Source organism: Salmo salar, chromosome 28 (genome assembly GCF_965601325.2).
Source record: "Salmo salar chromosome 28, fSalSal1, whole genome shotgun sequence".
Lineage (NCBI taxonomy): Eukaryota > Metazoa > Chordata > Actinopteri > Salmoniformes > Salmonidae > Salmo > Salmo salar.
In genome coordinates this window covers 22,138,927-22,369,026 of record NC_138318.1, presented here as the reverse complement: position 1 = coordinate 22,369,026, position 230,100 = coordinate 22,138,927, and the positions used below count along the sequence as shown (strand labels likewise).

The window sequence follows — 230,100 nt, the reverse complement described above, 5'->3', positions numbered from 1 at the left end:
CCAGACTCCATGTGTCAATACCCATCACGATCATCAGAGAAAGAACGGGAAAGTTATGTGAGGATGCTTGAAGTCGGTGAACAAGTGGGTTTGAGGGATCCAATCTCCACTGTGTGAAAAATCTTAGATTATTTTTTGAAGCTCAGTGCTGAAATTGGACATTGTTCTAAAAGAAATAAGTCATACTTGACAAGATAACGACTGCAAGTACTGCCACTTATGTATCCCTCACAACCTGTCTTGTCTCCCAGGAACCAACAACTGGTAATGTAATAGCTGAAGAACCATGTGGGTTTTTTTATGTATTTTTATTTTACCTTTATTTAACTTGGCAAGTCAGTTAAGAACAAATTCTTATTTTCAATGACTGCCTCTCTGACGGCCTAGGAACAGTGGGTTAACAGCCTTGTTCAGGGGCAGAACGACAGATCTTTACTTTGTCAGCTCAGGGATTCGATTTTGCAACCTTTCGGTTACAAGTCTAACGCTCTAACCACTAGGGTACCTGACGCCCCAGGGAGCTCTGCAACTTTCATTAAAGCCAGACATTAAAGCCAGGGTTGACATGAGAAGAGGCCTCAAAGGCTTCAAAGAGTTTCCAAGTCCTTGGCCCTTTATCGCACCTGACCAGCTTGATGCCCTTTATTGCCCCTGACCAGCTTAATACCTTTTATTGCCCCTGACCAGCTTGATGCCCTTTATTGCCCCTGACCAGCTTGATACCTAATTTAGGACATTGTGTAAATTATACACACTAAAAATAAACCCCAACAAGGTGCCAACTTGTGCCCTGCTAACACTCCCATCCCTAATGGTGCTAATACTGAACCGCATTACTGAAATAGCTGCATATTCTCAATTCTCAATGTCAAAGTCCATGTTAAATTTCCACCAGTGTTTCAACAAAAGGTAATTGAATGTATTTAATAATTATTGTGTGAACAGCATTATTACAAGTTACATCATTACAACATGGTGACAATATCCTCCATGTCCTGTTGGTCTTCCAGAAACGAATTACCTAAAGTATGACATTAACTGAGCTGAGTTACTGTTTGACAGTTGGGTTTCTCCACCCCCCACCAGGTGTCTCCCATTTCCCTCCATTTTGCCCTGTGTACATACTATATCTGCGTTTTCTGTTGATCTGCTGCTAATTCGTCTTATCTTGTCAAGTCTTACCAGCATGTTCTCCCGTTTTCCAGTATCTCTAGTTTCTGTTTTCTAGTCCTCCTGGTTCTGACCATTCTGCCTGCCCTGACCCTGAGCCTGCCTGACGTTCTGCCCCTTATTGACGCTGTCTTGGAATACAGACCTCTGCCTGCCCTGGACCTGCCGTTTGCCTGCCCCCTGTTTTGTAATAAACATCTGAGATTCGAACTGTCTGCCTCCTGTGTCTGCATCTGTGTCTCATCCTGAGTCGTGTTAGTTCAAACTGGCTATGACTGACCCAGCAGACTCGGACCAGTTCCACAACTCTGTCTCCTCACAAGGAGCCACCATTGGAAGACACTAGGAGTTACTTCAAAATCTTATGGAAGGATTCCAGACCTCGGTAGAAAGCCATGACCGCACTTTCAACACATTGCTGGAGCAATTCCGCGGATTGTCTATTAGGCAGCCAGCCACAACAGTAACCTCCCAGCCTCTCAGTAACTCTCCCCAGCCCACCCCAGCCTCCCGAGAACACTGCTTACCTCCTCCGGAGCGCTACGCTGGAGATTCAGGAACCTGTCGGGCATTTCTCTCCCAGTGCTCCCTCATCTTCGAGCTGCAGCCCTCTTCTGTTCCCTTGGGCCGCTCGAAGATAGCATACCTTATAACGCTGATGCCCGGGAGGACCGGTCAAAATCTCTCTGGGTACTCATTGACTCTGGGGCCGACGAGAGTTTTATGGACATTACCCTGGTGTCAGAGCTGGGAACCCCAACTCAACCCCTCTCCATTCCCATGGACATCAGAACGCTGGATGGGTGCTCTATTGGCAGAGTCACCCACAATACGGTTCCTAACAACCTGCGAGTGTCAGGTAACCACAGTGAGTCAATGACATTTCTGCTCATCAAATCTCCTTAGGTTCCCTTGGTTCATGGCTCCAGAGGCACAATCCCCTTATTGACTGGACTGTTGGTTCTATCAAGGGTTGGAGCCCATTCTGCCATGCTCATTGCCTGAAGTCGGCTCAGTCTGCACCGGGACGTCTTCCTGTGGGCTTTGGAAAAGCCTCAAACATTTCTGCCGTTCCCGCTGAGTACCAGGACCTCCTGGAAGTTTTCAACAAGGCCCGTTCCACATCGCTCCCTCCGCATCAGCCCTATGACTGCATTATCGACCTTCTCCCGGGCACTACACCAGCTCGTGGGTGGCTTTATTCCCTGTTGGATCCAGAGACCAAGGCGACGGAAAGGTACATTGAGGACTCCCTGGCTGCAGGGTGTATCCGTCCTTCTGCCTCCCCTTCCGGCGAAGGCTAACCGGATGTTTATCCCGGACTCTGCCCGTTCCCCTGTCCTGGAATGGGCTCATTCCTCTAGACGTGCTTGCCATCCTGGCTACCGTCAGACCCTGGCCTTTGTACAACAACGTTTTTGGTGGCCCACCATGGTTCCTGACATCTCCGCATTCGTCACTGCCTGCACTGTGTGTGCTCAGAATGTGCCTGGTGCCATATATCCCTGGACTTTGTCACTGGTCTCCCTCCATCAGATGGCAACACCACTATCTTTACGGTGGTGGATAGGTTTTCCAAAGCCGCCCATTTCATTCCCCTTCCCAAGTTACCCTCCAGCCAAGGAGACGGCCCAGCTCATGGTGCAGCACATCTTCCGGATCCATGGACTTCCGGTGGACACGGTCTCCGATCGTGGTCCTTAGTTCTCGTCCCGGTTCTGGAAGGAGTTCTACACCATTATTGGGTCAGTGGCAAGCCTGTCCTCCGGTTTTCACCCCCAGTCCAACAGCCAGTTGGAGCAAGCCAATCATCTCTAAGATTCTTAGCCCCTCTGCTGTTCGTCTTCTGTCTTATACCTGCGGTTTTCTGTTGGTCTGTTGCCAGTTCGTCTTGTCAAGTCTTACCAGCGTGTTCTCCCATTTTCCAGTATCTCTAGTTTCTGTTTTCTAGTCCTCCTGGTTCTGACCATTCTGCTTGCCCTGACCCTGAGCCTGCCTGCCATTCTGTCCCTGTTTGACACTGTCTTGGAATACCGACCTCTGCCTGCCCTGGACCTGCCGTTTGCCTGCCCCCTGTTTTGTAATAAACATCTGAGATTCGAACTGTCTGCCTCCTGTGTCTGCATCTGTGTCTTATCCTGAGTCATGTTAATAAGACCCAGCTTACAAATCTACCCTTTGTGTGTTTGATGATGACACCCACGCACACTTTGTTGCCCTGTGACATGGCATTGCCGTCTCACAGGGCCACAATTTTGCATTCAAGAGAGCTCTTTACACTTGGAAACTTGAGCAAAGAAGATGTTCGAGCTGTTTTCCCTGCCTCCCCCGCAGGTTAGTGGGGGTAAAGCCAGGAATAGATGTCTGTTCATGTCGCTGCCTGAGGGACAGGCTCAAGAAGACTAATTTACTGTAACGTTATGCCAGCAGACTGAACACTTCACAATGGCAGGCCCTTCAAAACAGATTGAACTCAGATAAGTTGTCTAACAGTGACTCTCTGGCACAACTGTAAACTACTTCACAAAGAGATATTGAAGTTGTAACTTCAATGAGTTGGGTGAAAATACTTGTCCTACTTTATCCCAGAAGCTTCACTCTATGCGTGTCGGTCACAACTCAAGATGAGGATATGACTCGAAAACAATGACAATAAAACAGGAATGTAGTGGGACAACTTGATCCGGACATAAATATGTTCTCTCAAATTAGACATCAACCAGGTTCTCCAATCCATGAGCGGATATGATCAACAGCTGAGGGAAGATCATTTCAAGGGAGGAGAATTATGGGATGGTGTTCTGCTGTGTTGAAATAGTCTCAGTCAGCGAGAGACAATTAATTGAGCACATCAGCCGAATCACTCTGAAATGATCTTAGTTAGATGCAGCCATCTGTGTAACCACACAGCTGCCGGCATAGAGATACGGTATATAGCTTATAATGTTCTAATTACATTGTTTTTTGGCTAACTGCTTCGATTACCCTCTTTCACTTTCAGTTCCTTTCTGGCACTTTCCAAGTCATCCCAGGTTAGGGACTGATTGCTTTAAGAGAAAGAAGCTCAGTTCCCTTCACTCCACTCTGCGGTTTCAATCCAGCACCGCCCGCAGTGACTACAGGTCCTAGTAAAGGGTTGTACTTTCCTAGAAAATCATTTCCCCCTAACTAATCCAGCTGTAACCTTGTAGTAATTAACACACAAACATAGCATGTTTTGATGTTCATTGATACTATATTACCCCACCAGTTAGGCCTGTTGAGAAACCAAGGAGCCTGCTACAGTACAAATTCTCACAGAATGTAGTCTGAGCATCTTTTACATGACATAATGTACATTGTTAATGGCCTAGCTATGATTGAATGCAATGCTGGATATGTTGAAAACACAAGTACTACCACAACATAAAAAGCTGTATTGTGTTAAACATAGGCAGTAGCAAAGGGCACAGAAAGTCTGATACGTAGTCATTTGGGGTGTCAAATTTAAACTAAATGTCTATTTTGGGAGTATTGTACAAAAAGGGCACAATGTGCACAGCGTGCTACACCGCCTGCTACACCGCCTGCTACACCGCCTGCCTCCCTGACCGCGTAATTACATGACTGATTACATGACAAATTGAGTGTAAGGAGGAACAGTCTATTATTTCTAAGTAGACATGTATTGTGGTGATGTGTGGCCTTGTACTATTATGTGTATAAGAAGACCACAACAGTGTTAGATGAATCATTCTTATGGAATAAATTATACAAATATATTTTAGTCATTTAGCAGACACTCTTATCCAGAGCGACTTACATGAGAAATTAGGGTTAAGTGCCTTACTCAAGGGTACATCAGCAGATTTATCACCTAGTCAACTCTGGGATTCTAACCAGTGACCTTTCGGTTACTGGCCCAATGCTCTTAACCGCTAGGCTGCCTGCTGACATGTTGGCTTGAGATCAGTGGAGGCTGCTAAGGGGAGGACGACTCATAATAATGTCTGGAATGGCCTGTAATGGCTGGAACGGAATGGTATCAAACACATGACGTGTTTGATACCATTCCATCCACTCCATTCTGGCCATTATTATGAGCCATCCTCCCCTCAGCAGCCTCCACTGTTTGAGATACATTTGAGATACAACAGACACAGGCAGTGAACTCAAACATAAGGAGCTTTTCCCCCTCTTGTGGCTTTTTCAGAAACTACCACTTCTCCCAGACAACATCCAGCATTTCCTGCCATTACTCTACAGTACAGGTATAGGATCAAAATGTTAGCCAGTCTGCCACAGCAGGAAAATAATCCTGCAGAAACAGGAAATATTAATTATTTTGCGGATTCTAATGAATGGACATTTTTGTAGGGGTTGCTATTGGGGGTGATATTGCCTTCTCCTGTTGATAAAAATAACTTGAAACAAAATGATGTAGATCATATTACCATATTGGCAAAAGCCTTGACATTGTACGCACGTATTGTGTGAGAACATTATGACCACATCAATGGTCTTGTGAAATATGTAAACATTGTCACACCTGTGTGGGTTAAATCAAGAAATAAAACAGATATGGTGTTCATACTGCTCTTCTGAACGTTATGGAATATCTCACAAACAAAGTCTGTCTTCCCTAACCATCTCAAATTAAATCAAATTGTATTTATCACATGCTTCGTAAATAACAGGTGTAGTCGACTAACAGTGAAATGCTTACTTAGAGGGCACGTCCCAACAATGCAGAGAAAAAAAGAGAAATAATAGAAAACAAACATAATACTCTGTGGTGGAATAAATAACATGGCTGTTACTCTGACGATTAACAGCCCATTCTCAGCAGAGCCTATTTAACCTCAGAGGAACACAGCTCCATAAAGACTAGATGTATTATATCACTAAAGGCCTGTGCACTGCAGAAATGACAACAGGAAACCACTGCAGCATTGGGCAACTTAGTTCAGTGTAAGGGTCATTCTAGAGAAGGGGCCTCAGCAACTTCTCTCATGGCAACATGATCTCATGATGCTGTCTTTGTCATTGTCAGTTCATGACATCAACTACATCAATTCATTGAAAAACATGCGGTAAATTATAGTGAATTCATGATAGAGTTAATCAGCAAACATCAAATGGTAAATTTTTGGACTTTTTACATCTAGGCCTATATTAGAAAACAAATACAAATGGAGGTGTGTTGAACAGTTAAGTTTGTGACTGAAATTATAATGGGGAGTATCAGAGGCCTTTTAAAATGTTCTTTTAAAATATAACAATAAACCCACAATCAAAAATGACTGTATATCCTCATTTGATAAGGGAGATGTGTAGCCTAATGTATTCAAAAACAGTTGTAGGAATACATCTGCAGGTCAAGACCTGCCATTCAATTTCTTCCAAAGATACTTTTAACTAACTCCCCTTTCATCTGTGGTACAACCTTGTAACCAATTTCAGTGTCGTTCATTAAACTCTATCTTTTTCATTTAACTAAAATAAATAATTACTTCAATTTCAGCAAGCAAAACTACACTGAACAAAAATATAAACACAACATGTAAAGTGCTGATCCCTTTTTTCATGAGCTGAAATAAAATAAATATTCCATACGGATACAAATGATATTTATCTCAAATTTCGTGCAGCATTTTTTTTACATCCCTGTTAGAGAGCATTTCATCCTTTGTCAACATAATCCATCCACCTGACAGGTGTGGCATATCAAGAAGCTGATTAAACAGCATGATCATTACACAGGTGCACCTTGTGCTGGGGAAAATAAAAGGCCACTCTAAAATGTGCAGTTTTGTCAATCAACACAATGCCACAGATGTCTCAAGTTTTGAGGGAGCATGCAATTGGCATGCTGACTGCAGGACTATCCAGAGAATTGAATGTTAATTTCTCTACCATAAGCCGCCTCCAACATCATTTTAGAGAATTTGGCAGTACGTCCTGTCCTGCCTCACAACCGCAGACCACGTAGGGGTGGGGGGGGAGGGGTGGTGGTGGTGGGGGTGGGTGCTGAGGTGTATTCTGTCTGTAATAAAGTGCTTTTGTGGAGAAAAACTCATTATGATGGGCTGGGCCTGGCTCCTCAGTGGGTCAGCCTGGCTCCCAAATGGGTAGGCTATCATTGTGTTTACTTGATAGCTACCTACACAAATAACTAGCTAGAACAAAGTGTTAATAAGATAAAAATTCATTCAAAAGATTTAAAAGTAATAAATATAAAAGTTCATTAGGCATCTACCTCAACCGCAAGGCTCTCCAGAGGGTGGTGCGGTCTGCACAACGCATCACCGGGGTCAAACTACCTGCCCTCCAGGGCACCTACAGCACCCGATGTCACAGGAAGGCCAAAAAGATCATCACGGACAACAACCACCTGAGCTACTGCCTGTTCACCCCGCTACCATCCAGAAGGCGAGGTCAGTACAGGTGCATCAAAGCTGGGACCAAGAGACTAAAAAATACTGCCTACATACAGACTGAAATCAAGGGCCACTTTAATAAATGGATAACTAGTCACTTTAAACAATGCCACTTTCATAATGTTTACATATCTTACATTACTCATCTCATATGTATATACTGTATCTTATACCATCTATTGCATCTTGCCTATGCTGCTCGGTCATCGCTCATCCATATATTTATATGTACATATTCTTATTCCATCCATTGAGATTTGTGTGTATTAGGTAGTTGTTGTGGAATTGTTAGATTACTTGTTAGATATTACTGCACTGTCGGAACTAGAAGCACAACAATTTCACTACACTCACATTAACATCTGCTAAACATGTGTATGTGACAAATAAAATTTGATTTGATTTGATCAATACACCCAGTCAGTACAAAGATACAGGCGTCCTTCCTAACTCAGTTGCCGAAGAAGAAGGAAACCGCTCAGGGATTTCACCATGAGGCCAATGGGGACTTTAAAACAATTACAGAGATAGGCTCTGATAGGAGAAAACTGAGGATGGATCAACAACATTGTAGTTTCTCCACAATACTGACCTTATTGACAGAGTGAAAAAAAGGAAGCCTGTACAGAATAAAAATATTCCAAAATACGCATCCTGTTTGCAATAAGGCAATAAATTAAAAGTACAAAAAATGTGGCAAAGAAATTAACTTTATGTCCTGAATACAAAACATTATGTTTGGGGCAAATCCAACACAAAACATCACTAAGTACCACTCTTCACATCTTCAAGCATGGTGGTGCCTACATCACGTTAAGGGAATGCTTGTCATCAGCAAAGTTTTTTAGGATAAAAGAAACAGAATAGAATTTAGAACAGGCAAAATCCTAGAGGGAAACCTGGTTCAATCTGCTTTCCACCAGACACTGGGAGATGAATTCACCTTTCAGCAGGACAATAACCTAAAACACAAGTCCAAATCTACACTGGAGTTGCTTACCAAGAAGACAGTGAATGTTCCTGAGTGGCCTTGTGTTTTAGGTTATTGACCTTAATCTACTTGACAATCTATGGCAAAACCTGAAAATGGTTGTCTAGCAATGATCAAAAGTAATTCTACAAAGTATTGACTCAGGGGTGTGAATACTTATGTAAATGTAGTTCAGAGTAATAATATCTAGATGAATGATAAAGTCAAAATAACATAATCCACCATAACCCAACTTCATATTACAATATTTTCATCAATACGGAACATCCCACTGGGCACGCACTGGTTGAATCAATGTGGTTTCCATGTCACTTCAATTAAATTAAATTGAACCAACGTGGAATAGACGTTGAATTGAAGTGAAGTTACCAAAAGAATTCAGTTAGTGGCAGTATTGTTTCAGCAAAAAGGGACTCTGCTTTTTGATAGTTATTATTTTAACTACACCGAGTATACAAAACATTAACAACTGCTCTTTCAATGACATAGACTGACCAGCTGAATCCCGGTGAAAGCTTTGATCCCTTATTGATGTCACTTGTTAAATCCACTTTAATCAGTATAGATGAAGGGGAGGAGACAGGTAAAATAATTATTTTTAAGCCTTGCAACAATTGTGACGGATTGTGTATGTGTGCCATTCAGAGGGTGAATGGGCAAGATAAAACATTTAAGTGCCTTTGAACGGGGTGCTGGGTTTTTCACGTTGAACAGTTTCCCGTGTGTATCAAGAATGGTCCACCACCCATAGGACATCCAGCCAACTTGACACAACTGTGGGAAGCATTGGAGTCGACATGGGCCAGCATCCCTGTGGAACGCTTTCGACACCTTGTAAAGTCCATGTCCTGATGAGTTGAGGCTGTTCTGAGGGTGTTCCTAATGTTTTGTGTACTCAGTGTATGTAACACATTCTTTACACGTAATGCATAGCATGTAGTGGTTGACATACACTGACATTATCATTTATTATATCTATAAATAAAATGTGTGATATAAACCTTATTTAGGGCGCTGACAACAAAGTGTTATCATATTTTGTGATGTAAGAACAACAGATGTTCAGAGGGTGCAGCCAAACTATAATGTTGACCTTTTCCTATAAAGGTTTGCTGCAATGCACCAAGAACTTGTGGAATTTATCAATAACACTCACCCTCCACAAACACATTGTATTTTTCTTACACACTTTGTGACTCCAACCCAAAGATGGAAAACCTGTCTGACACAATTTCCTGGTTTCCTCTTGTGAAAGTCAGTTAATCCCGCAAACCACTGCTTGCATCATGTTCAGAGTAAATACATTGGGCACAAGGACAACAGGGTGGTCTTCTGCTCTGAATTTATTTATCAGCAAGTACAAAAGCCACTCTGGAACATCACAGAATACTCAGTGACGCAATGGTCTGGTTAATGAGTAACTCAGGGGTTCAGAGCTATTCGTTTTTTAAGACAGACAGCAAGTCCACTGCTGACCTCAGTAAGGCTACAGCAATAGCATGCCATCACAAGGTAAGGCAAAGCTTTCTCAATTCACTTTCAATGTACTTGTACAGAAGTACAGTATTTGAGTTTATAGTGTGTCAAAAAGTTGTGATTCAGGAGACATGAGAGAGGGAATATGATTTGTCTTAATCTATGTAAAAAATATTGACCTCTGTTTATCAAGATAGTGAATGTCTTCAAGTTTTAAATTAAAACAAGGAGATTTACTCTCGCAACACTTCTGGGTTTTATCATACAATACTGTATTTGTTGGAAACGTATTGTATACCTTGTTTAAGAAAAGGGAAGGAGAAGGGAAGCATTCAAACATAGTGTACAAAAAAGAGAATTTCAGCATTTAATTTTTTTTTTTTATTACCCAATATCTTTGCTTACTGTAAACCTAATAATTAATCCAGACCATGTATTCCCAGAAAGAGGAGGCTCTTGTATTTGTTCTGTACTTCCAGAACTCTCATCATTTGGTAGTCATCCAACACAAATAATAAAGTACATTTCATTGGTTATGTTTATGTAACAATATGGAGTGGAGTGATCATTTGAAAAAAGTGGTATTTATGGATAAGTAGGCCTATCCCACTTAGCATGGACTGACGCCGACGTCTTTTGTTTGGTCCAGTCTGTACCAGGCTTAATTTGGCCCAAACTTAGACGTCTATGTTTGGTTCTGATTTGTTCACGTCCAGACCGGATCAAATTTGACCGATTATAGACATCTATGTTTGGCCCAAATATAGGCCGGTCCGGACCAGACGTTGGTGGATGTTGAAATCAAGGCCGGTCCGGAATTCTGTAACCATTACTGAGAATGTTATTGTAGTTGAAGTGGTCTGTTGGTTTACTCTATAGGTTGGACTATGTTGAACATCATTGCCACCAGTTTTAAAAGCTTTAGAAAATGTAATGTAAATGCATGTGATAGATGGGAGCAAATCTTCAGTTGAATGTTACATGGATAGAACAAATATTATTATGATATATTGCTTACTTATTGAGAATGTATGTGTAGTTCAAATTTGGCCATAGAATCGAGTCTGTAAATGATTTTATTTCAACTTTCATTTAGAACCAAAAATGAACCTGATTTCAACATCTGGAAAATACTTATTTTCAACTTTAAATCGGAACCGAAAATGAACCTGAATTCAACGGTTGGAAAATACATATTTTCAACGTCCAGAAAATGTCCTTTCAATGTCTGGAAAATACAAATTTTCAACGTCCAGAAAATGTCCTTTCAATGTCTGAAAAATACATATTTTCAACGCAGGGAAAATACTCTTATGTATTTCCAACTTTCATTCAGAACCTACAATAAATATATTTTCAATGTCATTTTGCTTACTGGGATGTAAAAGTTGTCTAAGCCAAGATATTACTTAGCTCCCCTTAGCAGATCTATACTATCAGAATTTAGGGTTGGACGTATGTTTGGATAGTGGCTAAGCTGTTTTTCTTTGTGGTCAGTTCCCTATGTACTTGCTATGGCCTAACCTCTAACCCACTGACCTCTGCAGCTGAAGGCGAGCCAGCATCCCATTCACTATCCAAAAAGAAAAGGACAGATAAAGTCAAAATAAATCAATCACTGACAGACAGACCTCAGCCAGTGGCGTAGTGCAGTTTCGCTGCCCACGCTTGGACCCCCGCAAGGTCCAAGCAAGCCCGCATTTTGCCATGAGGCTAAGAGAAAATGTTTCTGTTTAGAGCTAATTTCCTGTCCTTCTAAACATGTTTTTAATGGCTTATGACGTGTTCATATGCTATCTGGTGTCCTGATCTGCGGGGGTGTGTTCTAGACAAGTGAACTCAGCTCAATGTTCCAGGCAGTCAATCATGATTTGAGATGGTAAACATTGATAACAAAGCCATGGCTTGAAATAGTAACAGGCACTGACAGAATAAACCATATGAGCCTTTTCTATCTCTTCACAGAAAAATTCAAAGGAAATTTCTGACCAAAAAGACAAACATGCGTCATATATTTTGCCCTCTCCTTCTGCTCTCCTGCCTCTCGGTAGGCCTGGCGAACCGTGTATATGTCCACCCGTTTAACCTCTTTGCCTCTGAGAACGTCAGCTGTGAGACCATCAAAACTGAAGTGACCAAACCTCTGGAGACTGTCCCTTTGACCCCCATTAACAATGACAGTGTGGTGCCTGACACTCGAGACCTCCCAGGCACTGACAGACTGAAACAGAACGTCACTCAACGCACTGCTGTACTGGCAGAGCTGCTCAACTCTCTGGGCCTCCGGATGTACAAGACTCTGAGCAGCAAGCAAAAGGACTCCAACACCTTGCTCTCGCCCATGAACACCTTTGGCTCTCTGGTCACCTTGTACCTGGGGGCCTCCAAGAAAACAGCCATCCCTTACCAGCAGCTGCTGGGCCTGAACAGGGACACGGACAGAGACGACTGTGTCTCCTTAGTGGACGGCCACAATGTTCTTCGCACTCTGCAGGACATCAATTCCCTGGTGGATGGGCCCAAGGATGAGATCAACACTCGTGTGTGGGCCTTTGCTCGCAAGGGCGCTGACCTCTCGAAGGACTTTGTCCAAGGCACCCAAGACTTCTCTGATACCTCGTACATCAGAGCAGTGGATTTCTCCCAACCCCAGGAAGCTGAGACCCAGGTCAACAACTTCATCCAGAAGACATCAGACAGGAAAATCACGAGCTTGTTCAAGGACCTTAGCTCAACCACAGATCTACTGTTTGTCAGCTCTGTCCATTTCAAAGGTAAGCACTCATAGTTTTCACACAAGCCAAAAAACACATACAGTACAATAGCAGTGTCAAAATATTGCAGCAGCAGACAAAAACAATTTTACAAAATACACATCATAAGCTATTTTTCCACTTTTTCAGGCAACTGGAGGAAGGCGTTCCAGACAGAGAAAACTACCATGCAGGAGTTCAAGGTTGATGCGACAACAACTGTCATGGTCCCTCTCATGACCCACACAGGTACCTACAAGTACCTGAATGATAAGGACAGGAAGTGCACCGTGGTGAAACTATCTCTGAGCAAACGTGCCTACATGCTGCTGGTAATGCCTCACGAGGGGAGCAGCCTGCATGACATGGAGTCTCGACTACAGTCAGACATCATCTCTGGCTGGCACAGGCATCTGAAGGAGGGGTAAGTCAGAAAATATCTGAGCTACATCTTGCAATGTTTCTGACAGATTTATGTTATCTATGATGACACCTACAAGTGCTGTATAATGTGCTGCATTAAACATTGATAACTATTACTGAAATATTGGAGCTCAATATATTTCTGTCCAGAGGAGAAAGTCTATTTCTTGACAACTGACACCACTTCACACTTTGCGCCACAAAGATTTGTGGAAAGACAAATCAATCAATCAATAGTAAGCTATCTTAAAAGTAGAATCCTTAATTGAAACAATAACAAAGCCGTCACCCAGCCTGTGTTTTGGTAAAAAGCAGAAGTGTGGGCCTGGAGAAAAGTTATCACTCTCAAATTCACAGACAGAGCAATGGATGCAAGGACTGACCATCCATTATATCAACTTTAAAATTTTAACCAAGGTTTGAGGCCATACAATGTTTGTTTATAATTACATTGTTTGCAACCAATGGAGTAAAATAAGCTTATATTTTGGATTCTGATGGGGTATGACAGTTGAACTAAGCTCATGAGGCATTTCTAAGTTATATTCTTCAAGAATCAATGGGTATATATAATTAATTTATAAGTCCAAAAATGGATGTAGCAACTAAGGATTCCAGCTTTAATGGAACATGTACTGTAGCAGCTATCAGGAATAGGGACAGAAATAAGCACTGTGCAAACTGGTCTGTTGTTTCCCCTGTAGGTTCCTGGAACTGTCTCTGCCCAAGTTCTCCATGACAGCCTTGACTGACCTAAGGTCATTGCTCTTTGACATGGCAGCTGAGATTGAGAAAAGTCTGCTGGGTTCAGATGCTGAGTTTGAGAGACTCAGCAGTAAGAAGCCGTTCAGTGTTGATAAGGTACGATCTAGATTTTCCCTTTAGTGGTATAGGAACAACAAAAATATGTTTACATAAACCTGTGATAGGGAGCAAATAGATACTAAACAGTACCTTTACAAATCGCAGCCTACTATGTGTGGTGAATGCAAATAGACAAAAGAGAGAGAATGGGGGAAAAAACTGTTGGTACTCTAGTACTCCTATAGTCTTTTGCAATAATTTGTTTGAATCTAATGGGGACTTGGAGCTCATTGTAGTAGTGCATCTCTTCCAGGTGTTCAACAAAGTCATGTTTGAGATGTCTGAAAGTGGTGCCGAGACTCAAGACAAGACCCAAGATGAAAGGGTTCCCCTCAAATTCACTGTCAACAGGCCTTTCTTCTTCGCTATTGTAGAGGGAAACTCCAATGCCATTCTCATGCTGGGAAAAATAAGAAACCCGACTCTTTAGGGCTTCTACATCAACATAACAAATCTGTGACCAACTGAAGAAGAATGCACATGAAAGCCTCCTGGATCAGCAGACTTGCGGGTTTATACTGACATATCAATGCAATATTGCATGTTCCCTTACTAGTATGATCATTTATTCCAGGAGTTAAGAACTTGTATAAATCATGTATCATGTTTGTGAAAAAACACAATATTACACTGTATTAAGATGCAATGTATTCACATAGAGCACATTCAAATCAAATAAAATTGTATTTGTCACATGCGTCAAATACCACAGGTGTAGACCTTACAGTGAAATGCTTACTTACAAGCCCATAACCAACAATGCAGTTTTAAGAAAATCCCTAAAAAAGTAAGAGATAAGAATAACAAATAATTAAAGAGCAGCAGTAAATAACAATAGCGGGGCTATATACAGGGGGTACCAGTACAGAGTCAATTTGCATGTAGGTAGAGTTATTAAAGTGACTATGCATAGATAAGAGAGTAGCAGCAGTGTGTGTGTGTGTGTGTGGTGGGGGGGGGGGGGGGGGGGGGGGGGCAGGCAATGCAAATAGTCTGGGTAGCCAGATTTGACTTGCTGTTCAGGAGTCCTATGGCTTGGGGGTAGAAGCTGTTTAGAAGCCTATTGGACCTAGACTTGGCGCTCCGGTACCGCTTGCCATGCGGTAGCAGAGAGAACAGTCTATGACTAGGATGGCTGGAGTCTTTGACAATTTTTAGGGCCTTCCTCTGACACCAATATCTAACATTATGCAGATCTTTGTGTCTAATATACATTGTAGAATTACAGCAATGTACTTACTGTTTGCTATGATAAAGGTAGACATGGTTGATAGGATTATTGAAAGGTCTGAATTTGTATATTTCTATTATGCTAAGAGTTGCAATTTGTGATTGCATGAATAAAACATTGTTTCTCAATATTGTTGAACTGTCCATTTGTCTTGAAAAATCCTTTAAAAAAAGGGAACAGCTAGTGACTATATTTCTCCTGAGACTTAAAGGTTTAGATAACATGGGACTAATAATTACAAACCTTTTCGCAAAACCAGACTGTAAATAATGAAGGCTGATCCCTGTCTCGCAAATGAACTGAATGTCACTGAGCTTTATGATATGCCTTATTAGGTCACCCCTCATAACAGCTGAACTGGAATCGCATTTACACAACAACATACAAAGATCGAAAGCTTTTATTACCAAGGTTATTACAACTTTGATTCACCTTATTTAAAAATGTACAATCTCATCCTTCACCAACTCTGTTCACAATGAATAATATCTTTATCCTTCACTAAAAAGGTAGATCAAGAAGCTGCCCTGGTCTACTTTTTGCCAGTATTTCTTTTGTATGATGACATAACTTGCATTACTGAACGTACAGTGAATTCTCAGGCAGGCATAGAGGGTTAGGGTTAACCCCCTTTGACCCCATTACATTACATTACATTACACATTTGCTGTTATGAACAGTCAGGTGGCCAGTAGGAAATATTGAATTACTATTGAAAATTAAAATGTTGAAGTTCTCTTGATTTCAATACCATCTTTCATATGATTAGCGTTCAAAATAAATAAGACCCCAGTCCCTCATTGTGCTTTCTTCCTTCTAACTACAAGCATACAGATACATTCATATCGGTGCAGGATTATGGTCCAGCCTGCTCTGATGGAGTCACGTCCTGTGCTCCTTGGACCAAGTCATTTAGTGTTGAGAACATGGTGATGTCGGCAGGTTGCAGACCCATCTTCTGAATCTGTCATGGGAAACAAACATCAAATCAAATTTTATTCGTCACATACGCCAAATACAACAGGTAGACCTTACAGGGAAATGCTTACTTACAAGCCCTTAACCAACAATGCAGTTTTAAGAAAAATACCCAAAGAAAAGTAAGAAATAAAAATTACAAATAATTAAAGAGCAGCAGTAAAAAAACAATAGCGAGGCTATATACAGGGGGTACCGGTACAGAGTCAATGTGCTTAGCCGAGGTAATATTACCCCCAAGCCATTAGACTCCTGAACATCTAAACAAATGGCTACCCAGACTATTTGCATACCCCTCCTCTTTTACACTGCTGCTACTCTGTTATTATCTATGCATAGTCACTTTAATAACTCTACCTACATGTACATATTACCTCAATTACCTTGACTAACATCGACTCTGTACAGGTACCCCCTGTATATAGCCTCACTATTGTTATTTTACTGCCGCTCTTTAATTATTTGTTACTTTATTTCTTATTCTTAACAACAAAAAAAGAAGGTCTACACCTGTTGTATTCAGCGCATGTGACAAATACAATTTGATTGAATATGTGCATGTAGGTAGAGTTATTAAAGTGACTATTCATAGATAATAACAGAGTAGCAGCAATGTAAAAGAGGAGGGGGGAGGCAATTCAAATAGTCTGGGTAGCCATTTGTTTAGATGTTCAGGAGTCTTATGGCTTGGGGGTAGAAGCTGTTTAGAAGCCTCTTGGACCTAGACTTGGCGCTCCGGTAGTGCTTGTCGTGCGGGAGCAGATAGAACAGTCTATGGCTAGGGTGGCTGGAGTCTTTGTGGTATTAGAGGCTTACCATCACAACAATCATTCTGGGGATTTTCCTGACCTGCCTTCCTTCCTTCCTTCCCATTAACTCAAACCAATATACTGTCTTTCTATAACATAGTCAAAGGACAACTACAAGATAAGTTTGGGTTCTCTAACAGGGGGAACCCTACCTGCTCTCCCAGGTACTCCACATCCAAGGCCAGCTGCAGGCGGATCTTGCTGTCATCTGTGGGTCCTCCAGTGGTACCTATCGTGTTGGTGGTTGCTGTTTTCCTCGCTTGCTTCAGTCTCTTTAAACTTTCCTCCATTTTTTTTACGGAACTCAAAACTTCTGATATGGTTTCAAAATATCTGCCCAATGTCAAGATGGAAAATTAGTATTTTGTGCTTGGTGGAGCAGACCAAAAAGCTACTTAAGTTTGTGAGGTTGACTGCCCTTGAATTCAATTCAATTGTTAGTTTGTGTCCTTGTGTGGTGCCATTCTTAGGACAAAACATTGTGACTCACTGCATTGGCCCTAGAGAGTCAACTTAATTGTATTAAATATTATTATAACACGATACCAGGACTAAAGACTATGGCAAGCATTCAAATTGAAAGCTGTATATGTGGACTAGAATTATCTTCACAAGATCTCATTTTCCCATTCATGAAGTGGTCTCCAGCCATCTCTTACAGTATACTCTACTTTCCTACACAGGAAGTCTAACAGACAGCAGAGTCCCCCTACCTGTGAGTGCAGTCATTGAGTGTGATCCGTAGCCAGTCCTGGGCAATGGAGGGCTTCACCATGTCTTTGGAGTCGCTCAGGAGCTGGTGCAGCGGCCGCAGGGCGTTGTCCATGTAGGCAGAAGCTCTGAAGGGAACTTCCTATACAGGAAATGAAGAACAGGCACACATCTTCAAGCTTGTGACTGCTGTGACTGTGGTGCACTTTTCAATATTTTGGTACTATACAGAAGATGTTCTCTAATCATCTCAGTAACATTGAAGCCTAATGAGAGCACTGCTCCATTGTCTTGGGAGGATGACGCCTGAGGGGCAGGCCTTCTCACTTTGTTGGTCCTGCGGTATAGTCGGGGGACCTCAGAGGCACTCTTCAGGAAGCGAAAGCACCTCTCAGTTAAATGCTGAGTCATCTTGCTGTTCAGGGTGGGAATGCAGCCAGACAGGGAGGCTTTGGAGTCTTCTAGGGCCTCTGGGGAGAGAACACAGGGCATGGAAGGACACTTGTCAAAAAGGCAATCAAAAGGCACTATATCAACTGACTTGCAGTAAGAGAACAGTAACAGCTGATGGAATAAGTATCATGATTGAACACTGTTTGGAACAAGATATCAGTTTGTGCATGTAATCTTTCAAGCATGATGATGACGACATACCTCCAACAATTACAACGTTTTTGTACCCAATGACCTCCAGTTTCTGCATAATCATTTTAGAAAGTTCCGGAATCTGTGAGAAAGGCAAATGTTTAATGGTAAAGAAAACTAATGATGGAAAAATAACAAGGTTAATGCAATTGCATATCTATGTAATGTTGCCTACCCCTAAAAGTAATTCATAAAATTAAAAACCACATCTATTAAGACATGTGTGAATTATTTTTGTCTTCTTGGAAGGTAAAACTGACCTCGTAAAACTGACTATCCTACCGATCCTCGATTTTGGCGATGTCATCTATAAAATAGCCTCCAACACTCCACTCAACAAATTGAATGCAGTCTATCACAGTGCCATCCGTTTTGTCACCAAAGCCCCATATACTACCCACCACTGAGACCTGTACGCTCTCGTTGGCTGGCCCTCGCTTCATACTCGTCGCCAAATCCACTGGCTCCAGGTCATCTACAAGTCTCTGCTAGGTAAAGACCCGCCTTATCTCAGCTCACTGGTCACCATAGCAGCACCCACCCGTAGCACACGCTCCAGTAGGTATATCTCACTGGTCACCCCCAAAGCCAATTCTTCCTTTGGCCGCCATTCCTTCCAGTTCTCTGCTGCCAATGACTGGAACGAACTGCAAAAATCACTGAAGCTGGAGACTCATATCCCTCACTAGCTTTAAGCACCAGCTGTCAGAGCAGCTCACAGATCACTGCACCTGTACATAACCCATCTGTAAATAGCCCATCCAATCTACCTCATCCCCATACTGTATTTATTTATTTTGCTCCTTTGCATCCCAGTATCTCTACTTGCACATTCATCTTCTGACATCTACCATTCCAGTGTTTAATTGGTATATTGTAATTACTTCGCAACCATGGCCTATTTATTGCCTTAACTCCCTTATCCTACCTCATTTGCACATGCTGTATCTAGACTTATTTTTCTACTGTATTATTGACTGTATGTTTGTTTATTCCATGTGTAACTCTGTGTTGTTGTATGTGTCGAACTGCTTTGCTTTATCTTGGCCAGGTCGCAGTTGCAAATGAGAACTTGTTCTCAACTAGCCTACCTGGTTAAATAATGGTGAAATAAAATTTAAAAATACAGTACAAAACTTCATTGGCTTATTTTGCAGGATCTTGGTCATGATTGGTCCATATCACTACCTGGTCCTGTAGTTTGTCCACATCGGAGGCTATAAAAACCAGCTGTTTGGTAGATAGGGTTGCTGGGCTGCCACTCTCACTGCCCCCATCATCCTGAGAGGTGCGACTGGACGTGGAGGAGGCGGAGCTGGGGAGGGGCCTCACAGGGTCTTTACTGACCTCCGTAGAGGGAGATTTAGTCAGCATCTAGGAGACAGGGTCCAGAAACACCAATCATGACAACTTAATAGGACCAGCATTTCCTTTCATAGTATTCACATTTTCATGCCTGCTGCTTTAAAACACTGGGATACTGACATATGCTGAGGCTACGTTGAACACTAGATTAATAGGGGTATCACAGAATCCATAGACAGTATGTACACTAGCATTAATATTATAGTGGAAAGGCTGGGTTTTCATGTTGGAGGAAGGTTGGGTTGCCCTGTTTGAGGAAAGTTGGGTTGCCATGTTGGAAGCTGTACCTCAGTGAGGAACTTGGAGTAGCGTGAGATGAGCTGCAGGGTGAGCTTCCAGAAGCGGTGAGACAGCGGGGGCAGGTAGACCTTTTCCGCCCAGCACCTGACCAAGCTGTTCCACAGCACCTGGGACACCAGCAGGTGGTAGCAGCTGCCCGCTGAGGAATAGAGTGTGTAAGGGGGGGAGAGTGTGTAGGGAGCAGGTAATACAAGCCAGCAGGTAAAATTGCCTTTTGTGGTAATGATTAATGAAATATAACTTATCCATTCATACATTAAAGTTGAGTATAGCTACTAACCTGGTGCTGCCTCTAACCCATCAGCAATAGCATTCTCTAAACATGCAGCAATTTCCTTGTACCTGTGACAAAGATCGGGAACAACAAGTCAATGCATCGCTGTTAAACACGTATAAGCTAGCTTGCTGTTTTTTGAGCAAAACAGTTCTAAAATGATTATTCCAATCTCCATTTTTGTAGAAATGGCATTGCAAAAAAGGATGATGATTATTCTTTACAATAAAGATAAATAGCATAGTGCATTCTCAAAACAATCTTGATAGCAACAGCCGTTACACAACATGCAGCTGTGATGGAATTGAAAGAACACAATTTTAAGCATGTGCAGCATGATAGACTTTCCATTGTGAAATGTGCAAAGGCTGGTTGACAAACAGTGCAAGGCACAGAGAGTCCAACAACCTTCACGTTGACTCTATAGAGGATCAATATTGCCTTAGAGGGAGTATTAATCAGGAGCCTTGTGTTGGACACAGTTACTTATAACCCGTAACTGTCATCATCTTATCTCTATGTGTAACATGATATCAGCACAATATCCAGGAAGTAAAACGGATGACTGGACATCAGCAGGGTAGGTGACAATTAAAGGGTGCAAAATCAAGCACAGAAGGTCAGTACAGGATGCACAGAAGTCAAAGGTCATGGAGCACACAGCTACTCACCGGAGCTGGAAGTAGACAGGTAGGTTCCACTTGTTGTGGAAGCTCTGATAGGAGGCGTGAGCTCTCAGTCTCCTCACACTGGCTTGGGAGCCACACTGCCTATCAAACTTCCTCACAAAGTCCATGCTGATTGTGTACCTCTGCAAAATACAGACATGAACCGAATGAGAATCTGGTCTCCCTCTCCTACTAGTAGAGAGTAGGACTTGTTAGAGTCAGTGTTTCCATTACTATTTCCATTGTATTTCCAAGCTCTGTTGAACACTGTCAAAGAGACAGGCTTCTAAAGGTTTTATATGACAGTTATGATGCCATAGGACTACTTTGATGCCAGAAGAACGAGATTGGGTCGTTACAGTGCGTACCTCATAAAAGGTGTCAGGGTTGCCCGCGTTGAAGAGAGAGGGGATTCTCTCGTCGATACCTTTGATGATTTCAGGCCAAACGGAGTTCACCAAGAAGTCGTATCCAGGCACTATGTCTGCCTTTTCACTGGACAGACAGCAGAAAGCAAAGACATGAGAAAGAACAAATAAGAAATTCATAGGTTATGAATGTAACTCAAATCAAATTGTATTTGTGACATGAGCTGTGAAATGCTTACTTACAAGCCCTTATTAACCAACAATACAGTCTTAATAAAATAGAGTTAAGAAAATATTTACTAAATAAACTAAAGTAAATGCAAATAGTCCGGGTGGCCGTTTGATTAAAAGTTCAGCAGTCTTATGGCTTGGAGGTAGAAGCTGTTAAGGAGCCTTTTGGACCTAGACTTGGCGCTCCGGTACCGCTTGCCGGTGCAGTAGCAGAGAAAACAGTTTATGACTTGGGTGACTGGAGTCTTGGAGAATTTTTTGGGCCTTCCTCTGACACCGCCTAGTATATAGGTCCTGGATGGCGGGAAGCTTGGCCCCAGTGATGTATTGGGCTGTACGCACTACCCTCTGTAGCGCCTTATGGCCATTCTACCATATACTTTCTTATATCTGTCGGGAGAAATGCCTTCGGAACTTTGACTTCCAGGTCAGCTATGGCGGGTACCTTGAAATGGCCATTCCAGTCACCTCGCGCAGCAGTCTACAGTGATGCGGCACAAACTCTAAGAGCTTGGTGTACATTATTTGAAGGCCATTGGGGGTGGACTTGACCAACTGTTCAACGATGACCTGTTGACAACAAAATAGTCATGTGAAGTACTGTTTATGTCGAGGAGGAAGCATAGACTTCATCTCTAAAGAAGAACACAGTACATTAAGTTCTTGAATTGTCCATTTCTGCATCATTTCGTAAATATATTGGTGAGCTGGACACCAAGAGAGTGTCCCAGAAACCAGATTAAGTTTACGCCTGCATTTACAAGCAATTAAAAATCATGATTGTTAGTCCAGGAGTAGGCTTAATCTGGATATGGGACACCAGCCCTAAACGCTCTTCTTTATATGCTATTTAGCAGACGCTTTTAATCAAAGCGACTTACAGACTTACATGCTCGACAAACTGAGCCATACAGGACCTAATCCTGACGGTTCCGCTCCCACACAACCTCACCTCGTCCATGTAGGGCTTGACCAGGACTTGTCCCACCAGAGCCTCTGCGTCCCTGGTCTTGTCGATGGTGGCGTAAGTGCGTAGGCAGTGACGCACAATATCCACATTGGAGGTCTGGAGGCCCTGTATAAGGAGTCCCTCCAAAGACTGCTGTAGCATGGACGTGATGCCGGAAATACGCTACAACACAGATCGTACACAGACACAGTGTCAGTAAAGGAATCTTTACAATGGGCAGGCACGCCCATTTTCAACCATTAACCTTAATCTAGTTTGTGTACTGAAAATCAACCCCAGAAATGCCATGGTGCTGTCAGTGTTGAATAATACGACTTGACTTACAGGCCTGACTTTGTCCAGCAGGGGCATGCCCTTGCTTTGGACAGCATGGAACTGCAGCTGGTTGAACTCTGTGGCAATCCGCTCCAGAATCTGGCCAGCTAAGAGAGGACTGCAAAGCAAAAGAAACAGCAAACTTAGAAAATGAAACATACACCAATATATAGAGTACAAAACATGAAGAATATAGCTGACATAGAAACAGGGATAGGGGTAGGCCCTGAAATGCTGGCTGGATGCCATATTCTCAGAAAATATTAAAAGCAAGGTCAAAATTAAAGTTTCAGTCCGGGATTTTAAGCACAACAAATTCGTAACATATTGTACGAATTGGATTCGTAACATATCATAAGAACTGCCCAAAAAAGAAGGATGTAAACATATCACACGAAACAGATAACATAGTACACAATTGAATCTCGGTTACACAAAAGTAAAATGATCTGGCAAAAGTTAGCAATTTTTTTTTACTTCTGGAGGAAATGCAGTTAATAATTGTGAGTCTCCTCCCTCGCTAACGGAAAAACTTTCGGCCAAACTCCTCCCTTACACTAATTTAGCCCGTGTTTATCATGGCCAAAAAGCACATTTTGGTTTTCATGAATTTTTTCGATATAGCCAATTTTGACTTCGTGGCTGTGGAATCTAATGGAAACGTTTATCATCCGTACACAGACTTGAAAATCACTGCACCAGTTTACGCACCGCCTTCGCCCAATCCTGATTCGTCCAAATAATCTATGAACAATTGAATGAAGTAGCACACAAAAAAAAAACGGGGACCCGTTTTGGCAAGTGAGCATCACTTTCAAAACTACTGGTTTAAATTATACAAAAGTTCCGGAGCATCACTTTTTTTTGTACTTTTTACGCCTTTTTCTCCCCAATTTCATAATATCCAATTGGTAGTTACAGTCTTGTCCCATCGTGTCAACTCCCGTACAGACTCGGGAGAAGCCAAGGTCGAGAGCCATGCATCCCTGGAGAATTACTTTTAAAAAATGGGGTAATGGCTTCTTTCTGTGACCTTGCCTCATCATTAACTTAGATGCATCCGTATGGTAGAGAAACTATAATATGTCATATCAGCAAAAAGCTGATGCAATCATTATTTTACATACCTGCTTATCTCAAGAGATGTTGAGTCTTTTGAGTTCTGAGAATGTAGGATTTTTTCAATCTTCTCTACTGATCGAACAACTTGGATGAGTCTTGTGACACACATCTTGTATAGGGGAACAAAAAAAACATGAGAAACATGACAGTTTAAACAGACTCATCTCTAGCATCCAGCTACACACATACAAATGTACTGTATTTTACAGAAACACAAATGTCTGAAATGGTAGACATACACTATATTAAAAAAAGTATGTGGACACCCATTCAAATGAGTGGATTCAGCTATTTCAACCACACCCGTTGCTGACAGGTGTATAAAATCGAGCACACAGCCATGCAATCGCCATAGCCAAACATTGGCAGTAGAATGGCTTTACTGAAAAGCTCAGTGACTTTCAAAGTGGCACTGTCATAGGATGCCACCTTTACAACAAGTCAGTTCGTCAAACTTTTGCCCTACTAGAGCTGTCCCGGTCAACTGTAAGTGCTGTTATTGTGAAGTTGAAACATGTAGGAGCAACAACGGCTCAGCAGCGAAGTGGTAGGCCACACAAGCTCACAGAACGGGACCACCAAGTGCTGAAGCATAAAAATAGTCTGTCCTCGGTTGCAACACTCACTAACGAGTTCCTAACTGCCTCTGGAAGCGACGTCAGCACAATAACTGTTCGTCTGGAGCTTCATGAAATGGGTTTCCATGGCCGAGCAGCCGCACACAAGCCTAAGATTACTATGCGCAATGCCAAGCGTCGGCTGGACTGGTGTAAAGCTCACCACCATTGGAAATGCGGTCTCTAGAGTGATGAATCACGCTTCACTATCTGGCAGTCCGACGGACTGTTTGGTGGAGGAGGAATAATGGTCTGGGGCTGTTTTTCATGGTTCGGGCTAGGCCCCTTAGTTCCAGTGAAGGGAAATCTTAACTCTACAGCATACAACGACATTCTAGACGATTCTGTGCTTCCAACTTTGTGGCAACCGTTTGGGGAAGGCCCTTTCCTGTTTCAGCATTAAACACAAAGCGAAGTCCATACAGAAATAGTTTGTTGAGACCTCCCGAGTGGCGCAGCAGTTTAAGGCACTACATCGCAGTTCTAGAAGGGCCACTACAGACTTGGGTTCGCTCCCGGGCTGTATCACAACTGGCCGTGATCGGGAGTTCCATAGGGCGGTACACAATTGGCCCAGCGTCATCTGGGTTAGGGGAGGGTTTGGCCAGGGGGGCTTTACTTGGCTCATCGCGCACTAGCGACTCCTTGTGGTGGGCCCGGTGCCTGCAGGCTGACCTCGGTTGTCTGGTGAACGGTGTTTCCTCTGACACATTTCCTCCGACACTGGCTTCCGGGTTAAGTCGGCGGGTGTTAAGACGCGCGGTTTGGCGGGTCATGTTTCAGAGGACACGACTCGACCTTCACCTCCCGAGCCCGTTCGGGAGTTGCAGCGATGAGACAAGATCGAAATTGGGGAGAAAAAGGGGGTAAAATACAACAACAAAAATATAATAATGGTTTGTCGAGATCGGTGTGGAAGAACATGACTGACTGGCCTGCACAGTGCCTTGACCTCAAACCCATTGGACACTTTTGGGATGAATTGGAACGCCGACTGCGAGCCAGGCCTAATCGCCCAACATCAGTGCCCGAACTCACTAATGCTCTTGTCGCTGAATGGAAGCAAGTCCCTGCAGCAATGTTCCAACATCTAGTGGAAAGCCTTCCCAGAAGAGTGGAGGCTGTTATAGCAGCAAAGGGGGGGACCAAATACATATTAACGCCCATGATTTTGGAATGAGATGTTCAACGAGCAGGTGTCCACATACTTTGCGTCCTGTAGTGTATAACCTTGAGAGTGCCACGTTATAAGTCATAATACCCATAAAACCTAGAGGTCAAACACATACTTTTGGTCATATAGTGTATAAATCCAGGTTAACAAACCTTTTTGTTTTGCAAGTCATCTTGCTTTGATAGCTGGTTGTCAATGGCTTGGATCACCTCACTTACAGATGTTCTCAAGCTCTGAAAAAAATAAAGGGAGAAAGATACAACATACATAAATGGGACAAAGTGTGTGACCAAGTCAACAGCAACGAAGGTGAAATCAATGTATCATAATATGAAGGGGAAAAAAAGAGTCAAACAGAGCACATACCAGTACCTCTTCCTGCAACTGACCCAGCGGCACTGATAGCTGGTTCAGGGCTTTGTCCATTCCAACCTAAATAGATGATACATCAAGTATGCCCATTATTCTCTAACTACTACTGTAGCTATTAGGCCTATTTGACATTTAAAAGTCCTGATCTTAGCTGGAGCAACTGTTTGGAAGAACAAACAGGCATCTCATCATCACACCCATTTAGATTGCTACATCCATATTGAGCAGATTCTGCTGATGCTCCCAGTTTCTTTCAAGTGACATCATTGTAAAATAGGATTGCCATCTTCTTATTTGGCTACAAATGCATGGTTGTAACGTCCATTAATGCCACGTATGGGTGGGGGACACTGCAGCATCTTGGACTTGACAGCCATAGGAACCTACCAGATTGGTGGAGAGGTTGACAAAGTCTGCATAGTCTTTGTTGATCAGCTCCACCATGGCTGTTTTGAGCAGTTTGTAATACATCTCAAGGTCCTCGCGCATCTCCTCCAGCTGGACATGCTTTCTGCAATCAGCAACAAACTGATCCACGTCGAAGTCATCCTGAATGCAACAGAAGATGAAGAAGAAAACATGTATCATGATTGATCATGTAGTTAACGTTAGCTAGTTAGCTAGCCAATGCTTATGCAAAATCTGTCCAGCAGAAACTAACTTGCTAGCTGCTTGCCATTTCTAATAGGGCATTAACAGTTTGATGAAGAAGGTAGATAGGTAAATATGAGGAGACAAATTTAGGCATATATAATTCGTGTCTTTTCAAGATGTGATAACATAGAATGAAGCCAGTTTGGCTGATCACTGCTAGCTAACCTATGGTAATACTAGCTAACGTTAGCTTGGAAAAGTGACATTATCTTAGCTACTGTTAGCTAACTACCTTCATAAACACGTCCTTGTCGAAACAGAGAGAATCCGGCCCCTTTGGCAGATTCATTTTTCTTTCGTACTATTCTTGAAATCGATAAAGGCTGGACATGTAGTTATAATATAAAGTTTTAAAAAAAGGTTGCTAAATAATTTCTGAAGAATGAGAAGGGGAAAAATACTGAAATTATACTTCCGCAAACATGGCAGTGTACCACCACAGATAGAACAATGAGACAGATATTTCACCGGATGTATAATGTGAAGCATCCGGTTGGTGTTTCTACTCACTACCAAATATGGTGATGAGAGGAAGTCCATTGGCCAGCCGTGGGAGAAGAGTTTTCTCATCTGTGATACATTTGATCTCAATGCAGTTTTATTTTTCCAAAACTAGTATCTGTTAGTGAGTGGGCTACGTTTTGTAGACTTTAGCCTGTGCCAAAGTTAAAAAAAAATGAGTGCAAGGGCGAATTGAGTTATTGCACACGCGCACTTCAAAGAGTAGGCGTTCCCTAACGGCAATATGCAAATACCTTGTAGAACGCGCCAATAGGCTGTCGCTAGCTCATGCTTGGCTCTGTCAACCCCCTTACGTGTTCTGCACACTATGATTCATTTTCTATCTTGGGTTAGTTATAAAAATCTTTGGTACCATACCAACAAGAAAGATGACTGGGGCGACCCCGTCTATTGCACCCCCACAGGGCGCCAAGGGGAAAGTTGTCTGTTTTACTCTAAGCATGCTGGTCTTAGAAACAGATTTTATCATACAAATCCTGACCTCCTTGTCACAGGATATCATTAAACATTTTCAAAAATGACTTTAAATAGTTCCTGTAATTGCAATGTCATTGAATAAACTAATGCATTAATCATACATGTATTTTATATTCGTATCATAAGCAAAAATCAATTTATGGGGTATATGCCGTTTCTAACCGCATCAGAACACAATTCTGCTTTAATACCATAAGATTTGACGTTGCAGTGAGATAACAACGCTATTGGCCAGTACAGGAGAGCAACCAGGTCAGCTGACGTGTAGATGCCGCGTATTCATTGAGGTCTCTACACAGTACGAGCCACCAACGAAATAGCTGGCCCAACCAGGATGCGCAGAGAGTGATAAATATTGATAATTTCGGTCTCTGTGCGCAGCGCCGAGGGGAACTTCAGTAGCCTTGATGAGGACAGCTCCCCTCCGGTTGATGCTTTGAAGAAAGGGGAGAGTCGAAGTTATCGCATCACAAGCCAAGTCTGCAGTTGGCCTAGAATAATTATCAAACGCGCACAGTGGGAGTGGACTGTCATCTCCCGTGGGTAGGTGTGTGTGGCACGGGTTTTTCCCCAGTATAGTTGCATGCCGAATATTGTGCGGTGTGGTAAGCTACCAAGTGCATCGACGAGCGATGGCGGAATGTGGAATGAAGGCGCTGTCTGTCCTGGAGGCGGCCCGCTCACGCTACGAGAGCTTGCAGATTTCAGATGATGTTTTTGGGGAATCGGGAGATGACAGTAGCGACAATCCCTTTTACAGCACTTCGGGTGACTCGAATTCGGATAACTGTTGCTTGGAGGCCGGGGATGATCAAAGGGCAGGTGAGACTGGGAATTGTCAAAACGGAGGTCCACCCGGCTCTATCTCAAAGACTCAAGCAGAGGAGGATGGATGGAGCGACACACTGCATGATATCACGGTGGCCCCCTACAACGACACATATGGTATGTAATTTCAAGAATAAAGCCTAGCTTGAATTAATAGGTTAAGGTCATTATCTCCATCGTGTATGTATGTATGTATGTATGTGTGTGTGTGTGTGTAGTGTGTGTGTGTGTGTGTGTGTGTGTGTGTGTGTCCATCTAGTGGGCAGTCCTATCTAATGAGCAGCCTATGATTGTAGGTCCTGACTGAACAGCAGGCCCAGAGAGTCAGAGAGGAAAAGCCCAAGTTTCCTTTAATAAAGGATCGTGACACAATATGGATGAATTGCTTGGAGAATTGTGGCTTATATGATTGGTCAGAATCTCAGAAACGGTGAAGTGGCAGTCTGGGAATGTGGTGCAGACACAGGACAATGAGTTAACAGTGAGCAGACAGACATGCTGCTCTTCCAAATTAAGTAGCCCAGGAAATGAGAATAGAGGAGAAGTTGCAGAGGAGCCTAAGTGAATTAAAGACAATATTGGCACAGAACACATGTTTGAGCACTCTCTCTCCGCTCTCTCTTCGCTATCTCCAGACACAAATAACATTGTGCAACATCTTTGCCAGTTCGGCCACATGTATTTGTCAACTAAGGCATTGTAGTATGCCAATGTATATTTTGGACCAGCTGCCATTGTAAAGGAATACTGAGCAGTTGCATGTCATGCTTAAAGGGGTAAACCATACTAGTACCAGCAACAACCTAATCAAATATGTAATATTCTTATCCTTACAAATGTCCTGTAAAATGATCAATGTATTACAGATGATTATCAGTCATATAGAAGTAAAACATAGCCTTATGGATGTATCACACAACAAGTGTAGGCTGAGGTTCCTGCCTTCATCATTGCTCTGTTTGAAAGCTCTGTCACTGAGACCAGATGTGACTTGCAAATAAATGCCTCCCTCTCGCTACATGGTGGTCTGGGGGTGCATTGTGCCACAGTCACGACGTGAGAGAAAATCATGCCATCTGCCTGTAGGCTTAGGTATGGGCGTTAACACAGGCAGTGACAGGTGGTGGTGTTAGCCAATGCATTTCAGGCACAAGGCATTTCTTTGGGAATCACTTCAGCATACAGAAGTCTTTGTCTACACTACAGTATGTGTGGCTGTCGCATTCTCCACTAGAGCCAGGTTTGTTTTCTCACACTCACCACCAATAGCATTGGGCCAGTAACCAAAAGGTCGCTGGTTCGAATCCTCAAGCTGGCAAGGTGGAACATTCTGCCGTTCTGCCCTTGAGCAAGGCAGTTAACCCCCCCAACAACACCTACTCCCCAGGCACCGATGACATGGACATCAATTAAGGCAGCCCCCCGCACCGCTCTGATTCAGAGGGGTTGGGTTAAATGAGGAAGACACATTTCGGTTGATTGCGTTCAGTTGTGCAACGGACTAGGTATATCCCTATAAGTTATTTGAGACTTTTGACACAAATGATAGTGCTGGCAGGTGTATTGAATGAGCAGTAACAGCTTGACTGCATCAAACCCATTAGTAGATGAGCAAATAGGCAGGACACAGGGCTGGTGTGGCCAGGAAAGATGAACGTGAGGTGGTTCTGTGCTAACTCAACTGAAGGTTTGGATGCAGCAAGCTGGTGCTCACTGAGGACAAGGATATCCAGTGCAAGGTCCAACTAGAGAAACAAAATGTTCATGTGAAGCTTGAGATGTGGGTTTGACTTTGCTGACAGAGTAAATATGGGAACATTATTCCTACATACAAAGATAAAACCTTTGAAAAATGTCTGCACAACATGCAGTTTTCATAGGCAAAATGAGAGATGGAGTCTGTATGATTGATATTTAGTCCATTATGAAAACCACACGGCTATAACAGGGATAGGGAGTACTTAGTAAGCATATCCATGGGTCTGAAATGTCATCCTATTGGTTTACATCATTATCCTAGTAAAATCCCTGCGGTGATGCGTATGCACATTAGGACAACCCCCCCCCCCCCCCCCCATGGATTACAGTCTATTACAGTAGATTTTATTACAGTATAATGTATAACAATATATTATGTAAAATGTTTATGATAGAAAGGCTTTAGAATTAATCCAGCTCCATTTCACTTTATTGAATGACACTGCAGTATTTTCAGTCATTTCAGACCTATTAATGTCAAAAAGGTGCAAGTCTGTTTCCGTGCCTGAAAGACTGACATTTGATTTCAAAACCTACATAATCTGGATCCAACCCCCTGCATTTATTGTGTACATTACTGTAGCTGTAGAATCAGTGTCTTCCCACTTGGCACAGACGTCAATTCAACTTCTATTCCACGTTGGTTCAACGTAATTTTGTTGAAATGATGTGGAAACAATGTTGATTCAACCAGTGTGTGCCCGGTGGCTTACTTTTGAGGTAAACGCAGCTAACACAGTAATCTTTTCTCTCTGAATGATTAATCAAGCCTAATAAAAATGTATCTCTTACAGAATATGTACCATTATATGTTTTCTGTGGAACTCTGCCATGTGGTTGTTTGTTGCCTGACAAAATAACGTACATCCTAGTTTAAATTTGAGCTATAAAGGCAGGATTATGGGAGAGTAGTATATGCAGTGGTGAGTGAATGCTTTTGAGGCTTCTCTTACTGATGTCTTCAGTAGCAGAAGACTTCTTAAAATCCTTAATCCTATGCTATCAGTTAATGGTGTGAGATAGAAATAATGTATCGTAATGTTCTGAAAATGTGGGAAAACTCTTCTCAGAATGGAATTCTTAGTCAAGGGAATAAAACAATTATATTCCATAAAAAAAGATGTATTATGCATAGTATTTTTGGTATGACTTTTGTTTACTGTATTGCTTTTGTGGAAGCCTGTATGAATCTGTCTTTGGAAATCCCTGCATCTAAGGCAGTCATGCTGTATTTTGCTGTCAAGTTTGAAAGTCGACTGGATTAAATGAGTGGTTTTTGAAACAATTTCTGCAGTGTGAGACACCCTTTGGCCTGAAGCCTACTTAGATGCATCTCTCTCTCAGGCTGGGTTTGAGGAATTGGTGAGCTACAATAGTTACAAACTATACAGGACTAAGTGCTTAAAAGTAACGCTACAATTGTTACAAACTATACAGGACTAAGTGCCTAAAAGTAACAACTTGCAGCACGGTCAACCTGGCCTGTACATTCAGTGCAAGAGTAGTAATGTAAAAATCTACTGTATTTCATCAGCAAACTAAACTAGTTAATTTTGGTCCTTTTTAAGACCCAACATTTTCCTAGGGACATTAGAGAGGACATGAGAATCTTCCTTTTAGCTAAATAGCTTTTAAAAATTGGCTAACCCAAACAGTCTTCCTTACGTGGTTAATTGGGCCTGAATTAAGACTGCTGTTTAGAGACATTTTCTCACTCCAGTAAATGTGCTTGCTACAAGTGTGCCAAGGAAAATAGGTCTGACTCTCTCTCACACAAATAACAGCTGATCATTTTATTACACCTTATGGATCATCAGCTTTCAATTGAAAGAGAGTCACGCCTGTCTATTCTCTATTAATTGGCTCTAAATGCTAGAGTTCACTGTCTGGAAGTCTAAGTCAGTCTTAAGGGAGGACCACCTTACCTGAGGTGTGTTTAATCTTACACATTGCCAATTTAGTTAAATGAGAAGGTAAGATTTTCATTCACCAAGTTGGCCTTGACTTGATTAACATGCATGGGAAACTAGTATGTCAATGTCGATGAGTGGGCTTGACCTAACGAGGTTACAGCTGTTGGCTTGCATAAGCAGGAATTAATTGTGTTTCATCTGACATGTTCGAGACAAGACAATGGCTGTTTTCATCCACGATAGTGTTGTAACATATTATATTAATGAACCATTTCTTCAAGCCCAAAAAGCGTTATTCTTGTTTCGATGACATTATGGTTACTGTCATGTTGAATAGAAGTTGATTGCAGCCCTAGGGTTGACAGTGACCTACAATCCAAATCACAAAGACCAGAAAGAAATGTTGGTTCATACGCATTGTGCTTTTTTTAGAGTACAAAATAACTCTATGCACAAAAGAGCTCCATACTGTCAAAGTACTGTAATTAACTTTTTTTTTTATCTGTCGTTTTAAAAGTAAGACTCAATTTACATCCGTGTCTCTGTCTCTCTCCCTGTCACCAGGCCCTATCCAGAGAATGCCAGCCACAGCCACTTGCATGGACTTCTTCCAGCTGTTTGTGCCCGACAACGCCATCCAGAACATGGTGACGCAGACCAACATGTACGCCAAGAAGTACCAGGAGCGCTTCGGCAGCGACGAGGGCTGGCGGAACGTGACGGCGGCCGAGATGAAGGCCTTCCTGGGCTTCGTGACTTCCACCAGCGTTCACCGCTGTGAGTCAGTGCTCAGCATCTGGAGCAGCGGCTTCTTCAGCAATCGCAGCATTGCACTCAAGATGAGCCAGGCACGCTTCGAGAAGATCCTCAAGTACTTCCATATCGTGGCCTTCCGCTCCAGCCACGGCAGCCATGGCCTCTACAAGATCCAGCCCTTCCTGGACTCACTGCAGCAGTTGTTCGGCTGCAGCACCTTCCGCCCCTCTCAGACTCAGGTATGGCGCTGGGCTGCTGTGTGAACTGTTTAGCTTTGGACACGTTTAGTACAGATGACTAGGGGTTGGAACCAAATATATTTATTTTCCCCAGTTTCTTTTGATCTGTTACACTGTTACGACCAGCAGAATAATGTCCTGAGCCCATCTATAATTTGGCCCAAACCACTACCTACTGTTTTATTTATTTATTTATTTATTTTGCTCCTTTGCACCCCATTATTTCTACTTGCACTTTCTTCCACTGCAAATCTACCATTCCAGTGTTTTACTTGCTATATTGTATTTACTTCGCCACCATGGCCTTTTTTGCCTTCACCTCCCTTATCTCACCTCATTTGCTCACATTGTATATAGACTTATTTTTCTACTGTATTATTGACTGTATGTTTGTTTTACTCCATGTGTAACTCTGTGTTGTTGTATGTGTCGAACTGCTTTGCTTTATCTTGGCCAGGTCGCAATTGTAAATGAGAACTTGTTCTCAACTTGCCTACCTGGTTAAGTAAAGGTGAAATAAATTTAAAAAAGATAGGTAGGTTGTCTTTTGGACAAACATTCCTGGAACAATAGTACATTGTGTCCTAGTTTAGAACAGACTCACAGTTAAATATTCAGCTCCCAAAGCACTTTTCTGTGAAGAGTAAACTTGTTTTCTGTCTAATTAAACTCTATTCAAATGTTAATCTCACATCTGGCAGCAGCTGAATAACATGTATTTGGATTGTCTAATCAGGAAGGATTGGTTCAGATTAAGTTCAGAAATAAGCCAAAGCACACAGAATATCCTTGCTGCATTTTGAAATGATTGAGATGAGCCAATTTGCAACCTCCCATGAAGAATCCACCATCTCTTTCAGAACCTTGGCAATGTGAACTTTTCTGAAAGGAGGACAACCTGTCTGTGTTTCTGGGCCAGGAGGAAAACGTGGGCTGGGAGGAAAACGTGGGCTGGGAGGAAAACGTGGGCTGGGAGGAAAACGTGGGCCGGGAGGAAAACGTGGGCCGGGAGGAAAACGTGGGCCGGGAGGAAAACGTGGGCCGGGAGGAAAACGTGGGCCGGGAGGAAAACGTGGGCCGGGAGGATACGAAGTTGAAATGTTGTTGACCTTACAGAAATAACTACATGTGATTGCCACTGTGTCAGGCCATGGCAGGGATTTCTCATACCTGTCCACCATTCTACTTCAGTTTTAAGTTACTGCTTTGACACATACATACCAATATGACAACCCATATAACAACCAATATAAATCACATTTTATTTGTCACATGCGCAGAATACAACAGGTGTATAACTTTACAGTGAACTGCTTACTTACAAGCCCTTAGGCAACAATGCAGTTTTAAGAAAAATACCTAAAATAAATAAAAGTAACAAATAATTAAAGAGCAGCAGTAAAATAACAATAGCGAGGTTATATACAAGGGGTACCAGTACAGAGTTAATGTGCGGGGGCACCGGTATAGCGGGCAAGAACACGGGGTGGCAGGTAGCCTAGTGGTTAGAGCGTTGGGCCAGTAACCGAAAGGGATCTGGATTGAATCCCCAAGCTGACAAGGTAAAAAAAATCTGTCATTCTGCCCCTGAGCAAGGCAATTAACCCACTGTTCCCCGGGCGCCGAAGACGTGGATGTCGATTATGGCAGCCCCCTGCACCTCTCTGATTCAGAGGGGTTGGGTTAAATGCGGAAGACACATTTCAGTTGAATGCATTCAGTTGTACAACTGACTAGGTATCCCCCTTTCTCAATATGACAACCAATATAACATTTTAGTAAAGAAATAAGAAGGAATGCAAATGCCCAATCAAATTGTATAAATTGTATAACACGTGTTAGGGCTGTGATGATACCAGTATCGCAATATTTTTTTCCATGCCAAAATTAAATCACGAAGCAGACCAAACTCTGTGGTCCTTTTTAAGGCTCAACTAAGAGCAATAAACAACTTCTCTGATAGAAAATGCTTCCATTCAGCCACAAGAGCATGAGTGAGGTTGGGCACTGATGTTGGACGATTTAGAAGATGAAGTCTAATTCATCCCGAAGGTGTTCGATGTGATTTAGGTCAGAGCTCTGTGCAGGCCAGTCAAGTTCTTCCACACCGATTTTGACAAACAATTTCTGTATGGACCTCGCTTTGTGCACAGGGCATTGTCATGCTGAAACAGGAAAGGGCCTTCCCCAAACTGTTACCACAAAGTTGGAAGCACAGAATGGTCTAGAATGTCATTGTATGCTGTAACGTTAAGATTTCCCTTCACTGGAACTAAAGGGCCTAGCCCGAACCATGAAAAACAGACCCAGACTATTATTCCTCCTCCACCAAAAATTACAGTTGGCACTATGCATTGGGGCAAGTAGCATTCTCCTGGCATCCGCCAAACCCAGATTTGTCTGTCGGACTGGCAGATGGTGAAGCGTGATTCATCACTCCAGAATTTTCTTTTTTCACTGCTCCAGAGTCCAATGGTGGCGAGCTTTACACCACTCCAGCCAGCGCTTGGCATTGCGCATGGTGATCTTAGGCTTGTGTGCAGCTGCTCGGCCATGGAAACCCATTTCATGAAGCTCCCGACGAACAGTTCTTGTGCTGACTTTGCTTCCAGAGGCAGTTTGGAACTCGTTAGTGAGTGTTGCAACCCAAGGACAGACAATTTTTACGCTCTACACTCTTCAGTACTCTGCGGTCCTGTTCTGTGAGCTTGTGTGGCCTTCCACTTTGCAGCTGAGCCATTGTTGCTCCTAGACGTTTCCACTTCACAATAACAGCACTTGCAGTTGACCGAGGCAGCTCTAGCAGGGCAGTAATTTGACTAAATAACTTTTTGGAGAGGTGGCATCCTATGACAGTGCGACGTTGAAAGTCAGTAAGCTCTTCAGTAAGGCCATTCTACTGCCAATGTTTGTCTATGTATATTGCATGGCTGTGTGCTCCATTGTATACACCTGTCAGCAACAGGTGTGGCTGAAATAGCCTAATCCACTAATTTGAAGCGGTGTCCATACTTTTTTGTGTATATAGAGTGTATCTTAGATTCATTCTGAGTATTTTGTGGAAGTATTACTGGCTTTGTTCCTATGGTGTCCCATGGGGGACAAACATCAATAACTGCCACATCGAACCACATCCCCAAGACTGATATCTAGTTTTTCTTAATGAGAAACGGGTTGAATTGGTGCATTCATTCGCTCTTTAAAAACCTGCTGTGTGTAAAATATGCTATAGTTTGGAAAATAAATAAATGTAACTCTGGATGACAACATAATGATGTTTGTTTCCAACATTAGGGCTGTTTTCCTAAAGAAGTCAAATCTGCTTTGTGTTTTGTTTAATTGTCACGATACTAACGAGTATCGCGATACTGGTATTGTCCCGGCCCTAACACTTGTATCTGAGAATAACTCTGGGATGCGCCCAATGTGTCAGTCAAGAAGTCGTGTATTCTCAGCTATATACACAGTGTACAGGAGGCTGACAGAGTTTTCCTCAGCGTGCTCCCTGGTGATCAGGCATTGCGCGTTGCATGTAAATTCCATGTCAGACATGGCGGATCAAAGCGGGGCACTGCTACCTCCCGAAGCTGACAGGAGAGGAGTTCTGAGAGGGCATTTCCCTTCCCCTCTGCTCTGCTTCACTCCCAGGAGTTTAAATGGAAATGATGCAGACACACAGTCAGAGCTGAGGGATAGGGAATGCACCTTCACACCACAGCCTCTGGCCCAGATGTCAGGGCCCCCAAGGCTGGAGTCTGGACACCGCACAGCACTGATGATAGCCTCAGTAGCTCAGCTCAGATAAGGGTGTTTCTCTCGCTCTGGTTTTCTTGTTTTCTCTCTGTGTGTGTACAATCCAACAGGCACTGTACAAAACCTTTTTATCATTTGCCAATGCAAATACTTTCACCCAGACATTTACTTTCTTATTATCTACACTTACTGCCCAGTACCGTCTAGTAGCTGTAAAGGTATGATGTAAACATACCCTCCACAGTGGGATGTGCTGCTAACATGTCTCTGATTGGGCTGCCTCTGTCTGGGGCTCTGATCAGCACAGACTAGGGGTGGATGTCCTGTCTGAATAATGAATGTATTTTCCCTGGCTGTGGTGAAGAAAAATTGTCTACCCAAAATGTTCCATGTACTGTTTTTGCTGTCTGTGAAGCCTACCTTCTTCAGCTTCTGCCTTTTTACAGATTTACAGTAGGATCTTAATTTGAGCCAGTTTGCTACAGCAGAAAATTAATCCTGCAGCAACAGGAAATATTATTTAGTATGTGGATTATAATTGATGGACATTTTGATAGGGGTTGATACATTTTTCGTAAGGTAAAAATCTAGTCTGAAATTTCAAAGTGGAAATTACAAACTTCAGAAGTCTTTTTAAACCTCATACACTACACATTTTACATTTCCTGCATTGCAGGAAAGTTCTCCTGCAAAAGGGTGATCAAATTAAGATCCTACATCTGTATAATAAGCATAACAAAAGCCTTTATAGAAATGTGTTAAGTGAAGTTTCTACTTTAAGATGAAAGGAACTGTGCATGTCAAAGCGGATAGTGCCTTCCAGTGCATCTCTGGCATAGCAGGGGTTCTTTGGGAAATAAATTTAAAATTGCTGAGCTTTGTCATTAACAATTCTGCTTAGCTAGCTGTAAAAAAAATAATAATAAAAAATCTCATTAACTAGACAACACAAACAACTCTGTTTAGAGATCTAGCAAATTAAGGTCTGGCAAATAGGTGTACCTTTTTTTTGTTTCCACCGCTATCTTCTCAGACACTGTGTATTTCCCTCAGGTAAGGGTTGTCAAACTGCCACTGATCTTAGCTAATGCAGTAGCTGTCAGCAAGAGACAGAGAGAGAAGACCGCTATAATTAATCTGTATCATGGCCTCCACTGAGATTAAGTCATTGGGGTTGAGAAATGGGTTTGATAGACATCCAGCCGCCACAGGCCAAAGACCAATAGAGCATAACAGATGGTTGTAATTTACCAGTAGAGCACTTAGAAGGTTATGAAGGACAGGTCTATAGCCAGGCAGCAGGGAAAAAGTCAGACAACACACATTTAAACAGAATGTGTTCACCTGTCACTGACTTCACCCATGCAGGAATAACTATGAATTCTTTTCAAATCCTTTTGTGAATCATTTTCTGGATTTTCAGGAGACCTGTGGATAGCTATGAACAGTTGCTGATCGTTTCCAACTGAATAATTACTGTCGCAAACTCCTCTTGTCAACGTTGTCTCTCTCTTTTTTACCTCTTTGACTCCCTGTAAAGAAGCCAGGTGTTTCTGTTGTATCATCACAACAAATCGATAGGGGTGAAAATCAACCTGGAACAACCTCATCACACCTTATCTACAGTGCTCAATCTGATACAGACACACTCACTTCTGTTGCAGGTCTGAAATCCCTGCTCCCTAATGAGTTCTGGCTCTCCTGCAGACCGAGCAGATATTCTGGGTACTTCAGTCAGGCGGTGTGTCTGTGTGGCTCCCCAGTGGTAGGAGGTGTGAGTTAATTAACAGAGAGGTAGCAGGCAGTACATATACAGTATTGGCTTGTTCTGCTCTGGGCTAAACAAACACCACCTGTGCCTCGTTGTGTCTCCTTGGTCCCGTTGGGAAATCACTGGCTACGCATGCCTGGGTCCTCCATCCACTTTGATATCCTACATTTTGTGATAAGATGCTACCTAGCCTTAGTCTGTAGTCCACACACATGCAACTTACACAGTACAATCAGTCAGAAACCGCTGCCATGGTACCATCCCTGGTTATATACCTGGTCTTGGCTGAATGGATGCCTTTGAATATGAACTGTATATTCCCACTGTTCCATAGGTGCTCCATGAGCCTCTGATTGATGAGGACCCGGTGTTCATCACCACCTGTACGGAGAGAGAGCTGAGGAAGAGGAGGAAGAGGAAGTTCAGTCTGTGGGTCCGCCAATGCACATCCACTGGCTTCATCTGTCAGGTACAGTGTGTGTGTGTGTGTGTGTGTACATGCATCATGTTATGTTTGTGTAAATGAGACAAAGGGAGATGGTGAGGGCAGTGGAGAAAAAATGAGGGGAGGGACTGTACTCTAACCTCTTGGATTTATACTCTTATATCCGGGAGCTAGTGGTTTGCCAACTTTGTGACAAAGACTGTGCACCTTCAATTACCCCTTGTGAAACCTCACCGGGATTTACACAAGACTGCCTGCCAGGGACGGCAGGGTAGCCTAGTGGTAAGAGCGTTGCAAGGTTGCAAGTTCGAATCCCCGAGCTGACAAGGTACAAATCTGTCGTTCTGCCCCTGAACAAGGCAGTTAACCCACTGTTCCTAGGCCGTCATTGAAAATAAGAATTTGTTCTTAACTTTCTTGCCTAGTTAAATAAAGGTAAAATAAAAAATGTATTTGTCTAGGCAAATTGTGTGATTGGATGACTCAATCAGTCTCCAGACCCAATGTTCTGTTGTTGTTTCCCAGGAGTTAGGCTTTTACAAGCCGATCGGTTTCTTTTGGCTCTGAATTGCTTTCTTTTATGGCAGAAATGTGCCATAGGGAGAAGAGGATGGAAAAAAAAAAAAAGTCAAAAGTTATAGAGCGAATCAATGGGATTCCATTAGTGCAATGCCCAGTCACTGCTTGGAAAATAAAGTACCAGTCCACTTAGTATAATTGCTCTCTGCTCTTGGTGGGTGTATAACCAAATGACTGCTGCCCCAAGCCTCAAACAGATCCAGGAAGGCATGAGAATTAATGGTTATGCACGCCCGTCCCAGTTGGTGGGAAGAAGAATTCATCTATTATGTATTTTCTTACGTAATTCACAAGACAACGACTGTTAATGTCTTATCTATTACTAAACAACAGGGTTCATATTGTAAATGATAAATTACATTGTGTGATGATAACGAGCGTATCAATCAATTTGTCTGATCAGAGTAAGATTTACGTTGTAATCAATGGAGCTAAGCCAGGCCAGTGATTCAGATTGTAGGAGCCACATCAAGGTCGCTAGTTGGAACACTTGGAACGATAGCTGCTACACAGATCATTCCTGAGGTAATGTATGTATTGATTTCTGCATGTCAGTGTATGACATTATCATGGCTTTGACTGTCTGTATCTCTCTTCCAGATCTATGTGCATCTAAAGGAGGGCCAGGGTCCTGACGGGTTGGCCACCCTGAAGAACAAGCCTCAGCTCCACAGTATGGTGGCCAAACAGCTGTGTCAGAACCTCTCAGGCCGCAACAGCATCATCTTCACCGGACCCAGCATCACCAGCCTCAACCTGTACCAGGAGTTTGAGAAACAGGGTATATGTTAATCTCAGTCTGTCTCTTTTTCCCTCTCTCTGTCTCTTTCTCTCCTCATCACTTTCTTTCTCTCTATCCTTTCTCTCTATTAAAAACCAAAAACTGTTTAAATGGGAAGGAGGCATTTGTCTGAAGCTTAAAAAGTAAGGAAATTCAGGAGCGCCACAATGCTTATTCCACCCATGCTCTACCAAGGTTTTCCAGCACACAGCTACAGTTGCTATGTTGGTATTGTACTTCAAACTATGTGTAGGCAGGTTGCTTAGGATTCAAACCTTCTCAAACAGGCAAGTCAGTTAAGAACAAATTCTTATTTACAATGACGGCCTACCCCGGCCAAACCCGGACGACGCTGGGCCAATCACGGCCGGATGTGATGGAGGCTGGATGACGCCTCTTGCACCGCGATGCAGTGCCTTAGACAGCTGCGTTCATGTGTGTGTTAACTATTTAACTGTACGAGAATGCTTAAAGGGCTGCAAAAAATAAATATCGGTATTGTTTTTTTTTTGGCAAGGAAAATATCAGATATCGGTATCAGCCAAAAATGTCATATCAGTGCATCACTAGCTTTTATACTTACAAGACCATCAGACTTGATTGAGCTGTTTTGTCTTGTAGTAATGTGGTGCGTTATATAATAAAATCCTTTTTTGGTCAGTATGGTGCCCAATATAACAACAGGTGGTGGTGGTGTGTTGGGCACAGATAGATAGAGCCTGTCTGCATTCCTTATTTCTGTAACTAACTGTTAGCTTACCTGTTTAATATTAACATAAGCTCAGAACCACGTGTGTTTCAAACATGGTCCTGTTTAATCAATTGCTTTGCTGATCAATGGACAGTTCATTACTTCTGTCAAAATAATATGTAGCTTAAAGTTATGTTTGTACTTGTATTTCTTTTTGTAATAAAGATGGTGATGCAACAATAATACACATTTACAATAGGCCTATATCTAAAAATACATACAGCCGAATTATATATATATCATTTTAATAGCATGACACCGTAAAGTCCATTGTCCATCTGAAGAGAGTATGAATTAGGCTGTTTGAGAAGGTTTGAATCCTAAGTACTCTGCCTACACATACTGTAGTTTGGAGTACAATACCAACATAGTTACTGTAGTAGGTCAAAGCTGTGTGTTGGTAAACCTTGGTAGAGTATGGGTGGAATAGGCATTGTTGTGCTCATGTGAATTTCCTTTCTTTTTCGGCTTCAGACCAATGCTTACCTCTCACTTAAAAGATTGTTTTTTTGGTTTTAATTTCCATGTTTTTTACACCGGAAGGTGGTTATTCAACATTATTATACAACTTTATAACACAGCAGTAAAAGTAAACAATAATGGCAACATAAATAATGTAGTTGTTAGTATTTATTTAATATTAATAGTTGATTTTCCGGAGGGAAGCGAAAAACCAGAAACCCATTTAAGTAAATATGTAGTAAACTGGATTTTATTCCCTGATCTCTCTTAAAACAATTGAGCACACCTGATTTTGGTCTTCATGAACAGCTAAGGTCTTGATGAACAGCTGAGTAGTAGAATCAGGTGTGGTACTGGGCTTGAATACAAAAACATGCATAACCCTGTGGATCTTCAAGAGCAATTTTGGTAACTCCTGATACAAATGCTGCTGTGAAACACGTGTAAAATAAAAGTACAAAACACTCTTAAGAAAAATATATATACATATTTACAAATCTGACATTGGATAGGTGCTCTAATTCCTTTAGCAACAAATGTTCTTAGTAATTCTGTACACAGCTGTCCAACTCCAGTAAAAGACCATACATTCCCACATTTATAAAGGGTAGTGTAAATATGAAAACATATGGGAATACTCACAAATTTGGAACAGAACATAGATTTTAAGTATTGTCCGAAGTACCATGTGTACTGCTTCCATTTGAATTTTTTTAAGTCGTTTGTCAGCTCTACATGGGCCAGCTTGCATTTCTCCTTGTCAGGCGCATGCCCACAATCCACCACTCTGCCATAAAGCACTATGTCCTTGGGCAGTACCGTAGGGATAGCGTGTAATGTGCATTTCAGAGATGAGGCCAACGACCTCTTCCTTTAGAGTCTGAGAGCAGGTCTCCCCTCCGTTCTAGCAAAACGCACGCAGTAGTACACACCACCACACTCACTGACACTTGCCTGCCACTCCACGAACCCAAAGGCTCTTTTAAGAGCCACTTAATAAATGAAAGTGTGTGTGGCGGGAGGGGGCTGTCAAAACTATAAACAAATTAATCGTCCAAATGTATCCTCCGGGAGGCAAACCCACACTCTTCAGATCTATAGACGGATAACTAACGATTACACTACAAATCCTGTTCTTAAAAAATGTAGTTAGACAGACCATTTTAAATGGACAGACTGGAAGCACCTGTTCCAAAATGATTTGGTTTATTCACTCTATACTGATTTGAATGTTTGTTTCTCGCACTTGGTTAAAATACAGTAGTCTAAAACAGTTGATTTTCTGAAAACAGACTCATGTAATAATGAAGCTAAGTTAGCAAACATGTAATTTTATTTTGAATGCGCAGCAATGGCGTACAATTTAAGCAATCAGAGAGGGGGTTCGATTAATCTGGCCCAGGGTACACCGGGCTATGAAAGTGGGGAGGGTCGGAAGATAAAGTGTTTTTATCAAAAGTAATCCATTTTGCACGTGAACACAGAATCCTACTCATTACTACACGTGCTTGATTTGAGCCGACTGTCGGAAAGAGCGGGGCACCTGGCTCACGCCCAGGAGGCAGCCTGGTTCCAAATCGAATGCAATCTGCATTTAGCCTATGCAAAAGATGCCTACGTACACTGGCTCCCGGGCGAGATTAATCGAACCCCCTCAATGATTCTAAAGTTGTTTTACCTGGGTGCACAGTGTGCAGCACCCTCACCCCCTAACTACTTTACTTGTGGATGGCGACTTCAGATTTTCTGGGAACACACTGAAAAGTAACTTGACACCATTTTAATCAGTCAGTACAAATGTTGATTATAATAATGACAAGAAAGCAGGAAAGGGAGCGTATGCCGGACCTGATAAATTGTCTGATGCTAGCGTGCATTTGCTTACTTGTAGTGCACAACTGAACTGAGACATGTGCGTTTGGGGTTCAACCATTGACTACAGTGCCTTGCGAAAGTATTCGGCCCCCTTGAACTTTGACCTTTTGCCACATTTCAGGCTTCAAACATAAAGATATAAAACTGTCATTTTTTGTGAAGAATCAACACCAAGTGGGACACAATCATGAAGTGGAACGAAATTTATTGGATATTTCAAACTTTTTTAACAAATAAAAAACTGAAATTGGGCGTGCAAAATTATTCAGCCCCCTTAAGTTAATACTTTGTAGCGCCACCTTTTGCTGCGATTACAGCTGTAAGTCGCTTGGGGGTATGTCTCTATCAGTTTTGCACATCGAGAGACTGAAATTTTTGCCCATTCCTCCTTGCAAAACAGCTCGAGCTCAGTGAGGTTGGATGGAGAGCGTTTGAACAGCAGTTTTCAGTTCTTTCCACAGATTCTCGATTGGATTCAGGTCTGGACTTTGACTTGGCCATTCTAACACCTGGATATGTTTATTTGTGAACCATTCCATTGTAGATTTTGCTTTATGTTTTGGATCATTGTCTTGTTGTAAGACAAATCTCCATCCCAGTCTCAGGTCTTTTGCAGACTCCATCAGGTTTTCTTCCAGAATGGTCCTGTATTTGGCTCCATCCATCTTCCCATCAATTTTAACCATCTTCCCTGCCCCTGCTGAAGAAAAGCAGGCCCAAACCATGATGCTGCCACCACCATGTTTGACAGTGGGGATGGTGTGTTCAGGGTGATGAGCTGTGTTGCTTTTACGCCAAACATAACGTTTTGCATTGTTGCCAAAAAGTTCGACTTTGGTTTCATCTGACCAGAGCACCTTCTTCCACATGTTTGGTGTGTCTCCCAGGTGGCTAGTGGCAAACTTTAAACGACACTTTTTATGGATATCTTTAAGAAATGGCTTTCTTCTTGTCACTCTTCCATAAAGGCCAGATTTGTGCAGTATACGACTGATTGTTGTCCTATGGACAGAGTCTCCCACCTCAGCTGTAGATCTCTGCAGTTCATCCAGAGTGATCATGGGCCTCTTGGCTGCATCTCTGATCAGTCTTCTCCTTGTATGAGCTGAAAGTTTAGAGGGATGGCCGGGTCTTCGTAGATTTGCAGTGGTCTGATACTCCTGCCATTTCAATATTATCGCTTGCACAGTGCTCCTTGGGATGTTTAAAGCTTGGGAAACCTTTTTGTATCCAAATCCGGCTTTAAACTTCTCCACAACAGTATCTCGGACCTGCCTGGTGTGTTCCTTGTTCTTCATGATGCTCTCTGCGCTTTAAACGGACCTCTGAGACTATCACAGAGCAGGTGCATTTATATGGAGACTTGATTACACACAGGTGGATTCTATTTATCATCATTAGTCATTTAGGTCAACATTGGATCATTCAGAGATCCTCACTGAACTTCTGGAGAGAGTTTGCTGCACTGAAAGTAAAGGGGCTAAATAATTTTGCACGGCCAATTTTGCCGTTTTTTATTTGTTAAAAAAGTTTGAAATATCCAATAAATGTAATTCCACTTCATAATTGTGTCCCACTTGTTGTTGATTCTTCACAAAAAATTACAGTTTTATATCTTTAAGTTTGAAGCCTGAAATGTGGCAAAAGGTCGAAAAGTTCAAGGGGGCCGAATACTTTCGCAAGGCACTGTATATGCGGTTCATAACTACACTGAACAAAAATATAAACGCAACATGCAACAATTCATTCGATTTTACAGAGTTACAGTTCAAGAAATCAGTCAATTGAAATAAATTCATTAGGCCCGAATCTATGGATTTCACATGACTGGGAACATAGATATGTTGGTCACAGATACCTTAAGGTAGGAGCATGGATCAGAAATTAGTCAGTATCAGGTGTGACCACCATTTGCCTCCTGCAGTGCAACACATCTCCTTCACAATGATTTGATCAGGCTGTTGATTTTGGAATGTTGTCCCACTCCTCTTCAGTGGCTGTAGTTGCTTGATATTGACAGGAACTGAACATGTCGATCCAGAGCATCCCAAACATGCTCAATGGGTGACATGTCTGGTGAGTATGCAGGCCATGGAAGAACTGGGACATTTTCAGCTTCCAGGAATTGTGTACAGATCCTTGCGACATGGGGTCGTGCATTATAATGCTGAAACATTTACATTTACATTTTAGTCATTTAGCAGACGTTCTTATCCAGAGCGACTTACAGTAGTGAATGCATACATTTCATGCATTTTTTTTTTTTTGTACTGGCCCCTCGTGGGAAACGAACCCACAACCCTGGCGTTGCACACACCATGCTGGCGTTGGAAACACCATGCTCTACCAACTGAGCCACAGGGAAGAGGTGATGGCGGTGGATGAATGGCATGACAATGGACCTCGGGAGCTTGTCACGGTATTTCTGTGCATTCAAATTGACATCGATAAAATGCAATTTGTTCGTTGTCCGTAACTTATGCCTGTCTATACTATAACCCCACAGCCACCATGGGGCACTCTGTTCACAACGTTGACATCAGCAAACCGCTCACCCACAAGACGCCGTAGACGCTGTCTGCCTTCTGCCCGGTACAGTTAAAACCGGGATTCTTCTGTGAAGAGCACACTTCTCCATCGTCCCAGTGGCCATCGATGGTGAGGATTTTCCCACTGAATTGGGTTACAATGCCAAACTTCAGTAGGTCAAGACCCTAGTGAGGACGACGAGCACACAGATGAGCTTCACTGAGATGGTTCCTGACAGATTGTGCAGAAATTCTTTGGTTCTGCAAACCCACAGTTTCATCAGCTTTCTGGATGGCTGGTCTCAAACAATCCTGCAGGTAAAGAAACGGGATGTGGAGGTCCTGGGCTGGCGTGTTTACACGTGGTCTACTGTTGTGAGGACCTCCTGCCAAATTCTACAAAATGATGTTGGAGGTGGCTTATGGTAGAGAAATGAATATTATCTGGTGTAACCGATGTGAAATGGCTAGCTAGTTTGCAGGGTGCGCGCTAATAGCGTTTCAATCGATGACGTCACTCCCTCTGAGACCTTGAAGTAGTTGTTCCTCTTGCTCTGCAACGACAGCGGCTTTAGTGGCGCAATGGGTAACGATGCTTTGTGGGGGACTATTGTTGATGTGTGCAGAGGGCCCCTGGTTCAAGCCCAGGGACCCTCTGGGGTCTGTTTAATCAACTTCTTGATATGCCACACCTGTCAGGTGGATGGATTATCTTGTCAACGGAGAAATGCTGCACGAAATTTGAGAGACAAAGCTTTTTGTGCGTATGGAAAAATGTTGGGACCTTTTATTTCAGCTCGAAACATCTTCTTTTACCATAGGCTTGGTCTATGGCGTATTCTACCTAGCTAGTTTTTCAATGCCCATTGTAAGGCAGCTAGCTAGCAGTGTGACCGTTTCCCAAAGTTTGGCATTGGCTTTGATCCTGCTTTGAACCTATTTAGCTAGCTAGTTTTGTGGAACAATGTATGATCTATTGTGGTGCATGAACTGGACATATGTGCTAGTCTTACATTGGCTAGCTTTGCCTAGCTAACGTTAACTGGCTATCATAGCAGCCAAGGATGTTCACTATCTTATTTCTGCATATTTGTTTCAGCTTTGATTACACGCAAGTGTCTAGGTCAGTAGTTTACACATGATGACTTCAGCCTAATGAAAAACCTTACGTTCCTTGTTTGTTGGTTAGCATCCTAGCCAAAGTTAGCTCTCATCTGACTGACCTAGCTAATTAAAACAAACCCACATTCATTGGCTAGTTAGCTACCTTTCTTTGCTTGTTTGTTAGTCAGGTAGCTATCAGCTGACTGGTGTTAGCTAGCTACAGAGGCTAGCTGCTGGAATTTGGACAAGCAACCTAACGTTAGCTAGCTACCTAGCTAATCAAAATGTATGTTTGCATTTTTGATTAACCTCAGCTTGAATACAACTATATAGCTAGCTATCGACATTAGCCTAGGTTTTTGCATACACTTATGACTGGCAGCCTGGTGCAAGCAGCTGTTGTTGTTGCTATCACCCCAACAATAATCTGTCTCGCTCTCTCTCTCTCTCTTTCATCCTCTTCTTTTCTTTATCCCTTTCTCTCTCGCTGTACAGTATGTACTGTAATCTCCTTTCTCATCACTCCCTGCTCATCCCCTGCTGTTTTTAATTACCATACATGTCCTCCTGCTACTGTAGTAATGAAAAAGAAGACCGTCAATTGAAGTTAACCCTGACAACCAACATGTGAATTGTTTATTTTGCTGCGTCCATGCCTACCACCCACTAGGCTGCACAACCAGACATAGAGTAAACAGTAAAGATGACGTACAGTAAATTCTCCCAAGGCTTATTTTGGAAACCTAGACCACCAGTTCATCCTACTGTTTTAATTAACAAAGTGAACAGCCTGGTGAGAGGGGAAGTGATGCCACAGTAAACCTGCCTCGTAGCCCTGCAGCAGCTGACATAGAGATATTAATCATGTTCAGCTCCAGCTCAATTAAAAACGCCATTGTCTTTCTTTTACCCCTTGCCAAGTAAGAGAGAGTGTGAGAGCGAGTCTGTCCTCTAGGCTTTATCCTCTGATCTCAATCTGAACACATACTGGCCACCTGCAATCTGTGCCATCTATCATTACTGCAGGTGGTTTGAGAGAATGGGCTTTAAGAAAGAAGGGGAACTAGTCAGCTAACATGTACAGATTATACAGTGTGGTGGTTAGTTCAAATATAAAGTGCCTCCGACATTTAAAGGAATCATGTCAACTCCATTCATGACATTTATATCTGTAATGTTCTGTATGTTGCACCACCCTGAATGTGTCCCAGATGTCTAAAGGTGTGTGTTTGTCCTCTGCCAGAGATCTACTGCTGTGGGCTGCTGAGCACCAGGAAGAGTGACTGCACCGGCCTGCCCCAGTCCATGCTGGTGAACCCTGAGAGCCCCCAGCAGAGGGGCCAGTCCCGCAGCATGATGAGAGGTAACACCTCCCTCATCAGCTGGTACAACAAGGGACACTTCCGCTTCCTTACCAACGCCTACTCACCCACCAAGAAAGGTAAGGAGACCTGCTTTGGGACCGATGTGATATTACCCATGTTTTCTTTTTCATACATTTTCATTCAGAACATGCATTCAGGGGGATGTTTAAATAGTATTCAATCATGGGCATAGATTTTAGAGTGAACAGCCTTCAATTTTAAAGCAAAATGTTTCTCTTTATTTTGATCATGTCGACCTACTGTGTCAATATAATGCTCTGAAATGGAGCATCATTATGAAGCTCTTTAGGGCTGACTGATACAGTATGAGTCACCACCCACCATTGACATGATGTGGATTTAACAGACCATAGTAACTCCTGGTTATTAATGCACTCTAAATCTACCCTGTAGACTGTGAGAAACGCTGATGTAGCACCTCATCACTTTGTCTCGCCCTGTATGAGTGATGTTCAGAGATAATGGAAATGGGAGAAAATCCCTGTTACGTGGCATGTGAAAGGCTCTCACCCCACACGTTTAATCCCATTTGTAAAATAAATTAGATGGGAAAATGCATTACATCTGGATAGATAAACAGCAAGGATCCAGAGTAGATGAGTGGAATTGAGGGGTTGGATTCTGTTCATGGCTGTGTTAAAAGAAGTGCTGAATTTTTTTAAGTGTTTGGGAGGATTTTTCTTGTTGAATACAATCTGAATTAATCCTATAGAAGAGCAATGGTCACCAACCTGGCGATCGACTGGTCGATCTCCAAGGCATTCCTAGTCGATCATCAAACATTTCTGTAAAAAAACTCAACGATAAAGCTTTGAGCTCCTTTTTTAATTTTTAATTTACGTTTCGTGCTGTTGGTGGTAGGTGCACTTGATTTAGCAGCCCTAACGCCAGGAAGGCAAAGTATTCCCATTTTGAACCATTTCATGTGTCTGAAGGTAGAACTCCGCCTACAGAGAGTAAATCAAGTGCACCTATAGGCCTACGGCTGGCCAATCAGATAGCTCAGATCACCACGTCTGCACAGTTTCCTCGAGCCATAGACTAAAACATTTTTAACATTTTTATTCACAAAGTTGAGAATTTTAAACTTTTAAAACCATGACTAGAGAGAGACTCAACAACTACAGCAAATAGCTGCTGTTTTTATGAGTAAGTTCATGTTTGACAGTGCTGAATAACAACTTAACACTTTGTTCAACACTTTTATAAGCATTAAAATGCACGGTCTCCCTACTTCCACTCACGCTACAAAAAGCACCGCAGCTGCAATGAATGAGTATAGTGTTCCGATAAACTTACATTGTTATTATTAGCAGCTTGCAGCTTTTTTTTTAGGTCAAGGAATATTTCACTTTCTCTGGTCATAGGAGTAACAACATAAATTGGTGCATGAGGCAGGAATAATGCAGTGTGACTTGAGTTTCACCATCAGTTGGAAGACTGTGCCCCCTTTTCTCAGCGCAAGGAGAGAGGTGACTGGTGAGAGGCAGCCTCACCGCTGCTCCCTCCCATCAGACTGACAATCAGTCCAGTAAAAAAAAAAATGTCATGATTATGCTCACTCAGCCGGGCCTCACAAGTAATACAACAAATGAGCTAATACATGTGTGATCATATACCATTTAAAAAAATATATAATTTCAAAATGGTCTGAGAATAACAACATTGCAGAGCAATTCAAGCATAGGCGATATGCAGTGATGATGTATTAGGCCTTTAGCCTACTGTACAAACCTCATTGCTACAGAACTGTTTTTAATTGGTTAATGTTGTATAGGCTTACGTTTTTTAAGTCATGTTTAAAAATAAATAAATAATAATCTGAGCTGTAGATCTCGGCTTGCATTTTTACTCAAAGTTATCTTGACTCAAAAGGTTAGTGACCACTGCTATAGAGGATGTAGGTTATTTTTTGTTAGTTCTCATTGTCCAGTACAAATTATATCTGACTACAGATAATATAAGAACCCAAAATACAGCAAAACACAACCCCCTCCCACCCCAACCTCCGGTGTGTCCCTCCTATCTTATACAGACTAGACTAATTATTTTGTTTGGATAGCTACAGAGAGAACTATTTTACCTTTTGAATAAATAAACCACTGTATCGTTGGTGAAATGTCTATGAAATGAAGTGATCATGTGAAAGACTGAAGCCTAGGGAATGGTGACGGAGTCGGACATATTTCCAGATTGTATTTATTTATTTTATTTCACCTTTATTTAACCAGGTAGGTAAGTTGAGAACAAGTTCTCATTTACAATTTAGACTTTATCAAGTCTGCTTCCCGATTTATATTTAAAAATTATATTACATTTTCCCATCGACTTTTCTGAATATGCGCTTACTCTTTGATCTTGCATTTCTTTTTCAATTTACCCTCCTGTAACTTTCCAATTTCCATTCAACATTACGCTGTAGGACCTGAGTGAAATCTAGCATCATTAGCATTAGATAGCTGAGGATAATTTCTAATGGAAGCGAGTCAGCGACAGATGGAGGTTCAGTCAAGAAAAACAAATCAACGACCTGCTAATGGCTCGATGTGATCCAGGCCACTACTTAGACTCGTTCCCTCGCAGCTACCTCCATAATTACACTGTAACTCCTCATGTTCATCTATCTTTCATGTGGTACACCCATGATCTGTTTTAGGTATTAGGTTGATACTTTTTATAAGGCGTTTATTCTAGCTACACTAGTAAGTGCGTAGTCATATTTTGCTTGTTAGAGAGCAAGGTATTTTCGGCAGAATATATTGGTTATTTTGAAGCTATAGTGAGAAACCATAATTATTAGACTTTGAGGCATTCAGTGTAGTTATTTACAGCATCACAACTGCACTCTTTATCCAGTTTAGTGTTATGTGTAAGATGATATGCCACACATTTTTGTATTATAATTTGTCACTGAGTTGCAATCTGAAAATATGATTACATAATACTTAAAAGAAAAACTCCCATTAGTCCTGTTTGAGTCATGTGTTGGGTTCTAGGGGTGATCATCAAAAGGAAAAGTGGTGAGATTCCCTGTCCGCTGGCTGTGGAGGCCTTCGCTGCACACCTCAGTTACATCTGCAAGTATGACGACAAGTACAGCAAGTGAGTGAATACTGGATGTATTGCAATCAGTTGTCATTCTGGGAGAAATGTGTTAGTCTATATGAATGTTCATCACAGGACAGGGGTGGCCAACCCTCCTCCTGAGAAGATACCCTCGTGCAGGCTTTTGCTCCAACCCTAGCTAGCACACCTGATCCTACTAGCTGCTAACGAGGACATTGATTAGCTGAATCAGCTGTGTTACAATGAGGTTGGAGCTAAAACCAGCATACCCAGTAGTTCTCCATGAGGGGATTCCACCCCTGGATATTTGTAGGTCAAGTGTATTGAAATGTAAGATCTGAATATGGCAAACTGTTCTGTTGTTCCTACAGCTTTGTGTGGCTTATTTCAAAGTATTTCAGGCTGCATTGGGACACGACAGCGGTTTCATCTCTAAGATCTCCTCCTACTGTGCTGCTAAACAGAGAGTCAGCCTGACTCCCCCTGTGGTGGGCCCATGCTGGGTGCTCACACACTCCCCGCCATGCAAGTCAGGCTCAAGTGAATCCTTCATTAATAATTCAGTCACAGCCAGACATTAATTGAGGAGGATCACTCTATAGCATTCCTTATCAGCCTCAAGCCAGAGATGGCGTTCCAGGTTTTCTTTTTGCAGTTGCGCTGTGCGGAGTCGGATTAGACCGTACAAACACCTGGAGAAGGAATTACATTGATGTCATATAGCAATCTTCTGAGATGCACAACGTGACAGTAAAAAAAGATGACCTGGGACACCACCAGGAACTCAGATGCCCTGTTTAAAACCACACACTATAAAGGAAAGAGATTTGAACTCTTAATTGCACAGTTATCGCACAAGTTTCTGTTCAAAGCGTGTCATGCTGGGACAAGATAAGAACTTGAGCTGCATACTGTATATCCATTGGAATGCCAATGATACTTGGGTAACAATTTGGATAGTCTAGAGCATCTACAGATGGACTATCTACTAACCCTAGCTCTAACCTTAACCCTTACCCGAACCCTTATTCTAAACACTAATCGTAACCTTAGAAAGCATTTGCTTATCAACAGATAGTATGACCATTTGTAGAGCAGCTACAGATGGAAAATCTGGACTATCCAAGTAAAGTGTGACCGATACTTGTTGCATTAGCATTTTATAAGAAGATACCATGAAAAACGTAATCCCTTTTCAGCATGGGACAGTAAATACATCCATAATACATCTACCTGAATTATGATTCCATCTGAGTTCATCAAGTGGAACACACATTTAATAATCTGGACTTCCTAATCCACTGGATGTGACACTTCATTGCAGTGCAATAGACTGGCTACTGTCAAGGGCCCACCCAGAGATTTCTATGTCACAAATGGAGAACAGTGCCAAGCGACATTAACACTGGTCAAAGACAGAAGACTTTCAATTAAGGGGACAAGCAGAGTGATCGATGGGATTGCTCATCACACACACACACACACACACACACCAGGGAGAATGGCTCTTATCTTCTCACCCTCTCTAACCTCTCGCTGCCTCCAATTAGTTTGGACAGTAATGAGATGGTGTTCTGTAGCTCAGAGGACAACACTTGTGGGCGTGGAGGACTGCAGATTACATCTGGAGAGCCAGAAACAGGGACGTTAGCTGAATATCGCTCCTCCTCACCGCTAACCAATGGCTCACACTTAGGAGGATATCTTGTCTCCATGACTGTCTGCGCTTCTGTCTGTCGTAACTCTGTCTAATTTCAGATGTCCAGTCAGATAACTGTATGTGATGGACATCAACATCTGACAAACCACATTTCCAAGATTCCATATAGCCAATCAAGGTTGGTCTTTTTCTATTTTTTTCCTTTCAGGTATTTCATCTTCCACAAGCCAAACAAAACGTGGCAGCAGGTGTTCTGGCTGACCATCAGCATCGCCATAAACAACGCCTATATCATGTACAAGATGTCTGATGCCTACCACGTCAAGCGCTACAGCCGAGCGCAGTTTGGAGAGAGACTGGTGAGGGAGCTACTGGACTTAGACGACTGCTCTCCCACCCAGTGAGGCGACCACATAATCTTTGTAATATACGCACACACATACTGTGTACACACACTGTCACATGTCTCACACGTACCCACAAACACACACTGTTCATCACATGTGAAACACTAACACACACTAACCAAAACACTAATAGATTTGTTCTTTACAATTGTAGACACTGGAATAGGTCATTCCTTAAATGAAACAATATTTTAACAGTGCCAAGTCTGGGTTAAATGGGTTGGGGGACCAAACCTCCAGGTTTGGAGAGCAGGTGTCTATATCTGTCGGAACGGTCTCCAGATTAAAGTTTCTTTACTGAGGCACAAAGCAGAGCCATTGTACAGTACACATGTCTCTATTGTTATTGTCACAGGCTGCATGACAAAAACACAGTTGGATAATGTACTGTTGTTCAATGTGCAGATTTCTTTTCTCTTTTTTTGATCTGGTTAAACATTGTTTCCATGTAGAGCAATGTCACTGTAATGTAAATCTATGATTCTATTCGACCACATATGGAGCAACATCTGGTGTGTTCTCTCCAAGATAGACCTGAACCACTAAGCAGAAATACTGTATGTGTGTATGTAGGTAGATATGTATGTATTACAGTACCAGTCAAAAGTTTGGACGCACCTAATCATTCAAGGGTTTTTCTTTATTTGTACAATTTTCTACATTGTAGAATAATAGTGAAGACATCACAACTATGAAATAACACATATGGAATCATGTATTAACCCAAAAAGTGTTAAACAAATCAAAATATATGTTAGATTCTTCAAGGTAGCCACTCTGCCTTGATGACAGCTTTGTATACTCATTGCATTCTCTCAACCAGCTTCACCTGGAATGCTTTTCCAACAGTCTTGAAGGTGTTCCCACATAGGCTGAGCACTTGTTGGCTGCTTTTCCTTCACTCTGTGGTCCAACTCATCCCAAACCATCTCAATTGGGTTGAGGTCAGGTGATTGTGGAGGCCAGGTCATCTGATGCAGCACTCCATCACTCTCCTTCTTGGTCAAATAGCCCTTATACAGCCTGGTGGTGTTTTGGGTCATTGTTCTGTTGAAAAACAAATGATAGTCCCACTAAGCGCAAGCCAGATGGGATGGTGTATTGCTGCAGAATGCTGTGGTAGCCATGCTGGTTAAGTGTGCCTTGAATTCTAAATAAATCACCGACACCAGCTCCTCCATGCTTCACGGTGGGAACCACACATGCGGAGATCATCCATTCACCTACTCTGTGTTTCACAAAGACACGGCAGTTGGATCCAAAAACCAATTTCCACTAATATCCATTGCTCGTGTTTCTTGGCCCAAGTCTCTTCTTCTTATTGGTGTCCTTTAGTAGTGGTTTCTTTGCAACAAATCGACCATGAAGGCCTGATTCACATAGTCTCCTCTGAACAGTTGATGTTGAGTTGTCTGTTACTTGAATTTATTTGGGCTGCAATTTCTGAGGCTGGTAACTCAAATGAACTTATCCTCTGCAGCTGTCCTCATGAGAGCCAGTTTCATCATAGCTCTTGATGGTTTTTACGACTGCACTTGAAGAAACCTTCAGAGTTATTGAAATTTTCCGGATTGACTGACCTTCATGACTTAAAGTAATGATGGATTCTCGTTTCTCTTTGCTTATTTGAGCTGTTCTTGACATAAATTGTCACAACACAACTGATTGGCTCAAACGCATTAAGAAGGAAAGACATTTCACAAATTAACTTTTAACATGGCACACCTGTTAATTGAAATGCATTCCAGGTGACTACCTCATGAAGCTGATTGAGAGAATGCCAAGAGTGTGCAAAGCTGTCATCTAGGTAAATTGTGGCTACTTTGAAGAATATGTTTTGTTTAACACTTTTTTTGGTTACTACATGATTCCAAATGTGTTATTTCATAGTTTTGATGTCTTATCTATAATGTTGAAAATAGTAAAAATAAAGAAAAACCCTTGAATGTGTAGGTGTGTCCAAACTTTTGACTGGTACTGTGTATCTATATAGATGTGTGTGTAAGCCCAGGATCCTTCCATTATGTTTAAATGAAATATGGAGGAGTAGAGTCTGCACTACATTTCATTACCATCCCCCTTCCAGAGCGCTTGTCATCCTGCTGATGCTTAATACCTGGAATGGGAAATGTCCTGCTTACCAGGGTAATGCTTACTGTACTCAGTAACTCCATATCTCACTCAATAGGAACTATGCAACTGGTCATCAGATCATATGACTGGCAGTCCCTATTCTCAGCCAATTGGTCCATCGCTGTATATTTGCAACATCATTGAACATTCTGGATGGTGTGACTTGTGGTCAGGTTTTCAGATCGCAAAGGGAAGGGTTGATGATATGATAAATTATTCCAGTTCTTGCCAATGATGACCACATGAACGTTCATTTGGATGAAGCCTACTGTTGCTGTACAACATGACTACCATCTCCATGTGGCATAGTCTTGGATAATCAAGAGCAGCAGGGGTCAGTTCAGTTTAACTCTAGATAAACACTCTGAACTGTCCACAGCAAACCCTCACTCCCTGACTGACCACACAGACTGTTTTCAGTTCATCTGCTGATGTATGATGAATTGGGCCTCTGGCTCAGCTGGGGAGCTAAGAGCTTTTCTCCACATGAGTCATGCCAGTGTGGCCCATATCATCATATAGGCCCACTGTAGTCACGTCCACCGTCCAAACCCTGGAAGCAAGCCAGAAGAAAGTCTGACATTGATCTATACAGTATGTAAGTTGAGTTTAAATTAAACATTACATACCGTCAGCCAATAATTCTCACTCCAATGATGTCACTAAAAGATGGAGAGAAGAAAACACCAGACCCACAGAAGTTTGTCAATGTTATTCCTTCCAAATGTGCTGAGGTGAATGGATCCTCCTGTTGGATCCTCCTGATCTGCCATAATGACTTTATGAGGCTGTGGTCTTGCCTCTTGTGTGGGGACAGAATAGCACCCCACTGTGCTGTATGTTGAGCTGTTTTAAGTCAGTGAAGTGAATGTCACCGTGGATTAATAATGTGTTTTTGGCCAATAGAGAATGTAATGTCAGTGTAAAAGTGAAATCAAAGCTTTCAATTGTGCGCAATTCTAAAGTCCATGCACACAGGCCTATTTTGTCCCTTGGCTGATGACATACAGTCGTGCTTGTCCACTCCTTGCCACTGTGTTATTGATGTGTGAAGTGTTTGGGAGATTTGTACTACTGAGGCAGAGTTGTCCTAGCTAGGGCACTACTCATGCACTTTCGATGGTCCTGCACTTTAAAGCAATTCAATAACGGTCTATTGATGTTTACTAAATATCCCTAGCTTTGATGAATTCCTTTAATTAATGGTGGTACTAAATGCTTCCCCAGAAAATAGATGAGTAAATGACGCACTTTAATACTCTATTGTGAAAATCTGTTTTGTCACAGAATACTGAAGGTTTAATCCTGTTTCACTGCTATCGCCTATGTTTCCTGTAATTATTGAGAGCTTGACCATTCTATGAAGAAACAGGAAATCCATTTTTAATAGAAAGGGTAATTATTGTCTGAGTGCTACAATATTTATGCAGGAATGATTTAAAGGGGATATTGCTGATCAACAAAAGTACACGAAGATGATGAATACTACAAGCCAATGAAAAGGAATTATATTCTAAAAACATTATGAATATTTACCTAAATATATGTGCATATGCTATTGAGGTACATTTTGTTTTGTTTTTGTGTACTTATTAGAAAGTACATGTGACTTTAGTTCTATCAGGGTCTTCACTTTTAGGTAAGACACATGATTGTGATTTTTCACCGTTTCTTTTCCCCCGAAAAAAACATTGTCGTTCTTGTGTATGTTTGTGTGAGATCACTAGTTCTGTGCACTGATCACTGTCTGAAAGATTCTCTGACATGCCATAAGTATGTTAATGATGCTAATAACAATGCTCTTTTGTTGTGAATTGTTATATTGATAGACACCAAGAAGTATGCATGATACAGCCTTTTCAAAGTAAACACTTCAAAATCAAATATATAATATCTTAAAATTATTGTCTGTTTGCGGTATATCTTAATTAGTCATCAAGTCCTTGGATGTTCTGTAAGTGTAGTGTTACTAAGCAATGTCTATTAGGCCATATTTAATGTTATTAATACCACCATGGCCAAGTAGAGAGCAGATGACTTGTGTGTGTGTGTGTGTGTGTGTGTGTGTGTGTGTGTGTGTGTGTGTGTGTGTGTGTGTGTGTGTGTGTGTGTGTGTGTGTGTGTGTGTGTGTGTGTGGTGATCCGTTATTGCTACTCTGAGTGATTTCATGAACCAATTATAATCAGGAGAGATGGAGGGCTGTTAATCCCCCTCCCCCCCGTATTCAGTTTGAATCGGAACTGATTTAGAGTTTCAATTCTCAGGTTGAAATTGTATGATCTACAACTTACAATAAGATAAAATGTGACAAAAGTTGTATTTTATTTTATTGCCCAGCCATGTATTAGATATATTCTCAGTGCCTTTTACATAGAACATCTCATTTTCTTACCAGGCATTTCATGCCAGTATCATGTGGCAACTTCAGATGACTTCTGCAGAGAATATCTAAAATATATATAATTTATTCAAGATGGATAAAAAGAAAAAGACAGTTCTTGAAATGATTATTTTCTCACTCCAGGATTAGATTACTAGGTTTATTGTTCAACCCTTACAATATTTGGTACTTTAAAGCAATCTACTAGAAAAGACAACAGACATAAACTATATCAACGGCCAAGCCATATCCAATTCCTGAGGCCAGATAATATATATATATATTTTTTATCATCATTGGCCATTTATCATTGCCTGAAATGTCTTTGTGTCAATCTGATGTCACTGTAATTCCCTAGCTTCTGAGAGGCAATGTTAATTTACCATTGCGCTGTAAAATTAAGGAGGTCAGTTAATTGACAGCCCACTCAGTCTATTGCCACATGCCATCTTCTTTCCTTCTGGTATTTGGTGGCAGGTAGCCATTAGTGTTGGGCCAGTAACCGAAAGGTTGCTGGATCTAATCGCCGAGCTGACAAGGTTAAAAAAAAATTTGGTCGTTCTGCACCTGAGCAAGGCACTTAACCCACTGTTCCCCGGGCGATTAAGACGTGGATGTCGATTATGGCAGCCCCCACCCACCTCTCTGATTCAGAGGGGTTGGGTTAAATGTGGAAGACACAATTTAGTTGAATGCATCGTTGTACAACTGACTAGATATCCCCCTTTCCCTATTTACTGCTGTTTTCAGACCCCTAAAGCATATAGAGCGCCAATACCACGGTTCCACCCGTAGCTGTTAATGGACTAACTGAGACTGCATGCAAGTCAGTTGGCTAGTCAGGCAGCCCAATGCCCATTGGGTCCTTTTATAGTTAGTAAAAAGCCAACACATTTTGTGAATGTTTTTCATTCAATTCAGCCTCCACTCTGCATTAGTGATCAAGACTGCTGAAATACATTTTTTAATATGTAATCTAGAAATTTTGGACACCATTTGTTAATAATTTCCATAGTAAAACGCAGTGGAAGATTTACAAGATGTTAAAGTGTAATGACAGTAGCAAAAAAATAAAATGTCTTTCTGTAGGCCTATCGTGCACTCTGGCAATTGAAAGTCTAAAGTTGGGACCTGAAGATGTATGATTGAGACAGTCAAGGAAATGAACTTTGCTGACCTCAGGGCTTCATTATTCGCTATTAATAAAAGAATACAATATGGTGCTATCAAAATACTATAAAAAATGATATATTTAATGTGCTCAATCAACGGTCAGAAAAGTTAAGACTAATATTAAGGGTAGTTGGTAAAATGAAATCTAGTTCCAGAATGGTGTATTTGACATTGTACTAATAATATGTAAATAGCTCATGTAAGCTGGACCAAACTTCCTAACGTATCAGATTCATTCTATACTAATTTAAACTATGTACAACACACAAACTGCAATGTATGACTGCTCTGGGAATGTTGTAGAAACTGCTTCTTGTCCTGTCTGTGTTTTTCATCGGTGGAGGAAAAGTGATTGCTGTATCGTGCGTGTTTGTTATTTCTCCTCATTGAGTGTGTATGTAGCCTATTGTAAACCTTCCCTCTGTGATCTTCATGTTAACGGTCCACCACCCTGATGACGGACTTCGTGAATCGTATGTATACCATCTGAGTTTACACCATGTTGCACATCTAATAAATGTTAACGATTTTATACACCACCAGTGTCAAGAGTTTATGTAAGCCTTAAAGGTTTACAAAGGCTCCCTTAACATTATACACCTTCTAAATGATACTTTTAGATAGTGACCAACATGGGCATATCGCGCTAGCGCCCCCTGTGGGCTAGGAGTATGGTGCATGTCTAATGTGCTCTACTGTAGGTAGTAGTGGGTGACAGTCTGTTTTAAGGCTGCTGAGTCAAACTAATGTCTGTTACATTACCCTGGGATGTGACGAGCATTACACATCAAGTACAAACCCTTTAGTTCCCACTGGCCATGTACATGCAAGGAGCTGGACCTTAATTCCATACACACAACCATTTGATCTATACTGTAGCTCCCGTTGCATGGAAATCAAAACGTATCCATTAAGTGGCATTATTTTACACACACACGGGAGAGCTAGAGGTGTGTGTGTGTGTGCGCTTATACACACACGACTTAACAAGTATACTGTCCAGAATGGGCAGATTGGAAATCAGACAGTGGATTTCTTTGTTAGAGGCTATTTCTGTTCCATGACAAAACTGGCCTCTTTTCCCCTGAGAATGACTGCATAGCAATGAGAGCAAGGAGGTCAGAAACTGATTTGAATTGTTTAGTTACAGCCATCATTAAAATCCAAGCTTTATTTCTCATTGCATTCCTTGAAGACTCTTAATTAGCAAAGAAAGTCCACACCTCTTTATATAAATGCATTTATTTAAGTTAATCATTTTTCCTCATTCAGTTAAATTTGCCATAACTATAAAACAATGAATTACAAGCGCTGTACAGTAGACCAACTCACTAGTAACTGCTGTTGCTTACAGTATGTGTATATGTACATAGACAAACGTACTGTATATACAAAGATATACACTTAAATGTTACCTCCATGCTGCCTCCCTTGCCACTGATTTGAATCAACCTAATTTTCCTACAGCAAAAAAAATAGAGGAACAAACCGTATTCAATTTCTAGTGATCAATAATTTGGTTTATCATTCAATGCACGTCCCTCACCTAAACTTGAATCACAAATTGTACTGACAATGCAAATCAAATAACTTTGGCACATTGTGCTATGTAAACATTTCATCCAATTAAAATGTGGCTGTAATTCTAAGATTCTTTTTCTCCGTAACTCCTAGTGAACAGCAAACTTCATTTTCACACAAGTCTTACTAAAAAGGCTTTATTCAGTACTTGAACAACCGTTGCCACCATGTAGACAATGTTCACACAAGCAATCCCATTTAGTACTATAGGCCTCTAACCATCTGAACTTTCACATTTGAATTGTTACAATTGACATGATCTCTGAAATTGTTACAATTTCAACAGTGACGTGATGGCAGACCAGCGCTCATTCCATGTGCAACTTGTCATAATCCTAACACCTCTCACATGGGAGGTTACAACACCCAATTCTCATGATCCCATAGTCCTGCTCACTCAGGTCTCACACTCTGAACTGCAGATACTGCAGGTAAAATATGGGATGTTACCTCTATCCCCTGCTCCACATCTCTTACTGTGGGATACCTCATCTCTTTGGCATTTCTGAAATGCAATACCTCCACACAAGTTAGAGATGGGAGCTGTTGCATCTGTTTTGTCGTTGTGATGCTTGTTTCTATACTGATGGTGGTTGGAGTCTCCCTATCTATACGAAAGTTTGACCAGAATGGTGTAGAACAAAGGGATATATGCATATATAATGGGGGCCCACAAAATACAGACAGCAAATATTACTGAATAATTAGTCATTTGCTATTCTAGAATAAATTAATCTATTGAAATTGGGGGCATCCCAACCGAGACAAAAACAATGCCATGTCAATGGATGAATCTTTGCTTTCGTAAGTCGTTATAGGCGCCTTTGGCCATCACATTAGCGGTGGGTTCGGCTGCCCCTCAGAAACGAACAGTAACGTTTAAAGTACCACATAAATCACAAGCTAATGTATTAACCCAATCAGAATACACCCGAAGCAGATGCGAGCTAAAATGCACAACAATGAAATAAGAACATCTTATTGCTTTTCTCCCTTGAGTCCAGTTAACTATAGCCGAATGACCTGCCCTCCTTCAAGAAACCTGTTCACTAGCGCACAAAAACACATTCCCCTTTACAGTATGATGGATATCAAAAAAGGCAAAGACATCATTCACAAAGCATGCGTGCAATGTCGAGACAAACAAAAGGACAGGAAAAAAAAAGACGCTCAAGTATTGGTACAACATGCAACACAAGGCCCTCCCATGTAAATGCTGTCTTTGTCGCTTACCTCAGATGAAGTGTACTTTTCTAAAATGGCAAATCACAAATAGTGACAATAAGGACTCCAATGTATACATACACTGTGTGTGAGAACATTTCAAGAACACTTGTAGAACGGAAATGATGGTTCCAACATTACCCTGTAATAAACTCTTCACCATTACTAATTTGTATGAGGTTGTTACCATGGTAACACCAACACTGAAAAGGGAGAAGAAAAAAAAAGAAAATCGATACAGTAAGTAGATACGTTTTTACTCACAAGAGCACAGTCAAGCAACGAGAATAAAGAATTATCAGTTAAATTTACTGTGTAACTTAGTTGATTATTCTACAGTATAATTGAACAAAAAAATTATTAAATGTCTGTTACAAATAAATCAAACTTGGACACTGTACTGCTTTTGCAAAGAAAAAAAAAATACATGAATGAAATATATATATATATATATAAAAAAAAAAAAGTTTTCCATTCAATTGTGATGGACAAATGGGAAAAATAATGAGTCGTAGCAGCAAGTGCTACAATCTGATGACCCAGCAGCGATACATCCACACCCTTGACAACTCTTGGCCCCATAGTATCCATGAGAGACCCGCGAAGAGCACCCTTCTGATCAGACGACGCACCTTTTTACAACACGTGTGACGGGAGCAGGAAGAAAATTCTGTATAATTGTAGAAGAAAAAAAATGATTTTGTTCTCTCCATCTCTTTACTGTTCACTGTCAGAACAGCCCACCAATCAGAAGATAAGTGTTTCAGTGAATGAAAGGAACAGTGCGTAGAGTCCTTTCCCTTCTACCAGCAGGACTTAAGGGGCCAAACCAACAAACCATACCAAAACCATCAGCTTTCTTCCTGGGCCGTCTCGGTCTAGTCAGGGAACCTCTATGGAATACGTCTTTTACATTCAACAAAGATAGATTACTTGAGAGAGAAAAAGGACAACAAAATAAGTCACATCCATTTCAGAAACGCAGTGAACTTCAGTGGAAAGAGACATTTTAAAAGAACACGTAAAAAAAGAAGAAAAACATCCAGAAAGTTAATTCCATTTCACCTGCATTAAGAAAAATAACATTCACTTTCCAAAGAGCAGGACTAAAGATGAAACACTGAGGTATATAGTTGAATGGAAAGCGTCATCATCCCACTTGGTCTGTAGTTTCATATCCTTCCCTCTGTGTGTTGTGGCCCCTCCGGGGGCCTCCGTCTGTCCGTCCATCTGTCCGTAGTTGTTGCTGGGTGGCTCTAGTCTATGTGGCTCCGGGGAGGAGAGCAGGAGGTGGTGGTGGAGGAGGTGGTGGTGGGGACACTCTCTCTCTAGAGTTGGAGGTTGAGAGTGAACTTCCACTGCTGGTTGAGGTTGGGGCTGCACACCTCCACTGTCAGCCCCCCAGTGCGTGCACTGTGGCTGTCCAGGCACAGGTTGCTACCCACGTGCCGCAATTTAGAGTTGCTCTCAATCTGCTCCCATTTCTGGAGACAGGAAGGATAGGTGGGGACATGGGGGAAACAAGGGTGACAAATCAGTCACAGGTTTGTATGTACTGTGAGTACTATAATCACTAATGGTTTCAATTGACAGTGAGTTTATGGTGAATTATCTATAGTGCATATCCAAAGGGATCATCCCAATCCATCATAATCCACATTCCATGGCAAAACCAAATGAATGTTCTATTACCATGCTAACTGCCGGACTGCGGTTAGTCACTTTCCTTTACTACTAGTGCCTTTTGATCGATCTGATCCGTGGTGCTCAGCTCGCTCACCTGTCTGCTGTCATTTTCCCTGCAGCCCTGCAGCTTGATTTGTGAACCTGCGGTGCGGTCTACCACCGTCAGACAAAGGTCCATGTGCTTTACTGACTTGTCCTTGGTCAGCGCCCATTCCTGTGGACAAAGAGTGGGACACAGTGAATTTGCTACATTGGCACAGTTTAGGTACTCCTGAATTATTATACAGATCCATTTTTAAAGTGTTTGTCTTTATCAAGTGTGAATATGTGATGTGTACATGTATGTTGAAAATCACACATATTTACACCAACAGTGGCTTGACTCCCAGAATCCCCTCCTCCAGCTTTAGTATATGATCAACATGTTGTGGTAAGTGGGACATCAACATGGATTTCATCAGTATGAATCGGAGACACCCAATCAAAGCATTAGTTGACTGTCCAGTACAGTACCTGACCAACTCTTTGACATGTGCACTGGGACCCTCTGAAAAGCTGCGGCAGTGTTTTATTTATAAAGTAAACCCACCTCATTGTGTGTTACCCAGCCCAGTGCACAGCTTGGTTATGTGTAATGGATCTGAGCAGTACCTGAGCCCTGAATGATACCTGATTTCCCCCAGCGTTGTGGCATTCGTAGACCCCCACCACTCCGTCTGCAAAGTGTCCCAGCGTGTCTAAGCAGTTACCTCCCTGCTGCAGAGCGCCGAAGGCAATGTCCTGATGGTCAGGGACCCTGAAGGGCCAGACACACAGCACAAGTCAAGGGGATGTCAAATCACAAGATGTGGGTATATGCCACCCACCGCAGTCTTTCCCCTAGTTTAATTTGTAAGTGGAAAGCAGCAAAGGCCCCCAAACTATGTCCTGCCTATATAATGGTAGGGGAAACAGTCAACAGTTATGTCTTTCCATTCAACTTTGTCCGTTTTCAAAGCAATATATTGCTGGTCCACTGTGGTGGTGTGGTCTCTCTACTTACCGCAGCTCAGGGTACACGTTCTCCAGGTACCACTTGAATGGCTGGCAGCCCAGCCTCTTCTTCATTTCCATTCTGCTCTGAATGCTGCCAGACACACAGAGAGGAAACCCATGACTCATCTAATTACCAGCCATCTCAGAGAGACAGACAGCCGCAGCATGACATCTGGAGGCAACTGAGATCACTACTATAACCTTCTGGAGGTGTCAGAAAAAGGGAAATGTTGATATTCTATACAAGCTCAGCAGGGCAGTCTGCGACTCCATCATGGGAAGAACGGTGTCTGAAAGGACACTTACTTGCCATAGGGCACGTTTCGGGCCGAGGGCACAGCGGCGTAGTAGAAGTTCTTAAACTCGTCCATCCACACCTCTGCTGCTCGCCTCGTGTTCCTGTGGACGGACAGACACCATGTTAGAATACTTATAAAAATGTGGCCTTCCTGGTCCTTCCAGTCCTTGAAATAGTCACTGATTTGACCATTTCATGGTACAGTAGCCTAAAAGCTATAGGCAATGTTATTGGACCTATTCATTTGATCATATCTGTTATTTCTTCAATGAAGGATGCCTGTCAAAATAATTTGAACGGGGCAAGAGAAAGTGATGAGGCGGTTCAAGCTTCAGAAAACACAGGAGGAGAGTGACAGTCCTCAACTATTTTGAGATAAGAGCACACGTCCTAAGACTTGGCAATCTGTGGGGTTTCCAGTGCTGCGTGACAGACTGGCAGTGAAGGAACGTTCACTCACTCTCGTCGCATTGATGAATCACCCTGATGTGATGCATACTTGAACAGTGTTGACACTGCAGGGATGAAGCCAAGATGAGAGCAGAGCTGAGGCTTCTGCTCTGACTGCGCCTCTATTTTAATGACTGCAGCTCAGCTAGACTTGAACAGTGGTATTATTATGTGAATTTCAGAGGAATGAAACAGGCCCTCTACGGGCTACAACCGCAAGTTATGTCATTTGATTGGCTAGCAAGTATTCACTCCGCCTCCTCAGCTTGAATTTCATTGGATCTTTGAGAACGGTGAAAATAAGGGTAAAGTTAGTGGTATAACTCAATTACCAGTTGTTAGCCTGTACAGTGGGTATTCTCTATGGCTCAAATGTCAAAACCCTAATGTACCGGGACTCTGGTTGGTATATGACAGTATGTAGAATAGGTTTTTACACATATTGGACCGAAGAGGGCAGGCTTTAGCCAAGTCTAAATCACATCACAGGGACAATCAATAGTCACCTAGCAAACACGGTGCCACTGCCCCCAGGAAAGGTATATGGGTGCTGCTTCCTGAAGACATGTCCCACTCGACTGCAGGGAATGATCTCTAGACTGCCGCCACACTGCCACACGCGGAAAGAGATCTCTGCAATGTCCAAACACAAAACACACATTAATATAACGGTTTATGGCAAGGTTTTAGAGTTACATTTCATTATGCTATAACTTCCCACGGTTGGTACCTTCAATGTCAATATTTGGTATTAGGATCCCCATTAGCTGTTGCAAAAGCAGCAGCTACTCTTCCTGGGGTCCACACAAAACATGAAACATGACATTATACAGAACATTAATAGACAAGAACAGAACTACATACATTTGCTTTTTAAAGGCACACAGCCTACATGTCAATACATACACAAACTATCTAGGTCAAATAGGGGAGAGGCGTTGTGCCGCGAGGTGTTGCTTTATCTGTTTAAAAAAAAACTTGGTTTACTGTTTATTTGAGCAATAGGAGATAGATCAGAGTTCCATGCAATAAAGGCTCTATATAATACTGTACACATTCTTGAATTTGTTCTGGATTTGGGGACTGTGAAAAGACCCCTGGTGGCATGTCTGGAGGGGTAAGTGTTTGTTTCTTCTAAAAAGAAGAAGTGATGCAGTCTGTCTCTCCTCAACTCTTGGTTGACATATGGACATCGTAAACCAATCCAACAAAAGGTAGAGTGGGGCACACTCCCTCTCCCATTCCCTAGGCACACAATGTCAAACAAGCTCAAGCGTTCCTAGTGTTCTGTGTCCTATTACCTAGATTCTCTCCGCCCCACACATCCATCATCATGTCGTACTTCCCCAGCAACTCAAAGTAGTCCTTGTCCATGACAAAGAGTCCGCCGGCAATCATGGGAGTCCTGAGAAAGAGGTAGGACCGAAAGTACAGTTCGTCAGGGTCATGAGACAAAACAGTGAGACAGACTAAGCAAAGTCAAGCAAAGTTCAGCTCTCCTACAGTCCTGTCATCAGCATGTGATGCACAGAGCCTGGCCCTGTAACCTGGCAGCAGCAGGGGCTGTGGTGTCCTGTCCTCTGGCTGTCTGGAGGGAATAATACACCACTTCTCCTCAGAGGCCATTTTGTTTTCAAAAGGAAGAAAAACATAATGAGCATCTTGAACTAGTCTGCTGTTGTTCTCTTAAATGAACTTTTGGGAAATCCATGGCTCCAGTGGAAGATTTCAGACTAAACAAATTATGAAAAATGATTTGTCACCCTTTAGGTTAATGGGTTAATTACCATCACCTAGTGAAGAGGAACAAAATGCATTTTAGGAAATGAAGGGCCAAATTCAAATTCTAGCCTTTGGATATCGATTAAATGCTGCCCTCTGTTGGTAAACCATGGTTCGCTGAGAGAATGCATCTAACATTGGGTTACTTAGTAAAACAATAATTTCTATGAGCTCATATTGATTGAACAAATCAACATTTTTGCCCTCTCTTCTGATCTACAAGTGATAGAATTGCAGGAAAATAGGTCAATGTACTAAATCTATCCTTTAACGGCAATATCCCCATCAAATCTCTTCTCCCTTATTACCATACACAGTTTAAGACAAAGCTGGATAAGATGATACGAACATCTTCAATCACCTCTGCCTTTGTTTACTGCACTCGCCGATGTCGTACGGCACCGTAGATGTCAGGGAGAAAACAGGACATAGAGACTTAGAGGCTCAAAGACTCTGGGTCTTTTTGAGGAGCATTGGCCCGTATTCCCCAGAGTGCTCAGATCTGACGCTGCACACTGATACTGACATCTAATGCTGCCTGCCTCAGCATCTCCTCCAGCGGGCCCAGATGCGTAGCTATGAATTATTAGTAGAGGTGAGGCTGGCAGGAAAGGGCAGCAGAAAGAACAGAAGGTGGCTTACTTGATTGGAGCAGTGGGGTTTCCTTGACGCGCCCTCCTCTGCTCCAGGGTCATATAGTCCCACTTGAAGACCAGGTTCCAATCAAATCCTAGAGGTGGAAAAACACACACACACCAGGTACAGATTAGGTTTCAAGTAATTTCAAGTGAATAAGAGTTGAGTCATTTTGACAACAGGAAAAAGCCGTGTTGGTTGTCAGATGTGATTGTATTCCTACTAAAACTTATATCACACACAATGCCTATCTGATAGATCACATATCTGTGGCATTGCCTCTATTTTCTTATGGCTGTACATAACACTTCTCATAAGCCATATAGAATACAAAAGCCATTGGAATGCACAACGACACCGTGCTAATGTTACCTGCCTATATCCCTGGACGAATCAATCAAATAGTTTCCATTCCAAAGGGCAATCCCATTTTCAAGATTTTTCATGTACTTATTCGATTCTTTGTTTTCACACACATGCGCACGCATAGCCAGCCAGCCACACACCAAAAAACCTAAACATCTTTGGCAGAAGGTGACATTGGGCACCGAGTGGAAAACTGCAATGTGATTTTCCTAAAGGCCAGCCTGCCCTAGAGAGGAAAGGAAAGCTGCTGGCGTAGATGAGTGGGATTTACCTCCTTTGAGATCGGCCGAGGCGCCTACGTACTGGAAGTTGTCCATGTTGATGACGTCGATGATGGGGGAAACAACTCGCGTTTTGTCCTGTGGGAGAAGTAAAGAGAGATTAAGATGGGACACAAAGATCCAGAGTGTTCCGCTAGATTATTTTCCAGGCGGGCCACAAAGACTCCCGACATCCAGGCCCCTCTGCCACCAAAACTGTTCATTTAAACCAAAAGAAGCCAAAAAGTATTTTATGGGTGGGCATGAGGTAGGTGGTCTCTCAAGTCAAACCAATTGAGAGACTGTCCACTGGATCTGAATTCAGCATTACTGAAGGACTGAAATATTCAGTTAAACCACTGCATAATTTCAAACCAGGCACTGGATAAAAGCTATAACAAAGTTAGTCCAAAACAGATCTACGGCGAGTCAAACATTTGCCCAAATTTGTACTTAAGCTCATATATTTAACGCAGCCAGAACACAAATAGATTTCCAAGAGGGAAGTGGATGATTTGCTGAGAGTGACATAATCAGATGGATTGAATCATTTCAGAACTATTCCAAGTCTTTAGTTGGAACAACAGAGAACTACAGCAGTGACAGTGTTCCATGGAAGATTGGTCCAACCAACGGTGAGTTAGAGCTCATTAAATCATATTACTTAGTTTTTCCTAAACTGTGTTCAGACCCGACAGCAGTAAACAAGTGTTGAAGCCAAGTGTATGCAGCAAAAAAAATTATGGAAAACTCAGAGGGGTTGAAAGGCTGTGTTGTTCTGTGTGTGTGTGTGTGTGTGTGTGTGTGTGTGTGTGTGTGTGTGTGTGTGTCTTTGAACTGTCCTTGCTGGGCAGGTTCCCAACAGGATGCACGTCCTGGTGCAATGCACTTGTTTGCTAGCGGAAGGTGCGGCAGCTCCTCCCCACAACTGAGTGACACGTACAGTAGGTAATACTCTTAAAGCTTGTCGATATTGCATTCTTTAGCAACTCTAGTCATGTTTACCCTACCTGGCTGAACCCCAAACTGTCCCTCTGTCTGTGTATCCATTTAAGAACCTTCAGTGTGTTTAACGTTACCTGTGCTCGTCTCAGCCCCTCTGAATCACCAATGTCTGTCAGTGTGTTTATCCATCAGTCTGTCTGTCTGGCTGCCCCCCTGCCTGTCCATCTGCCATTGTGTCCGTCTGTCTGTCCGTCCGTCATTGTGTCCGTCCGTCCGTCCGTCCGTCATTGTGTCCGTCCGTCCGTCATTGTGTCCGTCCGTCCGTCCGTCCGTCATTGTGTCCGTCCGTCCGTCCGTCCGTCCGTCCGTCCGTCATTGTGTCCGTCCGTCCGTCCGTCCGTCCGTCCGTCATTGTGTCCGTCCGTCCGTCATTGTGTCCGTCCGTCCGTCCGTCCGTCATTGTGTCCGTCCGTCATTGTGTCCGTCATTGTGTCCGTCATTGTGTCCGTCCGTCCGTCCGTCATTGTGTCCGTCCGTCCGTCCGTCCGTCCGTCATTGTGTCCGTCCGTCCGTCCGTCCGTCATTGTGTCCGTCCGTCCGGCCGGCCGTCATTGTGTCCGTCCGTCCGTCCGGCCGTCATTGTGTCCGTCCGTCCGGCCGTCATTGTGTCCGTCCGTCCGGCCGTCATTGTGTCCGTCCGTCCGGCCGTCATTGTGTCCGTCCGTCCGGCCGTCATTGTGTCCGTCCGGCCGTCATTGTGTCCGTCCGGCCGTCATTGTGTCCGTCCGGCCGTCATTGTGTCCGTCCGTCATTGTGTCCGTCCGTCATTGTGTCCGTCCATCCGCCTGCCTGCCTGCCAGTGTCTGCATGTCTGTCTTCCTGCCTGTCTGAGAAATCTCCAGGTGCGCTCTCCTCTCTCTGCCAACACAACAACTCAACAACTCAACAGATCAGCGCAGTGAGCAGCAGATAAAATGCTAATAACAGGATAACGGTAAGTGTCTGAGCTCAGGCCATAGTCAGTGGTGGCTGCAGCTTCAATACAATGCTGAACATTATGTGGTCCGGTGTGTGTGCACTAAATGTCAGGTGTGTGTGTGTTCTGTGACTGTGGGACACACTGACCTCAGCCACTCTCTCCAGCAGCGGTTCCAGCCAGTGTTCGTTACACTCGCAATGGCTGTCCAGGAAGGTGAGAACACTGGCAGTGGCTGCGTCGGCCCCCCTCACCCGAGATCTCATCAGACCTGTGGAGGTGTCAACAACATGATGTAATCTACAAATACACAATGGGCTACTCATGTGTGTGCAAGGCTCTAACTTCTTTATCTAAGTATACTTATTGCCCAGCACCGGTTCGCTGAAGTTTGGGATGTGCATATCACCAAAATATGGTTAAATGATTAAAGTGAAAAGTGCTAGCTACAATGAGTGTACAAAACATTAGGAACATCCGCTCTTTCCATGACATAGACTGACCAGGTGAATGCTATGATCCCTTATTGATGTCACTTGTTTAATGCAGTGTAGATGAAGGGGGCGGAGAATGATTTTGAAGCCTAGAGACAATTGAGACATGGATTGTGTATGTGTGCCATTCAGAGGGTTAATGGACAAGACAAAAGATTGCCTTTGAACGGGGTATGGTAGTAGATGCCAGGCGCACCAGTTTGTGTCAAGAACTGCAACACTGCTGGGTTTTTCACGCTCAACAGTTTCCTGTGTGTATCAAGAATGGTCCACCACCCAGAGGACATCCAGACAACTTGACACAACTGTGGGAAGCATTGGAGTCTACATGGGCCAGCATCCCTGTGGAATGCTGTAGACACCTTGTAGAGTCCATGCTCTGACGAATTGAGGCTGTTCTGAGGGCAAAAGATGGAGTGGAACTCAATATTAGGAAGGTGTTCTTAATGTTTTGTACACTCAGTGTATTTAATTAGTACGTTTTAATGGACTTCTGAAGTCATCTAGTATCTTTGCAGAAGTGCTAGCTCATATTAACTTTCTTTGATCCCGGGTTCGATAATCAAATTCATGCTTAATTGGTTGAAGGGGGCAGTGTGTGATTGTGGAGTTGTAAATGAGGTAATCAGTTTTGCAGAGATAGCGATAATGAACAGAGGACTGCAGCCAGGTATTTTTGGCCCAATGTTCTTTCTATTGGAAAGCACACAAAGCACTTTTCAAAAATATACTCTGCTTGTTACAAACTTTTCATTGTTCTGCAGTGTATATTTTCTCCCCATTGGCCCCTATAAACCTGTTCAGTGCTTTTCATGAGAATTGCCCTAACAATCAGGACTCTGTTTTAAACTCCAAATCCTTTCCTAGCCCAAATAATCTTTCTCTGCTTTTACAACTGGCAAATCACTGATTAGGGAACATGCAGCGTTGGACAAGGTCAATAAAAATGGCCATCAAATAATATGATGAATGAAGCCTGACCACTCATTTCCAACTAACAGTTTTATTGGTGTTCCCATTTGTCCACTCACCTTCTCGTCGATCATTTCGAAGAACCCGGATCTTCTCAATTTTCCCCAACAAGGCTCCATCCTCAGCTGAACCACGAGACAACAAACGGTTATTAAAATAAACCATCTATATACATATATACACATGTCAAATAAACATTTATATAGGCCTTATAATGGGTTTATGAAGACTTTATTCAGCCTTTATTCACTTCTGTTTCATATAAAGTGGGACCAAAGGTTTACGCAGTGGCCCTCCAGGGCCCAGACACTGACGGACAACAACTCTAGAACGACTCAAATATCAAAGTTGCTTCAATCTATCTCAAAACGCTTTAATGTACAAGAGACCTCGATGAAAACTATGGAGGGAAATAATAAAACATATCATAGGCGTGATGTCTGTTAAAGTGTCTGGAGTGCACAGCCATCAAAGCCCAAGCAAGAGGCATATGCCCTTAGGATTGGGGGTCACCCAGAGTTGACAGGGAGGGAGGCTCGACAATGGTTCAGGACAGGGGTTTTAGTTTACAGACTGGGTGGTGGGGGAGAGAAGGGCCTGGAACCTCTAAACCAGTGCCAGTACTGATCCAGAGTAACAGAGCAAAAGAGGGAGAGAGTTAAGACTAACCTTAAGACTACTCATCAAACAGAAACTCACGGTTGTCGCTGTAATCGTCCACCAGGATAATCTCCTTGACAAGGTGTGGGGGACTCTTCTTAAGAACACTGGAGGGGGAGGGAGGGAGGGCAGAGGAGAGGAGAGGGTTAGACATGGGTTAGTATCTCCAGGCCTAGCCTGTTAGTGTGTGTGTGTGTGTGTGTGTGTGTGTGTGTGTGTGTGTGTGTGTGTGTGTGTGTGTGTGTGTGTGTGTGTGTGTGTGTGTGTGTGTGTGTGTGTGTGTGTGTGTGTGTTGTGTGTGTGTGTGCGCTCACCTGACCACGGTGCGGAGCAGAGCTGAGCGGGCCTCATTGTGGAAGGTAATGACCACACTAGAAGAAGGCAGCTCAGTCTTCCACTGTTTATGCCGGCAGCTGAAGGAGACAGGAAAACACGCAAATTCATTAGGGCACTGAAAACACACTCAATGGTCTAAAAGGACAAATTATCTACATTTTAAACAAGATTTTAAAAATGAGCTGGTGTTGTGTGCTCCAATACGCTGGCTGAATATCTTCAGCTTTTGGAGTTTAAGTCTCCGGGCCCAGACCAATGTATTCGATCTGTATCCTATATAAAAAAAAAATAGGCTCTATTTTGCACACACACTTGTGACGGTTTGGTGAAGATGTGATCGACAGCAAGTCTTGCTTGCTTAAGCGATGGAGGCTCAGACAAGCCCCTTAAGATTTCAATATGACAGAGATGGGCTAATCCGCTAGAGCCCAGTCACCAGCAGCTTCGGCTTTGTGTATGGGTGAGAGCATCGAGGTTCCCCACGTCAAACCCATCGACACAGAGACTGCCCATGACGAGCCTCCTTGGAGAGAGGAGAGAAGATGGAGAAATGGAGGGACAAGAGTAAGGCTTTGACGTCAATCAATGCTTCCTAAAGGAGTTACAAGACAAGACACGACTCTCCCTTTGTAGGAATCACTCCAGGCAAAAAATAGCTGCTCATAGTTCCCAGAGCAGAGGTCAACTATGGGAGTGGTCCACATAATACAGAGCACAGCAAGTACTGTATCATCCGGGCCAAGAAAAATACTCAAATACTGAAAATACTCAATGTATTTTCAAATACAAATATTTAAAAATACCCCAAGCATTTGAACCCAGGTCTGGTTGGTCTTAGACATTTATTTGGAAAAAAGAAAGCTATTTGAAAATAGAAGGTGAACTGGACACGTCATTTGGAAATACTAAAATACACAGAAAATAAGTATTTCAAATATAAATACTTAAATTCCTAACCCACGTTACTGTTAGGACTGCATTCGCATTAAAGTCCACGCTGAAGGCTGCTTCTCTGTTCTTCAAATGCATGTAAACCAGTCTAGTAAACCATCCCAGGCTTAACCAAGCCCTTGACACCGGCTTGCTGTACCATAAAAAAAAAAAAACTGTGGCACTCCCTTTTCATTGCACAGACAACAATTAGGCTTCAAACTTCATGTATGTCATGTAATGTAGCTCCCTCTGAGCTCTGTAATTACAATGAGGTGTCAGTAACAAGATACTGTAGGGAGGGGATATAAAAGACAAGCACAAATGAAAAACAAGCACAGCTGATGAGTTGCTTTGTATAGTCTACTGCCTGGTCCTTTGATGGCTTCACGTGCACGCCGTTCAGCGCTTCATAATCTAACTGGCTCACCTTCCTCATTAAATATGTATCCGGCAGTGTACACTGAGAACGCTTCATTAGAATTGGAGAGAGTGGCCAAAACGGCAGACAGCGGTTACCGAGTCCACGCTGGGTCGACAACAGACAATACATAAAACATTCCAATTAAGACCTGCGGCCTCCAGCAGGCCTCCAGCATGTCTCCTGCCATCCAAGTTAATGGTCTGTCTGAAGATTCAAGAAGCCAAGCAATTTAATCTGGTCAACAACAAAAAAAGGACACCGAAATAAAAGGCATCTCTTGTGACAAGAATCAGAGGAGGCGGAATCTCTCATCTAAGTGTTCAATGGTGCTGGGCAGACAGCCGCAGGCAGTGCAGAGACAGGAAAGATGGCACTGTACTGTATGGCTGTCATCTTGCGAGCTCGGACACAACTTTGCTATTTTGTGATACTTCTGGAGTTTATCATAACCTTTTTTGCACAACATGTATCTCATCTGCCCTGGTCTCTTTGTGTAATTCCGACTCAATTTTCAGGCTATCCAAGAGGAAACGCCGGCGAAAGAGAGGCAAGAGAGGGTGAGCCCTGGCAAGGTGAAGGCTGTCCAACTCAATGGATTCTCCATTCCCCGGAGCGGACAGGACATCGGATTCAGGAAAATTAGGAATGGTATGCCTCTTCATCTATAGCAAATGGTGTGCCGACTCTAGCGCAATGGAAGTCTCGACCCATTGTTCACCCGTCTTGGAATACCTGATGGTCAAATGCCACCCCTTCTACCTCCACAGAAAGTTTTCATACACACACACACACACACACACACACACACACACACACACACACACACACACACACACACACACACTTGAAGTCGGAAGTTGACACACACTTAGGTTGGAGTCATTAAAACTTGTTTTCAACCACTCCACACATTTTTTGTTAAAACCTCTTTGGGATAGGCATACTGCTAGCGCCCGGCCTCGACAACATCTGGTGAAATTGCAGAGTGCGAAATTCAAATGACAAAAATCGTAATATTAAACACTGAAAATACCAGTGTCATAGATAATTTAAAAGCTTAACTTCTTGTTAATCCATCCGCTTTGTCAGATTTCAAAAAGGCTTTACGGCGAAAGCACACCATGCGATTATCTGAGGACAGCGACCCGCACACAAAAGCATTACATTAATTTTCCAACCAAGCAGATGTGTCACGAAAGTCAGAAATAGCGAAAAAATAAATAATTTACCTTTGAAGATCTTCATCTGGTTGCAATCACAAGGGTCCCAGCTACATAACAAATGGTCCATTTGTTCAATAAAGTCCTTCTTTATATCCCCAAAAAGTTAATTTAGTTGGCGCACTTGACTCAGTAATGCACCGGTTTCCCTCATTCAAAATGCATACCAATAAACTTCTTCCAAACAAGTCAAACAACGTTTCTAAATCAATCCTCAGGTACCCTAATATGTAAATAAACTATAACATTTAAGAAGGAGAATAGTACGTCCATTACCGGAGATAAATAACGAAGTGCGCGCCCTCATCGGAATGCACTACAAACATTACAGCCAAAATGGGAGCCACTTAGAAAAACTACAAATTCTAGCTCATTTTTTAAAAAACAAGCCTGAAACTCTTTCTAAAGACTGATGACATCTAGTGGAAGCCCTAGGAACTGCAATCTGGGAGGTATTCCTTTTATATTCCCATTGAGAGCCATTGTAATAAGTGGTGAGCTGAAAAAAGAAACGTCTGGATGGATTGTCCATATCAGTTCTGTTATACTCAGACATTATTTTAACAGTTTTGGAAACTTTAGTGTGTTTTCTATCCAATACTACCAATTACATGCATATCCTAGCTTCTGGGCCTGAGTAACAGGCAGTTTACTTTGGGCACCTCATTCATCCAAACTTCCGAATACTGCCCCCTATCCCGAATAAGTTTTTAACAAACTATAGTTTTGGCAAGTCGGTTAGAACATCTACTTTGTGCATGACACAAGTAATTTTTCCAAACAATTGTTTACAGACAGATTCATTCACTGTATCACAATTCCAGTGGGTCAGAAGTTTACATACACTAAGTTGACTGTGCCTTTAAACAGCTTGGAAAATTCCAGAAAATGTAATGGCTTTAGAAGCTTCTGATAGGCTAATTGACATCATTTGAGTCAATTGGAGGTGTACCTGTGGATGTATTTCAAGGCCTACCTTCAAACTCAGTGCCTCTTTGCTTGACATCATGGGAAAAATCAAAAGAAATCAGCCAAGACCTCAAAAACAATTGTAGACCTCAACAAGTCTGGTTCATCCTTGGGAGCAATTTCCAAATGCCTGAAGGTACCACGTTCATCTGTACAAACAATAGTACACAAGTATAAACATCATGGGACCACGCAACCGTCATACCGCTCAGGAAGGAGATGAACGTACTTTGATGCGAAAAATGCAAATCAATCCCAGAACAACAGCAAAGGATCTTGTGATGATGCTGGAGGAAACAGTTACAAAAGTATCTATATCCACAGTAAAACGAGTCCTATATCGACATAACCTGAAAGGCCGCTCAGCAAGGAAGAAGCCACTGCTCCAAAACTGCCATAAAAAAGCCAGACTACGGTTTGCAACTGCACATGGGGACAAAGATCGTACTTTTGGGAGAAATGTCCTCTGGTCTAATGAAACAAATTTGAGGAAAATGGGGGATGCTTGCAAGCTGAAGCACACCATCTCAACCGTGAAGCACGGGGGTGGCAGCATCATGTTGTGGGGCTGATTTGCTGCAGGAGGGACTGGTGCACTTCACAAAATAGATGGGATTGTGAGAAATTAAAATGATGTGTACATATTGAAGCAACATCTCAAGACATCAGTCAGGAAGTTAAAGTTTTGTCGCAAATGGGTCTTCCAAATGGACAACGACCCTAAGCATACTTCCAAAGTTGTGGCAAAATGGCTTAAGGACAACAAAGTCAAGGTATTGGAGTGGCCATCACAAATCCCTGACGTCAATCCTATAGAAAATTTGTGGGCAGAACTGAAAAAGCGTGTGCGAACAAGGAGGCCTACAAACCTGACTCAGTTACACCAGCTCTGTCAGGAGAACTGGGCCAAAATTCACCCAACTTATTGTGGGAAGCTTGTGGAAGGCTACCCAAAACATTTGACCCAAGTTAAACAATTTAAAGGCAATGCTACCAAATATTTATTGAGTGCGTGTATGTAAACTTCTGACCCACTGGGAATGTGATGAAATAAATAAATCATTCTCTCTACTATTATTCTAACATTTCACATTCTTAAAATAAAGTGGTGATCCTAACTGACCTAAGAAAGGGAATTTTTACTAGGATTAAATGTCAGGAATTGTGAAAAACTGAGTTTAAATGTATTTGGCTAAGGTATATGTAAACTTCCGACTTAACTGTGTGTGTGTGTGTGTGTGTGTGTGTGTGTGTGTGTGTGTGTGATATATATATATATATATTCCCAGGTAAGAAGTTTTAGGTTGTAGTTATTATAGGACTATTTCTCTCTATACGATTTGTATTGTGTGTGTGTGTGTGTGTGTGTGTGATATATAATATATATATATATATATGGATATATATAGATATATATATATAGATATATCACACACACACACACACACACACACACACACACACACACACACACACACACACACACACACACACACATACAAATCGTATAGAGAGAAATAGTCCTATAATTCCTATAATAACTACAACCTAAAACTTCTTACCTGGGAATATTGAAGACTCATGTTAAAAGGAACCACCAGCTTTCATATGTTCTCATGTTCTGAGCAAGGAACTTAAATGTTAGCTTTCTTACATGGCACATATTGCACTTTTACTTTCTTCTCCAACACTTTGTTTGTGCATTATTTAAACCAAATTGAACATGTTTCATTGAAGTATTATATTAAGTGTTCATTCAGTATTGTTGTAATTGTCATTATTACAAATAAATACATTTTAAAAAGTAATAAAAAAAATAATAATTGTTTAAATTTTTTATTTTATATATATATATATATTTTAAATTGCCCGATTAATCGGACGAGAAAATCAACAAGCTGGCACTTAATGAACTATACGAGGCTATAAACAAGCATGAAACCATGCATCTGCTTTCCTTTTTGTCGGTGATTTTAATTCAACGTCATTAAGACACGTAATGCCCAACTTCCATCAACATGTCTCCTTCGCCACTAGGGGTGATAAAGTCCTAGACCACAAGCAAGCATACAAGGCCCTCCCTCATCTGGAAAATCAGATCATGACTCTATACTCCTGCTTCCTGTCTACAACTAGAAGCTCAAACAGGAAGTACCCGTGATGCACTCTGCTGAGAAATGGTCCTCCAAATGGTGCTCTTTCCCTCGCATGCCAACAGTTTCAGCCAGACACTGGGAGAGCGCAACTCAATTCTCAGTGAAGAAGACATGAAACTTTCAAAGACACTGGCCTAATCCTGTAGAGTGTCATGGAAACCAATATGCAAAATAAAGATTGTTTCCCCCCGAATCATATCAATTGATAAACTACTTTAATGTCAATTACAGAGGAAACCTATCCCCGATTCAAATACGCGGACAACTACAGCCATATATGGTGAACCGGCGTAGATTTAACCCCCACATACTTCAACCCAAACACACACACACACACACACACACACACACACACACACACACACACACACACACACACACACACACACACACAGTGAGAGGAGCCAAGCTGGTGAAGCAAACAAATCAATGTGCCACCCCCCGGCACTGATATCCAGCAACTATGTATACAGAGACCTCAGCATTAAATAATTTTCACCGGAGCACATACTGTGAACCTTGCACATTGACGGGTGAGAGATACAATTCAATCCCCTCCTAGAAGTTACAGCTCTCTACAGACACATGGGAAATTAAATCAGCATGCGGTACCTCTGTAATAAACAAATCAATCACTGTGAATTCTTCCCCATTTCCTTTTTAAGACTAACAGGACAGGGTGAAAGCTGAAAGAGGGCATTTGGGAGAAAGCAAAGAGCAGTGTGCCGTTGTTGTAGCACTCATCGCAATACTCATCCACATAACAGAGGAGAGAAGACAAAAAGCTGAAATATCGATGTTCACATTCAGCCTGGTTTCTGATGACTGTAATATTGGCAGTAGAAGTGACCCTGCATTCCATTTGGAGAACTTTCCTACAGACGCACTGACCACAGCCAGAAGCACGTGTCAGTTCCTTAATTGCAACTCTTGACAAAGTATGGGCAGACTTGTCAGAAGGATCAATAGGAAGCCTGTGCTGGGACACAGACATCCCTGACAAGACTTCCTGCATACCTGCCCCAGTCATAAACCACAGGCACTCACAGGAGACCTATGTACAGTATGGTGGAGTGGCTAAATGCTTAGTGTATTACACATGAATGAGATAGTCACATCCTACAACTTCGAGAGCATATTTTAGGTACTTGAAAGGGGTCTTTAAGGTCTTTGCAGAAACAGAGTTGAGTAACTTCCAGCTCTTTAGCTCGTGGGACCCACAGACAATAACGAGAGATGGTGAACTCTGTTAGCTAAGAACACCACAAGCCTCCCCAAACTGTTACTTACTGGTGACTTAAGTCATACTATAGTGCTTCCCCTAGTGATTCCAAAATCTGTAAATAAATTGGATATTTTACATTCATTCTGGAAACACCATCTAATGTAAGAAGTACAATTTACTTATTTTTTGGACTGGAATGTATTTGTCCTGCAGCTCCAGGAACAACCGTAATCAAGCTACTGATTAATCTAGAACATGCGGGGACAAGAATGTTTGTCCAAGTCCAGCAAAAATGTCATGAGAAATTAACAGGAAAATAATTCATTATGCAGAAAAAATTATGATTAAACCTGTGGATGGTTAAAAATTGCCATTTTACATTTGTTACTGTCATCTGAACAATTGCCCAAAATTCCAATTACATATGCAGGTACAGTATGAGCAGTTGTCGAGATTCTAGAGGCAACTGCTTTGAGTGACACACAAATACATATTTTACTCACACCCATACCATAATCATGCTTTTGAATAATCAGGCTTTAATTGCAGACGGCAATGACTTATAAATATGTATCGACTTCCAGAGATTTTTGTTTTGTTTACCGCCCAGTGCCCACCCACTATTATATTTGCATCAGCCAGATGGGAAGGCGGGAGAAAGTGTTTTCAGAGTGGCAGAAATGCTTACCTCAATATATTCATTTGTGGCCACTGAACAACACTGCTGTCAACATGACCCACGAGCATCGACGGTGGAGAATATTTATCAGATGTTATGTTATATTTTATCTAAATCAAAATGTAGTAGCTAAATAAACATTGCTTCAATGCCTGCTACATCTGGTCCATGCTATATAAAGTATCAGAAAAATGGCACAAAAACCTGCCAGGAATCAGTGGTGTAATCTTATGAGTCAACATACACAAATCCTATACCAGACACCATGTTTCCATTTACAAGGAGTAGCAGACATTTCAACCCACCGCTGAAGCCCCAAACAACAACTCTTCGACTTACTCATGACATATGGATTTGGCCCTCCTGTCCTTATATCTGGGCAGGGATAGTGCTCTAGGTCCCGGGGAGCACAGGGAGGAAGGCCAGAGGATAATCAATTGTACCTTTGAGCACCACTCCTTGGGCTGACATGAGGGCACCAATGTGGAGCAGGGGCGACTCCTGGGCCCCCAGAAAACATTGATCAGAATGCCAGAGAGAATGCCAGAGGGAAAGCCACTTTGTTACTGCCACCGACCGCTCCCTCTCATTAGCATTCCAACACATTGGCTTCTGTGCTCCCCCACTCTTCTACAACCCGTCCTTTGTCAATTGTATCCACTTTGATGGATTATCCTGCCCCTTGCCACCCCTTCACTCTCTTCGATATTTTCTCTTGTAACACACTGTCCCCCACGGGGCCAAAAGGCCTCGACATCATAATACCCAAAGCAGCGGCAGATGGTTGGGCATCAGAGATAAAAAGTTATGGGGCACTTCCAGTTCAATATGATATTGCATTATTGGGGAAGTCCCTGGGCACCTGCCTTAGTCACAGCCATTTTACTCAAAAAACAACCCACTTGGCCATGTACACCCTCCCAAAGAGATAAAGAATCCATTACACACGAAGATAAATCTCATGCTAATTCGCTTTGCATAGTCCGGAATTCAAATGTTATGGAAATCTGAAGGTATAAGAGAGAGGCCACAGAGGTTTCCCGGGCCAAATAAAAAAGCAGTGATTCTCTAACTGGATGACGAAAGTGAGATGAATATGTTAAACTGACAGGGATAATGGATGAAGCTCTTCCAGAGTAGGATTCCTGTTATCTGAAGGTTCTCTCTGGAGTATCTATCTAAGCTCTATTGACCTGGCCCATCCAGAGACATAAATCAAGCAGGACATTGACATCGTTGGACCACAATTAAGTGATAATGCCCTCGAAGCCAGTGTTAGGAGGATATATTGGCACGGGTGTTGTTAGGCCCAAGACGAAATCGAGGGCCGGCAAACCGTGAAAATATATCCTCCAAACACCGGCTTCGAGGGAATTATCACTTTCATACAACGGGTTACCAACATATTCAAATAATGATTGACATATTTTCATAAAAAATATTATTTTGATGAATTTTTTCATACTATTTCATCCTTCCACAAGATATCGTCCCGACACAAAACTAGGGTTGCTCCCCAGCCAGCTGGTTGTTCCTTCTATCGGTTCGGTTGCCAGAGACGCGACCCAGTCGTTTGTTCTAAATGTTCCGTTGCCATACTGGCTGTAAATGTTCTTATTCCTTGCTTGCTAGCTACTTACAGTCACGTCAAACAGTGCAGCCAGAATAACAGCAAAGTAGCTGTTATTCTGTTATTTGCGTTAGTTTATGCTGTTGTCTAGTGACATTTATTTGGATACATCCATTACAATAAGCTAATGATGCACGATTTCGCCTGGCATAGAAAATGTGCTCTCTCGTCAGGACACTGTTGTTCAGAGGAGCTAGCCAACAACAAACCTAACACAATCACTTCAAACTGAAGCTGGAAAGACGGCAAACTAGCAGCACATCGTTTCATTTGACCTGTTTTCTATTGATATTTTCAAGTTTATAAATTGCCTGGCTGGGCTGATGAGACTTTGGATTATGCAGTGAGACGGAACAGAGTAAATAGGCATTTCAACGGTATAGCTTTAGCAGGTGGATATTTGGAAGGACTCCCAAGTTCAGTATCTGTACGACTTTTGAGTAACTTGTGGAATAGACACCGGCTGGAATGCGGTTTTAACCAATCAGCATCCAGGATTAGATCCCCGTTGTATAAAGAACTACAGGCACCATCGATTCATCATCAACTGCTCCAACTAGGAAGAAAATGGAAGTGTAACTCGCTATCAATCTACTATCATGACCCCCCACAATAAGCCATCTATACACCTGTATTTCTCCCCGGAGGACCTGCACTTACTTTGATCTTTGAGCAGTTTGTCTTCGAAAAGAAGATGAGTGAGCGAGCCAAATTGGGAGCTTCAGATGATTGCACCAAAAGGTCTCTGCTAGACTGTCCAGTGTTATTGTGAGGCTTAGTTAGCTTATATTGAGGCACCAGCAGAAGAACCCCTGTTAAGTGTTAAGGGGGAGGAACAAGAAAGATGTATACTATATACTTCTGTCTTTGATTCATTTTGCCCTCCTGATAATCAGATGACAGCAGAAGTTCACAGTTTTTCCCCATAGGATATTACTAATGGGGAAGTTCACTGATTAATCACTTTACTACTCACTGCAGTAAAATCACCATGAATTCACGAAAATTATTTAATTCTGTTCCCATTTCTTCCTTACTTAATTCCACCCATGACAGAGGTTGAATAGAGACTTACTGGTCGTGTCTGGTGTCAGGGACTCCGCGGTCCATCCTGAGCTTGTCACTCTCCACCTGATTGAACTTGTTGCGAGCGTAGGGATCCTGCCCCGGCCGCACCACCGTAGCACCGACATATAGGTCCTGGTCAAAGTCTTGCCACCTCACCTTGCCTGCAAACCAGAGTAGAGACACAGGAGATTAAATAAATATACAGTACAGCAGTGTTTTCCTTAAATTCATTTAGCAGCAGTTGCCACCACTCCAAACAATTTTATTTTGCTTTTAAATGGATAGTGCAATTTTGTCAATTAAGCCCTTTTTCTAGTTACCAATAGTCAGATGATCCATTTACAGTCATTATGCGAACGCTAGTTAGCAATGGTTTGTGAAACTACCTTCAAACTTAATTCAAACTGCAGACAGACATAAAAATGGTATCCATGAGTTCATCTGAATAAATTGAAAAAGAGCTTCATTGCCAAAATCTCACACTATCCCTTTAAGATCAGTGAGACAAGTTACAACTTATATTTGTAGCAAACAGAGTGAGCAGTGGCCCGAATGAAAGCCACGAGCGCACAGCCACCGCTTGCTCATCATCTCACTACAGTGCAGTGGCGCACATCAGTTATATTTCAGATGGTGTCAACATAATTCCATTTTGGAATCTTTTTAAAAAGTCACCAGAAATCATTCTACAAAAAAAAAAAAAAAATCTACCGCTACCTTTGCCACCCCTGCTGAAAAAACTCCTAGGGGAAACACTGGTACAGTGGACAGCAGCACAGTAAATTAAGATATTCTAACCTCTTTCCCCCTTACTGGGCAAAAAACAGCTGCAAGCACTTCATCACAAGTGACCATCGTGTTTAGTTTTCACATTCCAGAGCTTAAAGATGATTTGAGAGCCATTACCAAACTGTAATAAGAGCCTGCATTACAAACTCTGTGTCTCTTTCGCTCCCTCTCGCAGGAGCGCACATTCACACAGCCTAGTCAGATTATTACACATAAAAAAAAAAATAGATATTTTTTAAAACGTCCATATTTAATTGTAATGCTTGTCACAACGTATGAAAACAAAATGTCCCCACATACACACTGGATATCAGCTAAATGGATATTGTCTAAATACTAATGCAGCTGTTATGCGAATTCTTTTATTTAACTAGGCAAGCCAGTTAAGAACAAATTCTTATTCAAAATGATGGCCTACCCCGGCTAAACCCTAACAACGCTGGGCCAATTGTGTGCCACCCTATGGGACTTCCAATCACGGCCGGTTGTGATACAGCCTGGAATCGAACCAGGGTCTGTAGTGCAACCGATGTGAAATGGCCAGTTAGTTAGCGGTGGTGCACGCTAATAGCGGTTCAATCGGGTGATGTCACTCGCTCTGCGACCTTAAGTAGTTGTTCCCCTTGCTCTGCAAGGGCCGCGGCTGTGGCGCGATGGGTAACGATGCTTCGTGGGGTGTCAGTTGTTGATGTGTGCAGAGGGTCCCTGGTTCAAGCCCTGGTTGGGGCGAGGAGAGGGACGGAAGCCATACTGTTACATAGTGACGCCTCTAGCACTGAGATGCAGTGCCTTGGACCATTGCGCCACTCAGGAGCCCAATGAATGAAGCCTCTAAAACATGTGAGCATTTGATTACATTGTCTCTCAGACAGGGTGGGGGCACGGAGAGAAAAAAGACCATGAGCAATTCATCTCATGGAGCTCTGGCAGCCTGTATGATAATTAGGAGGGTATGAGAATAATCTGTCACTGATGCTAATTGTTCCACAGAAATGGAATGGTGAATTGCATTGCCAGGGGCATTCTAACTAGCTAAGCTTAAAAAGGGAAAGCAGATGACCTTGTCATTTCCATGATTAACATGAGCAACACATGACTATGGATGAAATTAATGTTGCAATCTATTAAATGGTTCAGTCTCAGGTCTGGAGAATGATCTAAATAGATGGGAACGAGTACGTCATCTGTTTTGTTTTACATAAAATATCTTCACGTACATAACCCTCATTATTAGGTCACATGTTAATTTTGCTAATAACAGCAGTTAAGTCTATGGTCTGGTGGTAATAATGTACTAGACTTGTAAAGAGTAAATCAAATCCTCCACGCCCACTGCCATTCCTGAAGACCCATTATAGGCTGCAGTATATTCCGAAGCATAAGGTATATAACGATCCTTTATACAGCAACTTTACTTTAATCAGACCTGGGAACAGGTTCCTGTCCAGATCTGTGATCCTGCCCTCAGATACCAGTTAAGAACAGGTTGTCTCTCCGTTATTGCATTTCCTTTGATGTGAAAGTTCCACAGTTCATCCATCCATCTCTCCTCGGCTGCAACATTCCTCCTGTGGCTGTGTTACTTGACAAAAAGCTTTTAAACATGTCACTAAGGTTGAAAGATGTTTAGAAAGTTGCTCTTGGGTAATAGGAATCTGAACATGATCTCAGAGAGTCATGGCTACTGGTAACTGGACATTACACAATACCACATAATGTAAAAGTGGAATTATATTTGTAGAAATGTTTAGAAATTAAAAGCTGAAATGACTTGAGTCAATAAGTATTCAACCCCTTTGTTTTGGGAAGCCTAAACATGTTGCTTAACAAGTCACATAATACGTTGCATGGACTGTGTGTTTATTTTTTATGACTACCTCATCTCCGTACCCCACACATCTCCGTACCCCACACATCTCCGTACCCAACACATCTCCGTACCCCACACATCTCCGTACCCCACACATCTCTGTACCCCTCAGCAGAGCCTTGAATTTCAAACAGATTCAACTACAAAGACCAGGGAGGTTTTCCAACGCCTCGCAAAGAAGGGCACCTCACAGGAGGCCTTTTGGTAGGCCGTCATTGTAAATAAGAATTTAACTGACTTGCTTAGTTAAATAAAAATAAAATAAAAAAGACACTGGGAGACAAATTCACTTTTCAGCAGGACAATAACCTAAAACACAACGCCAAATATACACTGGAGTTGCTGACCAAGACAACATTCCATGTTTTGACTTAAATCGGCTTAAATCTATGGCAAGACTTGAAAATGGCTGTCTAGCAATGATCAACAACCAACTTGACAGAGCTTGAAGAATTTTTAAAAGAATAAATGTGTAAATATTGTACAATCCAGGTGTGCAAATCTCTCCTAGAATTACCCAGAAAGACTCACAGCTGTAAATCACTGCAAAAGGTGATTCTAACACGCATTAACTCAGGGGTGTGAATACCATGTCAAATTACATATTTCTGTATTTCATTTTCAATAAATTTGCAAACATTTCAAAATGGGGTATTGTGTGTGGATGGGTGCGAAAAAATTTGATTTAATCAATTTTCAGGCTGCAACAACAAAATGTGGATTAAGTCAGGGGGTTATTCTAAAATTGATTAAACAGTTTTTTTCCCCCTCATCAATCTACATACAATACCCCATAATGATGAAGCAAAAACGGGTTTTTAGAAATGTTTGCAAATTTATTAAAAACACTTAAAAATGATATGACATTTACATAAGTATTCAGACCCTGTACTTTGTTGAAGCACCTTTGGCAGCGATTACAGCCTCAAGTCTTCTTGGGTATGACGCTACAAGCTTGACACACCTGTATTTGGGGAATTTCTCCCATTCTTCTCCGCAGATCCTCTCAAGCTTTGTCAGGTTGGATGGGGAGCTATTTTCAGGTCTCTCCAGAGATGTTCAATTGGGTTCAAGTCCGGGCTCTGGCTGGGCCACTCAAGGACATTGGGAGACTTGTCCTGAAGCCATTCCTGTGTTGTCTTGGCTGTGTGCTTAGGGTCGTTGTCTTGTTGGAAGGTGAACCTTTGCCCCAGTCTGAGGTCCTGAGCGCTCTGGAGCAGGTTTTCATCAAGGATCTCCTCTGTGCTTTGCGCCGTTCATCTTTCCCTCGAGCCCGACTAGTCTCCCAGTCCCTGCCACTGAAAAACATCCCCACAGCATGACGCAGCAACTACCCTTAGGGATGGTGTCAGGTTTCCTCCAGACGTGACGCTTGGCATTCAGGCCAAAGTGTTCAATCTTAGTTTAATCAGAACAGAGAATCTTGTTTCTCATGGTCGGAGAGTCCTTTAGGTGCCTTTTGGCAAACTCCAAACAGGCTGTCATGTGCCTTTTACTGAGAAGTGGCTTCCATCTGGCCACTCTACCATAAAGGCCTGATTGGTGGAGTGCTGCAGAGATGGTTGTCCTTCTGGAAGATTCTCCCATCTCCACAGAGGAACTCTAGAGCTCTGTCAGAGTGACAATCGGTTCACCTCCCTGACCAAGGCCCTTCTCCTCAGATTGCTCAGTTTGACCAGGCGGCCAGCTCTAAGAAGAGTCTTGGTGGTTCCAAACTTCTTCCATTTAAGAATGATGGAGGCCACTGTGTCCTTGATGACCTTCAATACTGCAGAAATTGTTTGGTATCCTTCCCCAGATCTGTGCCTCAACACAATCCTGTCTCGGAGCTCTACGGACAATTCCTTTGACCTCATGGCTTGGTTTTTGCTCTGACATGCACTGTCAAATGTGGGACCTAATAAAGACAGGTGTGTGCCTTTTCAAATCATGTCCAATAAATTGAGTTTACCACAGGTGGACTCCAATCATGTTGTAGAAACATCAAAGATGATCAATGGAAACAGGATGCACCTGAGCTCAATTTCTAGTCTCATAGCAAAGGGTCTGAATACTTACGTAAATAAGGCATCTGTTTTTATTTTTAATACATTTGAAAACATGTCTAAAAACCTGTTTTTACTTTGTCATTATGGGATATTGTGTGTAGATTGAGGAAATCAAATATTTAATACATTTTAGAATAAGGCTGTAACGTAACAATGTGGAATGCACTGTATAGGCCATCAACAAAGCCTTAACTTCCATCGCACTTCTTGAGCAGAGCAGCCATAGTGGAGGCAGACAGAGGCTAATTGTGTCTGTGGGCTGGTGTGCTGTGCAGCAGATTCCTCACATATCAAAACAGTCCATATAATAGCATTGTCAATAATTAAGAATGATTACTCTAAAACTGAGTGGTCTTCTCATCTTGATCCAAGAGGAAACTCACTCACAGCACATAATACACTGTACACAACAGTGCTGCATGTATCAAAAGCACAAAGTGGTGGCCAGAGAAACAGCTAGCAGCATCATAATAATTAAAACCACCATTAGTGGAGAAAGACATTCCTACAGGGACTGAGAATACACAGCATCATTCTCAATCAAAGCCAAATGAAGCATGTTCTGTACAGAAGTTAAGAGGGAGAGCACAGGACCCGCAGCAGAGCAGGATACAGCAGTCATCAGTATAATTAGCTTCTTCTGAAGAGAATGGAGCTGCTAGGCTGTGACCTCCACAACGCTTCCATCCAGACATGCTCACACACACACACACACACACACACACACACACACACACACACACACACACACACACACACACACACACACACACACACACACACACACACACACACACACACACACACACACACACACACACACACACACGCACACACGCACAAACAAAGCAAAAGACTTCAGAAAATGAAAGTGTAACACAACCCAATCATAAACCTCTATGTAGAATTGATTTTAAGAAACAAGCAAGTTCGCTGAGACTTCACATCGACCTAATGAAGTTCAGAGCTTTACGGAATTAATTTAATACAACCTCGAGGCAAAAATAAACAACTTGTTTTCTCTTCAGCTAGAATGTAGCAGTAAAACAATAAAAAATAAAGTATGTGGACACCTGCTTGTCGAACATCTCATTCCAAAATCATTGGCATTAATATGGAGTTGGTCCCCCCTTTGCTGCTATAACAGCCTCCACTCTTCACGGAAGGTTTTCTACTAGATGTTGGAACGTTGCTGCAGGGACTTGCTCCCATTCAGCCACAAGAGCATTAGTGAGGTCGGGCACTGACGTTGGGCGATTAGGCCTGGCTCGCAGTCTGCGTTTCAATTCATCCCAAAGGTGTTCGATGGGGTTGAGGTCAAGAATCTGTGCAGGCCAGTCAAGTTCTTCCACACCGAACTCGACAAACCATTTCTGTATGGACCTCGCTTTGTTCACGGGGGCATTGTCATGCTGAAACAGGAAAGGGCCTTCCCCAAACTGTTGCCACAAAGTTGGAAGCAAAGAATCATCTTTGTATGTACTGCCAAATTCTCTAAAACAACGTTTGAGGCAGCCTATGGTTGAGAAATTAACATTAAATTATCTGGCAACAGCTCTGGTGGACATTCCTGCAGTCAGCACGATAAATGCACGCTCCCTCAAAACTTGAGACATCTGTGGCATTGTGTTGTGTGACAAAACTGCACATTTTAGAGTGGCCTTTAATTGTCCCCAACATAAGGTTTACCTGTGTAATGATAATGCTGTTTAATCAGCTTCTGGATATGCCACACCCGTCAGGTGGATGGATTATCTTGGCAAACAAGAAATGCTCACTAACAGTGATGGGCTCCCGAGTGGCGCACCGGTCTAAGGCACTGCAATGCAGTGCTTGAGGCATCACTACAGACACCCTAGTTTGTATCCAGGCTGTATCACAACCGGCCGTGATTGGGAGTCCCATAGGGCGGCACACAATTGGCCCAGCGTCGTCCGGGTTTGACCAGTGTAGGCAGTCATTGTAAATTAGAATTTGTTCTTAACTGACTTGCCTAGTTAAATATAATTATAATTTTTTTTATTAACAAACTTGTGCACAGAATTTGAGAGTAATAAGGTTTTTGTGCGTATTGAACATTTCTGGGATCTTTTATTTCAGCTCATGAAACACTTTACATGTTGCATTTATATTTTTGTTCAGTATACCTCAAAATACCTCATACCTCTCCACATTGATCTGGTACTGGCTGTCTGTATATAGCTCCACATTGATCTGATACTGGCTGTCTGTATATAGCTCCACATTGCTCTGGTGCTGGCTGTCTGTATATAGCTCCACATTGATCTGGTACTGGCTGTCTGTATATAGCTCCACATTGATCTGGTACTGGCTGTCTGTATATAGCTCCACATTGATCTGGTACTGGCTGTCTGTATATAGCTCCACATTGATCTGGTACTGGCTGTCTGTATATAGCTCCACATTGATCTGGTACTGGCTGTCTGTATATAGCTCCACATTGATCTGGTGCTGGCTGTCTGTATATAGCTCCACATTGATCTGGTGCTGGCTGTCTGTATATAGCTCCACATTGATCTGGTACTGGCTGTCTGTATATAGCTCCACATTGATCTGGTACTGGCTGTCTGTATATAGCTCCACATTGATCTGGCACTGGCTGTCTGTGTATAGCTCCATTCTTGTGTATTTTAGTTTATTCCACGTGTTACCATTTTATTTTTAAACTCTGCATTGTTGGGAAGCATTTCATGGTAAAGTTTACACCAGTTGTATTTGGCGCATGTGACAAATAGAATTTGGTTTGATTTTGATTTGATAGCAGATAGAGCAGGCTAATTAAAAGGCCATTTTCACAGACATTCCATTATACTTTGGAGTCAAAAAAGGAGTAATTGTACATTAGGCCATCTGGAAATGAGCTTAATTAAAAATGGGCACCCTTCTGCAAATTCTTTGTTTAACTGAAAATTGAGTGTTAAGCCGAGTGACCTAAATAGCATAAGCCACTGAAACAAGACACAATTGAATATTGATAGGGGTATTATTTTCTACATAAAATACAGGAAACAAAAGCAGATGGGAATGATTTTTCTCCCTGCCCTACCTTTATAGAAAACATGGAATGTTTATGACATAAATTAAACGGAACAGCTCTCCCCCAGAACTACCTTGCCAAGGAAAGAATGTGACAGTCACAGTTATGATGGTAAAAATACTACAATTTATATATCTCTGTACATGGCATGCTGATTTTTTAAATGCAGAAAAGGCCTATAAAGTCAGCATATGCTTACACCTGAGGCTTAATGCATTAAGCAGCCCTGCTAAATTGGATCCCGGTTTGGTTGAGCACATGGGCTCGCAAATTGTTACGACGGGCTTTTCTACTTGGGTGATTGGCCCGGGTACAAAGATCAGACACTTGTAAAAACACCAAGATGAATTCAGATGCTTTTCATAGCATTTCTATACACACAAACACACACACACACACACACACACACACACACACACACACACACACACACACACACACACACACACACACACACACACCTTGCATAATTAGCCCTGACCTCATGAACAGTAAAGGTAGTTTACTAGTTTTAAACAGAGCCGCAGCTGACACCCTGCTCTATTGCAAAGTAGATTGAACAACATGTCGATTGATTTTCTCAACGGGACTCTCCTGCGCCTGTGTGTAAATGGAAGGGCTAATCAGAATGGATGGCGCTGTGGGATGCCTGGCTGGGCTGGGATATCTGGCTCTTACCTGGGGGGAGTGTCTCCAGACTGTGGGTTTTGTCATCTGCGTTGCTGTGTGCCTGGGCCTGATTTGATGAGTCAATAGTGTTCCAGTCATCCTGCCAAAGAAACACAAGACACATGAATATAGAAACAAATAGTGAAGGTAACTTTTTACATTCAGTGGAAAATATATTCTTGCTCTCCTCAGAAAAGGATGATCTAAAGATAGAAAATGCTCACCCCCATGTTTCATAAATAGCAGTGTTCCTCAATGATGTCTGAGTAGTTTAAACCGAGAATGTTAAACACATTTCCCAGACTAATTCTGAAAGCAAATGATAAGAAAAAGCTTTTATAATACTTTAGTCTTCCTAGTTCCCTTTTGGTGTTATTGATTTATTCGTTCAAGGTTAACTGTGGAATTACAAATGCATGATTTGCATCATCATGTTACTCTGGCAACGAGATGCCCCTGACCTAGCGTTGCGCTGCTTCGAGAAGCTTTTAAAAATGTAAGTGAGTTTGTCAAAAGCATCTTGATGAAGATGTGATCCTATGACAGACAGTTCACCATCATTCAATTTACATTCAAGAACTTAGAACATAGGCTACTTATCCAAACCAGATGGACAGAGGAAGTACAGAGGACATGTTTTATTCAGCTTAGGGCTCACAGCCATTCAAATAACCTCACAACTTGTATGTTGAGTCATGCATTAGACCTTCTCAAGAGTCAGACAAAAATAATTTCTGTGTGGTATTTTGGGTTAGACACACAGAGTGTAAACTACACCCATATACAAAAAAACCCCCAGCATGTTTGATACAATCTAATGGACAAAATACATTGTTGTCTCCTTGTCTATTACCATCAGGATAGAAACTGTCTAGACTACAAAAACCTGATTGAAGTGCTCTTGAACATTCCAATCATCGCCAGGTGCATCATTGGATCCACAACAATAAGTTATGTGGGGATTCACAGAACGGAATGCGATGGAGAGGAAATGTCGATTGAGGAGTGGCTGCCGTTCTGATCTCACGGCAGAAACAAAAGCAGAAGGACAGTCAGTGACTAAACAGCCAAAAGGGATTTCCATCAGTGTTAGAACACACAGGAGTTGTGTGCCTGCACAAAGCCAGTAAAGACTCCCCACATTGCGGGAGGCTTTGGCCTCAGCATATAGCCCATTTCATCATTCTCGCCTGCCTCCATAACAAACTGTTGGGAAATATGGCCGCGCTGACAATGAGGGCATGGGCCAAGCCAAACGGTGACACACTGCAGTGCTGCAAGCCTGTAACACAACGTGGGCTGGCTTGGTAATAACTCAAGAAGGCCTCTTGCCAAGATTAGCAGTAAATAAACAAACAGGCGGGATGGTATGGTATGGACAGAGAGCAAGCTACTGAAGTCCTGTCCAGAAGCCCTCGCTTTACAAAACGCGATCAGTATCTGGTCTGGTCGACTGGTCCCCTCAGTCAGGCCAAAATGTACAGGTGGCTGTGGCAAAGAAAAGCATTTAGATGCTCAGCATTTGATGATATTAACTTATCAAAGTAATTCTCATATCTTATCAAAACTCTATACATTTAGACAGATGAGCATGAATGAGTACTTAACGTCCTGTGAATCACCAGCGATTAAGAAAAATGTGATGCATTTCTTTTAGAGCATAATTATGCGCTCTGACTTCTTAGGGCTAGGCCCCTTCTTTCTCAATTTCCACCTGAATTATGCACCCAAAGTAAACTGCCTGTTGCTCAGGCCCTGAAGCCAGGATATCCATATAATTGGTACCATTGGAAAGAAAACACGTTGAAGTCTGTGGAAATGTTAAAAATAATGTAGGAGAACATCCCCCAAAAAACTAACCGGAAATGTTTTATTGTTGTTGAGAGACCATCCTCTTAGAAAGGCAAGTAAAAGGTCATATTGAAAATTATCTCCCTGGATGGAATTCCTATGGCTTCCACAGGGTGTACACCCCAGATGTCAATAAATGCACAGTTAAGTTTTGTAACTTCAAAAACGAATAAGAAATAATCAGTTTTAGTACAGGGACACAGTCTTGGAAATGCGTGTTTGCTTGTGCCATTACGACAGGACGCACCTGCTAAAATCGGTTTCCTATTAAACATACTTCTTTCCGTAAGAAATATTATAGTTTGATTACATTTTAGGGTATCTGAGGAGTAAATAGAAATGTATTTTGACTTGTTGAAACCAAGTTTAGGGGTAGATTTTTGGATTCCTTTCTCTGCATGTTGAACGAGTGGATTACTCAAATCGATGGTGCGAACTAAACAGACTTTTTGGGATATAAAGAAGGATTTTATCTAACAAAAACGACACTACATGTTATAGCTGGGACCTTTTGGATGACAAATCAGAGGAGGAATTTCAAAAAGTAAGTGAATATTTAATCGTTATTTGTGAATGTATGAAACCTGTGCCGGTGGAAAAATATTTTAATGTGGGGCGTCGTCCTCAAACAATCGCATGGCATGTTTTTGCTGTAATAGCTACTGTAAATCGGACAGTGCAGTTAGATAAACAGGAATTTAAGCTTTCAGATGATATAAGACACTTATATGTACCTAAATGTTTAATATCCAGAGTCAAAACATATTAGAATCACCTTTGGCAGCAATTACAGCTGTGAGTCTTACTTGGTAAGTCTCTAAGAGCTTTGCACATCTGGATTGTACAATATTTGCCCATTATTATTGAAACAATTCTTCAATCTCTACAAATTGGTTGTTGATCATTGCTAGACAACCATTTTCAAGCAGATTATTTAAAACTAACTCTGCCACTCAGGAACATATATGGTCTTCTTGGTAAGCAACTCCAGTGTAGATTTGCCCTTGTGTTTTAGGTTATTGTTCTGCTGAAAGGTGAATTGGAAAGGTGGAAAACAGACTGAACCTGTGCTTGGCTCCATTCCATTTCTTGTTTTTCACAAAAAGTCCTTAACGATTACAAGCACAGCCCTAACATGATGCAGCCACCACAATGCTTGGAAATATGGAGTGTTACTGATTAAAGTGTTGTATTGGATTTGCCCCAAACATAACACCTTGTATTCAGGACATAAATTGAATTACTTTAGTGCCTTGTTACAATCAGGATGCATGTTTTGGAATATTTGTATTATGTACAGGCTTCCTTCTTTTCACTCTGTCAATTAGGTTAGTACCGTGGAGTAACTACAATGATGTTCATCGATCCTCAGTTTTCTGTCACAGCCATTAAACTCTGTTTTAAAAAGTCACCATTGGCCTCATGGGGAAATCTCTGAGCGGTTTCCTTCCTCTCCGACCACTAAGTTAGGAACAGAGTATGTCAGCTGAGCGGAGCGTGCCCAATTCCCAAAGGCTGAAACGTCCTTCTTGCCCGCTCTAATTTTGCTCCAGAAGCACTCACTTCACAAGCTCAGGGCATGCCCACCTCAGCATGCATTTGTAGCCTACTTGTGTGCTGCTATAGCCCCTTGCTTTAGCTACTGTCATGGAGTTCACTAAATATTTTCATTAAGAAACTGATGAAAGACACAGGTGCTAAATCAAGGTGACTTACAAAGATGAGGACCAAGAGCAAGAGACTGGACAACTTATTTGTATTGCTCTTAAATTTTTTTAATGAATTTTAATCTTATTAACACTTTGTGCTAGCTATTTGTGTAGGTAGCACTCGGTGCGCTCCCGAGTGGCGCACCGGTCTAAGGCACTGCATCTCAGTTCAAGAGGCGTCACTGCAGTCCCTGGTTCGAATCCAGGCTGCATCACATTTTTTATTTAACCTTTATTTATACAGGTTTTACTCATTGAGATAATATCTCTTTTCCAAGAGAGACCTGGTCACATCCGGCCGTGATTGGGAGTCCCATAGGGCAGCGCACAATTGGCACAGCGTCGTCCGGGTTTGGCCGTCATTGTAAATAAGAATTTGTTCTTAACAGACTTGCCTAGCTAAATAAAGGGTAGTGTCCACAACCAAAGAATCATTGTGGAATCTGAAAAGACACTTATACCAAAAGCATGATGGTATACTTACTACGTGCACATGCTAAAAGAAAGGAACGAGGTGGGTAGATAAGTGCGTCATTGTGGCAAAGTATTTATAAACCAAAAATCATATCTTTTAAATGTTTTGTTCATTTTCGTTCTATTATCTATACAATAGGCCATAATTGATTTTGGCCCAATAGGCCTGGCATATTTCCACATTCAAGGTGGTTTCCATTTTGATTGGCTTATTTTGACTAAAAACCTTAACCATAGAAAAAAATAAAAACTCTGCATCTCTGCCCAGCCTGGCCAAAAGGGTGTTTAGCATCCCCAGTGGCTCTGCAAATGTGGAGAGGATATTTTCCGCTGCTGGCCAGCTATCCAGGCACAATCGCATGAGCCTGAAGCCACAGACTGGCCAAACTCGTGTTTCTAAAAATGAATTCAAAAGTCATTAATAAGTAATTTTGTGTTTAATTTGTATTTAATTCTAAGTAAGTCACAGCCTATATGTGCCATATATAGACAATCATTTAATACAACAAAATGCTGTTTAAATGCTGAGCGCTTTATGTTCCTACCAGGCTGTCATGTCGCACTCGCAAATGCATTTCTTTGTAGGCTATAGCCTTGAAGTAATTGAAATAATATAGCCTAAATAATTCATTTTCGTTCCTTAGGCTCCCTGTCTGGCTCCTGACCTATTTAGGGTGTTTATATGCTGTTTAATATGACATGTAGCCTATTTGAAATTAAGTCCGTTCTTACATTCACCTTTTCATGTTGATTCAAATACTTTTCCTTCAAAGCCATATGGTTGGGTTTCAATACTTAAACTATTGGTAGGTCCAGGTAGTCACAAAACTAGATGGGTGTTAATGAATGGAGTGAATTTGAAGCGGCAGTTTTATTCCCTGTGAGCACAGAGCGGTTTTTAGCGGTGCGGGATTTCCAACCGCTCAACTCCGCTCACATGCTCTGGTTAGGAAGGACGCTTGTATCTTCGTAGTGTAATTAATAACTTTTTAATTCACTTATTTAGGCTTGCAATAACAAAGGGGTTGAATACTTATTGACTCACAACATTTAAGCTTTCCATATTTAAGTAATTTGTAAAAAAAAAAAAAAATTGAAAAACTTAATTCCACTTTCACATTATGGGGAATTGTGTGTAGGCCACAGACAATTTTTTTTTTTTTTAAATACAAATATTCCCTGCTGTGCTTTGCTCTGCTTTTACATATGACACTGCAGTATGTACGCCCTTTTATGAACAGCAATGCTACCATCTGTCTGGTACATCATTTATCTGATCTGGTACAGTAGTAGACTACTACAGTAAATTATATTCTGGTTTTTGGCCTGCCTGACTCCCATTATGTAATCTTTGTGATTCAGGGCCATTTCAGGTCTGGGAGTCAATTGGGGGAGAAAGCAGGTGTGAATGCAGAGAGCCCAGAGGAACATCCATCTCAGTTGGCATGATATAACCGCACAGCAACTGTTCCTCCTCGCTGTGCCATACATGCACTGCCAGGGGGCATTAGCAGGCAGCAGCCAGACTGGAGGCTCTTTTAGGCTAGTTTGTGGAAGGCAGGCTGAGCAGAGGAGCAAAATTCAACCAAAAATGTCCCCTCTTCTCTGAGGATGCTGCAGCTTCAGTTGGTACAGGGAACTGTAAAACTTGAGAGTAGAAGAGGGTAGGGAAGAGAGTAGAAGAGTATCTTTGGAGTGCTCTTCAGTGATCGGGAAACGTATAAGACACAGCTGTTTGGGTTAAGTAGGAATATGTGGGGTCATGACAAGCTTGAACTACAGTAGAAGCAAGCAGAGAATGTATCGGTTAAGAGAACACAGATGGGTTCCTCAAGAAGAGTCTGCCACTGTAACACTAAAATCCATTTCAATATTTACAATCCCTGATAGAACAGGTGGGAAGACCTAGCACTTGTCTTAACTGAACTATCCTTGTCATAGTGTACTAAGATACTGTACTGTGTTTGCTTTCATTATCAGTCTGATCTGGCGTGTCGTAAAGTGTAGTGAGGATTTGGTCCCTTCATTACCGGGTTCACCAGGACAAAATAAAACAAATAAGTTTCCTCAGAACGTTGTCAACCAGTGACAGGAGAAAAACACTTGCAAAGTAAAACCAGATGTCATTCCCGGGGTTGTGTCTCGGAGAGTAAATGACATACCTGTTTTAAAAAACAAGTGTACCCATATCAGAGTAAGAATACACTACTGGTCAAAAGTTTTAGAACGCCTACTCATTCAAGGGTTTTTCTTTCTTTTTACTATTTTCTACATTGTAGAATAATAATGAAGACATCAAAACTACGAAATAACACATTTTGAATCCTGTAGTAACAAAAAAAATTGTTAAACAAATAAAAAATATATTTTATATTTGAGATTCTTCAAATAGCCACCCTTTGCCTTAATGACAGCTTGTACACTCTTGGCATTCTCTCAACCAGCTTCATGAGGTAGTTACCTGGAATGCATTTCAATTAACAGGTGTGCCTTAATTTGTGGAATTTCTTTCCTTGTTAAAGCGTTTGAGCCAATCAGTTGTGTTGTGAAAAGGTTGGATTGGTAAAGAGAAGATAGCCCTATTTGGTAAAAGACCAAGTCCATATAATGGCAAGACCAGCTCAAATAAGAAAAACGAAACGACAGTCCATCATTACTTTAAGACATGAAGGCCTGTCAATACGGAACATTTCTTCAAGTGCAGTAGCAAAAACCATCAAGCACTATGATGAAACTGGCTCTCATGACGACCGCCACAGGAACGGAAGACCCAGAGTTATCTCTGCTGCAGAGGATAAGTTCATTAGAGTTACCAGCCTCAGAAATTGCAGCCCAAATAAATGCTTCACAGTGTTCAAGTAACAGACACATCTCAACATCAACTGTTCAGAGGAGACTACGTGAATCAGGCCTTCATGGTCGAATTGCTGCAAAGAAACCACTACTAATGGACACCAATAAGAAGAGACTTGCTTGGGCCAAGAAACACGAGCAATGGACATTAAACCGGTGGAAATTTGTCCTTTGGTCTGGAGTCCAAATTTGAGATTTTTGGTTCCAAACGCCATGTCTTTGTGAGACGCGGTGTGCGTGAATGGATGATCTCCGCATTTGTATTTCCCACCGTAAAGCATGGAGGAGGTGTTGTTTTGGAGTGGGGGTGCTTTGCTGATGACACTGTCTGTGATATATTTAGATTTCAAGGCACACTTAACCAGCATGGCTACCACAGCATTCAGCAGCGATACGCCATCCCATCTGGTTTGGGCTTAGTGGGACTATCATTTGTTTTTCATCAGGATTATGACCCAATACACCTCCAGGCTGTGTAAGGGCTATTTGACCAAGAAGGAGAGTGCTGCATCAGATGACCTGCATCAGTCGACCTGGCCTCCACAATCCCCCGACCTCAACCCAATTGAGATGGTTTGGGATGAGTCGGACAGCAGAGTGAAGGAAAAGCAGCCAACAAGTGTTCAGCATATGTGGGAACTCCTTCAAGACTGTTGGGAAAGAATTCCAGTTTAAGCTGGTTAAGAGAATGCCAAGAGTGTGCAAAGCTGTCATCAAGGCAAAGAGTGGCTATTTGAAGAATCTGAAATATAAAGTATATTTTTATTTGTTTAACACTTTTTTGGTTACTACATGATTCCATGTGTTATTTCATAGGTTTGATGTCTTCACTATTATTCTACAATGTAGAAAATAGTAAAAATAAAGAAAAACCCTTGAATGAGTAGGTGTTCTAAAACTTTTAACCGGTAGTGTACATACAAGCACTGAATTATACAGTATGCAGGGAGTTAACATAGTGCATGCCAATGCCATCATAGCCAAGCTACTCTTAGGGGGGGAGGGGAGAGACTGAAGACTGAATGTCCACTTCTGCAGATGAAGCCAGCTCTGTTAAGAGGTTAGGAGCTGTGGAACCCGAAGGCTTAAGCGGGTTTCGATGGTGTCTCAGCTGTTCTAGATACATGGCTGAAAGCCCTGCAATGAACAGTGCGCACATCTCTTAGAGCTGGGAGGAGGAGAAACATTCCCCCTAATAACATCAGCCTGAACATCCCACAGAGAGGAGGCAGAGCAAGGCTGGCCTCACACCAACTGTGCTCAGATGGATTATATTTGCCTGGCTAGACAGGGCTGCAGAACTGCACAACAGCATGTGCATGTACAGTACACAGAAGTCCCGTTATTCGGCGATAAATTGAAAGAGACCGCCAACACCATCTTCGGTTAGGTTAATGACAAAGTATGCATCTTGAGGGTATTCTTGTACACACTGGTTTATGGTGCTGCACATGCTGAAATGTCAGAGCCAGGCAACACTATGATGTAAAGCATGTAGTATTATGTTATTTATACCTTTCACATTTTGGCATAAAAACACAAGATGAAGTGTCTGCAAATCTGTGAACAGACTAGGAATCTTGAAATGTTCTTATAGCTCATCTCACACAGTGCAGGCTTTTACCAATGGACAACTGAAAAGGTCTTTACGTCACCCACTGACAGCAATGGAGTGATTTACAAAGGTAATTTCAAGATGCTGACAAACTACAAGATGGTGATGGAGAGAAGTCAACCATTTAGGCTTATTCAAACTTAAAACAGCCATACAAAGTGATCAAACAGCACCAGAGCAATAGCAGACCTCAGACAAATTATATTTTCTAATTTAGCTAAACAGTTCTCTGTGTACTTCTCATGTGCCACACAGTCAGCCAGACTGCTCAGACAGACAGTCACTGATGCCATGAATGTGACAAACCACCACAGCTAGACCTAACCACCACAGCTCACCATGGATGGAAAACCAAACAAGAAAACCTGCTTCACACGTCACCTGAAATAGGGTTCAGGAGGGTTCGTTCAACATAATGAAAGTTGCAGATAGAAATGCGATGAATAGAAATGTAGAACCGACACAATGTCCAAGATGCGTGTTCTGTTGTACACAATATATTTCTATCTTAATGTTCATGAATGTGTCCTATTGAATGCAGCCTTAGACGTGGACCTTTCTGCTTTGCCCAGAACACTATATACAGCATCTTAGCTAACCAGAAAAAAACTCCAGAAACGCAGTGTAAAAAAACATCTAGCTTTATTTAACCCTCAGTAATGACTCATCTGGCATGGGCAAGTGAAAGGGTCAGCACAAGCTAAGCTTAATCAATGAATCAATTAGAAAAATACATATACGAAAGGCTGCCTTGTGCTAAAACGCTGCCTCGGACGGCAAAATTATTCGGTGCAAATAATCATGGCTAAAATGTTGACATTCACCAGACAGAGAAGATAATTCACTTCGCTAATGTTCTCTTTTTTTTTGTTGACAAGTTCTGGGGCTGATTTCAAACAGATGGTGGAGTAATCTGAAGTGCACGCTGGACAGGCTAACGAAAAATGAATCAAACTTCCTACAAAATCAGACGTCACGCAAAGTCATTTGAGCAAAATTGGGCTGTTTCTTGCATATGTTAGCCAATAGGCTACCTCCCTCACTGATTGCTCACCAAGTCTTTGAATCATCCCCAACAGTTTGAAGATTATTAGCCAAAGCCCTTACAGCAGGACGCCTTGGGCTGACTAGGATCTAACATCACACATTCTTATGGCCACCAAGTGGGTACACCACAAATGTGTCTCTTTTGGCTCATTCATACCAACTAGCCTCAATGATTGTTATCTGGAAACTTGGCAGTCCAATGGCATAGTGGTGTATAATTGTATGGCTTTGTTGGAGGAACATGAGGAATGATATCACTAATGTTATTAGAGCTAGGATATCAATAATAGATTAACCGTCAATGGCAATGGTTCTGCCAAACATTCCTATCATCCTTCTGTAAGACACCATGCTTGCTTAAAAACACTAGTGAGCACAGCAGCAGCCTTCTTTCCTTCAACCAAAGAATCTTACAAAACATCAAATCACAAGACACTGGGCTGTTTTCAGATTTGATTATAAAAGGACTTTGTAGCATCACTTTCACTCAGTGATATACTCAGTTCCTTCTGGTACTGGTCTTCAGGAACATGTACTTTCTTTCCATTGTAAAATGTGGACAGCACACAAAGGTTTGTTTTTCAGGTGGTGAAACAATCCACCCAACAAATATTCATAACCATAGCATTTTAAAGTCATCTTGGGTCCACATGTCACAACGGTGGGCCTAGTTAAAATTGTCATAGTTTGCCTGTCTTTTCAATTGCCAGAAGATTCAGACCCTACCATTACGCTTGTTTACGCTGAGCTGCACTGGGAATGGAATGAAATCATGGTAACATTAAGACATTGTGGAGCTGCGCTAGATATAGATCGGAAAATATAGTCCAAATTTTACCTTGATCCACACCGATATATCAAGATGGCGCTGGAGAGGATGGCTGACATTTTACAGTTGAAGTCGAAAGTTAAGCCAAATACATTTAAACTCAGTTTTTCACAATCCCTGACATTTAATCCTAGTAAAAATTCCCTGTCTTAGGTCAGTTAGGATCACCACTTTATTTTAAGAATGTGAAATGTCAGAATAATAGTGGAGAGAATGATTTATTTCAGCTTTTATTTCTGTCATCACATTCCCAGTGGGTCAATAGTTTACATGCACTCAATTAGTATTTGGTAGCGTTGCCTTTAAATTGTTTGACTCGGGTCAAACGTTTTGGGTAGCCTTCCACAAGCTTCCCACAATAAGTTGGGTGAATTTTGGCCCATTCCTCCTGACAGAGCTGGTATTACTGAGTCAGGATTGTAGGCCTCCTTGCCCGCACACACTTTTTCAGTTCTGCCCACAAATTTTCTATAGGATTGAGGTCAGGGCCTTGTGATGGCCACTCCAATACCTTGACTTTGATGTCCATAAGCCATTTTGCCACAACTTTGGAAGTATGCTTGGGGTCATTGTCTATTTGGAAGACCCATGTGTGATCAAGCTTTAACTTCTGGCTGATGTCTTGAGATGTTTCTTCAATATATCCACATAATTCTCCTTCTTCATGATGCCATCTATTTTGTGAAGTGCACCAGTCCCTCCTGACGCAAAGCACCCCCATAACATGATGCTGCCACCCCTGTGCTTCACGGTTGGGATGGTGTTCTTCAGCTTGCAAGCGTACCCATTTTTCCTCCAAACATAATGATGGTCATCATGGCCAAACAGTTCTATTTTTGTTTCATCAGACCAGAGGACATTTCTCCAAAAAGTACGATCTTTGTCCCCATGTGCAGTTGCAAACAGTAGTCTGGCTTTTTATGGCGGTTTTGGAGCAGTGGCTTCTTCCTTGCTGAGTGGCCTTTCAGGTTATGTCGATATAGGACTTGTTTTACTGCGGATATAGATACCTTTGTAACCATTTCCTCCAGCATCTTCACAAGGTCCTTTGCTGTTGTTCTGGGATTGATTTGCACTTTTCGCACCAAAGCACGTTCATCTCTAGGAGACAGAACGCGTCTCCTTCCTGAGCGGTATGACGGCTGCGTGGTCCCATGGTGTTTATACTTGCGTACTATTGTTTGTACAGATGAATGTGGTACCTTCAGGCATTTGGAAATTGCTCCCAAGGATGAACCAGACTTGTGGAGGTCTACAATTTTTTTTAGGAGTTCTTGGTTGATTTCTTTTGATTTTACCATGATGTCAAGCAAAGAGGCACTGAGTTTGAAGGTAGGCCTTGAAATACATCCACAGGTACTCCTCCAATTGACTCAAATGATGTCAATTAGCCTATCAGAAGCTTCTAAAGCCATGACATCATTTTCTGGAATTTTCCAAGCTGTTTAAAGGCAGTCAACTTAGTGTATGTAAAACTTCTGACCCACTGGAATTATAAGTGAAATAATCTGTCTGTATCAATTGTTGGAAAAATTACGTGTCATGCACAAAGTAGATGTCCTAACCGACTTGCCAAAACTATAGTTTGTTAACAAGACATTTTTGGAGTGGTTGAAAAACGAGTTTTAATGACTCCAACCTAAGTGTATGTAAACTTCCGACTTCAACTGTACATGCGCCTGACCAATTGTGCTATTTTGTAAAAAAAAAAAAAAAAGTGCGTTGTTTGTAACTTATTTCGTACATGTTGCTGCTACCGTCTCTTATGACCGAAAATAACTTCTGGACATCAGAACAGCGATTACTCACCATGAACTGGAAGAAGCTTTTCCCTTCAACGAGTCTGATGAGAAGGATATACTGCTCTCCCGGGAAGAGCCCCAAATCCCCATCATTTGCACAGAGAAAAGAGGACGGAGGATGGGCTGCCTTCAGAGAATCCGTAAGCGAGCGAGTAAACTCCCACTGCCTTCCGTTCTACTTGCTAACATGCAATCATTGGAAAATAAAATTAAGTATCCTACCAACGGGACATTAAGAACTGTTATATCTCAGGTTTCACAAAGTCGTGGCTAAACGATGACACGGATAATATAGAGCTGGCAGGATTTTCCATGCACTGGCAGAACAGAGATGCTAAGTCTGGTAAGACGAGGAGTGGGGGTGTGTCTTTTTGTCAATAACAGCTGGTGCACGATGTCTAACGTTAAAAAGTATTGAAGTATTGCTTGCCTGAGGTAGAGTACTTTACGATAAGCTGTAGACCACACTATCTACCAAGAGAGTACTCATCTATATTATTCGTAGCTGTCTATTTACCACCACAGACTGATGCTGGCACTAAGACCGCACTCAACCACCTCTATAAGGCCATAAACAAACAAGAAAATGCTAATCCAGAAGCGGTGCTCCAAGTGGCCAGGGACTTTAATGCAGGCAAACTTAAATCAGTTTTACCAAATTTTTACAAGAATGTCACATGTGCAACCAGAGGGAGAAAAAAAAAAAAAAAACTCTAGACCACCTTTACTCCACACAAAGAGATGCATACAAAGCTCTCCCCTGCCCTCCATTTGGCAAATCTGACCATAATTCTATCCTGACTCTTGCTTACAAGCAAAAACTAAAAAGCAGTAAGTGCCAGTGACTCGCTCAATACGGAAGTGGTCAGTTGACGCGGATGCTACGCTACAGGACTGTTTTGCTAGCACAGACTGGAATATGTTCCGGGATTCATCCAATGGCATTGAGGAGGATACCACCTTATTGATGAAGCCGATGACTAAGTGCATTGACGACGTCATCCCCACAGTGACCATACGTACCTATCCCAACCAGCAACCATGGATTACAGGCAACATCCGCATCGAGCTAAAGGCTAGAGCTGCCGCTTTCAAGGAGCGGGACACTAATCCGGACGCTTATAAGAAATCCCGCTATGCCCTCAGACGAACCATCAAACAAGCAAAGCGTCAATACAGGATTAAGACTGAATCCTACTACACCAGCTCTGACACTCATTGGATGTGGCAGGGCTTGAAAACTATTATGGACAACAAAGGGAAACCCAGAAGCGAGCTGCCAAGTGACGCAATCCTACCAGACGAGCTTAATGCCTTTTATGCTCGCTTCGAGGCAAGCAACACTGAAGCATGCATGAGAGCACCAGCTGTTCTGGATGACTGTGTGATAATGCTCTCGGTAGCTGATGTGACCAATACCTTTAAACAGGTCACCATACACAAAGCCGCGGGGCCAGATGGATTACCAGGATGTGTACTCAAAGCATGCGCGGACCAACTGGCAAGTGTCTTCACTGACATTATCAACCTCTCCCTGACTGAGTATGTAATACCTACATGTTTCAAGCAGACCACCATAGTCCCTGTGCCCAAGGAAGCGAAGGTGACCTGCCTAACTGATTACTGCCCCGTAGCACTCACGTCAGGGGCCATGAAGAGCTTTGAAAGGCTGGTCATGGCTAACATCAACAGCATCCTCATGAATACCCCAGACCCACTCCAATTCAAGTACCACCCCAACAGATGATGCAACCACAATCGCTCTCCACACTGCCCTTTCCCACCTGGACAAAAGGAACACCTATGTGAGAATGCTGTTAATTTACTACAGCTCAGCGTTCAACCCCATAGTGTCTACGAAGCTCATCACTAAGCTAAGGACCCTGGTATGGCTACTGCTCGGCCTCTGACCGCAAGGCGGTACAGAGGGTAGTGCATACGGCCCAGTACATCACTGGGGCCAAACCTCCTGCAATCCAGGACCTATATAATAGGCGGTGTCAGAGGAAAGCCCATAAAATTGTCAGAGACTCCAGTCACCCAAGTCATAGACTGTTTTCTCTGCTACCGCACAGTAAGCGGTACCGGAGAACCAAGTCTAGGACCAAAAGGCTCCTTAACATCTTCTACCCCCAAGCCATAAGACTACTGAACAATTAATAAAATGGCCACCGGACTATTACATTGACCCCTCCATTTGTTTTGTACACTGCTGCTACTCGCTGTTTATTATCTATGCATAGTCATTTCACCCCTATCTACATGTACAAATTACCTCAACAAACCTATACCCCCGCACACTGACTCGTTACCAGTACCCCCTGTATATATTTTTTACTTTAGTTTATTTGGTAAATATTTTCTTAACTCTACTTTAACTGCACTGTTGGTTAAGGGCTTGTAAGTAAGCATTTCACGGTGAGGTCTACACTTGTTGTATTCGGTGCATGTGACAAATAAAGTTTGATTTGACTTGACTGAAATACTTCCGGTTTCCCAGAAAACTGCCCTTTCGACCTCATGCTAGTTAGCAGTAGCCACAGCAGCCATTATGGAACGGCACTGTTGTGTTGAACCACCAAGGAGCTGATTGGCTGACACTGACATTCCAAAATGGCTGCAGTGGCTACTGCTAGCTAGCATGAGGATGACAAAAATTGCAGTATTTCAACCTTTTTGATGTATCAATGTGGATAATGGTACAATTTGGAGTACAGTGGCATATCCCATCCCTGCTTTGAGGTACGTTTTCCAACCCATATCTAGCGCCGGCTTCACAGTGTCTTAATGTAACCATGATTGCGTTCCGACCCCAGTGCAGCTGTGTAAACAAGCGTAACGGTAGGATCGAATCTTCTAGAAATGTTTTCAAGTGCTGAATTGGATGAGCGAGAGAGAAGAAACAACCATCAGTTTTCTGCCCAGGGCCCTGGTGCTGAGAAAGTAGAGGGCTTAATGAATACCACCTGGCCCAGACACTTAACACTGAGCCACTGAAGAGCTCAGGCATGGCTGCCTTACTCCTGCCCAGAGACAGAGCCTCTAATTAGGTCCAGAACAACTGCTTTACTGTAATGGCCACAGTCAGTAGATCAGGCCAAGGCATCCTGTCTCCTCCGCATGGTGATATGCCACCTCAATGTTCTCACTTCCAAACTCACTCTTCCTGAAAGCCACTTAAGCCCTGTGTTGAGCCGCCAGAGTCCGGCCTGACCTGGGAATGTCAGCTGGGATGACAATGGAGGCGGCTGTGACCCGAAGATACAGTACTAATTAAAACACAATGCTCTGGCCTGTCAAGTGAGAGATTCTTACCCTTGATGGATGCAAATAGAATAGCAAAAATGTGAATCCTAATTAAGAGCTAGAATAGCAAAATAGACACTAATTTCCATATTGTAAAGACTCACTTGATGAAGTTTACAAAATGCAACACCCATGATAATAGTAGACGTTTTGTTGACCCTTTTGTGAATCTGGATCTTTTGTAATGAAACAATCTGAAGCTGCTATACTCCATTCTGTTCCTTAAGGCTCTGTTCGGAGCAGATTGGTGTGTTGGCTGGTGTAATGACTTTCTCAGAGTTCGTATTAACCTGGGTGATAACAGTCTGTGGTAGGAGGCCGCTTCCCTGTCAGTTTGGATCTGTGCTCGGTGCGTCGCCACAGACTCGCTGTCCATGAGTTAAAAATGGAGTTGTCCATTAGCAGACTATCACTAATGCACCAGTGGAGGAGGGTGACTTTCCCCTTGAGAGAAATCAATACCATCCCCTTTAAACACCAAAACCAGAAAACAACAGAGGAGCCTCTGGGGGCAGCAGGAATCAGCAGAAGTGTAGTGTCACCTCATCAAGACCACATTCAGACATGAAAAAAAACTGAACAAAGACTCTCCCCTCAATTTAGTCCTAGCTCAGTGCAGACAGGGCCAAATGAATAAGCCACTAAATCTTCTTGCAGTCAATCTTTCTCTGAGATTAACACCTGGCATCCAGTCTGTTACATTTACATTTTAAGATCCAACCTGGAACACAAACACCATCCGTATCCTTCAGAGACTTTGTCCAGATGACACACACATACAAACAACCCACCACTCATGGTCAAACCCATACAGTACAGAAAGAGTGTCAATATGAAGCTGCCATACAGTTACAGTATATCACCGGGGGACAGGTCATAAAATCAGTCACGGTTCTTTCTTGAGAGATTTTACTTTGTAGGGTTCTAAAGCCACTAGCCTATAATCTTGAGTAATAGAAGGATCCGTTCTCATGTGACGGCCCATTGAGTCAGTTCACCTTGAACTCTGGAATCACAGTGATTCCTGTATGTCATCACAAAAGCCAACATGTGGCCTCATCTCTGGAATGCAACAGAGACTTTACATCCCACAGGACCTGGCACACACTGATTACGCCATAAAACACGAGACTGTGAGATTGCTTGTGGGGATTGTATTGCTTGTTGTAACCAGACATAATTGCATTTAATGTCTAGCTAGCTTATTGACTGTCGACTATGCTCATGAAATTAGATTTGAGCCAACACGGCCAAGTATAGGGTGTTTTTTTTTTAAATGTTGTGTTTAGTACTGGCACGTTTAATCAATTTTCACAGCAATGCCACTGAAAACATCTCGAGTTGAATCTCAGTTGAGTGTATGAACATAGTTTTTAGTGGTCTGGGCTGTATGCACAGTCACACAGGCTGATGTCGAATTAGGACTCTGACCCTCAAATGAACCTACATGTGGCAGAAAAGTGAGTGCAGCAAATACGCTGTGGACAAAACAAGCTTTATTGTTACTCAGATTCTGAATTTAACACAATAGATGTTTGTATTGTGAGGAGATAAACAAGGCTGTAGTCTCTTAAACCAAGATGTTATCATAGAGCCCAACAAAATCCCAAGGTAATGTTGAATTTTTAATGGAAAGATACAAATACCTGAATTACAAATCCATGTTAAAGGAATTAAACTTGCCAGTTAATTTAGTACCAATAATGATGTAATATGATCAGAACCTTGTAATAAGAAGATGAAAGAAAGTGGTCCAGTGCAGTAGCTAAAGAATATCCAAAATGATCAAAACGAACTTCTGCACTAAATCTAATTTCTGGGAAGCATTAGCAGTGGACTCGTTCACGGCTTTAGAGCCAGAAAAGGGACTGACGTGTCATATTGGCCATCAACACCTTAAACAAACCATGAGACAAAACTGAGCTAAAACCTACCCATTATGTTTTGCTGATGATTAGGTGTGTTTTATTTGAGTCACGGATTGGAGGAGGGGCATTGGGGAAACAGTCTCTGTCAAAGCGTTATTGTTGCCTGAATTGACAGTCAGTCAGTCACCAACATGACATATTACTGCTGAAGGGCAAGCGGCTGACCGTGTGTTACTATGTGAGAGACAGAAAAGAAACCTTTATGAATAGGATTTGAGTCTTTTGAAGGAGTAGGTTGATGGTAAAATATCAATCTACAGTATGCTAATCCTGTTGAACTATTTTAATAATTCCCATAATGATAACTGTTATTAATTCATTTCTATGTTAATATTTAAAAAAGGATAACAGCTAAACAGTATTGTGATGAAAAAGTACTTTAAAAAGTAATACGGCTATCACTTTTAATTTTTCATTCCATCTCCTTCGATTCTTTCATGTCCTTCCATGTCAGTGAGATTACTGAAGCGCAATTCCTCAGTGAATTGCTGTTTAAAACCACAGCAGTAAATTACCTGTCACCCCACTACAATAATAGCGGTAATGACATATCACAGAAACCAAGAACGGATTGAACTATGACAACCTGCAAGTGCCTGTTCAAACGGAGCACTCTTCCCTGGATGTTACAGAAAAAGAACACTAGTCAAAATGATGATCATAGCTATGGCATCAGCCTAAGATACTTATATAGCCTACCCATGACATGCTTAGGTTCATAATACAAAGGTATTACAAACCCTTTATACACATAGGAGTCTGATTCAATTAATCATTTAGTAATAATAAATAACAGTTTAATTTTTAAAAAATTATATAAACTATTTATGCCTATATGCAAAAAATAAACAGATGTCAGAGATGGAGAGAGGGAGTGTGAAATGAACATGTAAAAAGTAGCCTCATCATTGGCGTTTCATACGTTTCATGTAAAGCTATAATCTCAGAGATGTAGTGCATGTTTCAGGGGAAATCGCCAAAGCATACACTGCACCTCAGGGTCCACACAAAGCTCACTGATTAGTCTTGTAACTATGGTTACCACCCCACCTCATGTTTCGACAACAGTTGCTTTGGAATAAACACAGAGATATTCCTTCAAGTCCCCTGCTGTTTCTAATTTATCACTAAAGGCGTTTTCAGTAGGACCCTTGAGGCCTTTAACACAGTTGGAGCTGGGGGCAGTTACATATGAGCTGCCTGAGAGGTCGACTTCACTTAATTTAACAACCAAATCAGGAGCTGGGAGGCCTAAGGAACCAGGAAGAGCTGCCACCATCAGCGGCACATCAGGGTGCCAAGTACCCCATAACCTCTTCATAAATACCAAACCTAGTGGGATTTCATTTTTTATTTTTAAGGTGTCTACTTTTCCTGCTCCTACCTTGTCCTCAACACATCAGAATCCCATTATGCGTGTGAATGGGAGAAGAGATCACGCTAATAATACCCAAGTTGAAGTCAACATTTACACTTCAGAGAAATGAACGACCAAGCTTGAACGACCAAGTTTGAGTAGACTTGTATACCTATAGATTATTTCCAAGGCACCACCTTGACGATAGTAAATGGTAGGTCACAAATAACGTAGCCTAGCATTTTCATAGAGGTACCAATTGAGATACGTCCCTGCCTTACAGTAAACCTACACATGAGGGAATTACGGTTTAACAGTCTCCGGACTGTAAGCGTGGGGATTTTTGGCTTTGTATTAAGGACCCCTTTCCACTCTCCAGCTCTGTGGTCCACTCCACCCTCTCACACACGCTGGGACTGCAGTGCCCACCTGTTCAAAGCTCTGCCCAGTAATGCTGCTTTTGTGCTTGATTACAGCAGCTTGACGTGGAAATCTCCTTCTTCCTTTTCTTCACAGGACTTAGGAGAGAGCTCAACCCCCAGTCCCCCACTAACCCTAACTTCACTCGTGATAACAGTGGGGTCATTTCCCTTGCTTAAATTTGTATGGCTGCCATATAAACGGACTACTCTTTTTCTTAGAGTGTGTACAAAGTAATCTGTCCCTCTTCCTGCCAGTCTCCTCACCTCCTCCCATTGGAGCCATTAGAGCAGAGTGGCTGCTCACTAATGCGCAGAGACAGCAGATCTGCTTGTGTTATGTTGGTTTACAGGGAAAGGGAAGGTAGTACTGATGGACAGTAAGAATTATTGGCAGGTCAATACATGGGACATGTGAAGACAGGTTAAAGTTGAAAAGACTATGATCGGATCTCAAAAGCCTGTCATTTTCTGCAGGTCTAATGAAAGCGATTCTGCCACTGCCCTCATGGTTATTTCAGATGTGCAGGATGCATGGGCTGCTACTGAAGGCTACAGATCACTGAGTGGCAGTTCAAAACCAAAGGCCTGGCATTTTAAGTTAAATGGTCTTGCCTCACTGACTGAAATGATCAATGGACCAAGAAGTTTCACTTGTGCATTTTCCAGCCTAGTCTCTTTATTGCCTTTGATTAGCTTGACCAATACTTTCTGAATTAAATCCTTTGTCAGGTTTTTTCAAAGGATTAGTGGGAAGAAAACACACAGAGCGCACCAGATGCTTGTATTTAACTAATGCTTTTAACATTGCAAGCGCGTAGGGGCTCCACTAAGGCTTCATCACTGCTTTTATCATATCGTACAGGGTCAATGGAGGCTGCTACACATGAAAATGTGCCTCAAGAGTGACATTTTAAAAGACATTAAATGAATCACAGTGCTTTGGACTGATGGTGCATGTCAAGCGGTCACCCGTCAGCCAAAGTGCAGACATCAATCTAATGTCAATCTGGAATGGCAGCAAAAAAAAAACGAACAATTAAATAAAGATGCTTCCAGCCCTTGTCCGCTGTCATCTTCACTTAACACACAACATGATGTTGTTAAGTTTAATGGCCACATTAATGGGTGAGGTACAGCCTTCACACCCTTTAAGAGTAAAAACAGCCCATTCAAAACTGATTTATAGAAAAGGGGAGGATAAATTCTACCACAGTTCACTGCACCATTAATATGAACTTGGTCCCCCCTTCGCCGCTTTCAGCTATACTTTTCGTGGCTGTTTATTTACCACCACAGACAGAGGCTGGCACTAAGACCACACTCAGTCAGCTGTATAAGGAAATAGGAAACCACTCACCCAGAGGCGGCGCCCATAGTGGCCGGAGACTTTAATGCAGGGAAACTTAAATCAGTTCTACCAAATTTCCATCAACATGTTAAATGTGCAACCTGAGGGAAAAACAATTCTAGATCACCTGTACTCCACACACAGAGACGCGTACAAAGCTCTCCCTCCATTTGGTAAAGCCGACCACAACTCTATCCTCCTGATTCCTGCTTACAAGCAAAAATTAAAGCAGGAAGCACCAGTGACTCGGTCTATAAAAAAAGTGGTCTGATGAAGCAGATGCTAAACTACAGGACTTTTTTGCTATCACAGACTGGAACATGTTTCGGGATTCTTCCAATGGCATTGAGGAGTACACCACATCAGTCACTGGCTTCATCAATAAGTGCATCGAGGACGTCGTCCCCACAGTGACTGTACGTACATACCCCAACCAGAAGTCATGGATTACAGGCAACACTCGCACTGAGCTACATTTTACATTTTACATTTTAGTCATTTAGCAGATGCTCTTATCCAGAGCGACTTACAGTAGTGAATGCATACATTTCATACAATTTCATACATTTTTCTGGAGCTCTTTGGCATCAACTCAACTCGCCGTGTTTGGAGGAGGAGGAATGCTGCCTATGACCCCAAGAATACCATCCCCACCGTCAAACATGGAGTTATGCTTTGGGGGTGTTTTTCTGCTAAGGGGACAGGAAAACTTCACCGCATCAAAGGGACGATGGACGGGGCCATGTATCATCAAATCTTGGGTGAGAACCTCCTTCCCACAGCCAGGGCATTGAAAATGGGTCATGGATGGGTATTCCAGCATGACAATGACCCAAAACACACGGCCAAGGCAACAAAGGAGTGGCTCAAGAAGAAGCACATTAAGGTCCTGGAGTGGCCAAGCCAGTCTCCAGACCTTAATCCCATAGAAAATCTGTGGAGGGAGCTGAAGGTTCGAGTTGCCAAACGTCAGCCTTGAAACCTTAATGACTTGGAGAAGATCTGCAAAGAGGAGTGAGACAAAATCCCTCTTGAGATGTGTGCAAACCTGGTGGCCAACTACAAGAAACATCTGTCCTCTGATTGCCAACAAGGGTTTTGCCACCAAGTACTAAGTCATGTTTTGCAGAGGGGTCAAATATTTATTTCCCTCATTAAAATGCAAATCAATTTATAACATTTATGACATGCGTTTTTCTGGATTTTTGTTGTTGTTATTCTGTCTCTCACTGTTCAAATAAACCTACCATTAAAATTATAGACTGATCATTTCTTTGTCAGTGGGCAAATGTACAAAATCAGCAGGGGATCAAATACTTTTTTCTCTCACTGTACTAACTCAAATCAGCCTGACTAACCGGTGTCTGTATGTAGCCTCGCTACTTTTATAGCCTCGCTACTATATCTATATATATAGCCTGTCTTTTTACTGTCGTTTTATTTCTTTACCTACCTATTGTTCACCTAATACCTTTTTTGCACTCTTGGTTAGAGCCTGTAAGTAAGCATTTCACTGTTGTATTCTGCGCACGTGACAAATAAACTTAGATTTGATTTGAACAGCCTCCACTCTTCTGGGCTTTTAAATAGATGTTGGGACTTGCTTCCATTCAGCCACAAGAGCATTACTGAGGTCGGGCACAGATGTTGGGCGATTAGGCCTGGTTTGCAATCGGCATCCCAATTCAGCCAAAAGGTGTTTGATGAGGTTGAGGTCAGGGCTCTGTGCAGGCCAGTCAAGTTCTTCCACACCGATTTCGACAAACCATTTCTGTATGGACCTCGCTTTGTGCACAAGGGCACTGCCATACTGAAACAGGAAAAGGCCTTCCCCAAACTATGACAAAGTTGGAAGCAACAGAATCATCGAGAAAGTCATTGTATGCTGTAGCGTTAAGATTGTACAACGAGCTTGTGTGGCCTACCACCACAGCCGTTGTTGCTCCTAGACTTGATCGTTCACAATAACAGCACTAACAGTTGACCGGGGTAGCTCTAGCAGGGCAGAAGTTTGACAAACTGACTTGTTGGAAAGGTGGCATCCTATGACGGTACCACGTTGAAAGTCACTGAGCTCTTCAGTAAAGCCATTCTACTGCCAATGTTTGTCTATGGAGATTGCATGGCTGTGTGGTCCATTTTATACACCTGTCCGCAACGGGTGTAGCTGAAATAGCCCACTCCACTAATTTGAAGGTGTGTCCACATACTTTTGTATATATAGTGTATTTTCAGATCACAAAAGTCATTTTTTTCTCTCGCTTGGCTAGCAGTGATACTGCAATACGAATGCCAAATGTTGGTCTTATGTCATCACAACTAAAGTGCAAAATTATCTCATTGCAAGTCATTTCCAATTAGGCCTATACTAATACACCTTTGTTACTGTAATTTCCGGACTATTGAGCGCACCTGAATATAAGCCGCACCCACTGAATTTTTTTTAAAGTATTATTTTGAACATAAATAAGCCGCACATGTCTATAAGCCGCAGGTGCCTACCGGTACATTGAAACAAATGAACTTTACACAGGCTTTAACGAAACACGGCTTGTAACAAAAATAAATAGGCTTTAACGAAACACGGCTTGTAACAAAAATAAAAAATTAGCAGTAAACAGTAGCCTACCAAGAAAGTCATTGGTCACTATCTTCCTCCTCCTGTGCAATGAAACCACTGAAGTCATCTCCTTTGGTGTCGGAGTTGAATAGCCTTAGAATTGCTTCATCCGATATTGGATCGTTTTCATTGTCACTCTCGTCACCGTTTGACCTTAACCCGTTCGGCAATTTCATTGGTCTAATGAAAGCTTCCTGCCGCCAAAAAACTGAGCACATCACAGAATGTGTTTTTTTTTTAGAAAAACATTTTTGAAAGCGGGAAAAATCCATATATTAGCCGCGTCATTGTTTAAGCCGCGAGGTTCAAAGCGTGGGAAAAAAGTTGCGGCTTATAGTCCGGAATTAACGGTACACCCTGAGCAATTCAAGAATTAAAACAAACACCTTGTTGTACAATCATTCAGTGCAATTGTAAATACCCCAATATGTTGTTCAGTTGGGCATGAAATTGACCAAGAGAGATCTCAGCAGCACAGCAATTTGGATACTCAGTAGCGAGATGATCTGAGAGCAGCCTGGGCTATCTTAGGAGAATTCCTGCAATGGAAGACCATTACAGCTCTACCCTCAGGGCAGGGCACTGACACATACTGCCTGGACAAAACCCAGACCCAGCCAGGCAGGGATTACAAATGATCTGAAGGAGAGGCTTTTTTTCCCTCTGCGTTTCAAATTGCTTCTCTGCGTATCAAATACACCATGGAGGGTCATAAAATAGGGGAGCTCTGACAGTGCAGTAACTAGCCTTCCCCTATCAAGGTGTAGCAGAGCTGGAAGCCCACAGCATAGTGTAGCACTTCATAACACCCTGCTGAAACAAGACTCCGCAGAGCAAACTGTGAGATGTCATGCAGGCGTGCAAAACTAGGAGGGAGGAAACTCAATGGGGCAATTGTGTGTGCTGGCCTGCCGCCTGGACCCCCATCTGCGTGAGGAAACCAGACTGCAGAGTCAAGGGAGTACAAGTGGAACCAAGACTGAGGCAAAACACATGGCAACCCAAACTAGCCATCAATACCACCCTGCTTTGCATGCAGCAAGACTTGGGGGAAGATTTGTGTGGAACAAGAATAGCCGTGCGTTGGCCGGAGCCTCGCCTTTTGGAGGATAGAATGAGTACTGTCCTTTGGAGGCTCACGTAATGTCTAGGCTTACCAGACGCAATTGACTAGGAACACCATAGAAGCACAGCCAGGCACTTACTAAATTACCAAATATTTCATTGAAATCTTCCAGCAAACAAAGAGCTAACTGAAAAACTGAGCTGATTTACAAGAGGCTTACATTACGGCCATTGTTCGATGCATCCGTTACCTCGCTTCTTCCCAACCGACACAGACATGGTTTTATGTTCAGCGAGGCACAAAGTAAAAGCAGATCTTTCACCATGCCTGTCTATGAGTTGCCTGAATGACAGACGTAGCAGGTCAGAGGATCTGGGCTGCTGGAATTGCAAACAACCTTTCTGCAGACAGAAATACAAGAGTCCTAAGGACAATCAGACCCCTCGTCATTACAGCCGGCAAGAGGAAACCCAAGGAAGTTTAATTACAGCCCATCATTGGAGAGCTTTGCTTCTCTCTCATTCCCACAACCACACACACAGCCAGCCTGGGACCAGCCTACATGCAACAGAATAGAACATGTTCTGGCTGACTAATCCTTCCTTTACAGGTAAAAGTTTGTTAAATGTTCTTATTTATTAGTATCAAAACACAAAACTCACTTGCTGCAGAAAATATGCTTTTGAAACTCGTGGACAGAGATTGCTTAATTTCCTGAACTGACAAGACTTCCAATTAAATTGACACCAAGCCCTGAAAAAAAGCAACGTCAAATTTACCCTACTAGTTCTGGTTGCAGAATGATCTGATATTGGGCAATGTTTCCATGCAGCCAAAAGCAGATGTTTCACCAAAAGCACACACAGTGAGTAATGAACTGAATCAGCAGGTCAGAGTTCTCCCAGCACATTCTGTTACCTTGTCAACCCGCCAGGCAATGGTACAAACATATCACCCCCATCACTACCACCACCAGCCTGGGGAAGAGAGAGAAGGTCCCCAAGGGAACAATCCTCACCACTGACACAATGTGACAGGTGGCAACAGGGCTGGAGACACATGGTAGGATGAATGTTTTATAGTGCAATGACATCACACTGAAGAAAGAGGCAGAGAGAGATTGAGAGAGAGTGTGAGAGAGGGAGTGAAAGAGAGAGATGAATCATTTATGTGTCAGCATAGAGAGAAAGTAGGTCATGGTGAGGGTGGGGGATAGAGGGGTAGGTCCCCCCACTGTACTTTGCTTCTAATTATCGTCGATTCCTTCTGGCAGCTGTGTACGATGCTGTATAAAGAGGCACTTGCTAATTGTTCAGCAGATCAAATCTTCCTTTACATAATGTGTGGCTGGAGTCATAAGTGCCAATGGTGCTGATGAAATGGCACTTAGCTCTTTGATGTTCAACCATTTGGACTGACCAGATTAGAGGGTGGTGACATTTGCCCTTTAGTGTCTATTGTCAACAGCTCTGGAAGCCTGGAAAAGCATCCACTTAACTAGCTACAAACATACATGAATCGACTTTAAATCAATGGTTTTCTGATACAAATTGACATACTGGTAGCGCTGTTCAATATCCATGGACAAAAATGAATCATCCATATTGTGATCATTGCAACACTTATCCCCACCCCACCTCATCCGTATGGCAGTGGAACAGTCTTTTCTCCCATTGGGAGGCTCAGCCTACAGACTGTGACCCACTGCATCTGCATGGGAAAACCAATTGGCCCATAAATGGGTTTGGGTACACAAAAAGAGATAAACATCGTGTTAAAATCTGACCATGTATATTGTGAACATCCATATAGCAATAAATCCAGATTAATAATCCACAACATATCACGCAGCAGGCTGACAGATCATTGCTCAATTGAATATCACACCCGTGTCCTAAGGGCCATCTAATTAATATTCCTACCATGATCGCAGTGGGAGGAAGTGATGGCACAAGATAAGCCTCAAAAAGACAACGCGCAGTTGTAATTCAGGTACCCAATTCAGCCGTACATTAATCCAAAATCACACTCCCCATCTCTTGCTCTGCCCACGGTGAGGAGGAGAGAAAAAGGAAGTGTGACAAGTGAGGAGACAGACATTTAGCTGCCTCCCGCCACAGCATTTAGAAGCTTCTGCTGAGACTCTCACAGAGGGAACAGAAGGAGAGAGGAAGGAATGGAAGGAGGAATGGAGGAAGAAAGAGCCGACAGCCTCAGTCAGTGGCTCCGGCTGTGTGGGAATCACTCAGACGTGTGCAGTGGAGTGTGAATATTACACCCACAGTTCAGCCCATGAGGGCCACCTCCTCTAGGGAAGGCAAGGCAGGCAGTCCCTGAAGGTCAGTGAGCAAACCTGCTCCAGCTGGGCCCAGGCAGGGTAGCAGGGTAGGGAGATGAAGTGTACCAGACCACCTTCCTCAAAATACAAGTAAACTTTTCATAGGCTCACTTTAGGTAAAGGGTAAACTGGATGTATGGTTGACGAATGACCCTGTCACCAGATGTCCTGTCAGGAGCGGTAGAATGAGCCCAGCTTTTAATATTTGCTTAAATACAATAGGTTTTTTTAATGGTGCACCTTTTCCTTTTGAATGATAACAGTTTAGACTAACCCAAGCTGTTGTTATCAATAACTCACACACACAGCCAGACTGTTATGATAAAGCATTCCAAGTTGTTGCTTGACTCCGTGGATAGCAGACAACAGCCTGCAGTTCCAACCTCAGGAGTCACCATCTTGACTAATCCAACCATGTCATGACAAGGCAGAGTTGTGCCAAGAACTCTGATGCAGAACTTTTAAGGGAGCAAATAGTTTGGCCATTTAGTTCATGATTCCACCCCCTGCTTTCATAGTTTGAACTGTCCTTGAGGTAACAAAGATGGTGAAAAAAAGGCGGGGAGTACATAAAACTATAAAGCACTGTCAAAAGTAAAAGGCTGTCTCTTGCAATTAAAAGGCTCTGAGGTCATCTGTTTAAAGCAATCACCTCTGACTACAGCGGCTATTTTTGTGGCATTTCACTGTTTTCTTATTTTGTTTCATATAGCCATAACACAATCTAAAAGAAAAATACAATAATAGCAGTTATCATAGTTTACCACATACCATGTAAGTGGTGGTGGAACCACTTCTCCCAAAGAACTTTGGTTGGAAAACAAACATAGATTATTATTCTTTTTTTTTTTTTATCTTCTCATACCAGCAACAACCCATTTGTGGGGTGCAGCGCGGTCTCCAGTTTCAGGTTTTGCTACATGAGCCTACATTCTGTCAGCTGGGGAGCACTTCCTTTGGGCTGTTCTCACATGGGCCGTATGACTATGGAGGCTAATGGCTACCCGAAACCCAGCTCTTCAGTATACTGCTTCAAACAAGGCACCTCCTCGATAAAAGGGGGTAAAGTGACGTGGCTAACCAGTGACTATACACTGTGATGAAATGCCTATGTGCTGGAGTACTGTATTTCATTAACAAATTCATAATAAAAAAATGGGTTAGTTAGAACCAGTCCTTACATCTGACTCGCTGCAAAATGTGGCAAATGCTATTTCTTCTACCCTTTAGCATGACATTTGTTATAAACTACCTCCCCTCATGCTGGGCTCCCGAGTGGTGCAGCGGTCTAAGGCACTGCATCTCAGTGCAAGAGTCATCTACAGTCCCTGATTTGAATCCAGGCTGCATCACATCCGGACCTGATTGGGAGTCCCAAAGGGCAGCGCAGAATTGGCCCAGCGCCGTCTGGGTTTGGCCGTCATTGTAACTAAGAATTTGTTCTTAACTGACTTACTTGCCTAGTTAAATAAACAAATTGCTGATCTTACATCTGGCACCAAGCCTAAAGCTCAACTCTGGAGTACTAGCTTCATGGTTATGTTGAATGATCACATGGTGGAACTGATCAGCATGTTAACATGTGACCCAACTAGGCTGTCCCCGACTAAACTAAAACTTGGTTGACCAAAAGTCGTCTGTTATTTAGACCAATCGATTGGTTGGTCTAAATTTTAAAACATGTATTTTTTCAGAGACAGACAGACAGACTTGAAGTCAGAAATTTACATTCACCTCAGCCAAATACATTTAAAACATAGTTTTTCACAATTCCTGATATTTAACCCTAGTAAAAATTCCCTGTGTTAGGTCAGTTAGGATCACCACTTCATTTTAAGAATGTGAAATGTCAGAATAATAATAGAGAGAATGATTTATTTCAGCACATCACATTCCCAGTGGGTCAGAAGTTTACATACACTCAATTAGTATTTGGTAGCATTGCCTTTAAATTTGTTTAACTTGGGTCAACCATTTTGGGTAGCCTTCCACAAGCTTCCCACAATAAGTTGGGTGAATTTTGGCCCATTCCTCCTGACAGAGCTGGTGTAACTGAGTCAGGTCTGTAGGCCTCCTTGCTCGCACACACTTTTTCAGTTATGCCCACAAATTTTCTATCGGATTGAGGTCAGGGATTTGTGATGGCCACTCCAATACCTTGACTTTGTTGTCCATAAGCCATTTTGCCACAACTTTGGAAGTATGCTTGGGGTCATTGTCCATTTGGAAGACCCATTTGCGACCAAGCTTTAACTTCCTTACTGATGTCTTGAGATGTTGCTTCAATATATCCACATTTTTCTTCCTCATGATGCCATCTATTTTGTGAAGTGCACCAGTCCCTCCTGCAGCAAAGCACCCCGACAACATGATGCTGCCACCCCCGTGCTTCACGGTTGGGATGGTGTTCTTCGGCTTGCAAGCGTCCCCCTTTTTCTTCCAAACATAACAATGGTCATTATGGCCAAACAGTTCTATTTTCGTTTCATCAGGCCAGAAGACATTTTTCCAAAAAGTACGATCTTTGTCCCCATGTGCAGTTGCAAACCGTAGTCTGGCTTTTTTAATGGCGGTTTTGGAGCAGTGGCTTCTTCCTTGCTGAGCGGCCTTTCAGGTTATGTCGATATAGGACTCGTTTTACTGTGGCTATAGATACTTTTGTACCCGTTTCCTCCAGCATCTTTACAAGGTCCTGTGCTGTTGTTCTGGGATTGATTTGCACTTTTTGCACGAAAGTACGTTCATCTCTAGGAGACAGAACGCGTCTCCTTCCTGAGCGGTATGACGGCTGCGTGGTCTCATGGTGTTTATACTTGCGTACTATTGTTTTGTACCGATGAACGTGGTACCTTCAAACTTTTGGAAATTGCTCCCAAGGATGAACCAAACTTGTGGAGGTCTACAATGTTTTTGCTGAGGTCTTGGCTGATTTCTTTTGATTTTCCCATGATGTCAAGCAAAGAGGCACTGAGTTTGAAGGTAGGCCTTGAAAATACATCCACAGGTACATCTCCAATTTACTCAAATTATGTCAATCAGCAAGCTTCTAAAGCCATTACATAATTTCCAGGATTTTTCCAAACTGTTTAAAGGCACAGTTAGCTTAGTGTATGCAAATTTCTGACCCACTGGAATTGTGATACAGTGAATTATAAGTGAAATAATCTGTCTGTAAACAATTTTTGGAAAAATGACTTCTGTCAATCACACAGTAGATGTCCTACTTGCCAAAACTATAGTTTGTTAACAAATTTGTGGAGTGGTTGAAAAACGAGTTTTAATGACTCAAACCGAAGTGTATGTAAACTTCGACTTCAACTGTATACACACACACACACACACACACACACACACACACACACACCACACACACACACACACACACACACACACACACACACACACACACACACACACACACACACACACACACGTGTTTTCATAAAATCAGCTATATACACTACCGTTGAAAGTTTTGGGGTCACTTAGAAATGTCCTTGTTTTTGAAAAGAAAAGCAAATGTTTTGTCCATTAAAATAACATCAAATTGATCAGAAATACAGTGTAGACATTGTTAATGCTGTAAATTACTATTGTAGCTGGAAATAGCTGTTTTTTATTGGAATATCTACATAGGCGTACAGAGGCCCACTATCAGCAACCATCACTTCTGTGCTCCAATGGCACGTTGTGTTAGCTAATCCAAGTTTATTGTTTTAAAAGGCTAATTGATCATTAGAAAACCCTTTTGCAATTATGTTAGCACAGCTGAAAACTGTTGTTCTGATTAAAGAAGCAATAGAACTGGCCTTCTTTAGACTAGTTGAGTATCTGCAGAATCAGCATTTGTGGGTTCGATTACAGCCTCAAATTGGCCAGAAACAAAGACCTTTCTGAAACTCGTCAGTCTATTCTTGTTCTGAGAAATGAAGGCTATTCATTCATTCATTCATTCATTCATTCATCATATACCAGTCTCAACGTCAACAGTGAAGAGGCAATTCCGGGATGCTGACCTTCTAGGCAGAGTTCCTCTGTCCAGTGTCTGTGTTCTTTTGCCCATCTTAATCTTCTCTTTTTTTGGCCAGTCTGAGATATGGCTTTTGCTTTGCAACTCTGCCTTGAAGGCCAGCATCCCAGAGTCGCTTCGTCACTGTTGACGTTGAGACTGGTGTTTATTGTTTTCATATGCATATTAATTTAAATGTATTCATATCTCAAAATCATTGGTATGTGGTTAATAAAAATTCTATCCAAATCTAAATGAAAATGATACAAACCTAAAAAGTAACTTCTATTGCCAACTATGTAGAAATAGCCTAAAGCCAACAAATAAAAACATTGCAGCCTGCAGGTAGAAAATAAATATCCTTCTAAATCACATTGGCTATGCATGGCCTGTTTGCAGCGAACTTGAAACATTGTATCAACCATTACTTGGATCCAGTGAAACTTGTGCTAGCAAACTTGCAACATTGTATAAAATATTCTGGGCCCTCAGAGTTTCCTGCTCCAGCGAGCTCAGGACAGACTCAGTTGTAGGCTGTTTGCGCAAGGGATAACAAGTAATCAGGTAGGCCTATTTTATGACGTTTCCACTGGATGAGAGCATGACATTTCTCCCTTCCACGCCAAATGGTTATCGAAAGGGAGAGAGCTGAGTAACTATTGTCATTGGATGTAAAAACATACATTGTTTGCTTGCTGTTTGAGATGACAAAAGCATTACTTTGAGAGGGCATTACTTACAATCAGATGCCCAAATGGGCACATTTATGTCTACATTTGCGTACAGGCCAGGTAGCCTATAGGCGTACCTCTATATGCAATCAGGTGCATGTCCTTACTCAACATTGACAGGAGTGCTCCAAACAAAAAATATCTTTCTCAAATGTAGCATAGGTTGTGCGCTCTGAAAACAATGTGTCCACTGTGACAATGAGAACGGTAACACTGGAATAATAATATATTGAATGCATTAACAGAAATGGCCGTAACCAAACAAACATTGTAGATTAGAAATGATAGGAATTAACGATAAAGGTATTGCTGGTGATACATGTAATGGGGAATTGAGAGACACTAACAATCAAATGCAAACAATTTACACAATGAAGTTATGAAACAATGAATGTGCACAAATTGGTGGGAGAGAGCGCATTCTGGGGAGAAATGTGCATCTCAGCCACACTCCCATTCTTCTTGGACTGTGCCATCCCCGTGGCCTCCACAATGGATTAGTTCACTGAGATGGGAGCGAATAAGACTGGTGTCGCTTGTGCCATAAAAAAATAAACATTTATATTTGCTACAGCTCAACTTAAAAAAATCTTGGTCGACCAACAGCCTATTGACCAAACAATCGACAGGTCGACCAATTGGGGTCAGCCCTAGACCAAACCAACCAACCAACCAACCAAAGGCTCCTGATCATCTGGTAACATTGAAGGATGTGTTTGTGTTCGAAAATGTGTTATGAATTTGAATGAGTAAGCACATTGTTGATAACAATATGCTGCTATGAAATCAAAGCATTTGCAATTCAAGACAACTAGTAACAGGATGGTTTTAAATCTGGATATTCTTATCTACATTAGCCAGTGTTCTTCCCCAAGGACTAAAACAATGAGCCGTTTGGGGGAGCCTCTGTCCGCTTCACAGAGCAATTGGTTTGGAATACTGATTATAGAAAACTAAAGACAGGGACAGTCAGATATTTTATATGCTTGGAGAAAATAAACACTTTCTGGGACCCTTCACTGCTCATCAGGAAGCATTCAGCTTCTTCAGAAGAACACTGTTTTCATAGTCCTCACACAATACGAGGTGGAAAGGAGGAATGTCATGGTTTGGATCACTCACTACTATACTTGAAGTGGAAATGCAAGAGGAAAAGTGGATGGTTCAGACCAAATTTCGGAACTCTCTCTCTGTGGTACCTGCCTTCGACAAAAATGCTATGTATGACATAGCCTAGCTTGATCAATCATTATGTTTTTTGTGCAAACTAGGATACCTTTAGAAATGAAATCTTACTTTCCACTACATATCCGAGCCTTTTCTTTTTTGCACATCAGTAAGGATTTTTTTCATTAGTAAAAGGACAGTAGGATATGCTCCTTTTTCCCCTGTTATTACCAAACTATATAATTATCTGACTGCACCCTAAACCATATTCAACCAAATCTAGGCAATGTCCTATTAAACCACCACATTGCATGGCTGTTCAAAATCACTACTGTGCATTGCTGTTATAATTCACAAACAATGTGCTAAGATGACTTTACGTCTCCCCCACTCACAGTGACAGGCAGGCTCACAGTTGATGAAATAAGAGGAAGCATTCATCAGAGCCTCGGCTCATGCCCAGCAGTATTAAAGATGATAGATATCATTGTAAATTACCTTCTCCGTGAAGGTTGACACGGAACGGGGCAAGGTTAAATGCTGATGAAGCCATTTTAATTTTGCTGTTGATGGCTGCAGACACAGCCAACTGCTTCGTCACTGCACATCCAGCTGCACAGAGTCAGTATTAACTTCAGACTTGCACTTGGAAGCAAATTCTCCGCTTTTGGGCTCCTTGTCTCTTCTAAATCGGAATGATTTAAATGCAGTTAAAGCGAGGGCCTGTGGAGCATGAAAGACATTCTTCCAATCCTACAGTTGTAGCTATTATTAGTCAGTAGCTACTAGCAAATCAGCATGAAATGAAAACATGTTAAACACACTGAGGTATTACGCCAAACTGAATCAGACAGTCAGCTGATCACGCCAACGCGGATAGGTTCTGAAAGGAAAGAAGCAGGCGGGAGGATGAATTTATATTGGCCAATCATTTTGTTAAACAGAGACAAGGGCAAATTGGAGGCCTTCCACCTCACTGTCAATCAGGCTTGGCCTTTTCCTCACTCTCTCTGATCCAAAAGGTGTTGTCCTTCACCCATGTAACAGAAACCCAAATAATCTCCTGCACTCAGATGTGTAGCTGTGGGTTACTCAGGGAATATGAAACGTGGTGCCGAGGGGAAGACGACCTGAATTGCAATGAGCCTGCTTCATAAACAAGGTCTTTCTAACCAAACCGTTCAAAAAATATTAAATATTCTGGAGATGGAGAAGAGCAAGGGCAGGGTACAAAGGCTTTAAATGTGCAAGTGATTCCTATAAATAAGTCCTTGCAAATAGCAAGGATGACATTTTCAGAAGCATGGGATTTTTGGAACAGGCCTAACCTCAATTAAGGTTGTAACTAATAGGCTTCTCCATTCCTTGATTGCCTTAAAAGGAAAAGAAATCCATACATGTCTAGCAAGCTGATGTTGATAGCAAAGGGATACTTCAAACAACAAATCAAATATTAGCCTCATGTGCCAAATACAACAGGTGTAGACCTCACTGTGAAATGCTTACTTTTTAAATTTATTTAACTAGGGAAGTCAGTTAACAACAAATTCTTATTTACAATGACGGCCTGCTTACAAGCCCTTAACTCTATTTCTTGAACTGCATTGTTGGTTAAGAAAATATTTACTAAATAAACCGAAGTGAAAAATAAAATAAAAAGTATCCCAATAAAATAACAATAGTGGGGCTATATACAGGGGGCACCGGTACTGAGTCAATGTGCAGGTTTGTCGAGGTAATTTGAAGGTAGGGGTAAAGTGACTATGCATAAATAATAAACAGCGAGAAGCAGCAATAGCAGGGGTGTCAATGTAAATAGTCCAGGTGGCCATTTGATTCATTGTTCAGCAGTTTTATGGCTTATGGGTTGGAGGTAGAAGCTGTTAAGGAGCCTTTTGAACCTAGACTTGGCACTCCGGTACCAACTAACAGAGAACATAAAATATTTTTGGGGGGCGATTCATCGGGTTGATTTGAGCAACAACAAAAAAAGTTTCTCCGTTTTCATAATTCAACTCTGCAGAGCATCTGCCTTGGTGTTTCAATAGCTTCTGGGATTCAATCCAACGTAATAGGTTGGGATTGGCCAATTTCCCCTTTAAACTCTAGCCATTGGCAATTGGCATGAAGCAGAGCTCAGTTGTGGAATGAAAGAGCCTAGATTGGCCAAGGCCAACTCTCATTATCCAAAATGGCACTGAATAAAAGCCTCCAATGTCCCACCAAGATCACAAAAGGAGATGATTAGGGATAAAATCCAATAAATATCCACATCGTGTTGGTAGAACCAGCAGACACAGTGCAATCAATCTACAGGGGACTGATTGAGTCATGAGCCATCAAGTAGGCAGTTTTAAACATTTTCTTTAAAAAGACGGTATTTCATAATCATGATAATAACTCACGGCACGTTTGTTCACCTTCTCAAGGTAACGGCATGTTGTTGATTATTTCTTAACAGCTTGTGTAGATGTGAGGAGCAAGGAACTCTGTGCTGGCAGCCAAGGCTGTGAAGGTGAGTTGGGTCTGTGGAACGGGGGAGGCAGTGGTCACGCTCTGGATGACATAGCAAAGCGTTTGGGAGGCAAGGGGTTGTCAGGTGATGATGCATGGGCAGCACTGAGGAAGTCACAGGCTTGGCTCCAGCTCCCGGGAAACGTCTGCTGCAAGCATCAGATAAGCCCTGAAAATACAGCAGACACTCCCCAGCTGATAGTCCTGGGAAAGACCAGATTGTATCCAAATGAGTGGTGGCGGATGCAAATAGGCACTTCAGTGGAAGGGAAAATATCTCGGATACAAAGATCAAAATCACTGGAGGGACTGCGTAATTGGGTGAGGACTGTAGGGGGGGGGGCGACGACTGTGGATGGGTAAGGTCACCACTTAAGAGGCAGATCGGTTGATAACATTAAACAGAGATTATAAACTCCATTGAGAAGTTTGTACGCATGTACAGTAGATCCATAACATGACAATGATTAGACACCTTCCGAGCACAGGATGACTACAAAAAAGGATTCAATGAAACCTAAGCAAAACTATTTTGGATGAACAATAGAATTTTAATGAAAACACCAGATGCTTTGATAATTTGCTTATTTTTCTTATCTTTAACTCTGCATTGTTGGAAAAGGACCCGTAAGTAAGCATTTCACTGTTAGTCTACACCTGTACAATTGACTTAGCATTTATTCCATGAGACACAATTAAGATCTTAATTTTTATTCATCCCCATATCTAAACACAGAGCCAAGTTAGACTAAGTTTCACTCTAAATAGATGCCAATGAAAATTTATTTCAGATTTTTTTTAAGTAATCCTGGAGCTTTCCCATGGTATTGAGAGTCTCAACTGAAACCCGTAAGCTGCAGTCTCCAGAGGGGCTGAGGTTCCAGCCTGGGACAGTAAGGTTTCCCACAGTACAGCCAACGAGAATCAGCATATTAACTGTTGCTCATGTCTCCACTAAGTAGCCACGATGTGCATCATTTACTGGATGGGGGTTAAAAAGTTTGACAAAGTCATGTGGTTTGCCCAATTTCGCCGTTTCATCTGATTTGGAGGCTTCTATAAAATTGTTGACAGGTAGAAAAAAAGCAATGAGGGTTTAGCTACAGTCATTGATGGCTTGAGTTCAGCCTACCTCCATGCCAACGCAAACCACTGAGTGTAATGAATTTAACATATCCCCAGCAGTAGTACTGATTACATTTTTATTTTGGCATTCTCAAAAAGATCTTATTTGAATTGGAATGCAGACATTTTGGTTGGCCTGAGTGAGTTAAGAGTAGGAGTGCTCAGAAGCGTGACAGATACAGGGAGCAGGAAACATTTTGTTATTAGAGCCTGGGTCTCACAGACAGGCGGATGGCTCCCTCAACTGTCAATCCATCAGGATCCATGGGACCAAAACCCACTATTTTCCTTCTCTTCATTTGCCAATACCTCCCCTTTACTCCAAGAACATTGTCCTTGGTCCACCGTGATGGACCACCCTTGTTGCCAGCTGCGACTGATATTCTTTGCATGCCATCATTCACACACTCACGTTGCCAGTTTTAAGTCATTCTGGAAACGGTGCCTATAACAAATTCATGCTGCAAGCTCATTTCACAACAATCAATTCAAACAGTGTCCATTAAGAATTTCCCCAAAACTGGAATGAAACAGAGGTGTCATGTTAAAAAAGTGAAAGCTGACATGAATCAAATTTCTAAAACCCCTAGGAGAAAGATGGTGTTATAGATCAGATCAATAATATTTATATCTTTACTTGATTCAGTGATACACCAGTGGTAAAAAATCCTACCAAATCCTAAAGATAAAAATACATGTCTTTTCCCCCCCTTTGGAGACAGAGATTCCAGTGAAATTAGCATAGGGCAATCACGACTGTATCCCAAGACTGAGGCCTGTATATATCCATTCCATACTGCTTTATAGTGATTTTTGACAATATATCCTATCGCTTTGACAATATTGCCATATTGTTTTTGCGCTAGTTGGCTGTACCTGCACCAAAATTCCAGTACGCAAATTTATTTTCAGGACTTTTATTTCCATGACTGATCAAAACTCGTTCTCATGTCTCTCGCTTGTCCCTCTACAGCAGACATATGTGATCGACCACCTTGAACATTTGAAATAGTTATTATTATTTATTTTTTTTACATTTGGATGAAAGTAGAGACTCAGAGCTACAAAAACACCATCTAAAGCCTTGGCCCCACCCATCTCTTTAAGGATTCACATGAGACCACGTGCTAAACAGAGTGAGTAAGGTAGCTTAGTAAACAACTAAAGATAAAGACTAAAAGTTGTCAATGTAGTAGCACACAATAAGGAAAAACTCCAGGTAAAAATACACTTTATCTAGTCCTTCACATTACCGTCTCTGGTAAACACACACTATATCAAATAAAATCAAAGTTTGTCACATGCACAGATACAGAAGTTGTATACGGTACAGTGAAATAGTTACTTGCATATTAGCATAGTAGCAATATCAAAAACAGAACATGTCCAGATAAATATTTTATGAATATTTTGTAATTATTAGATGATGCTTACCCAGACAGACAGACTTGTCCAAATTGATGAGTCATATGAAAGAAATGCTATAACCCCCAGCCATATCTAGCTAAGTGGATGGGTCACTATTGTCTAGTCATGTACATAGGTAGGCCGTTATTGTAAATAAGAATTTGTTCTTAACGGACTTGCCTAGATAAAAGGTTCAATAAAAAAATCAAAATAAAATGTTCATGAAATACAATATTATGGTGAGCAACATGTTAGCAATAAAATCACAGTATTGAATTGTGAGAATCGCAATACATATGGTATCGGCACCTACTGTAAATATTGTGCTACAATACATATGGTATCGGCACCTACTGTAAATATTGTGCTACAATACATATGGTATCGGCACCTACTGTAAATATTGTGCTACAATACATATGGTATCGGCACCTACTGTAAATATTGTGCTACAATACATATGGTATCGGCACCTACTGTAAATATTGTGCTACAATACATATGGTATCGGCACCTACTGTAAATATTGTGCTACAATACATATGGTATCGGCTCATACTGTAAATATTGTGCTAATATCCTATCGAGGTCCCTGGCAACTCCCAGCCTATTGATTTAGGAGTTCAGTCAGGCTTAAAGTCATTGATAGAATAAGATGGGGATCAGGGACTCATTAATGGTAATGCTCATTTTGTATGCACAAGTAAGGCAGAGAGGGGCTGTTCGACCTTTTCTCTGCAATGGAATTACTTGGTTTCAAATCAGAATGATTTTGGAAGAACGGGGAAAGAGCTTTTGCCTCATTGTGTTGTTGCAGCCATGGAGGGAAACAAAATACAAAATGTTCTCCATCAAGCCAAATGCAAACAACATCGCTTTATATTGGTGCTTATTTTTTAGGAAGGTGATGTGATATTAATTGACAACATGCCTGAGATATATTCTAAAAATATTTTTGTGTTGTGCCTTAATGTATTCGTGGTCTTGTGGACACCGAACAAGAGGGGTGAAATGTATGACTTCCGCTTGTGATCTTCATTGCTCAGTCAAATCATGGCCTCTAGAACACTGGTTAGCCTAAACATCCATCTTCATTCATTAACTGTAACAGCAGCTTAATTTGCTGTTAAATTAACTTATGTCAACAGCAAAAAATGACATTTGAATTTTTTCTCAACTGTGATAGCGTTGTAACAATCCACTGATTTACATTCGTTTGCCTCAGTAATTTCCGCTTGTTACAGACAGTCGTCTTTCTCTGGATGTCTCAAAGTTGCCCCCATGTTTCATTGCTAAGCCAGGTTTTCATGAGAAATCTCAAATGTGACAATTTACAGTATATCAACAGCTGCTAATGTCACAATGTTTTTCCTAGAGCTCTCTGCTAGTACATAAACACCTGGATTATGTATAGTTCAGTACAACTCAGAGCAACAACTTGTGTTGACTGTATCTCACACAATCAGGTTAGTTGTAAACTGAATTTAAGATCCCATTCATCTGAATTCTTATCTGTCTTGCTTCCCATATGCTCAAAATCTAAAACGTAATATCTAAATATAGCAGTGATATCAAAACATGGATGTCTCTGAGAGCTGGGTTTCTTATAAACTTAGAGCAACGAGTCGGATGTATATAATCATCATGGTGTTTGAATGGCATGGCCTTACAGCATTTCCTGATCTATTTGCAGGTTAGTCTGGTTAACCAATAGCAACGTGTCACCCATGGAATTTACATCCCAGCACCTAATATAAGGACTTCTCTGAAGAAGCACACAGCTTCAATATACAGTATTTAGGTATTTTTAACTTAGATTTAGGAACCCTAAAAAACAATTTTGTGCAGTGTGGATCTACTGTAAAATGTATGGCTAGGGAGTGAACATTATTTAAATAAGGGTTACTTAGAGAAAATCTGACCTTAAAATGGATAGCCCTCCATTCAGGAAAACAGATTTCAGCTATAAAGCCTCCCTGAACGCTTGAAAAAACAAGTGACCCTGCTCTATACCCAAAATAATCATTAAAACAAAGTGGATAGCAGAGAACATGTCTGCTGTTTACCCTCACTTCTTGGACAAACCACAGCCTTAGATATGTTCTTCGTCCTATAAGCATTACATGGCAACGCAGAAATTGTTGTACCGCACAGGGCTACGGGCCAGAAGGTTGTGGGTTCACATGGACAAGAGTAGGGGTGGAAAGATCTCCTTGATAGATTCATGCCATGCTTTTACTATCATCGTATTTACAGGTCTGAGAAAAAAGCCTTATATAGAAATTCATGCAATTATACGTAATTGTACATATTACATATTTTTAATACCACACAAATTACCTAAATGACAGGCTAACAATGGACAGAGAGATAGGCGTGTGTTCATCTTATCGTATTCCTCCAATGCCAAATCAGTGTGTCTTGTTTGCAACAAATCTGTCCCCGTTTGCAAATCATTGAATCTGAGAAATCATTAGGAATCTGAGCATGGTACTTTCAAAGTTAGGCCTTCCTTTCCATCCCAGACAGAGTAGGCCTCCCAACGCAGAAAAATGTCAGCTTTAACTGCTGGCTACTCTTCTCCATGGCTTAACCCAACAAGTGTTTCCCTAAAAGCTGTCTGGGTTTAAACATTGATTGTACAGAAAGTGAATAGCTTAATCAATTGATAGTGACAGAATTAGATTACTTCCCAAGCAAAGTCAGCCTCAATGTCAAAGAAACTAAACAATGATATCCCCATATGCATCGGAGTCACGTCTTTCCCAGGTATTTTACAGCTTGTTTCTAGCATAAAAAGGATCACAGACCAAAGCACTGTTATAGATCACTTTAGATAATTGGATACTTTTCTTCCAAATCTTAAGTTAACAAGGGTAGGCCTGTGCTTTGTCATTTTCTTTAATAAAAAAGGTAGGCCTATGGCATATTGTCTCATACGAGTCTTGGTTTTAACTTAACAGCCCTTCACTGACATGGCGTTAGGCTATTTAGAGTGTGCATGGTGGGTGGAGGAATTGACCGACAAATCTAAGGATATAGCAGCCTATAGCCTAATGTCGTCTGTGAAACAGGTAGGCCTAACTCTTATTTCTTAAATAGGAATAAATGGGCTCCAACAGAAAGCCCGCTTGTTGCTAGTAAAGTCTAATTCAAATGAAGACAGTTTAAATGAATGTTTCCTACTTGCAGCACCATGAGCTTTCCATTTCCAACTGATTGTGCCGTGGCTACGTAAGTTACTCAAAATCGGGCTTATTGGCAGGTCAATAACTCTGATAAATACATCATGGGTGAGAAACATTGTTTTTAATCAAATTAATTATAGTAGTAGCAAGCTATCAAAGTTGACCTCCGGTCCTCCTTCTCAAACTGAACAGAACAAAGGCTAGTCCGCACGCAAGATGCATTTTTTGGACTAGGCCTAATCAACTATTTTTGGAATAAACCTTCGACTCTCCTGCTGAACTGCCACTGGTTAAGCAGTACACAAAAAAGTTTATGATTAGCGGGGCTCAGGGTTGGAATATCCATTGCAGTGTTATTTAGATCCCTCCCAGCAGCTATCTTAGAAATCTAACTTTGCTCTCTGCTTCTCCGAGCATGCACTTTGTAGCCTATAGGCTATGGCTCATTTAATTGAGACTACACTAAATAGCCTATAGACGCACTTGATATTGCGCGGCAAGTGGAGAATTAGAGATCAGGGGCGGCATCGGGCACACATCGAAACATAGCCTAATAAGCAAATAATTCTAAAACAGAGAAATATTGAAATTATCAATTAAATTTTGATCCATCCAGTAGTGAGTAAAATAAAGTGGTAACGTTTAGCTAAATGACACTGTTTTTCAGGGTAATATCTAATGACCGATGGATGTGAAAATTTGACAATTTTTCTTAACGTTTAAACTGCCATTAAAAAACCCCATTTAAGTTGAAAATGTCAAAATTCCACATCAAATACCACCCGAATACAACCTTTAGGCCTAATTCACGTTGACTCAAGTATCCCTGACATGGGATACTCAAACACAACTATAGACGAGCCACATTCCTTGCCAAATCATGACAGCTTTATCACAAATTCAAAATGGACTGGTTGTTTAAAGTAGGTGATTGTGTTCCAACCGTCACTGCTGCAGAAATGTTTTGGTACCCTTCCCCAGATCTGTGCCTCGACACAATCCTTTCTCAGAGCTCTACAGACAATTCCTTCCACCTCATGGCTTGGTTTTTGCTCTGACATGCACTGTCAACTGTGGGACCTGAGACAGGTGTGCACCTTTCCAAATCATGTCCAATTGAATTTACCAGATGGACCCCAATCAAGTTGTAGAAACATCAAGGATGATCAATGGAAACCTGATGCACTTGAGCTCAACTTCCAGTCTCATAGCAAAGGGTCTGAATACCAGTTTTTGCTTTGTCATTATGGGCTATTGTGTGTAGAATGATGAGGAAACTTTTTATTTAATCAATTTTAGAATAAGGCTGTAATGTAACACAATGTGGAAAAAGTAAAGGGGTCTGAATACTTTCCGAATACACTGTATGCGCCCAACTCTCATTGGTTGACCACTTTATGGATAAAGTACTAGCCTGCACAGATAATTTACATAAAAAGTCAACTTTCTGACCAAACATTTCCCTAATCCTTTCTAAATCTACCAATATTTAAAAGTTAGGAGTGTAAAATCTGGTGTTTTGTCTAGGTCGAACACAAAAAAAACAAAAAACAGGTAAAGTAGGCATATTAATTAAAAAGAGGACGCCATCAGCGCAAAAAGTAGTTATCTGGCCATGGTATGGCTCAAGCCAAATGAAAAAAACCAAGAGGCAACAGATACTACAGCTCTTGAAATTACACTGAACAAAAATATAAAATGCAACATGTAAAGTTTTGGTCCCATAATTCATGAGCTGAAATAAAAGATAACAGAAATATTCCAGATGCATAAAAAAGCTTATTGCTCTCAAATTGTGCAAAAATGTGTTTAGATCCCTGTTAGTGAGCATTTCTTCTTTGCCAAGATAATCCATCCACCTGACAGGTGTGGCATATCAAGAAGCTGATTAAACAGCATGATCACTACACAGGTGCACCTTGTGCTGGGGACAATAAAAAGTCATTACAAAATGGGCAGTTGTGTCCCACAATACAATGCCACAGATGTCTCAAGTTTTGAGGGAGCGTGCAATTGGCATGCTGACTGCAGTAATATCCACCAGAGCTGTTGCCAAATAGTTTTACGTTCATCTCTCTACCATAACATTGTTTTAGAGAATTTGGCAGTACATCCAACCAGCCTAACAACCACAGACCATGTGTATGGCGTTGTGTGGGAGAGCGGTTCACTGATGTCAAATTTGTGAACAGAGTGCCCCATGTTGGCCGGTGGGGTTATGGTAGGGGCAGGCATAAGCTACGAATGAACACAATTGCATTTAAATCGATGGCAATTTGAATGCATTGAAATACCGTGATGAGATCCTGAAGCCTAAAGGAAAGAAAGAAAATCCAACATTGTCTCTAAACCCCATCCATACAATAACTGAATACATAACAAAAATCTTAGATACCGTAAAGATTGACAGTAATAAGTAATTCAAGCTATATAAAAATATACTTTTTTTGTCCTCAGATCTTCAGCATCTGGTAAGCTACGTACTGTAGAGCCAGAGATTTTATTTTATCTTTATTTAACCAGGTAAGCTAGTTGAGAACAAGTTCTCATTTACAACTGCGACCTGGCCAAGATAAAGCAAAGCAGTGCGACAGAAACAACCACAGTGTTACACATGGAATAAACAAGAGTACAGTCAATAACACAATAGAAAAAAAAGAGTATATATACAGTGTGTGCAAATGGCATGAGGATGTATGGCAATAAATAGGCCATAGTAGCAAAGTAATTACAATTTAGCAGATTAACACTGGAGTGATAGATGAGCAGATGATGATGAGCAGATGGTGTGCAAGTAGTGATACTGGTGTGCAAAAGAGCAGCAAAGTAAATAAAAACAATATGGGGATGAGGTAGGTAGATTGGGTGGGCTATTTACAGATAGACTATGTACAGCTGCAGCGATCGGTTAGCTGCTCAGATAGCTGATGTTTAAAGTTAGTGAGGGAAATGTAAGTCTCTAGCTTCAGCGATTTTTGCAATTCGTTCCAGTCACTGGCAGCAGAGAACTGTAAGGAAAGGCGGCCAAAGGAGGTGTTGGCTTTGGGGATGACCAGTGAGATACACACCACCACCCCCACAAACCTCTACAAGCAGCGACATTGCTGATAACTACTTTGTTGAGTGAAAATGTACTTGCTCCGATTGTAATATGTTGTTGTCTCACCTAGTTATCTTAAGATGAATGTACTAATGTAAGTCGCTCTGGATAAGAGAGTCTGCTAAATGACTAGAATGTCAATGTCAAATGTAAGAAGCGTATATGGCCAGGGGAAAGGACAGCAACCCACGAGTGCTAGAATGTAACGGGTGCATTCTTTTCAATTCACAGTGAGGGGAAACATCCACACACGACAACATTTAAATCTGAATATCAAGTATGCGACAGCACTAGGGCAAGGGTGTATTTTTAAACTCTAACGCTGAAATTTGGCTGGCAAGTGCATTGTTCATCCTTCCACTAAAACAAAGCACGTCATTGTTGAAGAAGGCTAGGAATAGGATCAAACCTTTTCCATGTTCTATAAAACTTCAACATGCATGATTAGCCTAAGGCAAATACATTGCAACACGGTCTTAGGGCAAATCTGAGGCAGCAGCACTGTCATTAAAAGCACAAAGAGGCTCTTACAGTTAAAGCTGCTAGTCCTCCGCTCATCACTACTGGCCTGTGGCCTTCACACAATCCCAAACTCTACTGTGAAGTGCAATCTCTCAAACACATGAGATTGTAACAAACTCATTCTCAGCTACGACAAAACAAAAATACACACTGTTCACAATGTATTTTACACACTGTCAAGTGTGAACAAACAAAAAGTGAGACATTTTTTAGGGCTGTGGCTCTCTCTCTCGCTCTCTCTCTACACAAGCAGTGAAAGCCCAGGAGGAAAAACCTGTTTTATCAGCAGAGTAGTGAGGGTGGCCTGTGTGTTAAATCCTCATGTCAAAGTACACATTCCTGCTGGTGCCATCCCTGGCCAGTCCCTTCAGAGTCCTATTACTGTCTTATAGTGGCTTGAGCCCCGTGTTAGATGTAATACTGTCAGGGAGACAATCTCCTCATTTATCCAAGTATCACAACCATGTGTGGGTCACCAGAGTCTAAGTCAAGATGTTTTACTGCCCTCTATTATACAGAGACTGAACATTGCAATACTTTGTTAATACCTCATAGTAAGCACTGAGGATATTTATTTCTTACAAATTACTATGAACATATTTTAAACTTGCATGCCTAATCTTTACAGTCATAATACACTGGCCTTGCTTTACACTCACATGATATACACAAAAAATATAAATCAAATACAAGTCAACCAGCACTTGCAACGCCAGAGTAGTGGGTTTGACTCCCGGGACCACCCACACATAAAATGTATGCACGCGAAGTCGCTTTGGATAAAAATGCCTGCTAAATGGCATGTATTGTTCTTATTATAATATTACCTGTTATGTAAATCAGCAGTGATGAATATGTTCTATGAATGCTTTATTATGAGAGTCAATGCAATCCTTCTCATGGTCGTGGTACATCTTTATATCGACAGGCCCTATGGAAAATAGAGCCATTGTGTATAGGGGCAGCGCAGACGAGTGGGGTTATACCCAAAAGAGCCTCTGGCTCACTTGACAGAAACGTGCGGTGGTGAAGCATTTGTGATGATGAATCGAATGAATACGGCTATGAGCTCCAAAATCATTTCTCCACTCAAAGCAGCATTCCTCCCTCGCTTTTGTCTTTGTCAAATATCTCCATTGAGCATTGGTGGAAAAGGTACCCAATTGCCATACTTGAGTAAAAGTAAAGATACCTTAATATAAAATGAATCAAGTAAAAGTCACCCAGTAAAATAGTACTTGAGTAAAAGTCTAAAAGTATTTGGTTTTAAATATACTTAAGTATCAAAAGTAAATGTAATTGCTAAAATATACTTATGTATCCAAAGTTAAAGTCAAAATAATTTCCATGAAGCAAACCAGATGGCACCATTTTATTTTAGGAAATCCAGGGGCACACACCAACACTCAGACATAATTTACAAATGTGTGTTTAGTGAGTCCGCCAGATCAGAAGCAGAAGGGATATTCTCTTGATAAGTGCGTGAATTGGACCCTTTTCCTGTCCTGCTAAGCATTCAAAATGTACTTTTGGGTCTCAGGGGGGGGAAAAAAATCTTTAGGAATATAGTGAAGTAAAAGTTGCAAAAAATATAAAATTGTAAAGTACAGTCTTCCCCAAAAACTAGTTAAGTAGTACCTTCAAGTATTTTTACTAAAGTACTTTACACCACTGCCATTAAGACGTAGTGATACTTGTCAAAATACTATGCCTAATCATCTGTCCCCAATACCTATGATCATAAAAAACATGCGTAATTTGTCATTCATGGACGTCACAGAAAAAGGTCAGTTATATATCTCTCCGAAGTTGTATATTTCTCGGGACAGGAAATTAGTCAGCAAAATTAAAGCAGTATACAACATTTTTCATTTCAAACCTCACAATGGGATATCAAAAAACGAATGATTTCTGTGTCAGCTACTTTTCCTCATCATGGCACTGAGTGGCAGCACTGCTGGAGGTGAATGACCAGCTCATGGAAGAACACTAGCAGTTTTGTTCATCAGTGGAGCTCCTCGAGCATGGCAGATCAGGACAGATGAGCTCTCTGAAGAGCAGAGAGTTAGTGCTCCAAACCAGGTCCATTTGTATGGCTTAGCCTGGCAGCAGATAAGAGCAACACACATCAGATAAATAAAGGTACACAAACAACCTACAAAAAATAAATGGTCCAGGGTGCCCTTGCTGATTAGAAGTGTTTATTAGTCACATGCACATGTAATTGCAGGGTACAGTGAAATTCTTAAGCTCCAACAGTCAAAAAGAAAAGTGAATGAAACAATGTACATGTATTTACAACTGTAACAATGACACCGTAAATGTCTATTGGAGGGTGAAGACAAGGTTATTGCCATGATGCTCCTATACGGCCCGCTTCTGAATGATGGAAGGGTGAGAACAGGCAGTGGTTCGGCTGGCTAGATCATCTTCTGGCAAGATGGCGCCGACGAACACGGTAGCCTCGCCTCAAGCTCCTACAAAATTTGCAGGTTTCTACTTTTTCTTGTGTTTTACTCAAATTTTCTTAGACCCGGGTAGAACTATTGGAAAATGAATCACTGGTTACTTCAAATCCACCCAACCTTCCTGAATTCCCGGAGATGGCAGAACAATGGCGCCGGGAAGCATGGGAGTCCTACCGGAGAGAAGGAAACGAAGATGCCGACGAAGAGGCAGACGTGTAGGGGTCTTTGTGAGATTGAGAAGCCGGATGACCCATCCTCCATTACAGCGCACTACCTCGCCAATGTTCAATCATTAGTGAATAAACTCAGCGCGAGGATCTCCTTCCAGAGGGACATCAGATTACGCATCATTCTCATACTGCAACAAAGTATAGTTAGCAGTTTTTCTGAGAGTTTGCTTTCCTCCAACATCCAAATGGATTATATAAAACCAGCAGGTTTTACAGTTCATCAACTGGATAGGAAGCAGGCTAAGCGGTGCAATGGGGGCAACGTACAGGAACTTGTGAGCTTCTGCTCTCCTGAGTTGGAATACTTGGTCATCAAATGTTGCCCTTTTTACCTTCAGAGGGAGTTCTTAGGGACTATCGCCGTGTATATCCCGCCCAGGGTTTCCGTTAGGAAAATGTGGCGTAAGACACTTGACCGGCAGTATTTTAATTTACTGGACCCATATGCATTGTTTGCATAACCTGAGTAGGGCATCCACCCACAGATCTCAGAAAGACATGAATTACCATAAACTAAATGTGATTTATTTTAAACAAGCAACTCTGATGCAACCGCATGCCTTACCGAACTCCGATGAGCCATTTGAAGATGTTAGAATAGATAGGCGGCGCATCCATAAGGCTCGGGGAAGCAAGGCTTTCCCTAAAGTGAATTGAATTAAATTGCCAAAATGATATAGCCTAATTAGCTTACTCCTGTCTATACAGAAATAAATAAAATCATTCAAAATAGGCTACTACACCAGAAAGCATGATTTGGCCACAGAGGATCATTAGTTCAAAAAAATACAAAATAAACTAGATTGTTTTAAATCGCATAGCCTACAGTCAGAAGGGCCCACAATTTGCGCAGAGCCCAACGCAAATACCAAATCGATGATTGTAAATCACTGAGTCGCAACTCAACAAAAACGACCCAGCAAGGCATATCGCAATATTTAAAAATGCAATCGCTGAAAAACTGTTGGGAAAACAAATGACTATTGCTGTAAAGAGAAGACAATAAGAAGACTCCAATCAGTCTTTTAGTTATCAAAATTCTCAACTTAATTGAGCAAAAAGTAGCACATTGGCACCAGCAGAGAACATGAGCCAAATCCCCAGTAAGTGAGCATATTCACTGTCTTTATCATTGGATCAGTGCCACTTTTGTTTGTTTTTGAAAAATCATTTCCTCCTCCAGGTTAGATGGACGTCATATTGCATTTGACTTTTTCCACATTTGGTTAGGTTACAGCCTTATTCTTAAACTGATTAAATAACTGGTTTCCCTTATAAATCAAAAGGAATTGGCCGTAGAGCTCCGAGACAGCATTGTGTTGATGCACAGATCTGGGGAACGGTACCAAAACATTTCTGCAGCATTGAAGGTCCCCAAGAAGTCTGTGGCATCCATCATTCTTAAATGGAAGAAGTTTGGAACCACTAAGACTCTTCCTAGAGCTGTCCGCCTGGCCAAACTGAGCAATTGGGTGTGAGAACGGCCTTGGTCAGGGAGGTGACCAAGAATCCGATGGTCACTCTGAAGGAGCTCCAGAGTTCCTCTGTGGAGATGGGAGAACCTTCCAGAATCCCAATCATCTCTGCAACACTCCACCAAATCAGGCCTTTTTATTTATTTATTTATATATATAAAAAAATAAGGCACGACAGCCCACTTGGAGTTTGCCAAAAGGCACTTCCCAGATCATGAGAAACAAGATTCTCTGGTTTGATGAAACCAACATTGAACTCCTTGGGCCTGAATGCGAAATGTCACATCTGGAAAAACTATGACACCATCCCTACAGTGAAGCATGGTGGCAGCATCATGCTGTGGGGATGTTTTTCAGCGGCAGGGACTGGGAGACTAGTCAGGATCGAGGGAAAGATGAATGGAGCAAAGTACAGAGAGATCCTTGGTGAAAACCTGCTCCAGAGCCTCAGACTGGGGGGGGGGGGGGGGGGGGGTGAAGGTTCACCTTCCAACAGACCAACGGCCCTAAACATACAGCCAAGACAACGCAGGAGTGGCTGCGGGACAAGTCTCAAAGTTCTTGAGTGTCCCAGCCAGAGCCCGTGCTTTAACCCGATCTAACACCTCTGGAGAGACCTGAAAATAGCTGTGCAGCGACGCTCCCCATCCAACCTGACAGAGCTTGAGAGGGTCTGCAGAGAAGAATGGGAGACCCTCCCCAAATACACGTGTGCCAAGCTCGTAGCGTCATCCCCAAGAAGACTTGAAGCTGTATTTGATGCCAAAGGTGCTTCAACATAGTTCTGAGTAAAGCGTCTGAAAACTTATGCAAATATGATATTTCACATTTTATTTTGTATTTTTTTGCAAAAGAAATCTGAAAAACAGTTTTTTCTTTTGGCATTATGGGGTATTGTGTGTAGATTGATGAAGGAAAAAAACAATTTAATCCATTTTAGAATAAGGTTATAATGTAACAAAACGTAGGGGAAAAAAATCAAGGGGTCTGAATACTGTCCGAAATGCACTTTATTCAATGCCAAAGTGACAAGGAACACTGAAATATTAGAATCAAATTTGTGAAAATCATTATTATCATCACAACAATTACTCTAGCAAATCAAACATCTAGTAACCTGTTCAAAAATGTAACCTGAAGATGATCAGTTATGATACTCTCTGTCAAGCGTAAATCATAGTCCTGAGATGTGATAGTCCGGCGTCACTGTCCGCAGGGGACAGGGTGCATAACTCCCCACCATACCAAACCAACGTGACTCCGGTATGAGTCGTCTTTTCATTTCAATGTATTGACAGATGGAGAAATTGCATGAGCTGCGCTGAGAAAAGTATGAAAGCCAACGGTCCAATATTCTAGAATGCTGCTGTGCGTACGCGTACACATTGAAAAATTCTCAACCTTTTCTTCAAACACACTTTTTCATTTACCTTTCTTAATACTTTCAAATGAATCAATTCCAAAAAGACCTTTGACTTAAAGCTGAGGAAGCACAGCATGGCCCTTCTTTACACTAGTGGGCACAACTACACTGTTGGCCGCTGCGCAGAAGCAGAACACTCAGTTTGTCAATAATTGTGTTGCAGAGTGGAAATCAGATCAAACCCTTTGAAGCAAGAGATAAAAGCTGACAATCTGGTTACCATACACATCCAGTGAGTGCATTCTCACCAAGCCGCAGCAGCTCCCAATACAATCAAGTGGGAGGTTGGGGAAAGCACCAATCATCTGACCTGGCTGCTTACATTGAGGATCTCAAACCTGCCATGACTACATACGCCTAATTTTAGGCCTCTCAGTGTATAGTTTCCTCAGTTCAAGGCAGCCACTCTCTGGCGTCTTCACAGTGAAACTGTTGGTCTGGAACTGTAAATGTCTGGGTGACGTTTGTTGGTTTGCGTAAAATGTAGGTCTGTAAACTATTTCCTTGGTGGAGAGCAATAAATTAAATTCAATTTCAATGGTTAGAGGCCTCTTGAGCTGTCATACAGATAGAAGCCTAAACATCTTCTGTATATTCCATATCACACGATTCAAACTAAGATGCAGACTTTCTCAGAAAAAAAGCATACTTAATGTGATTCATTCAATTGAAAACATGTTTAAGTGCCATAAGGATATAAATACATTCTAGATAAAATTGGAGTACTACAGGAGCAGCAGTAAAGGGAACTTTCAATAGCCCAAAACAGCAGAGGGATCCAGTCTGCAGGAGCCTGTCGACAGCCCGAAACAGCAGAGGGATCCAGTCTGCAGTAGCAGGAGTCACAGGACAAGAGGGAGCATAATGGTGTTTGGCTCTCTGCTACTGTGGGCACATTTTACTGCTGCTCTCCTGCAAAGCAAAATCTTGGGAAGGTGAAATCACAGACAGACACCTCAGATAGACCTACAGCTAATGGACTAATTGTAGAGATAGCAATAGCCTGTCTAACATATGGATAGAACTACAATGAAAGTGCATTCTGTTTAGTGATGAGGGAAAAAACTGATAGTTACAGTGCCTTCAGAAAGTATTCACACCCGTTGACTTTTTATACATTTGTGTTAAAGCCCAAATTTCAAATTGATTCTATAATATATATATATATATATATATATTTAAAAAAAATATTGTCACTGTCCTAGACACAAAACCCCATAACAACAATGTGGAATAATGTTTTTCCAATTTTTTTTTAATGAAATTACAATTGAAAAGCTGAAATGTCTTGAGTCAATACGTATTCAACTCCTTTGTTATGGCAAGCCTAAATAAGTTTAGGAGTAAATATTTGCTAAACAAGTCGCATAATAAGTTGCATGGACTTACTCTTTGTGCAATAATAGTGTTTAACATGATTTTTGAATGACTACCTCATCTCTGTACCCCACGCATACAATTTTCTGTAAGGTCCCTCAGTCAAACAGTGAATTACAAACACCGATTCAACCACAAAGACCAGGAAGGTTTTCCAATGCCTCGCAAAGAACGGCACTTATTGGTAGATAGGTAAAAAATAAAAATAGCAGACAATGAATATCCCTTTGAGCATTGTGAAGTCATTATTACACTTTGGATGGTGTATCAATACACCCAGTCACTACAAAGATATAGGCGTCCTTCCTAACGCAGTTGCTGGAGAGGAAGGAAACTGCTTAGGGATTTTACCATGAGTAAATGGTGACTTAAAACAGTCAGAGTTTAATGGCTGTGATAGTTTTCTCCTAAAGATGGATAAACAACATTGTAGTTACTCCACAATACTAACCTAATTGACAGAGAAAAGAAGGAAGCCTGTACAGAATAAAACATATCCAAAACATGCATCCTGTTTGGAACAAGGAAGTAATACTGCAAGAAATGTGGCAAAGCAATTCATTTTTTTGTGTTATGTTTGGGGCAAATCCAATACAACACATTACTAACTACCCCTCTCCATATTTTCAAGCATAGTGGTGTCTGCATTATGTTATGGGTATACTTGTAATCATTAAGGACTGGGGAGTATCACGATAAAAAAAAAGAAACTAATAGAGCTAAGCACAGGCAAAATCCTTGAGGAAAACCTGGTTCAGTCTGCATTCCACCAAACACTGGGAGATGAATTCACCTTTCAGCAGGACAATAACCTAAAACACAAGGCCAAATCTACTAGTTGGTTACCAAGAAGACAGTGAATGTTCCTGAGTGGCCAAGTTACAGTTTTGACTTAAATCTACTTTAAAATCTATGGCAAGAACTGAAAATGGTTGTCTAGCAATGATCAATAACCAATTTGACAAAGCTTGTAGAATTTCTAAAAGAATAATGGGCAAATATTGCACAATCAAGGTGTGCAAAGCTCAGAGACTAAAAGCCAATTTATGCTTCATCCCGACATGTGGTCGGAGGCTCCGTATGGAGGGTGTGACGCAATTGCGGAGCCTCCGGAGGCATGCAGAGGCCAAATTGAGCTCCGTACTGCATCACTATGTGCCTCCCAGATTTTGTAACAATGCGGAGGGCACCGTATAGCTCCGCATTGACATGATTGGTTGAAGGTAGGTGGGTGCGAGAGGTATTGTATAAACACAAACTCACTTCCTTGAAGCACAAGAAGTATGAATGCCCTAACTTCTGCAGAGGCTGTATCACCATAAATGCTGCACAGCAACACAGATGTCAGATTGACCATCCAGCACCTTTTACCCAGAAAGACTCACAGCTGTAATCCCTGCCAAAGGTGATTCTAACATGTATTGACTCAGGGGGTTGAATACTTAAGTAAATTTGAAATATCTGCATTGTATTTCAATACATTTGCAAACATCTCTAAAAACATGTTTTCACTTTGTCATTATGGGGTATTGTGTGTAGATGGGTGAGAAAAAAATATACAATTCGAGCTTCTACTTTTAAAAATCCACCTTTCCAGAAACAAGTCTCTCATCGTTGCCGCTTGCTATAGACCACCCTCTACCCCCAGCTGTGCCCTGGACACCATATGTGAATTGATTGCCCCCCATCTATCTTCAGAGCTCGTGCTGCTAGGTGACCTAACCTGGAACATGCTTAACACCCCAGCCATCCTGCAATCTAAGCTTGATGCCCTCAATCTCACACAAATGATCAATGAACCTACCAGGTACAACCCCAACTCCGTAAACACGGGCACCCTCATAGATATCATCCTGACCAACATGCATTGCCGAAAATCTGATATCAACTTTGGAGGGGACAATTACATGAAATTTTCTCAAGAGCAATTCCTGAGGGGGACACCAAAAGTAGTGCTGTAACACATAGCCTAGATTGTAATATGGTAAATGTATATTGAGGAACCAAAGAAATAAGGTGTTTGCCGTACTCCTAACTACCGGTACCCAAAACTACACAACTAATCACAACAGCAATACCATTGCCTTTAACAAATCTTAGTTCAGTCACCAGTTTAAGTTGAGAGTGGGGGTATCCATGGCATTTTCCAATTATGTTCCTATTTTACAAGTAAAAAAAATTGAGAACCTTTCATAATGTTGCCAAACAAAGACTCAACAAACTTACCTGAGACTCCCTGTCTCTGCCAGTCTGTCCCTGCATATCTGTCCCCAACTCTGCTGTCTGTGTACCATCTGTTGCCTACTCTGCCTAATGAAATCATTGTGAAACATTTCCATTAGAATTTCATTTCTTTCTTATGAACATTTTATCAACTAGTCTTTGAGATATTAGGCTACTAGGGTTCTTACTATGCGTTTTGGTGTATTGAAAAATACTCGGATGTCCGTCTTATTTTTCTGCCATTTTTCTACCTGGCTGGCTGGCTGGCTACACACACACACAGTGTGTAGGTTATTTACAGTAGGAGATGGGCTTCTATCATCTTATCTTTTATCATTCTATTTGGGCTTCGATCTAAAAAGGTAGCTAGCAAATGTGAAATGGATTAAAATGACAAGAGTTGACAGCTGTATGAGTCCCCCATTTACACAACATATGCTGCAACCTTTTGTAATTTTAATAGTTTGTTTCATATTGGCTGGCTTCCAACAATAGCTGAATTTGCAAAACTAGCGCGCATCAATTCAGTTTCAGTGGTGTTTGCTATAATCTTTGCTACCCGGGTTAAATAAAGGTAAAATAAATAAATAAAAGTTCACTTGCGACAATTTAGCTTTTGCAACGAGACCATTAAATATATTTAAGACAATGGTAGAAGAGAGTGTAGTTCTGTTCAGTTTGGATTACAGTTTATCGCTAACTGTATCACAGGGACTTTGAAGCACTAACTTACATCATCTGCATGCTGATTCCATCTTTGACGACGCCACATAAATGGAATAGGTACTAGCTAGCTTAATAGTTAATATTTGCGCGCTAGCTCTGCATATTCAGCTAGTGTGTGTGCGCGATTGACTGGATTAACCTCACGTCAGTTACGTAGCAAGCTAAGGAACTGGCAGTGGATCAAACCATTGTGAGGCAAAGGGTGGGGGGGTTGCAATCTTTTGAAACTTAAAAACGCGCTATTAAGTGTCTATAATCAGCACAATTGCTTTCATTGCGTATTATTAATATTATTTAAATTACATAGTTATGTTTCAGTGATATATTGGGGGGGGACAAATCATATTTTTCCCAGGATGGGGGGGTCGTGTCCCCCCCGGGATTTCCGCCCCTGCCAACATGCCCTCCAAATACACCTCCGCTGTTTTCAACCAACATCTCAGCGATCACTGCCTCATTGCCTGCATCAGTAATGGGTCTGCGGTCAAACGACCACCCCTCATCACAGTCAAACGCTCCCTAAAACACTTCAGCGAGCAGGCCTTTCTAATCGACCTGGCCCGGGTATCCTGGAAGGATATTGACCTCATACCGTCAGTAGAGGATGCCTGGTTACTCTTTAAAAGTGCCTTCCTCACCATTTTAAATAAACATGTCCCATTCAAAAAAATTGAACCAGGAACAGATATAGCCCTTGGTTCACTCCAGACCTGACTGCCCTTGACCAGCACAAAAACATCCTGTGGCATTCTGCATTAGCATTGAATAGCCCGCGTGATATGCAACTTTTCAGGGAAGTTAGGAACCAATATACACAGGCAGTTTGAAAAAGCTAGCATTAGCTTTCCTAACAGAAATTTGCATCCTGTAGCACAAACCCAAAGTTCTGGGACACTGTAAAGTCCATGGAGAATAAGAGCACCTCCTCCCAGCTGCCCACTGCCCTGAGGCTAAGAAACATTGTCACCACCGATAAATCCACTATAATTGAGAATTTCAATAAGCATTTTTCTACGGCTGGCTATGCTTTCCACCTGGCTACCCCTACCCCGGTCAACTGCCCTGCAAATCGCCCAAGCCTCCCCCATTTCTCTTTCACCCAAATCCAGATAGCTGATGTTCTGAAAGAGCTGCAAAATCTGGACCCCTACAAATCAGCAGGGCTAGACAATCTGGATCCTCTCGTTCTAAAATTATCTGCCGAAATTGATGCAACCCCTATTTTACTAGCCTGTTCAATCTCCCTTTCGTACCGTCTGAGATTCCCAAAGATTGGAAAGCTGCCGCGATCATCCCCCCTCTTCAAAGGGGGAGACACTCTAGACCCAAACTGCTACAGACCTGTATCTATCCTACCCTGCCTTTCTAAGGTCTTTGAAAGCAAAGTTAACAAACAGATCACCGACCATTTCGAATCCCAACGTACCTTCTCCGCTATGCAATCTGGTTTCAGAGCTGGTCATGGGTGCACCTCAGCCACGCTCAAGGTCCTAAACGATATCATAACCACCATCGATAAGAAACAATACTGTGCAGCCGTCTTCATCGACCTGGCCAAGGCTTTCAACTCTGTCAATCACCACATTCTTATCGGCAGACTCAACAGCCTTGGTTTCTCAAATGACTGCCTCGCCTGGTTCACCAACGACTTCTCAGACAAAGTTCAGTAGGTCAAATCGGAGGGCCTGTTGTCCGGACCTCTGGCAGTCTCTATGGGGGTGCCACAGGGTTCAATTCTCGGGCCGACTCTTTTCTCTGTATGCATCAATGATGTTGCTCTTGCTGCTGGTGATTCTCTGATCCACCTCTACGCAGACGACACCATTCTGTATACTTCTGGCCCTTCTTTTGACACTGTGTTAACCTGTTATGGATAGGGGGCAGTATTTTCACGGCCGGATAAAAAAAGTACCCGATTTAATCTGGTTATTACTCCTGCCCAGAAACTAGAATATGCATATAATTATTAGCTTTGGATAGAAAACACTCCAAAGTTTCTAAAACTGTTTGAATGGTGTCTGTGAGTATAACAGAACTCATTTGGCAGGCCAAAACCTGAGAAGATTCCAAACAGGAAGCGCCCTCTCTGACCATTTCTTGGCCTTCTTGATCATCTCTATCCAAAACAGGGGATCTCTGCTGTAACGTGACACTTCCTACGTCTCCCATGGGCTCTCAGAAGGCGGCAAAAAGCAGAATGATGTCTTTGCAGGCCCTGGCTGAAAAACATTAGCGCATTTAGATAGTGGTCGATCAGAGACTGGAGGCGACACCATGTTTTTATTCTTTCGTCTTCGAACGAAAACAACGACTCCCGGTCGGAATATTATCGCTTTTTTACGAGAAAAATAGCATAAAAATTGATTTTAAACAGCGGTTGACATGCTTCGAAGTACGGTAATGGAATATTTTGAATTTTTTTGTCACGAAACGCGTCGGGCGCGTAACCCTTCGTCACCCTTGGATAGTGTCTTGAACGCACGAACAAAACGCCGCTATTTAGATATAACTATGGATTATTTTGAACCAAACCAACATTTGTTATTGAAGTAGAAGTCCTGGGAGTGCATTCTGACGAAGAACAGCAAAGGTAATCAAACTTTTCTAATAGTAAATCGGAGTTTGGTGAGGGTCAAACTTGGTGGGTGTCAAAATAGCTAGCCTGTGATGGCGAGCTATCTACTCAGAATATTGCAAAATGTGCTTTCACCGAAAAGCTATTTTAAAACCGGACACCTCGATTGCATAAAGGAGTTCGGTATCTATAATTCTTCTAATAATTGTTATGTTTTTTGTGAACGTTTATCGTGAGTAATTTAGTAAATTCACCGGAAGTGTTCGGTGGGAATGCTAGTTCTGAACGTCACATGCTAATGTAAAAAGCTGTTTTTTGATATAAATATGAACTTGATTGAACAAAACATGCATGTATTGTATAACATAATGTCCTAGGCGTGTCATCTGATGAAGATCATCAAAGGTTAGTGCTGCATTTAGCTGTGGTTTTGTTTTTTGTGACATTATATGCTAGCTTGAAAAATGGGTGTCTGATTATTTCTGGCTGGGTACTCTGCTGACATAATCTAATGTTTTGCTTTCGCTGTAAAGCCTTTATAAAATCGGACAGTGTGGTTAGATAAAGGAGAGTCTTGTCTTTAAAATGGTGTAAAATAGTCATATGTTTGAAAAATTGAAGTTTTGGGATTTTTGAGGAATTTGTAATTCGCGCCACGCCTATCATTGGATATTGGAGCAGGTGTTCCGCTAGCGGAACGTCTAGATGTAAGAGGTTAACTAACCTCCAGACGAGCTTCAATGCCATACAACTCTCCTTCCGTGGCCTCCAACTGCTCTTAAATGCAAGTAAAACTAAATGCATGCTCTTCAACCGACCGCTGCCCGCACCTGCCCGCCTGTCCAGCATCACTACTCTGGAGGGTTCGGACTTAGAATATGTAGACAACTACAAATACCTACAGTTGAAGTCGGAAGTGTACATACACTTAGGTTGGAGTCATTAAAACTCCTTTTTCAACCAATCCACAAATTTCTTGTTAACAGACTATAGTTTTGGCAAGTCGGTTAGGACATCTACTTTGTGTATGACACAAGTCAATTGTTTACAGACAGATTTTTTCACTTATAATTCACTGTATCACAATTCTAGTGGGTCAGAAGTTAACATACACTAAGTTGACTGTGCCTTTGAACAGCTTGGAAAATTTCAGAAAATGTTGTCATGGCTTTAGAAGCTTCTGATAGGCAAATTGACATAATTTGAGTCATTTGGAGGTGTACCTGTGGATGTATTTCAAGGCCAACTGTCAAACTCGGTGCCTCTTTGCTTGACATCATGGGAAAATCTAAAGAAATCAGCCAAGACCTCATAAAAAAAAATTGTAGACCTCCACATGTCTGGTTCATCCTTGGGAGCAATTTCCAAACGCCTGAAGGTACCACATTCATCTGTACAAACAATGGTACGCAAGTATAAACACCATGGGACCACGCAGCCGTCATACCGCTCAGGAAGGAGACGCATTCTTTCTCCTAGAGATGAACATATTTTGGTGCGAAAAGTGCAAATCAATCCCAGAACATCAGCAAAGGACCTTGTGAAGATGCTGGAAGAAACAGGTACAAAAGTATCTATATCCACAGTAAAACGAGTCCTATATTGACATAACCTGAAAGGCCGCTCAGCAAGGAAGAAGCCACTGCTCCAAAACCACCATTAAAAAAGCCAGACAACGGTTTGCAACTGCACATGGGGACAAAGATCGTACTTTTTGGAGAAATGTCCTCTGGTCTGATGAAACAAAAATAGAACTGTTTAGCCATAATGACCATCGTTATGGTTGGAGGAAAAAGGAGGAGGCTTGCAAGCCGAAGAACACCATCCCAACCGTGAAACACGATGGTGGCAGCATCATGTTGTGGGGGTGCTTTGCTGCAGGAAGGACTGGTGCACTTCACACTTCCTATACAAAATTTGTGGGAAGAACTGAAAAAGAGTGTGCGAGTGAGGAGTCCTACAAACCTGAGGAGTCCTACAAACCAGTTACAACAGCTCTGTCAGGAGGAATGGGCCAAAATTCACCCAACTTATTGTAGGAAGCTTGTGGAAGGCTACCCAAAATGTTTGACCAAAGTTAAACAATTTAAAGGCAATGCTACCAAAAACTAATTGAGTGTATGTAAACTTCTGACCCACTGGGAATGTGATGAAAGAAATAAAAGACTCTCTACTATTATTCTGACATTTCACATTCTTAAAATAAAGTGGTGATCCTAACTGACTTAAGACAGGGAATTCTTACTAGGATTAAATGTCAGGAATTATGAAAAACTGAGGTTAAATGTAGTTGGCTAAGGTGTATGTAAACTTCCGACTTCAACTGTAGGTGTCTGGCTAGATGGTAAACTCTCCTTCCAGACTCACATTAAGCATCTCCAATCCAAAATTAAATCTAAAATCGGCTTCCGATTTCGTAACAAAGCATCCTTCACTCATGCTGCCAAACATACCCTCGTAAAACTGACCATCCTACCGATCCTCGACTTCGACGATGTCATCTACAAAATAGCCTCCAACAGAAATTGGATGCAGTCTATCACAGTGCCATCCGTTTTGTCACCAAAGCCCCATATACTACCCACCACTGCGACCTGTACGCTCTCGTTGGCTGGCCCTTGCTTCATACTCGTCGCCAAACCCACTGGCTCCAGGTAATCTACAAGTCTTTGCTAGGTAAAGCCCTGCCTTATCTCAGCTCACTGGTCACCATAGCAGCACCCACCCGTAGTACGTGCTCCAGCAGGTATATCTCACTGGTCACCCCCAAAGCCAATTCCTCCTTTGGCTGCCTTTCATTCCAGTTCTCTGCTGCCAATGACTAGAACAAACTGCAAAAATCACTGAAGCTGGAGACTCATATATCCCTCACTAGCTTTAAGCACCAGCTGTCAGAGCAGCTCACAGATCACTGCACCTGTACATAGCCCATCTGTAAATATCCCATCCAACTACCTCATCCAAATACTGTATTTATTTATTTTGCTCCTTTGCACCCCAGTATCTCCACTTGCACATTCATCTTCTGCACATCTATCACTCCAGTGTTTAATTGGTATATTGTAATTACTACGCCACCATGGCCTATTTATTGCCTTACCTCCCTTATCTTACCTCATTTGCACAAACTGTATATAGACTTTTTCTACTGTATGTTTGTTTATTCCATGTGTAACTCTGTATTGTTGTATGTGTTCTACTGCTTTGCTTTATCTTGGCCAGGTTACAGTTGAAAATGAGAACTTCTCAACTAGCCTACCTGGTTAAATAAAGGTGATAATAAATAAATAAATACATACAGACATACATACATACATACATACATATACATATACACACACACACATACATACATACATACATATACATACGTATACGCATACATACATACATACATACATACATACATACATACATACATACATACATACATACATACATACATACATACACATTTAATCAATTTTGAATTCAGGCTGTAGCACAACATGTGGAATAAGTCAAGAGGTATAACTACTTTCTGAAGGCACTGTACATACCGGGACATTATGTTTGACAATATATTGTACCGTTTTGACAATAGTGCTAGTTTGCTGTACCTGCACCAAAACTCGAGTAATTTTCCGTCATAGCTTGTCCTCCATCTTCTTTTTAAAATCGGGAGCAAATTTGTTTGGCATTTTTCTTTCCATGACTGATCAAAACTCATTTTCTCATGGCTCTCTAGTCTCTCTGCAGCAGACATATGGTGAGCAATATGTTGGGAACATTGAATCACAATAAAATCACAGAATCGAAATCGCTAAACATATAGAATCGTAAAACATATTGTATATCGGCACCTAAATATTGTGATAATATCGTGCGGTCCCTGGCAATTCCCAGCCCTATTTCTGTTGCAGGCTCATCTCCCTCCACAACAAGTCAGACATCAGATGCCCCCTTCCCACAGACAGGAAACCAGCAGCATTGTTATCACCCCTATTTGAGTCCAACGTGGGAGCTTAGCACAGTGGTGGCGTTCCTGAGCAGTTCCTTGTGATTTAGCCTTGAGGTATCCCTCTGCCTTGCACTCGCCAGGGTAATTGGAAACTACTCACTGATAACTGCCTTTAGTGGAGACTGGGCCTTTGTTAATCAAATCAGAATGTCAATAGGTCCCTTATCTAGCTGCACCACCTATCAGCATAATGTCAAATGAAAGGTGCCAAATGACAGAGCACACACTGACAAGAGGAGAGCAAATAGTGGCCCAATAAAAGGGACAGGTGTTATCACAGGGGTCGGTTACATGATAAACCACTTTAATATATTTGCTGAATGCACAACTTAACAATAAGTGATGTTTGACCTCGTCATTTATGTTAATTAACGGTAACAGAGAAAGAGTGAAAGGCTTGGGAGAGAGCTATACAGTACTTAGGTTATAAACTACAGGCAATAGCCTATTCCTCACTTGTAATCATATGACCATAGATAAGCAGGGGTTTTAAACAAAGGCAAACAACACAAAAGGTTGGCATATTTTGTTGCAATGTAGCCGATATAGCCTACTTCCTGCCACTATTGCAGCAGTCATAGTTGAATTAAGGAAGTGGTGTGTGCATTAAACACAGCTCTTGATAAAGTGGTTACAATGGCCCAGTTATTCAATCACACATCAAAATGATAGGCTATGATTAGTCCGATTAATTGGTATATACAGCCTGAAGCTAATGCCTGAAAAACTTGAGTAAATGTTCCTTACAAGCTAGAATGTTGAATTAAATTACATTTAAACTTACTCTACCTGTTGTCTGTGTGGTTTGTCATTCAGCTGCTCGAAATATCCACAGGAAAGTATTGTTTACCTGACTTTTTAGAGATCAGTAGGTAGGTTATATGTTTGGCTCCAAGGTCAAATTAGTTTTATACTGGATAGTCGGTTCCCTCGTCATTAGCAAATTAACCAAGCACGCCGTGACAATGAAAACGGCATATCCTGAATCAGGGGAGGATGTGTGTGAATTGTGTGAATTGTACATAATTATTCAGATTTTAACCTTTAAAAAATGCACTATTCCCTAAAATAAAAGTGTGGACTGTTCTCCACTCTCCCTTAAATCGATTATGAACTGGGCAGTTCGAGCACTGAATGCTGATTGGCTGACAGCCGTGGTATATCTGACCATATACTGCGGGTATAACAAAACATGTATTATTTTTACTGCTCTACCTTCTTTGGTAACCAGTCTATAATAGCAATAATGCATCTCAGGGGTTTGCAGTGTATGGCCAATATACCATGGCTAAGGGCTGACCAGGCACTGCGTTGAGTGTTGCCTAAGAAAAGCCCTTAGACGTGGTATATTGGCCATATACCACCCCCCCACCCCCCCCCCCCCCCATGCGTTATTGCTTAAATATACGATTTTCATGGCATGCTTGGTTCAATACCTATTGGCTAAAGAAAACCGAATATCTAATTAAAAACTAATTTTATATCGGTTCCCGAACCATACAGCCTACCGGCTCTCTGAAAAGTCGGGTAAACTATACTTTTCTTTGGACAATTTGTCTCAAATTTCGAGCAGTTTAAGGACAAACCGCAAAGACAACCCGTGGATTAAGTTGAACATGTAATTGTATAAAACATTATTGCTTGTAAGGAACATTTACACGATTTTGTAGGCATTAGTTTCAGGCTGTATATACAAATTAATTGTGTATTACAGCCTGATTAATCAGAATACGCTACGATTAGCTACCAGACAGCAACGTTCAAAGCATGCAATAGCTGTATTCCTATTAAGCAAATAAAAATAATCTAGTTGATCATGGAAACAATAGATTTCTTAACGGTATACAATCGGAATTTGCGTTCCATAATATTAGCAGACTATCAAAATAGCCATGATAAAAATCTACACAACATGCTTCGCTTTTGTCTTGAAACCATTCCATGTACTGAATTATTGTGGAAGCGAGCTCTAATGAATTTTCAATATGCTCAGAAAAGAGTCGGGGAAACATACCTTTCGACTCAACGTTGTTCCTGAATAGAAATAATATGCTATGCCAAGCACCCAGAGGACAGCAAAGCATAGTAATATCCTCGATTTCCTTCGCATTGCTGTCTGTTTGAATGTGAAATAATTGTCTGATAGGCTTTTGCTTTGATTAAAGCGTCCGGTATCTGAGCTGTGTTCAGTGCAGCTTCGGCAGTCGAGTAGAGAGAGCAGGAAACAGCCAACATCACCGGGTTAGAGGGGAAAGGGTAACCGTCTCTAATCCAATCACACTCCGTGGAGACACCATCGAAGGAGGAGTGATGGGGGTTTGAGACGCTTGCCCATGCATTCTCGACTTTGACAGAATAAACATTGTTTACAATATTGTAGCGATTTATCAGAGAATGTATCATTTGAGCGTTTGCAACATTGTCGCAGTGGATTATAAAACGACCCAGCAGTTTGTGTAACAGATTAGGCGGAGCCTACCTCCATGGTCAGTGTAGATGAGGTGGTAGCCAGCAGATCTGACCAGCTTTTTTACAGCTCCAATAGGGTCGGACAGCATTCCTGTGTATATTAAGAGACCACGGAACGGTGTAAAATATTGCTCATAAAATGTACCTTAATCCGGGGATGAGAAATGTGTTGTACTCCGAATTGCTCATTATCCCAACTGTTTCACCGGGAAGATTGAATGACTGCTAGTTTAAATAAACTGCCATTTTCATCCTCATGCTTGCTAGCAGCAACAGCAGCCACTATGGAAAAATTATCCCAGCCATTATCACCTTGGCTGCTATTGGTTCATGCACCTCAGTCATCTGCAAACACATAGCCTATTAGCTATAGTGGCATACAATTGTAATGTCATACTCCTGAAAGGGGGGAAATATGAGAAATGATTCATACTGACACATAGCATCAGCGACAACCAAACATATTAATTGTTTTTAACTGTAGCCTATTTGCATTTTGATGTAGCCAAAGCCTATGTGGAAGATGGGACATGTGGAGCTGTATATATATATTTTGTAATGTATTTAAAGTCCCTAACTTGTTTGATAAAGTTTTCTCAGAGGACCCCACATTTAGGAACCACTGTACTAACCTCTCTCTCGGTCTCCACTGCGTCCTCCTGCATACATTGCAGCCTGCCTCAGCTTCACCACTGAGCGCCATGCCAAAACACATGAAAGCTGTGATTGAAAATCAGGGTTATTCCACCAAATATTGATTTCTGAACTCTTCCCAAGTTAAAACATTAGTATTGTGTTGTTTAAAAATGAATATGAACTTATTTTCTTTGCATTATTCAAGGTCTTTGTTGTTATTTTGACCAGTTGTCATTTTCTGCAAATAAATGCTCTAAATGACAATATTTTTATTTGGAATTTGGGAGAAATGTTGTCAGTAGTTCATAGAATAAAACAAAAATGTTAATTTTACCCAAACACATACCTATAAATAGTAAAACCAGAGAAACTGATCATTTTGCAGTGGTTTCTTAATATTTTCCAGAGCTGTATATATACTGCACATCCTAGATCTGAATGAAAGAAATAAAGGAATTAAATACTTTTTTCTTTACATAGTTGAATGTGCTGACAACAAAATCACACAGAAATAATCAATGGAAATCCAATTTATCAACCCATGGAGGTCTGGATTTGGACCACACTACAGGCTGATCCAACTTTGATGTAATGTCCTTAAAACAAGTCAAAATGAGGCTCAGTAGTGTGTGTGGCCTCCACGTGCCTGTATGACCTCCCTACAACGCCTGGGCATGCTCCTGATGAGGTGGCGGATGGTCTCCTGAGGGATCTCCTCCCAGACCTGGACTAAACCATCCGCCAACTCCTGGACAGTCTGTGGTGCAACGTGGCGTTGGTGGATGGAGCGAGACATGATGTCCCAGATGTGCTCAATTGGATTCAGGTCTGGGGAACGGGCGGGCCAGTCCATAGCATCAATGCCTTCCTCTTGCAGGAACTGCTGACACACTCCAGCCACATGAGGTCTAGCATTGTCTTGCATTAGGAGGAACCCAGGGCCAACCGCACCAGCATATGGTCTCACAAGGGGTCTGAGGATCTCATCTCGGTACCTAATGGCAGTCAGGCTACCTCTGGCAAGCACATGGAGGGCTGTGCAGCCCCCGAAAGAAATGCCACCCCACACCATGACTGACCTACCGCCAAACCGGTCATGCTGGAGGATGTTGCAGGCAGCAGAACGTTCTCCACGGCGTATCCAGACTCTGTCACGTCTGTCACGTGCTCAGTGTGAACCTGCTTTCATCTGTGAAGAGCACAGGGCGCCAGTGGTAAATTTGCCAATCTTGGTGTTCTCTGGCAAATGCCAAACGTCCTGCACGGTGTTGGGCTGTAAGCACAACCCCCACCTGTGGACGTCGGGCCCTCATACCACCCTCATGGAGTCTGTTTTTGACCGTTTGAGCAGACACATGCACATTTGTGGCCTGCTGGAGGTCATTTTGCAGGGCTCTGGCAGTGCTTCTCCTGCTCCTCCTTGCACAAAGGCGGAGGTAGCGGTCCTGCTGCTGGGTTGTTGCCCTCCTACGGCCTCCTCCACGTCTCCTGATGTACTGGCCTGTCTCCTGGTAGCGCCTCCATGCTCTGGACACTACGCTGACAGACACAGCAAACCTTCTTGCCACAGCTCGCATTGATGTGCCATCCTGGATGAGCTGCTCTACCTGAGCTACTTGTGTGGGTTGTAGACTCCGTCTCATGCTACCACTAGAGTGAAAGCACCGCCAGCATTCAAAAGTGACCAAAACATCAGCCAGGAAGCATAGGAACTGAGAAGTGGTCTGTGGTTACGACCTGCAGAACCACTCCTTTATTGGGGGTGTCTTGCTAATTGCCTATAATTTCCACCTGTTGTCTATTCCATTTCCACAACAGCATGTGAAATGTATTGTCAATCAGTGTTGCTTCCTAAGTGGACAGTTTGATTTCACAGAAGTGTGATTGACTTGGAGTTACATTGTGTTGTTTAAGTGTTCCCTTTATTTTTTTGAGCAGTGTATATATATATATTTTTGGGGGTAGATCAGTTTTTATATTGCAGATAGATTGTAGCTTCCATCAATGTAATTGTCTGCATCATTTCCAATCCCCCATATATTTTTGGGTAAATACAGTGCCTTCGGAAAGTATTCAAAACCCTTTACCTTTTCCACATTTTGTTATGTTACAGCCTTATTCTAAAATTAATTACATTCGTTTTTTTCTCCTCATCAATCTACACACAATACCCCATAGTGACAAAGCAAAAACAGGGGTTGGGTCATTGTGCTGTTGAAAAACAAATTACAGTCCCACTAAGCCCAAACCAGATGGGATGGCGTATCGCTGCAGAATGCTGTGGTAGCCATGCTGGTGAAGTGTGCCTTGAATTCTAAATATATCACAGACAGTGTCATCAGCAAAGCACCCCCACTCCAAAACAACTTCTCCTCCATGCTTTACGGTGGGAAATACACATGCGGAGATCATCCGTTCACGCACACCGCGTCTCACAAAGACATGGCGGTTGGAACCAAAAATCTCCAATTTGGACCCCAGACCAAAGGACAAATTTCCACCGGTCTAATGTCCATTGCTTGCGTTTCTTGGCCCAAGCAAGTCTCTTATTCTTATTGGTGTCCTTTAGTAGTGGTTTCTTTGCTGCAATTTGACCATGAATGCCTGATTCACATAGTCTTCTCTGAACAGTTGATGTTGAGATGTGTCTGTTACTTGAACTCTGTGAAGCATTTATTTGGGCTGCAATGTCTGAGGCTGGTAACTCCAATGAACTTATCCTCTGCAGCAGAGGTAACTCTGGGTCTTCCATTCCTGTGGTGGTCCTCATGAGAGCCAGTTTCATCATATCCCTTGATGGTTTTTGCGACTTTCCGGATTGACTGACCTTCATGTCTTAAAGTAATGATGGACTGTTGTTTCTCTTTGCTTTTTTGAGCTGTTCTTTCCCTCATATGGACTTGGTCTTTTACCAAATAGGGCTGGCTATCTTATACTCCCCTACCTTGTCACAACACAACTGATAGGCTCAACGCATTAAGAAAGAAAGAAATTCCACAAATTAACCTTTAAGGCACACCTGTTAATTGAAATACATTCCAGGTGACGACCTCATGAAGAAGGCCTTATGAAGAGAATGTCAAGAGTGTGCAAAGCTGTCATCAAGGCAAAGGGTGACTATTTGAAGAATCTCAAATATAAAATATGTTGTAATTTGTTTAACACTTTTTTGGTTACGAAATGATTCCATATGTGTTATTTCATAGTTTTGATGTCTTCTCTATTATTCTACAATGTAAAATATAGTAAAAAAAAATTAAAAACCTGGAATGAGTAGGTGTGTCAACATTTCTGACTGGTATTGTGTATATAAACACACATACATATTTATATACATACATACACACATAAACAAATTAAAAATATAGATTTTCCAATATATATACAGTTGAAATCGGAAGTTTACATGCACTTTGGCCAAATACCATTCAATTCAGTATTTCACAATCCCTGACATTTAATCCTAGTAAACATTCCCTGTTTTAGGTCAGTTAGGATCACCACTTTATTTTAAGAATGTGAAATGTCAGAATAATAGTAGAGAGAAGGATTTATGTCAGCTTTTATTTCTTTCATCACATTCCCAGTGGGTCAGAAGTTTACATACATTAGTATTTGGTAGCATTGCCTTTAAATTGTTTAACTTTGGTCAAACGTTTTGGGTAGCCTTCCACAAGCTTCCCACAATAAGTTGGGTGAATTTTGGACCATTCCTCCTGACAGAGCTGGTGTAACTGAATCAGGTTTGTAGGCCTCCTTGCTCGCACACGCTTTTTCAGTTATACCCACACATTTTCTATAGGATTGAGGTCAGGGATTTGTGATGGCCACTCCAATACCTTGACTTTGTTGTTCTTAAGCCATTTTGCCACAACTTTGAAAGTATGCTTGGGGTCATTGTCTAATTGGAAGTCCCATTTACAACCAAGCTTTAACTTCCTGACTGATGTCTTGAGATGTTGCTTCAATATATCCACATAATTTTCCTCCCTCATGATGCCATCTATTTTGTGAAGTGCACCAGTCCCTCCTGCAGCAAAGCACCCCGACAACATGATGCTGCCACCCCCGTGCTTCACGGTTGGGATGGTGTTCTTCGGCTGGCAAGCCTCCTCCTTTTTCCTCCAAACATTACGATGGTCATTATGGCCAAACAGTTCTATTTTTGTTTCATCAGACCAGAGGACATTTCTCCAAAAAGTACGATCTTTGTCCCCATGTGTAGTTGCAAACAGTAGTCTGGCTTTTTTATGGCGGTTTTGGAGCAGTGGCTTCTTCCTTGCTGAGCGGCCTTTCAGGTTAAGTCAATATAGGACTCGTTTTACTGTGGATATAGATACTTTTGTACCTGTTTCTTCCAGCATCTTCACAAGGTCCTTTGCTGTTGTTCTGGGATTGATTTGCACTTTTCGCACCAAAGTACATTCATCTCTAGGAGACAGAACGCTTCTCCTTCCTGAGTGGTATGACGGCTGCGTGGTCCCATGGTGTTTATACTTGCGTACTATTGTTTGTACAGATGAATGTGGTACCTTCAGGCATTTGGAAATTGCTCGCAAGGATGAACCAGACTGCAATGTTTTTTCTGAGGTCTTGGCTGATTTCTTTAGATTTTCCCATGATGTCAAGCAAAGAGGCACTGAGTTTGAAGGTAGGCCTTGAAATACATCCACAGGTACACCTCCAATTGACTCAAATGATGTCAATTAGCAAGCTTCTAAAGCCATTACATCATTTTCTGGAATTTTCCAAGCTGTTTAAGTAGATGTCCTAACCGACTTGCCAAAACTACAGTTTGTTAACAAGAAATTTGTGGAGTGGTTGAAAAACTAGTTTTAATGACTCCAACCTAAGTGTATGTAAACTTCCGACTTCAATTGTATGTATGCATGCATGCATGTGTGTATGTATATATACTACCGTTCAAAAGTTTGGGGTCACTTAGAATTGTCCCTGTTTTCCATGAAAACATACATGAAATGAGTTGCCAAATGAATAGAAAATATAGTCAAGACGTTTACAAGGTTATAAATAATAATTTTTAATTGAAATAATTGTGTCCTTCAAACATTCTTTCGTCAAAGAATCCTCCATTTGCAACAATTACAGCCTTGCAGACCTTTGGCATTCTAGTTGTCAATTTGTTGAGGTAATCTGAAGAGATTTCACCCCATGCTTCCTGAAGCACCTCCCACAATTTGGATTGGCTTGATGGGCACTTGTTACGTAACATACGGTCAAGCTGCTCCCAGAACAGCTCAATAGGGTTGAGATCCGGTGACTGTGCTGGCCACTCCAATACAGACATAATACCAGCTGACTGCTTCTTCCCTAAATGGTTCTTGCATAGTTTGGAGCAGTGCTTTGGGTCATTGTCCTGTTGTAGGATGAAATTGGCTCCAATTAAATGCCGTCCACAGGGTATGGCATGGCATTGCAAAATGGAGTGGTAGTCTTCTCTCTTCAAGATCCCTTTTACCCTGTACAAATCTCCCACTTTACCACCATCAAAGCACCCCCAGATCATCACATTGCCTCCACCATGCTTGACAGATGGCGTCAAGCACTCCTCCAGCATCTTAACATTTTTCTGCGTCTCACGAATGTTCTTCTTTGTGATCCGAACACCTCAAACTTAGATTTGTCTGTCCATAACACTTTTCCTCTGTCCAGTGTCTGTGTTCTTTTGCCCATCTTAATCTTTTCTTTTTATTGGCCAGTCTGAGATATGGCTTTTTCTTTGCAACTCTGCCTAGGAGGCCAGCATTCCGGAGTCGCCTCTTCACTGTTGACGTTGAGACTGGTGTTTTGCGGGTATTATTTAATGAAGCTGCCAGTTGAGGACTTGTGCGGCGCCTGTTTCTCAAATGAGACACTCTAATGTACTTGTCCTCTTGCTCAGTTTTGCACCGGGGCCTCCCACTCTTTCTATTCTGGTTAGAGCCAGTTTGCGCTGTTCTGTGAAGGGAGTAGTACACAGCATTGTGCGAGATCTTCAGTTTCTTGGCAATTTCTCGCATGGAATAGCCTTAATTTCTCAGAGCAAGAATATACTGACGAGTTTCAGAAGAAAGTTCTTTGTTTCTGGACATTTTGAGCCTGTAATCAAACCCACAAATGCAGATATTCAACTAGTCTAAAGAAGGCCAGTTTTATTGCTTCTTTAATCAGAACAACATTTTTCAGCTGTGCTAACATAATTGCAAAAGGGTTTTCTAATGATCAATTAGCCTTTCAAAATGATAAACCTGGATTAGCTAACACAACGTGCCATTGGAACACAGAAGTGATGGTTGCTGATAATGGGTCTCTGTACGCCTATGTAGATATTCCATTAAAAATCAGTTGTTTCCAGCTACAATAGTCATTTACAACATTAACAATGTCTACACTGTATTTCTGATCAATTTGATGTTATTTTAATGGACAAAAAAATGTGCTTTTCATTCAAAAACATGGACATTTGTAAGTGACCCCAAACTTTTTAACGGTAGTGTATATATATATTTTTTCCCTATATTATTTCCCACTAACCCTACTACCCTTCCCATAATTGGAGTAAACTAATCAACACCAACACTTAGGCTTCTACTTCCAGCTTTTACATACTGTATACATTTTACGAACACAATCTATTTTACAATAGTTATATTTTGTAATTTTTTTCTTACAGATTGTTGTTTTAAATACAACTAGCATCCTACTGGCTTTCCAATTGGACCACTGTTGGTTACTCCATGTTTTTATATTTTTATTTGATCATTAAATGTACATAGAAGTCTGTTCATGTGAATAAGCCTACATCAAATTATCTGGGATACATAATAAAGCCTGCAGGCTTATTTCCACTGTGGTCGTCTCGTAAGTTGAGCACAGCCAGATGGTACTAAATCCATTAACAAAGCATTGTTTAGTAACTGGAGATTCTATTTGTATTATTTCCAACATTTATTCACAAGTTTTCTCATATCAACAACTGTTGACCCACAGTGAAGAGGCTCATTGAGCATTTTGGCTAATGTAACTAGCCAATAGTATGTCAACTATTTGTTTCCCCACAATTTCATGATAATGATTGAGAAGGCTGCAGTAATATCTACTTCATGTCTTAAACCTTAAATGCTGTGCATTAATCCTTCTCTGGCACTAATATAATTAATTATAATGGTCTAATTCATGTGGTCTCACTCTCAAAGTATCACATCCTAGCGTAGGCTACTGATCATAGAAGTTCACACAATTATAGTTAACATTCTCATCACCAAGGCTTTGCAGCCACCACATCTCTTTGTACTCCTCTCTAATACTTGGCCCAACACTGCCTAATAGCCAAAGTCTTTCCCAATTAAATGCTTTACAACATGTATTCAGCTATTCCGTCAACATAAAAAAAGAATACAAATGATTATAGCACCCTGTTATCCTCTAATAGGAGGCCTTTTTCCAAATATATACATAATTCATTCTAGCAGTATCAAGGAAAATCTCTTTTTGCATGACATTTTTCAGACATCAGAGAAGGCATCTCTCTAAATAACCTTTCCCTTGTGCTCAGGGCACACAACGTAGTAATTAGTATCTCTCTCCATCTCTTATTATGAAAAGGAAGAATAGAAGGTTGAACACGCCTCTGATTGATCTCAGTGAATTTAGCTTCGCATACAAACAGCTTAATGAATCAATTAGGCTCCATACAAATCAACATTAGAGCATCAGTGAGAGGTAAGCCCAAGTCAAAATAGATTCTATTATTAAATTGGGCTTTTTTTGTCGATAGATTAAATGGAGACAGCAAACTGTATACCGCAAGTTAGTTTGTAGGCCTACTTTGGTTCCTTGTTGTAAAACCACAAAGCTGTATGCAGGGTCAGAGAGCTTTTCCATGCAATTAATCAACACCTATGGTGAGGTGGCATCTGTTACTACAGAGTTACTGACTCACAGAGGCCTGCATCTCTAGGCGGGACTTCCAAACTCCAAATAACTCTACAGAAATCCGCCCTATAATTCTACATTACTTTCCCACCCTGAGCAAACATCATTATAACAAATGCATGGCATAAATGGAAGCCATTGTAGCTTCTTCTGGGACCTTCCTACACAATCTTGATATACATTGTTAGTTGGACAGAATCAAATCAACTCATTATATATTAGTTGATAGATTAGTTTACTTAGCTTTACCTTATGGAGTGGAATTAATTTAACATGTTAGTTCACAGTGATTCACATCCTACAAGCAGCCATTCTATTCTGCTTAACTTTTCAATATTTAACTAACACGAATTACAGGTTTTCAGTGATGCAATAAGATCTTGCAATAAGATCTTGGAAGGTTAGTGCCTTCACTGAATACCTTGCTTTTTGTTAAACATAGACATAGACTTCCCTCTCTTTTAGAATACACCTTTAGTAAAGGCCATAGTTGCACATTGTGAAATCCTTCCTGACATTTTTCCATCTCATCCGTTGCCAAAAAATATTTACAACAAAATGCCTTGTGTTAAAAGGGAAACACATTCCACCAATCCCTTACTAGTACCTGTACACCACACCAATACACTATCTATACCCCAACAAACACTGCACTTCATTCCTTGCACAGACAGTGTGCTGTTCAGAAAGGCCTCGTCTTTATTTGTAGTACCTATGGTTGGGTGGCAGTACCATTTTTTACTGTACAGTGATAAGGATGCATGTCATTCCCCCAGCCTGGCTGTATAAGCCTGAAGCTTCTCCCTTGTTCTCCACCCACCAATCCCCTGACATCTGAAATGTTATGGCTAACACACTCATACCCAATCACACATCACCCATGCTGCTCCGAAGGGTCTACCAGTAAGATCAGAGACCCCAGAGTTTGTGCAGCTGCAGGAAATATAGAAAAGGGGCTCTGAGCCCTCACTGGACCAGCACACACTGCTCCCTCTCTCAGGGGCGTCATACACCCCCAAAATCTGAGGGGGCACAACATATGTGAGGATGACTGGGGGGGGTGTTCAAGTTGGAGAATTTAGCATTTTTTAAACACCTGAAACATTCTCCTGCAATCTAGAGCCAAAATCATTATGCTAATCGAAGTTTACCTCGAGCCGTCTGTATCCTGACTGGTGGTTCTTTTTTTAGCATCTCTGCTAAAATCTGGGTAAAAGATTGAAAGGTGTGTGAGTCTTATTCAGTACATTTAGTTATTGCTTGCTTTTCTAAAGTCTACCAACCTTGCCACCAGGCATGCCAGCTTAGATAGCTTTTTACTCTAACTTGATTGATAGCCTAAAATGGCTTCTTGGTAGCTAGTTATAAGGTTGGGAACCTATCTGGGCTAGCTAAAGCTAACTTCATAAAATTGCTAGGTGGCTAGTAGCATTACAGAGAGAAAAAAAAAGGACAAATCTGATGGGGCACCTGCCCCTGTGCCCCTTCTCCCCATCCCAGGTCTACTACCCAGACAGGAGGTATAATATAATTACATAATGACCATCCATTTTATATAGCTATACCATGGGTACAAGTTGTCCGTTTACCCTCTCTAGTCATTTGAAGGCCATAAGGGATATTCACTAACACAATAAGGCCCATATATGGCACCCTGTTGACACACAGCAAACCTATGAGAATAGGCAGACAGTAATTGTTCTAATTTCTTTGTGTTGTGAGGCAATGTCAGGGTTATGACTTTGGGAGAACTGAGAATGGGAAAGATGCCAGCAGAAGGCTCGTTTTAGCAAAGTAAGGAGGGAATGTGTAAGGGAGCCAGAAATGCCCTGCTTCATTATTTAAAGCAGAAGTCTTTCCACTTCGCCTGGATGTCACTGGCCTGCAAGTTTTATATAAACTTTTGGCCAACTGTCAGTGACTGCAGTTGCCATTCACTCTAATTAAATAACCAGTTTAATTAAATAAATGAGCTTCATTGAATCTTATAGGAAACCTTGCCAGGCGAGTTGGTAGATTCAGGCATTGTAAATCATGACAGTTGCAGAAAACCGCAGGGAGAAATGGCAGTCCTGCCAGATATCTGACCTGGCTAAGTAAAAGCTTTGGCTAAATAAACAAAGTCTAAGACAAAAACAATCCGTGTTCATGTAATTACTTCACAATATGTGTTTATGAGATTTAAGAGTAATCAAAATGGAAACTACATGACCATGGTGCTTACCTACAGAACAGCAAGAGGAACTGCCCCTCCCTACCTTCAGGCTATGCTCCAACCCAACACCCAAACCTGAGCACTCTGTTCTGCCACCTCAGGTCTCTTAGCCCTCCCACACATACCCGCTCAGCCCAGTCCAAGCTCTTCTCTGTCCTGGCACCCCAATGGTGGAACCAGCTTCCCCCTGAAACTAGGACAGCAGAGTCCCTCCCTGCCAATCTTCCGAAAACATCTGAAACCCTACTTCTTCAAACAGTATCTTAAATAGTATTAAACAGTATCTTTCAATCCACCGCATCCGCCTATGTCGCACTTCTGCATCTGCGGTGAAAGGTGACAGAGCTAGAGCAGTGTTTGTCAGACCATGAAAGTTGGTCTTCTCACACAATAGTCTGGAGCATCTGAACGGTTTTGGATAAAAGGAAACCGAATAGAGCTAAGCGCAGGCCAAATCCTAGAGGAAAACCTGGTTCAGTCTGCTTTCTAACAGACACAGAGACAAATTCACCTTTCAGCAGGACAATAACCTAAAACACAAGGCCAAATACACACTGGACTTGCTTACCAAGACAACATTGAATGTTCTTGAGTGGCCTAGTTACAGTTTTGACTTAAATCTACTTGAAAATCTATGGCTGGACTTGGAAATGGCTGCCTAGCAATGATCAACAACCAACGTCAGAGCTTGAAGAATTTTTGTTAAAAATAAATGTGCAAATATTGTACAATCCAGGAGTGCAAAGCTCTTAAGAGACTTACCGAGCAAGACTCGCAATTGTAATCACTGCTAAAGGTGATTCTAATATGTATTGACTCAGGGGTGGGAATACTTTATTTTTATATTTGATTTATTTTTGTCATTATGGGGTATTGTGTGTAGATTGGTGACCGAAAAAAACATTTCAATCCATTTTGAATTCAGGCTGTAACAATTTTTAATAAGTCAAAGTGTATGAATACTTTCTGAAGGCACTGTAAATCAAATCTTGAAAATTGGACAGTCTAAAGTTACAGTACATTAGCCATCAATACAAGAAAGACCAAACAAGGTATTCAAATAAACACACTTGAGACATGATTTGTTGTCAATTACCTTTTTTTTGTCCCATTACTAAACACACAAACATAAAAAAATCAAATTTACATGTTTAAACAGTTGTTTAAAAAAAAAAACTTGGCTGCTATAAAGAAAAAGTATTTCTGGAAAGCGAGATGGTAGAGGGGAGTATCAGGCTGTGTATTTCTCCTCTCCTTGCCGCTGGGTTTTATGGTAATGAGTATAACTGCCATAAAGTTCGTTGAACACCTCTCTGACACCCATCTGGAGGGTGGTATTCAAAAACTTAACGTCCTGCTCAACACAAAGGTCCAGGATCCTGTAAACTCCCTCTGTCAGGTGGCTCTTGATGTCTGGTTGCAGAGTAACCTTGAGGGCGTGGAGGAGAGCGGAAAGGAGAAGGGAGGCAAGGGTTTCAATTTGACAGAGTGAGGCTGGGGAAGGGGTATTAAAATGGACTAAGAAACATAATGTTGGTGTGATGAGTGAGCTGGCTGATCAGTGTTTTGCAACTTTTTTACACCTTTATTTGTGAATGCAGCTGCAGCAGTTCTGAAAGCCTGGTAGGAACATAATGTACTGCCAGCTGGAAACTGGACAGTGCCTCAACAAAACCTCTTAGAGATGCCAAGGCACATACGGAGGTGTGTTTCTTGGCTTAGTTTACCTGGAAAGAACAATGGTAGCGTTGAACTACTGCTTTAACCAATCCTTTGTTTAATCCTTACTCAAAGAGTTTGCTATTACAAATCAATCCTCATGCATCTTAGAGTTTGCTAAATGACATGTTAGTCATTTCATTTAGCAGACGCTCTTATCCAGAGCGACTTACAGTAGAGGGCATACATTTTCTTCCCTCTCCCTGCCTGTTCCATGGAAAACGCTGACTATGACACGCAGTCATGTAATGTGAATGCAGTCTCGTAGACCCTAGGAAGAAATGTGGTTTTTCCACATTGAGACAGTGCCAGATATGCTCAGACGGCATCACATAATGAGACAGACAAATATTCTACCAGAGTCTACAGTAAGTAGAGTCCTTTAGAGGACAAGTTGGCGCAGGTTGGGACAAGATTATGGCGGAAATGAAAATGTTGACTTCTTTCCTTCAAATCTGAGAAGTCCAGAGGACTTGCCTTAGCAGCTCTAAATGCAATACCAAGCATGGTTTAACTCCACAATAACAAACAGCAATGGATCAAATTAAAATCCTGGTATTCAATGTGCAGATAGTGTATTTCCTTCAGATGTAAGGGCTTGTGAGGGATGATAAAGGAAAGAAGGAAGATCTGGAGGCCATTTAAGGCCGAAAATCCATGTTGTTTTCAACCTGCAAAAGTATAATAAAATAGCCTAATCGCCTTTTAAAACTGTGAGTGAAACGTCGCGGCCATCTTCCTTGATGAGAGAAAACCAGAGATCTTACCTTCTGTAGCTCGCTGACGTACTGTGCTACCATAAAGGAGGAGAGGATAGTGAAGCCCTCGGCTGTGGTGGCGATGTGGGAGTACATGCGTTCCACCAGACGAGCACACTTCAAAAGCACCTCCGCATCGATCTCAGGAGCTGGGGAATAGAAGAGCAAAGCGTTTTGAAAACTAGACCACACCAAACACTGAAGGCTAAACATTTATTTCAGCCAGAACTCCAGAAGTGGTACAACTTCTACGAAATGGTGACTGAGCGATGCAGCAGTGTGTGTTCAGAGTGTACGGTTCTCCTAAAACAGACATGGGCTGTATTTCTGATGAAAGCGCAGCATTTGAATCAAATCCCAAGGGTGCGGGCTGAGAATGAATATATTGTGACAGAGCAGTACAATAAGAACAGGGTTTTGTCTAAACTGAGACTTCAATCATGATAGCTAAGAGCAGAATATAGAGCAACAAGAGCCATTTAACCATTCTAATTGTGTATAGACTAATGTTTATGCTCACAGTCTGCATAAAACAAACAGTTTAGCCCATTAGATAACAAAGGCCCGGTTGGAACAATTTATCCATCCCTTTTTTTCCTCTCGTGACTCATTGGATGTACAGTATAGCTATAGCCACAGAGGAGAAATATGGCCACCATTGTCTGGGTGGCAGGTATTGCCAAACAACCCAGTCTCCATGAAATGTATCCCCTGTGAGGGTTACTATATTTCGCAGAGCCAGCCAGGAACTAATTACATGACGCGCTGAGCCTGACATGCTAGTTAAAACGAATGAGCTGCTCCACTCTATTTTTCCTTCTTGACCCTTCCTCCTCTGTCTGGAACAGGGGAGGTCAGCCCAGATGTCTGCAGTGGTGGCCTCCTTTGGCTATGGAAGACGAACACTAACATTCTTCTCATTAAGAACGTGTTATCTATGATATCAAAACAAATAAACCCCACCTGAAGACGATTACTGTTGAATAATTGAGTACGTCATTATTTCCTTTTCGTCAATAACGTCAGGTAAGCTCTGATGTTGTTCCTTTCAGAAACAGGAAAACAATGTATCCTGAATATGCTGATCACATAGCTGAATACAGCTCCTCAACAATGATTAAACTCATACGGGATGCATTTAGCAGTACAGGATTACAGGGTTTTAACAAGGTGTTCATCCACGAGCTTGGCTGGGACTCCAGCTGTGCACTGTGCTTTTCATGTCTCCTTCGACAGTTCTGTCACCCTCAGTGGGATTTTTTGTTGTTGTATTTCCCTCACGTTGTTTTTAATCCAGTCCACGGGGACCAGCAGGGCATACAACCAGCAACAGAAATGTAACATTACTGAAGGAGAAACCATTCTTCTCCTTTCTCTCTTCCCACTGGGTAAGGTCAGCGGATTAAAATAGGCCCAGCTTCATGTGTAGTCTGCTTGGGAATGTGGAGCGGGCACGACCACCTCTTACATAGTATAACATCATACGACTCACCTATAACATAATTCAATGCCTTGAAATACTCTTGCCCAATTAACAGGACTGGTTAGCCTGGTGACAGTATGCTGGCGTCGTTTGACACTGACAGCACATTTCTACAGAGGACTCCCTTGGGAGGAACCCAGGCTAAATATCATGTCAACTTTTAAAACAACAGGCGGTGTCATATTTATCAAGGGGGTGTGATGGTTAAATGCTGAAAAATACATTTAATACACATGAAGATGGGTGGCTGGTCCTCTTTAAATGGGAACCAACAGGAAAATAGAAACTGCTAAATAATTTACTGGAAGAACACTTAGCCAATTCCTGTAAACGCAAATGTCATTCCTATCACTTGAGGTTATGAGTTAATGGGTGAATACTTAGATTACTGTATGAAGTGGTGGATGGGTGAGTGAATAAATGATTGAATGCATGAACCGATGGCCTTACCTCTCTCGGCCTCGCCCTTCTGTCTCCCCTCATGCATGATGGAGACCACCAGGCGGTAGAAACAGTTGAGGAAGGACGGTGCCGCTTTCAGCATCACCTGGGTACATACCAAAATAGGGCCACGTTACAAAAAGTTCAACTTTGACAACATTGCATTTGCAAGACATTTAGATTTGATTAGATTTAGTCATGTGCCATCAGTCTCTAAACAAGAGAGAAAGAGAGAGGAAAAAAAACTGGGCCACATTTCTCAGGCGCTGCGATATTCCTATGAGTCATCAGTCAGCGAGGTAATAGTTTCCATGCACCCTCCAGTGTTCACGCCAAAGACGTGCCCCTCTCCAGAGCACATCTGCCTCCACTTAAGCGCCCCTCTGGCACAGACCAACAGCCCTTTCCAGAAATTGATTCTGAAGTTTGTCTCTGAGAAAAGAAACTGCTTCATTGCCTACAGCGGGAGGCAGTGGGATATTTTCCCTGGTTACCACCCTCAAAATATGTTCAATGTCAGATTGAAACAGGCTAACTTAGGTGCTGGCCTGGATCCAAGGTTGACGGAGAATAATAGTCGAGGCGAATGGGGAAGGGGTAAGCTAGTCACTGCCTTGGGTACTTGTGTGAAAGGCTGAATCAAGCCAGGGAAAGATTCTGGTTGTGTTCCTCTGCTCAGACTTTGCTGACGCATCTTTCAACGTCTGGATAGGTATTTTTTGTATCAGCTAACATCATATGTTACAGTAACCTGGTGCCCGACGGGATTGAGACTGAAAAACCTGCAGCATAGTCGTTGTCAAAGTACTGCAAATAGGATAATGTTGTGAATTTGGATGTATGATTCAAATTCTGATACAGCGAGAATTGTTCTTATAAACCTGAGTTGCCAGACAATCTTTCTAAGGGTCAGTCCGTAGATCAGTGGACACTGAATGCACAATATGATTTCCTGGGTAAATGATAAAACACTAGCAACGGTCATCGAAATTGTTAAAAACAATTCTAATAAATGTAACAATTGGACAATGGGTGAAGATTTGTAAAATTTTTATAATCCCCAGATATTGACTGAATTATACCACAGAATTTTTTTTTACTGGCATGGACAAATAATGAATGTTCAGGGATTTTTGTGGGAATTCAGGTATTACTTTTTTCCCCTTAAAATGCACTTGTATATTTTCTTATTGTATCAGGTATTTTGTGTGTGTGTGTTAAAATAAAGAAAACGGGTGCCTCCCGGGTGGCGCAGTGGTCTAAGGCACTGCATCGCAGTGCTAGCTGTGCCACCAGAGATTCTGGGTTCGGGGTCTGTCGCAGCTGGCCGCGACAGGGAGGCCCATGGGGCGGCGCACAATTGGCCCAGCGTCATCCGGGTTAGGGAGGGCTTGGCCGGCAGGGATATCCTTGTCTCATCGCACACTAGCGACACGTGTCGGGCCGAGCGCAGTGCACGCTGACCAGGTTGCCAGGTAAGAGTGTAGAGTCCATGACGAATTAAGGCTGTTCTAAGGGCAAAAGGGTTCATTATTAGGTATTTTGATATTTTAATGGACAATAACATTTGCTTTTCTTTCAAAAACAAGGACATTTCTAAGTGACCATAAACTTTTGAACGGTAGTGTATATGCATGTATGTATCTATACTACAACAATACTGAATGAAAACTTATTTTAACTTCATATAATACATCAATAAAATCTATTTAGCCAACAAAAAAATTATGAAACATGTTCAATTTGGTTTAAATAATGCAAAAACAAAGTGTTGGAGAAGAAAGTAAAAGTGCAATATGTGCCATGTAAAAAAGCTAACGTTTAAGTTCCTTGCTCAGAACATGAGAACATATGAAAGCTGGTGGTTCCTTTTAACATGAGTCTTCAATATTCCTAGGTAAGAAGTTTTAGGTTGTAGTTATTATAGGAATTAGAGGACTATGTCTCCTTCCTGAGCCGTATAACAACAGCGTGGTCCCATGGTGTTTAAACGTGTACTATTGTTTGATCAGATGAACGTGGTACCTTCTGCGTTTGGAAATTGCTCCCAAGGATGAACCAGACTTGTGGATGTCTACAATCTATTTCTGAGGTCTTGGCTGATTTCTTTTGATTTTCCCATGATGTCAAGCAAAGAGGCACTGAGTTTGAAGGTAGGCCTTGAAATACATCCACAGATACATCTCCAATTGACTCAAATTATGTCAATTAGCCTATCAGAACCTTCTAAAGCCATGACATCATTTTCTGGAATTTTCCAAGCTGTTTAAAGGCACAATCAACTTAGTGGATGTAAACTTCAGACCCACTGGAATTGTGATACAGTGAATTATAAGTGAAATAACCTGTCTGTAAACAGTTGTTGGAAAAATTACTTGTGTCAGGCACAAAGTAGATGTCCTAACCAACATGCCAAAACTATAGTTTGTTAACAAGAAATTTGTGGAGTGGTTGAAAAATGAGTGTTTACATACACTCCAACCTAAGTGTATGTAAACTTCCGACTTCAACTGTAATATTGCCTGCTAACATGAATTTCTTTTAACTAAATATGTAGGTTTAAAAACAATATACCACTGTGTATTGATTTTAAGGCATTGATTTTTATGGTTAGGTACATTCGTGCAACGATTGTGCTTTTTTTGCGAATTAGCTTTTGTTAAATCATCCCCCGTTTGGCGAAGTAGGCTGTGATTCGATGATAAATTAACAAGCACAGCACTGATTATATGCAACGCAGGACAAGCTAGTTAACCTAGTAATATCAACCATGTGTAGTTAATCACTAGTTATGTTAAGATTGATTGTTTTTTATAAAGATAAGTTTAATGCTACCTAGCAACTTACCTTGGCCCCTTGCTGCATTCGTGTGGTCAGCCTGGTGGTCAGCCTACCACGCAGTTTCCTCGCGGAATGCAATGTAATCGGCCATAATTGGCATCCAAAAATGCCGATTGCCGATTGTTATGAAAACTTGGAAATCGGCCCTAATTAAATCGGCCATGCCAATTAATCGGGCGACCTCTAATCTTGACAAACAGACAATACATCCCTCCCTACCTTGTAGGCTTACCCAGTATTGAAGGCTTGGCAATCTCCGAATGTCATTAAAATGTTTGGTGTTTCGTAACAGATGTCTCTTTCCATTCATCAATTGGCCTCTATACAGTTTGGATTGGTTGATTCATTTTATTTATCAATTAAAAAAAAGAAGTTTGGAGACCTACTCATTCAAGGGTTATTTTCACTATACTGTAGAATAATAGTGAAGACATCAAAACTAACTTCATCAGACGGCTACTGCGTCTGCTATACGGACAGACGTACAGATTTTCGATCCAAATAGTTTGTACAGAGATAAGCATAATATTGTTAGATTATAGGTGTAACTCTTGTAGTCTTCCTCACCTGAAGTTCAAATCAGTTGGAGCGCTGGGGCTCCCGAGTGGCGCAGCGGTCTAAGGCACTGCATCTCAGCGCTAGAGGCGTCACTACTGACACCCTAGTTCGAATCCAGGCTTTATCACAATCGGCCGTGATTGGGAGTTCCATAGGGCAGCGCACAATTGTCCCAGCATCGCCCGGGATTGCCCGGTGTAGGCCGTCATTGTAAATAATAATAATATATATATATATATTTTTTTTTAAATAGGCCTGCAGTAGCTAAAGCTTAATAATAGCCACACCATACCAAACCTTCACAAACATTTCTAAACTTTATTAGGGTAATATCAAAAGTAAGTCAAGCTATTGTTTATAGGGAAAAAACGAGCAGGAAAGCAAATGTAAAGCAGGGAAAATAAACGCAGTACCATCCCGTGTGCCCCCCAAAAAACCCAAACTTCAGCAAAAAATAAAAATAAAAGTTTGCCCCTCCCCTATTTTGGATCACCCCTCGCCCCATTAAAATTAGATCTCTCCCTAATAATTTTTTTTTTTTTAAATCACACCTATACTTTACATTGTTTGCGAGATCAAACATATCATTATAATTCGAGTGTTCATTTTCGGAAGTTGTTTTAAATTCAGCGCATCTAAATTTGTAAACATTTCAATTGTATGTTTTTAAAATTCCACAAAAAATGAACACCCATCAAAATAAAGTGATCTTTCTTCTCTTTCACTCTAACATGCTAACTACACTGCTTTCCTCGCGTGCGATTGCAAAATAAATGTAGACATACATGTTATTCAATTATTGCACCCACTCTGCTCGTGTGCGCCAATGAGCGTCTGATTTGTCAACGGCTAAAATAGAACTCAGTTCTATTTGTGACGCTGATCGCGCAAGTCCTGCCTCTCATCTCCTCATTGGTTTATAGAAGCAGACACCCACGTGCCATCTCCTCATTGGTTATACCCACGTGGGTGACTGAAAGATCGGTGGTGGTAATACACCTTTTATGTAAGTTAGTTGCCAATCGCTATATTAGTCCAAAGAAGAAAACCCTGGAAGGAGGAGAGATGACTAGAAATGACTCGGTTGACCGTTTTATCTGTGGATTAATTGTCGAGTAGAGGACCTTGTGCATTTCAGGTAAAATAAACGTTTATATCCCAGGACAAATTAGCTAGCAACAGCAAGCTAGCAACATAGGACAAATTAGCTAGCAACTGCAAGCTAGTTAGCTAAATTGCCATAATTGTTTAATGCTTTTCAACTTGTCCCCAAATTAATATAATTGGTTCAGAGTTTGTTTTGATATTTTAACCTGCGTGTCTTGATTGCGTTTGGTGTGGGGGGACAAAATCAATTTGCGCACGATGGCATGTGCACGGCCGGTTTGGGTACGGTCTAAGTGTCGAGACGGTATGTTAAATCCCTGAGAAGCTTTAGCGTTCTTATAGATTCAACAGAAAAACAATCTATTCTATTAAGACCATTTCAGCCATTACTGGAGTGTGTTTGATAGGTAATTACAAACGTTTCCGCGGTTGTAACGTTAACGGGTGGAAAAAAACAACAGGAACAAGCAAAAATATGAAAGTCACAGGATTAAAATGAAAGCAATCAATCCAAATGCGATTGAAGTGACAAGTGGATTTTGCACTCCTCGAGCACAGTAAATAGATGGCTGAAAAAGACATCCTCAGGTGGACGGTGCATGTGCGTTGCTAAGAACACAAGGCATGCCAACTGTTTCGCTTGCCAGGAGAGAAACTAATATTCCCTTTGCTGCAGTGCACGTCTGCGCTAGCATCTTAGCATGCAACCGTGGTATCCATCTACACGTCTAAACCTTGCATTACATTGTTTATGACACAATAAAGGAAATGCTGTTTTGTTCGACGTGAACAGCAAATGAAACAAATCAGGCACTTGGTGCATGGACATTTTAAAGTGTTCAGGCTTTCGATTACCGAGAAGCCAGGCTTGAGTTTTTAGCATACGGGAAGGAGGGAAATGGAGCAATCCCCCAGCACTGACAATGATTCATCCTCACACCCTGAGGGTGTCTGGGTGAAAGGGACAAATGAGAAGGCCATATTTGTGAATATGAAACTAATCCACAACGAGAGATTAGAAGAGCACAAAACAGGGACTCTTGTGTTGTACTTCAGAGGGGAAATGTGATGCAAACCCCAGGCAAAATGTGCTCTGCTGTAGTGTAATTCAGCACAAGCCACCCTCCAAAATATATCAAAGAACACAGTGGGCAAAGGGCATATTGAGAGACAAGGGTAGCACCATAGTGTTGCCGGAGGACAGCAAGCTTCCGTCCACCTTTGGGTACATTGACTTCAATAAATAACCTAGGAGGCTCATGGTTTTCACCCCCTTCCATAGACTTACACATTAATTATGACAACTTCCAGAGGACGTCCTCCAACCTATCAGAACTCTTCCAGCATGAACTGACTTGTCCACCCAATCAAAGGACCAGAGAAAGAATCTAGTTCTGAAAGCATAAACTACATCTAACTAGCACTACAGTGCATAAAATGTGGTGGGTAGTTGACTCAAAGACAGACAATAGTTTAACAATTAAATTTCTTTAAAAAATGAAGAAGCAAGAGCTATATTTCATAATTTTCACTTACAAAGCTAGTAAATGCAGCTAGCTAGTTTAGCCTACCCAAACACCCAGTTCAAACAGAGGGATGCTATGTAAGCTAGCTGGCTATGACTATCCAACAACACAAACTCTTCCAAGCCAAGGTAAGCTTTTGATTTTGCTTAACGTTACTGCACGATTGTAGCAGATTTACTAATGCGTTAATTATATTAGCTACGTTGGCTATGATGTTACTTTAGCTAATATGGTAACAACGATGTAGGCTGTGTGTAGCAGTTATGCTATGGTTTGGAAAGTCTTTTTTTTTTGCTTGGTCACATACAGCTGATGTGTTGTGCATTGAAGTCCACAAGCGAAGGGAAAAGGTGAGGAGGAGCGCGCTTAGAAGCGAGAAGGAATACAACGTGGCTGCTATGAAAGTGACTCACTAAACACAAATGCTTTGTTTGTAAATTATGTCTGAGTGTTGGCGCGTGCCCCTGGCTATCCGTAAATAAAATAAATGGTCTGGTTGGCTTAATATAAGCAATTTGAAACGATTTATACTATTACATTTGATCGTTAAGTATATTTTAGGAATGACATTTACAGTACTTTTGCTACTTAAGTATATTTAAAACCAAATACTTTTACTCAAGTAGTATTTTACTGGGTGACTTTCACTTTTACTTGAGTCATTCTTTTAAAAGGTATCATTACTTTCTCAAGTAAGACAATTGGGTGCTTTTTCCACCACTGACCATCCGTGTGCCCAAGGTTGAAGTAGAAACATAAAAGATGCATGAAGTGACATTTATCGAACCCAGGCCACTAACCTGCGGGTGACACTGGATGACTGCAAACAGAGCCTCGTGAATGGCCTCAAAGGTAGTGTGGTAGATTTCCATCGTCAGGTGCTCAAGGGGGACAAACTGCAGGGCCCCCAGCACCATGGTCACGTGGTGGGGGTTGGAGAGCATCCCCTCCCCCTGACGGAGCATGGCTGTCAGAGTGTCCAACACTGGCACGGTCAGAGCAGCAGTCAGGGTTGGCTCCTTGCCAGCCTCCTTCACTAGAAACTGAGAGAGAGCAGAGAGGACAGTGGGAGTTGAACCAGAGATGAATATAATGAGGAATATGGATTTAAGATGGAGGACAGAAAGAGAGAAACTAGCAAGGAGTGAAGTACTACATCCTGTATGGGTTCTCAAAATGTGATGTCTCAATGTTTTACTATGGTTGTTGACAACAATAAGTAAATAAATGTGTCAATTAAGCAATGAAAGTTTACATTTGGATTTGGCAATAGGGCTAAGTAACCCATAGAGAGAACAGAGAAAAACTGATATACTGGTAGACCAATTAAGGTATGAGACAACATTCCTGTTTGTAAGTGTTGTGAACACAGTGAGGGATTGTAGTTGTGTTGTAACACCTAACGTTAGTTATTCCTGCAGAGTTGCAATGAGGTGAGAAGGGGCAATATTGATAAATTAAACCAGATTCAGCTTGATTAAATGGGACAGCAACAGGGAGGGAGAGACACTTACTGCTGCAGCCCAAAATTGGCTTTCCCCAGCTAAATAAATTCTTCCCCTGTATCAGATCCAAGACACAGGAGACAGTGCAGCAGAGCAGAAGCGTGACATGCTTTGTAACGGACAGCCAGACTGTGGTTCTAATTACAGTGCTCTCTGCAATGCCCAAAGGGGGTTTCTACGTTAGATAGGAAACACATTTACCCTTTAAGTCGATGATAAGTCTATGCCAAAGCCAATGCTTTGTCCCTCTTGAAACATGGATGCAGGTTTAAGTGAGAAAGACGCAGGTTTTTAAGTGAGAAGGATACATTGTACCTTCAACATAATTGGATTTTGAGTGATTCTAGCTCAAATAATATTTTTCAGTGGCATCAATTGATTTGGATAAACAATCCTTGTTGATCCAAACCAGCACATCAAATGTCACAGTGAATACTTACTACTAAGGCAGATATGATCTGAGGTGCAATGAGCCAGAATGCCTTTAAGCAGGTTTCTGGAAGCAGGCTGCTGGCAAGCAACTTCATTATCGTCACAGTTGAAAGGACTTCCTGCAAAATACAGTGTGCTCTTTGTAGTGTGTCAACAAAGCCCACATAAACATTTTTGGGAAAATCTCTGTAGAGGAGAACTGAGAAGAGGGAAAATTGAGGGATTCCTGTGCTGAAGTATTTATTAGGAAAACTATATGGCTAGGTTTTAAAGGTGGCGTTAACTACAATTTAGTAGCCCATATAGAAAATGTTATCCAGACTTCAGTGTTTAAGTATTCAGGACACCAAATACAGTAGCTTGTAACTCAGATAGCATAATTTTACAGAAGCTAGTAATATCACAACTTGTACAGTAACACTTGCAGTAAATATAACACTTACCCTATGACAGCCGCTCCTGAACTTGGAGGTATCCAGTCCGTCTCGGAGCAGCAGCAGCAGAAGGTGGAACTGTTCTGGGGTACTCCTGACCATCAGCTGGTCCAGAAGCTCCTTTACTGGCTCCTCCAGGTACCTCACCTCTGATACTGACAGCCATGGGGCTAACACAGAAGAGTTATGGTTAACATAAAATAATAGTATCTATCCATAAAGCTATCATTTTAATTTATCCATTACTGGGAAATTGAGATGGTTTCTAAATGTACAATTCTTTTGAATAATATTTTTTTATAATAATTTGTATTATTATTTTGTGTTCAAGAGAAATTCTGTGCAAATTCTTAATTATGTCTGTTTTAGTTATCAATGTCTGTCAGCGATGGTACAGGAAATGTATTTTGACATTTACTTGAGGGCTATTTTACAGATATTATGAGCAGCAGGAAATCACACAACGCACACACAGGTGAGCATCTCAGAATACACTGTACCAAGTCTGATAAAAAAAAATGTTCATTGTTGTGGAATAAGAGCGCGTACCTGCAAGCAGTTTGTGGACATTCTGCAGAATTGCCACAAAGAGCTCCTCCTGGCCTAGTGCTTTGGTAATCTCTGCAGCAGCGTAGTACGCTGAGAGGAAGTGGAGCGATGAGACCAGGAAGTCCATGGGGCGCTGGGACGGGCACAGCTCTCTGAGGATCTGCTGGCTGAAGCTCCTGTACATGCCCATGTGGCTTAGACTCTCCTGTGTGATGCCCTCGCTAGGCTCATCTTGGGGGTAAGCACAGGCCAGCTCGCTCCTCACCATCCCGGTCACCACATCCACGGAGAAGGCCTGGTCTAGCAGACTGCCTGTCTGAGCCCTCAGGCTGGCCTGGATGGCAGGGCCCATGACAGCAGTGGTCTTCCCCAGTAATTGACTCAGGGTCTCATCTAGCTGCTTGGTTGTCCTGAGGCTGGATGTCATGGCCTGGCACAGTGTGTTCATAGACGCAAGCAGGAGCTGTATGGCGAACAGGCCCCCTGTTTCAATGTTTCCTGGGAGAGAAGACAAAGCCATAACGGCCACCTCACTATTGACCAAGTAGGTGGTGAATTTCTCCAGGTTAAGGCGGACACTGCTCTTTCTGTGGATTATCAATAGGATCAGGGACTGGATGAAATCCTGGACGGTTTTTAGGAAAGTCAGCCAAGCAGAGCTGTCTACAGTTTGAAAGAGGCCCTTATTGCTGTGTGAAAAGAGAGCTGTCAAAGCTGCCTCCAAGAGGCTACTCCCATGCACAATCTTTAAAACATGATGGGAATTATTCCCTGCCAGAAGCAACCCCATGAGACTGAAGAGCTGATTCAGCAGATGTATTGTTACGGCAGGCTTCACATCATTATGTAGCTGTGTGTCTGTGACCATGAGGATTAAGAGCAAAAAGAGCCCTGAAAAGTCTTCAGAGGACATTCCATCTGGGTTAAGAGCATTGGTGACTTGAAGTAAGCTTAAAAGGTTATCGGCTTGACGTTGAGATAGGGTTATAGAGGCTCCAGTCGTACTAGAGTTCAGTATGTGTTGGGCTATGGCCTCCAGTCTCTTCAAAGCAGAATGGGATTCACTGACATCACCGTCTGACTGAGTTACTGCACTTCCTTTGTCTCCGGCTGTTGAACAGCTTAATTCACTCAACTTCATGAGTGCAGGACAGACAGAGGCCATGTCTGGGTTGCCGTTGAGAATCCCCAAAATCCTTTGAGTGACACATCTGACAACAGCAGAGTAAATAGTGGGTAACTCGACAAGAACAAGGCTCTCAAGCAGATCTTTGGAAATGAGAGAGACAGACAGCCTCTCAGTGGTGTCATCTGGTGTCTTCTGAAGTAGGGAGCTGAGGAGAACATCAGCTATATGACACACTTCCTCCTCAGTGAGGAATGGCGAGATCATTGGTAGGTTTGTGGTAACGAGGTACCAATGAGCCACTGGGTACGTGCTGGCATCCACACTACTGACCTGACGGTCCCATAGCTGGTCACTCTGCTGGCAGAGTTGAGGATCTCCTCTCCCCACAATGTACTGGGCTGCTAAGCGGAGAACATCTGAAGCTCTACTCTGTGCCAAGAGCTCGTTACTTAGGATAACTTTCTTCATTTGTTGGAGAGTGAGCAGTTTTTGCAGGAGGTGGGTCATGGGGCTACAGTCCTGGCCGATGGGAGAGGCCTGATCTTCACCTGTCGCCATCACACCAGAGAGGAGAATACCTATGTCGTCTAGTATGTTAACGCTAGCTGGGTCCACTGGAGATGTGTATTTCGTACAGTGAATCTGAAAGAGGGTGTCCACCTCCACCCAAGTGTACTTTAGCAGAAGGCCTGCGTCTTGGACTTTCTGACACCCAGGAACGTCTGGGGCCTGGCCTTGAGCCAGCTGCAGCACTGGCTTCACCACCTGGAGCATCTTCTCCATCAGAGCCTGGGTTTGCCTCACAACAGGAACTGGTGTGCTGTTGTCCAAAGTTTTCAGGCTGAACAACACAGAGTACAAGAGCACACTCAAGGAGAACAACTTCAGGGACATGTCTCCGTTTCCTTCCAGATCCGGGAGTACATTGCTTGTTACGTTCTCTAAAATGAGGCAGCATATTTCCAGACTCTGGCTGGTGGGGTTGTCCAGAAGGCATGTACTGAGCGTTCTATGCACTGCCTCTGGGAGAACGGGCTGTCGGAGCTCATCCATTGCTGGGCGGCAGATGACAGCCAGGAGCTCCTCGAAGAGCTTGGGGAGCTGCCTCAACTTGGCGTAGATCTGGAGAACAGAGGAGATGAGGGCCTCACGTGCCTTCCTAACCCGTGGCTCTGTGCAGTCGGAATCAATCCATCCTGCCGACAGCAGCTCGTCCAGGTCCGGCTCTATGATCAGGTGGTTGAGACTGAGCAGGGCTTTTAGACAGCGGTACCATGCTGATATGCTGGGCTGGGCATTGTCGAACAACAGCCTCACCACCTTCCTGTAAAAAATCAACTGAACCTCCTTGTACTTTATCCTGTCAGCCGCCACATTGTAAATGTCTGCCGTCAAGCATAAATTCAAGAGGTTCTCCAAAGCCAGCAGAGCTAAGCTCCAGTTTTCACCATCAAACAGGTCTTTGAGAGTAACCTCATTTGTGAAATCCAAGGCAGCGATTAACTGTGTTAACATGTGAAAGCAGAGTACTTTATTATCTCCTCCTTTACAGTAGGCATCCAGAGAGAACTTGAAGAGCAGTGGGAGGGAACTCGACCTGACCGCAAAATGGAGATCAGTGTCACAGTACCCTTGTGCACAAAGCTTTGAGAGTATTGAGTTGACTGGGGAGAGTAGGCCCTTCCCTGCTGCTCCCTTCTTCATCCCTGGCTCCTCCTTTGAGAGGAGCTCCTCCTTATAGGCCTGGAGGTGGTCTGGCAGGAAGAGGGCAGACTGCAGGATGGTGTCCACTTTCCCACGGATGTCCCTACTCAGGTGCTGGCGGACACGGGGGTCATCCTCAGCCATCCAGGCCCTGGAAGTCAGTAGGTGTCTGAGCAGGAGGAGGTGCTGGAGCAGGTGTGTTGTGACTTGGGCAAACACGCGGTTGGCGTTGGCCTGCTGCTTTTGGACCGCGAGGTAGCTACTCAGGGTAAGGAGGAGGACCTCAAACACCTGGGGTGTCAGGGGGTCTGTGGCTTGCTGCTGACTGAGCTTGGAGCAGCCCAGGGCACACAGCTTGGCCAACAGCTCCACCAGTAGCTCGTACTTAGTGGTGAATGTGACAGAGAGGACTGAGGAGGAAAGGATGCCCTGACAGCAGCTCAACACGGTGGAGACAGACGCTGAGGAGGTCCCTGAGGCAAACTCCTGAATCCTTTCAATAATAACCTGGAAAGAAAAATCACCTGTCAAAAATCAATACATTCAATAAAACAGGAGTGCTTTTTTTTTTTTTTACAATTATTTGACTAGGTAAGTGAACTGAGAAGACATTCATTTACAGCAATGACCTGGGGAATAGTTACAGGGTAGAAGAGGGGATGAATGAACCAATTGTAAGCTGGGGATGATTAGGTGACCGTGATGGTATGAGGGTCAGATTAGGTATTTAGCCAGGACACCGGGGTTAACACCCCTACTCCTTCAATAAGCGCCATGGGATCTTTAGTGACGACAGAGAGTTTAACATCCCATCAGAAAGATGGCACCCTACACAGGGCAATGTCCCCAATCACTGCCCTGGGGCATTGGGGTAATTTTTTTTTAGACCAGAAGAAAGGGTGCCTCCTACTGCCCATTCAACACCACTTCCAGCAGCATCTTGTCTCCCATAAAGGGACCAACCCTACTTAGCTTCAGAAGCAAGCCAGCAGTGAGATGCAGGGTGGTATGCTGTACCATCAATGTCCTTATCTTGAAAAGCATCAAACTAACTTAAGCTGTTAAAAGTGTAGCGATTACATACTGATCATCGGCACTTACGACCAACTTACTTGCGCTACTGCCAAACGAAGGCTGATGGTTTTTCCTTGGCTCAACACACTGTGTAGCTTTTTGCTGTGCAAAATATCATCCAGGTAGATCCACAAGCCTTCCACCACCACCTGTGGCAACTCCACTTTCTTACTGTAAAAGCCTGTCAATGCATGACTTATCCAATCAAAGAGTACCTGTAAGGAGATATAGGACACAGCACTTCAATATAAAAACAAATAAGGTTTACAGAGACAATACGATAAACATGCTGGTGTAATTCACCTAATATCTGATGACGGGCAGATGTGTTACCTGTTCTTTGTTAGGAAGTAAGCACTGTGATGAAATCCATGCAAAACGGGCAAGCTTCAGTTTGTCCACCCAGGGTGTCTTGGGGTTTTTGAGCTTCAAGTGAATACCAGAGTACATGGCAGCCATATCTGAAGCCTGGCCTGTGGAGAAATTGACCTGAGTCAATACAGTCTTCAGACTAAAGGACTTATCTTATTTGGCCAGTAGAGGGAGACGTTTACTTAAAGTTAAATTCTGACTGCTTGGTATAATGGAGCAAGCTAGTGAATGGACTTGAAACCGCAAGAATCCATATGATTGTGAAATAAAAATAAAATAAATGTGTATGTCATATGCACCATATACAACCGGTGTAGGTAGACCTTGCCGTGAAATGCTAAATGTACGATGCCTGGAGTGCACTGGTCAAACAAACGTGTAATCAGATTTGTTTTATAGCAAGTAGCATTGACATAGTATTACTACATGATGAGCTATTACTGTTCTAGTACAGATATACAAATATTTAGTACTAGCTTTAGTTACTAACTCGCCACGGTTGTTTCTGCAATGCTAACATCTGTCAAAAATGACATGTCAAGTCGAAAGAAGTAAATAATACAAGTTAAAGTCATTCATATTTAGTGTGTCATGAGGTTGTAACAAAATCGAAAGAGACGCTAGAAAGAACAAGCGAGAATCTACTTGATCAACGGCTAGCATGCACGGCTAAGCTAAATCATGTTAAGCTAATCATGGGTCTTTCAGCTGTGCTTTTAACTAAGAAAACACGAGGCAATGTCTGAACAATTCAAACACTACTCATTTTAATAAAATTATGAATTATAAACCGACTTTGTTAGCAAATTATGTTAGATGTTACTTACTATTTTAACACCAACACGTGTTCCGGTGTTTTTACAGACAAACTTTAACCTTTACCCTTTGAACTCCACTGTCTCCAGACAAAAACAATCGAGTGCTGATGATTGCTCACTTTTTTTAAACGTAAACTTAATTTAACTAGGCAAGTCAGTTAAGAACAAATTCTTATTCTTAGTTCATAGTTATTCACGGGAAAAAATTATGCCATTTGTCCATATACATTTGAGAAATTAACCATCTTTAAAGCACTTAAAAGTGGAACATACTGAGAAATATTACAGCAAATGATGGATAAATTACTTTATATAATTTTATAAAAATTATTTGGTTACTTTTTCCACTATTAATAATAAACTCAGCAAAAAAAAGTTACGTCCCTTTTCTAGGACTTTCAAAGATAATTCGTAAAACTGTAAATAACTTCACAGATCTTCATTGTAAAGGGTTTAAACAGTGTTACCCATGCTTGTTCAATGAACCATAAACAATGAATGAACATGCACCTGTGGAGCGGTCGTTAAGACACTAACAGCTTACAGACAGAAGGCAATTAAGGTCACAGTTATGAAAACAGGACACTAAAGAGGCCTTTCTACTGACTCTGAAAAATACCAAAAGAAAGATGCCCAGGGTCCCTGCGTGAACGTGGTTTAGGCACGCTGCAAGGAGGCATGAGAATTGCAGATGTGGCCAGGGCAATAAATTGCAATGTCCGTACTGTGAGACTCCTAAGACAGCGCTACAGGAAGGACAGCTGATTGTCCTCGCAGTGGCAGACCACGTGTAACAACACCTGCACAGGATCAGTACATCCGAACATCACACCTGAGAGACAGGTACAGGATGGCAACAACAACTGCCTGAGTTACACCAGGAATGCACAATCCCTCCATTAGTGCTCAGACTGTCCGTAATAGGCTGAGAGAGGCTGGACTGAGGGCTTGTAGGCCTGTTGTAAGGCAGGTCCTCACCATACATCACCGGCAACAACGTCGCCTATGGGCACAAAGCCACCGTCGCTGGACCAGACTGGACTGCCAAAAAGTGCTCTTCACTGACGAGTAGCGGTTTTGTCTCACATGGGGTGATGGTCGGATTCTCGTTTATCGTTGAAGGAATGACCGTTACACCAAGGCTTGTACTCTGGAGCAGGATCGAGGTGGAGGGTCCGTCATGGTCTGGGGCGGTGTGTCACAGCATCATCAGACTGAGCTTGTTGTCATTGCAGGCAATCTCAACGCTGTGCGTTACAGGGAAGACATCCTCCTCCCTCATGTGGTACCCTTCCTACAGGCTCATCCTGACATGACCCCCCAGCATGACAATGCCAGCAGCCATACTGCTCGTTCTGTGCGTGATTTCCTGCAAGACAGGAATGTCAGTGTTCTGCCATGGCCAGCGAAGAGCCCGGATCTCAATCCCATTGAGCACATCTGGGACCTGTTGGGATGGAGGGTGAGGGCTAGGGCCATTCTCCCCAGAAATGTCTGGGAACTTGCAGGTGCCTTGGTGGAAGAGCGGGGTAACATCTCACAGCAATAACTGGCAAATCTGGTGCAGTACATGAGGAGGAGATGCACTGCAATACCTAATGCAGCTGGTGGCCACACCAGATACTGACTGTTAATTTTGATTTTGACCCCCCCCCCCCCCCCCCCCCTCTTTGTTGAGGGACACATTATTACATTTCTGTTAGTCACATCTGTAGAACTTGTTCAGTTTATGTCTCAGTTGTTGAATCTTGTTATGTTCATACAAATATTTACACATGTTAAGTTTGCTGAAAATAAACGCAGTTGCCAGTGAGGACGTTTATTTTTTTGCTGAGTTTATATGTTTCTGTGGAAGATGACATCGATTAATCGAGTTCGCTTAGCAATGTCTTTCAAAGTTTTTCTTATATCGTCGGCCATTGATTTCCGTCAGGGACTTTAACAAGAAGCAGCTTGGTTATTTTCCGGGGGTCACCTTTTCTATTGAACAGAGCGGTTTTTCTTTTCGTAGAGTTGTGCACTTCTGACAGTCGGTTACCGTTAGGCTGCCTTGTCGCCTGCAGATTGTGTCGACATGTCACTCCTATCGACAGACATATTGTTGTGACAGGGCGCTCCCAGCGCGATAAAGATAACTTCGCCTAAATGTGGCTGTTACGAACAGATAATGATGAATAACCGCCAGGAACCCACAATATAATAGACATTATCATTTGTCGTTAGTGTTGGCTGGACACGAAGGAGGACGTTGACCTAACTGTGTTCTTATGTTGGAATTCGCTGGCCTCATCGTATGTGAAATGTAACATGCTCGTTCGCACTTTCTTGCTATGTTCTGGTCATTTGGTACCTAGCTGGCAAAACAACGCACTGGAGTTTGTTTTTCTTGCTTTTATGTGTCTGAGTCGCTCACTAGCTGTCTTGCAGAATGGGACTGTTGCTGTTGCAGTTGTCAAAATGTCCAGGCGTCGCGCTTCACTCCCGTGTACATAAACTATTTTGGTTAGAATGCCAGACGTCCAGGGGACAACGAAAGGGGCGAGAGGTGAGTGGGAAAAGGTTCGAACCTGTGGCACGCTCTTCGCTTTTACACCCGAGGAGATGTAACTCTCTTGTGCCCTGTGTACCACTTAGACAGTTCACCATACCCCCCCATTTGTTGAGGAGGTCATGGACAACAACTGTAAACTTGGCCAACTACAGCTCTTCAACAGACTCAAAACAAGCAACACAACAAGAAGTTGACAGCAAAGATCTGCAGTCAACGGAAACAAAACAATCCCCAACTCGGATACCCACTGAGGATGTCAAAAGGATTTTACAACTTGCCCACCCTGAGCGCTTGCGACTGTCAGGTAGGCCATGTCATTTAAGGTCACCACAGGGATATCTTCGAAAATGACCACTGAAATAATGATGTTATCACCAACTTGTGCCTGTGGAGGGTTGACTAAATTACATAGTTTATTCCTTACTTGGGCCCTATTTGTTGTCATGAAAGTTTCCCTTTTTAAACAATAATACAGTAACGATACTTGTTTTGATTCTTATATTTTATTTTCTATACTATCGTCCTCAGCGGCTGTGGGCTTCTTAATGGTCTCCAGTGCTGTCACAATGTCGGCGCCCTTCTTCCTGGGCCAAGTCATTGACACTATCTACACCAGCTCTTCAGAGGACTTCAGTGCCTCCCTCCGCTCTCTGTGTATCATGCTCTCAGGGGTATTCCTTTGTGGGGGCGCCGCTAATGCTGCCCGTGTCTACCTCATGCAAATCTCAGGTGAGCGTCACCGTTTGCTTTCAGTGCATGCAGAGTGGGTTTACATATTAAACAGATGTCCATCTCTGGATTTTTTTTGTTATGACTATCGTGACTTTGATGCCATACAGAGGAACTAATCAAACATTTCAAAAATATGTGACTCTTGCAGGGCAACAGATTGTGAGAAATCTACGTGTATTCCTATTCTCCTCGATTCTGAGGCAGGAGGTGGGTTTCTTTGATAAGACCCGTACCGGGGAACTCATTAACCGCCTATCTGCAGACACGGCGCTCATCGGCCGCTCCGTCACAGACAACCTTTCAGATGGGCTCCGCGCTGTCGCCCAGGCAACAGCTGGGGTCAGCATGATGGTGAGAAACAGCCCTCTCCCCACATTTGTTTGTAAAGGGTGTGTTAAAGTCCATTCTACTCTGTACTGGGATCAGTTCTAAGATTTTGAGTCACATGGGAATGCAAGTTGTATTCAGATGTAAAACTGGTTTGACATTAGGAAGATGTGATTTTTCATTCTTTCATGTACAGCTTTCCTTAGCGGTTCCATTGTTCTGGTTACTGTCATTGTTCTGGTCCCCCTACATAGGATCTGGTTTGACCCAAGTTCTTCATGTTACAACAAGTATATTTAGAATTTGAGTTAATTCCTTGAGTTTCCTCCTTGGTTACTATATATTCCTAGGATGTAATTTCTAAAAAATATCCTAACTCATTTATCATAGTAAATATAGTACAGTTGAAAACATTCATGATAAATATGTTCACACATCCTCTCCAGTCGTTAGTGGCTTTACAGGTTCAAAATCCCTTTATAAAAAGGTAACCGAGCAGGCTTAAGACTTGAGCTGAATTGCCTCCTCACATTTCCTGGCACCTCGTTCTCTGCCAACAGTTTTACGTGTCACCAAGTTTAGCAGCCTTTGTGCTGCTGATTGTGCCTCCTATGGCTGGCCTAGCTGTCATATATGGGAGATACCTGCGCTCCATATCCAAACGTACACAGGACTCTCTGGCTGAGGCCACACAGGTAAGACGAGACCCGTTCTAACTGCACAACATTAGTCATTACTGAAGCATTGTTGCGCCGTAGATTATTCTCCAAGCAGACTACATAGACACCAGGTTTTTTAATCATACTTTTTATTTTTTATTATTGAAACCAATTGATCGGACTGATACTGTGTTGTCTTGTAGTTGGCAGAAGAACGCATCAGCAACATGAGGACAGTTCGGGCGTTTGGTAAGGAGCTGACAGAGGTGGCCAAGTATACGGAGAAGGCCAACTATGTTCTCCACCTGGCCAAACAGGAAGCCGTTTTGAGGGCTGGCTTCTTTGGCGCGGTGAGCATCCAACAATTCAATGTTGCCCAATGTTCCCTAAAGAGAAATGGAGTGGTTGTTAACATTTTCTCAGTCAACGTTAGTTGAAATGTAGTCAAGCCCTTTTGGTCTTTTGAAAGACTGGAACCACAGAGTTGTGCGATCTGTGGTGGAAGCTTCTGCTTTTATGACCTGTGTTTCTTCGGGGGTCATTGGGTTGTAACTGGTTTTGTATGAGTGTCTTTTAGACTGGACTCAGTGGCAACATCATCATCCTGTCAGTGCTGTATAAGGGAGGGCTATTGATGGCCAGTGAACACATGACTGTGGGAGAGCTCTCTTCCTTCCTCATGTACGCCTTCTGGGTGGGCATTAGCATTGCAGGTAGGGCATATATAATTGTCTCATTGCCTTTGCATTCTGAGGAAAACCCCCGCTCATTAATCAATGAACAAATCACACTGTTAGAATTTCCATTTTAATAAGAAATTGATTCTCTCTATTCCCTAGTCTGTCTGAGCAGCTGTTTAAATGTCTGTTTCGTTGAACAGGTATGAGCTCGTTCTATTCTGAACTGATGAAGGGCTTTGGCGCAGGGGCACGGCTTTGGGAGCTACTGGACAGGAAGCCCGAGTTCCCCCTCAATGGTCAGCATCAAGCCCTGCCATTCTAGACCACACTGCGAAAGCATTGTGCAAAAAACCTTAATTACATCACACTTGTCTAGTAGTCCTCTGCATCTAAACTGGCATGTAAACTTACATGTCCATGTTCCTCCTCATTTCTCTGAAGAGGGTATTGTGCTGAGGCCGGAGCAGCTTAAGGGTCAACTGGAGTTCCAGAATGTCTCCTTTGCCTACCCAACCCGCAAAGACGCCCCCATCTTCCAGGACCTGAGTCTCTCTGTGCCTGCTGGCTCCGTCATGGCCGTGGTAGGGCCCAGCGGATCGGGCAAATCCACTCTGGTCTCCCTGCTGCTCAGGCTCTACGACCCAGTTGCAGGTGAGGACTACAGCTGAGGACATCTCTTACAGCAGCTTCATGTCACTGTATGTCTTCCATTTCATCAACAGTCTTCTGATTTAGAGATCCTTTTTTGCTGTATAGGTGTGATCACTATCGACGGGCATGATGTGAGAGATTTGAATCCTTATTGGCTGAGGAGTCACATTGGAACTGTTAGTCAGGTAATTGGTCACATGACTATTATTAGTAGGCAATATGTTCCCATTGTTGTGGCTAAGTTGTGCTTTGACATGTGGTCTAACCCTGTGGTATTCTCCCTCTGTGCGTCTGCAGGAGCCTGTACTCTTCTCCTGTTCCATTGCTGATAACATTGCCTATGGAGCGCCCGACTCTGGCACGGTCACAGTTCAGGAAATCCACCGGGCTGCACAGATCGCCAACGCTTATGAGTTTGTCCAAGGTTTCCCAAAAGGCTTTGACACTGTGGTGGGAGAAAAGGGTGTTCTACTGTCAGGTGAGACAAATGCATGCATATCAGGAATTTTCTTTGATTTTGTGATGTGATTATGTAGTTGATAGGTGTTCCTAAAAAAATAAATTGTAATGGTGTTGGACTTCACTGGGCATTCTCAAACCGGAATGATCTAACTACAGAGTTATTGTTCATAACTAAAACCATCGCTTCTTTAACAGCTTTAACGTAATGACTAGTTTTGCTTTAACCAACAGGTGGTCAGAAACAGAGAATTGCTATTGCAAGGGCTCTGCTTAAGGTAATTTTAATTACACCCGATTACATGCATCAACAATTTTATGTTTTAGTCAAATGGACAAATGTTGTAATGTATGCATTCTCTCCCTTCCCTCAGAACCCCAAGATACTTCTACTTGATGAGGCTACAAGGTAAGACACTGACTGTGCATGGTCTAATCACATTTTACATGAGTCGCTCTTCCTCCATTTTGGACAGTTAAGCAAGGTCATTCAGCTGGGTGAAGCAGGGTCAAACAACCCAATGACATGTGCGCTATAACTCATGGACCTCTATTCACTTTTGCCCCCTCTTTTCCATCCCCCTCTTCCTCAGTGCTCTGGATGCAGAGAATGAGTTCCTGGTACAGGAGGCTCTAGAGCGGCTCATGGATGGGCGCACAGTGCTGATCATCGCCCACCGCCTCTCCACTATCCAGAACGCTGACGCCGTGGCTGTGCTGGACCAGCGGCGTGTGGTGGAGTGTGGTCAGCATGCACAGCTCCTGGGCAACCGCCAAGGCCTCTTCAGGAAGCTGATGGAGAAACAAGCCTTCCTTCAAGAGGGGCAAAAGCAAGCGTTGCGTTGAAAAGAGCTGTGGTAGGGGAGGGGGGGCCTTAAATGTAGAGAAACTGCCTTTAGTTGTGTGGTGATGTGCTAATCACGCTGCGCTCTGCTACACTCCTCAGTCTGTCAGTGGTGTGTGTGAATCAGTTTAAAGCTATTTGCAAGGAAGCATTTGAATATCAACTGGAACATGGATGATTTTAATATTGCAGAGCCATCTCGTAGCGCTGACGGGGATTCATTTTGAGACAGCCAGTAGGTTTGGATTCTCTTCTTTAGGACACCCAACTTGAGTATCATTCTTCAAGCTGCAATATGTAACTTTTTGGGTGACCTGACCAAATTTGCATAGAAATGTTATAGGTCAGTCACTCATTGAAAGCGCAAGTCTAAGGGGTAAATCTGTTCTATGTGTGCTATTTCTATGCTTCCTGTTAAGTTTCGTTTTTACACCTTTTACTTTCGGTTTTGTACACAAGCTGTAAATTATTCTAAAAATATATTTCACAGTGGTTTAGATGGTACAATGATTCTCTACACGGTGCTTCCTAGTTTTGTCACACAAACTGAAATTAAGCAAACTATTAGTTTCAGCCACCAGGAAATGGCGGCGCGAGTTCTGCATAGTGCATCTCTGAGGTTAGGATATGCAGAAAATATGAATGACACCAAAACTTTGAAGTACGGCCTATGTCAAGTAAATATTATAAATTAGTCACTATGCCTTTTCAAGAAAGCAAAAGCTGTCTTTTTTGTATTAAATAACTATTTACCGGAATGAAAAAATATACACTCAGTGGCAAGTTTCTTAGGTACGCCAACCCTTTCTCAAAATTGGGTCTTGCTTTCAGATAGTGAGTCACGTGGCTTGCTATATAAAGCAGGTGGACTGTCATCGAGGCAATAAGTTATTGTTCAATTGAAGGTTAGAATGGGTGAAACGATTGACCGAAGCGACTTTGAGCATGGTATGATCGTCGGTGCCAGGCATGCAGGTTCCAGTATATTAAACCGTCGGCCTCCTGGGCTTTTCACGCACAACAGTGTCTAGGGTTTACCGAGACGGGTGAGACAAACAAAAAAACATCCAATCAGCGACAGTCCTGAGGGCGAAAACAGCTTGTTGATGAGAGGTCGATGGAGAATGGCAAGAATAGTGCAAGCTTACAGGCAGACCACAAACAGGCAACTAACGGCGCACAACGACATCTCGGAACGCTCAACTCATCCGTCCTTGTCACGGATGGGCTATTGCAGCAGACGACCACACCGGGTCTCACTATCAGCTAAAAACAAGAAGCAGCTCCAGTGGTCACGCAATCACCAACACTGGACAATTGAGGAGTAAAAAAAACATTGCCTGGTCTGACGAATCTTGATTCCTGTTGCGTCATGCGAGAGTCAGGATTTGGCGTAAGCGGCGTGAGTCCATGGCCCTGGTGTCAACGGTAGAGGATGATGGGGGTGGTGTCGGGAATGTTAAGTCCCTTGATAACAATTTAGCAATGTTTCCATGCCCTGAAGAATTCCGACTGTTCTGGAGGCAAAAGGGTGTCTGACTCGGTACCAGATCGGTGTACCTAATAAACTAGCCACAGTGTGCATTTATTTGTAACAAGTTATCCAAAACGTGAAGCTAGCATTGTCAATTATGTAGGCCTATTTCAAAGACAATGGCAAACATACAGAGCACTGATATACAAGGAACGTTGACATAAATGTGGATGATAATCAAATATCTTACATTGCAGTTGATAAAGCAAACAATAAACCACCACTGATCAGTTATCAAAATTATGTGCATATCCATGCAAATCTTATGCTATTTCACCTATTTGACCACTGGCTATTATTTCATTGATGGATTGTATGCTGGATGTTTGATTTACATAAAATACAATCACAAAATGAATCTTCAAAGATGTTTTTGGGCCTTCCATTGGTACCAATTGTACATTTCTGAACATTCAATAGGTAGAATTTGACCAAATCCAGGTTATCTTGACAGTATGACTGAAAGAAAGACCTTGTAGACTTTTAGTATTTGGATTTAGAGTTCAGCACAATCCTTTATACTAATGGGATATGTAGATTTTAACATGTGTCATTATAAGCTCACAGTATCAAATAACATTTATTTTCCTATCTGACACTGGTGAATACATTTTTCTCACTTACCTGTGACACTGGATGTACTGTGCCTGGATTGTACTGCAAAGAAACATTCACTGCTCTGTTTTGTGCAATTTTGCTCCTCACATTTGAATCTTGGATTCAGTAGTCACCCTTGTGCAATAGAAAGGCAAAAACAAGAATGGTAGGGAGATTTGAATTAACATTGAGCTTCAACCAATGCCATACCAATGTTTTTGTGTGTAAGTCCTATATAAATGTTATCTACAGAAGGCTCCTGGGTAAAATCACTATGTTGTAATAATGTATTCAAATATGATATTTTAATGATTTTGTGTGCTAAATTATTAGGCCTTTGTGAAAAATAAAATCTTATATTCTGTGATTTCCTTTTGAAATATAAGCCCATTAATAAAGAACCTTACTATGCAGGAAAAGTTATATTAACTGTAAAATGTTTTTTATATTATCTCAGACTCAGTCATATCTTCTCAGAAAATATTTCCTCTAACCTAATCTCTTGTGGACAGATGAAATGGCAAGAAAAAATGAGGAAATGACTAACTTTCGCAAGATAATTTTACTTCTGGGTAACCGAAATTACCAAAAGAGGGTACTATTAACCTATTGTTTTCTCTCTCCAATCTGTATGTGTTTAGAAAAGTTATATATCAACTGAATTAAATTCTAAATGTTCAGTCGAGACAAATGTGGACCATCCAAATAAATTCCTTGGATTTTTGCCTCATCCATTCTATTCATACACCTTTGTCACCTCTTTCAGTGTTCAAATAGATCAGTTCAGTGCCCATGACATGCACTGGCGTTGCGTACCAGACACCTGCGCTGCCCCCGCAAGGCAGTAACCCTTCAAAAAGTCTGTCATAAAGCTTTTTAATTTCAATATGTACTAGGAAGCTAAGTACTTATTTCTTGGCGTCAAATCACATATCTACCGTAGCTTTGATTGGACTGATCATGTCAACATCATACTTTCAAAATCTAGGCTAGCAGTCTAGACATCTTCAAAAATCAAGCCAACAATCTACTGGCAAATCCTGTTCAATATGAAGAGAAATTATAGATAAAACGTATCGTTGCTCATCAGCCATTGGACATAAACATTACACAACAAGTTGGAAATTGCAAATTCAACAATGAGTGGTTTGGAAGGAATCAGTGGCTAACTGCAAGTGTTGCAAAGCAATCACTAGCCTGCTACTCAGTGGAGAGGGTGTGTGGTCCAAGTCTGGGTTTAAGGGTCTCTTTTCAAGGATAAACATTCACATGCAACACCATGGGCCAGACAAGGTTGAATACATTGGCCATGCTGTCAATCCAGAATGACTTCTGCCGCATTCAAAACAACTGGAAACTCGGAACTGGGAAATCTCAGACGTCAGTGAGTTCAAGACAACTGGGAACTCAGGGAAAAAATGAGCCCCGACTGGGAAAATACATTTTGAACAGTCATTCAAGTCGGGAACTCAGGCCTCTTTCTAGAGCTCCGACCTGAAGATCACTGATGTCATGATTCAACCTTGTTTTGTTTCAGAATTCCCAGGTGTCTTTTTTTTGTATTTTACCCCTTTTTTCTCCCAATTTCAATTACGATCTTGTCTTATCGCTGCAACTCCCCAACGAGCTTGGGAGAAGCAAAGGTTGAGTCATGCATCCTCCGAAACTTGACCCGTCAAACCGCACTCTAACACTCGCCCGCTTAACCCAGAAGCCAGCTGCACCAAAGTGTCAGAGGAAACACCGTTCAGCTGACGACTGAAGTCAGCCTGCAGGCACCCGGCCCGCCACAAGGAGTCACTAGAACGCGAGAAGCCAAGTAAAGTATTTATCCTACGGTTATGACTTGTGTACAGGGAGATTACTGTAAGAACGGTCCATGTTCTGAATTCTGTTCCTGTACATTTCAAAAGTGCTGAACAAATAGTTATATTGACTACGTCCATCCTAGCTCGCTCATTCATGTCTTAATCGAAATTACGGATTGCCTCTGATCAACTGACAAACATCTCAATTGTCAGTAGAATCCACATTTGTTTAAGCAAGTCAGCCATATCATCTATGTTTTTTAAAAAGGCAGTAAATGAGGCTGAATTAACTGTTTCGCTGCCAGACAAGGCTCCGCTGATAGCCAGGTGTAGCATTGGTAAGGATTCACTCCACTCCAGCTCTGCTGTTAGGACAGCTTTATGTAGGCCCTAACAGTTTGTGGGCACCGTTTGTCACCATTATAGTGCAATTAATGTATTGTTTAGTGTTGTGTTGTGTAGTGGCTTTGCTAGCATGCATCAAAATATTTGGGGAGAGTTTGCCCCACCAAAATCTACATGCTAAAATCGCCACTGCACAGGCCTTGAAAAAGAAATGGCCTAACTGGACTGATGGAAAGTAAGTGGATTTCGGTGAAGAAATGCCGTGGTCAAGGCTACGATGGTGCCAGGGCAGAGTGGAGCCTACTCCGGTGTTCAAAAGCACATATCAGACCGGGAGCCTAATGCTTCGTTCTTAGGTAGTTCTTTATGAGTTTTAGTTTAGAAAACCATCTCTCCGCAGAAGCGACAGTTACAGGGATGGTTAAAAACAGCTTGATTGCCATAGCAACATCAGGGAAACAGGGCAGAAAGGACGGTGATTCAAATACAGCAGTTCTGTAACATCTTTAATTGAGCCTCTCATTCTCCTTAAATGCCGTCCTCAAAACGTTATGGAAAGAGATTAACTGTAGCCTATAGGATGTTTTGGGACAGGTCCACCTGTCAGATGCAAACAGACACCCCCCCCCCTCCCCACTAGTAAAGGTCTTTGATCCCCACATAGAAGACAAGGAGTCAGGAAAATGGATGAGAGACTATTACTCTATTAAATTCATTAGATTTATTTGATATGAGTAATAATAGTATGATATATATTGGCTGTTCCCCTCTTAGGATCTTCTTAAGTGCTGTGTGTGTGTGTGTATGCCACCTTGTGATTGAGGCTGCTGTGCTTTGCTGCCTGAGTGGTGATCTTCATCAGGTCTGTGTCCTGCAACCAATCAAGAGAACTGGAGAGAGAGAGAGAGAACTGGAGAGAGAGAGAGAGAGAGTACTGGAGAGAGAGAGAGAGAGAGAGGTACTTGACAGGTTAGAAACAGATTATTCCCTCCACTTTTGATATTTAAACCTTACATACACCTTACACTTATCTTCCCTTGTAATAAAACAAATTATAGTTACCTTACGTTACTCTAAAGTTGTGAGATACAGAGCAAGATATACACAGAGAGAGACACAGAGAGATACAGAGTGAGATACGAGAGAGATAAAGAGGGAGAGATACAGAGAGAGATACAGATAGAGATACAGTGTGCCAGGTAGCCTAGCGTTTAAGAGTGTTGGACCATTAACCGAAAGGTCCTTGGTTTGAATCCCTGAACTGACTAGGTGAAACAAAATATGACGGTGTGCCCTTGAGTAAGGCACTTAACCCTAATTGCTCCTGTAAGTGTCTGTTATATTACTCACATAGAGAGATAAGAGATAGATGCACTCCTGCCATCAAAGACTGTAGAAGGACCAGATAGTCCACATCCTTACACATTTGCTTTTATAATAGTTATTTTACTTTACTACTAAAGTTTTGAGTTTCATTGGTCCTAAGTGTTGAGAAGAGAGGGGTAGAGGAGGAGTGGAGGAGGGAGACAACCATTTAAATACAGGATAAGGTAGGATGAAGGAGTACTCACCCTGGTCAACGAGCAGAGGCAGCAAGTCTGTGGAGTAGCTGAACTCTAGGAAGGCAGTGTGTGGGCCACCTTCACAGGCTGAAGGGTCATGAAGAGGTCCTGGACAAACTCGGCCGTCAGGCTCTCCTCCACCAGGGTCATGTTGGCAGTGACCTCATCTGGAAGGAACAAACATACTGACATCATCCTGCAACTGAACAATCTGCAGGGAGAGAGTGAGGGAAAGAGAAAGAGGCAGGGAGAAAATGCAGAAGGGGAGAGATCAGATCAATTGAAAAATCTGTTTATGAACAACAAGAATAACTTTTTATACCAGGCTGTGTATTTACTGTGCAGCCCAGTTTCACTGGTGAATGGTTCTGGGTCATCATGACAATGCAGGTGAGTGCCTCCCCATCTGGCTGGAAGTCCTCCATCCCTCTACTTTGACTGAACTGAGTTATCCATCTATCTACACACACACGCACATAAGAGCCGATAGGTTAAAGGTGACAACAACTCAGGAGATGAAATAAGGACTTGAACCCCAGCCCTCGAGTACCTTTGAAGTAGACAACACCCAGAGCAACCAAGGCAGCACTTCTTCACATGGGCTTTGTCAGGATGAGATCCACCTTGCAGCCAATCTGGTTGATTGCATTAATTGTTGTGCCTGTTTTCAATCTTTCCGCAAGATGACGCCACCTCTCCATGTTTTGTAAATGCTCAGTACAATGCTCATGTGCTTTCAAAATGGTCCCGTATTCTCCCACTAACAAAAAACGTCACTGCTCAAATGCGTCTCTTTTCCAAAAATGCGACAACAAAAACAAAAAACAGCATCTGATATACTTGAATACACAAGCTATGTCCGTGTAATTCTTTAAAAACAGCATCTGATATACTTGAATACACAAGCTATGTCCGTGTAATTCTTTAAAAACAGCATCTGATATACTTGAATACACAAGCTATGTCCGTGTAATTCTTTAAAAACAGCATCTGATATACTTGAATACACAAGCTATGTCCGTGTAATTCTTTAAAAACAGCATCTGATATACTTGAATACACAAGCTATGTCCGTGTAATTCTTTAAAAACAGCATCTGATATACTTGAATACACAAGCTATGTCCGTGTAATTCTTTAAAAACAGCATCTGATATACTTGAATACACAAGCTATGTCCGTGTAATTCTTTAAAAACAGCATCTGATATACTTGAATACACAAGCTATGTCCGTGTAATTCTTTAAAAACAGCATCTGATATACTTGAATACACAAGCTATGTCCGTGTAATTCTTTAAAAACAGCATCTGATATACTTGAATACACAAGCTATGTCCGTGTAATTCTTTAAAAACAGCATCTGATATACTTGAATACACAAGCTATGTCCGTGTAATTCTTTTTCAGTTTTTCATACATTTTCATAGTTGTCACTAAATCTCAGAGGGACTGGGTCCCCACTTTGAGGGAATACAATATCTCTGAAATGTTTTCACCCTTTTTGACAAGATCACACCTCTGTTTGTCAGACGGTGCCTCTGGCCACAATTCTGCATCATCACTTAAACGCACTCATGTTCTGTAGTAGGTCCACAAACTGGTCTTTTTGTGACTCTGGAACAGCAAGGGCTGGGGGTGAATCAGACTCTGAATCCGAATTTGCATGATTTGCATCTTCCTCTCCGAGCTCTCGTCCTGGTTTGACATCAGCGAATGCTGCGCTGCTGCTAGTGATGGCCGGTATTACAGATGCTGATGAGCCACCGACAGCAGCAGAGGCAGCAATGCTGCTGGTTGAAGTGCTAGCGGTTGTTGAAGTGCTAGCTAGGCCCAGTGGTGTAAAGTGGCTACTTAAGTAAAAATACTTGAAAGTAGTACTTAAGTAGTTTTTGGGGGGATATCTGTACTTTGCTTTATTATTTATATTTATCTTTTAGTTTTACTGCACTACATTCCTAAAGAAAATACATTTTCCCTGACACCCAAAAGTACTCGTTACATTTTCAATGCTTAGCAGGACAGGAAAATGGTCCAATTCACGCAGTTATCAAGAGAACATCCCTGGCTATCCCTACTGCCTCTGATCTGGCAGACTCACTAAACACAAGTGCTTCATTTGTAAATTATATCTTAGTGTTACTTTTAGACTTTTACTCAAGTAGTATTTTACTGACTCACTTCTACCTGAGTCATTTTCTATCAAGGTATCTTTACTTTTACTCAAGTATGACAATTGGGTACTTTTTCCACCACTGGCTAGGGCCTGTCTTTGGGCTTGTCGTCGTCATGTCCTCTGCCTCGACCATGATGGCAATTATTATCAGCCACACCTGTTTTTTTACTAAAGAAATATTTTAATTTAGGTCATTTTTCTGTTAAAATTTTATCTTATTTATTCATTTTTATTTCTCTGCCCCACTCTTCTGAATGCGCCTCACCACAGAGATTTTGCTACAGCTTCGGGACAGATCGAAATTGAAGGTGTCCAACTCAAGGTGTCATAAATGAAATGCACCCCCCAACCCCAATGTTAAAAATATCTACACATGACCCCCCCCCCCCCCCCCCTGTATTGTAAAATAAATTGAACACCCTCCCCCCTCATATAATTAACTAAAAATGATGTTTTTGAGCACAAATAACAATAACTGTAGTGGCCCTGTGTTCATAAATGTTGATATCGACTTTGCTTTTGTGGCACAGTTGATGCCACACAGGGCTACGGGCCAGAAGGTTGAGGGGTCGCCGACCACCACAGGTGAGCTCACTCTTCTTGCCTGTTTCATTACACTTTGATCAGCTTGGGGGAAATCAGATTTTCTACATTTTGATCCCATATTTATAGTTGTATAAAATATATGCAACACAATTTCCACCAACAGGTTTCTGTGCCAATGCACCACACAACCAACTAACAAAGCATTCTGACTACGGGCATGGTTTGCGTGCTCAACACCACAATAATCGACAATTTCAATCTAGACAAACTGAAAATACATCCCTCCCTACTAGGGCTGGCCCATTTTGATCGACTGATAGTTGTCACAAATATATATCTATATAATCATGGTGCACAAGACTCCAGCATGATTCGCGCCTGTCTCAGTGGACTAATCCATTTTGGAGGCTGTGGGGAGGGCACAGTCCATCACTCTAGGACACGTGCTACTGAAATTGTATATTAGTATGATGTAAGAACAATGGTGTGCAACACTAATAAAAATTATATTATTTTATATTATATTTTATAGCGGTCGCTGTCTGAGGTTCTGGAACATAGCCTAATCTTCAGTGTCATTGAATTGGCGCCTTTTCCTAGCAAATGTTACTATGTGCATAATAGCAAAGTTAACCAGCATATTGGTGTTGAGAACAATTTGGCAGAGGCAGCAGCAGAGTGAGAAGAGAGAACAGCCCTTACATTAATTGTCTAAGAAGAAAAGTGAGAGAGGAAACCCCAATTTGTTAGGTCTGTAATCAACAGCCTAACTGTTAAATGTGCCTGGCTTTATATATCATCCATGTATATATATATATATATATATTATAAGTTGAAGTCAAAAGTTTACATACACCTTAGCCAAATACATTTAAACTCAGTTTTTCACAATTCCTGACATTTAATCCTAGTAAAAATTCCCTGTTTTAGGTCAGCTAGGATCACCACTTCATTTTAAGAATGTGAAATGTCAGAATAATAGTAGAGAGAATGATTTATTTCAGCTTGTATTTCTTTCATCACATTCCCAGTGGGTCAGAAGTTTACATTCACTCAATTAGTATTTGGTAGCATTGCCTTTAAATTGTTTAACTTGGGTCAAATGTTTCTGGTAGCCTTCCACAAGCTTCCCACAGTAAGTTGGGTGAATTTTGGCACTTTCCTCCTGACAGAGCTGGTGTAACTGAGTCAGGTTTGTAGGCCTCCTTGCTCGCACGTGCTTTTTCAGTTCTGCCCACACATTTTCTATAGGATTGAGGTCAGGGCTTTGTGATGGCTCCAATACCTTGACTTTGTTGTCCTTAATCCATTTTCCCACAACTTTGGAAGTATGCTTGGGATCAATTTCCATTTGGAAGGCACATTTGCGACCAAGCTTTAACTTCTTGACTGATGTCTTGAGATGTTGCTTCAATATATACACATAATTTTCCTGCCTCATGATGCCATCTATTTTGTGAAGTGCACCAGTCCCTCTTGCAGCAAAGCTCCCCCACAACATGATGCTGCCACCCCTGTGCTTCACGGTTGGGATGGTGTTTTTCGGCTTGCAAGCCTCCCCCTTTATCCTAAAAACATAACGATGGTCATTATGGCCAAACAGTTCTATTTTTGTTTCATCAGACCAGAGGACATTTCTCCAAAAAGTACAATCTTTGCAGTTGCAAACCGTAGTCTAGCTTTTTTTATGGAGGATTTGGAGCAGTGGCTTCTTCCTTGCTGAGCGGCCTTTCAGGTTATGTCGATATAGGACTCGTTTTACTTTGGCTATAGATACTTTTGTACCTGTTTCCTCCATCATCTTCACAAGGTCCTTTGCTGTTGTTCTGGGATTGATTTGCACTTTTGCACCAAAGTACGTTCATCTCTAGGAGACAGAACGCGTCTCCTTTCTGAGCGGTATGACGGCTGCATGGTCCCATGGTGTTTATACTTGCATACTATTGTTTGTACAGATGAACGTGGTACCTTCAGGCATTTGGAAATTGCTCCCAAGGATGAACCAGACTTGTGGAGGTCTACAATGTTTTTGCTGAGGTCTTGGCTGATTTCTTTTGATTTTCCCACGATGTCAAGCAAAGAGGCACTGAGTTTGAAGGTAGGCCTTGAAATTCATCCACAGGTACATCTCCAATTGACTCAAATTATGTCATTTAGCCAATCAGAAGCTTCTAAAGCCATGACATAATTTTCGGGAATTTTCCAAGCTGTTTAAAGGCACAATCAACTTAGTGTATGTAAACTTCTGACCCACTGGAATTGTGATACAGTGAAATATAAGTGAAATTATCTGTCTATAAACAATTGTTGGAAAAATGACTTGTGTCATGCACAAAGTAGATGTCCTAACCGACTTGCCAAAAAGTATAGTTTGTTAACGTGACATTTGTGGAGTGGTTGAATAACGAGTTTTAATGACTCCAACCTAAGTGTATGTAGATCCTGCTTCTGTTGCCTGTTTGAGAGTTTGATTAATAGCCTACTTATTCCATGAGCTCTATGCATTGGCGATTTTAGCATGTACATCTTGGTGGGGCAAAAAAAAAAATGTGGGATGCATGCCAGCGAAGCCACGACACAACACAACACTAAACAATACATTAATTGCACTATAACGGTGACAAATGGTGCCCACAAACTGTTAGGGCCTACATAAAGCTGTCCCAACAGCAGAGACCCAACAGCAGTCTCAACAACTTACCACTGCTACACCTGGCTTCAACGGAGCCTTGTCTGCAGCGAAACAGTTCAATCAGGCTCATTTACTGCCTTTTAAAAAACATACACTACCGGTCAAAGGTTTTGGAACACCTACTCATTCAAGGGTATTTCTTTATTTTTCCCATTTTTACATTGTAGAATAAGTGAAGACATCAAAACTATGAAATAACACATATGGAATCATGTAGTAACCAAAAAAGTGTTAAACAAATAGAAATATATTTTATGTTTGAGAGTCTTCAAATAGCCACCCTTTGCCTTGATGACAGCTTTGCACACTCTTGGCATTCTCTCAACCAGCTTCACCTGGAATGATTTTCCAACAGTCTTGAAGGAGTTCCCACATATACTGAGCACTTGTTGGCTGATTTTCCTTTACTCTGTGGTCTGACTCATCCCAAACCATCTCAATTGGTTTGAGGTCAGGTGATTGTAGAGGCCAGGTCATCTGACGCAGCACTCCATCACTCTCATTCTTGGTAAAATAGCCCTTAAACTTTTGTGTTGGGTCACTGTCCTGTTGAAAAACAAATGATAGTCCCACTAATCCCAAACCAGATGGGATGGCGTATCGTTGCAGAATGCTGTGGTAGCCATGCCGGTTAAGTGTGCCTTGAATTCTAAATAAATCACAGACAGTGTCACCAGCAAAGCACCCCTACACCATAACACCTCCTCTGCCATGCTTCATGGTGGGAAATACACATGCGAAGATCATCCATTCACCCACACTGCGTCTCACAAAGACATGGCGGTTGGAACCAAAAATCTCCAATTTGGACTCCAGACCAAAGGACAAATTTCCACCAGTCTAATGTCCATTGCTCGTGTTTCTTGGCCCTAGCAAGTCTCTTCTTCTTATTGGTATCCTTTAGTAGTGGTTTCTTTGCAGCAATTCGACCATGAAGGCCTGATTCACACATAGTGTCTTCTGAGAAGTTGATGTTGAGTTGTGTCTGTTACTTGAACTCTGTGAAGCATTTATTTGGGCTGCAATTTCTGAGGCTGGTAACTCTAATAAACTTATCCTCTGCAGCAGAGGTAACTCTGAGTCTTCCATTCCTGTGGCGGTCGTCATGAGAGCCAGTTTCATCATAGTGCTTGATGGTTTTTGCTACTGCACTTGAATAAACTTTCAAAGTTCTTGAAATGTTCTGTATTGACTGACCATGTCATAACGTAATGATGGACTGTCGTTTTGCTTTGCTTATTTGAGCTGTTCTTGCCATAAAATGGACTTGGTCTTTTACCAAATAGGGCTATCTTCTGTATACCCCCCACCCCACCTTGTCACAACACAACTGATTGGCTCAAACTTATTAAGAATATCAGGAATCAAGATAAGTGCAGACCGTGTGAAGTAACAATGTTTATTGTAACACCAGGGTCAGGGACAGGCAGAGTTCAGTAATCCAGAGGTGGAGCAAAGGTACCGGACGGTAGGCAGGCTCAGGGTAGGCAGAGGTCAATAATCCAGAGGTGGGACAAAGGTACAGGACGGCAGGCAGGCTCAGGGTCTGGGACTGGCAAAGTGATCAGGCGGGCGGGTACAAGGTCAGGACAGGCAAGGATCAAAACCCAGGAGGACGAGAAAAGGAGAGGCAGGGAAAAACACAGGAGCTGACAGGACGAATGCTGGTAAGCGTAACAAACAAGACAAACTGGCAACAGACAAACAGAAAACACAGGTATAAGTACACAGGGGATAATGGGGAAGATGGGCAAGACCTGGAGGGGGGTGGAGACAAGCACAAAGACAGGTCAAGGCGTGACAAAGAAGGAAAGAAATTCCACAAATGTACTTTTAAAAAGGCATACCTGTTAATTGAAATGCATTCCACCTCATGAAGCTGGTTTAGAGAATGCCAAGATTGTGCAAAGCTGTCATCAAGACAAAGGGTGGCTATTTGAAGAATCTCAAATATAAAATATATTTTGATTTGTTTAACACTTTTTTGGTTACTACATGATTCCATGTGTGTTATTTCCTAGTTTTGATGTCTTCACTAGTATTCTACAATGTAGAAAATAGTAAAAAGAAAGAAAAACCCTTGGATGAGTAGGTGTTCTAAAACTTTTGACCGGTAGTGTAGCTGATATTGCTGACTTGCTTAAACAAATGTGGTTTCTACTGACAACTGAGATGTACAAGCTATGGCATAAGGGGATGACAAGCGGATAAGAGGCTATCCGTAATTTCGATTAAGACATTAATGAGTGAGCGACGACGGACGTAGTCAATATAACTATTTGTTCAGCACTTTTGAAATGTACAGCGACAGAATTCAGAACATGGGCCGTTCTTACAGTAATCTCCCTGTACACAAGTCAGAACCGTAGGATAAATAAAGGGGGCATATAAACAGACAATGAAAGCTCTTCCAAAATTCGATGATTACATTTCTCTAAAACGGGTTATAGGCTACATGTGCACCCCCAAGTTAGAACAGTAGGCAAAATGAAGAGGTGAAAATAGACCAAATTGTTAGGGTGAGGCACATTGAACACCGTTTGGGTCTTTGCGTGTCTAAAAACATACACGTCATATAACACTATTTGACGCGTTAAATAAGCTTTTAATTTGACATGTCAAATAACACAATTCTATTATAGAATGTTGTGTGTGCTGAATTTGCACATACAAGCCAAGCGCCCCCACTGCTATCAGTAGCACTGTCAAAGCTGTACAAAAGAAGTTTGCTAACAAGCACACACCGGGCCATGAACGATGTGTTTACAATACCGTATTACTTTCTTAACTACAGTATACATATCTCCCTTGCATATTACATCATTTATGCAGCAACATACAAGACATTTTTTGACTCACCTTGTGAAGGTGGTGCGGCGGGTCTTTGTGGGCAAATTTTGGCATCAAACTTTGGCATCAAAGTCTGGCATTCTCTGGATTTATGGTGGGAACTCTGGGGGGAAAAAACACAGCCACTCCATTGAATAGCAGGCTAACATTAGTGGTTGCTTTGCAATGCTTGCAGTTAGCCACTGATTCCTTCCAAACAAGCCATTGTTGAATTTGTTGTGTAATCTTTATGTCCAATGGCCGATGAGCACCGATACATTTTAGCTATAATTTGTCTTCATTATTTCTCTTCATATGACATGGATTAAAAAGGATTTGCCAGTAGATTGTTCACTTGATTCATGATGATGACTGCTAGCTAAGACTTTGAAAGTAAGATGTTGACATGATCAGTCCAATCAAAGCTACTGTACATATAACGTGATTTGACGTCATTTTATCTGTGGCCAATGACCTTGAGCCTTCTTGGAAGGGCACTTGTGATATAACTATGGCAGGACCCAAAGGGCTGAAATGTTCAATGTTTACCCTTACTAAGGACATAAACTTGGCGATGACGTACTGTTCCCATGAGTGACAGAACACTGAGCCAATCAAGGCGCAATGATCCTATTTTCTGCTGGCTCGCCCCACCGCCACAGAAAGCACTGAGCTGGGCTGAAACACCTGCATTTTGGAGCTGCTTTACTCAAGAAAACAATAAAGGGACCATGTGTGTATGCAGCTTTATTAACTGAATGATATATTTTTTTACATTGTTTGCAAACTGATATGTGACATGTATTAATGTCAAAATAACATGCAAAACAGGCAAGCCCCCCCCCCCCCCCCCAAAAAAATACATATATTATTATTATTATTTGTTAAAAATGTGGGGCTCAAAACATGAATGAAGGGCCACCACTGGCACTATGCCTCTCGCAACTGCAACATGTTGGATAAAGCAATTTCACAATTTCGGCTGTTTTGAATCTTTACCATGCTGTAATAAAGGCTCTCTGCTATTCCTTATAATTTATTTATTGTTATTTACACTGTTCCAAACAGCCAGAAATATAATAATACTGCAATCTAAAAGCACCTGTTTATCACACATAATAGGCTGCCCACTCAGCTCTTGCTCCTATACACTCATTTTTTCTTGATCTCCTTCCTATTGTTATTATTACAATTATGATTATGATCATAAGTATACTAATAAGTCATGTCATTATCATTCGTAGGCTTAGCATAGTAGCCTTGTTTTACCACCATCGAGCTGTAGGCCTAAGACTGCATCCTGTTTAGCTGTCTTAATACCGTAATCAATTTGTAAGTCGCTCTGGATAAGAACGTCTGCTAAATGACGTAAATGTAAATTAGGCCTATATTTCAATATATTTCAGTGTCAATTAATCAATCATTCCTTCGTGCATGTCATCACATTCATGCTTTGAAATGCCATTAAGCTTTTTTGTTTTAAAATGAAATAAGAAAGAGAGCCTCGAATAATTAGCCTAAATAATACATCTACTGCAACATGTCAGCAATTGCATTCACAAATCCATGCGACTGTTTTTAGTCTTTGCGGTAATAAAGGATTTCATTTTTGTTTTGTTAGAATAGACTCTCTGGTACAGTTATAATGTATTAAGTGTTGTTTACACGGTTCCAAAAGGTCCGAAAAAAAATGATATTGTAATATTCCACAACTAAGTCAAATGTCTTCCATACATTGGACTTCCTCTTTGCCCCCTGAGCAACCAGTAAACCATCCCCATTTGGAGTTAATTTGTCACATTCTCTGCATCCATTATGCTTTCAAATGTGTAATGGTGTTCGGAGTTTGCTACAACCAACTTATTGATGTGATTATGATATGCTATAGGTCAGGCCCTATTGGTCACGTGCATACGATGCATAAAGTGCATTCGGAAAGGATTCAGACCCCTTGACTTTTTCCACATTTTGTTATGTTACAGCCTTATTCAAAAATGTATTTAAAAAAATGTTTTCCTTCATCAATTTTCCCCTAATGACAAAGCAAAAACAGGTTAAGACATTTTTGCAAATGTATGAAATATGAAAAATGTATAATACATTTACATAACTACATTATACATTTATAATACATTTACATAACATTTACATTACTCAGTACTTTGACGAAGCACCTTTGGCAGCGATTATAGCCTTGAGTCTTCTTCGGTATGACGCTACAAGCTTGGCACACCTGTATTTGGGGAGTTTCTCACATTCTTCTCTGCAGATTCTCTCAAGCTCTGTCAGGTTGGAGGGGGAGTGCCGCTGCACAGCCATTTTCAGGTCTCTCCAGAGATGTTTGATCGGGTTCAAGTCCGGGCAACTCAAGGACATTCAGAGACTTGTCCCGAAGCCACTCCTGTGTTGTCTTGGCTGTGTGCTTAGGGTCATTGTCCTGTTGGAAGGTGAACCTTCTCCCCAGTCTGAGGTCCTGAGCGCTCTGGAGTAGATTTTTATCAAGGATCTCTCTGTACTTTGCGCCGTTCATCTTTCCCTCGAGCCCGACTAGTCTCCCAGTCCCTGCCACTGAAAAACATCCCCACAGCATGATGCAGCAACTACCATGCTTCACTTTAGGGATGGTGCCAGGTTTCCTCCAGACGTGACACTTGGCATTTAGGCCAAAGAGTTCAATCTTAGTTTAATGAGAACAGAGAATGTTGTTTCTCATGGTCTGAGAGTCCTTTAGGTGCCTTTTGGCAAACTCCAAGCGGGCTGTCATGTGCCTTTTACTGAGGAGTAGCTTCCGTCTAGCCACTCTACCATAAAGGCCTGATTGGTGGAATGCTGCAGAGATGGTTGTCCTTCTGGAAGGTTCTCCCATCTCCACAGAGGAACTCTGGAGCTTTGTCAGAGTGACCATCGGGATCTTGGTCACTTCCCTGACCAAGGCCCTTCTCCCTTGATTGCTCAGTTTGAACGGGCCGCCAGCTCTAGGAAGAGTCTTGGTGGTTCCAAACTTCTTCCATTTAAGAATGATGGAGGCCACTGTGTTCTTGGGGACCTTCAATGCTGCAGATATTTTTTGGTATCCTTCCCCAGATCTGTGCCTCGACACAATCCTGTCTCGGAGCTCTACGGACAATTCCTTCGACCTCATGGCTTGGTTTTTGCTCTGACTTGCACTGTCAACTGTGGGAACTTATATAGACCTTATATAAACCATGGCCAATCAATTGAATTTACCACAGGTGGACTCCAATCAAGTTTTACAAACATCTCAAGGATGATCAATGTGAACAGAATGCACCTGAGCTCAAATTAGAGTCTCATAGCAAAGGGTCTGAATATTTATTTAAATATTTTATTTTTATGTGCTAAAATTTCTAAAAACCGTTTTTCACTTTGTCATTATGGGGTATTGTGTGTAGATGGAGGCAGATTTTTTATTGTTTAATCAATTTTAGAATAAGGCTGTAACGTAACAAAATGTGGAAAAAGGGAAGGGGTCTGAGTACTTTCCGAATGCACAGTAAATATGAACCAGTCCGTGGGTGATTAATGACACTTGTTTCTACTATTATGAGAAAAACATGGATTATATGAATATTGATATGAAATGTATGTATATGTAGAGAAATACATTTTTGATCTATTATGAATTATTATTTGGTTGTAAGGATTCATTTACTTTTTTTTAGGTATTGTTTGTCAACAATATGACCTCATTAACCTGGGCACAGTGCTCATGTCATGCAGGTTCAGGTAGGCTATACAGAACAGTTGTATTTTTTGTTAATAAACAACATTTATCCATTAGCTAAAGCAAAGCCATAGGCTACATTCAATGGCACCACAGAAAGGCTATCATCGATTTGATAGGCAGCTGTATAGACATACCACAATTTCAGCACCATGGACACAAATCAACAGTCTAAACTTGGTGAGTGGCTGTCTGGCTGACATTCGATTTTGTTTTATTTTAGGGAAGGTGGTGGGAGAGGAGAGTGAACTCTGACCTTGTGGGGGTCCAGAGAAACAGCATTACGCCAGTGATGGAGGGTAGCCTATCTGTCATGAAAACAGAGGAGTCAAATGCATGTGACTAGAAGAGGCCTCTGAACCTCATTAAAGCTAGAATCCTTAATTGAAACAATAACAAAGTGGGCAACCCGCCTCTGTTTTGGTAAAACGCTGAGGGATGGGCTTGGAGAAATGTAATCACTCAAATTCATAGAAAGAGCTATGGATGCAAGGACTGACCATCCATGATATCAAAAGTTTAGTTTTAACCATGTTTTGAGGCTGTTTGTTTACAGTTACATTGTTTACAACCATTGGAGTAAAAAAAGCTTATATTTTGGGTTCTGATGGGGTACGACAGTTGAACTAATCTCATGAGGCGATCGGATTGAATCCCAGCCTTAGTCTATTCTTGTCCTATTACACTCTTAGAAAAAAGGTTCTAAAAGGTTTCTATTACTTGCTTTATAATATATATGTCACCCCTAAAGGTTCTAGGCTATTCAAGAAAAGGGTTAATTGGGGTTCTATATAGATAGAACCTTTAAGCGTGCCATAATATATGAAACAAATATAGAAAAAACATATATATAGAACCAAAAAGGGTTCTAAGAGTGTAGGGTTCTCCACCCCAGGCTGAAGTGGTCTGCTGAACGGCTAAGCTGCTTATTTTCCCTTGGTGACAGGGGGAGGCGTAGTGGCAGTTGTCCCTCTTGCTTCCTCCCCTCCTACCAAACTGGCACGTACCCCAGAGACATCACCTGCTGGGGCAGACTGTGGAGTGGCAGCAGCTGGGCAACAGACCCTGTCAAACCAAACAAGCCTCAAATGTAGACCAACTAAAAAAAATGCTTTATGTACTGTATTTTGTGCAACACATAAGATCGAGTTCATGGAAGAACTGTGATTTACACCGAATTTCAATGGAAAAAAATAGCTTTGCAGCTTTTCATTTTCTATGAACACATTAGAAGGTTGTATATGAGGTTCTTGGATAGCTTATTATGTCATATGTTCAGGATACACAGCTGAACGTTTGAGACATGGTCCTCATGCCAACACTGAGTTAACCCTGGGCTCCTGTTGTCTCTGTCAACAAATGATTTGACTTGGGTGTTGCTGTGAGCATATGACCTGGCCACTATGTGTTGAAATGTCTAAAGTATATGAGAAGTAAAAAGTCACATTCTCAATGTGTTTGACCTACTGGAACTTGTATGTTTTTTTAACAACCCTCATTTTAAATATAGCCTGTGACAATACCAACAATAAATAGCCTATAAGGCTAGCTGTTATCAGCTGTTTCCGAGAATCTGTCGATGCTGGCCATATGATGATAGAAAAGAGGTCAGTCTATGGCTGCACAGTGATGTAGGCTAATAATAATAATGCAATCTTTATTGGGTCTCGTCATAAAATCAACATTTGAAAATGTTTTACTTTGCATGCAATTAGCACCATGCAAATAGTTGTATTAAACGTAGCCTATGCTATGCCTGAATTAATGCGGCCTCTGTTATTGTTTGGATAACCTACGGCTACCCCACAGTAGGTATGCACGGGGTTCTAGAGCTCTAAACTGAGCAAAACCCCAAGAACCAAGCAGCAACGATTACAGAGCACAATGGCAAAACATTACAGACCAATCCATTGTTAACACGGCTGTGCAATTGCAAATCCAAGCTCAAAGGAACATTACTATGTTTGTAATCAACCTGCAGTAGTATGACAGAACAATAATTTAAACTACCTTCTTTCCTTCGTGTTGTCGTTCCTATATGGCTATACAGTTGCGCTCCTCGATAAGGGCTTTCCAACCGGGATCCTGTATGCAGTTGTAGTTTGCTGTGCCACGAGGGTGTCTTACAAATCACAGGCTCTCCATATACGGCCCTGGCGCCGTGGCTTCGAATCAGGACCACAGTCCCATACATGGAGAGCCCTGCTCACTTTTAAACCGGGGAGCCCTTTAGCCTGCCTGCGAAGTTTCCCCGTCACACCGAAGAACCTAATATGGATGACGGCTGGGAAAATGTCCAATGGAACACGTAGACAATCTTAGTGGTGGGTAAGGGAAATAGGCCGAACGCGGTGAGTATATAAGGTTGGAAGTGCCACTATAGCTCGATCCAGCAGCAGTTGCTTTCCGCCTTCTGAGCTTAATCTGAGACAGACACCACCAAAGGTAAGAAAAATGGAATCAACCCAAACCTCAAAGACTGGATCTACTATTCATGGACTGATATCAAAGGATGTACCCTTATTTTTATTTTACATCTGCGGAGCCAATTAATATTATAAAATACACAGATAGTGATGTCACAGTCTCTTCACTTGAAGGAATTGCGCATGCCAATTACGCATGGATTTATTGTATAGGCTACAGAAATTAAACAAATTGGGGAAGAGTAGAAGAGATAAAATACTATTTTTCCTTTCTGTCAGATTACTTGATAAACCCTTGGCCTTGTTTGTAGACTTAATTGAAACAAACAACTGGCCAAATTGCCTGGGCTTGGCTACCTAACGATTTAACAGCCCCTTGACATTGTGTTATTCAAAGAAATTTGAGTGGTTTCATGGAGTTCAGAAACAATGCATTATAATCGGAGAGATCATTTCACTCATACAACAAATGAGTGTGTAACATGCATAAGATAACATTTCCAGTAGGGTATTCAACAGGTGACAATATCAATGCGTAAATCTAACCAAATGTAGACTCAACTCAAATGACTTGTGCCTAAACTCAATTCAATATAATATCGACAATAATAGCCTATTAACTTGCAACAACTTTTAGAGTAAATGCAAGGATTTTCTCACTCAACCAGGCTTGTGTGTTAAACTGTCATCCGTGGCTTGTACAATATTTAATGTTAGACAACGTTTAGGTGTGCATCGTGCGTTATGTTGTTCTGATGTGGTTCACAGCTCCGGCACGTGTGCGTGCACCCTGCAGAAATATGACCGTTTTTTGTGTATGTGTATTATTAAGAACTCAAGATGTGTGACGACGACGAGACTACAGCCCTTGTGTGCGACAACGGCTCCGGCCTTGTGAAGGCTGGGTTCGCCGGTGATGACGCCCCCAGGGCTGTCTTCCCCTCCATCGTTGGTCGCCCTCGTCACCAGGTATGATCTGCACTCCGAAGACGCCTGCAACAGGCCCATATTACGCAATTTGCCCCGTAAATCCTTTATTATCTATTATCTATCTATGCGTTCCGACGTCATGTTTTGACTGGGATAAAGCTATGCCACCATATAGGCCAATGAGTCTCGTCTTTCCTCCAGGGTGTCATGGTGGGTATGGGTCAGAAGGACTCCTACGTAGGAGATGAAGCTCAGAGCAAGAGAGGTATCCTTACTCTGAAGTACCCCATCGAGCACGGTATCATCACTAACTGGGACGATATGGAGAAGATCTGGCACCACACCTTCTACAACGAGCTGCGTGTTGCCCCCGAGGAGCATCCCACTCTGCTCACTGAGGCCCCCCTGAACCCCAAGGCTAACCGTGAAAAGATGACCCAGATCATGTTTGAGACATTCAACGTCCCCGCCATGTATGTTGCGATCCAGGCTGTGCTGTCTCTGTACGCCTCCGGTCGTACCACTGGTAAGGAATGCAGCGTTTACTTATAAACAATTAACCTAAAACAACGTGTCGGCTACGTGTGGCCTACCATGTGTCCATACTATGAGTTATGTCAACTGAATATTTACGTTTTGTTTGTGTTAAAGGTATTGTGCTGGACTCCGGTGATGGTGTGACCCACAACGTACCCATCTATGAGGGTTATGCTCTTCCCCACGCCATCATGCGTCTGGATTTGGCTGGTCGCGATCTGACTGACTACCTCATGAAAATCCTCACTGAGCGTGGCTACTCTTTCGTCACAACTGGTGAGATTTCGTTTGCCTCGTTTTACTCACCATGAAAAGACCATGCATAATCTGTAACATGCGCTAAAACGCACAAGACGTGCGTAATTGCAATGATTTGTTCCATGTTCTGAGCAAAAACTTATTCATTACAGCCGAGCGTGAGATCGTGCGTGACATCAAGGAGAAGCTGTGCTATGTGGCTCTGGACTTCGAGAACGAGATGGCCACTGCCGCCTCCTCCTCCTCCCTTGAGAAGAGCTATGAGCTTCCCGATGGTCAGGTCATCACCATCGGTAACGAGCGTTTCCGTTGCCCAGAGACCCTCTTCCAGCCTTCATTCATTGGTATGTAATAATCATATAACGAGTAATGCTAATTTATATGACAATTATATTGGTCAAAATAGAGACATGCTGTTTCTAATACGTTATAATCCAAACAGGTATGGAGTCTGCCGGTATTCACGAGACCGCCTACAACAGCATCATGAAGTGCGACATTGACATCCGTAAGGACCTGTATGCCAACAATGTCCTGTCCGGTGGTACCACCATGTACCCTGGTATTGCTGACCGTATGCAGAAGGAGATCACCGCCCTGGCTCCCAGCACCATGAAGATCAAGGTAATTATATGACAACCCAATAACACTATTCGTATTTATACCTTCCAATAAACATTTGTCAACAATAAAATCTTAATAAAAATATGTCATGGTTTTTACTCATACTCAACTTCTTTCTCTATAGATCATTGCCCCACCTGAGCGTAAATACTCCGTCTGGATCGGTGGATCCATCCTGGCTTCCCTCTCCACTTTCCAGGCCATGTGGATCACCAAGCAGGAATACGACGAGGCAGGCCCCAGCATTGTCCACCGCAAGTGCTTCTAAATGTATCATCTCCTGCGTCGGTTTGCTCTGGATCCCCAAGAGGAACAACACAATGTTGTCACTGGACTGTTTTTGTAACCTTTTTTTTGTAACCATGTGTTATCTGGAAAGAAAATCTGCAAATGTGAACCAGCATCAACAAGAACTAGACATGACATGTTATTATTCAACATGTGAATGTAAATGTACATAAATACTACGTTATTAAAGTCCATTATTTGGTATTTTCATATGTCTGTTTTATAATCATAATGCCGCAATATGTAGGCCTATGTTGTAAAGCACATAACATGATCATCACACAATAAACCAATAGGCCTTCAGTCCAATACTCGTGGTCACTCGAATGCATGGTATGTTGAGGATTTCCATGCTGAATATGGTATGGTACTGTAGGATAATGTTAGAGAGAATACGCTATAGTAAAGGAATGATCAAATGCAGGATTATAATAGGCTACTGCTATAGTGCACCTGATTTGCGTCGAGTCTACTACAAGAGATTTGACTCTTCATTTGGCATGGCGAGAGTGAAAGGTGACTGTCGGGCATGACCTCGCTGGAATGTGCCATGCTTGCTCCTTCACATCTACTTTAAACTTCGCAACAACACAGATTTGACATTTGATACCAATCTCATATTCCAAGGACAGCCTGAAGAAGCCTTGTATAGAATGTATTGCATGGACAAATAATTGACCACCAACTTAGTGCAAATCTCTCTCACACATTTCAACCTCTCCAAAGCGCCGCCCCATCCTTGAAAAATATGAAAAAGGCCTACCCACCATTTTGACCAAACATTCCTCTAGTTAGTCTAGCACACTGAGTCTAGGGTAATAGTAGCTGCTCACCAGGACCTTGTTAGAGCAGGGTTGGAGCATTCTTCTGACATACATTTTAACAAACAGATTATTGTATTCTAACCAACATTTACCATCTGAATGTACAAAACATTAGGAACACTTGCTCTTTCCATGACATAGACTGACCAGGTGAATCCAGGTGAAAGCTATGATCCCTTATTGATGTCTTCTGTTAAATCAACTTCAATCAGTGTAGATGAAGGGAAGGAGACAGGTTAAAGAAGGATTTTTTAGCCTTGAGACAATTGAGACATGGATTGTGTATGTGTGAAATTCAGAAGGTTAATGGACAAGACAAAATATTTAAGTGCCTTTCAAACACCTGTTAGGAGGAAATTGACTTTTAAATGCATCTCAACTATGGGCGGGGCTAAAACGTAGACAGCCTATGATTACTGCACACAAAGTTTTGCTTCTGTGAAAACCGAGCCAGTAAATCTATATGCTGTAAGTATAAGACATTAGAATGTCTTAGAATTTGCAATACATTTTCAGACACACATTCTCTAGTTCTGTGCAGAATAAAATCGGATATAGGCTACACTATGCATAATCTGGTTCTCTTGCACATTACTACACATCCAAGTATATCTGATCAAATTATGAAAGACAAGCATTGTAAATATAGAATTTCATAAAGCGAGTGTGGAAGAAGTTAAAAAATATTGTTGTCTATCAACAATGACAAGTCACCGGGGTCTGATAACTTGAGTGGAAAATTACTGAGGATAATAGCGGACAATATTTCTACTCCTATTTTCCATATCTTCAATCTAAGCCAACTAGAAAGTGTGTAGGCTTGGAGGGAAGCAAAAGTTATTCTGCTACCCAAGAATAGTAAAGCCCCCTTTACTGGCTCAAATAGCTGAACAATCAGCTTGTTACCAACTCTTAGTAAACTTTTGGAAAAAATTGTGTTTGACCAGATACAATGCAATTTTTCTGCAAACAAATTGTCAACAGACTTTCAGCACGCTTATAGGGAAGGACACTCAACAAGCATGGCACTTACACAAATTACTGATGATTGGCTGAGAGAAATTGATGATAAAAAGATTGTGGGAGCTATTTTGTTAGACTTCAGGGTGGCTTCTGACATTGTCATCATAGTCTGGTACTGGAAAAACATATTTGTTTTGGCTTCACACCCCCTGCTAAAATGTAGATAAAGAGTTACCTGTCTATCAGAACACAGAGGGTGTTCTTTAATGGAATTCTCTCCAACATAATCCAGGTAGAATCAGGAATTCCCCAGGACAACTGTCTAGGCCCCTTACTTTTTTCAATCTTTACTAATGAGAAGCCACTGGCCTTGAGTAAAGCCAGTATGTCTACGTATGCGGATGACTCAACATTATACAAGGCAGCTACTACAGCAAGTGAAATCACTGCAACACTTAACAAAGAGCAGCAGTTAGTTTCAGAATGGGTGGCAAGGAATAAATTAGTACTAAATATTTCAAAAACTAAAAGCATTGTATTTGGGACAAATCATTCACTAAACCCTAAACCTCAACTAAATCTTGTAATAAATTATGTGGAAATTGAGCAACAAGTTGAGGTGACTAAACTGCTTGGAGTAACCCTGGATTGTATACTGTCATAGTCAAAACATGATGATACAACAGTAGCTAAGATGGGGAAAAGTCTGTCCATAATAAAGCACTACTCTGCCTTTTTAACAACACTATCAACAAGGCAGGTCCTACAGGCTCTGGTTTTGTCGCACCTGGACTACTGTGCAGTCATGTGGTCAGGTAACACAAAGACCTCGGAAAATTGCAATTGGCTCAGAACAGGGCAGAACGGCTGGCCCTTAGATATACATGGAGAGCTAACATTAATAATATGCATGTAAATCTCTCATGGCTCAAAGAGGAGGAGAGATTGACTTCATCATGTTGACATGCTAAATGCACCGAGGTGTCTGTTTAAACTACTAGCACACGGCACAGACACCCATGCACCACAAGACCAGAGGTCTCTTCACAATCCTTTACAAGTCCAGAACAGACTATGGGAGGCGCACAGTAGTACAATGCCTTGCAAAAGTATTCATCGCCCTTGGCGTTTTTCCTATTTTGTTGCATTTACAACCTGTAATTTAAATTGATTTTTATTTGGATTTCATGTAATGGACATACACAAAATAGTCCAAATTCGTGAAGTGATATTAAAAAAATAACTTGTTTCAAAAAATTATATAAAAATAAAAGAATGAAAAGTGGTGGGTGCATTTGTATTCACCCTCTTTGCTATGAAGCCCCTAAAAATCTGGTGCAACCAATTACCTTCAGAAGTCACATAATTAGTTAAATAAAGTCCACCTGTGTGGAATCTAAGTGTCACATGAACTGTCACATGATCTCAGTATAGATATACCCGTTCTGAAAGGCCCCAGAATCTGCAACACCACTAAGCAAGGGGCACCCCCAAGCAAGCGCCATCATGAAGACCAAGGAGCTCTCCAAACAGGTCAGGGACAAAGTTGTGGAGAAGTACAGATCAGGGTTGGGTTATATAAAAATATCAGAATCTTTTAACATCCCACTGAGCACCATTAAATCCATTATTAAAAAATGGAAAGAATATGGAACCACAACAAACCTGCCAAAAGAGGGCCGCCCACCAAAACACATGGACCAGGCAAGAAGGCCATTCATCAGAGAGGCAACAAAGAGACCAAAGATAACCCTGAAGGAGCTGCAGAGTATCTGTCCATAGGACCACTTTAAGCCGTACACTCCACAGAGCTGGGCTTTACGGAAGAGTGGCCAGAAAAAAGCCATTACTAAAAGAAAAAAATAAGCAAACACGTTTGGTGTTCGCTAAAAGACATGTGGGAGACTCCACAAACATATGGAAGAAGGTACTCTGGTCAGATGATACTAAAATTGAGCTTTTTGGCCATCAAGGAAAACGCTATGTCTGGCACAAACCCAAAACCTCTCATCACCCTGAGAAACCTATCCCCACAGTGAAGCATTGTGGTGGCAGCATCATGCTGTGGAGATGTTTTTCATCGGCAGGGACTGGGAAACTGGTCAGAATTGAAGGAATGATGGATGGCGCTAAATACAGGGAAATTCTTGAGGGAAACCTGTTTCAGTCTTCCAGTGATTTGAGACTGGGATGGAGGTTCACCTTCCCTCAAGACAATGACCCTAAGCATACTGCTAAAGCAACACTCGAGTGGTTTAAAGGGAAACATTTAAATGTCTTGGAATGGCCTAGTCAAAGCCCAGACCTCAATCCAACTGAGAATCTGTGGTATGACATAAAGATTGCTGTACACCAGCGGAACCCATCCAACTTGAAGGAGCTGGAGCAGTTTTGCCTTGAAGAATGAGCAAAATCCTGGATATATTTTTTTTATGTTTTAGTATTTTCTTGTTAATACCTGTGTTTTTGTTTTGTTAGACATGTTTGATGTCGCGATGTAAGTTGTTGATTTTGTACCATGATTTTTTTTTTTTTATGTTGAATTAAAAACTCACTGCACATTACTATTTACTATTTTTTACGTTGGGGAGGGGGGGCATATTTTTTTTAATAAATGTGAGTTTCTAAAAAAAGCCCAAAAAAGATTAAAAAAACTCTTCTCTGCCCTTATATTTTCAGTGAACGAGAAATTGGTGGTTTTGTCATTAATCCTTATTTGAAGCTATAGCCAATTAGCCATAACACTCGTTGTAATTGAATTGTTATAGTTATTGTATTGTATTCACTATTGAATGTTGTATTTATTACGGCTCCCCACTACTCTTCCTAGGGTCCAGCAAGGACCCAAAATGGGAAACATACGCCAACTGTTATGAGGAGATGGTAAAGTACAGACTGACAAGAAGGCTTTAGAACCTACACATCATCTGTGGTTTTGGAACTGTGACAGTAACTCGAAATCCAGCAGGTCCAATTCTCAAAGTAATAAAGTTGAGCCATTGGTCTTAAAAGAAGTATCACAACAAGAACGTGAGAGAAATATTCCACCTAAAGAACCATTGAAACAGAAGATCCCCATTTCAGGAGAACTACACAAAGTTTAATCTCCAGAGACCTCTCCACCTATTGGTAAAGCAATTTTAAGGTCAATGTTTAATGTTTACAGTTTCTTATCAGTCAGCTAGAATATACATATTTAAATGTTTGTTGCATTAAGCATTTCTACTTACTCATGTTTTTTCATTGTCTTGCACAATTTCACCTATATATATTTTTGGATGTTTAAGACAACGTTTATGCAGATGGAAATTAGCAGTTATCTAAATCTCGTACAACATAATTTCTCATGAATACTGAGACTCACCACCTGCCCGCTCATTAGGCGGCCTCCTATCGTGGCAGATTGACGAGGGCGGCATTTTGAGCTAAACTGACCAAGACACCCCTCCAACAACAACACATAAAACCTCACATAATTATGCCCCAAAACAATGACAATTTCTCTCAACCAGTGGCATATGGGCTTTTTAGGTGACCTCTGATGCCACCCTTTGATAAGCAGTGCCCACTTTGTCAAATGCAGGGGGAGCAAAATATTTTGCTTGTCTGTTCCCAGCACGCCAATCCAGGGTGCTGTTGGAGAGACACATCTCTGCAGCGCTCTGCCAACATTCTGCCAAAAAAAAGAATCTAAAAAGATATAGGATATGGTAGAAAGAGTATCTGGCCTTTTCTGTAGCCTACAGGCTGTAGATAATGACAATGTAATGAGACGGACACTTTTTATCAAGCAGGTTTCTCGATCAAATAGCCTAACCTAAATGGCACTCAATCCCCCAAAAAATGAGCTGTCATGTTAACAAACAACATTTCATAAAAACCAGGACAGGTCAAAGTAAAATGGACAATATGGAATGGTCATGCCTGTCACCAAAGGAGTACACCAAGGCTCAATCCTAGGCCCCACACTCTTCTCAATTTACATCAACAACATAGCTCAAGTAATAGGAAGCTCTCTCATCCATTTATATGCAGATGATACAGTCTTATACTCAACTGGCCCCTCCCTGTATTTTGTGTTAAATGCTCTACAACAAAGCTTTCTTAGTGTCCAACAAGCTTTCTCTACCCTTAACCTTGTTCTGAACACCTCCAAAACAAAGGTCATGTGGTTTGGTAAGAACAATGCCCCTCTCCCCACGGGTGTGATTACTACCTCTGAGGGTTTAGAGCTTGAGGTAGTCACCTAATTCAAGTACTTGGGAATATGGCTAGACGGGACACTGTCCTTCTCTTAGCACATAGCAAAGCTGCAGGCTAAAGTTAAATCTAGACTTGGTTTCCTCTATCGTAATCGCTCCTCTTTCACCCTAGCTGCCAAACTAACCCTGATTCAGATGACCATCCTACCCATGCTAGATTACGGAGACATAATTTATAGATCGGCAGGTAAGGGTGCTCTCGAGCGGCTAGATGTTCTTTGCCATTCGGCCATCAGATTTGCCACCAATGCTCCTTATAGGACACGTCAGTGCACTCTATACTCCTCTGTAAACTGGTCATCTCTGTATACCCGTCGCAAGACACACTGGTTGATGCTTATTTATAAAACCCTCTTAGGCCTCACTCCCCCCTATCTGAGATATCTACTGCAGCCCTCATCCTCCACATACAACACCGTTCTGCCAGTCACATTCTGTTAAAGGCCCCCAAAGCACACACATCCCTGGGTCACTCGTCTTTTCAGTTCTCTGCAGCTAGCGACTGGAGCGAGCTGCAACAAACACTCAAACTGGACAGTTTTATCTCAATCTCTCATTCAAAGACTCAATCATGGACACTCCTAATGACAGTTGTGGCTGCTTTGCGTAATGTATTGTTGTCTCTACCTTCTTTCCCTTTGTGCTGTTGTCTGTGCCCAATAATGTTTGTACCATGTTTTGTGCTACTACCATGTTGTGTTGCTACCATGTTGGTGTCTTGTTGTGTTGCTACCATGCTATGTTGTCATGTGTTGCTGCCTTGCTATGTTGTTGTCTTTGGTCTCTCTTTATGTAGTGTTGTCTCTCTTGTCGTGATGTGTGTTTTGTCCTATATTTAATCCCAGCCCCCGTCCCGCAGGAAGCCTTTTGCCTTTTGGTAGGCCGCCACTGTAAATAAGAATTTGTTCTTAACTGACTTGTCTAGTTAAATAAATGTTAAATACAAATAAATAAAGAAATCACGACTGTTGTCCAGGAGTTTCACCCCATTGTCATGATCAGTGGTTTCAAGTTTGTATCTGTACCTTTTTTGACAATCTGATCATAGTGAAAAAGAAAATACTTCTGTGTTTCTCGCTGTGTAAAGTAAACACATTGCAAATAGGCTTGAGATAACTCCTGATAAAGTTGGGTGGCTGATACTCAGAGCTTAAATAGACAAATCGATTAGTCACAGGAATCAGGACTAATAATGCAATAGCAACAGCCTGTTTTACAAAAGGTGGGCCTACCACATGGATGGGCATTCATAATATTCCATTGCTGGCCGACATGGAAGGCTACATCCCAGTAAGTACGAGCCAATGTCTTCTGGAGGTCTTTTTTTGGTCTTGTCCGGACAAGTTTTTTGGTGTTTACAGTAGGCTTACCACATGGATAGGCATTCCTAAAATTCTATTTCAGGCAACACTGTAGGCTACACCTCAGTAAGCACGGGCCGACGTCGACGCCTTTTGAACATATTTTGGGGGTGATTTCCATATTCATGGACATTGGTTTTTGGTCCAGACGTCTATGTTTAGTTCAGATTTGGTGTGGTCCAGACCGGCCTTAATTTGGCCCAAACATAGACGTCTATAAATTACTTATTTCCATTCATAACCAAAAATTTTACTGATTTCAACATCTGTAAAATATAATTATTTTCAACATCAGGAAAATAAGAATTTTCAACTTTCATTCAGAACAAAAAAATAAGCTGATTTCAACGTCCGGAAAACACGTATTTTTCAATGTCTGGAAAAAATGCCTGTCACGGTTGTCGTCTGGAATGGAGGACCAAAACGCAGCAGGAATGTGGATGCTCATCTTGTATTTATTTTAAATAAAAGTGAACACCAAAAAAACAACAAAACCGAAGAACTCACGAACAACAAACAGTCTTGTAAGGCTCACACACGCAAAACAAGAGACAATCTCCCACAAACACCAAACCAAACACATACCCATATATAGGACTCCCAATCAGAGGCAACAAGAAACACCTGCCTCCAATTGAGAGTCCAGCACCCAAACCTAAACATAGAAAACCTAAACTAGACAACATGCAGAAATACAACCTAGAACAACTAACCTAGAACATACACCCAAAACCCAGGAACACATAAATCAAACACCCCTCTAACACACACACACACAAAACCCCCACCATACAAAACAAACATCCCTCTGCCACGTCCTGACCAAAATACTAAACAACTACTCCCTCTGCTGGTCAGGACGTGACAATGCCTTTTCAACGTCCTGGAAAATATGTATTTTAAACATACAGAAAATACCTTTTCAGCTTTCATTCAGAACCTAAATGAAACCTAACTTCAACGTAATTTTGCAGGTGCATTTTTTGGTTTCCCTATTTCGGCAGAATGGCAAAGACCAGCCCTGCTGAGACTTCTGTTTTTGTTGTACACTGTCCCTGGTCAAATACAGTTAATAAAATATAACAAATATTTATACTATAAAACTTATGTTATTTGATAAGTTAACATTACATTATATAAATCTTTTGTATCACTCTCAAATCAAAGTGTATTTGTCACGTGCACCGAATACAACAGTTGTAGACCATACAGTGAAATGCTTACTTACAGGCTCTAACCAATATTGCAAAAAAGGTGTTAGGTGAACAATAGGTAAGTAAAGAAATAAAACAACAGTAAAAAGACAGGCTATATACAGTAGCGAGGCTACATACAGACACCGGTTAGTCAGGCTGATTGAGGTAGTATGTACATGTGGATATGGTTAAAGTGACTATGCATACATGATGAACAGAGAGTAGCAGTAGCGTAAAAGAGGGGTTGGCATGTGGTGGGACACAATTGCAGATAGCCCGGTTAGCCAATGTGCGAGAGCACTGGTTGGTCAGCCCAATTGAGGTAGTATGTACACATGAATGTATAGTTAAAGTGACTATGCATATATGATAAACAGAGAGTAGCAGCAGCATAAAAAGAGGGGTTGGGGGGGCACACAATGCAAATAGTCCAGGTAGCCATTTGATTACCTGTTCAGGAGTCTTATGGCTTGGGGGTAAAAACTGTTGAGAAGCCTTTTTGTCCTAGACTTGGCACTCTGGTACCGCTTGCTATGCGGTAGTAGAGAGAACAGTCTATGACTGGGGTGGATGGGGTCTTTGACAATTTTTAGGGCCTTCCTCTGACACTGCCTGGTATAGAGGTCCTGGATGGTAGGAAGCTTTGCCTCAGTGATGTACTGAGCCGTACGCACTACCCTCTGTAGGGCCTTGCGGTCGGAGGCCGAGCAGTTGCCGTACCAGGCAGTGATGCAACCAGTCAGGATGCTCTCGATGTTGCAGCTGTAGAACCTTTTGAGGATCTCAGGACCCATGCCAAATCTTTTTAGTATCCTGAGGGGGAATAGGCTTTGTCATGCCCTCTTCACGACTGTCTTGGTGTGTTTGGACCATTCTAGTTTGTTGTTGATGTGGACACCGAGGAACTTGAAGCTCTCAACCTGCTCCACTACAGCCCCGTCGATGAGAATGGGGGCGTGCTCGGTCCTCCTTTTCCTGTAGTCCACAATCATCTCCTTAGTCTTGGCTACGTTGAGGGATAGGTTGTTATTCTGGCACCACACGGCCAGGTCTCTGACCTCCTCCCTATAGGCTGTCTCGTCGTTGTCTGTGATCAGGCCTCACTGTCTTGACGGTTTCTACAACACTTGCACATATAAAAATCACACGGTATACTAATAAAATTATAGAACTCATAAGTATTCCTCATCCCTTCCTAGATGTACAGGGTGCTGTGGACGGAGGCTGCGGAGAGTCAGAGGAAGAGAAGCTGGGAAAAGGATTAACTGCTTCTGAGCCGGGGAGGAAGCCAGAGGCTCAAACTAAAGCCAAACAGTCCAGAAAGCCCCCCAAGGCGAGGAGCCAGCTACAGAAGCCCAAAGAAACCGACAAGGAAAACAGGCACTTATTTGCCATGTATGGATGGGGTGAAAGGCAGGCTGAGATGGCTAGCAAGAATACCCACAACGTGGGTCCATCAATCAATCAACACAATCAATCAATCAATCAAATCAAATGTATTTATAAAGCCCTTTTTAAATCAGCAGATGTCACAAAATGCTTATACAGAAACCCAGCCTTAAACCCCAAACAGCAAGCAATGCAGATGTAGAAGCATTTCAAGAGTACATGGCCATTAAGGCCAGATCGTTCTTCAAAATGTTCAAACGTTCATAGATGACCAGCAGGGTCAAATAATAATCACAGTGGTTGTAGAGGGTGCAACAGGTCAGCACCTCAGGAGTAAAAGTCAGTTGGCTTTTCAACGCCGAGCATTCAGAGGTCGAGACAACAGGTGCGGTAGAGAGAGAGAGAGCGAGAGAGGGAGAGTTGTAAACAGCAGTTCCAGGACAAGGTAGCATGTCCAGTGAACAGTTGAAACGAGCAGCAGTACGACCAGGTGGACTGGGGACAGCCAGAAGTCATCAGGTCAGGTAGTCCTGAGGCGGGAGAGAGGGAGAGAGAAATAATTAGTGGGAGCACACTTAAGTTCACACAGGAAACCAGATAAGACAGGAGAATTTCACCACATAGGACAGACTGACCCTAGTCCCCCGGCACATAGATTATTGCATCATAGATACTGGAGGCTGGGGGAATGGGGGGGGAGCACTATGGCCCCGTCTGATACTCCCGGACAGGGCCAACCAGGCAGGATATAACCCCACTCACTTTGCCAAAGCACAGCCCCCACACCACTAGAGGGATATCAACAGACCACAACAACTTACTACCCTGAGACAAGGCTGAGTATAGCCAACGAAGATCTCCTCTACCTCAAAAGCCCGAAGGGGTGCAAGACCAAACAGGGTGATCATGTCAGTGACTCAACCAACTCATGTCGAGTATAGTGCAAAAAAGCCTGGCATGACGTGACACACCCCTCCTAGGAAGAGCACTAGTAAGCCAGTGACTCAGCCCAGTGAGTAAATAAGGTCAGAGGCAGAGACTCCCAGTGGAGAGAGGGGAGCCTTAACAGGAAGCCAGAGTATAGGCTAGCACTGGAGTAATATGATCACATTTTTTGGTTCTAGTCAAGATTCTAGAAACCGTATGTAGCACTAACTGAAGTTTATTTAGTGGTTTATCCAGGTAGCTGGAGAGTAGAGCATTGTCGTAGTCTAATCTAGAAGTGACAAAAGCATGGATTAGTTTTTCTCCATTTTTGGACAAAAAGTTTCTGATTTTTGCAATGTTACAAAGATGGAAGAAAGCTCACCTTGAAATATTCTTCATACTTTTGTCAAAAGAGAGATCAGGGTCCAGAGTAATGCCGAGGTCCTTCACAGATTTATTTGAGATGACTGTACAACCATCAAGATGAATTGTGAGATCAAACAGTAGGCCTCTGTTTCTAGAACTAGCATTTTTGTTTTGTCCTAGTTTAAAAGTAAAACATTTGCCGCCATCCACTTCCTTATGTCTGAAACACAGGCTTCCAGGATTGGCAATTTGCATTGACCCCTTTTTTTACAATGCTGCTACTCACTGTTTATTATCTATGCAGTCACTTTACCCCGACCTACATGTACAGTACATACAGTATTACCTCAATTAAACCTGTACCTGCGCACGTTGACTTAATACCGGTACCCCTGTATATAGCCTCGTAATTTTTATTTTGTTGTGTTACTTTTTATATTAAATGTAAAAAAGTAGCAAATATTTTGTTACATATGTACAAAAAAAAGCTCAGCATTGTTGATTAAGGGCTTGTAAGGATTTCACGTTAAGGTCTACACCTGATGCACGTGACAAATATACTTTTTTTTAAATGTACCTTTATTTAACTAGGCAAGTTAGTTAAGAACAAGTTCTTATTTTCAATGGCGGCCTAGGAACAGTGGGTTAACTGCCTTGTTCAGGGGCAGAACGACAGATTTTTACCTTGTCTTTTATTTGATTACTCACTCAGTCAATGCAAATTAGAATGAATTCTAAAAGGCCAAGTTTTTTTATTACGTGTAGTGGGCCAATGGGGCCGGTTTCCCCGACACATGATTAAGCCTAGTCCTGAACTTAAAAGCATGTTCAATGGAGAATGTCCGGGAACCGGCCCATAGTGTTAGTTTACTTAATTTCACCAACTCTTATGTTGTGGTCCTCAAATCCACCAGTCTGCATTACGGGCTAAAACCAGACGGGAAGTTGAAAGAAGACAGGCAGAGAGTGCGGTCTGTTGTGCGCAAACTTAAAATGTTGCGAAAATTCAGTGCAACTTCCAGCGCGTGTTTACTGTGAACACTGAGGCTGTACCCGCTTTAAGTTTTAACAGTGGCCATGTAGGCTACCATGGCTATTTGATCATAATGTAGGCCTACAAGAGTGGCACAAACAATGGAGTAAATGCATCCTATAACAGTTAAACATGGAAACTGCTGTTCTATCATTCAGCCTACAGAAGCAGCCAATTTGTGGTGTTCAATTTAAACCTACATTCCATGAGACTTTTGAAGGAAAAAAAACATGCAGGTGTCACGTCTACTCTCGCTCCCTCTCCGGCCCCGATGTCACCGCCCTACTAACCACCCGTCCTTGCAACCCATCTTTACGCACACCTACGTCTCATCCTGTCACACTTGGTCTTCATTACTCCCTTGATTACTTACCCATTATATAGCACTCTTGTTTGTGTTTCCATGTCAGACGCTTCTTTTGTTTGTATCGCTCCATGCTCGTCATCATTAAACTCACTAACTGCACCTGCTTTCTGACTCCCTGCGTCTACGTTACAGCAGGGCTTGACAATAACATGTTTATCCACTTGTCCTTCAGACAAGGAGTTGACTGAAAATGTTGTGTTTGATGCAAGAAACCAATTTACAAAATAAAATGCATTATTATTCCCATACCATTATTACAGAGAATCAGACAAATTATGCTACCCTCTGCCTATTGGCTACTTACTTAAACCTGTCTCAAAATACAACTCTGCCCTTTTAAGCAAAAAACAAACAAAAGCTCTTTACCCGACTCACTTTTCAAAGATGTCTACAAATGTACACGTTTTGTGCTCTTGTTGGAAGCAATCACTCCACTATTGCTTACTACAAATGATCTATAACTGGGCTAATAACTCACTAACTAGAAAAGGATATGAACAAAATGTGCAGTCAAGTTCAAAGTAAATGGCACAGATCCATATATGGCAATTGTCTATTTGCATGTAGGCCTACAGCAGCTCTGATTGTTTATGCTGTACAGGTCTACGTAGAGTATGGGCTGAGTCGTGCGTGTCAATGCAACGGAATCCTGCTCTGATGCATTCTGCCTACAACAAAATCTCGGGCATAGTTAATTTTGTTTCAGTGTTTTGCATTGAAAGTGGCTAATATTACATTGATTAGATCACAATTGCCACAGTAAAGGAAAACGTTGACAGTGTTAAAACAGGGAAAACTCTAGAACAGTGGTCACCAACCTTTTCTGAGTCAAGATCACTTTCTGAGTCAAAATGCAAGCAGAGATATAACGCTCAGATAATTTTTTTACATGACTAAAAAAATGAAAGCCTATGCAACATTAACCAATTAAAAACAGTACTGTTGCAATGAGGACTGTGCAGTAAGCTATAGCCCAATAGATTATCACCGCATATTGGCTTTGCTTGAATTGACCTGCCTCTCAACATCCCTCGGCTCTCCCTTTCCTCTACTGACACTGACCAAAAACGGACACCGTCTTCCGGCTGATGGCAAAACTGGAGTCTCACCGCTGTCTCTTGCACAAATTCATGTTGTTATTCCTATGAACAGAGACAGTTAAATATTCCTCGATATTAAAAAAGACCCAAGCCGCTAATAATAACAACAACGCAAGCCTATCGATACACTTTCCTACTCATTCATTACTGCTGCAGTGCTTGTTGTAGCGCTGAGTTGAAATAGTAAGAACGCGCATTTTATGGCTTATAAAAGTGTTGAACACAAAGTGCTGAGTAAGAACTTCAACATGAACTTAGTCATAAAAACAGCAGCCCTTTGCTGTATTCATTGACAGTCTCTCTCTACTCATGGTTTTAAACATTTTGAAATATCCAGTGGCGTGTATTCATGGATGCCACAGGAAGCCAGGATTCCCCAAAATCAGACCAAGAATTACTTTAAAGAATATATATTATGTCTCTCTGTGTTTCATAATGTTCCTTCAAGAGGCTTAACGTATCTCACAGGAGAAAGCATCCAAGCGAGCGAAACAGCGCCCCTCTGTATCTCTACGTGTAGGTCATCTATCTGATACTATCTGGTCCAAACGAGTATGACATTGTTTGTTGCTGCCTGTTGCATTGAAGGCAAGGCTTCCCTTGACAAAAAAAAGTACACAAAGTTAGCCAATCAGTGTTGAGCTAAACTGAGCGATCTCAACAGTGAAGGGTTTTTATACCTGCACAAACGCACACAGAAATCAGGACCAAGGACAGCCAGATAATTTTTAGCTTATGTTGATTGGACTAAAATGTTTTTGGTATCTTTTAGTTGTCACTGTATTAGACTAAGCCGAGGTGACTTGATGATGTTGAAATGATGAAGTTGAAATGGTGCTGGAATAGTGGAGGCAGCTCCTGTTTTCTTTGCGACTTGCGTTAAAACTCTCTGTGGTTCTAAATCAATAGTTGTTTAGTGGTCCGAAACTGTCGGAAACATTAACTTGCTTAACCATGCTGTAGGTCATGTAACTGTTTGTTACTGTATATGCAATCTGCTTTGTGGACTTCACTGGACAGGGGTTGCTATCCGGTTTTGTAATAAAACAAAGGTGTGGTTAAATTTCTACCACTCTCTTCTTATTGTCTAGGCCTTTAGGTCTATATTTCACGGTCGCAAGGCATATGAATTAACAGGTTATAGAGTAAACAACACAATTATCACAAGACATAGGTTGTAATATGGCTTGGCTTCCCCAGTGATTTCACCCATGCACCGCTACTTGAAATCTCACAGTAACAACTTTGCTGTAGCTTTCTTTTAAGCCTGCTACATGACTGCAGACAAGGTAATCCAAGCCATGCGATTGGCCAGCAGTAGAAGATTATAGTGCACTTGATTTGCCGGGAAGGTAGAGTTTGTATCTTCAGACACATGAAATGGTTCGAAATGGCAACAGTTGCGTACCCAGAGCACAGCTGAATTGGGTGTAACTACCGCCAACAGCACGAGACGAATAAAAATGTACAGAAATGTTTGTCAATCGACTAGGAATGCCTTGGAGATCGACCAGTTGATCTCCAAGGCGGTATGTACTGCCTGAAGGGGTAGTGGCCCCTAAATGGCATAAGCTGCTCTACAACAGTAACGTTGGGGACCCAGGGTTGTAAAACAGGGGAAGGCGGTCCACCCACTCGTCCCACAATGACCTGATTGTAGCTAGCTTGTCTCTCTGCCGCAGTGCTGGTCTGTTGTCTCGGTTATCGAAGAGGATAATCCTGGAAATAATGTGGAATGGAAAAGTTGTATGGAAAAGTTCTCTGCCAGTTTCTACATCCCATAGGGATTCTGTGGATTCCCCATTGGATCTGAAAACACCAGCAAGGAAAATAACTCCAAAGTATACGTGTAAATTAGTTTGATACATCTCCCTCCAAAAACACACCTTCCCTCGAAATTA

General features: G+C 41.9%; 7 protein-coding genes and 1 long non-coding RNA gene across 12 annotated transcripts; 4 read left to right on the top strand and 4 right to left on the bottom strand.

Moving 5' to 3' along the window:
• Nucleotides 1–10,074: 10,074 nt before the first annotated feature.
• On the top strand, nucleotides 10,075–15,455 carry agt (angiotensinogen). Its single transcript, NM_001140446.1, is given in 5 exon segments — nucleotides 10,075–10,092; nucleotides 12,022–12,830; nucleotides 12,960–13,233; nucleotides 13,937–14,093; nucleotides 14,350–15,455. Coding segments are annotated over 4 exon segments (1,380 nt in total). The 5' UTR covers nucleotides 10,075–10,092; nucleotides 12,022–12,058; the 3' UTR covers nucleotides 14,527–15,455.
• Nucleotides 15,456–15,711: 256 nt separating this feature from the next.
• cog2 (component of oligomeric golgi complex 2) lies at nucleotides 15,712–27,336 on the bottom strand. Of its 2 annotated transcripts, none has more exons than NM_001139626.1 (18): nucleotides 27,133–27,327; nucleotides 26,634–26,795; nucleotides 26,241–26,306; nucleotides 26,027–26,107; nucleotides 24,089–24,192; nucleotides 22,971–23,079; nucleotides 22,629–22,808; nucleotides 22,122–22,246; nucleotides 21,446–21,572; nucleotides 21,081–21,220; nucleotides 20,416–20,477; nucleotides 20,123–20,274; nucleotides 19,659–19,844; nucleotides 18,480–18,552; nucleotides 18,153–18,295; nucleotides 17,828–17,967; nucleotides 17,267–17,447; nucleotides 15,712–16,291 (listed from the first exon to the last, which is right to left on the bottom strand). In NM_001139626.1, the coding sequence occupies exons 1-18, from the start codon at nucleotides 27,187–27,189 to the stop codon at nucleotides 16,184–16,186; spliced, it is 2,196 nt and encodes a 731-aa protein (NP_001133098.1). In that variant the 5' UTR covers nucleotides 27,190–27,327; the 3' UTR covers nucleotides 15,712–16,183. The 2 variants fall into 2 exon arrangements, with proteins under 2 accessions (NP_001133098.1, XP_014034341.1); XM_014178866.3 differs by having other exon boundaries at nucleotides 15,713–16,291; nucleotides 26,247–26,306; nucleotides 27,133–27,336.
• Nucleotides 27,337–28,171: 835 nt separating this feature from the next.
• LOC106589661 (piggyBac transposable element-derived protein 5) lies at nucleotides 28,172–60,186 on the top strand. Its single transcript, XM_014179905.3, has 7 exons — nucleotides 28,172–28,844; nucleotides 32,963–33,393; nucleotides 39,252–39,386; nucleotides 40,542–40,722; nucleotides 48,686–48,883; nucleotides 51,824–51,929; nucleotides 53,762–60,186. The coding sequence occupies exons 1-7, from the start codon at nucleotides 28,532–28,534 to the stop codon at nucleotides 53,955–53,957; spliced, it is 1,560 nt and encodes a 519-aa protein (XP_014035380.1). The 5' UTR covers nucleotides 28,172–28,531; the 3' UTR covers nucleotides 53,958–60,186.
• A 687-nt stretch (nucleotides 60,187–60,873) lies between these two features.
• galnt2 (UDP-N-acetyl-alpha-D-galactosamine:polypeptide N-acetylgalactosaminyltransferase 2) lies at nucleotides 60,874–155,194 on the bottom strand. 2 transcript variants are annotated; one of them, XM_014179903.3, is made up of 16 exons: nucleotides 154,923–155,194; nucleotides 92,093–92,183; nucleotides 83,657–83,810; nucleotides 73,327–73,425; nucleotides 73,052–73,119; nucleotides 72,412–72,477; nucleotides 71,036–71,157; nucleotides 68,977–69,064; nucleotides 68,346–68,433; nucleotides 67,223–67,326; nucleotides 66,428–66,554; nucleotides 65,480–65,572; nucleotides 65,181–65,264; nucleotides 64,790–64,934; nucleotides 64,233–64,352; nucleotides 60,874–63,936 (listed from the first exon to the last, which is right to left on the bottom strand). In XM_014179903.3, exons 1-16 carry the CDS (start codon nucleotides 155,016–155,018, stop codon nucleotides 63,781–63,783), a joined length of 1,701 nt encoding a protein of 566 aa, XP_014035378.1. In that variant the 5' UTR covers nucleotides 155,019–155,194; the 3' UTR covers nucleotides 60,874–63,780. The 2 variants fall into 2 exon arrangements, with proteins under 2 accessions (XP_014035378.1, XP_014035379.1); XM_014179904.3 differs by having other exon boundaries at nucleotides 64,808–64,934; nucleotides 154,923–155,189.
• An 11,882-nt stretch (nucleotides 155,195–167,076) lies between these two features.
• LOC100286441 (URB2 ribosome biogenesis homolog) lies at nucleotides 167,077–184,708 on the bottom strand. The gene is made up of 10 exons (XM_014179901.3): nucleotides 184,623–184,708; nucleotides 183,757–183,896; nucleotides 183,462–183,638; nucleotides 179,517–182,856; nucleotides 178,977–179,137; nucleotides 178,542–178,652; nucleotides 177,397–177,639; nucleotides 170,574–170,670; nucleotides 168,650–168,789; nucleotides 167,077–167,592 (listed from the first exon to the last, which is right to left on the bottom strand). The coding sequence occupies exons 2-10, from the start codon at nucleotides 183,880–183,882 to the stop codon at nucleotides 167,395–167,397; spliced, it is 4,593 nt and encodes a 1,530-aa protein (XP_014035376.1). The 5' UTR covers nucleotides 183,883–183,896; nucleotides 184,623–184,708; the 3' UTR covers nucleotides 167,077–167,394.
• A 1,817-nt stretch (nucleotides 184,709–186,525) lies between these two features.
• Nucleotides 186,526–194,070, top strand: LOC106589657 (ATP-binding cassette, sub-family B (MDR/TAP), member 10). Its single transcript, XM_014179899.3, has 13 exons — nucleotides 186,526–187,468; nucleotides 187,693–187,893; nucleotides 188,045–188,247; nucleotides 188,784–188,918; nucleotides 189,086–189,232; nucleotides 189,460–189,595; nucleotides 189,763–189,858; nucleotides 190,004–190,213; nucleotides 190,319–190,398; nucleotides 190,511–190,691; nucleotides 190,907–190,950; nucleotides 191,047–191,081; nucleotides 191,266–194,070. Exons 1-13 carry the CDS (start codon nucleotides 187,042–187,044, stop codon nucleotides 191,516–191,518), a joined length of 2,148 nt encoding a protein of 715 aa, XP_014035374.1. The 5' UTR covers nucleotides 186,526–187,041; the 3' UTR covers nucleotides 191,519–194,070.
• A 2,412-nt stretch (nucleotides 194,071–196,482) lies between these two features.
• Nucleotides 196,483–211,553, bottom strand: LOC106589659 (uncharacterized). Of its 3 annotated transcripts, XR_006762527.2 has the most exons (6): nucleotides 211,359–211,553; nucleotides 210,356–210,413; nucleotides 209,605–209,656; nucleotides 205,634–205,727; nucleotides 197,372–197,529; nucleotides 196,483–196,734 (listed from the first exon to the last, which is right to left on the bottom strand). It is a non-coding gene; the product is annotated as an uncharacterized LOC106589659 (long non-coding RNA). The 3 variants fall into 3 exon arrangements; XR_001324870.3 differs by lacking the exon at nucleotides 209,605–209,656; XR_001324869.3 differs by lacking the exons at nucleotides 209,605–209,656; nucleotides 210,356–210,413.
• A 94-nt stretch (nucleotides 211,554–211,647) lies between these two features.
• Nucleotides 211,648–214,720, top strand: LOC106589658 (actin, alpha skeletal muscle 2). Its single transcript, XM_014179900.3, has 7 exons — nucleotides 211,648–211,793; nucleotides 212,607–212,743; nucleotides 212,906–213,230; nucleotides 213,356–213,517; nucleotides 213,652–213,843; nucleotides 213,942–214,123; nucleotides 214,248–214,720. The coding sequence occupies exons 2-7, from the start codon at nucleotides 212,615–212,617 to the stop codon at nucleotides 214,389–214,391; spliced, it is 1,134 nt and encodes a 377-aa protein (XP_014035375.1). The 5' UTR covers nucleotides 211,648–211,793; nucleotides 212,607–212,614; the 3' UTR covers nucleotides 214,392–214,720.
• Nucleotides 214,721–230,100: the final 15,380 nt, after the last annotated feature.

What these genes read in the sequence shown, in the direction of transcription:
- cog2 (NM_001139626.1), bottom strand. Translation starts at nt 27,189, where the DNA reads ATGAATCTGCCAAAGGGGCCGGATTCTCTCTGTTTCGACAAGGACGTG. An exon ending in TCAAGCCCTACATGGACGAG is followed by an intron (nt 22,247 to 22,628) that starts GTGAGGTTGTGT and finishes TGTTGTCAACAG; the next exon opens with GTCATCGTTGAACAGTTGGT. An exon ending in ACCCTGACACCTTTTATGAG is followed by an intron (nt 21,221 to 21,445) that starts GTACGCACTGTA and finishes TGTATTTTGCAG; the next exon opens with AGGTACACAATCAGCATGGA.
- LOC106589661 (XM_014179905.3), top strand. Translation starts at nt 28,532, where the DNA reads ATGGCGGAATGTGGAATGAAGGCGCTGTCTGTCCTGGAGGCGGCCCGC. An exon ending in TCCGCCCCTCTCAGACTCAG is followed by an intron (nt 33,394 to 39,251) that starts GTATGGCGCTGG and finishes ACTGTTCCATAG; the next exon opens with GTGCTCCATGAGCCTCTGAT. An exon ending in CCACTGGCTTCATCTGTCAG is followed by an intron (nt 39,387 to 40,541) that starts GTACAGTGTGTG and finishes TCTCTCTTCCAG; the next exon opens with ATCTATGTGCATCTAAAGGA.
- galnt2 (XM_014179903.3), bottom strand. Translation starts at nt 155,018, where the DNA reads ATGCGAAGGAAATCGAGGATATTACTATGCTTTGCTGTCCTCTGGGTG. An exon ending in TCTGGAGACACTCCCCCCAG is followed by an intron (nt 83,811 to 92,092) that starts GTAAGAGCCAGA and finishes TCTGGTTTGCAG; the next exon opens with GCAAGGTGAGGTGGCAAGAC. An exon ending in CGAAACGTGCCCTATGGCAA is followed by an intron (nt 65,265 to 65,479) that starts GTAAGTGTCCTT and finishes TGTGTCTGGCAG; the next exon opens with CATTCAGAGCAGAATGGAAA.
- LOC100286441 (XM_014179901.3), bottom strand. Translation starts at nt 183,882, where the DNA reads ATGGCTGCCATGTACTCTGGTATTCACTTGAAGCTCAAAAACCCCAAG. An exon ending in AGATCATATCTGCCTTAGTA is followed by an intron (nt 177,640 to 178,541) that starts GTAAGTATTCAC and finishes GCTCTCTCTCAG; the next exon opens with TTTCTAGTGAAGGAGGCTGG. An exon ending in TCATCCAGTGTCACCCGCAG is followed by an intron (nt 170,671 to 177,396) that starts GTTAGTGGCCTG and finishes GTATGTACCCAG; the next exon opens with GTGATGCTGAAAGCGGCACC.
- LOC106589657 (XM_014179899.3), top strand. Translation starts at nt 187,042, where the DNA reads ATGGGACTGTTGCTGTTGCAGTTGTCAAAATGTCCAGGCGTCGCGCTT. An exon ending in GGGCTGGCTTCTTTGGCGCG is followed by an intron (nt 189,233 to 189,459) that starts GTGAGCATCCAA and finishes AGTGTCTTTTAG; the next exon opens with ACTGGACTCAGTGGCAACAT. An exon ending in AAAGGGTGTTCTACTGTCAG is followed by an intron (nt 190,692 to 190,906) that starts GTGAGACAAATG and finishes TTTAACCAACAG; the next exon opens with GTGGTCAGAAACAGAGAATT.
- LOC106589658 (XM_014179900.3), top strand. Translation starts at nt 212,615, where the DNA reads ATGTGTGACGACGACGAGACTACAGCCCTTGTGTGCGACAACGGCTCC. An exon ending in CTACTCTTTCGTCACAACTG is followed by an intron (nt 213,518 to 213,651) that starts GTGAGATTTCGT and finishes TATTCATTACAG; the next exon opens with CCGAGCGTGAGATCGTGCGT. An exon ending in CCAGCACCATGAAGATCAAG is followed by an intron (nt 214,124 to 214,247) that starts GTAATTATATGA and finishes CTTTCTCTATAG; the next exon opens with ATCATTGCCCCACCTGAGCG.